Source organism: Sceloporus occidentalis, unplaced genomic scaffold (assembly GCF_023333645.1).
Source record: "Sceloporus occidentalis isolate IW3139 unplaced genomic scaffold, rSceOcc1.0.p SCAF_34, whole genome shotgun sequence".
NCBI classification, from domain to species: domain Eukaryota; kingdom Metazoa; phylum Chordata; class Lepidosauria; order Squamata; family Phrynosomatidae; genus Sceloporus; species Sceloporus occidentalis.
The window spans coordinates 5,266,588-5,527,838 of NW_028317014.1; the positions used below are offsets into that span (position 1 = coordinate 5,266,588).

Consider the following 261,251-nt stretch of genomic DNA (forward strand, 5'->3'; position numbering starts at 1 on the left):
AAAAACCCAGCATTATCCTATAGTGGACTCTGGGAGTCATATAAAATATTACCCTATAAAAATTGGTTTATTCACTAAGAAGTTGAGTCAAGGGTTAACGCCAATGAGCTATTCAATTCGACCCATTCCACCTGTTACAAATTTGCATTATAAAATGAATTTGTGTCTATGTGAAAATAGACTCCAATTATTTTAGGTCGAAAAGTACCTATAATGTTACATTAGGAAATAAAACTCTTATGTAGTAAAAGCTTAGTAAAAGTAGACTTACCTGGATGGATAAGGGCAGTCATTCCATGCCTTAGGGGTTGATCTGGTTGTGTGAGCTTCATTTCCACTCCAGTTCTTACGTGATGGCAGCATAAATAACAGAGAGTAATATATAAGGCAAACATTCAGTTAGGAAATACGAAAACCCAACAAAACAAGCAACTTTGTATTTGTATTAGATAATTTTGTTATTAAAGAATTAAAGATTTTGTCTTGTCATTCCCTGTTTTTTTAAGTTTTAATGTTGAAGGTTATACTATAACAGTCATTAATACCTTTTAAACAATATCTAATTATTTTTTTTAGAGTGTTTGAGGCGCTGACATTTTTTCGTTAAGCTAAGTGCTTAACCCACTAAAACAGCTTTATTCCAATGGAATCATTATGGGAAGGAGTCAATAAGCAGTTACGATAAGGATAGTATGTTATCGCTTCCTATAGTGCTAATTATATATACTCGTTAATGGGTGAAATTCACAGTACAGAAGGATTCAAGTCTTCAGCGAGCCTGTTCTGTGATTTCCTTCATTGATTTGTTTGTGTCATGATTTAGTACTTTACAACCGGTTCGCACACCATCTTCGCTAGTGTTTCAGCTGAGCTCGGCTTCCTGTAGCAGTTTTTAAAGACTCCAATCCAATATACATTTACTGGTCAATCTGCTGATGTTTCCTCCTGCGATTCTTTGTTCCAATCGACATAATTGATCCCACCTTTTACTCCGCTCTACTGGTCAATGTGATACTCTTTCCATTTGTTTAAACAGATTCACTGTTAGATTGTTACCCTCTGCGCTATTCTATACAAACATTGAAGAGCATTATAAGATGTATAAAAAAAAAAAAAGATTTTCTATACATTCTTAATTATTTCATTAAGTTTGTCTTAAATGTTTAAAATGACCATAACTAAATCTGATAAAAAGTCCCTTCTTTTTCTAAAACTAACCAGGTTTGTATTCTTAGAGGTGAGAAGGCATCAGACATATAATTTCTTACATCTCTCATGGATGCCACAAAGGATGTTTTTCCTTGCATGCTGGGCCTCAATAAGAAACATCCTCAAATACAAACCATACAAACCATTTTATGGAATAAAACTGCAGGGGAATGTTTAAAAACCCATTACACAAAACGCAAGTCATTTTAATCAAGAGAGTTGGGGAGTCAACACATTTATTTCTTGCTTAGTACAACAAGAGCCCTTGTGACACCCCCAAATAGATACATATTGAAGAATTACTGGTCTCTAGGATCTATCTACTCTTCTGCCATCATTCCTTCAAGCAATTAGCCAAGTAACTGTACGTTCACAAGAATTTAATTCTGCGATTTTCCAAATGAAATGCCACAGTGAAGCTAAATGAAAGTAACAGCACATAATTAGACATTTTTTTCATTAAGCAAATTTTGCACCTGGTACCTGTAGTAATATAGCTGTGGCACTTGAATAATGACTTCAGTTGCGTACAGTGCCATGAAAATTTATCTTGGAGATGATTTTATTGCATGGTTACCCGAGGCAATTAAATCAATAAATCTTAACTGTAAGGAATACTGGCGTGATGCCAGGTGTAAATGAAATGCAAAAATATCAGTAAATAAAAGGTTTCTGACAACTCATTTTAAGAATTATTTAACATTTTGGAGCCTTTCACTTTTGATCTGCAATCATCCAATTATATTCTTCCCGAGAAACATTGATTACAAAATAAACTTGTAAAGTGAAGGCTTTTAGACAAGCCTATTACATAAGGCTGTGATGTGACAGCGCTTATCTAAGCTTCACTGACAATTAAGTAAATGTTCCGTTCTTGTATATCACTTGTTACGTTCAGATCTGAATGCTTCCAGGCAAGGACACAGCACATTGTATAAAACATTTAAACAGATTTGTTTAAAAAATATATTTTATTATTTTATATACCGATCTGTCTGAAAGATGGATAATTCTGAATAAACATGCAGAAGCACATATTGTATTATTTTGCTGCTACGTTACATTTCTTTAATGAGTATTGATTGTTTTTATTCTGTTGACTCATTATCACACCTTACATTTTCTGAATATACTAAATTTCATTTAATCTTACCCTATAATTATTTTTTCTTTTTACATCTAAGCCAACATGTGTTGGCATGTAAATATGTCCATAGACTAACAACAAGTCGAAAAAGGGAAAGGGTGCAACAATTAACCAAATCCCCTTGCCTCCTGCAACCAATCTACAAATCACAGTCATCAGTTCTTTGGTCGTGATTGCCCATTGTGTACTGAATTTTAGGGATTTTGTGACACTGTTTAATCTTTACGGTGCCAGTCACATGTGTTCTACGTGGAAAGCAAAGTGGATCCTTGGAATCAAGCATTTATTTAAGAAATTGGTTTCATGAGCTACACACGTGGGCAACTTATGCAGACCTTGCAGAAAGGTTATGAATATTTTCTAACATTGCATAACTTGTTTTAATGTGTATATAATACTTATGATATTACATTTATTGTGATTAAAATTGAACTCCTTTTAATGCATTATTTCCTTAAGGAGAAGGACTTAGGAGGGAGGAGAGAAGAAACTAAAATGCCTGCTTCCATATAGCTAGCCACTAGGATATTAATGAATTAATAATATGATATTTGTCATTATGTACCAATAAGAAGCTTGATTGTATGTCTAAGCTACTAAAAGAAAGTTGTACTTCCTGCGATGTTGAGACTTAACTAAAAAGTGCTTACAACCGGTGAAAATAAAGGAACATTTTTATAAAAATGTAGCATTTGTTTCGCCAAAAGCATTTACAAGCTGTCTGAAATATTTGTTAAGAATTTCCTGTGACCTCCTAAGTGAGGTTATTCGTAAGCTAGCAGTGACATTATTCCAGAATATTATCTATAAATGGATTTGTCATAGATGTATCACTCAAAATGCTGACTAGGTTGTTAAATGGAAAGTTTTATTTGAATTTATTAGACTAGAGTTCATCAGAAATCACGTATTCAAGCGACACCAGACAATGCATGTTCTGAAGACCCCCTCATATGGATCAATCAGGACTGTCTATCAGAGGCAACTCTCCATCCAAAGCTCTTTATTTCACAAAGGTAAGAGCTTACTCATGCATATGGCGGAACCAACACTTTTATTAGACTTGCTAAATTTCCAGAATATACTATATGGAAGGAGGTAAGCCAGTTTCAGTGATCTAAAGATGGTCTCAGGTGTCTCGCAACTCTTACAAGTTGGATGTAATGTGCATGGAGTCTAAATAATTAATATTGATATGTGATGATTCCTTTTAGGCATTTAGATGCAAAAATAAGGTGACACAGCTATTTTATGTCTTAAAATGTATATAATGTATGGAGCGTGACTTTGATTCATATTATATTTCTAACCACAAACTAGAATCTATGAGAAATGTACGTGGATCAGGATTATACACAAGTTATACTTTAATTTGTCTTTTAAGTGAATTAAACACACAGAAGTCGGTATTAAATTTGACATTTTCTGGAAATAATTTTCTTTTGTAAAAAGACACGCGTCATTTTAACTCTCACCAAAGGCAAGTTGCAGGAATTTGTGTGGACAGGGTTTAAGAGACATTTTAACGTTACTACTGCTGTTCTGGGCATCACAAGAGACATCTGGGTTAAATTCTTTGATAGAATAATAGATACAGTTAACATTATCAACGTAATGCCACAATTGCACTGACTATTGCAGGAGTTTATGCATGGGCCATGAAGAATTGTAATTAAAATATTTTTGTAACACGGCTAAAATATGTACAACATTCACGTAAAAAAAAACAATTGGTCCAATTGCTACAATCCAAGTCAGGTGCATCAAGTTGAGGTTTCCAGGCCTTGAGTGATCATCTGGGCCAATACGATAGTCTTCCTACCATTCCAGCAGCAGTTCGGGTCCTGCAATGTGCGGCAGTTGAGTACACGGTGTGACCATGCGTATCCATATGGCAACCACGTGTGATTTAGCAGCCCCTGGCCTTAAAGTGTCAGACCCACTTTTCATGTCTAGTCCAGCCCTATATGTTTCTTAAACCTTTCCATAGAAAGTTCTATGACCTCAGGTAGATTTGCTCAGTTATCATGGCAGCTAAGGTGAGCTATTGTGCCTTAATGATTACAAGACTCCCGATGTGACCTCTATAAATGTGGAAACTAGTTAGCCAAAATAGCTTACAAGAGGCAGCTGATATCTCAATAATACCAAGGTCTTCCTTATGTGTTTCCGAAACAGAATTGTAATTCAGGCTGGTTGTTAAAACAGTTTAAACAGCCACAGGCAAATAGTACCCCTGTTAGCAAAAGGTCTTGAGTTCAGTATGGTGGAAATGGAATAATGGGTCTGGATAGTGTATCACACTTGGCTTGGTGGGGTTCACATAATTCATACCTTATTGCTGATATGAAATTAATTAACATTTACACTAGAACAATAAAACATTACACAAAAACTATAACACTGCACAAATCAAACCATGAGAATAATATATTTATTACAACTGAGCAACAGTTACGCAAATCATGAAATGGCATTGTGTACACTTTGATAGAATAGTCTTGACTGTAAAAAATAAATAAAAACCTGAAAATTCCATTCCTTAAGACTATTTTATAAGCGTCACTATTATTCATGTATCCTTAGGAGAAATGCAGGTAACACCATTATACTGCTGAATGTGTGGTTGGATCATGGAGAGTGGGATGTTTGGTTTTTAAAACTGTTTTTGAGGTAATGCATAAATACAATGGTTGCATGAATCAATTTAACAAACTCTGTGATTATTTTTCATTGCTATTTCGGGAAATAACCATAAAAAAGACATCAGTTCATTATTACGATTAAAAAACAAAACAGTGTTTACTCACTTTATTCTACTCTAGACTTCAAGGCAATGAAACATATTTTGGTAGATTTAATAAGAGGTGGAAAGTCCTCGTAAACTAAAATTAAAAGTTTGGATTATCCAACATCTCACGTCTTATTAAACCTGCTCCATCATCTTTGTTTTAATCAGCACCAGCAAATAATGTTACCTTCCAGAATTGCTGGTATTAACAAACCTGTCCAAGGTGCAGCCTGCAGTATTAATACTTTTGAATTTCACTAGTACAGAAACCCTTGTAAAATTGTGAAAACATATTTTAAAAAAGCAGGTAAATCACAGAATGCTTGCTTACATTTGAAGGAAACACTTTCTTGAAAAATACAGTCCTCTATGAACAGTCTGAAAAAGATCTGGACCAACATGAAATGAAATTTAAGACCTTATTCTACAGATATTAGCAAGCAGACATTCTATTCCATTTATGGAATTTCAGAAATCTGTTAAAAACATTTAAATATACCAGGACAACAATTAGACTGTTTCGGTAATGTCTTATTGTACAGTTTGGCACCTGGTGTCACTGGTTTCACCTTTAACCTCTGTGACCAAGCAGTGAGCTACCCATTTCGTTATTACATTATAGATATTAGCTGCCTTGGCAGTGATGCCATAGACAAGCAACACACATTTTTAAGTAATACCAATCACAGAAAAGTTTGAACATTGCTAATAATACAACATTTTAAATAATTATCCCAATTAAAGTGTTTTCATAAAACACTCTGATACTGAAGAAGTTTTGTTCCAAATCTTCACAAAGTGCATCTTGTTCTTAATTAAAGGCAGTGAAGAATAAAACAATATATTTAAAATTGTACCATTTCGTAAAGCACATAGGAATGGATCCAAGAGATGCAAGGCATATTAAAGAGTTGGAAATGGTTGGTTGGCGGGTTGGTCGTTGCAGTTAATGCTACTTCCCGAGCTGCATTTCCATCGACAGTAAAAGCCACTTCCAACAAATAAAATATTTTAAAAAATGAAGTCAAGATAATGAGTGGATATCCACCAGTGATCGTCTATGCTCTGGTAGAGGTAGAATACAAGAAAATGTGGGAGGAATAAAGCAGACACTACAACAATTGTGACTCGATGCGTAACCAATGAAGTCCTTGTCGAACGTAGCGGACCAGGTTGGTCATAGTGCTGTGTTGTGTTAAAGGCTCCATCATTGTGTCAAGGTCTTGAAAGAACTCTGTAATCACAAAAGTTTTGATATTAGGATCACATTTCCAGAATCACTTACGCTGCACATTAAAATAGTATGTTAATATTTTGTAATAAAATTTACTTTTATTAAGTAAACCACAATCAAGTTATTATATGGGAAACAGAGTACACTGTACCCAAGCAAATATAGGTTGTCACCTTAAATATGTATGCATTTGGAAATAATTATCTTAGCTACAGCAAATCTGGTAAGGTTCTGATTATATACACATTACATTAGTTTTATGACCAATATGTCTTCAAAGGAAGGAGAGACTTCTATTAAGAATATTTGGTATTTCTCAGAATGCACATGCTCCCACTTTCCAGAAGGATTATGATTAGATACATATTATGTTTTTATAATTTATTACACTTTATTATATTTTTTGTTTGCACATTGTTCTACACATCAGACGGGAGGGGAGTGGATTTTGTTGCTGACATTCATAATTAGAACATCTGAAGGAACAAATCTTTTATTCCAAATTTTTTTTTAATGCTCATTGTGCCCTTATTTATCCAACGAAATCTAGTAGCACCTAACAAATATATAACTTTTGTAATTCTTAAATTTGTTGAAGGTCCTGAGTAAATGTTTGATTTTATTTTTAATTAGTGAAGATAAAAGTTTTTGATGAAAATATAATTACTTTATCTACCCCACTCCAAATGCTCCAGGGAGCCAAGGAGGGTGTATTTAGAAGCTTGACCATGGGGAAATTTCATTAACAATACTTAAGTAATTTTTTAACACAATTTAATTCATAAACTCACTTCTCAGCTTCTATACACATCATTGTGACTGTTGTGAACATAAAATAATTATGTATTTTAATCACACTAAATCTAAACACTTTTAGGGCTGTAGAACACTGTGAAACACTCAAACCAATGTAATGATCTAGTAGCTGAGAGGGGAGAAAAGAGAGACAGAGAAAACTGGGCCTCAAAAAAAGTGTCTAAACAAGGAAACATGAAACATATTCTATAATTCTGAGCCATGAAACCTTTCTTTTGAAGCAATAATTCATGCAGATCGGGCTAAATGGTAATTTTTTTACATCAATGGATATCAAAATAAATGACCGTAATGAACATTTTGTGATGACACATTTTATCTAATGTAGTGCCTGTGATTTTTCCTGACAATGCCTCAATCTGTTAACGTTTTAGTCAGTCAGGCCTTAAATTACACTTTTGCCTCATTTCACCTGACTGTAGCAATATGATATAATGCATTGTTCCAAGATGTGTCACAGATGATAATTGCGCAGGACCCTGCTGAATTCGCTATATATTTGAAGGTTAGGCCATTTTGTGAAATTTAGTATGGGTCTGCCCAGCTTAAATTGTTTAAAATGTGCCTTTCTGCTCTCCACCAGGGTGGGCGGCACGGAATTACTTAGCAAGGTCACTTAAAAACTTTGTTTATCAGAGTGAAAAGCTCTGAACTGCCGCATTTTAGGTTCCTTTTATTTTTATTTATTTATTTATTAATTTTTTCCGGCTTCCTGTAAATATATGATTTTTTATTTTTTTTTAAATAACATTTTTATTCTGACTCATATTAAAAAAAAGGGTAAACTTTAATGCAGTCATTGTGTTATACTGCATTCCGTCTTTGAATTTGATTTCTGGCACAAGATAATGCAACCCAATGGTTAAAATTCTCGGGAGCATTTACACTGTTAAATTAACTTTGCTTGAGTAAGGGAGAAAAATCATAGATCGTGATTATATTCCTGAGTGAGTTAAATCTTCGGGCACTGAATAAAGACCAGCAGTCAAAAGGTTCTTTCGCATAATGACATTATCTGAAATGTGAGAACGGTAGAATGTTGGAAGGAGCAATTTCAGAATCGGTCACCTTCCCCAACATGACATAACTTTATGGACTGTGTGTTTACTATTACAGCCAGTGCTCTTCATTTTTTTCTTGCCCATTAAGTTACCCCCATCCCATATTTAGCCTAATATTTGGGATATGCCTATTCCATGCATGTTTAAATTCCCACATCTGCTAGACGTCTGTTCCACTCATCCGCCACCCTGTCTGTGAAGTAAAAGTGTTTATCGCGGTGTTCTATAATGTGTACATTAAATAAATCAAATTGTGTGAAAATATCTTCTATATACTTTATCTAACTGCAAGATTAGGTTACACACCCCATAGTAAGTCTTAGAATAAGTCTTAGTAAAGCAGTACCCTTTAGCAATGCCTCTAACAGAAGTGTCCCTCTTTTGGCCACCTCCAATGCTTGAAAGCATGGTTTAAGACTTCTAATATTACTTGTACCTAGAAATGTCCTGAGACAAACTAAAAAAAAAAACTAACGTTACATTTAAATACTACAATAGTCAGCGTCATAAAAAATCACCAACAAGCATTGTACTTTAAAATCATCCTTAATAATGTTTAATGTGGGAAGAGATATTTATACTTTGAGAGACAAACATCATGTGCAATTCCCTCTGAATTCTATGCTACGTGCTGGAGAAATATAAAGAGCTTGAAAAAATTGTTCCCATATTTTGTTTTAAAAAATCTGGGATTTTCAACAGAAATATGTGTATCCATAGTGTTTGTTTTGTTAGCGAACAAAAGCAAAAGTTAGTTTTAATGAATTCATTGAATTATACTACAATGTGTGATGGTGGTAGTTTCACTTTAATTACCAAACACACTTTATATACTTAAAATGAATGGTTTAATATACAAAATAACCCGCCACATAAACCATGAGAAAGCACTTGACTATTACTCAGCTAATTACAAATTTGACTAATTAATTCTCTTTTTATTATTCATATTAACTGATCAATTACTTTATATCATAATACTTTCTAATCCATTTAACAAAAATGGTAAATAACATTTAACCTTAAAACATAGGAATTCAAGGTTTCAATTTTTTTTACAGTAATATATTTTAATTAATATCAAGCTAGAGATTTAGCATTATAACACACTGTGCTAATTACTAGATTCATAATATTTCATTTTAACATCAAAACACCCTACTGTGGAAATGCTTCCAACTTTAAGTGGGAATTTTAACAATTGTGCATAATGTCTATAATTATGTCATTAATAAGACGCCGTTTTAGATTAATCTACCATGCACTGTATTACTTTTTTTTACAATTTGTTAGAAAATGTGATTAACTGCACATTTAACTGATATGACAATACACAGATCGATAGATAATTATGGCGTTTTTCTTAATTAGCTAACAATAAGAACAACACTAAGGGCATTTAATTTGCACTATGTCCTTCAAACAACTTTGAAAACACGGTTCGAAGCAAGACTATAGCTTTCAACAAAATGTACCAGGTCATCTATTTTGGACCATTACTTAGAGTCGCACAGAATTCACTGACATCAGTGGCCAAGAAAAGCATTTCCTGCATCTTTACTGATGTTCCATGCATGTTTACTGATCTTCCATGCATGTTTACTGATGTTCAATGCACAGTAAGGCCTCATGCACGCCAAGGTGCACACATTATCTTCTTCTCTGGGTTGTAAGAAGCATTTATTAAGCCTTACGCCAGGCTGTCCCTAAAAGGAACAGGTTGCCGATAAAATGAACTGGGTTGTCATGAACCTGATGAAAATTAGTCATTATTTCATGGCACCATCAGCCACCGGATATTCCCCCAGTTTGCCAGATGGCCAGTCTGGGCCCACTGCTTAATACATATACAAAATGATATCACACATAATTCTTGCATTGTGATATTTTAAGCTTACCTTTAGATTCTCTTGTCAGCTTGTCAGCCATATCCCAGTGCTCATAACTACGCAAGACATTGTTAGTGATATTGACGTGACTGGCAGCCATTTGGTGTATGCGTTGTGGAATCGATATAGTGCCCGTAGAAGAAGATCCAGTTGTCCCACTGCTGTTTCCAGCAGAATTTATTGAGGATGGACTTAATGACATTGGAGATGGTGTCTCTGTGTTCCTTAGGGAAAAAAATGGCATAAAATATTCATTTACAAGTCAGAAAAAAACATTCTTGTGCTCATATACACACACATGGCATTTTACCTAGCAGATTTATAATTCATTTCTTTAAGTTCTGGTAACCATTAGATTAAAATAAACAAATAGAAGGGAAGGAAAAACAGCTACAAAGGGGATAAACTGAAATTAACATTTTTCTGTAAAGATATGTATATTTGACTACATTCATACTTATTTTATCCAGAAAGCACTGAGCGGCAAATAATGCCTGGACTGAGGAATTTGAGCCAGAAAAAGCAGTTTCTTCTTTGTAGTTCCATATATGATCACAAGGGAAATTTAGAGCATTCTATAGTCATACATGATTTGCGACCCTTCTTCAGTCATTGCCAATTTTGGTTCTCGTCAATGTGTTTTTGACAGGACTGGCCAATGTGATTGGCATCTGTCTAACTGTCATATAACTAGGCTTGCCCCAAAATTGAAATTCTACCATTCCTCCACTAATGAAATAATAATTTTTTTTTATCCAACACAATAGGAATTACAGGAGTTTTTGTTGTAGAATTATATCAAAAGATTCTCTTCAACTATTTTGGCCAAGTGTTGAAACACTCCCAGCAGGCAACGCTGGTAGCATTATAAAACCCCAGTGCCATCTCCAATGGGATAGCCAGCTGTACTCTTGACGTTTAAAAGGAAATATGCTGCAGGGAAGAAAAAATAAACATTGCCTTCTTATTCCATAACATTCAAAGCTTATGTTTCACAAGCACCAAATCAAAGTGTATTTTCTATTTGAACGTGAAATACAAAAGCCGCTAAAGGCATGGTAATATTCCCTGTTAGATGTTATATTTTCCTGCAATAAAAGCACATTCAAAAGGCCATATGCAAGACCTGTAGAAGTGTTTCATTTTCCCACAAGTATCAAGTATGTACGTCGGCGTTTTTATTATTTCCATTTATGTCATATGGTGACAGATATGACAAAGAGTACAAATAAATCATTAATATCCTAAAAAAGTGATGCTTAAGAGAAATACTAGAGATTCCTATGTGTATAGCCCTATACCATCATAGCTAGAATAAGGAGACTGAATGTCATTTGTACTAATAGGTAAACAGCTCAGGTCTCATCAATAGATTATATACAGAAAGGCAGGGCTGGCCCTACCATGAAGCAGAGTGGTTCAATTGCTCCAGGCGGCCCTTTTTTTTTTTAATTTAAAGCGGAGGAGAGAGAAAGGGGCGCCGAGTGATTTTCGCTTACCCGCTCAGCGCCCCTCTCTCTCCTCTGTGAACCCTCTAGCTCGGTCTCGGTGCCGGCTTGTAATGCTGAGCACCGGAAGATTACGTCATTTCCGGCGCTCAGCATTACAAGCCGGCACCGAGACCGAGCAGGGAGACTCGCCGCAGGACTGCTGAAAGGTAAGTACAAAGGTGGGGGGCGGCAGAGGAAGGGTAGATAATGGGGGTGCGGCAGAGGAAGGGTAGATAATGGGGGGGTGCGGCAGAGGAAGGGTAGATAATGGGGGGGGCGGCACTTTAAACTTCGCCCAAGGCGGCATTATTCCTTGGGCCGGCCCTGCAGAAAAAGGAACACACCCTATAAAGCACACACATTCAGATTTCCGGCTGCCGCTAAAATAATAATGACCAATAAGTAAAAAACCAGAGCAAAATTTCCCAGTGAAAAAAAACAGTCAAAACCATCTGAGGTATAAATACGGGGATTCCATCAGTGGGTTCAAAGCTTGTGCCATCCCTCTTTATGATCATTAATGGATGGAGAGTTAAACAAACTGTTTTACTGATCAACTACCCATTCCTTACTCATCTTGGTATCCAGCAAAAGTCTGAAAAAAAAGTTCTGCCAAAACCATTTCAAGGTGAAATAAGGTATTGACCGTACTTAACTGTGTGCCTTCCCGGGAACCTTGAGGTTTAATCTGAATCTCAGGAAGAGAAAGCAAATCAGCAGATTTTCAGGGTTACATAGTCTACAGCTAAGCTGTTTATATTGCACTTTGATTTAATGATATCTGATCTGATGCTTTTCTTATTAGAAAATCACAGCAGAATTTACATTACATTACCCTCCTAGCCTTTAAGTATAAACACTGGGCATCTGTCTTCAACCAAAGTCTTGTTCGTACAATTTAACATGTCGGAGGAAGTAAAGCTGCCCAACAACACATTCCGGAAAAGTTTTTATATTGACTGCTATAAAAGGAACCACCAGAATGCCAATACATATATAGATGAGGTTAAGTTATAGAGTTCTACAGAGTTGTAGAAAAAAAAAGAACAAATTTGGTAATGAGGATTGCAAGCTCTTCTTAGTCTTGTAGATGAGATTCCAAACCCAGTTGCATGTTCTGGCATATCGATTCTAGGAAAATAATATATTCCTTTAACTTCTTTGGTATATTAGCTGGCTTAAATAGGAAATATTGACACTATTCATGCTGTTGGCAAACATAATATTGTCTAAATAAAAAAAAAATACATGATCTTTTCATTTCTGCACCTATTTCACTAAAGTAAAATGTTTGTTGTTTTGCTTGTCGTGGACATTTAGGGTAGAATCCTGCCAAAAACACATTTTATTTTAAATCTTTCATTGTGAAGTTGAAATAAAAAAAGAAATGCCCCTCTGAAGTTATGTATTTTTCCTATTCTGCTTGTTCAATGTTTAAAAAAAGAGAACAAGGGAGCGAGAAAATGAAACAGCCTCTGTATCTTATATTAAAATGGATTTCTACCTGCTGCCAAATTCTTTCAGTTCTATTGGTAGACTGAAAATTCTCAACAGATAATACAAAGCCTATTATTTAAGCATTTTGGAGAAACCACAATGGCAATTTCTAGCAAATACAGTCCACACGATAGGCGAAGCACAATTCATAAAAGTCTCCTGGAGTGTGTTATTATCTGGGAAAGATTGGAAGAATTGCAAACATTTCTATACAATTCTTTCAGAAATTGTATGGGATATTGTTTGTAATTGCATGCTAATCTTTACATAGCATTTAGATTTTTTTTGTCTAAAAAATTTTGGTGCAATACTAAAGTTGATTACGGAGGTACATTTAATTCTAAACGTGGTAATTAACAGTCACCTGGAGCCAGCAGTTCTCTGCCTATTAAGTGGTGCGCTCTCATGCGCACGTACCGCAAGATGTCAAAGCTTTAGAAACTGCCTCAAGAATTATACTTGATAATTCAGGTCCCTAAAGGAAAGCAGCGTGTGCTGTACATCATTTGGTTGAAGGAGAATGGCTGGAGTGAGGTTTAATCTAAATGTACATGCATGCCTACCATGGAAAAAGAAACCACCGAATTCCCAATATGACAATGGCACAATAAAAACCAAAACGAAAAATGAATTTAATAAGATAAAAATGTTGTTTCTTCAAATGCTTTTCTTTATATAATCATAGGTATAAGCGGCAAATACATTAATATAATGATATTATCCATTAAATGGTGTATGCACAATGTTTATAATAAAATCTGGTTCTTGTGCATAAAAAACTTCTTCAGAAAAGAAATAATAATAATATAAAAACTGATGTGGTAAGTGTTTAAACAATGAGGGATTACGTCACAAAGTTGATAATTAGAGATAATTATCGTGTTTTTGTGCAATTAGTTGATGAGCTAAAGTATATCCTCTAAATATAGTAAAGATGTGTCCGCATCGCAAAAGAATATTAGCTATGCCCAGGACAAATATCACTCCTTTCACACATTATCACCTGCTAAATGTAGCTGCACTGTGTCAATGGAAATACAAATAAATATTTAGACAGGGTGCATTTGATTTTTAACCCCTTAAGGACAATGGGTGGTCCCTAAACTCATTGAAAACTCATTGATTTTGAGCCCGTACATGTACGGGCTTTGTCATTAAGGGGTTAAGCATATTACTAAAAAATGACTTTGTTGCAGGTGACTTATAAATCTGGAGGGTTGAGCTCCAAGCCTTCTGGGTCATAAACAAACCAAGAATGTTCAATAGCATCCCTTGAACACAAGTGATTTAATGAATGTCAACAATTTTTATTGGTAAAACAGCCAAAAATCCTCGCCAACATTTGGCCTCTGAGACCCGGAGTTGGATACCGCTGTTCTGAAGTGATTTTACTTACTAGAGGACTGCAGTAAATGGGGACAATTCATAAAAACGTAATGGGACCTTTTTTTTAGGCTAGTCTGACCTTTCTGATTACAGCTAGCAGGGGCATTCTGGGAACTGACAGCATGAAGAGCATGCCTAGCCTATTCCTTATATACAAGCATCATATAACACATATAGTCAATAATGGACGGGGATGGAAATTGGCTCAGGCCTGCTGAATACTCTTATACTTTTCTGGCCGCGAGAGAGAGGAAACTATAGGGAGTGCTGTGCGGTGCTGACCCACCAAGGCTAGGAAATCTCCTGGCGCTATATAAATAATTGTAATGTACACAGGCCCATGTTTAACCCCTTAAGGACCGGGCTCATTTTTCGTTTTGTACCCTGTGGGACCGAGGCTGTTTTGACACTTTTGTGGTGCTTGTGTTCAGCTGTAATTTTCTCCTCACCCATTTAGTGTACCCACATAAGTTATATATTGTTTTTTTCAGGACAAGATGGGCTTTCTTCAGATACCATTATTTTGATCGTATCATCTTATTTACTATAAAAAAAATAAAAAAAACATGGTGAAAAATTGAAAAAAAAACACATTTTATGACTTTTATTTGAAAAATCTTTTACTCACCTAAAAAAGCAAGTAAAAAAACTAGCTAAATAGATTCTACTACTTGTCCTGAGTTTAGAAATACCCAATGTTTTTATGTTTTTTTGCTGTTTTTTGTAAGTTATAGGGCAATAAGTACAAGCAGCGTTTTATGATTTCCAAATCTTTTTTAACAAATCTGGTCAGTCTGCCTCCATCTCCTCTTTGGAACATCTTTGAAGCCGGTTAACTCAATTTAACCCATTCAAACCATATATTTTTGAAAACTAGACACCCCAGGGTATTCCAAATGCTGTTATTTTAACCCTTTCCATGCACCAATTATACAACTACACTTTGTCAAACTTTGTAATAGTAATTTTTTTTATTTTTTTTTCCACACAAATTGTAATTTAGTTATAGATATACAGGTGCTGGTATATGTCACTGTCAAACAACACCCCAATATGTGTTCAGCAACATCTCCTGAGTACAGCGATACCCCACATGCATGGGTTTGTCAGATTGTTTGGCTGGTAAAAGGCTACTTTTGGGGCATGCGTAATTCAGGTGGTCATTTGGTCATTGTGCCTCCCTCTCCTCTTTGGAATATCTTTGAAGCCGGTTAACTCAATTTAACCCATTCAAACCATATATTTTTGAAAACTAGACACCCCAGGGTATTCCAAATGCTGTTATTTTAACCCTTTCCATGCACCAATTATAGAACTACACTTTGTCAAACTTTGTAATAGTATTTTTTTTTTTTTTTTTCACACAAATTGTACTTTAGTTATAGATATACAGGTCCTGGTATATGCCACTGTCAAACAACACGCCAATGTGTGTTCAGGAACATCTCCTGAGTGCAGTGATACCCGACATGCATGGGTTTGTCGGGTTGTTTCAGATTTAAAATGCCACATTTGGGAAGTGCGCTTATTTTCTCCATTTTGGTCAGTCTGTACCTATGCCCTATATTTGAGCTAGGCCACTCCAATTTACCCCATCAGCCATTTTTTTTATATATTAGACACCCCTTGGGTATTTGAAGTGCTTTTATTTTAACTCTTTGTTGAGATTTTTGAGAATTTTTAGCACTTGCTCAAAATAATAAACTTTATTTTTTAATTTTATTTTATTTTTTTAATACTTTTTTTATATTTTTTTTTACACATTTTGCTGGTACTGGATGGTTCATCTAGTGACATCACTGCATAATTATTTTTAAATGTTAGCACATTTTTTTTTTTTTTTTTTTTCCATTTTTTATTTATTTTTTTTTTTTTTTTTATATTTTACTAATCACATAGTGATTAGAAAGCTGGGCTCCATTGACTTGCATGGTTGAATGCAGTACCTGTATTCAACCAGCAAGTGGAGCCAGTTCTCTAGAGGGTCTGGAGACCCTCTAGCGAACTTTTTCGTCTTTATTGTTTTATTTCCCGGGCCGCCGCCATCTTGCTTGATGGCGAAGATCACCGGCAGCGGCGGCTGTGACCGCTCTCCGGAGCGGTCACAGCCCACCCAGAGGTAAGTGTTTGGTGTCGCTGGATGCCTCCTGATCGAGGCATTCCAGCGACACCATTTAAGTTTAGGAGGCGATCGTTGATCGCCTCCTAAACGCTTTTAAAACGGGCGTCCGCCGCCATACAATGTATGGCGGCTGTTGACGCCCCGGGGAGGGGCCAGACATGGCCCCCGATGCCGATCTCGGCCTTGCTGAATGCCTCGACATCGAGGCATTGCAGCAAGGCCGTTTAAGCGAAGAAAGTGATCCTTGATCACTTTCTAAGCTTATTTAATTTTTTGACGGTTCAGGACCGTCAAAGGTCATTTAGTGACCTTCTTGTTATGACGGTCCTGAACCGGCAAAGGTCGCGAAGGGGTTAATGCAGTTAAAAACTATTTAAAGCATCACAGAAGAAACAGAGGATAGAATGTATTCAGACATGTTAGATATGCCGCTGAAAGACCTGGCTTACTAGGAACCCATCTAAAGTCATGTGTGGAACTGCTTGTAAAAGAAAAAAAGGGAATCGTTGCCCAAGGTAATCATATCCGATTATCAATGGGTTCACCCAATGTCATTAGAAACCTGCACCACCCTGTGATCCTGATAAAACTATGAGAGTCATTGAAAGAAGTACATCTTACTAGAATATGCTTGCGTGCTAAATGAACACACGTTAAATTTGTTTCTAACACCAAGAAACAAGGTAACTGCCTCCATAACAGGAATGAACATTTGATGTGCTTACTTAATGAACTCTAATTGGTTTTGGATACATTTCCTTGTGGAAGAGGGCGAGCTTAATTTGCATATACTCATCTGCCACTGGAGTATAATTACATCCCCATAATTTTTTACAGTATTTGCAGGTACAGATATATGAACATTAAAATAAAGATTGATTCCCGAAATAATTGGCTGATTAAGTATCCGCACATTTCCACCACTGATATAACTTCAGTTTTATTTAACACTGCTGACCATATATCAATGAATTATTCATTGGTCTTTCATTACAGAGCCAATCACTGAAAAATCACTGTGATGGAGGTTAACTTTACTTTGACTTTCTGAAATGACACAGTACTTGCTATCTAATTAACAGTCCTTTTATGACTATCATTTGGTTTAAGGACCAAATTGTTAAAGAATTCTGAAGCAACCTGCATTAACTTTTCAGCAGTTTATATGGTTGAATTCCTGACTTCGACTTCTGATATATGAGTTTATAACCCGAGAACTGACCTTCATTCCTCAGCTGTCTATGTAATATTTTACTCTCTAATCATTCATTTTTATGAAGGATCACTTTGACAAGAAACAGGAAAAAAAGACTACTTACTTTCCATTGCCTCCCCATGGAGAGGGCGCCTGGGAAGATTTTGAAGAGTTCTGTATTTAGAAAAATAATAAAAACTTTTTATTGGTTATTGGCAGTTGCATGAACAGCATAAAAGTATATTTAAGAAGCATATGTGCATGACGTGAACAGTAACTTATAATACTTATAATACTTGTAACATAACAATAACACTTGTAGGTAAAAAACATTTAAACATAAAAAAATCAAGATTATTATTATTTTAAGTTGTTCTTCCTGCCCCATTAATAAGTGCCCAGAACAAACGTCCTGCTGTGCTTTGCCATCGTAAAAACATCATTGCACATGAAGTTAACGTAAAGCATGCAGAGGAGCAGAGAGAACCTCACTGCAATAAGAATTTTAGTCATACCTCCCAACATTTCAAGTGGCCAATATGAAGAATGACGTATTTTCCTTACACTATTTAAAAAAGCAACACATTTTTTGTTGTTTATAAACACATTATTGTGACCTTTAGGGTTCCAGAACACTGTGGTAAACTCATACCAACCAAACAAAAGAGTGATTAGGTGATTCAAAAAAGGGACTGTCCCAAATAAAGAGGGACACTGTTCTATGTAATACTTGGGTGTTATATATATGTTACACATTACCTTAAAATATTCCATGAGTGATCTGGAGTACTTCATAGCATGGTCCTTCTTTAGTTTAAACATTCTCAAGTAGAGTAACGACAAGCAGCGATAGCTAAGGTAATTAGGAAAGGATTATGTTCATTTCATGTTTAATAAAACATTTTAATGTATAATATTATTTTATATTTTAAAGTAAAACTGCAATACATAAGTAAATAAAATAAAAATGCTAAATACCGATTGATAACAATATGAATTGTTTAGCCAGCTGATAAAGAAACCTATTAGTTATCCTTTAATAGGTTCATGGAAAACAAGAGTAATGATCTTGTGTAAGCAGCTTAAGCTTTTCTGTTGTTTCAAAGTCTTCTAGTGGATTTTTGTAGCGTCGACATTGTCTCTGTGGACTCACCATAAAACCGCGAGTTTCTTTTCCCCTTCACTGGCAGCCGAGCCTGTGAAATTCTTCAGTCTCATGGCATACCTTGAATAAAACGAGCAAAGATTCAGGCAAATACTGCTCATGGATTTTTCTCAAAAGTAACATGCATCATTTATTAATAAACCATTTTTAAAACGTGAAAGCATCTAACGCAAATGTTTATCTGCAGCAACTGGAGGCAATGAAGAGTAACGCCGTGCCTGAGAGCTTGTGCCGGTTACTTTGGGGACTGATTGTAGGGTTAACAGAGGTTCAGTGGTTCTGATTAATAATGTGAGTTGAAAACTGTTAATTCATTTGCACAGTTGGGTTATGCTCATATTTATATATTTATATATTTAATGAATATTTTCTCATTGGGTTAACCACAGTACTATTGCCTGTATGTATTTAGGTGTGAAGTATAAGGGTTTTCTGGGTAATCGGAAAGGGTGAACATGGAAGGTGATCTTGTCACCTCTCAACTCAAGATCAGTTAATTCTAAGTGTTTTTTGCAGCACATGCTCCTAATATGCCCCCAAACAAAACATCTCACATGAAACAAAGATGTAAGAAGTTACTATGGCTTCCACCAGTGGAATCATAAGCCCATTTCGATGCTTTTTCTTCCTCTGATTACAAGCTTATGAATTCCGATGTGTCGGATTTGGGGTATTACATTTTGGTGTCTAATGTAATCTCTAGATTGCAATGGAATGCAAGGCCCTCCAAAGACTACATTTGGCACTTTATGGCAAAATTCCAAGCAAATGAACTGTATGGTTTTTTAGGTGTACAGTTGATGCAATATCGTTCAGTGGGGGAGTTTAGTTTGGACTGAGATAGCTCCAGGACTTGAAGATTCTACAGAGACTGTAAGTTTCTGTCAGTTTATTGCAATGATAAAGAGGTGATGTCCACACATTATTTACCTTCAGCACCATATTCTGTCCCTCTGGTGCGGCAGACTGGACTATTTCATTGTTTTTTAAACTTTGTAGCACACTTTGTATCCCTTTTATACATAATCTCCACTAGTTCCCTACAATGACAATCATCTGCATTGCATTTAATTACAGTGTATTCCATGTTAATAGGAATAGTAAAATTTGAACTCAGAGAACACAGGAGACTCAAGAAGAACCATGAACTTTCATTATCTATGCAAATGATTTCAAGATATTTTTAATCTTAACTGTATTTATATTTCATTTATTACAGAAAAAAACTATTTATAATCAGTTTAGGGAATCCTGTGTTTTATTTCCCAATCTAATCGCAGATTCCTGTGGTCTGTAATGAGTCATAACTTGGGCAGGAAAGAATTAGTTGAGCAAATACACTAAGCATATTTTTCACATGAATCCACTCCTTTGACCTATGAATTTGACATCTAAAGAGAGCTTTTTAAAGTTCATCTACAAATGTAATTCCCAGATGTCCAATATAAAATCAGTGAACTTATGTAGCCATATTCCTGGGTCAATGGGTACATGACATATTCCTTAAAAAGATACAATGTATAAATAAGCGTTACAGAATGACCAGTAGAAAATCAATCCATCAACATTCTACTTTATTCTAGAATTCTTAAGATTCTATTTTTATAAAAAGTTGCTAATGCTTGGTGTTTTTGAGGAGACAACCAGATTTAACCTGTTGTGTTACTTCAAAAGGAAAGAAAACAGCTGCTGTTCCACCTACTCTGCTGAAATTGTAGTGAAGCATTGGAAGCACATTCTCTAATATTAGTGGATCTCGAAACCTCTCCCAGATATGATTATTTTTTTTTAGATTAGTGGAATGGCCTCCCAAAAGAATCAGTAGAGGCTAAACCAGTGAGAGCGTTCAGACACGCATGGGAAAGGTAGGGAGCCCTTAGATTTAAGCTATCCGGAATCTAAGACAAGACCAAGGACTGATTAAGGTCTGAGTCTTTGCATCAGGAAAAACAGGCAGAGTAGATGCACTGAACTGTTCTTATCTACTGTCAAATTACACATTTCTATGTTTCTATTTAATTATGTAGAACTTTGTCTTGTTCATCATTTTTCAGGGCATATGTAGCTCGCATAAAAGCATGTACTGATAGGATTTTGAAACTGAAAAATACTTCTTAATCATTTCTGCGATTTTGATACCATTACACCATTAGAGGAAAGAATACAATTATATACCTGCTAGTATCTATGTGTTCAACAGTGGAACTGCACCTTTAATGCAGACCTGCCGCTGGGGGTACCTGAACCATGTTATATTATTTTATTTTCATAGGAAGGGAGGTTACGCTTGAAATGAAATCACTTGTATGGGTTTCATATGAAAGTAAATAACTAATTCACTATAACATTGGTGATTAAATGATTGAGTAAACGCTAACACATTTAGTTTATAAACCAACCAAAAAGAAAAAAAAAAAAGAACAAAAACCTCTTGAATATAATTTTAATAATATTGCACCCTTTAATGGCAAGACTCTGTGCCAAATGTTATAATGATAACTCTTTATAGCCACCCACTACATCTCAATTTGAATTTTATGAATATTGCAAATTATAACAGTCACATTATAACCTCTAAAGGGTCTAATTTATAAAAGCACTGTCCATCAATTACAATTTTTCCATCACATTAATAAAAAGGCAAGAAGTAATTATGATGACTTCAGAGATGAAGATGTCTTGAACAAATCATTATGCTGAAATTATTATTTTTTTCAACTTAGCAAGTTCTAATTACAAATGAAATGAGATAAGGCAAACGATCACAAAATAGACATTAACCTGATGAGTTCCACAGTCTCCGAGTACATGGTGTATGGAGATTTAGCTTCTAATGGATCTCGCTCCATAGCGTTCCCACACTCAATGAAAGAGAGGGCAGCATCCGCATAATTCACTGCTTTCCCAAACTTCTCAATCTGAAACACGAGGACACAATATTAGGACACAACATTTACAGGCTTGCATGCACAGACACGTGTGTTTATACATGTTTGTTGGTTGATGTACTTTAAATGATGATTTATACTCACCAGGGCATCTGCTTTGTGCTTTAATCTTTTGGCTTCTTGCATGTAATAATCAGCATTGTGTAACCTATAAAACACAAGATATATAGCGTATGTATTTGCATTTTAAACTGAAACAAAAGAGATTTGGACGAGCATCCGGTATAGATATATAAAAATATTCATTTTATTATAGTATGGAAATTAAGTGAAATATACAAGAATACAAGAAGCTTCTGGCATGAGGAATGTGTTGGCATGGAATATTTGTTGGAATGTAATAGCTACATTCATACAAATAACTACATAGATAAATATATTGTGAGTATTAGATTGTGTGAAACTTTAAATTGTGTTATTCCTCTATGGCTACAAGCTACGGAGCCTCTTGTTTGAGGCCACCTATGAAAAATGCCATACAAAAATAACACGAGATGCTCACCAAGAACTGACAGACGCCGTATAGCCTGCCTTAAGGTGCGTCCCTGCTTGGGAGCATCTCAGATTTTAGCTCTCTTGTGACATTACAGAGAAAGACATCTCTATCTACATATCAGTCTGATCCCCCCAAAAGAGCGGTCCAGAACCAAAATGAGAGGTAAATTTCCTCTGCGCGAGGCGTACATTTCGGCCTTCATTGGCCTCGTCAGTGGGGTACGGTTGGTATCTTGCCCCACATGACACTGAGAACTGCACCAGCCAATACAAGTTTCCGTTATTAATGAGTATTTGAAACAGTTCTACTACAAGAGGGCAGTTTGCTTCCGTCGTTCAGCCTAGAATATTATTTTGAAAGATTTATATGGACACCTTTATTATACTTTTAACTCAGAGCAATTACTTCATTTTGGCAGAAGCACAAAAGGCACATAAACCAATAATGGAATAGGGAGAAGATAACAAATGATGTTTAATAAACTATGCTATTTCATGAAAGGATTGAATCTTGTCTAGTTATTTATCCTGGGATCACTACAATTACCCTTCATTTTTCTTTGGCCATCAACATTTTGTTTAAATTAAAAAAAATAAAAACACTGTAAATAAATGATTTGTATTAAATAATATACAGTATAAAGTGTAATGTTTGCCAATACCTTGAAGTACTTTATGAAAAGACACCTTAATGTCAAAGTTATATGCGATATAGCTTTTGTTTAATGGCTTGCTTTTTGAAGCATCAGCCAGAATCATGCAAAATGTCATAGAGGTTTGTATATCACACAGGGTGGTAATAGTTTACTGTTTTTTTATAGCCACAATTATGTACATTTAACTTGTTAAAGTAAGACCCCCAACTATGTTTTACAGGTGTGGAAATTGCAGAGTTGGTATTGATGCACATTATACACTGAGTCCTGTAATTGGTAGCAGATTAAGCCTCCCCAGACACTCCATGATGGATTTGTTCTTCCACAGAGAACTTTCCTGGAACAAAATTACTTTCTGTGCTCCAAAGATAATTTTGGATGTGATAAAGAATAAGTTACTAAACAAAAAGATTCAAAAAGGACAGACCGGAAAGGTCAAATCTTTGGTTTTTTCCACCTTTATCTGTGCATATACATATATGTATGTTTTCACTTACGTCTCGTCAAATGTAATTTTTGATCTTCTGTATTCTGTGTTTCCGTTGGCTAGAATAGACACAGAGCACCACTCTTCAGGTTCTAGGTGAATGTTCTCAAGGCTAGTGCTTGGTGGCCTGCTGTGATCATCTTCCTGTAAAAAAATAATTCGTGATGTTCTACAATTATTACAATGGTTCATAGTTTTCCAAAAACAGAATGTACAAAAAAAAAGAAAAATTGTGCTGTTATCTGACATTTCTGTTCAAACCCAGTGAAATACGGACATCCTGTTGAGATTACTGCTAATATGCTCAAATTTAAGCCAATCATTGAGGTTCCAGGAGCAGTTCTCTTTAGATTTTACTTTAGTGCATTAGGGGAGACGCACATCTCTGTATTCTTTATATTATATAGGAAGGACGAATACTTAAATACCATTGTTCACAAAATTATATCATCCACTCTAAAGGTAAAAAAATCATAATGCTTTCTCATTAAACCACATGTTAAAAAAACTGCTTAATATGATAGGATATGAAAATATAATTTGCAATTTGGCTTTGCTGTGGTGAAGGATGATATCCTACAAAGTGATTTGGATTATTACAGTTAGGTGGCAAATCACACGCTACCAAGAATTTACAAACGATCAAATTTATTAACACTCACAATTATTCCTTTAGCATTCCCATTCTTTTTGTGTCTTGTGGAGGTGTTGGTGGTTTTAAACCCAAATGGTGTGGCACTACTGTCAAGGCCAAAGGAGATGTTGTCACTGGAATGTCTCCGACAGGGAGGCTCATCAGCCAATGGGGACAACAAAGGAGGAAACACTTTCTCTTCTCTTTTTTTAGTGGTCTTCTTTACCCTGATGAGGAAGTAAATGCGATATGTAAATATGTTAATCAGATTAAAGCTCATGTGATTATCTCGTCTTAGACTGCCCTTTTGATCTTAGGAAATTATTTGTGGAAGTCTCACAATTGCTCTAGGCGGTTGTGTAACGTAACTTTTACATCTTATGCAAACAAATTGTGAGCTACAGGAGACCAGCTGTAGCATGTGTCATTCTAATAGCATACTGGTTGAGAAAATTCAATGAATCATATCTATAAAGACGAAATGAACGGGTCAAAACATTCTAGAATTTGGAAATGTCAGGGAGAAGATTTATGAGCAATTTTCAGTATTTGCCAAATCACAACTGAGAGATATATCTGCAAATTATAGCCATGGTACATGTATCTATATAACAATTCATTAGGAATAGTTAATTATCATAGACAATTCACTAGTCATACTCAATAGAAAAGTTGGCTCTTCAGTTTTATAAATCTCTTCATAAGTAACCTACAGCCAAAGTGTGTGTTTACTTTCTTTTTGTAACACATCCTATAATTTCAATACCATTGCATATATACTATATAGGACATCTGAAGGCAGATATCAAGAGTTAAATTAACTAAGAACATGTATTTTAAACAAAGATCTTTAAAAATACATTGTGTTAAAACAAATAAAATAAAACTCTGAAACAAATACAAAGAAGAATACAACGAAGAAAGCATTTTGCAGAGAACATTTTCATACAGAAATGAGCTCAAAGTACTCTGGGAGAGTTATAGAAATGACAAACCTCTTTTATCTCTCCTTTTATTAAAGAAAAGGCTTCATTAGGAGCCATTAATTGTTACATATTGTGGAGCGGATTGTTAGTTAGCTTTGGGCTGTTACTGCTCTAAAAATGTGTCTTTAATTGCAATAATAACCAATTGTGAATGAATTTATTGAAATAATTAAACATGCTTTATAGCTTAATTTGCCAACATGTTTTCTTGCTAATTGAAATGCACGGCAAACAGTTAATAAAAGCAGGAGCGTTAGCAGACTTCAGGCAAATGGATTTACGTATCAGTGTGAGTTACATATAGCCACAATATACGAGAGGAGCTGCTTTCCTGGAAATTGATAGCAGGTATCCAAAACTCTAATGTATAACAATTACCAGCAACAGAATCCTGAAGTTTGTGAGATCAACCCATTTATTAATTACTAGATAATAAAGCCTGTGTCCTGTAGACAGAGTGGATGGGATTATAATTCTTTCATATAAAAAAAATGTCTTTGTAAACAATTTTTGGGGTAAAACTGTTTTACTTGAGGATAACAAGCAACCCCTGGTAACATTGTATCCATGCTACTGGACACAACAGTGCCCCTGGTCACAGCTCCGGTATCAGTTAGATTACCTGATATTTGCAACAATGCACGGTACGTATTTACAACCAAAGTATTTAGCCTAAAGGCCTAATTGCGGTATAGTTCCAGTAAAATTGTCTCTAAGACGTGAAACTGGTTATCAATCAATGCTATCTTTTTGTGGAAAGCCATACAAATGCTCTACTGAATGAATGGGCAAACATTCCCACAAAAAAACACTTCAAACTCTTATGGAAAGACTTCCCAGAAGAGTGGAAGCTGTTATAGCTGCAAAGGGGAACCAGATACTGAAAGATGAATGCAATGTCATCAAAGTCCCTGTTGGTGTAATGGTCTGGGGTCCCAATACTTTTGCCCATATAGTGTATGTAATTGCACACTGCAGTGATATATTTGCAATATTCCAATGAAAAATTGGTTAAATAAATCCCAGCTCTCCTATATTTGTTCTCTCACCCAGTTGGTTCTAGCTCACATTTGACCACATTGGGCGCACTGAGCAAGTCCAAGACACATGAACTACTTTTTCTAATCACATATTTTATTAAAACATGTATTAAAAAAATTGATAATGTGAATTTTGAATTATTCCAACATTATTTGGAGTAATTTCCATGGAATCGTTATCTAGTTGCAGGCTGATCATACTGGTGGAAAAATTAGAATATTATTTGGCAGCGACTTTCTTTGGGTAAAACTCATCTTCAATCCAGCTGTTCAATCCATAATTCTTGCTTACTTGATGTGCCCGGAACAGCTGTTTTATAAACCACTGGACCTTGGAGAATCAGCCCAAAAATGCTGATAGCCGTTTGTTTTTATTGTCTGATCATTTTATATTGTATTGGATTTGAGATGTTCTATATAAGAAAAGTAGATACAATATAATACAATACACTAGGATAAAAAAACAAACAAGTAAGGATCACCGGATTTTTTAGTATCTCGGAACTACCTTTTGGCAGACTGCCAATAGCAATAAAAACAACATACTCACTCTTTTGAGCTGGTTATCCTGCTGTTTGGAATTGGAGAAATGCAGGGAGGGGGTGCACATGGGGTGGTGTCTTCCTCTAGGCGCTGTTTTTTGTTGTTGCTCTGTGTGGCAAAGCTTTCAGACTGCTTGAAATGGATGAAGAAAACAACTGTTACGATTTGGTTCTATTGAATCAGACAACAAAAGACATTTTCTGTTTTTTCTCATATTATGCGCACAATAACGAGGTAAATGACCGGGTATCCTAACTTTCCCCAATTCTATAAACTCACCTAGATGAAAGTCTCTCTACATACAGAGTGATTATTACATTACGGGGTGTGACAAGTAATTCTAGTCTGAATTTTAAAGAGTGGCCTCATCACCATATGCCAACACTTTCTATACTTTCTATACTTTCTGATATTCAATAATCAATTTCATGTCAATTCTTGTAATCTGCAATAATAATAATAATAATAATATAATAATAAAAAAACAGTAGGTTTGTTACACAGTAATGTTTTTTTTTAAAAGTATAAGTATGTATACAAGTATTATTTTAGAATACCTGAACTAGTTGGCATTTTCACTATTTTTCAGCTACTGAAAGCATATCTGTCTACGTCTTCTTTGCTCTTCAAAGAACCTTTACGAATATGTAGACTTTCAAGCACCCCTATGTACAGGACAGAAACAGAGGTGCAACATACTGGTGGAAGGCACAGTGTGAAAAGAGCAAACCATCTCTGCTGGTTCCCCATCACTGCCCCGATACTGATGTCAGTGATGTTCTAGGTCTGATGAATATGTACCGAGTTCATCAATTTCCACCACATTAAATTAGAAAACCCTCTTGGCTAGACTTGGCAGTGTAAAGACAGACAGAAGAGCATATAAACTGCAATACCCTGATCAAAAAGTGTCATCAGGTACAAATAAACTCAGTTTTAGAAAAAGAAGCACTATAAAACATTGTACATTCAGTTTGAGTACGAAATGTTTTCTCATATATTTAAGTGTATCACATAAGCTCTTGTAAAATAAAAAAAATAGGAACAATGTATTTCAGCTTCTTGTGCTTCAGTGATTTTTGGTTCCACAAAATATGCTATGTATAACAATCCATGGAATGTTGCCAAATTCCAGACATATTTTTATACTAAAGTTCAAACATTAAAATGAGCATACTGTTTGCCTGATACTTGACTATAACGTTTCCAGCTTATCTAAAAGAGTGCTGCTTTATTTGAACTAGAAAAGAAAATATAAGCAAAGTATAGGACATTCTAATCGTAAGATCTTGTTACATGTCTCGACTTTAACAATGCATATTAAACCCATACTCAGCAGTAAGTGGTTGATTGCTCATGGCACATAGTAAAGTAATGAGTACTAATTGGCCGATCTTGGGTATACTTTATTGAGTGAATATAACTGTCACATAATTGCGAATGCTAAATTTAAAATCACTGCTTGTATAAACAGATCAAAGCAAATGTCTTGGCTGGCTAGCAGTCAAGGTCAATGACCACATTAATGGAAACCGCTGGTAACGCTGCGCACACAATCCCCAATCAGGGCACAGCATGTGCAAAAGAGCGGCACTAGGACCACAGAGCATGTTGGGACGCTATAACACCCTTTAAGCTTTTGTAAAACTTAACAAGTTCTGAGCTATCTTCTTCCACAGCATGTAACTAAAATGTGCTAACGGAAACAAAAAGAGATTGAGATGAGTACTTGTGTTCTAAAGAAAATGTAAAAAAAAAAACCTGAAAAAAATGGTATGGTGTGTTTTCAAATTATATATATATATATATATATAAAAATACAAAATAGATCTTAACTGATAAATGGAATTTGCCTAATTACTCCATTCTATAACATTAACTTCTCCCCTTAGAATGAAGTAAAGAACAAGTATGTGAAGTCAGAGTAAGGAATTCTGGATTACCAACCTATTGCCAAAGAACAATCTGATACATGTGACAAAAATACTCATGAGTCTAGTTTAAATACAGTATTGTTAACCTATCTACACTTATATTTGGCCCTATATTTTAACACAGGCAATTTACTCTCCAGGTTAGTGGTCTACTTTAAGAAGTCTGCAAACACTGAAACAGGAGGCTATATTCCATTCAACTAATAGGATTTAATGAGCTCCTGCAAATGTTTTGACCTTCTTTCTGTGTATATAGGTCAGCTGTTCTCCTTATGAGCCATGTAATGAAACACATACGATCCGCATAATCCGCTAGGGACTGTGTAATACTGTCACAACTCAAATGTTTTGGTAACTTGCTGAATGAACCCAGAGGGGTGACCCACCAAGGACCTCATTGAATTAATGACTTTGACTTTGTTCGTAATAATTAGCAGTTTATTGGCACTCTCAACTTCTAAGAAAAATAAAGAGATATTTGCTGCATATCTACCATTTAAGATGTGAAGAATTAATTTATTTAGTTTTAGCGTTATTTTTGTTTAATAATGTGATATTATAATATGTCATTATATTATATTAATCATCAGTTTAGATGAATTGTTATATCCAAGACAAATACCTTTATATTAATGAATAAGTGTTGGAACATATATATAGTAATACATAAAAATTGAGTTAGAGTAGAAAAACGGACAGCTAACAGGCAGACCGTTCCATTTTATCTGGGATTAATAGAGTTGCTTGTTATTGTGTTTTTTTTTGTAATATAGCTTGAAATCAGGTTAACACAGGGTAAAAATGATAGCCTTCAGGGGGAGGAAGGGTAAAAAAAAGAATTGAACCCCATCAGATAAATGCTATTATTTAAGAAACATATAAAGGATCCAAAATTTTGATTTCATTTGATTACTAAAAAAAATAAAAAAAACTATGATCTGATAATGTTTTTCCTGTAACTTATCCCATAAATGTTTGTTTCTTTTTAATATTTAACATGTCGTAAAGATGTCTCGGTTTTCACAGGGCAGTGCCAGTTTTAGCATTATCCTGCTTTTGTGGGCAATTGGGATCATAGGCAAGTTAGCAAGATCCTCTGATCTCCACTGACTGGCCCAGGAAGCTTCAAAATTGTTAGAGGTGTGCGCCGTAAGGTGGGTAGGTGGCCACACCAGCTACTGACGTCCGTCCCTCACCAACCCCCAAACATAGAGGTCCTAATTTTGACAACTGAAATGTTGGTATATTTTAACATAGATAGATAAAATGTGCGTTTCTAATTAATGTAAAATGATGGTCAATAAACACAACTGAATAAGAAGGAACACTTGTTCCAAATATCTTGCATTCTTGTAAAATGGTCAATAAACACCAGGCTAAATTACATTTTTTAACAACTCACCTTGTGCTTCCGTCTGGATTTTGTGGGATTTTTTTCCACTGGTGTGGCTGGTGTTTGATGTTTGTGTTTAAAAACACTTTCTCTCACTTCATTTTGTACTGTTACATTGTCAAAGGCCTCTTGTCCTGGAATCCTAGATAAAAGGGTGAGATCTATTTTCACCCACAGGGATTTTAGTTCTTCATAATCCCTTAAGGGAGATAGAAGTTCATTTTGAACCACAGGAAGAGGAGAGAACTGTTCCTCCAAATCGTTATTTGTCTGATCCAGTGAGATACTGCTGTTATGGCTTGTCGAGCTACTCACACTAAGGACATTACTACTGCTGCTACTGCAGTCCTTAGTTTTGGTGGGATTAGAAGGTCCACTACACGCTGATGAAATTTTAACCTGCAAAACATCTTCTTGATCTGTGTTGGAATCAGATGCAGAATCTGTTTCAATAAATTCCCTAGATTTTGGAACAATCTTATTGGCTCCCCTGGCTTTCTTTTTGTCCGAAGCACCTCCTGTACTAGTCCTTTGCTCTTTCCTCGGTGCCGTTTTAGCAACAGTATTTTTTGCACGTGATTTTGGTTGCTCTGGTGTTTCTCGCACCTCTTTGTCTTTGGGAGTGCTGGTGGTGGGATTTGGTTTGTTCCAGTTGTAGTCTTCTGCACTAGAAGTTCTCTCAACCTTTTTTGGTTGCTTCTTAGCAATAGATCTTTGTGAGACTGGTTCATTGTGAGCTGGTGACTTTTGCTTTATGGTTTTTGTTTCTGTGTTTTTTGGGGGAACCTTGGGTTTGGCTTTTTCCTTTACAGGGCTACGTAACTCCCTCTCTTTGGGGTCTGGCTGAGGAACAGCGCTGGTGACTTCACTTTTATTTTCATGTTCTGCCTGTTGGTTATTCTGAGATTCAGAAATATTGTCTGAATGAACATCATTTTGGTTGATTATTATTGTTTTATTGTGCGAATTTACTTTATTTAACCACTTGTCTAGTTGCCATTTATTCGTCGAAGGTGGGTCAGGCTGCAAAAAGAAAACATAAATGTATAGTGGAATTTGCTTAAAAATTTCTTAATTTACACTATGCTTTTATGTTCTACATGAAGTCACACTACTTATAGACTAGACTAATTAGCGCAAAAAGGAAGATGCTTTCAATTTACAACTGTGTGCCCAAAAAAACAAAGCAAACATTTGGAATAACCTTAACATTGTATTATTTTTTATTGTGTTTATTTTAGATCATATGTTCTTAGTTCTTTTAGGCAAACCAAAAAATATAAATACTCACTGCTTGTATCTTCTGTTTGTGGTGTTATAAAATATCAGGTAACCAGTCTTTACATTAGCCATTTATGGCTTTGTATGTGCTTCTTATAACTAGCATCTGATTTACATCTAATGTGCTTCTGACTTGTGCCCAATGCCAACGGTTGCATAAAAAAGCAATAAAACATATTATATTATTTGGGTCCTGTATGAGCAAAATTCAGATTTCGGCACTTGAATCCTGTAAAACTTACTTTTTTACCTGAATGTGAATGTGCCTTAGGTGTGTAGTTAGCGATTACATCATATCTTGTAAATCCTGGATATGAAAGTTGTAGGTCTGTTGTTTAAAGAAACAGTATAGTGTCCCAGACATTGGTGTAAACTCACCACCAGTGGCTCCAGCACAAATGTACTAATTCCATGACAATAGAGCAAACACTTATTAGTCATTCCCTACCTCGGGAGTCGGGTGGCGTGCCTGTTCATTACATTCACTGTCACTGGAGCTGCTCTCGCTGTCTGAATCGGATTCAGAGCTGCTTTCAGACTCACTGGAACTTCCAGATATTCCGCTGGAGTTCATTGTGTTGGCACCATTTGTGGGTGGCATAGGAAGGCCGCTAGAACACAAAACACACACACTGATTTTCTTACTAATACAAAACAGCGTGTAAAGGAGTATATGCTTTTAACAAAAACAAAGACAAATGTAAAGAGGTGTGTATAAGATTTCTCCAGTTATGCCTAATTCCGTACCAAGTTTTATTTATAAAAAAATAATTGATTACTTTTTAAAGCATTAAATAAAGCCAGGTTGCAGCAAAATATTACAAAGTAACACAACACCACATGATTAAACTGTGACATGTACTTAGAATTTTTTTGAACAAAGTGTCATGGCTGGTTTAAGATTAAAAAAAATACCCTTTACGCAATTTAAGAAAACTTCTCAGCAATTTTATACTTTGAATTATTTATGGCAAAACTGGTTACATGTAAAACATCCCTGTTACAGTATTTGAATGAACAGAACAGCTGCTAACGGATTCTTAAATTTTAATCACTACAACTATCACTTAGTATAAATTGTCTGGATCACTGTCAAAAATGGCACTTTTGTTGCATTAAAAATACATATCGGAAAAGACAGTGATTTATGATAAATACACCAGAGCAAAACTAGTGAAACATATATATATATATATATATGATTTATTGAAGCAAGGGCTTTATTTATCAAGATAGCTCCTTGTAAAAGGTCCAGGGGTGGTATTAGGTTACACAGTATGGTATTTCCATTAGTATTTTGGCAAATCTACCAGAAGTAAAGGTCTGCCATATACACAGCTTTACAGTCGTCTTCTGCTTCTTTTGTTTTCACGGTCAGTGTTGGGTATGTCACAATAAGATGAAAAACCAAGATGACTTATCCTCTCATGCTTTATGATGTACCAACGTATATTGGTCCATCAAAAGTATCACATTTTTCATCTCACTATTGCTTAATGAATAACCCAATCAGTTCTTACACTTTAGAGGAACAATCTTAGCTTCCACGTTAAATACTATCCCAGCAGTCCATGATAAAATTATACATTTTAGAGGAATCTGAAATCAAAGCTTCCGTTTTAACCATATTCATTTACAAATGCATTTGATGTTTACGGCTTATTGATGAAGAATTTAACAAATGAATTGTCTTGACTACAGATAATGTATTTATTCTTAATAAATAAAAAAGCACAAGCCTAATTTGGTACGGTTTACTAGGATTCAGAGTGACAAAAACCAAATGTAACATTCTATTTGAAGATTTTATTTAGAGATAAAACTGTGGGTTATTTTGGATTCAGTCATTTTTTTAAGTTAAATAATCTAATTTACATGCCTTTAGAAATGTTACATATATTGTGACGTCACAAGCAGTCATGTAATGTCTGAGAGAACCAAGATGTGAGAACAAGTTTTTTTTTAACAAGATTTTTTTCCATTTTCACCCCAGCTTTGCTCTTGATTAGCTGGTTAATTAGATAAACCCAGCGTGACATCGTAAACCCGGCTGGATTTAAGAGCAGGACAAAAAAATGGCTGAAATAATAACATAGATCATAACTGTTGTCAAATATGTCTTTAATGAACTCGGATGTTATTTCTTCCAAGTGTAAAGCACTTTTATGTGCCATCCAGAGAGAAGGGCGCCTTTAATTGGCTGTTATGTGAACCTCAGAGATTTGGAGCAGTTACGCTTAGTGGTAAACGTGTATTTGCTAATAAAATCTGCCATCTGACTTAATTGGTACTAACTGCTTATCAGAGCTAAAACAATCCCATTGATTTTGTGTGTGTCTAATTCTACCCTAAAGATATAGTAGGATTAATGTATTTGTCTTTTAATCTGCCCTGAACTAGTTACCTTGCATTACAATGTCTCAAAATTGAAAAGCCGACATTTTTTGTTGCAAAAAAAGCCATTGTAAAAGTAAATTAGCTTGAGGGTCTTGTTAGGTATGTTTCTATAAACACCAGGTGGGACTTTTATTGTTTTTATAGTGTAAATTCTAATGCTCTTGCCTAGAGGAAGGAATTGAGCTGAAAGCGCCTTTGCATTATATAGGGAACTAAAAAAATGTCTAACCATAAAACATTTCAGCATGAAGAATCAATAAAACAATTGACTTTATTATTCAATTATAAGAAAACGTACCATATTTAAGAAAGTGTCTTTGTCCTTTAGAAATGGTGTGAAACAATGGACCATTTACACCTTAAAAGCCTCAAGATATGATCTGAATTGCAGATGAACAATATAATTTTAATCTAGAATTTTATTTTGGAAGTACTTCATAAAATGTGAAGATCGCATGCTGTAATAAACATTGCAAAGGAACAAAAACTGTGAAAATACTATATCCCAGAAAGAAGACTGTATCCTAGAAACCGAATTCGAGTGAAAACATAAATATATGAACAGTCCAATTAGTGTAAAATTTTTATTTGAGCTGGGTTCAGAATGAAATAAATATACATCTCATTGAGCACCTGCAAGATTTTACAGACGTTCAATGCCAATTTACCACTGAAAGAGATAAACAAAAATAAAAGCTGAGAAAGAGCAAAATAATTTGAAATATGTTCAAGGTATCATTACCTATTACATAGTAGTTACATATTTTTTTTTTAACAAATAATTTCATATAACTAAAGTATTTTATCTATCCTAAGACCTACACAAAGCTAGAATGACCAAAGGATCTGGTGTACGTTCATGGGTTTATAAAAAAAATAATGTTCTCATTATTACACAAACCCAGATCAAAATACTCTAACAGCTTAGATTGTGATATGTTTGCTTCTACTTCGCTGAAATAAGGTTAAAAAAATGTGGATTATCATTATAAAAGTGTTGTATATCAAAGTATCTTGGAACACATGGCCTGCCAGAAAACTCCTCACACTTCATTTGATCTTTTACCGTGATCTTTTTCATCTACTGTCTTTCCTGGAGAAGAAAATGACATTTGGAATGGCAATATTTTTTGCTGGATAGATGCGGTGTAGCTTGAAGCCTAAAAGATTTAACCCAAAGCCTGTATATCAAGCTGTATGGTATTTACTCTTGTTTATGCATCCATTCACACAAATAGCTGTTTCTTGTGAAATAAGCAAGAACAGAATGGGTGCTTTCCATGGCATTATACCATTAAGTGTGTATAAACATTCAATAGAACTATGCCTCACCAACATTCTGAAGTATAATATCTCTTTAAAGGGGGCAGTCACACTCATCTGTGCTTTTGAAGAGGGTCCTGGGAAGTAACTGTTTTGGTGAAATCTAACCATAACACATTATTTTTCCCATAGGGAACAGCCATGGGTAAAGGCGCTTCACAAAACTGTCCCTAAAACGAAACTGTCCTTCTTTGGATATCAGGGATGTTGAGAGATCTGGCGCAAAAGGCTTTACGACCCTGGGTATCATTCTACATGGAAACACTGAACAGGACACAGGGAGGCTGGGGGGGTAAAAAAATAATGAATACTCATGCTAAAAATGACAACACTGCAATTTTACTAATGCAAAAATCAATACAGAAGGATTTCCACGGCACTGGTATGCAATTTGTTGCTTTTATTTGAAATGTAAAGGTTAAAAAGTCTTCTTAGTGTCTGACAGTACTAGTTGAATGGAGGAGTCTATGAAAAGTGACAAAATAATGTTTTTTCTATTGTATAAATGAACTTTTGTTGTAGAAATTACTCACGAAACAGAAATTCAATTACTGGAATAATAAAGAATATTGGCTTGCCAAAAGTTTTGACTACCATTTGGCTTTTTTGGATGCTGGCAGTTAGCTGGTTTGTGCAATTTCTAATAACGCTGTTCCTTTTGAAAAAAAGCCAGGCTCTGTACAAATTTATGGGTAATTAGCAAAAAAAAATTGGATTTGGATGCAATTACAAGAGGCTTAATAAAATCATTTATTGGGATAATTCTGACACGCGTCTTTCTGTTGTGAACAGCAAAACTGAATCTGAATTTTAGGGAACTGTGGAATAGATAGTTGGAGCTCACATAGTTGCATGTCGGAGCCACTCAAGAGCCATTAATCTGAGGCTGTTTGCACAAGTTTGCATATAACTCATCTGAGATTCCCAAAGTACCTGGTCCCTGCTGCTAATCCACAAACCTGAGCACTTCCCAGGATTGGTCTCTGGAGCGCCTCTCCTGCTTCTCATGAAGCCATGGCGGAAATAAGACAGGGCTGGTCATGCATAGAGGTTAGACCCAAACAGACTTGAAATGGGTAGGGGACAGGGGGGACTAGGAGCCCACCACACACTGATAAAAACACTGACCTGGAGTGACAGCTAAAATGGCTTCTTATTCCCAGTACATAATAGCCAAATGTATAGCAAAGAACTGTGAACATGCTTGAATGTGTTAACATCTTCCAGTTCAGGAATAATGGTGCAGACAGCCATATTTATCAAGTTGTTATAGTAGTAAACCAAGAGCAAAGTGCTGAATTATTTGAAATATTTTCTGATTACTCCAAGTATAGGAAGAAATGTATAAATCTTGAAATATAGGTAGAACTTGTAAAATAGAGTGAAAATGTTTTCTTAAAACTTGTTCAGTCAAGACTATCCAGTCTTGGCCAACACTCATACACAAAAATGGAGTCAGGGTGGGAATGCTGCCGAAAGGCCACATAAAGCTTGCATACTCTGTGACTTTATGTCGTACGGCAAGTGAAACACGCAGACACACAAACCCTTCCAACAAAAACAAGAACAAACAAAATATTCTAACAGTCAGCGTCACAAGCCCTACCATCTTCATTTCTGACCAAAGAAACCGCGCCTTGGACAGATACAGAATTTCAAAGTTAACTATATAAAATGATGCATGATAGATCAATCCTATATTTATTTAGAAAGTCAAATGTTTGTGTTAACCTAATCATTTCCATACATTTGCCTCACAAATAAAATGACTTTACATTGTTGCAAATCTACAGAGCTACTAATTAGTATTTTTGCTGAATCATGTTGTATTTTTACATTAACATCTAAAGAAAGAATATTTTTTATAGCAGAAAAGCATAAGATATTCCTAAAGTTCCAATTCAGAATTAATGTATTAATCATTCAAGTAGCCACCCCATTCAGGATTATTTCTGATTATTAGTGTAGCTTCCCCAACTTGATCCATCTCTGTTCATTTTAAATCTATACTCTCTTTAGAGTGCTATTTTTATTGGGAATGGGGAATTGCCAACGGACCCCTTGATATACAGAATTTAAAAACTAGAATCCATTATACTCCGATATGTGGTTTGGTCCACAAACCTCTATAACACAGTGACTGTCAAAGCTTATCTTTGTGTTTAAGATTTAATGTAGCACAGCTGATGTCTGATGACACCAATAATGACCACAACATTGACCGTTAGTTATTAGTGCGATAATTCAGAAGTCCACACTAACATATGGCAATGTGTTTATAGGTTCCCATTAGTAATGAGTGATCACAAATAGCTACTGATATTGCCATGTGCCCAGCTATTTGGTGTTATCGCTAATTAGATTGATCTGACACGTTAGACACAAAGAATTATAAAAAAATGATGTCAAAATATTAATGGAATGCACCGCAATAAATTGCTTTACATTATATTAATTATAATTATATTAATTTCAACATAAAATAAACATAGAATGAACCGTTCCAAGAACATCGCAGATCTGTGTAAAAACGAACATGGTAGATTTATTGCAGTAGCCCGTAAAAAAAATTATAAAACAATATAATACAAAGAAGCATGGAGGTAAGTCAATGTATCTGTGCAGGCGAACGCCGCACACATTTTGCATATTCAGTACTTTCCCAAAAGCTTTCTTGGGGCTGCTTTTGAGAAAGCAGATATTTTGTGTACAGTACAGCCAAGTGGCATACAAGTAGGGCTGCAACTAACGATTATTTTAATAATCGATTAGTTGGCCGATTATTTTTTCGATTAATCGATTAATCGGATAAAAAAAAACAATATGCAAATTTTTTGTTTATTTAAAATAATTTAATGAACTGGATGTTAAAAAACAACTTAAAATTTACATTAACATTCTTATTTTGTTATGATGTAATAAAAAAACAATATTTTCAAAGTACAAAAACCCAAACACAATATTTATGAAACAAAATAACCCCAAACATTCTGAAAAGAGGTGGACTATTACTGTTCAAGAAACTTTGCCCCAGCCCTGGCACTTTGCACCCAGCACTTTGCACCCAGCACTTTGCACCCAGCAATTTGCACCCAGCCCTGGCACTTTGCACCCAGCCCTGGCACTTTGCACCCAGAACTTTGCCCCACCCCTGGCACTTTGCACCCGGCACTTTGCACCCAGCCCTGGCACTTTGCACCCAGCACTCAGCACTTTGCCCCAGCCCTGGCACTTTGCACCCAGCACTTTGCACCCAGAACTTTGCACCCAGCCCTGGCACTTTGCACCCAGCCCTGGCACTTTGCACCCAGCCCTGGCACTTTTCACCCAGCACTTTGCACCCGGCACTTTGCACCCAGCCCTGGCACTTTGCACCCAGCACTCAGCACTTTGCCCCAGCCCTGGCACTTTGCACCCAGCACTTTGCACCCAGCCCTGGCACTTTGCACCCAGAACTTTGCACCCAGCCCTGGCACTTTGCACCCAGCCCTGGCACTTTGCACCCAGCACTGGCACTTTGCACCCCGCACTTTGCACTGTGCCCCTGCACCCAGTCTCCAACTCTGCCCTGCACCCAGCCCTGCCCCCACATTCTGCCCTGCCCCCACACTCACACCCTGCACCCACTCTGCCCTGCACCCACACTCACACCCTGCACCCACTCTGCCCTGCACCCACACTCACACTCTGCCCTGCACCCAGTCTCCAACTCTGCCCTGCACCCCCACCCCCACTCTGCCCTGCACCCAGTCTCCTGCCCTGCCCCCACACTCACACCCTGCCCTGCATCCCCACCCCCACTCTGCCCTGCACTCAGTCTCCTACCCTGGCCTGCCCCCCCACCCCCACTCTGCCCTGCATCCCCTGAAACCCCACCCCCACCCCCACCCCCGCGAATCGCTCTGTGCGAATGGAGCCACTCGCACAGAGCGAACCGCTCTGTGCGAACGGAGCCACACGCAACTAAAAGAAGGCGGAGAGTGCAGAGCGTGTAGCGGAAGCGGGGAACGCTCGCGGAGGTAAGTAAAAGGAGCCGAGTGCTCCAACAACGAATCGATCACTCGATTAATCGATAACGGAAATCGTCGACAACGATTTCCGTTATCGATTATTATCGATTTTATCGATTCGTTGTTTCAGCCCTACATACAAGCACTTGAATAAAGGTGATTAAGTATATATGTGCAGAATTAATTATTTCCCATTACTATTTGAGATGTTTTATAACTGCCGGCTTGAGGAATTTTTGCTAGAAACAATGATTTACTTGTTTTAGAAACCTTCAAAGCCTGCATTCTACAAGTGTTAGATTTACGCTACATAAAAACAATTACTGGAATTCTCTTGTATACACTCAGCGAGCATTTAACAGCTAATAACTCTTTATTTATTTGGAAAAATAAATTCAATAAAAACAACGATCAGACAACAACGACCCAACATGTCAGATTAACGTTAGTCATCAAATTTGATTAATGATACCTGACATTATTCTATGTGAAAAGACAGGGAGTTCCATCCTTTTATTATCATTGAAAATGGAAAAAGAATATAAATAATTTGAAGTCTTGAAGACAGTCTAGTGTGAGCCTCATTTGCACTTAAGAAAGGCTGCCCTACAGACCTTATGTACTTTTAAGATCCTTCAGAAAGATACATGAAGCAGACATTCAGCTAAAAAAGTACATATTTAATGTGATTACATCTAGTGGTTAGAGAATATCTAACAAAAAGGAAAAATATTAGAGCTCATGCTTTAGTGTCTCTCGGCTTTGATAAATATCTTTTGGCATGTCATTTACTAAAAATGGAGGTTTAGCACAAAAAAATGACAAGTAAATTTTTCTTCCTAGTACAAGCATAAGAGTCTGTCATTACAGTTCTTTTTTATGTTTTTATTACATTTATTAAAATGTATTATTATACATTTTGGAATATGTAACATTTGTGGTGTTGGCTTTATGAATAAAAATATGCAATAAATGTTTTGGAAATCCACTTTCTATAAAGACTATGGGAGTAGCTAGTTTAATTTCTTGTGTACATGATTATTCCATACCATTAAGTCAGTCCTACCTTCTACTCTTTGGTGGAAACTGGCTACTTCTAGCTTAGCATGCTGTTACAGCAAGAAAAGAGGGTCATACAACAACACGGACTTAAAACATATGAAAAGTTCTATGTGATTAATAATAATACTAATAATAGCTGTAGTGAGCACAAAAACATAGTGTTCAGCTGTGCATATCCGGCCAAAGCATATATTACCATCACCAGTGCAGGAGCAATCTAGCCATTGCCAGTCTGACCCTGGGGAAGAAGACCTTGCTCATATCTTTAACACATTTGACCTTTCATCTCTACTTCTGGAACCACAACTGGAATCCTTTTAATTAGCGCAAATAACCACTAACCCATTTAGATACTGTGAGCTTTCTGGAAATATCCCCTTGTTTCTATAAGCACTGTATTCTACCAACTTCTTCATACACAATGTGTCATTTATTTTTGTTTTAAAATAGATTGCGAATTGAAAAGTTTGTTTATAGAAAACACTCCATGATTTAGACTTTAATCACAGATGTTAATACTATATGCAAATGGTTTTAATACTATGTTTACGAACAGTGTATCGCTTCCTACTGTTCGCTGTATTGTTCGGTCCTTTTTTAGATTTCACTACATATTATCTGTTTTTATGGAGTACTGTCAAGTTAAATAACATATTAAAAATATAGATAGGAACTCTATTCCCAGGGGATCATATACATAAATGATATATAAAGTCAGGACTAAATATATATTCTGGAAGAGGTAGCAATACTGACATGCCTTTTACTGTGATGCCAATGGGAAGCAACTGCCAAGACTGCTTATTACAACAATCGGAGGCTATATGACCTGTCTCTGCTCAGGAATCAAGATTTCAAGAAGAATGTTGCTTCTCTATTCAGACTGTCACTTCAGTACTTATCAGCATACATCTATACAATATTGAAACCCTGAGTGAACATCATTCCATCTCTCAAAGTATATATAAATAATACCTTTTTATTGGGCTGGTTGTGGGATAGGCATGGGATAGGCATCTAAGATGAGACCAAGTACCAATCGAGGTTTAAGTCTTTACATCAGGAAAAAAATGAGAAGACTAGATGGTTTGAATGGTTCTTATCTGGCCTCAAATTCTATGTTTCAATTTTTCTGTGCAACAAATATGGTAACCGTAATGATGCATTGTGTGAGGTCAATAAGAATAATGATAATGGTACTGCAATGACGGATTAAGTGGGGAGTGTGATTAATTGCTAAGTATGCATTATTTGTTGGGGATTATGCCTGGAACCCCTGAGTATCCCTTTAAGGTACATGAAGTCCTTAAACTTCCTCTTTAAAATACACTTCACTAAAAATGTAGCATTGAAACAAAATGGAAAATATGACAAGGATGTGACTAAATGTAAGACAAAGTAGAATACAGTATATAACACTTTGATGACCAAAGTACTTTAACATAATATTTCACTATTCAGCTACAGCAGTGGTGGGCAAATACCCAGTGTATGTGAAGAAGCATTTTCTTTTAAAATGGAGTAAAAGAATTTATATTCTTGTAAAATTGGCAGCAAAAGATATGAGTGCAAATTGCAGTACAATTTTTTTCTTTCCTCACAGCATGCTTTCTTAGATCAGTTATATTATGAACTCCTATTTAAATAAAATACTCCAGACTGTAATGATCCTCTTTGGATTCAAATGGCCATTTTTTTGGAAGCAGCCCTTATTCAGATTTCTTTCAACAACAAAAAAAACGACATTACTTTTCCCATTAAATTTCTCTGCTCGGTTGTTGATTTTTCTAAAACTAATGACTGTTTTTTTATTACAAAATTAATTTCTATAGGACTGTAAACAGGTAAACACTCCTAAACATAATGGTTTTATGAAGGCGATATGGGAAAATTACATATAGAGGTATTTAAACAGGTGCTTACACTGGCACAAGTAAGCATTATTGTAAATGTGTAAACCAATAATGATAATAATGTACATCGTTACAGGGTGCGAGTGTGTATGTGTGCCCATTAGAAACCCACCTTATGCATAAAGCATTGGAGTAGCCATCCTAAATTACAGGATTATTCCTTTTCCTTTATTACTCCCTATTCTTAGTTTAATAATTGCTGTTGGTTAGTTTAGGCGGCTGTTGTAAGGAGAACAACTATGCTGATTGACAAACATAGTACAAGCAACAGTTACCTTATGAGAAGAAACTAAAATCCACCATACCACAATCACATCAATCTATCAATTCAATGGCGTAAAAAAAAGTAAAATGCTAAACAACTGGAGTGCGTTGAAAACAAACCCTATCTACACGTCTACGCACAGAAGTCTATTGAAGGCTCAGGGCCACACACCTATCCCTGTACTATGTTTACAGCTCTGTATAAAGTAACAGGTGTATGCAAATGTGGGAGCCCAGGTAAGACACCATTATGGGACACAGCTTATGTTCTTATCTATCCCCACAACTGCATGTTCGTTTTCAGACATGTCATGATTCATCAACTACAGTATTAGAACACCTCAATTTTTTTATAAAACAAAGTGTTTTTTGGTGAATTCCAAGTCAGGAGAGTCTCATGTTTTACTTTTCCAGTGTAAAGTCTCCACCAGCTTATCAGACTTGTCCTACCCACAGTCTAGATCCAAAATAGGAGGAAAACTTCTTCAGCACAAGGGAACTAACGAAATCAGGCGTGTGTTTTGGCCTTCCAGGGCTACTTCATTAGAGGGCTGAAAGGTTATTTAAAAACTGTCAATAAGCTAGCCTCATGCACATTTTGTATGTATTTTCACAATTTGGGGACCTCTTGGGGGGTCTTCTTCACTGTAAAGGTAAGTCCAGTAATGGACTTTCTTGCTCAACGGCACCTTATTACTAAATCTTGTAAACACTTATATGGGCTATATGTTGTGGCTTCTGTTTGATAGAGAAATTAGCTCAATAGCTAAATTCCTTTTAGAGAGGAGATGATACTTTTGATCCCTTAGCCTCACTCCCTACCACCACAGGACAGCACCTACCTGTTATGGGGTTGTATCAGTCATGGACTTGAGAACTATGCAGGGCTTTTTATTCATTTCTCTACTTTGGGTTGTTCACAAGAAAATATAAAATAAAATATAAAATGCAATGTCTCTTCATTGATGTGCATTTTGTGTGTATTGACTTTTTGAGTGCTTTTTTTTGTGACTATACCACGAGTGTACCACAAGTTTGGCACAGGACATGACTTCAGTTTCTCAAGATTGGAGCACAAAGAATAAATAATATTATGTCTGGTGATGTTTCTCAAAAGTGTTTGCTTTGGATTTCGGATGTAGACTTTTTGAGGGACTAGTCTGACATGCTGATGTAGATTTTACCTCTATAATGTTAACACTGTGATAAAATCTGACACTCTCCTGAGTGTCATTCACTGTAGAACAGTTTTTTTAAGTTCTAGCTATTTTTAGCTGAGTTGGTCTCATAACTTTTTTGTATGCATATTTTAAGTATCTAAACCTGTTCAACGGAATGCTAACATGCATTATTTTGTTATGCTTTAGTGATTAACATAAAGATTTTATTTTTGTAACATCTACTTTACAAATGCATACTATTAGAAAAAGCCCAAATTGCTCAAATTACGACAAGTTAAATTATTGAAGACTGTAGTCATTAAAAAAGAGCCAATGTTTACAGATGCAGCAATAAAAATTCTAATTTTTCGCTCGGATGAGCACAAATGAATGCATAGAATTTGCTAACTTATAATCAAAAATAATTGAAAATATCTTTTGTGACATAAATATTGAAAAAAAACCTAGATGAAAAACTAGAAAATAAAATTCTAGGTTTCAAAATTGAGATCACCACTCACGATTGTTAACATCATCTAAAATGTAACGATGCTGTCCATTATCCAATGAATATATCTATAAGCAAGCAAATCCTGGTTTAATCTTTGAAAACATAAAATGAATCACGGTGTAATTTAACTGTAACCTAATATAATCAGGCACCATAATTCAATATGATTTTATTGATTTTGAAAAATCAAAATGCTGTACTGGCATGAAGATGCGAAAATGTATCAAGAGGATTAGTGAATGTTATTTCAGTCAAAATTCACATCAAATGTACTTCCAACCACCAGTAATGAGATGGAACAAATAGAAGCTTTTACATAACTTTTAGAGTTCACATCGTCCAACACAAGAGAGCATTATGATCTATAAAGTGTGCTGTCCAAGTTACACACACACACACATATATATACATATATATATATATATATATATATATATATATATATATATATAGTGATATATGATAGTTTTATATTAGGCACAGCCTATAGGCTTATTTACGAGAGCTCAAATTTTTTTAGGGGATGGGGAAACCAAAGTCCCAAGCAAAGGTGCAAGCATGCTAGATTGAATTTCAATTAATAGCAAATGGCCCTCAATTAATAGCAAATGGCATCGTACATTCTGAATATTACTTAACAGAAGCTGTAGGTGAATATAGTTTTAAAAGAAATAAAAAGCAGCCAAGGGCATGCTAGGAGTCATTTTATTTGTAATAACTATAGATTTTTTTTGTGTGTATCTCAAATCTATAGTTGTAAAAGGCAGTTTAGGGATTTAAAAAAGAAAGAAAAAAATGGTAATACAATATTAGCAAATCCTTTACTTTGATTTAGATCTATTTCTTTTCCAGTATGTGGACAAATCAATTGCGTTGGAGTTTATGCTATCTTTAGTATCTGTTAAATGAACAGTGTTTTAATGGATAATGCATAAGAAATGGGACAGAAAAAGAGACCTGATAGTAAATGCATTTTCATTATGAAGATGCTGTTAGATGTTATGGCACGTCTTATTGAAAATTGAGATGGAGAGATTAGATTTTGAACACAGGAGAACATTTCTTTGAATGACAAGAAAACTCAATATATCCAATCATTTCACGGACACCTATTGGGAACCAGATCTCTACTTGTTCTGATGAGCTCAATGCGTTGCTTGTTAAACACCAATGTATTTAGCAATATGCCAGGTAAATTGACTTTAAAGATGTTCGCCATGGCTGATACAAAAGGCTTTTTATGCTTTCCTCTTTTTTTCCGACTAAACGTTGCAAAATGGAATGAATCTAGTTTTATTTATTCTTCAACATATTTTGGTTTTTTAACACAAATACATTTAATCACAGCATTGGAGGTATTGGTTTTAAGCAGAATATTTGACAGATATGACCAATTAGTTGTCTCGTTCTTTCCCTTAGACCCACCTGAATAGTTACTCATTATAATGAAGATAAGTTTGAGTGACTCATTACCCAATCAGATCAGTCCAGTCTGACGCAGTTGTTCATCACACCAACAAAATGTGCGCTGGATGTCATGTTGGATGGTTGTGGGGCATGTTTGTGGAAAAAATGTCTCTAATTTTATAGTTTAGATCGTAACATGTATGGCCATAATAGAATGATTTGCAGCGTTATAATTATAAAGATGATGTATATTTCAGTACATGTTTGAAAATATTTAAAAGCTGCCTTGACCTTTTCTTAAATTAGTAAAAGAAGTCAACTTTTTAGATAATGACACAGCTAGAATACTGTGAATTTAATTCATTAAGAATATTACATGATCATACCTCCCCACAGTCAACAAACCAGCACAGGTCTCCATTGCAGTTCCCACTTTGCCTACTTGCGAGGTTAGATGGCTGTGGTGGTCACACCTTCTACCCCGCTCACTTACTGGGCTGTCCACACCTAATTCCACCGCCAACCACCTTCCTTCCTGCCTCCTACCTCCCCCAACACCTGAAATGTTGGGGGGCATGCGCACCAATAACCATGTTACCTACTGCAAAAAACCTTTACCCTTTGCAGTCAATTTCAAACATATTGCTGCTGTAACGCCAGTTTTCATAGAGTAACGTTAACATTTGTGATGCTTTAAAGGTACTTCTTTACAATATCTTCTCTGGGCCCCGTACAGCAATATACATATTTTGGGACTTTTCGGAAAAAAATGTAATCAATATTTTTTGTAAAAAATTCTTAAGAACAGATCACTTGGCTTATGAATAGCTATCTTTTTTTGAGTGTCACCAAAAACAAATGAAAGCAATGTCTTGTAGCATGAAAATATTAACTTTCCCCATTAATATCCCTTTTGACCCTCGGGAAATTCATTTCATATCATTGTGGCGTTTGTGTTTCTACTGTGATATTGCTTGCCAATTACATATCAAATTAATGTTGTATCTACAGTGATAAATATTGTTCCAATTTAATAATCCATAATGAGTACATTAACACCTACGTGGAGCCCATTTAAAAAAAAACAAAACATGTAAATATTCTGTAGTATTGCATTATCTGTACTATTAGCCATGCGATTAAACACGAAAATCTGTTTATGGCCACAGGAATATTTTTTTTTTATCTTATACAACCTGCTTCTCGATGTAGAAGTCTTCACGTATTCTCAACACTGAATAAATAAAGCTAAATTAAAAAAAAACTAAAACACAGACAAGGGTTAAGATGGCAAATATATTATGTACATCAAAAGCTTTAAGTTTTTAGCAAGGGAAAGACTGTAACTAATTCAGTATCCCTTGTGCTAAAGTAAATTTACACTATAAGGACACATTAACAGAAGTGGTTAACATTGGAACCCAACATATTGACATTTGTAACATAGCAGCATACACTTGAGTTTCCCAAATTACAATCATTATGCCAAACAAGAGCCAGCCGTGGATTTGTTCTGATGCTTGGCACAGGCTTTAACACACGGCTCATGTCATACATCTTACAACAAAATGGCGAGGAACGCTGCCAAACATGGCGGTAGTAGATAATATGACATATACATGCACAAACAATGATGCTTACCCAACAAAAGAAAGGAGTGCTCTGTGGCTAAAGGAGAAAGATTATCTCGATGCTAAAATCACTCACAGGACATGTCATAGACAGCCTACCATGCTACTTATCGATAAAGCATTCAAGTATTACGCAACCTAACCAGCTTTCTTGGCCTAAAAGATATGTGTATAGAGTATATTTATATATAAACGACTTTAATATGTATTATTTTTATTTTACCCAAGATTTACTAGTACAACAGAGCTCTTATTTCCCAAGATTTCCAGTGAAAGTCAAGACACAATTTTAAATCATGGAGAAGCAAAGAACATATTTTGTGTGGACTCTCGTATACTGATCCTGATAGTTGTCCTATATGTCCCAGAACACGTGATGTATAACTGAGTAACAAATTCCTTTCTGTGAGTTTATATGCCTTATATATATACTATGGGGCGGCACGTTACATTAGCCAGTAAGCAATACGTGAAATGTATATGTGACATAGTTAAAAATGGCCGCTGTGATCAACACATTGCTGCTAGATGAACCCCCATAAGCTTAATTAGACATAGGAAAACATTTTTCCTTACAGCAAAAAAGCACTTTTTAAACAAGAACAAACCAATGGCTTTTTTTTAATAGAATGGTAAAATGCATTACATTGTGTTTGTGTCACTTACCCAGACTATGTTTTTTTTTAATAAAATCTCATTTGCTGCCTACAATGCTTACCAATCTGAAAAAAATCCAGGAATAAGGCTAAAGCGCTGGCATAATACATAAGATTAATCATGTGCGTTTATTTATAGACAGCAGCTGTACTCAAGCAAAAATCTGTTCTAGAAAATAAATGGTGACTGCAGCAAGATTTAAACATACCTCCCAAGGAAGGTAAACAAGAAAATATCAGTACGCAAATGAGTCCATACCTTGAACATGCATATCAAATAATTGCCTCTATTTACTAGCTGGTCTGCCTGTTCTGTACCAAGTTTGAAAAGTAATATTTTTCTGCCATTCTTAATATATTTAGTGCACACGCTACAAGGTGCAATTTGATTACTGACCTGTTATCCAACTAGTTCTGAAAAAAGTCCAAGTAAATTTCCTTAATATGTCTATTTTTCTCTCCTGCCAGAAGGGCTGTTAATGAATTTTCTGCTTCAATGCACAGACAGATTGGGAACTATAGCTGTATATGGCTGGGTATCGTTGCACTGGCAAACACTGCATATTTTTACCCATACATGTTTTCTCTGGAGTACGTTCCTCATCCAGAGGTAATTTTGCAATAAAATCAGCCTCAATTATTGCAAGCGCAGAAAAGATTCCTCTAGGAATAAAAGGGGTAATTCAAAACCTGGAAATGTTGTGCTAGGCAAAATTAACCTTGCAGAAATGTTATTTTCTGAAACATTTATTTCTTGAATTTTTATCTGCTCAATTTATTGATTATGAATGATTATCTACTTGGTATACAATATTATTAGAAATATATTTCCAGCTGTTAATAAGTATCTTAGAAAATAAAAGGTATGTTCTGTCTTAGTATATTGTTCTTATGCTTGGGTAGGCCTGGGTATCAGGTGGATTTTGCCCCCAGGATTGATAAGACTCAAGACATTACCACTTATTGGGTGTGATGGAGCCTGTGCGTATTGAGTTAACTTTCAGGAAGATGGCACCATCATTCTCATACCATTAGTCAAGTGGTAAAAGGAAGAAAAACGATTGGCAAGCTCCCCTGAGTCAGTTTTTTTCAATGCATAGATGCTTTAAAAGCCTGGGCTAGTATCAAAAAAATCAGCAACCAAAAGTTCTGAAAACAGTATTGTGAAACCCATCACTCGTAAGGATGTAAAGATTTTTTAAAGTAAGCCATCTGCATTCAAGCAGGGATTTCAGTTTCAGTACCCCAGTAGCCATATGTTAATATTAATGGATCAGTGTGACCCCTCGAGATTGATTTAGAAACTAAAACTTGAGGTCAAAACCTGACAGGTCATGCCAATGATGAGTATGAGCTATAAGAAAATGCATTGCAAAATGTTACTTGTTGCACTTACAACAGGACCTCAGGGGTCCTCAGGTGGGATGGCAGATTAAGGAATGGGGAGTCTTAACTTAACATAATAAGAATCTTTCCTTGAAGAGTATGGGAAACAACATAAAAAGTCTTCCCCTATACGGTATTAGAATATTTGTAAGATCGTCCCTGAGGAAGCCTTCTGCAGTAAAAGGATGACAATGATGACCGTTGCCAAAACTAGGTTGGGTGGGTTTTTGTAGACAGGTGGGGGAAAGTTGCTCCCCGGTCTCCAGCGGGTATTCCTGCCTCAACATCCTACAACCTACAGGAAAGAAAATGCTATTTCCCACATATTTTTCTACATTTTTCTCTGTAATGTCATAATATGGTTATACCAGTGGTAGGGTGTACAAAACAAATGTTCATTCCCACAGCAATTCACAACAGATGAAAAGGTCATAGTGTCAATAAATAGAATGTGCAGGTAGGCTGGGAGCTATAACAATTATATCAGAATTTGGAAACAATTTCAATATTTATTTAAAACAACATATCTTTTATCTCAGTCTAATCTGGTGAGGATAAGAAATGCCTTTCCTGATCATGCATAAACAAATTGACGAAAAACTAATTGCAGGAAATTATATTTTTTGTTATCTTAGAAGCCCTATAGACAACTGATCGTTATGTTTTTTTAATAGATTTAGTGTGCGCTATATTTGTTTTTGGTATTTCATTTAGGTACAAAAATAAGTTCAACTCTCCTGTCACATTGGTATGTAAACCTTATTATTACGCCTTAAGTCTATTAAGATCTCTAGAACTTAACTAATCATGATTATCACAGTACACAAATTGTGTTAAGGGGAATAAAAAGCAAAACACATCTATGGCAACAAACCCAGGAAAGTAGGACACTTTACATCAATGACATCTATGACTTTTTTTCCATTTTGGAACAGCTGTCAACGACACATTCAACTCATCAAATTAGCGTGTGGCTCTTAGCCAAACCCATTTGCATTTGGAGAATTATACTTTTTTCACACTTGCTAAAAAAAAATCTGAACTACTAGGCTGCAGCGTGTTTTACATTTTATTTCTACTGCATGGAAAGTAACAATTCTTAGCAGGTGTTCCACCTACTCTGGTCGACTAAACTCTTTTGTAATAGACACCAGTTCTAGTTATGCTAAAGGGCCAAACCCTTCCCAAAAATTGTATACATTTTTCTCTCATTCATATATTTTGGCAGGAACATTTCATTGTCATGTGACACAAAAGCAGGTACTGAATGGTTATTGCTCTAGAAACTGAAATCGGTTCTGTCAGCCAAGAATAAAATGACAGATCAGCAAAGTTTTATTAGCTTGAACAGTACTTTTCGTTGCGTAGACAGATGTATGAATGAGTGAGTATGAATGGTACGGGGGCCATAGAAATATTATCCGCCTGCTATAAGAAAGGTTATAGTTAAGTATCAGAAATTAAGCATTTACAAGTTAGCGTACATTGCTGTTTTAATGTGCGGGCTTATTACATTAGGTATCCAAATACATTATACATTGTTAGGAGGTGACTATGATGGACTTTCAATGCTTCCCTAGTCCATAGCAGGGGATATCAAAAATTAAGCAGAAAGAAGCAGCTGAATCACCAGCATCCTAACAGGGATTTTGGCAAGGACATATAGATCATGTCAAAAATAACGTTGAAGAAAGAGTTCTGAATGGAAAGAGAGAATGAGAGAGCGCTCTAACAGGTCTTCAGAAAAAGGAATACAAGTTCTAAGAGGTCACAGCTCACTCAGGTTTTCATTTTCACACGTCAACTGAGTAAGGCAACTCCATTTTGTTCTGATTGAGTTGCTTAGTATTTCCAACAAAACAAACAAATGGAACGCCAACATAACACAGTGAAATAATAATAACACCTACATTGCAAAACAGTGACCCATTGATCCATTTGACAAGTAAAAAGGTCATAAAATCCACTTTATTTTAGAACGTGAAAACAAACTAAAACGGGCTTAAGAATAATACATGTTCAAATGCGTTCTTTTATGTCAGTCAGATATCACCAGTAGAACCTCTGATTGGTACATGGAAAAATAATCAAAATTCCTTGCTCATGTGTGTCATGGTTTTACGTGTATGTATTGAATTAACACCATATAATGAATACATGCAAACTTACTTCACTGGAATGTTTCTTGGCTTAGTTTTTTCGTTTGCCTGTGGAAAGTAAAACCAAATAAGGTCATATGTAATATTCAGAAACTTTAATATAAATATTTGATCTGACATCTGTAGTGGAGTTCTGATTTGACTAAACATGTTTTTTTTTTTTTAATTCACTTATCATGTATTATACCAAGATTTTCTGCAGCATCTCCAACACTGGAGACTGGACTTTATGTATTGACCTTGTGCCACAGACTGATTGAACCCACTTCTACTCACGTATTATTATCTAAAAGCTCTACAGCACAAAATTCATAAATCACTTCATCATTGGCACAAAAGTTTGCAAGAGGGTTGTGGTTTAAACTCTTTGAATTCCCTAGCAGATCTCTTCACAGGAAGGTCTATGCTAGCCCTGCATAATGCATAGTTTATATGTATTTTTACATAATGCATAGTTTTTATATGCATAGTAAAAAAAAAAAAGCTCACTGATTTAAATATGCTTTATACAGGGCCAGTCAAGCTATTCTTGCAGCAGGTCCAGCATAATATGCAGTTAAATTGCTGAGATTCCTCATTCATTAAATGATGCACTATACAGGGCCAACTCAGCCCTCAGCAGGGTCCTGCCAATGTTGGTCATTTGTAATGAATCACGAAAGTAGGGAGTTGAAACCATAAATGAAACTGCAGTTTTTCTGCAAACTCTTTTTAATGTGAAAACCTACAAAGTTATACCTGAGCAGAAGTTTTTAGCAAACGCTTAAAAGAAACTACATTCACATAGTTGTATAACATGTAATCTTTATTATTCTAAAAAGTTTTTTAGTCACTTTGGGCAGTTTCATATAACATTGGCAAAACATGGCAAAAATATGGCCATGGCCAATGATGCCCAGTATTAGAATGGAGAATTACAATAATTTTTACAGTTATTTTATTCACTGGAACAAAAGAATCTTTATTTAAATTCTTTTTTGGTATTTCAAAATGTTGTTTTTTAAATATCCTCAATGTACAATTATCTTGCTTTTGCAGTTTATCGGCACTTGAACACAAAGTAATTTTCTGTTCAAGTGCTTAAAAGTTGAGACTGACAGTGTTAAAACATGACTGCGCTATATAAACTGCTTTCGGGAGCTGAAGGTTGGTCTGTACAACTCCCTTCTAAAAGTGTCATAAAATTACCATTTTAATTAGCATACTGATTTCTCTTTATGACAATCGTACACGCTCCTGCAAGTGAACAGCAGAAATCTAATGCATTCTGGGCTAAAGGTTTTCTCCACAAGAGACAACACTGAACAATGGAAGATAGTACTACAAAGCAGCAGTGTAGATTTCTGTGCGGTAACGAGCAATGGAAAACATTGCGTTCTCACGACATTCTAACCATTAATGTCAGCGAGCCAAGCAAAGCCTTTAACATTTATTAAAAATTCGCTACATTATACGTATATACCGATGTGGAATATATATACCGGTATACATAAATATTCTGCTAAAAAATTATGAACAACACTTTTGAACTCAAACTTTTTCTGCCGTACGACTGGGCATCCTGCAAACTGTCAGATCCTAGTAGGAAAAGTAGTCACATAACAGCTAAAGCATCGTACCCTGTCCTGCTCTGATCTGACCTATTCCCCTAGTTAAAAAGGAAAGGATAAAACTATCATACAACCTAGGCGGAGAAAAGGCCAACTTATGGCCAAACAGATCAATTTCCTCTTGTGTTGGAAATACGCACACTGGATCAACTCAATGAGCACATCTGTGGGCATATCGGTGGTTAGCTGTAAACAGAGAGCCAGGATCCCGTTTATTGCTGAACTCATTGATCTGTGTACAGCCCATTTATCATTCATGAAAAGAGCCAGTGATCTTCACAGTATATTAGAAGGAACAACTCAGATCATCTGTCAACTGCCCTCTTATTTCTGCTTCCCGCTCCACAGGGATTTCATCTCCTTCGATTCTTCTTGAATTAAAATGTTGCTAAGCAACACAGCTGGGGGCTCCAATGGCTTCAGTCTGTCAAACTGTTTAAGCAGCTGGAGATTTTTTGTGGCATTTTTTGTTTTTTTTGCTTTTCATTATTATTTTTTTAAATAACACATAATTATGGAATACAAGCCATACATGAATACACTCCTCCAAAAAAAAACAACAACATATGTTCAATAAGAAAAGGGCCAAAAAGCCCCTTTTCACATGTAAATTTTTGATGATGAAATTCCCCATAACGACTTTTTAGTGCAAACCCGGTATTTTATTTAAAATGTTGGGGTAAATTTTGGCATCATGGAAAATGTTGAATATGAAAAGAATACAAAAAGACATTGAAATTTACATTTCTTTATCTGCCAAAAATATTGTATTGCTAATAGTGTTATGGCTTTCGCAACCCAGTCATATTTAAAAGGGCTCTACACACATATGGATATGGGTATGGAATGAATGAAAGTTAGGCCTCTCCTTGAGGGTATAGATAATGAATAATTAAGGACCATTACTAAATGGTCATATTATTGAGTTGGTTCCATTACCAACCAATGGAATGCTCCAGTCAGTATGAACCTTTTATTGGTTGCTATGGCGATCACTACACAAAGTGTTCTCTGTAGAGTTTGCGGGAAAGTTTTGGTTTCATCTCTCACTTCACTATTGATTATAAAGGGCCAACACGAGCAGGTTTCTCCCCTTTAGTGAATTCTGCTCTTTGCACCAGAGGCACATTTTATACACACTGGTTATATTGTCGGGTATTCACTTGTATCAAGTAATGAGTTGTCCCGATTTGTACATCAAACTATAATGTCCCTGTAAAAATACAAAAATTTGTATTTTTACTATGCATACTCAGAACAGAGTCTTAATATAGCTTTTATAAGATAACAAGTAACCCAAGCACGCCACAAGCACAAGAAAAACATATACAAAGTGAGCTTTAAGTATACCGTATTATTTGTGATCAAATGTATGTGGATTAGCATGTATGAGGTTCACTTGCAATAACTGAATAGTTAAATAATTGAGAATTGGCAGGAGAGTTTGCAGTTGAGTTGCACTCTTACTTCACTATACTTTACCAAGGGCCATCACTAGCACGTTTCTCCAGCAATAAAGTCTGAGCTGGCCCTGTTAGATGCATAATTCAATATATTGAAGGAGTTGAAACCATGAGCCTTTTATATATATATATATATATATATATATATATATATATATATATTAAATTATCGCCTAATGCATATCTTCTAAAAAGCAAACCTATATCTTTAAATATATTATAACAATGTTTAACTGCTGTATACACGACTGTTCCGCTGAGTGAGATTGTCATAATAATTTTAAATCAGCACAATGAACAAGAAAGAAATTCCCTTAAGGAAAGCTAAGCAAATGTTTACTTGATACTAAAACATGCAATGGTCAGCACAATATCTGGAAAAGGGGAATTAAAATATATCAAGCTGATGATAAATCAGATCTTAAAGGAAGGCTATTAAATAAAAAAAACGTCAATACCCTGGTCTTTGCAAAAAACATTTGAAACTGATTATGCTTTTTATGCTGAAAGATGATGTCTTTATCTACAGATCTTTTATTGAGCTGTGAGTCCAGCATCAATAGCTTCTCCTCAAACATAAATGGAAATTGATTCCAGATCTGACCCTTCATTTACAATGTCTCACTAATCCGAAGTAACCCTATCAAATAGCAAAGAAGTACGTATTTATTAGATAGCGTAGCTCAATCAGAAATAGTTCTGTGTTACACAAATATAAGCAATGGTTCCGGAACCTTTTTATATTGGAAGGTTTTTACGGTCATTTATTATTTGCTTAGTCAATAATTTGGGAGAGTACCAACATATATTCTCGGGGTGTTTCCCCTTCATGAAAAAACAGCTCTACATAGTATTTGTCATAGAAAGGTGTAATATTAGTTTATTACATCCTCAACAATAAAAACCAAAGTTATCCCTTATCTCCAATGCTTTTTAAATTCTGGATTAATTTTTGTAATGAAGTAGATGACCCCTGGGTCTATCTATGTATTTGATATTGTGGACCTGCCCATGTAATATAAATTTAGGTTCAGATTATTTTTGTATTGGATTGCATCTAGGGGCCATGCCACACTTACTGAAAAAAAACCTTCAGATGAAGAGAACCAAGTCCACCAGGGTTCAAGTGAATTGTAGGAGACCTTCTCAAGTTATACAACATATTCTACAGCCAATACATTAGCCAAACGCGTTAGGCTATGCGTTTTCCCAAGACTGTATTGACTGTACAATAAATGATACTAAGGAAGGATGTCTCCTAGAATTGATGTGAACTGTGGTGGACTTGGTTCTTTTCATCTGAGTTCTTTTCAGCTTTTAGTCTATGTTCTTCCAGTTTGGGAGACTGTGAGAACCAAGCCATTGCTGGCTTACACTATTATCGGGAAGGGTAACCTCAGCTGGTTTATTTCATTTACTACACCAGGGTCTGCTCCATTGTTTTCTTGCCATGCCAAACTTTCTCTAATTTGAATAAGCACAGTGGCAGAAAAAGCAAGGGTGTTTAATACACATATTTTTCTTACCCAGTAAAGCATTTGATGTAGGATGTCAAGGTGAAATGAGAACATATCTCTTCCAGTTTCATCTTTGCGTAACACATAGAATCTCAGATTCATCTATGTTCAACTAATTCATTATCTCCTGATTTTTACTATATGTTGAATTTCTATCATTATGAATGAGAAATGAGAAATGAGAGTGACTCTTCTAAAAACTCTCCCCTAATAAAACACAGGAAACATTAGAGATCACTATAACCACATAATAAATCCATATGAAACTGAAAGTATTTATATGGCATTGAGGGACATATGTATTTAGGATAGGTCATCTAGGTTGTACCACTGGCTTGATGGCAACCAGTAAATTATAGGCAGTCCAGAACAGAATGGCCCACCATTTACTAGTTGTTGTGGGTCATTAAGGCAGCTAAATCGGGATGGTGGAAGTTATATTCCAACATCAGCAGTAGAGCAAGAGGTTTGATAAAGAATCCACTCTGATTCAGAGTTATTTCTTGTATCTAATTGTAAATATACCTGTTCATTGTCGTCTTCATCACTGCTCAACTTCAGATCATCTTCAAGCATTCTGTAAGAGAAAATTATACATCTAATATTATTACTTAAGTACCATGAACCATACACTAGCAGTTTAGGAACAAAATTCCCATGATGTTCAGCTAGCAATATGGCTGCTGCATATTATTGCTTGGTCAACATCATGGGAGTGGTAGTCAAGAGAGGTTAATGTTTTGTAGTGTCGTGTGTCTCTGTGATGCACAGCAAACATACAAAAAAGGCACATACAAGTTTGGAACCAAAATAGCACACTTGGACAGTTTTGGCTAGCATTTGGCACTCAAAATGTAGTTATTTCTCAACCAAATGGATGGCTGAGAATGATGAGAAATGCATTCCACAATAGCTACGTACCAATTCATAATGAAATAAAAGCGAACCTTTGGGACTCCAGTTGTTGAGTGCACACTTTCCCATGATGCTTAGCATGCCAGACTAGTCTCAACAGCTGGAGTGTTAACTAACCCCAGCTGCAATACATGTTTGAAATAAACTACCTTGTGTCTGCAGCATGCAAACTGCATCTCTGCTCAGGGGGGGACTCTGTGCCTGTGAAGGAGCAGCTACCAGCGTGAAAGAGAGGAGACAAGCAAGAGGGACAGGAAGAGAGTGGACCAAACCACTCTACTGGGAAGGGGGTACAGAATGAAATAAAAGTTTTTTTGCTGCACTCCACTGACTACCAGGTGTTTTTGCTCTCTATGTCTAGTTAACCTACTTTAAATGGCATACTATTTCTCATCCCCCTGCTGCTGATCCATTGGGCCCCTTTGAAGCCCCCCCAGATGCCCAAGTCCCAGTTGGGACTGCAATTCTTTCAGCAAGAAAATATATTACTGTGCATTCATATAATAAAGGATATTTGTGAGTGCAAAATGTGCACAAGTCATTTACTAGCACCTTCATCCGAACTGACAGCATAATTACCTGGGCAAGAAATGTATTTCTGCAAATCAATACACTAGCTGTGTACACATCAATTAACCATTTAATTTAAATCCATAAAAATGTGTTAACAGCAGTTTGTATTGTTATAAGTCACTGGTGCATAAACATGTATTAAATCTTATTATATTCATGTCACGCTTTGAAGTTACTCTTTACATAACACATCTGTACAGATACATCTGTATGTCAATTGTTAACAAATGTTGCCAGCCCTATAAGAGACAATTGCAAGTAACATCTTTGTGATACTTTATTACACAACAGCAGAGCAATTAACCTTTGTGACTCATATTAATCCTACACGTAGAAAGCAGTATAATGTTTTTTTTCTCAATATTTGTTTTCAGAATGTACATGTTGTCTGTGAATAAACTCATTTATAATTAACATTCATCAACTAAAGTTTACTTTAGTAATCCAGGTATTGTAGTAGAAGGTCACACACTCCTACCTAATTTGGTCAGGATGATTCATTCACTGGGATGTGACATATTACTGAAAAATATATTTCTACATAATAACAGAAAATATAATGTTGAAGAAAACCAATGATAAAATATTTTAAAGAATAGCACCTTCACAAAAGGATAAAAATGTGAAGTTTTAACTGATGTACTTTTTGTAGACGGCATCAAAAAACAATTAACAAAGTTAAACCTACATTTTGGGAAATATTTATTATGAAAAAGATGAAAATTAAATAAATATTATCTATTTTAAATTGAGTTTAGAAGCATTAAATGTACAGAAAAAAATGCTTCAGAAAAATAGCCTTAAAATCAAGTAAATTGATACAACAGAATTTGTCCTGAAAGCTAATATAAGGACTGTAGTCAATTGTCATTGTTGTTTACATTAATCTATATTTTGAAAATTAAAAATGGAACTAGATTGTAAACTCGCAAAAGCAGGGCTCTCTTCTCCTTTTATATTATTTTGTTATTGTATGTGATTCTAAATTATTTCACTGGCTCTATGCTACGGAATCTGCTGGCGCTATATAAAATATAATGAAATATAATAAAAAATCCAATGTTAAGACCATTTCTATGATTACTCCCCTAAAGCTTTGTAGTACGCACATTGACATCATGTCATACATAATGGAGCGATCAGCTGTGCATTATATTAGATATTCTCTTTCTGAAGCACTTTCACATATTGTATGTCTCCTTAAAAAGATGTATTAAAAATTGGGAGAGAATGGGACAAAGGAAGAAGGAACAAACGGCAGAGGATTGGAAGGCACAGTAAGGCACAGAACAAAGGGAATGAAACTATTGACTTTTAAAGATGAGAAAACCTTTTAGGACAGTAAATAAAGAGAATTGCCAGTTTGTATCTTTAGATGTGTTACCATTTTTCTCATTGTGATCATGATTTGTGTGTATTATTTCAGCACCCTGCGGCCTTGGTCATTTTGGATCAAACAACAAAAAGTAATTTAGCTGCACACAACAATAGTATATTACTGAAAAAAGAATGATTTTTTTTCAATCCATGAAAGCATTTTGTACTATAATGTCATAAAATTAAATGGACAAATTCACACACTTATTTTGGAGACTAACTTATCTTTTGGTTAAATAAAAAAAACAAAACTGATAAAGACATTAGAAATAATGAGCTTTGAACTAGTTGTTTGTTTTAATACTGACCACTCTGACCACTACAAAATCAAGTTTTTTGGGGGGCTTGCATTTTTAAAAAATACTAATGCACAATTGCTTTGAACCAAGGATTATCTTTACTATTATTGTTATTAATATTATTTACTTATCTAACGCCAACAATATATGCAGTTCTTCTTAACACACATATATTCAAAGGGTATGACAAACTTGGACAGACTAAGACAAACCAACACCCTGCTCACAAGTCTTCCAGAGAACATGTAATACATAAAACAAATGTGTGTTTTTTTTTCATTTTAATTGCTCTTTATTAATACTTTTCAATTTCTCATAAACAAATGAATATATATATATATAAATATATATAAAAATAATTTTTTAACCCTCTCTAACTAGCATTTAGTCTACATTCAAGCAGAGATATAACTGAAGAATTTCCTCTAAAAACCTCCTTTTGGTCCCAGAGTACAAAAATAAGGCTTCTACATCATTGATCTAGACAGGTAACCTTAGATCAGCTGGTGTGCCTTAGTTACTGTGTGCATTGGCATCACTGACTCTACCTCCAAAAAGCAGTCTTTCTAGATCTAGCTCCACCGTGGCATTTTTAATGTCAAAGAGTGTCCCTTATGCTTTTTACTAGTTTTATTGTTTGAGATAAAAGTAAGCAGAAAAGAGGACATTGTGGTATAATTCCTGAGAAGATTATAAAAAGATGCTTCTGGTTGGTGAACCAGTGGTTCGAGGTTGCTGCGTCAGATATTAGGTTGGCTCACATGTGGCTCAATAAGTGAGACTATATATTCTATAAAGTGCTCTTTTTTAAGAAACATGGTTTATTTAATGTTTTTACGTGTCAAATAAGTTCCCATGTCTATATGGTCAAACAGAAACTCAGCAATTACGTGAATAGACTTATTTTAATGTCATTTCAGATGACCTTTGTGAAATAAATGTCTTTTCCTGTCTTTCAAGGATTGTTAATTAGATACATATTCAACTTTGGTTCTAAACCAATTTTTGAGAAGGTTATTTTTAAATTATCTGGCATAATAGCAGAATTGCATTCGTTTGTGTGGAGAGCACTTATTTCTAAAGTGGTGAATAAGTCATTATTCTGGGGAACACAAGAGAGAGAATAAGTGCCATCAAAGAATCCAATGAAATGTCTTGTAGCTCCTAAATGAAACAGGTGTTGCCTACCTATTGATATATGCTTTTTGGATCTCTGAAGTAGATATCAGATCGACTAATCTGCTTCATGTAGTGTGCAAATTTGCAAAAATGTAACGCAAATTCAAGGAGCAGCTTTAGGATTTTAGGAGCCCTAAGTTGTATTGGGGTCTCACCTTTAATATAAGCAAAAATGATACGTAAACACAAAATATAGGACCACAAATCTAATTTAAAGCAAATACATCAATGTGATAAAAAGACTCCTCTTATGCCTCCAAGGGTCCTTTGGATCTACAGGTTTCCTAAGCAGCTGCTATATCAGTTTATATGGCATTACCACCCGGGGCTGGAACGTTACTGTCTGTTAAAGGATTAATCTGGCTATGCTGCTGTTAATACTTAACAAGCTACTAACATAATTACGTGCATAATTTGAACATAGCTTTAAACGTACATAAAGTACAGATGAGTAATAAAAGAGGAACACACTTAATGTATAATACAATCTCTAAAAAGATAGATGATAAGAAAACTCTTTCCTTTTCATTTCTTAGAGCTCTGTGTGAGAGGCTAATTAGGCTTTGCAAAAGTTTTTCTTCACATTCACAGCAAAACCTTAAAATTGTGGATTAATTAAAACTCTGCAAAAGGAGAAAACATTTTATTTTGGATTTGCTGCATTTTTAAGACACCAGGAATTAATGAGCAAGATTTATGACTGGATTTGTGTTAAGCAGCGTCTGCTTATTCCTTGGTGTCACCATTGAAGTAATGACCGGGTTGTTACAACTTGAAGAACAGCGAAATGAAAGGGTATGGCGATACAGAATATAGGTGGCAGATTCCCTACATTTTGGAATTGATTTGTAAATAGACTATTTGATTGAATCAATTTGTTAAGCTGAAGTAGAAACAACTAATGAACAACAGATGGGCACTACATGAGATCCCTAAAGTTTTGGTAGTAACTGACTAACTTTATCAAGAGTTAGGTATTGTATGAAATAACCCAACCTTTTGCTCTAAAGCACAGGGTTGATTGGAGTTTTATCATTAGTGTTCCCATAATTGTGAGATGTTAGACTGAAGGTTTGGATACATATTCCTTTTAGACAGAGAAAAAAACCTTGTTTGCTTCTCACACTAATGGGCTGCTTACAAGCGCTCTCAAGCTCACATTTAATTTAAATTATATATTCAGAAGACTCATTATTAATGCTTACATAATATTTTCAGACCATTAGCATACATTAAAACAAAACCAAGAAACTCTTCATGATATCTAAATATAGGTTTTCATTTTTATGAGCTGCATTCTCATGTACAATTTAAATTTCTACATTAGATTTCTATAAATGTGCCGGAATATTTTTTTTACTTATATTTTTCTCAACATTAGGGCATTTCATTTTGTATTGTATACTTGTACAGATGAAAATTAGATGCTGCGTAAATTGTTGGCAATATATAAATAAAAGATAATAATAATAATATGTGAATATGTATAAACATGTTCTGGCCACTCAGTTTTCATTTTACACAGTTGATTATTAAGTCACTATTTAAATGAATATAAGGCAAAGGTGTGACATAACATCATCATATTTGTGATCTATGGTTATCTACAATCTACAGAACAGTCAGAACATAACTCATGGCTTACATGTTCTTTTATTACAAGAGCACATCTAAACTATTGTGATTTCTTGTTGCGGTTTTAAGTGATCCAGGTTCCCAGGCTTTCAAAAAGAAAAAAAAAGTGGGTTTTTACAAATCCACTGGCAAGGTTAACACTATCCAAACACACTGACATATGACAAGAGAAGGAAGGAATTATCCCCTTTGTGTTTTTGGAAACATTTGTTCCTTAGAATCGACCCCCCAACAACACAAAAGTTGTGTCTCTTCTCAGCTGGGTTTCTATTAACCAAAAAATACAAGGGCCGTGATGTTCAATCAGTCTGTTCACTCCGGTAGCTTATATACATTCACAATGGACACAATTAAATTCTTTTCAGAAGAAAATTAATGAAGGAATATACACGTATCTATGTGCCTTCTCATTTAAAAAGTGTAAAAAAAATCTTAATATTTGAGAAATATCTTGTACATTATGATGTGGGAAGATACTCACTGCTACCTGATTTGGGTGGTAACAGGGGGTCCTAGTACGTAGGAAAGGATGCCTTTTCTTACACAAGGTAAAAAGTTTTTTTTAATCCATTAGGGCAGGTTGTCAGGTTTTCAATGACATTATGTTCTGGAAAGTTCTCTGAAGTCACAGGAATGCTGCTTCTACTAACAATATCAGCAGTCTCCAATAATAAAACCACTTAAACTCATACCTAGTTGTATAATACACAGCACGGACAGCTTGTTATTGTCCTAGAACTCCATGGTGAGCTTAGTCATGCAATATTTCCTTCAGGAGTTTTGGCCTCTCCGTTGTATACAAAACCAGCAGTTGGGAATGATGACTCAAGTTAAACCCAGAGGATTATATTTATGATCTGTATCATGAGTCGTGGGCAAAGGAGGGGGAAAAAAAAGATGTGGAAATCTATAAAACTTTACAGAATAAGTTTGGTCTGTCATAAGCACGCTTGGCGCCAATACACATTGTACACATTTTTATATTGTATAGCTGATGAGCTATTGTTCCATTAGATGTCACTGAATAAGAAAATCTGACCAGGCCACTGCTACAGCAGTTGAAGAAAATCATTACATGCAATACAGGTCTCATATTTTAAAAATGAACACAGATAATGTTAGTACCCTTGCTTGGTATTGTTTTATTCACTAATGTATTAAGGTTGTTAAGAGGACCTTTCTAGAAACCAAACCGGCCTAGCACTTTTTTCCCTCCAAAAAAAAAGAAAAGACTTTTCATTTCCTGGTCTATCCCTGGCCTATCGTATTCAGAAACACAAACGATTAATCTGCACTTATAAAATAAAGGTTTAACAAATTTGTTAGGAACTAAATCAAGTCAGAACATCCAAAGTGAATCAATAATCTCAAAGTCTTAAGCATATTTGCCTGAGGGCAGCTGGAATTGGCCATTGTAGTGAAATGTATTAGGGCTGCAACTAACGATTATTTTCATAATCGATTAGTTGGCCGATTATTTTTTCGATTAATCGATTAATCGGATAAAAAAAATGAATGTAAATTTTTCATTTATTTAAACTAATGTAATAAACGAATTATATTAAATACAAACAGCATAATAAAAAAACTTTGATAAAATGCATTTCTTGCCTTTATTTCGCTACCAGCCCCCCCCAATTTATGCACGTTTGAGCCCAGGCTTGCCACGCTGCCTCCCAGACATGCCACTCCACGATGCCTCCCACATATGCCACTCCACGCTGCCTCCCACATATGCCACTCCACGCTGCCCCCCACATATGCCACTCCACGCTGCCTCCCACATATGCCACTCCACGCTGCCTCCCACATATGCCACTCCACGCTGCCCCCCACATATGCCACTCCACGCTGCCTCCCACATATGCCACTCCACGCTGCCTCCCACATATGCCACTCCACGCTGCCTGCCACATATGCCACTCCACGCTGCCTCCCACATATGCCACTCCACGCTGCCTCCCACATATGCCACTCCACTCTGCCTCCCACATATGTCACTCCACGCTGCCTCCCACATATGCCACTCCACGCTGCCTCCCACATATGTCACTCCACTCTACCCCCACATATGCCACTGTGCCTGATACACCTTATACCCCGATACACCACTCCATCCTCCCCAGACATGCCACACTGCCCTCCCCACATATGCCACTCCACTCTACCCCCAGATAAGCCACTCCACTCTACCCCCAGATATGCCACTGTGGCCCCAGATCTGCCTTATACACCCTGATACACCACTCTGTCCTCCCCAGACATGCCACACTGCCCTCCCCACATATGCCTTATATACCCTATATGCCTTATACCCCCAGATATGTCACTCCGTCCTCCCCAGATATGCCGTATACCCCCCAGATATCTCATAGTCCCCTCATAGAGTCACAGACCATACTTTTATAAATAAGTACTGGGTTAATCTTCACTGCCCCCAGGATTTAGATTCCCCTTAGTTTGCCCCCCTTTATCTCTAACTGCACCTTAAGTTAACTTTAATAAATTAATAAAATTAACCCTCAGTCCTCATCATTAAATTAACCCTAAACACCCCATTAACCATAGCTGCTCCTAAATTAACCCTAAACACCCTATTAACCATAACTGTCCCTAAATTAACCCTAAACACCCCATTAACCATAACTGCCCCTAAATGAACCCTAAACACCCCATTAACCATAACTGCCCCTAAATGAACCCTAAACACCCCATTAACCATAACAGCCCCTAAATTAACTCCCACCTCCCCTAACTTTCAGTAGCCCAAATATTAATGTTATACTTACAGTTAGATGAGTGTCACAGCCATGTGGTTCTGGCCTTCTGGGAGAAGGAAGGGGGCGGGGCCAGTTGTCACAGTGATTACAGGGAGGGGCTGGTAAGCAGGAGCTGCTGCTGTGAGTCAGACTAAACGGATTATATAATGAGGGGTATTTTTCAGAGCGTTTGCTCTGAAAAAACCCTCATTTAATAATCCATAAAAATCGATTCAACTAATCGATAATGAAATTCGTTGGCAACGATTTTCATTATCGATTATTATCGATTTTATCGATTAGTTGTTGCAGCCCTAAAATGTATACCTGTATAAATATATTTAAACTTACCACGACGTGCTAAGCATTTACTGTAAAAAACGTGTATTTATAGCCTAAACGTTGTTTCTTTAACAACAATTCTGTAGCTCTTATATATATATATATATATATATATATATATAAATACATAAAAAATTACTATGATGTGCTCAGAATTCACTGTAAGACCATTCGATGATGTATTTCAGTTACTCAAACATTTAAGAGATATTACCATCAATAACGTCTCACTAAATTTACTATAAATTAAAATATGTATCAAAATGGCACCATGAATTAACATATTTAGGCAAATAAATAGACTGCATTAAAATATTTTATGGCATTATCCTTTAAAATAAATTGGATAAAATATGTGAGTAGATAATCCTTATCACTCCTATTCTTAATCTTCATATTATTATATTTCAAGGATATAGCATCAACAAATATAGCAATCATCAATTGCTACATTTGTTATACAATTGTGACATACTTAAACTTGATAGTAAATAAAAAAAAATAAAACATCCCTCCAGCTATGGTACAGTATATTTAAAGACAATTGTTTACATTTTACAAGAAAGTTTGCAGAAAGTAAAATATGACTGATTCAATATATTTCCCCCTAATAAACATTCCAAAAATAATAATTTGATGGTATCGTTCACATAAGTGGTGGTTCTCCAGCACTTTTTTCCTGCTCATAATGGCAGGTGGGCTGAATTGGACATACGACTAGCCACATCTAATATATATATATCCCAATGCTTCCAACCACCCAAAAATCAAAGGATGCCACATAGACCTAATAATATATGATATACAGAGCCTCTGTGCTCCTTTAGGCTAAAATCAAGTGGGTACCCATGAGAGAGGGGAAGCTTGGTCCTCTGGCCTTTAGGCTAGGTGTGCAGTGTATGCAGAGAAAGTTTTTATCACACCAGCCTAAAAGGCTGGGGCTTCCTTGGGGAGCACTCTGTGAACACCTAAGAAACGAAGAAGGGGACCTGGCATCCACCGTGGCCTTATGGCACGTTTTGGAACTCGTCCAGATATTTCTCATGCATGTTAATGATAATTTAGCTCAATGGTCCTCAGTATACCTAGCATACTATACTTTGGAATGTAGATCTTATACAGAATATTAACAATGTAAATAAATGATTAGTGTAATTTGCTCACTATGTTGATATTGTAAATCCAACTGAATAAAGCTTAACAACATTCATAATTTCATATGGGAAATGCAATCAATTAATATTCCATTTTACACAATCTGTTTTTATACAAATTCAGAGACAAAATGAAAATCCCTTGAGAACAGAAGATTAGACGTATATTTCAATGATTGCTTCTTGAAATATAGTTTTCTAATTAGAAGTAAGCAAGATTTTTAAATCAGTGACTCAGTTATTTAGTTCTTCAAAGTAAAGGTCACGGCTTGGAAAATTACTGTAATTAATGATGCAAGTAACAAATGTGTGCACGCACAGGGAGTACTCAGTTTTATATAGATAAGTACAGTGTGTGTGTATACATACACACGCATATTTATTATATACTGTAATTATAAACATATATACATACTGTATATACCGTTATTATAACGTCGATTATAAGACAAGGTTTTTTTCAGAGCAAATGCTCTGAAAAATACCCCTCGTCTTATAATCGGGGTCGTCTTATAATCAGACCTCAAATAGGTCTGACTATGAGACGACTAAGATCCAGATCCCCCGCAGCTGCAGGGGACCTGGATCCTCCTGTCTCTCCCCCCCCCCCCGCCCCACTTATCGGTGCTTCTGAGTCCCCGGTGTGTAGCCGGGGCAGCGTGTAGAGCTCTACGCGATTCGCGTAGACAACTTATGCTGCAGCCAGAAGGAGGTGTGGCTAGTAGCGAGGGTTGTCTGCGTCCATCACGCAGACCTTCCCCAGCTGTCAGAGATCAGAGTTCCCCGCACCGGTGCGGCAACGGCACCGGTGCAGGGAATTCTCTCTGACAGTCGGGGAAGGTCTGCGCGATGATTTGGGGGGTCGTCTTATATTCGAGCAAATACGGTACATACACACTGAGGGCTACATGGAGCGCTCCTTCTCAGGAGTGGCTTTACAAAGGAGCTAGCTACATTTAGGCATACATGGGGTGGGCTGGAAGATGGAGTGGACTCTCCTGCCTGGAAAGAGAAAAGTGACTGGGGGCACAGGCACAATTGGCAACCATAGAGACCGGGAGAGGGTGGAAAGTAGGAAGAACCAGGCACAGCGGGTATGACCAAATGCAGTCCCACTGCCTGGAGATGCTTCACTCGTAGACTCAAGGTCAAACCCAGCAAGCTCCCTAGTATGTATGTATTTATAGACATTGTGTGTCCAAAGGAACTGCAGGGGTTTGTAGCTGACCTCTTCAATGCTGAAGTACACGACTTCCATATGTGTTTATAGTTAACCTATTCGGTGCTGAAGTGCAAACTTTGCATGTGTGTATATTTAACCTTAAATGCTGGAGTGCAAACTTTTGTGAGAATGATGGCATAATGTAAACAATGTGCCAATTAATGGGTGGGTATGTGGCACTATGGCTGCTATGCAGGACAATGTTACTATTATACTGTGTTTTTCGGTTTTGAATTTGACAAAACGTTTTAGGGCTTGGCAGCTCTAGTCTACTAGACTATACATACAGTCTGCTTAAGCTCCAGATTCTACATATTGTATATATATATATATTGTGTACACAACCATATTTTCAATACAGCTCCCATCCACACCAGTTTCTAGATAGTAAAGGGTGATGGGGCTTACATTCTAAAGAAAACAAAAACAGTATCTGCGGTTTCCCGTCCTAGCTTTCAATAAATTGGACCTCCAATTAACTTAGGTATCTGTGCAGTTCTTGGAATTGTACTTCACAGAATCTGTCCCTGATGTCATACACCAGTTGTTTGGATTCATACGTGCACTCCATTTTTATTATATGCTATACAATAGGGCATCATAATTCCTCTACCTTCCATAACTAACAAGAATGTGTAGTATATATCTTCACACAGCAGGAGACAGAGACTAACCTCATCTGTTACTGGAGTCCATACTACACCTCATCATTCATCTTAATATGTCTATAAATGGTACATGCACACAGATGCCTATAAAATGCCCACATATGTTCAAAACTGAAAACATTTTATTAAATGTTTTAGAAAAATCCTATGTCTTTATATGTTTGAAGGATGTTGCTGTCATTCCTTAGGCACAGTCTTTTATTGAGACATTAGTGACATCACATACTCTGAACTGCTTACCATAGTAATTGGGGAACCAAGGAGCCCCACACAACAGCAAAAAGAACACATTTTGGAACCACCAATGCTGTGAGCTATAAGATAACTTATCATTATGTAACAACTAAGCACGGGCTATTCACACACCAATACCATACATACTTTAAACATCACATGAAAACACATGCATAGGGTCCTCTCTTATCAGTCTTGGCTCAAATTTAGGTTGTAATAGGTTCTACTTGGCTTTTCCTAAAAATATTTCAGTCCTATTACCCCTTCTTTTAAAATACTATGTACATGTGCATATATAAGGTACACTCTCTTATGGATAAACTACTGACATATGATAACGGCATTCCGTATGAAGAACTTAAAAAGTACAGTGATTTAAACAGTGATAAACAGTTCCTGAAATTTACAAGTGAGTCACTGATGAGAAAGCATGAACTTTAAAGAAAAAATAAAATAAACAGATTATTTCTGGAAACATATCCGCATCAATAGATTGTTTTTTGGACAGATATCGGCACTGATGGGAATAGATCAGGACTAGACAGGAAACCAAGGGTAAATAAGGGCATTGAACAAAAATTATAAATCTGGCAAACAAGTCAGTTCTGTGTCATTGCCCTAAAGCAGTGAAGACACAAAGGAAGTGAAACATTCATGTTGTTACAATATTTTTTCCTTTAATTAACCACAACAAATAATCCCTGTTTATTACAAACATAATTGGGTCCTGCAGTCACACATGCTGAATATTTCTCAATGGCATGTGTGCTTCTAATACGGTGTACCAGAAAAAGCAATTGTTAAAAAATAATGCTACAGTACCTTTTTTCACAAAATAGTCTTAGCTCCAATTAACTGAGCTTAATAAGTCAAAATGATCTTCATATAAAAACTTAATAAATCCATAAAATAATAGAATTGTTCTGATGCCAAATTAGCGTTTAGAGAACAAAGGGAAATGCACATAGCTTTAGGATGAAACAACTAATGAAGACATACTCATTGCATTAAGCTAAACTGGATAAACATAAACTGATCTGAAGATCCAGCATAATACATTCAATTATTTTTGTTTATAAACACAAATATATCCACCATCATCAATGAGGAATAATTATATAATTTGTTTCACTGATTTAAACTGCTTACCTGCTTGACACTACAAACAAATCTGGCAGCTTATATCTTTTTATAGAAAAGAAGAGAAAGTTAATCTCCTAGTGGAACATAGACGTTTTCATTTAACATGACACTCCTGATAAAAAGAGCCATTGACATGCAATTTTTTGGTATTAAGATAACTGTGTTGAGGAAAAGGTCAGGCTTGCGTAGCTTCCCCATCTGATATACTGGTGATATGTTCCTGCCAGTGGCGTATTTACTTTGGTGCAGCCATAGGTCTAACCCAGGTCAGTTCCACCCGCCGTCTTCTCCTTGCCTCTGTCCTTTCTAGTGGGTGCTGGATATGATGTAATATCCTGGCGCTCCACTTTTAAAGCAAGCATGGCATCACAAGAGGCCTACCTCTATATTGTTGATCAGTGATCTTCCTTTTAACTAGCCAATTGACTAGTGGCTTTATAGAATTATCATACTCCCTGTCATGCGGCAGAGGGGCTGCCTAAGGTACCTGCTATTCTAAAAATGAGGGAGCAATAATGTATAACTATAACCATGACCAAATAATAAAATAATCCATGACATCTGCTTCATTGGTTAAAAGCACTCCGAGGAGGAATGGTGGGTTTTGGTGGAATCAAGCATGCTGCTCAGGGATCTTAATATTAACAAAAGCAAACATTAAGTGCATACACAAATACCCCAGTGCCATCAGGACTCTACACACATGGTGCTTGGTGCTGCTATTATGTGCACAGAAGATAGGGCCACATGAGAATTTCTGTCTGCCTTTCATTTCTGGTCTGAAGTGGTAAAACTTGAGTAAAAAATATACTCTGTTTAACAACTGAATATCCCCCATCCCCCACATCATTTCTCCTGTTCGCTTCATTACAGGAGGGATAATCAATGCAATATGTCAGAACGTGCACTGAAAAAAGGTTTCTGCTCCTTTTGCATGCTGGACCTTAATATTATTTCACTTGACTGCCGAGACCTTGGTTATAAAATAATAACTTTATGCATTAAAATGATCATCCCATTTTGGTTTATATTAGTTTCTTCATTTTAAATGTGGATAGGATGTTATTAGTGAATCCCAAGCCACAGAATAATTTCTGGCTCTTAGCTATGCAAAGTACAAGGGACTAGAAACAAACCATTTATTACGTGTCTTTCACCATAAAAATCCTAAACAGAGCAGTAATATACATTTTAAACAAAACCATAGACCCTTTTACAACCATGCTAATGTTGGCTCTTTTGTCTTGACAACGCGTTTTGTGGTGTATTACATGAAAGGGGAACACAATTTCAAAGACAAATTCTTGGAACATTTTTTCTATATTTTGGTCTCCAAATTTGGGTTCTGCTCAGTAATCATTAAAGAGGCTAGAGTTACCAGTTATCACCAAGGGCGTAGGGTTATATAGAATAATGTGCAGCTATTTGATCCCCTGAACTTTATGCCAATATATATATTCCAATATACAACAATCTTTGGCCACTGTTCAAGAAAACTTGTCTGCTATCGTACGCAACCAAATTGTCTCTTTTTTTTGTATCATGTAATTGAGTACATAGTTCACTGTACCTCATTTGCAGAACTCAAGAGTTTATGGATAATATTTACCTTCATTTCCAAAAAGAAACAATATCCACTGACATTTAGAGAAACAAAGATGTTTTGCTTAACACATATTATTTCAATTACGACCTCTTCACTGAACAACCTTAACTCAGAGCTCACTACAGTGGGCCACTGTTACGCTCCTTACTGTTATTATAAGTCGTCGTCCGACTGATGTTGCTATGGTAATAAAAATAAAATGCAGAATAGGCCAAGTCTGTTTCAATTACATTGTAATTTTAGATCAGGAGGTTCTGTGAAACCTATAAACTGTGAAATGTGCTTAAATGTAGTAACAAACAGATATTTTGGAACTGAATTGTCATGTTAAAATGCATTGTAATGAGTTAGTATTGATAAACTGCATTATGAGACCTACAATTTCTGACAGAAAGACATTTAACTGGCCACCCTTAGCATGCTTCCAAATCTGCTTAATTATTTGGCTTTGGTTAAAAAAAAACCCCACACTTTTTTTGAACTCTTCATACTGGCATTTTTGGGAAAACCCTTCATTTGTATAGTATATGTTTCCAGATATTATCTTGCAAATGTGGATATGATTTAGCATTATAGATCAGTTTGTCCTTGTTAAAGATACAAATCTAAAAAGAAGTCTAAAAATACATTTTAAAACATTTTTTTCTGTGTTGCAATGGCTAACTGCCATGGGAAAATCAAACAATAATAATTTAGTGCCCTGCAATGCACTGCTTTCTCACATTCATGTGATGTATTACGGCCTATAATAGAACCTTGCCAAGCCTACATTTCTTCAAAATGAACTTCTCTCTAATTCTAAAATAATATCAGTCCAAATGTTCATTAAATGTGGCCAGCATATTAAAAAGTCAGATATGTACTCTGTTAGGGTTTCCAGGGGTCGCATTATGATTTTTTCAATGAAATGATTGAATGATAAAACTCAACATTTGGGTGTTTTCCTAGACCCATAATTTATGCATGGTATTTGTACAGATTCTATCTGGAAACCAGATATTCTGTGCAGGGGCCATTATGCGTGTAGTAAAAAGAAAAGGTAATACACAGGGCTTCAAGGTAATAAATGGTATATACTGCTGCTGTCTCCACTCACCACGCGCAGGGGCAAATAATAAGGTGCTTTTTGCAGTATAGTTCTCTGTAAAATTCAGATGATCAAGAGACCTCTATTTGGCTCCACTTCCTAGTTGTTATTTCTGCAGATTCTATCTGGTAACCAGATATTCTGGTTATATTCTCATTATGCATGTAGGTCCAGAATGGGGAAAACAACAAATCCCTTGCACTTTAAGGCCAGCAGACACCTAATGATCTAAACAATGAATTACAGGGCATTGAAAATGCCGGGTGCTGCCGATGGAGTCTAAAAATGAAAAAGGAGAGCTAGATGTGGTTTCATTTCATGTTGTGTGTGTTTGCTAAGAAACAGAGAAAGGCAAACAAACATTCACAATTAATAGGTAAAGCTGTATAATAAAAATGCGTAGAAGAAGACCAGTTTGATACCTTGGCTATATTGTATTGGGACATTCTTGTTGGGTCATGGTAGACCAGAACATCGGGGGGAAAATAAATCAAGATTATTGGTACTCAATGTAAGTGCAAGAACTATTGTTTGAAAAATTCAAACCATGAAGCTGATACAAAAAGCTTTTATCTTTTTCTGAGCAAAAGGGAATGATATATTTCAGTTAATGGTAGAAAGTGCTAATATGCCAAAACACCATCAGTTAAATCCTCTTAAGAGTTTAGTCGGATCTGAGCTTGTACTGAAATTCAGCTCTCAAATGCTCTAGTAAAATATTACCGTACATTTACCCTAATGTTTATATGAATGGATTCCACCAAACTACCAGAGAAGTGTATTGGGAACATCTTACGTTTAGAATAAGTCACCAGTTTGCATAATGTTCATTGTACACTTTGTTATAGTCCAGAAAACTGATATTAGCAAATAACAAGATATGTTTTGGGGTTAACAATCTTCTCCACAGTCTGTCATAAAACACTTTATTCCTTCGGGGAAACCTTGAATGAAAACCAACATTGTGATTTGAGCGGAAGGATAAAATATCAGAGAAAACTCAGACATGGAGGGCTTGTTAGCAGATGAAAGAATCTTGTTCATTCTGCCACTTGTAATTGCATTTGAACAAGTTGCATTAGTTTGGCTTTCAGGATATTTGAAAGATGTTAAAGGCCCTGTCTGACTAGGCAATACATGATATGTCACAACAGGTAGATGATCTATTTATCTATATATATCTGTATTTCTCTCTCTTTTGGAAATACTGTTAGACAAGCAAGGATACATCATAGGTTAGAAATATGTTCCTTGAAGAGTTTCACACCCTAAAGATTAGGCCACTGTAAAGATATAAGAAACCCAATTTTACCCCAATAAACCCAGTGTACCACAATAAACGTTCCTTTAAAATCAATAAAACTTTGAGGCCTGATTTAAACCAGACCCTTTTTCTAAGAACAAATTGAAGTTGAGTTGGTGACATATCTGGGGTTAGTGATAGGAGGAAAAAGTGATCTGTGACAGGCAGGGAATAGATCTCCTGTTTAATTTATAGTAAATTCCAAGATAGACTTCAGGACCCCAGTGACCGTTTGTGTTAATATCAATCCATGTAAGATTAATGGCTCCATCATTTCACCGTGTAGTCTAATTAATGTATATAACTCCAAATAAATAGCACTAAGCAGTATATAATATATAACGAATTATTATAATATTAATTATATCTAATTATATAATTATAAATAATAAATGATTATTATCATTAATATTATGATTTATAATAAAAAAATATTTAGGTATATTACTTATTTACAAACTAGAATTTCGGCCATGTAACTTCTTTGCAAACCAAAAATAACATTCCACAATTTAGAGTTCTTGATTATACAACATTACCATAAATTCAAGAAACAATATGAAGTTAAAAAGGAACATCATTTCAATATTGCAATGATGGAGATTTGTTCACTTGAAAATATTGCAAGCACAGTTGATGGATTATATTTTAACATGTTTTGCTTTTAAGAAGCCAACAATACCACAGGAGGTTGGAGACAATGTATTACGTTGATTCTAAAATCAATATAATGATTAGAATTAACTCAAGCATTAGTCAGTTGTTGCAGAGTCTGTCGATGCAGAAAGCGGTAATAGCATTAAAATACCTGTGATAAATTACCTAAGCTTAAGCATGCTCTTTGTGGACTAATAATTAAAAGGAAACTCCATACCTTCCTGTCAAAATCAGCTACACTAATTATAAGCAAGTTGAATGAACAGAAACAATATGTATAATAATGAACAAGATGTGTAATACACCTCATCTTATCATTGCCATTGGCTTAATGTCTTAACAGCTATGATCTTCTGTCCTTCTTTGTACTCCAGCTACAAATACACAACTTTCAAGGTAATTAATTAGTAACGGTCTTTAGAGGAAAATCCATTTATTGAGGGGATGCAATAGCAATTGTTTGTTGATGTCAATTTAGAGCATCCTGTATAATATAAAAATGTTTTTTTTTTTCAAATCTAGTATTCTTTTTTACATTACATTATTGTAGTAAGTTTGTAGATATTTTGCAAACATTTTAGCTGGTGATGGCAAGGTGGTAAAAAGCTGGCTTTCTGAATTATAGGCGGAAATGTATTGATGGTTACAGGGCTGGCTGAGGACACTAACAAAGAGGTATTTTTGTTAGTTCCACAAGATCGTTCACCATATTTACATATGTAGGTTAGAATACCCAAACTAACATTACCAAAGGCCAAAACACAAAAAAAAAATGACTTACGACTTTTGTGGAATAGATTTTGCTGCTGTTTTACTTGTAACATCACATCGTTCTAGGAAAAAGAAAATAAAAATAATAGTAAGTTACTGAATCTTGCAAAAAAGGCTAGCTTTGGCTTTTAATCATATCTGGGAACTCTCCGGGTTTGACCTAGAGATCTCCGGGTGAAGCACCGGTTCTCCGGGTCAACACTCGAATCCTCCGGCTCGCGGAAGCGGTCATGACACGCCCCGCTCCCTTCCCATTTCCTAACCTAAATGGGGTGTTTCCTGCGATGCCTCCGACGTCAGTGGGCAGTCCTGGCCGTGTCCCGCAAGGGAAGGCTCCGGGTAGCCAGAGCTCAGAAGTTCCCAGGTATGCTTATAATGTGGCATGATCTGAATCTGGGTTCAAGTCGGGGCAAATGCTCACCAAGTAGAGTTGCACGTGAGCTATACTGGATTTGCCCGACATATAAATCTATGCTTGTACTCATATGGATGCACATAAGGGCACAAGGAGTTTGAGCCTGACATTAGACTTGAGGCTCAGCTGGATAGCCCAGCTAACTTTATTTCTTAATTTGAAAATTGTGCTTAAACCATCATACTATAAAAAGCCCAGCAAACAGCACGCCTGACGACAACCTTGAAATATATAAAAATTAATATAATACTGATGCTAAAATTACAATCTCATAAAAACACCCTGTATTGGTAACACAATATAATTATGTCAGTGAACGATGAACAAAGGACTTACTTTGCATGCCATATCCTGAGGTGAAATGTTGAGAATCCTATAAAAAATAAACATCAGTAAATGAAAATAGTAATCTACATATAATGTAGATATGAAGATTTACGTTACACAACCAAAGGCTTATGCACCGTGTTTCTCTATCAATCATGTTTAACATATCTAAAATTCATAAGAATGGAGAAGGGATTACATGATAAGGATAAATAAAGCAGGTTATGTAAGGGCATTACAATTTAAAGTGCTGTAAAAATATATTGCTAATCGCAGAGTGCTGTGACATTATAAAGCTATTATTATATGCTGCTTGTAATCATACACGTTCTACTGAACCTTGTCGCATTTTATCAAATTCTTTGAAAGGAATACAAGATGATGTAAGGAGAGCATTAACTAAGTAGTTCTGTATAGGGAATATATTTGTTATGAGAGAAAAGGGAAGATAAGAATATACTAGCACATTATATGCAAATAATCACTGTCATGCAAAATGTCTATGTTCAAGGAACAACAAAGGCATTTTAAGAGAAAAAAGTAACTTTTTATTAGGCCAGATCCTGCCGTAAATGTTATCTGAAAACCTGGCCAGGCTCCATCATAAAATCAGTGAAACATGGAGAGCACAAAAGAAGGGCATCTTAAAAGGATACAGATGTCCTGTCCTGGGTGCCACGCACTGCGGTCACACAGGGGACAGAGCATCTCACACAGTCAAAGACAGAGGAAGAAACCCTATAAGAATGGGAATCTTAGAGTAGATTTTGAATTTCCTATAATTTTGGACAATGGACTTAAACATCTGGAAATTCCCATTGTGTTTTATTCTTGTTTATTTTTATTGTGTTCTGTATGTATTTTTGACTCCTTCTTCTTACCAGTATTTTTGTATAAAACCATTGTGACAATTTTACTCAGATTAAATATAAAAATGAATCAGTTCTGCCTTTGTGCTCTAATTTTGAATTCACAGTTTCCGTGAATAGCCGGTGTTAATAAAGTGCTACTCTTTTTCTAATTGGAAAGTTTTTGCATTTTTAACTAAATTGGGTTTTTGTACTCGGAGTAGCTCAGGGGTTTCCCAAAGCCTCCTAAGATGTTTCTTAAACCTAAAATAGAAATTGATGAAGGGCCGTAAATAACATTTTGGGGTCATGTAGACGTTCCGTGCCCTGCAGCGAGTGGGCCTGTGGGCTGGCTTTTCCCATTAACCCGTTCATGTTCTACAAGCACCCAGTGAGAGCTGACAGTTGATGGCTCCTGTACAGTCATTGACTGAAATGTATAAAGATATGATTTTGAAGTGTAGACAGAATTTGTTTTCTTTAAGCTAAACTTTGTTTCCATGCTTCAGAGACTAACTATGCATTATCACAAAACCATGGTATGTTGGAGTACCTGTTTCACCATCTGACTTTATGCTTGCCTCTTGTTAAAGTGAAGGGTACAGTTTGTAGGGGGCATTTAACTCCTTTCTTATCTAGTGTAGTACAATAAAGATAATGTTGCCATTATATCTACAATCACTTATTAAAGGTTACATATCAATAATCCCTTTTCACCATTATCTTTATATTACAGTGTCATTCCTAATGATTGTTTACGTATATGTAGTTGAAAAGCCAAATGTATTAACTGTGCAGAAACAATGAGGAAACGTGATCTTACCTTAGTGGGTATGGAGAACTTGGTCTGCTCTGATTTACATGGGGTGTGGATTGCCGTTAGCGGAGGAGGCCAAGAATGGGTCATTTCCTATAAAACAAATGATCATAAATATGATGTTATAGGTTCATTATTTCACACCTCTAGTGTTGATTATTTTCAATGTTTATATTAAATTCGACAATTCTATTTTTAGGAGTTGAATTAATTGGCAGCTGGTGGCAGAACCTATTTTCTCCTAATCCCTTTTTTCCCTGCTTGAACCAGCTTCCATTGAAAGGAATAAATAATTTAATCGTGGGGAATAATCATTCAGATACTGAAAACAGCAATTGGTATTCTTCTGGTATACAGATTGTGGGTTTTTAGCATGTTTTTAAAACAGATCTATCAGTACCAAAATCCTGCATTATACAGTTTGGAGCACTAAACCTGGAGTTTACAAGTTAGACAGCCTTTTATTTACTTCATTAATCTACCACTTACGTGTCACCACCTCTGCCTCTATAGATCAACTGAGTTGCAGGGTAATTTAATTGAAAAGTTGATAACTAGTATTTATATAGCGCCTTTCTTCCAGTGGGACTGAAAACACTTTAAGTGCCCATTCTTGGAATTAATAAATCTGCAGTAGCATAATAGATGTCATTATTACCCAAACAACAGTACACATTTATTGACTTCAGAAGGCTGAAGGGCTATGTTGACCCTGCCAAGCTTTGAACCTATGACCCTGAGGTTTTGAACAAGCTTTGTATTTACCAACAGAGCTATCTTATCAATGTAATGCAAGACAACGTGACAAACCAAACATGAAGTGCAACTTGTCTGTTAGCTAGAACTTGAGAAGATCCTACATTCAGCTGTCTCTGTTAACATTCCAAGTCCCTCGTCAATTTGTGTTGAGCTTCCCGCTACAGAAATCAAAAAGAAACTGAAGTCGCTTGGTCAAATTTATTGAACCAGTTCTGAATCAACCTTAGGATTGTGTTAATATTGCAACTCACTATATTTCAACACATAAGTTACGTGTCAACTTGAAATGTGGTGGAGTTGGCAACTAATTTGAATGTACCCCTAAGACATTTGTCCTAATATTTATTTAATTCAAATATACTACCTTCATGAGATGATCATCTCCCTCTCTTTCTGCTTCCATTCTAGCTGTTTTGTTACACTGTCATAAAAATGACTCCCAAGTTGCTACTGCCAGTATGATACCATTAACATTGTATTGTACATTTGAAATGTTATCACCATTAAGCCACAGCTACCACAATTCAGAATTTTGTCCATTTAGGCTAAATGATTTGCCATTGACTTATTCATCGGATTCATTGTGCTATAGATTATTAAGGGATAGTTCAACGAAATTGGAGTTTGCAGTAAAGTTTGCAGGGAAGTTGTGCCTTAAATCGCTAACTGTGCATTATAAAGGGTCACCCACAATGTAATTTCTCCTATTAGAAGGGTTGAAGTGGTCTGCTATAATGCATACATAAATCAGTAAGATGACTTTCAAGAAATCTCCTTTCATTTTATTATATTAGCTTCTTGCAAATGTTCAAGAGTCCTACAAAGTCTTGGTTTCATTTATGACATCAGTAAAGGATATATACACCGTATGACCCAAAGCATATGGACACCCGCCTAATTATTGAATTTAGGTGTTTCATCCACATCTATTGCATACAGGCATATAAAATTAAGCACATAGGTAGCCATCTCCTTGGACAAACATTGGCAGTAGAATAGATCATACAGAAGAGCTGACTTTAAAGTGTGGCACATAGTATGGCACCGTTGCATCAAGTGAGTTTATGAAATTTCTACCCTGTTAGTTTGCTGTGGAGGAGCACAGAGCCCCAAACTCAACCCCACTGGACACCTTTGGCAGGAATTGGAACTTCAATTGTGAGGCAATCCTTCTAAATCAGGGTTAAACATGTTCCCAAACTATTTGAGAATCACGTAATTCTACAAACGGGTTCATCGATGCATGTGATATTTGGATTTCTGTGGTAAAATGCTATTTTCTAAAGAAAAAAGATTAAATATTCAAACCCAACCAATTTATTGGCTCAAAGTTTTATGATGAAGTAATATAGGCACCTCTCTTTTAGAAAAATGTTCAAAGTCTGGTAATTAACAGCATGTGTTTCAATATTTTGGGTTTGGTCTTGTGTTCAAGTTAAAAGGATTTTATTATTATAAGCTCCCAGGTACTTTACAGACCATGCAAATGTTTCAAGGAGCGGCACATATTATTTCTGTGAAGGGAACAGTTCATGACGTTCTAGTAACAGAATAGGCAACTTTACAAACATATTAAAGAGTTTTAGTGTTTTGGGCTGCATAAAATAATTAGGCTATAAAATTTCAAATAGTAAAATGTTCTAATTGAAAAAAAAACAACAAGTAAAGCTTTTCCTCTGAGGGCATTCGTGACATTATGGCTAACAGGGTATACAAGCACCTTTGAAGATCTGTAGAGTTCAATACATGATATTTATAGTTCTAGATTAAAACTAATGTTGACGTAGCTGTTCTTTAAAAGAATGGCAAGATATATACATGCAATAGAGGTTTCCAATGGTCCAGTTCCATTAACTGTCTTATCCGTCATCAGATACTTTGCCAACAATTTGTTTTAGCCAATGCCCTCCCAAGAGGTTGGCAATAACCGGAGGACTAGCCTGAAGCATGAGAGTTAATTACCCTAACCTTCTGCCTCCCTTGGCTTTACTCCAACAAAAAGACAGAAGCACATGGGTGAATCGAATTCAAATATTTTGTTCGTTTGGACTAGCAGTAGCATCCTCCGTAATCTGTTTGAGAAGTGCTCTGGCACTTAAATTTCAATTAGGCTATGACAGTTACATTAAGGGTTCTCCGAGTGGAGACATGGGGTTTAAGTGTCTATTTCATAGTTTGTATTATACCACCAACACTCAGCTCAGATATCAAGCTCCTCAGTTCTTAAGAGCTTAGTCTAGTTTATTCCAATGATTTTTGTCCATTGTCATCATTAAGGTGCCTCGGGGCCCCATTTGAGTCCTAAACACAGTAGAACAAGCTTAAATGTGGAAGCATTTTTAATAGCGCCATTTATCGTTCTTAAACAAAATGTTACAGCAGTTATTTGTCACCATTTGTTATAGCAGCAACTGTTATCCCCATCGAACTATTATTTAGGAATACTGCAAGCATTAAACAACACCCATTTGCAGTTATATTTTAAAGCGATTTGCTTTTTAAATGTGTAGATTTAAGGTACTAGGATTGCTGGCTAAGCTCAGGATAACATGTTAAGGGCCCAATTGAGGACTGATGTTCTTCAACTGCTATTTTATTATGTACACAGTATAACTAGAAAAGGTATTAAAGCAGTTGCCAAGCCTCCATGGTACAAAGAATTCTGTCTTTGGAAGTCTATAATTTAAGCATTTCTTTAAAACCACAAGATTTTTTTTTTCTGGTACAAGGAAGAAGTTTATGTTCCTGGCTTTATCTGCAAAAATAGGTCTGCAGCATGGACAGGCAACTACATATTCTAGAAAATACATATTCCAAGTGTTATATGCAAGAGATCATTTGTGTTGCTTCTTGTATGTGTAGTTAGTTTTATACTAATTAGTATTTGTCTTTACAGATCAGATACACAATGGATCTGTAATGTATTTGTTTCTGCAATAGTAATATTTAGCCAAAATAAAGATTCAGGAAGGTTGAAAACACAAATATATCTAGAAACATAGAATTTGACGGCGGGTAAGAACCATTTGGTCCATCTAGTCTGCCTATTTTTCCTGATGTGAAGAATCAAGACTTTATCCAGTCCTTGGCCTCGTCTTAGATAACCATATAACCATATGCCCATAAGTCAACTGCATGTTTAATTTCCCTTACTCTTCACCGCTTCTGCTGTGAAGTTGTTCCACTTATCTACCACCTTCTATGTAAAAAAAAATATATAAACAGCTACATAGAGAAAATAAGCCATCAAATGAGGGTAACATTAACCAATATGTATCCAGACATACGACACCTGTTATGTTTTTTCAGAACGTTTAATTTACTAACTCACAATAATATATTTTTATATATATCGAAAGAAAAAGTACATGAAATACATATTTGAAGATCATTTTAGCCACAGAGGCAAATGTATTTATTCAGGTATTTTAATATTACTTTAATACTTTAGTCTTCTAAACCCTCAACAGTAAATGACACCCACTAGATGTTTATTCTACTGGTGGTCTTGGCCAGGATCCACGATCCACTGAACCAACCACAAATTACATCTGTGACATACAAGCCTTACAAATCAGATCTGTGGGTAGCCTGCTGTGATGTACCCAGGACCATGTTTATTAGCCCACCTTTCAACTATTCAACTTAGTACATTTCTAAGTAAAACATCCAACCTTATGGATCATAAAGTAAGTCAATAAAGTCAGAATCCAAACATCAAAAATAATTCAAATAAATCATCAGAGATGTCCGTAGAGTAGTTTTGATGGTCAGTTATGATCTGGTAAATACTGGTACTTTCTTGTCCTGGTATAGTCATGGCTTGCAAGCACCCATGCTACATGAATTTAAAAATGAATAAAATGCTTCTCTGCCAATCATAATTATCTTATCTGACAATTTCTGTACCAGTGAGCTCTTTGTCTCAGTTTATAATACTAGGGGATATACTGAAATGAAATGATGATTGAAAACAGAATATGAAGCAAGTCCCAAAATGTAATTTGCATTGAAGATACAGCAAGATAAGCAATTAGGTTTTGGGTAACTGTTGAATAGTTTAGGTGGAACTATCATCCACAAATGTATTAATGACTCGAAGTATCATAGCACCGTCGAGCAATGGACTCCACTAGACCTCTGAAGGTGTGCTGTGGTATCTGGCACCAATATGTTAGCAGAAGATCCTTTAAGTCCTGTAAGTTGCGAGGTGGGACCTCCATGTATGCATCCTGGTACCATGTGTTCTCCAGGTAACGCACATGTACCCAGCCATCTACGTGATCCATCAGACCAGGCCATCTTCATCATTGCTCCGTGGTCCAGTTCTTATGCTCACGTGCCCATTGTAGGCACTTTCGGCTGTGGACAGGGGTCAGCATGGGCAACCTGACTGGTCTGCGCAGTCCCATACGCAACAAGCTGTGATGCACTGTGTGTTCTGACACCTTTCCATCAGAACCAGCATTAACTTTTTTAGCTACAGTAGCTTGTCTGTTGGATTTGGCCACATGGGCCGGCCTTCACTCCCCATCAATCAGCCTTGGCCGCCCCTGACCTTGTCACCGGTTCACCACTTTCCCTTCCTTGGACCACTTTTGATAGGTACTGACCACTGCAGACCGGGAACACTCCACAAGAGCTGCAGTTTTGGAGATGCTCTGACCCAGTATTTAGCTATCACAGAGTCGTTCAGATCCTTACACTTGCGCATTTTTCCTGTTCCTAACACATTAACTTTGAGGACGAAATGTTCACTTGCGTGTTATTCACTTCACCTGTCAGTGGCCATAATGTTACGGCTGATCTGGGTGTATATAAAAAATATATGTATATAATGTATATGTAATTCTTTTATGGGGTTGTAACATTGTAATAACTTAGGGTGGCAATTAGCCGCATATGTTCGCTGAGCAAGAGTGGGAAAGATTCTCAAATAAGTTTAAAAATAGCTTATCTATCGTCTGTATCCACGAACTCTTAAAACTGAGTTAATGTTTTTTTCTCTCAACTGTTAGATGATGATTGCATGAAGTCGGAAGGCACATTATGTTCTGCAATAGGGAATGTTTTTCCCTTTTTGAATTCCACCGACCTATTAGTTAGCATAACTGTGGTTTTAGCTTGTGAATTAAATCATATTCTCTGCAGTTCAATTTATTAATCACTGTTATTTCAAGCTAAGAAATTAGTATGATTGTGTATAATTATATATAATTTAAATAGTGCAACATGTTTTGAAGAAAACTATGACACAGAGCAAAGAGTCTTTAGCCATATATTGAGGGCACTGTTGATGCACTGCATTCTGGAAATAATTTATTAAAGATTTATGTAGGGGTTTAATTACTTAACATTATTTTCCTCTGCCATTCCTTAGGCTTGCGGAGAATTGGCACATGTTGCTCCTGTGTTTGTTTATAAAGAGACACTTGAGAAATAAGAGTTTATATAAACAGAATTTGCAGGCAGATTGTTGTCAAAATGACCCGGTGGATTAATACTGAGATAATAGAAATGTCTTTAAATGAGAGAGAATGGCAAATGTTCTAGTAAAAAAACAAAAATTGCACCATTAACAAAGCAGAATGAAGAAACCTTGCAGAAAGAGAATCTTGCAAAGGCTTGACCCTAGACAATGCATAGAGATTAAATGTGAATCTGGATAAAATAATTAATAAGGAGATAAAATATTTAAAGATTTCATCCCATTCCAACCCAACTACAATGAAATGTTTTTCTTGGCAGGTAAATTCAGTAAGGTTGTTAGTCAACTATAGAGGTAACTTGACTGACTGCTTAATCCCAAAGATATATAACGGAATTAAGGTTATTGTACTGTGCAGCCACACGAGGGAGAAGCCCTTCCCCAAACTAGTTCCACAAAGTTGGAAGCATACATTTTCTTTAAAATGTCACTGAGCCTAGCCCAAACCCTCAAAAATCACCCCATAACCTTATCCCTCCTCCACCAAACTCTACAGTAGACACTATGCGTTCCGGTAGGCGGTGTTTTCCTGGCATTTAACAAACCCAGATTCTGATGCTGATGTTGCTTCTAGAGGTAGGCTGGAACTCTGTATTAAGTGATGCTACAGTGGACAGGCAAATGTTACTAGCTACATGCTTCAGCAGTCGGCAGCCCCGCTCTGTGCTGTTATTGTGAAGTAGAAGCATCCAAGTGCAACAACAGCTTAGCCACAAAGTGGTAGACCACACATACTCTGCATGGTGTCTACATACATTAGGTCATATAGTGTATATGCAGTGATGTATTTAAAAACTAACCACCGGGAGAGCATCTTAGATCTGCCATGCTTATTCATAAAGGTAATGTGGCTTGAAGTGGCCATTCTGGGTATTTTCTGATCAGGGTCTGATCAATGGTTATTTCTGAATTAATGTTTTCGAATATTGCTATTGTTAGGACATACTGCTTTAAATGGATACATTGCTGTACACGCACCATACTATTTATCTTAAACATACATTTTACGTGTCCTTCTCTTCATACCAAACCCTTCCTACCCCCTTTCCTTCCTTGATGGCTAACTTTTCCAAAAGCTCAGAATGTTTGGTGGCTAGAACTTCATATTAACATAAAACTCAATTTTCCGGTCATGCTTTTCAAGTTTATGGACTTTTGTTATTTAAATAACCTTGCTAATATTGGTACTTATATAAATACAAGTATTGGGTAATGTAAAAGTTTCTCGTGAGTGTTTATTTAATACGTAACGGCATACAGCAACATCTTGCAATGAATTGAATTGAATCTCATCCATTGTTTATAGTGCAGAAAAGTGATTAACTTAATCACTTTAACTCTTTTTTTCTTCTATGCACTTAAAAGTACCAATTCTGTTACAGCTCAAAATATGTTTAAAATGTACACTGCATGATTAGGATTTCAACAACAGACACATTCTTTATGGATTTAACAGACAGCACTGTGTAAAATACATGAAAGTGCCTCTCTAATGTTTGATGTTGAAATAAAGAGAACATCACCTTGTCTATTAAATTGTCTTCAAATCCTTAATAGCTTTCACTGTCCTGACTCTGACATGTGAAAAGCATCCATTTTCCAGCCTCCAGCTTCATGTCATTAGGCTTATTGACAAACGGCTTAGTAACCGTCTGTTCCAACAATGCACGCCATTGTACTACCAAAAATGTGTTTGCAAAGGAAAAAAAATCTAAATGCTACCAGATTTGAGATAAACCGTAGTTTTCCATCACTGTGGCTAACGACTCATGACAGAAATAGTTATAGTTTACGAAGATCTCTCCCTCTCTAGACAACAAACACATATATATATATATATATATATATATATATATATATATATATATACACACACTGACACACACACACACACACATATATATATATATTTATATATATGCATAAAGCAACTTCACAAATAAATAGAAAAAGCATGTACCATTTAATATATACAATAATTTATTTATTTACTTATCTATTTAAAACTCTCTTCTTTTACTTTGTCTAATGACAGCATAATGTTGCTGGGTTGCTAAGTTACAGCTATTTGACATCATCTCCTCCCCAATGTGTTCTTTCCTTTTTGACAGGTCCACATGATTCACTAGCCTCTTTGACTCGTTACTCATTTTTCCAGTGACGTCTGTATTATGATTTTAAATTCACATCGAGTACACTACTTCTTTCCTAACCGACCTCCCCCCTCCCCCATGACATCTTGAATCCATATGAAAATATGTAAAATGGTTGTCAGCTAAGTGAATTAGTAACCTCTACACGCAGTTTATCTTTTTATATTACAGTTACAAGAGTAACATTTAGAATCTCACATTGGACAGGGATATATATATATATAAGAGTTTATATGTTGGCTAATACAAATAGGATGTAAAATACATGAATGTACAGGTTGCTCTGTATGCTTCTGTTTTATTGGGGAAAGTCTGCACACAACACGATTTTATCTGCAAATACAATATCTTTCATTTTTTCTAGATAGCTCAGAAGAGAACACTCTTACTTAACAATGAAATGTGTGATGGGGAACCTTGAAGCAGGAAGCTGGAGTACGGTGATGGAAATAATTCTTCAACTAAAGTCAGTTGTTTTTGATATATTGAATTTTGAGACATATTACTCTTTGTATTATATTGATATTTTTTTGGCCATACGTACAAGTGCTGTCAAAAAGAGCCTCGCTACCCACTGTAAATCAGCAGAACCGTTTCTTTGAATCAAGACTGACATGGAATCCATATAACAACCAATTTTACAAGAACTTCAGACAATAATCAATCACTGACTTTTATACTCACCCGTAAGATTTCTTCAACACAGCTGGCATCATTTGGAAGACTGACCTAGATAAGAGAAAATACTGTTAATCAATGGACACAAAAGTGCTAGAAATAAGGAAGAAAGTAAAAGCTACATTGGTGATGTAAATATGTTGATATCAGTATGATTCTCGAAGCAAGTCTGCTTTATATAAATGTGACATCGACTCGTAAACCCCAAGCTACAACGACTCATCCCCAATTAGACTTAAGAACCGTTTACGATCAAGTCACATATTGGGCGGCCGTTAATGGCAAACGGAAAAATTATTTTGGGATTGTCTGATGACAGTTGCCCTTTATGTTTAGTGAATTTAACGTTTTAGTCATTGCAAATGTTGTCATTGGCAATTAAGTAGAACTGTATCCAGGTTTTCATGTTTTGAGGCTCTGCAATCAGTTCTCTTTCCGCTTCGTAGGTTTGAGCATTTTGTTAAAATGACCAACTAATCATACTTTTCCCCCACTTGTTTGTACAGTATTTAGCTTTGTTTGGCTTCAGACTTTTATCTAATTTTTTTGTTGACTGATTGTCAGCTAAGCGTAGTGACCACCTACATGTTAACTGAACACTTAGCTGTATGCTATTAGAAAGGTCACTTAATGGCCACTAACTTATTGTATTTTATCATCGCCTTGTATCTTGTGCACGAATGTCCGTGTATAAGCCTTTATTGACTGTTTTAACTTGATGTACGAACTTGTACGAAGACATTAGACTCCAGAACGACTTGATAAAATCTCGGCTAAAGGTTTGCCTATTTTAACAACCAGACCATTAGGTGCCAAGTTTTTGCCAAGTTTGGCCATGATTATTTCCTCGTATGTGGAATTAAGAACAGCCCAAGTTGCACGTCAGAAACATTCCTCTACAGAAACTATGGACTGACCTCAAGATGCTTCAAATAACTTGCCAATTTCATGAACCTGCCTCAAAATGAAAACATTACATAATTGCATATATGTTTTTAACCATGGTTCAGTACTTCTTCATATATATTTAGTAATACCTGTAAGCTACATTTTGTGACGGGATTCTTGAAGTGCAATTCTAACCCTTTCCTAACATCCTTATTTCTGAATTATATATAAAAGTACATGTTAGAAGATTTAAAAATAATACAATAGAAACAGCAGTTCACGTGCCTAAGAGTCCGGTAACATATTCACAAATTAGATAAAAGCCTATGCATCAAAAATACGTACTTTTAAAGATATGCACTTCAATGGAAAATCTAGGTATCATTTAACCAGCTGTGAAAGACAAAGAAGTCTAATGTAGATTCTTGTAGAAACTCTTATTGTCAGATGTTTTTGATATTTTTAAGATTGCTATATAGTGTGACAAAACTCTGTAGCTGAGGGCCATAAATGTCACTTCCAAGGATCATAAGCACAGTCTTCTAGGGCAATAAGGCTCAGAAACACTGAATTTCAGCAGACCATGCTTTTTCTTTACAGGTGTACAAAAAAATATCACAAAACAAAATCGTAAAAAAAAAAGAAAGCCTAGCTTCAATTGGAGCCCTCTCTGTCTATACATTGCTGGCCCAGGTTAACCAGCCTTAACATCCACTACCTTTAACTACCCTGCTAGGACCAGTTAAGCCAGGGTCTTGAAAACCTTCTCCAAACAAAACACCCAGGTCCAGGCAGGTAATGCCTTTCCTTGTCCTTGGAGTACAGGGAAACCTGACCTCAACCTCTCCCTTCCACGGTCTCTTTGATTGTGAGGCTTCAGGGGCTCAAGCGTCCAGCACCCATACCAGATGAGGCTTCACTGAATCCTACTGACATCCAGTCTCTTACAAAAACTGGATTTAAAACATTGGCCCACCCTGCACTCCAAATGCTCCACATATAATTTGCACAAAATCAACATGATACATCCCCCCCCTTTTTAGGTGTCACAATAGGTAATGATAAGAAGGAAACTGATAAGAAAAATATCAACTTAGGTATCACCAGATCGAATTAATATTTTATGTATATACATTATAATAAACACTGCAATATGCTCAAATCTAACAATAATCCTTAGAAAAGACGAAGATCAAAGAAGGAAAATGGGACAGAGAAATGTTCTTGGTAAAGAGGAATAAATGGTTTCAAGCACAAATTAATAAACTTCAGCTACTTTGAAGGATTTCTAAGACAGGAGACAGGACCTGTCTACTTGCTATTGTCAATCATTTCCATCTATTAGTCACAAAATATGTTGGGGGGTTTTTTCTGGAGGAAAATTATGGAACACAAAAAATCAAAAGATACATCTGCTTCCCCTGAATAAAAATTTACAAATTAATGAAAAAAAAAGAAAGATCAGTTCAATCGCAGCATAGTCTTTGTGGAGGATTAGAGGCCACATTTTAAGGGGTCTTTGAAATAGTAAGAACAAACCCGAGCTTTTCCTTATGTTGCCTTTTTGGTCTATTTTCTACTGTATTCATACAAGCATGATTGAAGAAAAGTTAATATTACATGAACATCTGAGAAGTCCTGTGGTAATTTAATTTCAATCAAAAGAAAATAAATTCAGTATGGTTACATGGAAGACTGCTCTCATCAAATTTTATTCTAATCTCTCAATCCCTTTGCATCACATACTCTCCACTTTGACTTAAATTGGTGCTTACTGACAAATGTTAATCAAGTGATTTTATGTCTAACTACTTGTAAATATAAAACATTATCCCATTGATACATAAAATAAAATATGTAGAGTGCTGTAGATTGAATGTTTTTTTTAAAAAAATACTTTTTTACAGATCAGCTAGGTTTATATTATATTAGTAACAACCAAATAAAAAGTGTAAACTGTGGCAAGTAGAACTAGAAGAAAGAAAAACTATCATTCAACGTATTGTTGAGTTCTCCCCCAGGATAAAATGAGGACATTTGCCACGTCTCTATTAAAAGGGGTAAACATAAGGTGACGGTGTGCTGTTCTTAACAGAGGGCACCGGAACCCTAGTCTCTTTCTTCAGGGGCTATGGTCCCTAAACGTGACATGTAGAACCTTCTTTCCTTTCCTGGTAGAACCAAGTCAGGGCTGGATTAGCCTTTCAAATGCTTGGCAATACTACAAGTTCACCCAACCTGTAGACCATGGTTAAATTGCAGTGCTTGTATATGAATATCACATTCTCTCTTTTAAGAGAAATAAACATATAATAACATGTAAAGTGACCTTTTTGGTATTCGTGGTGCTATTTTTTATTGCTTAATCCAAGATTTAATGAGAAATGAAATTGGATAATTATATCAAGACAAAAACTGTACACAAATCCATCTCTGGAATTGTTGGATTGTTATATAAAGTTAATAACAATAATAATGATTTTTCTAAAAAAATATACAGTATATATATATATATATATATATATATATATATGTGTGTGTGTCAGGTACATCTATTGTGTACCCAGAAGCCTCTTTCCATCCAGCTGGGGGGTGGAGCTAGTAAAGGGATTGGTGCTGGAGAATGACAAATAGACAATAAGTGGTTGGAGATGTGTAGAGCATTAGTACAAAATGGACAAAAAGTAGATCTAATGCTTTCTCACCTCTGGTGAAATTGTACTCAATATGCACCACTAAATAAAAACTCACATAGCTTTCAGAATTTTGTCTCGAATGAAACTGCATTTGTATTGCATAGTAAATGGAAAATTGAAGAACACACACAGAGAATTGCAGCTTATGGCGTCTAACAGAATGTCAATTAATCTTCACAGCACTCAGTGTGCAGCATCATGAACTGCCTAAAACAGAATCACAATTAATATTTCAAGAAAATGAAAATGAGTAGTACAGACAGACACCATGTAAACTATAGATATTTGTATGCAAATAATAAGAACCCGACAACTGTGTCTTTTTAAATGTTTGGTATGATACATTATACAGAAAAAAGGTTTTTGGATGACATTACGTATAACCCCAACAGTATTTTTTTCGTATTTTGCACAAATAGAAAGTTAATACGGTATCCAATGCCATAACATGATATATTAATGTATTCAACCGGGACACAATTTGCCGAACCTTTAGTACGCCAATCCAAACACATAAAATGAATACGCAAATAATTAGACTATGTATCAGCTAAAATACTCAGATAACCTATATCTCACATGGTTGTCCAAGTGCTTGGAGAACCATGTCTTACTTTTAGATGGAGTCAGCAAGGGTAACCAAGTTTTTTCTGCAGTGGGACACTTGTGTGCAAGGGCTGCACTCTATTTTCATTGAGAGTAAATATACAACATTATAAACATTATATGGTGAGCCAGACACAGTCAGAGGGTACAGCATGACTCTTATCATTATATAGTGATCCAGACATAGATGGTGGTAAAGCTTGACTCCTACCATTAAATAGTGAACCAGACACAGACGGTGGTGCAGCATAACTCCCATCATTTTATTTTTTATTCTCTCGCTCTTACTCACACTCTCTCTCACACATCCCTTTTGCAGAAGTGCTCTGGGATGTAGGGAGACTCAGCTGACACAGACTTCACCCCTCGCGCTCGCCCACCTGCCTGATGGACCTCTGCTACTTAGGATGCCTGGTTGGAGGTGCAGTTACCGCTGCAGATCTCATATGAGGATCACAGCCTGATGTCTTGCGGGCCATATTTGCCCCGTGGGCAGCTTGTTGGACACCCCTGTGCAACAGACATAGTAAAACAACTACTGCCCTGCAATTATATAAGTTAACTTCACCAACTAAACAAAGAGACATGAATGAAGAGTCATATTTCCACTTACATATACTTGATTCTCCAGCAGTCAAGTGTGAGTTCAGTGTGCAAGTACACGTCACTTGGCATTAGAGAACGTATACGCGTTGGACAAGTTGTGTAAGTTTGCTGCTGCAAACTCATATTTTCTCATGTACACATATTAGTGAACAGATCTCTGTGCTGGCTTGGGGTCATGAGAGCTGCAGCCCAGTCACTGTATCTATACCAGAAGCTGGCCTGCCAATGTAGCCCACACACAGAACATAAAGTAGTTTATTTTTCCACACTGCACCAGCTTTATCATAGCACGGACACCTGATTTTCTTTCACCAATGACCTTTGAAATCTGTCACACGAGACATATTTTCTCTCTCTCGATGCATCACAAAGTCTCTGAAATTCGGTGCTAAAGCATTAATCCATATCACTACACAGTCCTTGAAATTATAATTCAAAGATCAACTTACTTTAGCATTTTCTGCCAAAGTTCTCTTGGCAGCCACGGGGCACAAAGTCATATTCCCGTCTCCAACTGAAATCATTTTTAGGGTTAAATAGCTATTCAGAAGGTTTTATTCATTCACTTTCTGTGAGTCCTGCTCTCTTCAGGTTGAGATTTTGACATCTCGTTACCTAAAGAGGTTGATGAACCACTGAGCTCATTCTAGTGAGGAAGAGAAACTTACATATTAAGAGTCTGTAAACATTCAAAATTCCTTTCCGCGTGGTTATTTCTGAAATATAGGGGGAATAATCCTGCATTGATCGTTCCGTTAGTGTTAAAATGATTATAGGGGTATAATTTTGTCCATATCATCAATTTATTTTTAGTGTTATTGTCACTTAGATACCATTTCAATATCTTTTTGCAGTCACCTCTGTTTTTTGATAGACACATATTGCCATATTGTAAAACGTTCTTAAAACGAATACAATAATGTGTCACCATATGACTCCTTTAACCCCTTCGAGACAAAGGCTGATTTTACTTTTTGTACCCTTTGTGACAATGGCCTTTTTAACATTTCTGCGCTGCTTGTGTTTAGCTGTAATTTTCTTCTTTCCCGTTTACTGAACCCACACACATTAGATATTGTTTTTTTCAGGACAAGAAGGGCTTTCTTTAGATGACATTGTTTTGATTGTATCATATTATTTACTATTAAAAAAATTATAAAATATGGTGAAAAATTTAGAAAAAAATGACTGTTTCTAACTTTTAGTTGAAAAATCTTTTACTCATCTATAAAAGGTAATAAAAAAACCTGCTAAATAGATTCTACTATTTGTCCTGAGTTTAGAAATACCCAATGTTTTTATGTTTTTTTGCTTTTTTCTACCCATTATGGGGCAATAAGTACAGGTAGCGTTTTGCTATTTCAAAGCCATTTTTTCCAAATCTGGTAATTCTTCCCCCCATGTGCCATTTCGGGTATCTTTGAACCCGGCCAATGCAATTTACCCCATCAAGTCATATATTTTTGAAAACTAGACAGCCCAGGGTATTCCAAATGCTAGTATTTTAACTCTTTCCATGCACCATATCTACCACCAGTCTTTGTCAAACTTTATGGTAGTCATTTTTTTGCATTTGTTTTGTCATACACATTTTACTTCAGGTATGAATTAAAATGTTCTAGTTTATGTCACTATCACAAAACACCCCAATATGTGTTCAGCAACATCTCCTGAGCGCAGCGATACCCCACATGAATGATTTTGCCTGGCTGTTTGGGGGCAAAAGGGCCACATTTGGGGCATGCGCATTTTTCAATGTTGAACTTTGGCATTTGGGGATCCACTGCCCATGCCCTATTTGGTACATCTTTGAGCCGGGCCATTTCAGTGTGCCCAATAAACCCATATATTTTTGAAAACTAGACACCCCAGGGTATTTCAAATGCTAGTATTTTAACTCTTTCCATGCACCATATCTACCACCAGTCTTTGTCAAACTTTGTGGTAGTCATTTTTTTGCATTTGGTTTTCCACACACATTTTAATTCAGGTATGAATTAAAATGTTCTCGTATATGTCACTATCACAAAACACCCCAATATGTGTTCAGCAACATCTCCTGAGTACAGCGATACCTCACATGAATGATTTTGCCTGGCTGTTTTGGGGCACAAGGGCCACATTTGGGGCATGCGCTTTTTTCAATGTTGAACTTTGGCATTTGGGATCCACTGCCCATGCCCTATTTGGTACATCTTTGAGCCAGGCCATTTCAGTGTGCCCAACAAAACCATATATTTTTCAAAACTAGACACCACAGGGTATTTTAAATGCTGGTATTTTAACTCTTTGCATGCACATATTTTACCACCAGCATTTTTTCAAAGTTTGCAGTAATATTTTTGTGTGTGTATTTTTCCCACACACACCTACTTTATGTATGAATTTACAGCTCCTGGTATATGCCGCTGTCACACGACACCCCATAATGTGTTCAGCAACATCTCCTGAGTACAGTGATACCCCACATGCATGGGTGTGTCATTTTTTGGGGGAACTAAAAGGCCACATTTGGTACGTGTGCATTTTTCTAATTGGAAATTAGATGTGTGGCCATCCTTCCCCCCGTGTTAATTGGGACGTTGTTGAACCTGGCCCATTCAATTTACCCCATCAAATCATACATTTTTTAAAAGTAGACACCCCACGGGCATTTAATATGCCAGTATTTTAACTCTTTCCATGCGAGAATTGTTTTAAGCTAATATGCTAATTTTAGGACTTGCTCACAAAAATATATTTTTTATATATATATATATTTTTTTTTTATTTTTTTTTTAAAAAAATTTAACTTTTTTTCAACTTGGAGGTTCCCCTGATAGTGACATCAGTGGGAAATGATTTTTACATTTTACTGTTTTTTTACTATTTTTTTCTAATTATTATTAATTTTATTTTATTTTTTAATTTATTTTTACTAATCACACTGTGATTAGAAAGCTGGGCTCCATTGACTTGCATGGTGAATGCAGTACCTGTATTCAACCTGCAAGTGGAGCCAAAGTTCTCTAGATGGTCTGGACTATCTAGCGAACTTTTAAAATTTGTGGTTCCTGTTACAGGACGGCGGCCATCTTCCTTGATGGCGAAGATTGCCGGCAGCTGCGGCTGTGACCGCTCTCCGGAGCGGTCACAGCCCATCAAAAGGTTAGTGTTTGGTGTCGCTGGATGCCTCCTGATCGAGGCATTCCAGCGACACCATTTAAGTTTAGGAGGCGATCGTCGATCGCCTCCTAAACGCTTTTAAAACGGGCGTCCGCCGCCATACAAAGTATGGCGGATGTTGACGCCCCGTGGAGGGGCCAGAGATGGCCCCTTCGTGCCGATCGCGGCGTTGCTGAATGCCTCGAGGTCGAGGCATTCAGCAACGCTTTTTGGGTGCAGAAAGCGATAGTAGATCGCTTTCTGCACCCGTTTAAAAGACGTGCCGGTCCTGGCACGTCAATTGTCGTAAAGCACATGCTTTTCCGTGCCGTGCCAGGACCGGCAATTGTCATTAAGGGGTTAAGCAGCGATTTTTAATGAAACCTAGGGTTTTATAGCCAAGACAATTAATGTTTCTTATCTAAATAAATACTGCGCCTTTAAACATTAAAATACGTAAAGGGGTAAAACAAAGTACTTGAGGGGGGTTTATTTTAGAGGAGAAACAATAGAACACAAAGTCAATCTAAAACTAGTGGGTCAGAGGCTCAGATGTAAAGTAAGGAAGGTTTACTTTACTGAGAGGGTGGTAGATAAGTGAAACGGCCTCCCAGCAGAAGTGATAGAGATAATAATAATCCAGTGGGATTGGCATATGGCTGAATCTAAGTAAAGGACTGATTAAGGTCTGAGTCTATACAGCAAGAAATACAGGCAAACTAAATGGGCCAAAGCTGTCAAATTCCACGTTTCTACCTTAAAGTTGCTTGCGTTCCCCAAAAAAAGCCATATAGTAGAGGAGACATGTCAGCCCATTCATTGGTCGCTTTCTTTTTTATACACATTTTATATTATTATGTTATTTAGTATAATATATTAATATATATATTTTATTATATTCACATAAATTTTTTTATTGGTATCTATTAAACATATCTGTTCTTCATTTCATCAGGAAAAAAAAAAAAAAAAGTAGAGAGCGGACGTGATAAGAGATGTAACGTTACAAGCTGTTTTAATTTCCATATCAATTCGACAAACACATGTTCAAGAACCCATCTGGCTCTTTTTTATCTCGATGCCCTGTGCCCCTCTAATGAACCTGCTTATGAATACTATGCAAACTCCATAAACACACCGTTTAAATTATCATTAAGGTGCAACGTCTAAGGTAAATATGGATTGGTAATTATTTGCTCTTTCCAGTTTATATGGCATTTCTTTATTCGCTTGTTTATTACGGAGTCATAATCTCAGCGTTGGTTTTGAGAGCAAGTAAATCAAAGCAAATCAGAAGAATATGACAGCAATTAGCATTTATTACGCACTTATTAATCTTGAAGAACATTTTCTCATCTGGCAGGAAAGAGGCCATGGTTTATTCCTGACACTCAGCTTTAAACTCCTTCCTATGATGAATGGAGTGTATAATTGGGAGATAACTCTTTCTAATTTAATACTTTATGAATAAAGTTGCCAGAAATGCACAAATGGTTTTGAGAAGGTAGTCAATTAAATACACCAGTGTTTGCGTTTTTTTTGTCTTTGCATTGTGAAAGAAAGAAAATAACAGAGAGAATGTGTATACAAAAACATTATTGCTGTAAATAATACCAGAGCCATCTAATTTATAAGCAAAAGTTTCATATCTATTAAAATAACATGTTTGTACATTTTTCCAGAAGCTCTTGTGGCTCACTAAATACCCCAAACATCTGGGGTGCTTGTAGTCCCTGTGATATAAAGGCTGGTAGATAAAGGAAACAGCATCCCAGCAGAAGTGGTAGAGGCTAATGCGGCGAGGGATAAACATGCATGGGATCTTTCATCCATGCCATAGTAGTAGCAGTGAAATGTATTCTGTTACACTGGATAAATCCAAAATCTCCCTTTCTCCAGGACGAATATGGTATTACATTTTATCCAGGTAGAATGGATCGATTCATTAGCAGACAGAGAAAGAGAGACGAAGATCAGTTCTTTTCAACTGGAAATTAGGGCTCTACATAACCCTTCATTTCTGAAGGACTAACAGACATCAAATAAGTATTGGGTTTATGACCGCTGGTCGAGATACTTCCGGTTCCATGTAGCCAAAGAGGCAGTGAAACGTCCAGTGATACTTCTTGGTGCGGAAGGGGGTTCCTAGAGCGTACTATTATAGAGGGAGGAGGCAACAGCCTCCTAGTCCTTGGCTTGGGGCTATCTTGGGTTTGAAGTTATAAGAGGAGATAAAGAGGGTCACCAAGAGATTTTAATTGTATTGGGAACATAGACGTAGTGCTTTGCTACAGCTCTGATATTAAGGAGTGTCTCTGGATGGGGAAAAATTTTTCTTCTCTGCCGTCAAATTCTATGCTTCTGTATCTATGATAAGGTGGAAATCAATCACAGATTGCTGCATTTACATCAATGCCCTAAACAATATTGACCTGTATATGGGCCCCAAAAAAGATCACCAATCACCACTTCTACGTTTCCTTCCCCTCCACTAATCCAATTACTCCTTGATCACAAGCAGGCTTAATAATATTTGAGTGTCCCCAGGAGGGTATGGAAGACCATAGAAGGCTTAGTCTACAAACTCAGTCTATAAACCGTCTTTATGTAGCCACAGTACTACCCTATGGCTTTACAAATAACGAGCTCCCTAAATAATCAGAATATCGGACAGGAAATCCAGCAAGCGGGACATGAGCCCGGATGTCATTAATGTTCCATTGGTTAATTATGTTGCCAAGTATATAAGGGACAGTTGCTGTGGACCCCTGTGAAGATGTTATGCAGAAGGCAGCTGGACATTTTAATGTGATAAATACACATCTATCAACAACCTGTGCCTTTCTGTCTCTATCTCTGTAAATATGCATAGATTGATATATATATATATATATATATATATATACACATATATATGAAATATAAGCGGGATAAGAATCTATTGATTTGTAGCATGTATTTAATATAATTTCAACCATGAGAGTTAAATATACAGAAGGAAGTGAAGCTGAACACCGAATGAAACAAAGAAGACCTAATTGCCATGCAAAGCACAGCATCCTTCAGATGTGATGAGAAACGTGGCCATATGAAAAGCTGGTCCTGGAGACATTTCTAAATATGACCACCCAAGCATAAAAAGAAGCATAATCTGGTTGTAGGGATGTATTGCGAATATCTGTTGTAAAACAAACACCCTTTAAAATCACACCTGACCTTTTGCTAAAGGCAAAAAAAATTAACAAATATGGGGTTTTTTATTTTAACAAAAAATCATGAAAATGCTTAAAAAAAGCCATGGATCTGGCTTAAACTTAGCTTGATTATTTAAATTATCCTAAATAGGAATAGGGGGTTCTTTGCCAAACATTAGCTATGTGACAAAGCAGCAAAAGATCTGTTTAGACCCTGTAGACCCAGTGTTATAAAAAATGTGGCATGCTGTAATATTAATTTTAATGCATTTCAATTACCATGTTTTTTTCCAAAACAATTATGTTTTTTAATTGCTAATTATATTCCCTAATCATATTAACTTTGTGTCTGTGTATTTCTGTATAGCTTAATATATACAGAATATATATATATATATATATATATATATATATATATATATATATATATATATATATAAATGCAAATATAACAATATTTACTGATGTTTCCTTTTTTTCTTGTTTTTATGTTAATAAAAGGCTCAATATAATCTATTATCTAGATCCTTTTACATGTAATACAAGCATCATTGATGGCTGCTATGATACATTACTGTTTGAGGAATTCTTTGATGTTAGAGTGTGGTATTGTAGCGATGACCTCTCTGTCATCATTCCTTCTTTGCAAGACACAGGCAACATGTAACTGCAATGTAAATGTTCTCCGCGTTGCTTGGGAATATTATGGATATCCCCACGCAGATTTCAATCATAGTTTACACATCCTTTGCAGATGTGCATCAAAATGTTAATTTACAGAGTTAATTTACATTCACAAACAGATCTGAGGATGACATTCATAGATATGAATGAGTAAAATAACATTCCTCAGTGAAACCTGAACAGTATTAAAATTGCTGCTATAAAATAAAGACCCCATTCTGATGAGTTTTTCTCTCAGTTTTTCCTGATAATAATGCAGAAGATTCTGTAAATAGCTTATACCGTTCCTAGAATCCAAGGTTTTCATAAACCAATGACTGGCAGACGATATTATTAAAATAATCAGCGACATCATCAAGCCATCTTTACCACCTTACATGCAAATAGTCGGGACAAGTGTCTTTATCTATGGTATGTGGACCTCAGATGATACTTCTGGCATGGCTGGTCCACGTTAATTTCTACAATTCCTGATAACTGTTTGTAAAGATAGCTGCTATTAGTTTATTTAATGCTAAACACTGAATGTTATTAAGAGTATTTGACAAGTAAAACCCTTTACTAGTGGTACTCAGGGTTGGCCCCTGCCTTAGATAATCTCCAAACTCCCATGAGTGGGACAAAAGTCCAATTTACAGATTTCCACAGATTTCACAGATAACTAAAATATTTACTTGAAGCAATAGGTAGCTAAAGGGTATGGTCCTACTTGTTTGGTGAACCACAACATCCATAATATGTATTCTTAGATTTTGAGGGCAACCTTTATAACATACCATTATTTGGTTAACTAGTCTTGGTTTCAAACAAAGTTGTATGCGACTTTCTCCACTCTGGTCACTTTGAGCGCCAGGGGATACGTTAGTCATTCAAGTTCCCCATACATCCACTATGTTCATTGCATCCTCATCCCACCACAGTCACTTAGCTTCCATATGATATCAAACAAGGTGGACATCTCAAAAGAATACAGTGAAAATATATACACACATGCACCAATAACCTAATCATCAAGTATATGGTATTGTGAAGCACCTTCTCTACACTCTGTATGAAGGATTGTGAACCAAGAGACCTGGTTTAGGACTATGCATTGTAAAGTAAAAAGATCAAGTTTATTTTCCCTGCAAAAAGGGCAATTTGACCTTTGTAATGTATAGTTAATATGGTGAGATGAAATGATTCTACCTATCAAGTGCCCTTGGCTTGCCTGGGAACTTTCTAAATGAACCCAGTTTAAGACATTTAAATATTAACCCTCTAATAGTACCATAGAGTTACAATAATTAGTAATAAGCTAATCAAAGTGTTCTATTACTACCCAGATACTCTAGCAGTAATATGACAAAGTATCGGTTGGGGGGCTCAGATTGAATGAACTACGAAAGATTCAGCTCCAGACCGCATAACCCTGAGAATTGGTCTTTTACCCAAAGATCTTAAAATTGGTTAAAAAAAGCTAGCTTCGGTGATATGCCAGTTATGGTTCTTGGGACCAAGATTCTGAAAGTATCAGACTGCTGGAAAACAGGACTGTTCATAAATATCCCAGTTGAGATTTCTGATTGTTAAAACATTAGAGCAAAGCTGGATTGATTTTTGCGTATATCAAAGAAACTTTGAAAGGGTAACAATGAGAAAAATTGCCTGTCTTGATAGAATGGGTTTTCTGACCTACACGGAGCTACATTAAAGGGTGTAATTTAATGCAATCTAACTAAATTAATGCCAATTAGACAGGTTAAATTAAATGGCATGCCACAAATACACTGTATGCTAAATACATTACTGACAGTGAGCTCTCTAATACTTTTACGATCTCCTGAGAATTACGCTTTCCCAACAAGATCAATTTTCACTGCTTTTTTAATTAATTTATTTTTTAATAGAACTTAATAAAATCACACAGGGCGGACTTCTGCCATATTTACTTTCTCCTAGTATATTTCATCAATGTAGAAGAAAGAATCTCTATAGACATTGCCAGGGGCAACATTAAGATGGGCGTTCCCCTATGGAAGAACTAAATTAAATAATGTATTTTTAATATAGTAACTTAACAAACCCCGATTAAAGTAACATTACTGTTCATCTACCTAAAACTCCATTTTAATTAATTTTAGTTTCCTATTTCATTACCATTTTTTAAATATCAACATCATCCACCTGCTATTGGCTAATACCCTCTACCCTTGTTTCCGTATTGGCTAGTAGTTTCTGGGCTCTGCAGTGAAGTTATGGCAAGTGAGTGTGACACTGATTTACTTTGAACCCTGAATACGATGAACAGCAGCGCTATGCATAGGTTAGTGTCAGCGGCTGCTAGGGGGCCCACTGACCAAGTGGGGATTCTAAGCAGCCCCTTAATCTTCTTATACGGTGGCGACACAAGTAGACATAGCAAGTGTCTGTTAAGGAATAATCAAAACAATGGTACTTAACACAAACAACTCATATCCTTTGTCAGACATTACATTGAAAACCCCCCTCTTTCTAGAACCATACAATCTTTCTTCATAACACTCTTAGCCAGCACTCTGCCATCTGAACAACCTCGACAGCTCATCCTGACTCGACCAACTCAACCTAGAAGTCTTCTCCTACTGTTTCACTTCCTCCTCAACCAACTCGCAAGAGCAGGGCCTCCTTCTCCTTTTTTTACCAGTTTGTTATTGTTTTTGATTTTTACATTTATCGTACGGATTCTGATTGTAAAGTGCTATAGAATCTACTGGTGCTATATAAATAAATATAATACAATGTAATGAAAAAACATCTAAAGCTATGCACTTTTGGTAAAGGGAACATCACTTAGGTTCAACAGAATCTACATAGGTTTTAATACCTCTTGTCTTATATAGGTTGGGTAAAAGCAGAGTACTAAAATAACTTGAAACAGTCAAATCTGGAAAGCCTTACCATGTACCGCTCTGCAGCTGGGCACACACCCACCTTCTGTACGCACAAAAAAGAAATGTGACTCATTTTCTACACATATTAATATAGGTAAAAACATAATCTTAGACAAATGAAAAAAGAAACACAGCTGCCTGGTGCCAATTGGGTGCTTACAATATATTCCACGTGTTACTTCTGAATGTGCGTTATACACTATAACTGTCTTCTTTTTTTGTTTTTTCTTTGTCCTACCAAATCTTCAGAAAAAAAAAGAAAGTGTAGTTCAGAATCAGACGAGAAGCCCCATTATTCTAACTGCTCTCAGAATCTGGCTGGCAAATGATTTATGTTCGAAGGGTTAATAGCAGACCTTTCATGCAGTTAATATCGGGCATAGCTCATCTCCTGGAAAGTAAAAATTTGTTCTATCCAGCAGACACAATTGACCACAGCGATAATCTGAAAAAGCATTCCAACGTTCTCTATCCAATGCAAGCATAAGTTTCACTGCCGATCAGTAGCATATAGTCAAATTTACTCTGCGGAGATAAATTACCCACTTCTCCACCTTAATTTGTATGACACATCACTTGCAATGTCAGCCATTACCCCTGGGCGAGCGGGTAACCTTCATAATAATGACAGAGGTGAAAATATTTGGCTAACATTTTAAAATTAATCAAACCATACAACAAAACAAACAAGCCATGTATCATCTTAACACATTTGTTGAGGGTGCTACTAGGTTTACAATAAAACACTTAATGTAAAAAATGAAAACAAAGGAAATAGCGAATTTCTTTTTCATGGAATTATGAAAGATACGGACTGGCTTAGTACTAAAATCTCCAAACTTGGTAGAAATTGACTCTGAAAAAAACCTCGTCTTATAATCGAGCAAATACGGTAATTGTCCTTGGAAGATGCAGAAAACGTCTATTCACAAACGCACAGTATATTATACAAACCTCGTGGAAAGTATTTTATGAGGAAGGGTTTCCAAGAAACCATAATGTGATTAGTTCTTTTATCGTGACTGAATAATTATTTGAAGAAGAAACAATCCCTTATCCAATGAGCATAACCAGAGATGCATGTGGGTATGTTGGAAAAAAGGTTAGATCAATTGATATTTTTAAATATTAATAGTGAGTAAACATCAGTAACCTATTATCTTCCTACTGTATGAACATCAAAACGTCCACTTACATTTAATAATCTTATTAAATGTAACTTTTTAGTACGACAAACATGTTTTTAATGCTATTTATAATAAGAAGCAGCAGTGCATACTGCATACTTTCCAATTACGCATGCAGAAAGTCAGGATAAGTGTCCTCTCTTATCATAATTATCTGCTTCTAATTTCAATTTTGGCTATGACTCTGCACTCACTGATGTAAATGTAAATGTTCCTGTCACACAGATTAATTTGATTTAAGTCTTCATTGTTCTAATTATGTACATGAATACTGCTAAATATGCAAGTTTCATTTTAAAACCTATCTGTATTATATCACTGTCCAAACTATTCTTTTGGTTTCCAACATTAGTAATTCAACCTATGTGTCCTAGGTTTGGCTGAACTGAAGTTTAAAAAAAAAAAATACACAAAAAACACAACACTTCAGATGATTACATTATACCTAGCAGCTGTTCTGACATGATGTTAATTCTCTAAAGAAGCGGAATTTTATATTATGTTACATTCTAACATAACGGCCTAGATAAACACAAGCTTGGTCAGAAAGTCACTTTGAAGTGCAAGACTGGGAGAGAAGTTGGTTATAAAAGCTGTGTGTTATGACAACTAATGGGAACACAGATGTGGCCTAGTTCATAGGCTGACCTATAATACTAAAACCATGTAATATGATGTGAGATATGTGTAGTATATGATCTTACCTGAAAATCCTTAAGATTTCTTAAGCTTTGGAAGCTTGCTCACTGGCCTTTGCTGTTGTGCATATACACAGGTAGTAGTGGTGGGATACATTTCAACACCTAGGTTCCATCCCCATGGCCATTCACACTCGAAAACCACCCATCAGCTACAACAACTAGCAGCCAGGGCTTGTACCATTTCTGGACCCATAGGCAGCAGCTTATTCTGGCCAAGGCGTAACAGGTATAGGCTCCTAAGTATCTCTTTTCTGCATTTCCATCTGAGGCAGATGACCAGGGTATGACCTTGTGTTTTGGCGCGCAACAAAGAAGGCACATGCGCACGAAAAAAGGATATTATAATAAGGAAGCCTTAACCTCAACAATGAAACAACAATTAGTAATCGACACATATATGATGGACAAAAAAATTCAGTTTGAGATTATATGATGACCTAAATCTTCTTTTGTTGCTATAGCTAGTACATACATTTTACATATTTAATCTATTTTTTTTAATTTAAACCATTACATACACTTAAGAATAATATATACCGTATTGGCTCGGATATAGGCCGCCCCCGTATATAGGCCGCACCCTAAAAGTTTGGTGCTTTTTTAAAGAAAACGTTTTTTTCTTTAAAAAAGCACCCAAAAAACATGCTGCCACTCTGTCTCCCCCCCCCCGAGATATGCTGCCACTATCCTCCTCCCTTCCCCGAGATATGCTGCCACTGTCCTCCTCCCCCCCCGAAATATGCTGCCACTGTCCCCCCCCGAGATATGCTGCCACTGTCGTCCCCCCCCGAGATATGCTGCCACTCTGCCCCCCCCACTTACCAGAGCAGACTCCCGGGTGTCTTGCGGGGCTTGCGGGGGACATCTACGCAATACGCGTATACAACTTGCGGTGCCGGCACTCAGTGGATGTGCCGGAACTGGAAGTTGTATACGCGTATTGCGTAGATGTCCCCCGCCGGCCCCGCAAGACACCCGGGAGTCTCCTCTGGTAAGTCTTGGGGGCAGAGGTAAAACGCATCGTGCGGACGGTCAACGGCTGCGGCGATGCGGGTAAACAACCTCCGCAGCCGGTGACCATCCGCACGATGCGCTTAGACAACCTCCCGTGCCGGCACCCCCCGTGGAAAGTGCTGGCAGGGGAGGCTGTCTGAGCGTATCAGAGAGTAGGATACGGGTCCCCTGCACCGCTGCGGGGATCTGTATCCTAACCCCGCTGCCTGCCCGGCGCTAGACCCCGAATATAGGCTGCACCCCCACTTTAAAGACTTAAAGTGGGGGGGAAAAGTGCGGCCTATATTCGAGCCAATACGGTATATGTAACATGTAATGTACTGTATATGTATGTGTAATATAGACACAAAACATTTATATACATCTCATACTATTTGTACGTGTAATATATAGCGACTCTTCAAGTCTCAAGCGAAAAAATATACTATGTGCAAGCTTTTAGGTACACAATTATTAACCCCCCATCGAAAAGAAATATAGAACAGAATGGGTAAGCGATAGGCAGAGAAGGTAGGATGCCACTAAATTGTTCCAGAATAAAGGTGCCCGGGACAGTACCTGAAAATGTGATCCGGGACACGTGGTCATCCTAGTTACAACAATGAGATGCCCTTAATTACATTACTGAAATTTCTTATGTGAGTTTGTAAGAACTGTAAAATGCAGCACAATTCTACCAAGCAGAACATTATCTATTGATTCGATGCCAAGGCTCTTCAAACAATTTCCATGTGACATTTTCCACTCCTAGAGGGAGCTCATATAAACCACCCAATGACCTGAGAAATGAAGACTTAGACACTTACCACTCACTGGCATTTAAACTCCTAACAAGATCAGTGCCAAGTGCCGTCTTAAGTTCTAACTCAACTGAACTATCTGGTTTGCACTTCACTACCGCTGATGAACGACTTGTTCTAAAATGTCACTGTTGTTATTCTTTTTTAAACAGTACTATTTAAAAATTAGCACCTTTTATATAATTGTTTTGTCAATATATTAAAATATTTAGTTATAAAAAAAAAATATTTACAGCTCTTTATTAAGTGGTAATGTTGTAATATAAATAAGAAAACTCAAAAAGTGGCTAAACACTGGGTTTAAACCAGAGCTGTTTTGGTCACACAAATTGACCCTTGTGACTTCTCAGGTCGGCTATACTTTTGCCTTAAATCAAACATGTCATTGTAAATTATTGTAGGTACAGTAATCCATCACTTGCTTTTGATTATATACCACCAGCTTTGTAATTTCTAAAGTAATACCCAAGACATGATACTTTGCTAAGCTCTCCATGAAACAACCCTGAGATGATTGGACATGTCAGGCCAAAATGTTCACATTAATGTGCTTTCACAAGGAAACATTCTTTTGTGATTCGTACAAAAGGACTATGAAAGACATTAAAACATATTTTATCAACCAAAGTTGGAAAAGTCATTGTGCTACTTTTTGTCTCAATGACAAAAAAGTGGGGAAAAAATCAGCAAAACATTAAAAAACAAACAACCAAAAACAAAAATGAGGCACATAAGTTTCACCACATTAACAACTGTCTCCAAATAGATATTGGAAAAAAACAACAAAAACAGTTTAGTTTTCATATATCATCTGTAGCAAGAATCTACAAAGGTGATTATAGAAGATATAACATATAGATAGAAAAATAGATACAATAACTAAAACTAATGCCATATTGCTTGATGGAACAACTTGCAGAGTCTAAAATACTAAGGTCTGTGAATATGGATCATACAAATCTGATAAAATCCATTGCTATCCCATATTCTTCTTTTTCTGTGAATTGCATTTAATACCACTAATATAACTGGGATTCTTATATAAGAATTATGCATTCTGGATATTGTGACGTTATATTACAATATAGTCTCACTTTCTGGTTTTGGATCACAATATTAGAGAAGAAATTATTTTCTTTCTCCTTGATGCTCAGGACACCCTTTGATGCTGGAACAAACTCTATTTAAACATGTGAGAGGATTTTTTTTACACTGTGACTGCCAGACATGCAGAAGGAAAAATATAAATAGCTTAAAGGGGATGTCCCCAGGGCCGGCCCGACAATGGAGCCGAGTGGGGCAACCGCTCCAGGCGGCACTTTGCCGCTCCAAGCCCCTTTTTTTTTTTTTTAAAGCGAAATAGAGAGAAAGGGGCGCCGAGTGGTTTTCGCTTACCAAGCTGTCAGTACCCGCTCGGCGCCCCTCTCTCTCTCCTCTGCGCCGAGTCTTCCTGTTCGGTCTCGGTGCCGGCTTGTAATGCTGATTGCCGGAAGATTTCCGGCGCTCAGCATTACAAGCCGGCACCGAGACTGAACAGGGAGACTCGCCGCAGGACTGCTGAAAGGTAAGTACAGGGGGGGGGGGGGGCGGCAGGGATGGAGGGAGAGGAAGGGTAGATAATGGGGGGGGGGCATTTTAAAATTCGCCCCAGGCGGCATTTTGCCTTGGGCCGGCCCTGGGTGTCCCACAGAAGACAATATTTTTCTCCTTAACCACTGGAGGTATGTATACAGTAAAGCAGTTTAGCACTGGGGGGAAAACTGGGTTTATGTAATTTTGTTGCAATAAACTTCCTTTATCTGCAAATTCAGAGGCAGCCATCAAGGTCGATATTTTAGATGACCGGCTCAAACACCAAACTGGGTTGAGTATTTATGGCAATGCGAATGAAGTCTTCTCCATAGACTTCTCATTAGTCAGTTCAGTGAATATATTGTCTACCACATGTAATATGTGAAGTGGATAATATAGAGCTGAAAAAAATATATAGTTATTTAAAAAAAACAGCAACAGTGTTACTCAACATTTCTGGTTAAGCTACACATTAGGGCTTATTTACTAAACTGTGAATTGTGGGTGGTTCGGTAAAATGCAACATTAATCCGTCTGATGGTTATACTCAGTTATAAGAATATCACCCTTGGGAGTTTATCATATAAAAAAGGGTTAAGATGGTCCCACATGATCCGACACATTTAGGCCTGCTTTAGATATGAAATGGTGCTGGTTTCAGGACCAATCCAGTAAGGCTGGCATTCACAGTGCATAGTAAGGCCAGTTAGTTGAAATGTTTTATCACCGAGCTTACTAGTAAATAATGCATACATCACCTTCCATTGGGTCAGATAACACTAAACGATAAATTATTTCATCCTCTGTTTACAACTTAGCCTCGATATTAGTAGCTGGATCCCTACTTTCTTATGTTGGTTTCCCACAATATTTTATGACTGTGTCCGTTAGCACAAAGTAAAGATATACTATTCATAATAAAACCGAACAATTTTAATTGAAGAGCTATGTGCATATCCTTTGATTCTTGTGGAAATGATAGTTTAAAGAAACGCAGCCTATGACTGCAATGTCTTTCCTCAATGTGGAAATCATTGAAAGCTTCTTGGCTGTATCTCAAATTCCACATTTGAGCAGAGAATTAAAGCTGTATAATTTAAAAAGTATAATTAGAAACGTCTGGCTATGAAATGTTATATTTTTTTTTTCTTTAATTCAGCCACAGAAAATACAAGTGGATGTCATTTTTTCTATATACAGAATAACAGATACAATGAAAAACATAATAACTGACCTTCAAGTGATATATCCAAGATGTACACATTTAGAATGATATGTTTACTTTCAAAATAATTAGGATCAGTTTTTCCTACTGTGAACATGGCTAGATTAATCCTCCAAGGTGCTCTGACATACTATCACTGTAGTTAACATTTGTGTATGTACAGCCATTATATATGTATGATGATGTCCTGATGAAAGTCAGTAATGACTGAAACGTCGACTTGACTTTGAAAAAAATGAAATTGTCAATTTAAAGACCTGGAGTGCTGACCATCTTTTTGAAAGTGTTTTATATATATATATATATATATATATAGATATAGATATAGATATATTATTATTATTATTAGTTATTTGCTTTTATTTGCCCCTATGTCAAGCGATTGGGTTGCTGGAGGCGAAATTGGAACCTTGCCTAGGATCTCATGGATCATTAATCCAACTCTTAGTAGGGAATAAGTAGAAGATGGGTTAGAAAAGTAGCCATATTTATAATGCGAATAATAAATGGCTACAGCTAAGGCAATTGCCTTCTGTAGTATAAAAGACGTGTCACTCAATGCACATTCCTAACAAAGCCTTCTGGAAATACACAATTATGATTATGATAAAAAAGCAGTGTTTTGTAACATTAATATGACTTATGCGTATCGGATGATGGGAATTAAGATAAAAAAGCTGATTTGTAAAGGTAAGTAAGCATTTGTTAACCTTGAAGGGAAAGATACCCAGCAGTCACCTGAAACATCAGCACGCAAACACTTAAGAATTAATTTCCATACTTAATTTCTTTAAGAATGACAATTGCAGTTGTTTGATCCTCGGAGGAAAGTAAAAAGTCAATTGTTATTCAGTGTATCCGTTACACTGGTAGTACCACTAACTATATTTTATATAATATGCTATCTGCAAAAAGGAAGATAAGGATTTGATTTAACATCCAATTAAAAGCCGTCATTGAAAAATTACTTCAAATAAGCCTTTTATTTTCTTTAATCAGTCTCCAATTCATGCCTTCCGTGGACCTAGTGAACCAAGCTTCAGGACTCATGAATTTTGATTAAAAATTTTTAGGCCATTTCTAACTTAAGCAGATTTTTTGTTGCGCTGTTTGATAGAAATTTAATAAATCTATGATTCCTAGCCAGTGTCATTTATCATTTTTTTCTGCAAGACTGGCCTATTATGCCAAGGCAGTAAATTATGAGAAGCCAGCAAACCAAAACTTTCCAAGCCGATTCTGAAGAAGAGATATAATCACTTGCATTGAACCATATAATTATGGCAGAATATGAATCTATGAAACATTAGGTCCTGTTTTGAATATGAAACATTGGCTCATTGAGCGCCTAAAAGAATACCAATCAGATCCCTAAGAGAGATAAGCAAAAAATCTTTAAATGAACATAAGCGGTGGTATATTCTGGCTAGGCCAATGAGGCTTAGGGTGGCAGGTCCAGGGACAGTAGTCCCTCAATCTCAGGTACGGTCTACGGGGATAACTGGGGAGTTTGTCCTAAACCAGATATAAATATACCATTCCACTTTTATTTTAATAATAAACTATCTTACCAAAAGTATGTGGACACCTGACCATCACACCTATATAAGCTTCTTGGACATTCCATTTCAAAACCAGTTGGCCCCATGTTTGAGGCTGTAACAGCCTACGCTCTTCTGTGCAGGTTTTCCACAAGATTTTGGAGTGCGTCTGTGGGAATTTGTGCCCATTCAGTCAAAAGAGCATTTCTGAGGCCAGGCATTGATTTTGGATGAGAAGTCCTGGCTCACAACTAGCATTCCCTTTTTCGTCTTAAAGATGTTCATTGGGGTTGAGGTCAAGGCTATGTGCAGGCTACATGAGTTCCTCCAAACCAAACTTGTCCAACCATGTCTTTATGGACCTAGCTTCGTGCACAGGAGCACAGTCATGCTAGAACAGGAAACTCAGATTTGTTCATCAGACTTCCAGATAGTGAACTCCACAGAGATGAAATTTTCTCTGAATCTAATGTCAACAACCAAGTTTTCAGGTATGCTCAAGTGGACACAGCTTGTACCTTACCTAGTAGAGTTAAAATCACTATATTAAAATGTTAACTCAATACACACAATTTTTTCAAGATTCATAACAAATTGACTTAATTTTATTCATAACTGAGTGGCTGAGTTTAGAACACATTGGTTTAATTTTGCTTATAGCTGAGAGACTAAGTTTATTTTTGTTTAGTTTGGCTTAGTTTTGGCTTATAGCTGTGTGAGCTGGCTTCATTTCAAGTCTAACACCTAGCTCCGTCTGGCTCGTCAAGGATTGATGAGAGCTAACCAGAGCTCAGCCAGCTCAAACTCCTCAACTCAATTAGCATCCATACTGACGTACACAATTTCCCTTTTGCGGGGGTCTTGATTGTCTCACGTGTAGCTCGACATGCAGGACTTAGGTCTGACTTACTCATCTCGAGTTTTAGTTAAATCCTATGTAATACTTTTGCGAGACAAAGGTTCATCAGGATTTTACCTATATTCAAACAAAAGCCTTTAATAAGAAAGAAATTAGTCTTCAGAGAAATACTAATGTGTATAATGATTCCATTTTCTCCATTCAATAAGTATATTTTTTCTGTTTTTCTTTTGCTGTAATTGTGGGAGCCGGCTTGTTACAGAGATTTTCATAGCCATGTCTTTGACACTGCATTAACATCTCGAAATCCTCAGAAAATTTACAACTGAATAGAGCTTTCAGTCATCACTAACATCTGCAGGAAGCACAGATCCTGATCAAAACATATCTTTAGCTTTTATACTGCCATTAAATCATTTTCCTCTTTTCATCTACCATGGACGGTTTTGAAAGGTACAGAATCGTCTCGATCACTCAAAATTGAATAACATCTGCTTGACAAATAGTGCTACAGAGAAGGAAAACATATCATTCATGTGGCAGTTTATCATCTTTTGCTTCTAGTGGTATTTTCCTTTTATCCAGATATGTAAAATAGCAGGGTACAGCGTGTATAGCATTTACTGATTTATTGTATTATCCCATAGAATGTCGTGTTATAAAATCAACATTTAAATAGAGAACAAGCAACCTGCATCGCAGATACCAATCGTGTGACAGTAGACATATACATTTATTTGCTTCGAACTGCCACAATCAAAATACTCGTAGGGGTACTAACTAAAAAATAATTAATATGTTAAAGTTGATCTGACACTTTTCCCAAAATCTATATTTTGCAATTTCCTCCTTATTAAGTTCTCTCTTCTACTTTGGTGGAAGCTGATTGGTTCATTAAGTTGTGACTTTCCTACTGTTAAGTTGATGATTATTGCTGATTGGCAGGCCTTGTAAAGGTTGGGGTGAGGATACACTATAGATATCCAGGGCAGCGAAATAAATAGAAAGCTAGTCATGACATATTTAGGAATTTCAGCTTTCCAAAGTGAACTTTTAAAAAATAAATATTCCTAAAACAATTACACTTGTTGTCAAAATAATTAAGGTATAGTTAGTGGTAGTAAGTTAGTTTTGCTAGAAGGTGTGATAGAAACTAGTATCCTTTAAGGTTTAGATGTTTTATTGTACATGACATCATACATACTGTAGGTGTGGGATGGTTATACTGTGGGACATTGCAGGTTTACTTCACAAGGTCTTTTAGACAGTGGGCACTACTACTGATATATAATTTAAGTATTTAGCTCAACATTTCCAAACAATTACATCATAATATAAAGTTTTAAAAAATCACTCAGAAAAATATTTTGAAAGGCTGGTATAATTAAATACTAGGCTTTGATTATAAATTCTTCTAGATAACCCAGGCTTGTCTAGCAAGATATTTTATTCCACTCACATTCTGGGAAGACCTACATAATCCTTCCTACACTGATTCTGTTGTTTTTTTAAACATGAAGCCTGTTTATACATGCAGTAAACATCAAAACCTAAACACCTTTTCACTGCAGAGCTATAAATGATACAGTACCTCTCATAAAGCCAACTGTGGGTAGTTTAAATAACGGAATAATAAAATGAAACACAAATCACAGGCTAATGCAACAGTGTTTAGCCAGTAGTCAAGGATCATAATGCATTAACTTTATTGTAAGTCACTAGCAATTCCTGAAACGGTATCTCACCTGAGCTCTCTACGGCTGTGACCTAAATTCAAACAACCTATACTCTAACATTGCTTATGTAGCAATCAGGTACGCATCTGGGATTTTCCTTGGGTTGGTCCCCTGAGCTCTCCCTTTCCTGATCCTTTAGAGATGGTGAGAAGAGGCAGAACTGTGTCATGGTGGCAACGCTATCCAACAGAGCCGTAACTTCAAACCTGTAAGAGAGGCACCTGCCCCAGGCTCCGTAGGGTGAGGGGCGCGGTAGAGCCACCTAGAAATGCCCCCATATTAACTTATTTTTCCCTTCTCTACAGAAAGCCAATGTGACATTAGTCTGATGTGTCGTATTTTAGTCTCGTAAATAGTAATTTTGCCATTTATTTCCATTTTTCATGCAAGTACTTACCCACCCATGAATTTTTGCTATTTACAAAGCTAGTTCTCAGGACTCTTGGAGACTGGATTGTGATATACTTGACGCTGAAAGCAACATACTTGCGTATGTTACTAATGATATAAAACATCATTCCAGCTAGGAAACACACAACTATAGGATTTATTGCCCATAGTGGGAAAACGGGAACTCATGAACACCCACTAAAGACATTATCTAATTTATCATCCTCTTTTGTTTTAAGTGAGCACACACTGCTAGGTACCCTATAAATATGGAGCCTACGGGAAAAGATGGTGGGAGTTTCCTTTAATGGTGACAAAACTAATATCTCACAATAGAATGCATTCATAGCTCCATTTGTATGTGAACATTGTTTAAAATGCTCGGCACCCTAAAGCATCAATTCCTTTTACATATGCTATTTAAAGGCAAACTTTGTGCTCTGTCAGTCCGTAAATATGCTACGAAGATCATATTGTGTTTACAGCCGGCTGATTATTGGACTAAACAGAGACCAAGCAACATAAAGCTGCAAGGGAAAAGTTACCAGGCCAACTCAAGTTATTTATGAAATGATGAATAGGCAGGGAGATGCTGTCTGATTGTATTATGAAATAATTTGTGAAAAAATCTGACTTATTACCAAGTGCTGGCTCACAATATGGGGGCTCTGGAGGCTAAAGTAACATACTGAATGATAATTAACCCCTTGGGTCTGCATGTGAAATGCAATGTACAGTGGAATGAAATGTGTATATCATGTACTGCTTTAACTTTAGAGCGCTTGCTATCAACGACCCTGCATTTGTTCAAGGTGATGGCTGTCTCAGCAAATGTCCACCTTTGTGGGACTCCTGGAATCTTACCATGTACCTTGACCCAGAAAAGGGGAACAAAAGTAATGTTTACCCGTATTCTAGACCACTAAAAACTTAAACCAAAACATTTGTTTTTCCTCAGTTGTTGACTATGATAGGTTATTGACCTTCCAAATTGGTGGTCTACTGTGAAATTGCACTTTGTACAAAACAAGAAACATCTTATATATTGGGCCAAGCCTAGCAGATTTATAGAGAACTGACAATACTACCATTTCTATATGGGTCTGTTTGCTATTAAGTTCACATCGCAAATTGATTTTTCACCCTAGTTAACAAGTTATCAACACAATTTGACATAACTCAAACACTAAATCAAACACTTTCCACCTACAGCGGATCATGTAAGAATGGGCTGAGAAAGTCCTTTAAATCCCTTTTCAGTTTTGATTACTCTGTGATTAATTCTACCTTTTCAGAAATACTGTCAAAATCTTTCCAAATTCAAATTTGGAGTATAAAAGTGCCTAGTGGCATGCAATTCATTAAGTGATTAGAATTATGGTTCTCAACATGGTAGTTTATATCATTAAATCCATCATAATGGAAAAATGGTTGGGCCAATGTGTTTGTCTTCATTCATGAGTAAAGCAAACCTCCTAACATTGCTGGTTTTCATGGAACAGGCTTGATTTTTAGGGACAGTTCTGCTGTCATAGGTGGTGACTCACTGTCCCGCTTTTGCGAGCAATGGGGGTCGTGGGCTAGTTGGGGAGAGCCATGCCTCTGGCACATCTCCCTTGCTCCCCTGCACCTTATCACCAGTGATGTCTCCAGGCTTAGGCCGGCTAGGTCTTGGGCGGCGGATGTCTCCTTCTACAAAACCTGGAGGCAGATCACCTTCTTGAGCAATTAACTCCCTGATGTCCTGCTGCACAATGGGCCAGTAAAATGGCAGATCTTTGCTCTCCCCAACCTGCCTACTTATGCTATGAAGGCAATGTGGACATTTAAGACAGAGTGCCAAAATATAACATCATATCCTGACACACAGTGCCGTTCAGAATGCCCCCGGGGGAGCTAAATACCCTACTGTTTACCACACCACCCCAACACAGATGTTCAAATGTGGACACCAGTTACTATTTTTAACAAGCTATTTATTATTTTTACCTCTTAGCTTAACTCATACCCACATATCAGGTAACCATTACATGTAACATTAATTTTGTAAACAGAAATAATTATTTTAGCAGCAACTTTACTTTACAGATCATATATTTATCTAAACTTAATACAGAAAAGTTACATTGAGACTTTTTATTTATAAAGCTGATGTTAAAAAATGCACACCAGAGTAACCGGGTCCTTTCTTTTCTCTAAACAAATTAGCATTTTGTCACCCATGCTGTCAAATTAAAACATTTTGTGTGTGTGTGCTTGATAGAATGGGAACCGCGTTTAGCTTGCATTAATTATAACCGTTGCTGGGTTGTGCACACATACTGATACATTAAAAAGATGGCAACTCTCCAAAAGAACAGCAGCCAAGAAGCTAAAAACCCTCCAGAACACAAGGAATAATTACATTTTATAAATAAATTCACTTTTGCATATAAGCAGTTTATTTCAATACTTGTAATTCCATATTCATTATAAACACTCAATACAGCAACTTTTTGTGAAGCTAGATGTACTCACGTTCCATTTAAGACAAATAAGATCCAAGTGATCTACTTTTAGGTACTTTGACACAATCAAAGATTTTATTAAAACCACCCATAGGTTGACCTTTGGCAAAATTATAATAACAGATTGCGGGTTAGAAATTCATCTCCCTTTTCTATATTGCATTTTACCAATACTCCCAATTATATATACATGTGTATGTATATGTATATCATAATTGCCAACTGGCCTGTATTTCCTGGGGCAGTCCTGGAACTTGGAAGTTTGTGCCAACACTTTTAGTATGGTATGTTAGTGTGTGTGTTTGAGTGTGTTAGTATGTGAACATGTGTCTTTGGGTATGCTAGTATGAGTGTCTGTGTATGTGTGTCTTTGAGTATATTAGTGCATATGTCTGGCTATGTTAGTATATGTGTGTATGAGTAGGTTAGTATGTGTGTGGGGTTATGTCAGTATGTGAACATGTGTCTTTCGGTATGTTAGTGTATTTGGGTATGTTAGTGTGTGTGTGTGTCTGGTTGTGTTAGTTTGAGTGTTTGTGTGATACAATCTGCACCATAATAAAAAAGGCGGGGATGGGTTATGCAATTATGTGGGTTGGGCATAGTGGGTGGGACTTTGTGGCAGTGGGTGTGGTACATTTTCAACTAGGTAATTGATAGCTGTGCTGCAAAGTGTCCCTGGAAATATTTTTCAATGTTGACAACTTAAATACAATACAATTAAATAGCTAGTCGTGTGTGGGCACTGAGCTTCTCACATTAACTATGAAAAGGAGAAGGAGTGTGTAGAATCTGGCAGCAAGTTGGCAATGTCAAACATAACTCCTCCCACCATAATGGTCAATCAGAGGTTAATCTGCTCTTATTCTGGGGAGTTCCCAGGAATGCCAATAAAGCTCACATTAAATAATTTGTTAAATAGTGAGATCTGATGTCAGATTTATAAAACTGTTTGGTTTCTTCCCACCCAGAGAGTCCCAAAGTATGATGGGAACCATACATCAGATTAGAATCACAGTATGCTGCATAAAATTAACGTTCAAAAAATAAGTACAATGCATCTTATCTGGCAGACAAGTGAGGCTCACGTATTCCTTTAGGGCAGACATTGCAGTACATGCATTTGATGACATCACATTGTTTGTGGGGAACCACCGTTTGCTATTTACATAGCTGAAAACATTCTGATAACTTAATGAGGCCTCAAACTCTTTTACTAGAAGGGTAGCAAGCAGCTTTCTTTAAAGACACCCAGTAATGAGGATAGACAGGCAACCAGCCAGTGAAAAACATTCACAACGCACACAAAACATGTCAAGAAGAGAAGGCATGTGTTGCACTCATGAAGATATAACAACAGGTATTGTGACACATTTAACTGAATAGCCATTTGCAATTTGGGCTTTCACATGAACTTTTAAGGACACAGAAACCTAAGCAAGACTAATCTTGACCTACATTCTAAGGTACTAAAGTTTAAACTTAGCCAGCCTTATAGATTTCCTTGCATCATTACAAATAGACTATAGTGGGCACCCTTCTCATTACAATAAGTGACTTTTTTTTAAAAATTGACACAATAAGGGTGATACATAACTCAAAATAGAGCTTTTGTTCCTTTGTTAATTCCAAAACTGTTCAAATAGTATTTTAATATATATACTATATATATATACTATATATATATATATATATATTAGTTACTGAACCAAAGTTTTCCAGATACTGCCAAGATAATTTACTAAAAGAAAATCTAGAATTCATATTGGCTGCAATCCAGGCTGAAAAGAACAGTAACAGTCAGATTTCTGCCAAGTTTAGGCATGCTACACCAAGACACGGTGGTTAAGTATCTCCCCAGGTTTAATGCAACATAAAACACAGTATCGACACCTCATAAAGCTTTACAATTAAGGCCCCATGTGCTATTATTTTTCTCCAGTTTAATCCCTTTTCTCCGAACAGTCAGGAAATGGACAGTATGTGAGGGAATAGGACAAATGCAATGTTTCATAATGAATATCGGGGTACTTCACAGTGGAGTCGACACATGTGGATTGGTACAAAACATAGAATGACTCTCCTCTTCACCCACAAACTATTTAAAGAGGCATTATCAAAGCTTTAAGCATAGCTAGATTCATTTATTAACTCTACCCCAAGTACGTTTATAGCTTAAAAGTAAATAACTATTTTACCTTATGGTATTAGAAGTAATACATACGTATTGCCTTTTTTAGTGTATAAATACCATTACCATACAACTCCAAAATGCAATATTTGTAAAAAGAGACAGCTCCGCTTTAAGCAATGGAATCCACTCAATTGATCGCAACATTCCTGGAAAAAATTATTGCCTCTCCCTGGATATTGAAAATATCCTGGTCATCACATTACCTTTCTATATTGTGTTTAAAATAAATACATTACATGTTGCTGCTGGCTATGACTTTTATCAAATATTCTCATTAGAAAGAGCATAGCTGGCAAATTATAGTAAAAAAAAAGAGTATATTTTGATTAAAACCTGAACTAAAAGTGCCAGATCCGTGATTCCATTGTGGCCAATAACACTTGGATTATAAAACCTTAATTCATTATGTATCATCAAACGCAACTATGAACATACCTAATCGACATTGTGTCAAAGTAGAGGAAAATATTTAACGATATATAACATAAAGAAAAATGGATACAGTTTTATTACATTTTATTAGAAATTTTATCGGTTTGATATGTTTTTTTTCCCTCTTTTTTTCACTTAATCACAGCTGGGTTTAATGTAATGTTTCGGGATACAGTATTATATTCCTATAATTTTGTAATAGCATTTTCATATTTAAAACCATGGCTTTTTATTAGCCTAAAATGAATGTGAGTGATTTAGACTGCTGTTTTAAGATGCCTGAAAGTGAATTAGCATTCAGGGTCATTTGGATCATTGACAGCTAATTCTTCCAAGTTATATTGCAGTTTTATGATGTGGGCTACTGGCAACAAAGTGCTTATCAACTAAACTCATTTGGCTTCTAGCTCTGAGATTTCAGTCTGTTCCCTAAAGGTACTTTGGCCCAGTCTACACACAGCTGCTCAAAGGTTTCTTTTATAATGCCATTTGTCTTCTGATTTACCGTTATTGTTAAAAAAAAATATATGTGAAATTTGCTAAGTGTTTTGGTTTCAACTTGCAGTCAAAACAGCTTCATCACCGTGCCTTGGGTTTAATAAAAATCCAGCATAAAGCCAAAATCTGGTCAATAATTAGCAGTTAGGAAGCAATGGACAACAAATGAAAAGCCACTAGAAGATGAGCAGATTTGCATTTCATGCTTCAGAAATGATAATGACCCTGCTACAGTGAATATTTTATTACAAAATAGAGTACTGTATAAAAAGTTGGATTATCTTTTTAGAAGGATGATATATTTTGAATAGAAAAAATTACTTTTGGGAGTGGGTTTATTGACCATGGCCAATCCACACTGTCTATGAAGTCACCTATCCTGGTAAGTATTTGTTCCCCAAGCTTCAGAATTGTAGCCATCGGGGAGTATGCGCGTATCATATCATATTCACCTAGTGGTTGCTCAGGTTTTTTTTTCCTGAGACTGGTTGGTTCTTTTTCCTGTCCTATCTAGTCTATATGTATTGCTTGTCTTTTTTTCAATAGAAAATTTTAAACTTTTAAACATCGCCATAAAGTATCATCTCAGTGTAGTGTTTGATTATGCAAAGTCCCCCAAAATATCACAAGACTGACAACAATGGCAGCCTCCAGGTCTGCAGATAAAGGCAGTTTATTGGTATCCAATGATATAAACCACATGCTTTTGTCCTATTCCCTCACTACATGCTTACCTAAATTACTATGTACAATGCTATTTTGGGGCTGAATGAGAAAACTACAGGGTGGGCTTGGTATAGGCAATTTATAATTGTTGTCTATTGAAAGTCAAGTTGGTCTCATATATATTTTTACCTTCTGTATTAAATACACTTTGTACAAATATTACATGCCTGGTACGATTACCCATTTATCTCTTATAATTCTCTTGACGTGTAAATGTTTTCGCAGAAATTATGTGAATTAAAATACTGCATTCAATCTGCAGGAAACAAAGATCTCACAATGTATATCCTTTTATTCTTCTTTTCAATGGCTCTAGTGCTGACATTTTATTTATAAACCAGTTCATTTAGCTGTCAGTTTAAAACCTCCATTAACAGTTGCTTTTATAGTTTAAAATGTAGTGCAATGGATTTAGGGCTAGTACCTTATCAGTAAGACTGATCAAGGTCATGTTAGATAATGTAATCAGTTACACGATAAAAAAACACAAGATTCGTATAAGCAACGGAGAGTGAAAATAAAGAAATTCACCACATATTCGGCACAAATTGCGATATAAAATATCAAATGTTTTCAAACTGTATCTCATATGAAGGTTAACTTGTATGCTTTATGGAACCAGTATCTGATTCCATGGAAAGCAGAATTTCTTACTAACATCATCATAGTATTCAGTATGGAAAGTAATGCCATTCTAGCATCACACAGAAGGTCAATATCAGTTAGGAAATTATATAGTTTGGGTTTTTTTCAATGGAGATACCTAAAACTGAAGCTTTAATCAGCCACATTCCATGCAGAACCGACTCCAAGTAGGCAACTCCCATCACAGAGGCATAAGGAAACATTAGATTCCTATTAGTGAATGAAGCTTTTCATTTGTTTTAACACTCGCAAATTAAACAAATGACAAATAAACTCCCTTTATTTTTTATAAAATAAACCAAACCAGATTAATAACCATTTTATAAAGTGTTTCTGTAAGCACCAAATTACAAGTTTACATTCCTTTGACTTATGATTTATGTTGTATTTTTAAAGGGTCAGTCTTGTGTACACGTCTGGGTTATCAAGTCATTGTGTTTTACCGCCCGAACAGATCAGTATGCATCTTAGAATGCAAAACGTCCAACCCGACATCATTTATTTAGGGATTGGGGAAACTGAGACAAACAGCTGAAAAACTACTTGTGACTTTTTTTCCTCCATTTATTTTAACCACAAATCAAACATCTTTGGTTCACAGCAGGAAAGTCTTTACTGGCAGTAATTGGCACCATCTGTAGCTGTAAGACCTCTGCCTGGCATTCCTGCATTTCATCTTAACAGTGAAGTCATTGATCAGCAGCCCAAAACTCAGCTAGCTGACACTGAAAGATTAACTTGCATTGATTTGCTTGGGTGAGTTTGCCTACACTGCAGATAGAACCGAGGGTTCCTGTACCGGGGCAACACGTTTCCAGATTGTTTGTCTACGTAGCTATCTTTTTTCCAATTTGCTGTTAATTGTTTTTACAGTAAAAAACAAGCATTTAATCTACATATCCATATTTTTTTTAAAAAAATATGCACTGGCTAAATCAGCTGTTTATGCTAGTGGGACTTTTCATTTTTATCATTTTTAATGTGACCCTAGAGAAGTGTGACTTTATAAAAACTGTTTTATTTCATAGTATGCTCTAGGTAGGGCTTTCAACATGTCTCAACCCTGCTTTATAGAAGAAGAAAAAAGAAGAAGAAAGAAGAAGACGAAGAAGAAAGAAGAAGACGAAGAAAAATCGGCTATTTAAATTATATAAGTTTTGTTAACTGAAATGTGAAAGGTCCTATTTAACATGCCAAAATGTAATAGTCAAGTAGTTTTAGAGCTACAGTTAGACAACTAGAAATATACATATAAAAAGATAAATAAATAATATTACATTTTAGACGAGCTATGTTCTGATACATAGCTATCAGGATAATGTTTATAAACTGCAAATATTTTATTATGATCTAATGTATGCTGGTATGGAATATAATTTTGTTTTAATTTCCTCCATGTTTTATACTTAGGCTTGTAATACAATATTAGATCCTTAAATCCAGGCAACCTGATCTTTTTACCAAAGGATTAAATCCCTTGGTACAGAGCACTGCCAAGTAGCATGTAAAGCATGATCTTATTTGGTGTTTTTTTTTAATCACACATACCTGACATTGTTAATTTTTTGACTAAAATGCACCAAGGTATCTTCATTCCATTATTAAAAAAAACATTGAAAAATAAATTCCTTGGACATGTTGTATCTATCATACTCAACGCACCGCTATTGGTGATAATTGTTACACCGGATAACGGCACATAGTGCTTGGGCACAATTGCTTAGAATGGCCCAAGGCAATGAAAGAAGAGAAGAGTTAACTTACTATTAAATAAATCACAGATTCCAAAAGAAAATACCATTCTTTTACAATTGTGCCTGGAAAAATCATTACTTGTTCTAGGCATCGTTAGTACACTTTGGGTGTTTGTATATAGAGGAAAAAGTATGATTTGAGAAGGGGCATCAGTGATTCTGAAAACTATTTAGACTTTAAAAAATAGTAATGCATAGAACATAACACACTTTATCTTGTTTCAGCCTGAATTTCAAAAGTTATACATTTTGAAACTGAAATGTACAAAAAGGCCAACACATTTTGTAAAATGCCACATAATATACTCACACTTTTCAGGTTTTAACTGTCTGAAATAACATGAATTTTGTAGAAAATTTTAATGAAAATTACACAACAGCATATTGCGTGTATTATTTTACAATATGTAAAAAAAATTCCTAATTTTCACTCAACATTCAGTCCCCCAATTTGGGGCAGGTGACCTTTATTTTGATTTGAATGCCCCCTGTATCTACCATCTTCACACTGGATGATGCTTGGACCTCCTTTCTAACCAGGAATGGTAATGCATCCATTTAGTGTTTTCCATAATTCAATGCGTACAAAATCTACTGTTCTAACCTAAAATCTCTGATGTAAATTATATCCTCACAATTTTTATGTTGATTTCAGTGTAGATAAAAACCATCTGCTGTTATCCACAGCTAGATAATGGTAGATGACTTACGCTTTTAATGGATTCACTTTATCCTGTATGGCAAGCACTTTACCAAAACCCCCTGTGGAGATCCTGGCTGAATTGACTAGGGTTACATGTGGTTGTCATGGCAATGTATTCTGTGCTCTTTGGGTAAAATAGTAGTAGGTAGGAGTTTATGTTGTTCTAGTGAAAGTATACAGGACAACACACAGGTGTCTAAGCTGTAGATAGGTCATGTAATCTTTACAGATGTTTTCACAGTCTGAATGCTAGAAACATTGAAACATAGATTTTGACATCAGATAAGAACCTTTCAGCCCATCTAGTCTTCCTGTTTTTAGTGATGTAAGACTTTGATCAGTCTCTGGTCTTGTATTAGATTTAGCATAGCTTTATGCCTATCCTATGCACATAATAAATAAAGGCTCCAGGCACTCAAGGGTTCCAGCTCAGGCAGATTTATTAAAGGAAGACAGCAACAAAGTTTCAACCTCACAATGAGGTCTTTATCCTACGCACATAACTGGGAAAGGGAAAAACTTCGGGAGAAGCACAGCTACTCTGGTTCTCCAGGTTCACCTGAATCCTCCGGGGCGTGGGAGCGGGGTCCTGACACGCCCCACTCCCTACACATTTCCCCTTTAAATGGTGGTGTTTCCTGCGATGTCAGTGGGAACGCCCACTAAGGTTGGCGGGAATTCCCCCAATGCCAGTTAAGCCTATGTATGCTTAAATCTCCTCATTGATAGAAACATAGATCTCTCTTTGAACCTGCCAAACAGTTGTAAAAAACAAACAAAAAATGTAAAAATGAAACTGCCTCAGTTGTTAGCACTAAAGTTATAAATTTAAATTCCCTGTATAATTATTTTGGAGATATTTAATTTAAACGTTATCATGGAAGTTGAGCTTTGTGTCTCAGAGTGGCAAAACCAACATCATCTAATCGATTTCCTGTCCCAAAGTTGTCTTCACTTTTCTCACTCAACCATACTAAGGCTGTGCGAACCAATCCACAACAATCAGCAACATAATAACAGGAGAGCTACACCATAAGGGGCAGGAATAACCATGTAGTGAATGTAAAAAAATGTATTTCATACAAGAAATGTTTACTCCACGGTTTTCTTGTTTAGTTAAATTGTCATTGGAAGCTACCAGTAACAGAAATGGGTTAGACAAGCTGGGGAAGTTAATTTAATACACCAAGGACATCATTGTCTTATAGGCTTGAGGTTTTATTGAAAAGGTCAGAAATGAGACTTTGTGATTATATGAACAAAGCTTTAGTGCCCTCTTAATACCAGTTTCCTAATGAACTTTACAGGGTCTCCTGAGAACAATATCGTTGATAGTGACATAAAGTTAATACTATATACACAAGTGTTTGTCATGTAGAATATGCAGGAGAAAGGTTTTAAAAGGATAAATGTTTATTTTATCGTTTTAATAAATTCACCAAGCATGGTGTAAATTAACAAAGGCAAACTGGGAATTTCAAGTCCAAAGGTCAAGTGTATGGGATAATATCAGTGTATGTCAAAATATCTCTTTGGTTTAACTAGCACTGTACCACCATAGTATTTAAAGGGAGCATTTGTGCTTTGAATTTCAGAATGTGTGGTAGTACCATGTGTTTCAATAGATGTTAGTTATGTTTTTTAATAGCTTCGAAGTAATTACTCATCTGAAAAACATTTTACTTCACAAACGTCCAGCTGCCTAGATGTCTCTTCCAGTTTTATGAACCAGTCAAAAGGGGCTTATTTATGATGTCATACCTTAGTGTAGGCCTAAAATGGCCAATGACGCTGCAGACTTACCCTAACCATCATTTTTGATCCTCCTGTGTGTGGCTGCCAACGGCCGCACATTTAAAGTGTAAAGAATAAAGCGTGCAGTTTAGACAATCAAGATTGTCAATCCAGATATTACAAATGTTACAGATAAATATTACAGATAAAAACATGTTTACAAAGATATTGTGCTGTTTACTTTTACAGTTGGATATTAGCCATTGGTACGTGTACTATCCTTGTTATCTGAGCCCAATCTACTAGACAAACATCCTGACTCTGCCTTGTGGTAAACAACAGAATGGCTAAGTCTTAATCGCCCAGCCTGACACTCTGATGTAATGAAAGTCTACTGAGGAACTGACATCCTTAGCATTACCATGAAGAATCAGCTCAAGGTGGTTTTTGAGCAAAAGCCAAAATATCACATGACTGACAACAATAGCTGCAGATAAAGGAAGTTTATTGGAGCAAAATGACATAAAACCAAAGTTTTGGAACGTTTTTTCTGCTTTAAAAATTCCCGAAATGAAAAATTCTGACGTTACTAGGTGCGAACATTCCCAGCACTTTATGCTAACATATGACATCACGATCCATAAAATAAACATTAAAGACAGAAAGTGAATCAGAGCATTGACTGAATAATAAGCTTAGATTTAGTTCTCTAAGAAATACCGTATATACCCATTGATTGAATCCAAATGATCCCATAGACTGCAGTGGAAACACATATTACTCAGCCAATGGGATCCACCCTGTGTTCATCTTGAAAAAAGAGATTTGTATGTATAATTACAGTTACATACAATCTTACCATGCTACCCAAAGCTGTGTCTAAAAGTAAGCACAATTCTAAAAGTAAATTGATAGCAGATGATAGAGGAGCCATATCATATTCTACAGTAAGTCCTTTCTCAAGTGTATATCGAATGTCTATGTAAAGTCTCCATCAGGTTTCCAGTAGACTTGTGCATTCGTCTTTGGGCGAACATGAAAACGAACACGAAGAGTGTGTTTTCGTGTTCGTTCCGAAGACACGCCGAAGAGAAGACGGTGGCGGTAAAACGTAGGCGAAGACGAAGACACACACCACATCGTCTACCATTCTCCCCCCCCCTTCTAACTTACCTTGTCTTCGTGGCATCGCGGCAGTTCCCGGAAGTGGAAATCCGCAGGTTCGCCGTCACGGCTTACAGGGCAGTGCGAATGAGCCTATTGGTCGCCTACAGGGACCTCCTCTGGCATCAACCAATAGGCTCACTCGCACGGTCTTTGTAAGTTAACCCCTGACAGCGAACCTATGGAGACCAGTGGGATGTGCCGGGTAAGTTGCAGCATTGAGGTTTTAAAACCCCAATGCTGCAACTTACCCTGCAGATGCCACTGGTCTTTAACTAATTGAACAGGGAGGGAGACCAGTGGGATGTGCCGGGCAAGTTGCATCATTGAGGTTTTAAAACCCCAATGCTGCAACTTACCCTGCAGATGCCACTGGTCTCCCTCCCTGTTCAATTAGTTAAATGTCCGTACGAGCGACTTTATTGGTCGCTCGTACGGACATTTAACCCGGCACAGACTAACTAATTGAACAGGGAGGTAGACCAGTGGGATGTGCCGGGTAAGTTGCAGCACTGAGGTTTTAAAACCCCAATGCTGCAACTTACCCTGCAGATGCCACTGGTCTCCCTCCATGTTCAATTAGTTAAAGAACAGTGGCATCTGCAGGGTAAGTTGCAGCATTGGGGTTTTAAAACCCCAATGCTGCAACTTACCCGGCACATCCCACTGGTCTCCCTCCCCGTTCAATTAGTTAAATGTCCGTACGAGCAGACTTTATTGGTCGCTCGTACGGACATTTAACTAATTGAACAGGGAGGGAGACCAGTGGGATGTTCCGGGTAAGTTACGGCACCAGGAGTTTAACAGTCTGTACGAGCGACCCTATTGGTTGCCAGCAGGGGGCTCGTCTACCATCAACCAATGGCAGATGAGCCCCCTGCTGACGACCAATAGAGTTGCTCATACGTACATTTAAACTCCTGGCGCCAGAGCTGCGTTAACCCCGTATTAACCCATTAACCGAGAAAACGAAGAAAAACCGAACACGAAGAATGTCCACGAATATTCGCCCCAAGAGAAGACAGGAACAGGCAAATATTCGCGGAATACGAAGATTCCCCCCCCCCAAAGACGAGCATGAAGACGAACACGAAGAGCCCCCTGGTGCCCAAGTCTAGTTTCCAGATTAATCCAATCCACAAGGGAAGCTTAGACCTCAAATCAACTTTGATCAAGCGAGCCAAGAACCCCAGATGTGTGTTTCAGGCTGGTGGGGCTGGTCACTGATGTGTTATCTGAATCCCTCTAGGTACAATGATCCAGAAAGTCAATGACTTTGTTCACTTACTTAACATTAAGACTGATGCCACGCGAAGACTAGATCAAGAATGTACTCACAGCTGTTTGTCTATAGTCTATATAAGTAACTAGTAGTATCCAGGTCTGTGACACCAAGCTTAATTTTAAAAGACCAATTATCTCTCATCTTACTCATAAAACACCTGCATTAAATTAGATTCACCAGAAAAAAATATAAAAAAACTATTTCTCACCAAACTTGGGGTACTTTGTCGTAATGGTAGGCTAAGTAATTTATAGCCGTATAGCATCCCCAATATTCATGTCTTATTTGTTTTTTGAATGGTGTTAGCTGGGTTTGTGCTGAATTCTTGCTTTGTTTTATATAATTACAAAATAATAACTAATAATGATAATATATATATATCTACATTCTAGTGTAAAACTAATCATTTACAGCTGGACACCGGACAAGGCATCATTTTCCTAAATAAGAAGCATCACATGGTGAGTTTCCTGCCAAGAACAGCTCGGCTAAGTTAATTCATAGAAAAGGTGATTACTTTCCTTTGAAAGAATCTTTCATAACCCTCGAAGTAGCTGTTTTTCTGCCACTGACCTCAAATGCAGAGATTCTAGAGCAGGATATAATATAATAAACCAACACTATCTTTCTTGAGAAAGCAACACTCTGAAAAAAGAAATACAACAAAAGCTAAATAATTCAGCATTAACAAATAACCGCAGAGTCGTTCATTAACAGAACAATCAAATTAAGATAAACCAACGGGTAGAAAACGTTAAATTCCATTCATGAGCAATTTTCTGTTTTCTATTGTGTTCAATTTAAATGCTGCATAAGACCATTAGTGGATTGGACACATTTGCCCTGTGATAATATAATGATTGCTTTGCTTGAATGATACAGCACTAGGACAAGCCCATATTTACTCAACTGACCAAGTGAGAAAAGCTGGAGGCACAAAGTCCCAATTTACAGGGACAGCGAAGGGTCACAAAGAGGCACGTGATAACCTTTACGGAGCAGGAGAGGCTCCTCTTAAGTTCAAAGTCAATCATTGAATTATACAGTTATCCTCCCAATTTATGGCTTCACCAGAGCAGAGACTGGCATTATATTGACAGTAGCAACTGAAACTTAGAAGATTTATTTTAAAGAAACGTACAGCCTAACACTTGCTTACATGCAAGAGAACCTGGCTGTGGCCTCCTTGGCAGTCAAGTTCACCTCTGTGGAACATCTGGCCTTAGCTCATATCCTTGCTAAATGTTAAGAATAATCTCCTTGGTTTTTCACAAATTTGAGGGTAATGTAAATGAGAAAAAGATGAAACAGTTACAATGCAGCAGAATAGCACATTTATATTAGTACATATTAGGAAGAACCATAAGCACAGACAGTGATGAAATATATCCACTATCCATCATCCTAGGTGAGGATATCAGTCTAGGACTTCTACTGTCTTTCCTTCACTGGACACGATGGCTTAATACAGATGGGTAGAGGCAAGGTTCATTTCTTAAAAAAAATTATGAAAATTACACAAAACTGTCTATGTGATTTTAACAAATTATTTGAGGTTAGGATAATTATTATATTTTTGATTAATTAGCCAAAAAGCATCAACTTCATCATATGACATTTCAAATTCCATATAATATATATGTAAAAGTCTGCTGTCCCTTTGCAATACTACAGTGCAAGCCCATGTAATAACATATATCAAGGATCAGATTGTGTGAGATCAAGAATTCCGACTTACATTTCTACTTTGTATAACAAATAACCATGATGTGACCTGTTGTTAGCTGAATGAGCCAAAAATATCATTCCTTGGCTCCAAAATAACAAAATTCACATCAAACACGTAGCAGAGGTAATATTTTTAAAGCTTGAATTTCCTGTTTTTGATGATTAATGCTCTACGCGGCAATGTCTCAGATGGGTCTGTTGAACCTTTTTTAAATTCCTTAACTTTTCTAGACATTTCTTGTAAAACCTCTAAAACCAATATGAACTTTGTGGTTTTATAGCTTTATTTGTAACATTCCACAGCTGAAGATGAGGGCAAAGTAAGCATGTTATGGTGTTATCAAGAAAGGTCTTTTGGTCGTACAGCAAAAGGTCTGTAGAATGACTGCAAGGAATGTGACATACATTGTGTCCCCATCTGCATTTCGCTCTCTAGAATATTTTCTAGAGTGCATAGGAAATATGCATGTTTTGCAGGAGACTGTTTTTCTCAGACATGCCCATATTGACATGACTATTTTAATTTGCATGCTGCACATGCGCATTGTTTCTACCTCTAACTGATGATGTCTAACAAGATCTGTTTAACCCCTTTGTGACTGGGAGTTTTACCCCTCTAAGTGACCAGAGCTTTGTTCAACTTTTAGCATATCTTTGTTCAACCTTTTCCACTCACACAAATTATATATTTTTTTTTTCAAGGACAGATATGGTTTTATCTTTCTACCACTTTTTTGTATGGTCTCCCATTTCTTAAAAATAATATGTCAAGATCCCCTGAATAGAATATGCAAATTTTTTTAAAGCTAAAATTGTGACATGTTATTTTTTTTGTACAAGAAAGGGTTTTTTTATATATATATTTATAGTGGGAGGCACATGTTGTGAACCTCTGTTTACATGTTTTTAATTGTTTTTAAAGAAAATTGCTTTTTTTTCATTTTGTATTATCGTTTTACTTTTCACACTTTTGTGACTGGATATCCCTTTGAGGAACTTGATGGGACAACACTGCAGTGTTTCATTTTAAATTATATTTTAAATAATATATCTATTTTTTATTTCAGTTTTTAGTTATTTTTAACATTTATATCTTTTGATTGAAATATTTTTTAAGAGGGGTAAACAAGGATTCTCGTTTGGTGGGTGTGGTTAGGGGTGTGGTTAGGGGTATGTCCAGGGGCAGAGCTTTACTAAAACTTTTTGTGCGACTTTGCAACCTCCAGCTGGTTAGTTATGTAATCAAGTAAGGCATTTAGAGGAGAAATAATGTATTTTATTTACACTATTTAATTTTTAAAGGCATTTTCTGCTGTTTCTATGCACAGCATTTTGACTTTTAGGACTGTAGAACATTTTAAGATTGTAGAAAAGATGGACGTCAGGGAGAAGAATAAGGGCTGGAGGAGTTGGGGCAAAAGAGGGATTGTCCCTCATAAGGAGGGACACTTAATAGGTTGGCTGGCAGGTACTCCCCATTTCCGACACTCATAACCTTTCAGGCAGCACTTAGGATTGGCGATGACTGTTAGAACTGATCTAAACAAATTTAGCCATGTAAAAAAATTACATAAATCAATTGATCAATGTTACTGTTGTCCAGCAAAAAAAGGCTGATTAATTTATAAAGTACATTTTCAATGTAATATGTCTCAACCGACACTAACATGCTTTAAGGTAAATATAATTAAATAAAAAGATGTAATCCCAAATCAAACCATTAAGTAAAATCCTAGCTGTAACACAGACACACTAGATATATTACATCTGCAAGCCAAGAAAATCATTCTTCTGTAGTTAAATCCAGTTATCCTTCTACTTGTGTACAAAGTGCTAATATAATAGCAGTCCCTTTTCCACACGTGTTAAATACTCCAAGTATAAACATAAATTACTAAAAGTATTTACTTGGGATGATCGGCTTTATATTTTGCATTTATCGATTTGAGAACTGGCTGAAATATTTCCAGAAAATGCAAGATATTAGAAATTCTGTTTGCGCACCTTGGTATCAAATTAGAGTAGGTTACGGTCTGTTTGACATGCAGGCAAATTTTCACTGGGGCTATTTCAGAGCAACTTGCAGAAGTCAGCATCAAAACTAAATTAAAATGGATAAAAATGCCAATTTCAAGCCACATTTCATTGGTGTATTTTGCCCTGGGATATTTTGCATTTTTAGTCGATAAACAAAAGTTACTCTTAACAAAAGGCAGTTGTCTTATTCAGTCAACCGGAGGATAAAAGTCTAGAGCAAAGAATGAGACCCAGCATGCAAATGATTAATCCTGTTTTTAATTTAAATTATGATCTGTTTAGAAAAAGGTGATAGTAGGAGCAAAAATAAAAGTAGTGTAATGAAAGCTGTAACCGTGGGGGGGAAAATAATTTTATAATGATAACTTTGCTGTTGAATGTGCCTTTTATGTATGTTATACTATGGAGTACATAGTAAAAGATAGAATGGTAAAGAGTAGATCAGACAAAAGCAAAAAACGTTAATTTTGTATGAAAAAAATAAGAACAAAAGAAAGAAAAAACTAACAATTACTCTAAAGAGAAACTGCAGCCACAGAGCTGCAGCTCACTGACCCCTATATTTCTTAACTCTCACCACTTATTTTTGGTGTTAAATCAGTGTAAAGAATGCGCATGCGTTCTGGGGTCTGATTAGACTCAAGCCCACAGCGTTCGCCAAGCCAAAGCTGGAACTGATACATAAGTCAAAAGTTTTTCTATTATAAGCTAAATGTTTGGAATCATATGTGTCTGCTATAAAGAGCTGTAGTGAAAAAGATGACAGCTGACTGTATAGAAGTACAGCTCGCGCCATTACAACATCGCTTACATAAAGTAAACAGCTAGCACTCTCAATTTCTTCTGCAGGAAATATTCTGTTGGTACATATTACGGAGCCGTACAGAACAGTGTTTGCGCTGAATAAACAGTCAGTATATGCAGAGAGCAGGCAGAAATGTTTAACCCTGTATCGGATGGCAAGTCGCCAGCAGCAGAACTTCAGATCTATGGTGGTCCATCAGGGTTGTGACTGCAAGCAAGCAGTTATACAGGCTCTGTGACCTCTGAACGTGGAGGTCATGTTATGGAGCTGGGAAGGCATAGATGTCCCTTATACCCTGCATGATAGAGGGCAAACCTAGACCATAATGTAAGAGATGCACACTGGGCTGACCCTTCATGACGCATAAGACTGAGATAAAATATTTTATTTTACTTACTACTCAAGGTTTAGTGAATAAAACATTGAAGGCCCTAGTCACCAGTCATCAAGTGTCTATGTTTAAGTGTCCTTGAGACCCAAATTTCATTGTCCCTGTTCCTTCCTCGACATCCATATTTTGAGAGTAGCATAATGTTTTAAAGCCTTGAATTTCACAATGTTGTGTAAATAAAATATTTTAAACTTCTATATGCCTTACTCAGCTTAAACAGGTCATAGCTACACAAAAAGTCTTATAAACGTGCCACAAATCCACATCTCCGAGCCCACCCCATAACCATATCTGGGAACTTTCCGCGGCTGGTTACCCTGTTGTGTGAGAGAGTGACATTAGGAGTGGACAGAGCTAGCCACGCATGAGGCTGTTGCTAGTCACTTGGGGGACATTGATAGCTGTGTGATCTGTGAAAAGGGTACGGTTATCCCTAGATAACATTAAAAGGGTTGGGAGTGGGAGGAGAATTGGGTGGGGAATGGGCGTGGCTAAACACTGCTCCCCTGCCCGGAGGAAAAGAAAAGTGATTTGGAGACCATAGGAAGCAGTGCTTGTCTTGGAGAGTTCCCAGGTAGGCCCTGTTTAACAAATGGTCATGCTGGTGACAGATTTTCGATACACAATTATAAACCCCGGACTTGAAATCTGAGCATGCATTACTCAGGGTTAACTGCCGGATGCAAACTAATCTGTTGCATATTAAATCACCTTTAAATTAACTATGAGCTTCTTTATTTAATATTAATATTATTTTAATTTAATATTAGCTTGACTGTTTCCGCTATTGTGTGATGTTTTGCACTAATGAACGCCAATTATTTCAGAAATGATTTTAAACAAAGAATGATCATGGTAACCAATGAAACGTCACAATGTAAAGACTTGAATACTCCACTGACCTAGTTCCCCAGGAGATGTTTTGAACCTGTCAGAATCAATTTAGGTCTGTTAACCCCATGAGTTCCAGGTGACAAAATAATACATCGCACACCTCTCAGAGGCTAGATGTATCAAATCCACTTCTGTATGTTAAAGGTAAATTATAGCCAAAATGAAAATTGTTTTTAAAACATTTAGCTGCGTACAGTTGGAATCCTTACATAAAAGCCTGTAGAGCAGTCTGAATGCTATTATCATAAATTACAGGAAAACTATAATTAAGATGCGCAAAATCAAGCTCTTTAACAAAGTTAAGTTGCATTTAATGCCAAGTATTGTAATACTAGAACTAAAATCTGAAGATGCTACATGTCTCGGTCATATACCAAGACATGACCAAACAATGTAGCAGAAGACTATAGTATCTGTGAGAGGAACTGAAGAGACAACCAAAGCATTATTGATAAACTCCATACAGCTTATTTATAGATCTCGGATCTTTCTGTTCTTTGCTCAGAGAACGTGGAATGATCTTTCAATCCCCAACATGATGTCTGGCGAAGCACATATGGACCAATACCATCTTCACAAGGTAGACACAGAGAGATCCTATTATCTTCCTGTGGGGTTTGTTATACATGTATAAAAATAGATTCCATTAAATGTAACTAGGAAACTTTCTAAATCAATATACAATGCATCCGAAAAGATTCATTTAAATCTTCCTCTAACCCTTAACGCAATGGAGGTATTGGCAACGACTCAAGGCACATCTACTCAACCAGTTTAGCCAAGACAATTACAACACATATTTATCATATATTTTATCTGTGTTTTTCCAATTTGAAATAATTTCTGATAACCCATGAATGGTTATATACTAGTACTCATTTTACTCACGTATTTGCTTAAGTAGAAAGCATCTTCCCCTAGTAAGTCGATTCCTAAATGGGCTTTCCTTGAATCTTTCTTGAAAAAAAAAAAAGAATTCTGACACTCAACATTTTTTGAGGAGGTTGAAATAATTAAGATACCTAAAAAAAGTCTAATGTACTCTGTATCTCTGGACTAATTAATGTGTACATAACTACATAAAACAGTTATTTCTATGAATCCAATTATTTAATGAAATAAGGATTATGACTCAGAATAGAATGTGCTTTGTAATAATGATCAGGACCGACAACTAATATATATATATATATCACTATACCTAACTCTATAACAGTTCACACTCATAGCACTATTAAAAAAAAAATCTTCCTGTAGCAATAGTTTACTGTCTGAAGTAAAAAAGAAAAAAAAATCCTCAGCACGAGGCTGTATTCTTCTAAGCAGACTGACACGATAACAGACTTTAAGGCCCTCAACAGGATAGATAGAGCAGATGTGACAGATTTATCTGATGTGATGTGATTTAATGGGGTCGGGGGTACTGGAGGTAAGAGGGGAATGCACAAGGCACAAAAAATAGAACAAAATAATGGGAATTATACAATGATCCGACACAAAGTAAACCACTATGTTCACAGATACTTTGATCTGAAATACAATAAAATTATTCTGGAACCAAAGTTAAAGAAGTTAAATCCAGCAGGTACACAATAACAGTCCTTAAAGAATCCAAGATTTTATTCAATTTCAAGGCACTCATTTGATTTTATATATCTATGGCTTCCCTTTTTTTCCCCTAGTCAACACGAATGCAAGTATATTACGTTTTACTATTACCGACTATAAAAGAACATAATCCCCAATGTTTTATATTTATTCTGTAACAATATATTTTAAATAGTTTTGTCTAATAACATCTTTGTCTATGCTTAGCCACCTGGTGTGAGAGTCACAAAAATAATCTATATGTAATATGAGCAGAATAAAAATGAACTAAATCAAGGTATAGAAGATTTATATGCCTGAAGATCTTTACCAAATTGGTCTCTCTCTCTCTACGGCTAACACTGTACAACTCTATAACTTTATGACACAGAAGAGGCAGCACTGCTGCTGCAGCTGCCTTCCTCCTTCATGGTTCGACTATTCTGGCCACTGCCAATCAGTGGCAAGAAAGCGAAGTCAATGCAAGTATCTGTGTCAGTATTCCCCGAGCCAGTGCTGGAGCTGACTGGAGGTGAATCCCCAACATGTTTAACACACCTCGTACATGGGCCTTTAGATGGGGGGTTGAGGAAAGGGGCATATCCATACGGGGGGATTGTGCAGAATCATGTATTTTGCTGTTGACCTGTTGTTAAATTCTTATAATCATACTTGTTTTTAACTATAAATCGCTATTGTATAAATTACAATATAAGTACTACCCTACCAAGGTATCCAAAATAATACAATACTAAGTTTGAATGTGCATTGCTTGATTAGCAGTGAACATATACAATGGCTTTCCAGCATAGGTGGCAGATATCAGCATTGAAAAGACACTTAGAAATCCGTGAGGTAATATATAGGTAACCTTTTGTCCAACTGACTGTCTCAATCAAGTGGTTCCACCTTCGTGTCAAATTCTATATTCTTATCACATACAATACTTAACAGAAAAAAAAAAATAGAATGTCATACGCTGCTATCTTCTAGCTCCAATATTCTCTTACAAGGGAAAGTAATTAGATATATATTCATTTTGGGAAGTGCATTGAATGGCTTGTTATGGTCAGTGAAAAACGAGCTTTTAAACATGCTAATGGTTTTTCTCAAATCCCTTTGAGGTTTAGCAGCTTCATAGAATCTCGCCTCTGTGTCTGGGTTTAAAATGGAACTGCCGGCCCGTGGACCCTGCCACCAAGAATTTTTATTCGTAACAATGCAAACAATAGGGGGCTGACAAGGTGGTACTAAAAGGTACATTAGGCCCATCTGTCCTTAGCATGATTTTTTCCCCTCATTGAATGTGTCCGTCTCATAGACGCTTCATGTATAAAAAATGTCAAATGTTTAAAGGTAAACTATACTAAGAAATATGTAAAATCATATTTTTAATGTTTAATGATGGATGCTGCTGTGCAAATAATGCAGCAGTATAAGCCCTGCCATATAGCCAACATAGGCAGCTGCCTACGGCACGTAGCAACTGGGGGCATCTCTTGCAAATGCATGCAAGAGGGGTAAAAGTGAGCTACAAGCTACAAGCCATACTTTAGGTTCTGTGTAACTAAAACGTTGCTTTTCATATTTGACATTTAATTTATTGACAATATCAATGCCATTGCACATAGGTGTTCTAAATATGCAAAAATGTCACTTGATAGGGCTGTTTATAACAGAGTAAACAGATGTAAATATAGCTGTAGGCCATATGCATACCAAGGAACTCTCTGTGTTGGACCCTGAATCTCAGGATTTTTACCCCAACCAGACTCACAGTCTGGAACGGACTCAGGGTCACACAGTCTGGAACAGACTCAGGGTCACACAGTCTGGAACGGACTCAGGGTCACACAGTCCGGAACGGACTCAGGGTCACACAGTCTGGAACGGACTCAGGGTCACACAGTCTGCAACAGACTCCTTCCTATTCTATACTGCTGGAATCATATCTATGACACCCAGTTGGTGCTTTTGATACCAGCATTTAATGGTCAATATCCCTGCTGGAATGCAGGTGACTCAATTAGGTGTATAGTTGACCAAATGACAGGTATTATTGTCATTTGGTTAACATATTTGGGGAGTCACTACATAGAATATTTACATTGGGGTATTAAAGGTTTACAGTCCCAAGGTCCACTCATTAAAAAAGTTGCCAAGTATGGCCAACAGTCATCACTATATTAGGACACTCAAAGTAATTTGTGGTTATAAAGCAGTCTTTGGAATCACTGGATGCTATAAATCATCGACGCTTCACCCCATTCAAAACTTATCTTCCTGAAGGACTAAAATATTAAACGTATGTCAAAAATGTAGAATTTCTTACCTAAATATGAATGGGTGGTAATGCATTACATCGTATAACATAGGTAGCTGGTGATAGCTTTATTTAATGTAATGATTTAGATACATTATTTGTTAATGTTCTATCATTTAACACATTTTTTCCTATGAGGGATATTGTCAGGCCGTTTTTTTTACACATTTACCGAGCCTCAGACAAAAGTACAGCCAACACATGTCGCTAATTAGGGATATCATTAGCCACACATTGTTTTGCTGAGTAGGAAGGTCAGCTTGCAGAAAACATAATATTAGTATGGTCTGGGGAGATGAGAACTGCAAACTCCGCAACAGTGAACACTTGATTCCAAGAACATAACAGTCAAAAACTAAATTTTATACAAACTAGCACTGCATTAGTAAATTATGGCTGTATTTGTCTTTTACCTAAGGGCATTTTCAGTCTCATGTAATAAAAGAGGGTTGCCCTCTTAAAGATGGTAACAATTTCCCCAGATTTAAAAATCTTAGATTAGATAGGTTGACTGGCCCCTTGGTATGCGGAAGAGTGGGCCTAGGTCAGAAAGCGCCACTAACACTAAGACTTGGTTTATTGCCTGGACAGACAAATTACATATCATTTATAAACCCTTGCTGCCTGCGTCAACTATGACAATGCTAATAACATGTTCTGATTCACACAGATAATAATACAGTTTCTGTTGACTGGTGTAGGTTGTTACCAATACAATGTATTGGGTGGTCCATGTAGACTGCCCTATCAAGCCTTTGTGGGTATGTGTACCCACTTGTGGTCACAAGTGGCTTATTAGTAACCAATGGCCCCCTAGCTATGTGACAACAACATGTTGTCACTGGTTTACGTATATAAATTACAGTCATTAATTTATTTTGAGCACACCTTAGGAAGCAGCGTCCTCACTTAGCACAAACAATTATCAGTCCTCTATGCTGGATCATAAAATAAAGTCATCGATATTAAGAGACCTCATAGTACCCAACCGCTCTCCTTACTGCTAATTCACTTTTGGTGGCTGTTCATCCATGGTGAGCAGTTGTGGACATAAATAGTTGCCACAACATTATTATGAGTGAGATTGCCTGTTCATTTGTGACAGAGCACCAGCCATATTATCTTCTCACTATCCTTAGGATTCTCTTCGATCTACTGTTATATAGTACATATAACAACATGAAAAGCCAGAAATAGTGGGCAAACTAGGAAAAAAGCAAAACAAAGCCATCCAGGGCCAGACTAAGGTCCTAGTACTTCCGGATAAGTAGAGCCGCATGCAGAGAGATGACATTGGGCATTTGCATGGTTTACCTGATGGCCAGTCTGGGCCTAAGCAGGGCCAAACCAGATCCCATTACAGCTCATGGAAATGTTGTGAGATACAGATAGGTCTCCATACAGATAGATTAAAGCATGAGGGGAAGGCCATATCTGTATAGATCAATCCGCTCTCTCCTGGCTAAGCCATACATCTAATTTCAGCTATGTCTAACCCTGTTGTGGTTTAAACCTATTCCTAATAAAGTACTAAACAGTAAAAGCAGAGGACCGCATTCTAGAATACTGCTCACTCAGATACTAATAATTTAAAAAAACCCAGAAGAAATATTAGAAATATTAGGAATAAACCAAATGATTTCAACTGATTCAAACACTAGTACAAACTATTAAAATAGAACTAGCCCATTTCAAGGCACTAAACGATAGAGGATTTTAATTAAGACAATCACGTGATGTCATAACCATGATTTTGGCCCTTAAAACATTAAAGAAAATTACATATTATTCCTACTAGATTTCCCGTAACGAAAAGCTTTTCTTAATTTCACACAAATTTCCTCTACTTGCCTAAGACATGAAAAATTACATCGGCATTACATCCCATAAAACTGATGCAATGCTTGTCTGTTAATTTATTCCCAAGTCAATACGTGTATTAATGTTCTAAAACATTTTAATTAACAAACGGAGAAATGTTTTAACCTAAATTATTTGATTAATAGAATTGGAAAGCCCTATTCAGTGCTGCAGCATATGTAAAGGGCGAAAATTGCTTTAAGAGGATGTTCTAAAACTACACTTTCATCACACACTAGTTCTCTTCCTGCAATGAATGATGAATAAATGGATGCTAGGATACTTTGTGTTATTTGAAAAGCAAAAGAGTGGTATAGCTACACATATATCTTACTTTAAATAAAAAATTATTCACAAAGATTTTTCCTAAGGAAAAATTCTTTGGCCCTCTAAACCATCCTCTTCCTAACTGTCATTAGAAAAATGTGTGGTGCGTATATGATAAGATGAAATATGGCCATAAATTTGTTCAAACAAAATATTTGAGTGGTTAGAAATGACTTATTTAGTCTACATTTCTTATCAGTTTATTAAAGTCATCTACAATACCTCAAATCTTAATCAGTTCCAACCGTACCAAAAAAAGAGCCCCTCGGTTTTGGAGAAAGAACAATTGTGATAAAAAATTGAGCAATTAATAGTAAAATTACATTATTGCCCATTTATACATAATACCTATGCATGTTTCATTTACATTCTATTAAAATATTAAAATTATTAATAACTAATACGTTTTGGAACACTACCTCATTAACTTAAACAAACTGGGTTTCCTCAGGGCAGAATAATCAGTTCCATTGTATTGTTCTATAAGGACAATGGTATAGTCACTTACCTTGGTTCTGAGGTTGGTGTCATTATGTTATAGACAGCCTATACAACTATACTGGCACTGTATAGCTTATATTACGCACTTACGCACAAGTCAACAATGAGAGATGACCTAAATATTCAATCTTGAAACATCCCTCTAGACTAAACTTTTGGCAGGTAATACGCTTTTAACCTTGTGCTCGCAGAGAAAACACTTTCGTGCAATGACATGAGAACCAAATCTTTTACTTTGCATAAGGGATTTCCAGTCTGGCCATGTAAAGCAAGGATTTCCATGGGGCTTTGCAGCCAGCCTGACACGGCTCTGCTTAAACCATACCACACAGATTATATTACAAAAAGAGATATATGTTACATTTGCTAAAACATATGTTTTAATTGTGGGACAGTCAGGACAGATACAATCCATTGTTTTACCACGCATTCCTTAAACTTTGCCTAAATGTCAAAAATCCTTTTAATATCTTCATTTATTTGCGCACCTAAGAATTTGATACATTTAAATTGTAAGTTTCGTAAAACACATTTGTTCACAAGAGTATATGTTCACGAGAGTCTTCAGAAGAGCACCTTGGCTTCACTATACATTATGGAGGGCTTCTTCTGTTGCAGGGAGAGCTTGGCTGGCCCTGGTTTCTATAAGGTCTCCTCACCCATTGAATAATGCATTATATAGGGCCAGCTCAGCCCTTCATACTAGCAAAAATTGCCAGTGTTGGCCCTTCATAAATGAAGATATAATGGTAAAAACTACAACTCTCCTGCAAATTATTCTCTTTAGTGAATAGACCTCACTGCAATTGCACAAAGAGAATTGACAAATGATAGGGAATGCAATCATAAAGGTATTCTTTTCAACTTTTAGAACAGCCCAACATATTTAAAAAATAGCTTTAGGTCAACAAAAAACATCAATTATTATCAGTACCAGTATCATTAAAGCTATGTTTTTTCCCCAAATTGATGTAGCTTAGATATTTTTTTTATCAATCTTGGCTGTAAACAGTAGCAAACCTGCATCTTGCTTGCAAAATTTACAGAGAAATATTTATGAGTCCCCATTCAACTCATTGATTTCTATGTAAAAATGTTATACAAAGCCGTGAAATTATATTATGCTATAGTTTTCTAGCAAGGGGGAAACTGACATAGGTCCAGTTAGGTTGCAATGTAAAAAGCAAAATATTATAATGTAAACTAAATGCACAAACCTACTCTTCATTCTGATTTTTTTTCTATTTATTGATAGTGATAAAATTAAAATGCTTCCTCTTTATCTGTATATTTGGTAGCAGTTCATCAAGAACATAACACACAGTGTTCATACCGTAGGTTTCTGCCCATTCAATAAAAAAAGCAAAACTTAGAGACAAATGACAAAGAAGAAATTGTATCCTGACCTCCATCCTGGAGATAATTCTTTTTATGTACACCAAGGACCAAGGGGATGTCACAAGCTATAATGGTTCCACCTCTGGCTTGCACCCTACCAATAAACTGTGGCAAGCTGCTTGAACCTGGCCAAAACCTAAAGATGTTCCATAGCACTACTTTCACAAACACAAAAAATTTATTGTAATTGTACTGGCTTCGGTAAGGGGAGGGACCCAAGGTGCAGGGGGAAATTGTTCACAGAGGGCTGGTCCGACCTGGATGTGTATGTATAAGTGGTTGTGTGTTAGCATGGATGTGTATCTGTAAGTGTTTGTGTGTTGGTATAGATGTTTATGTGTAAGGGTTTGTTTTAACATGGATGGGTATGTGTAAGTGTTTGTGTGTTAGGTCGAATCGGTATGTGTGAGCATGAATGTTTATGTAACAGTGGTGTGAGTTACTGTGTGCTAGCATGTGTATATATGTTTGTGTGTTAGCATGGATGTGTATGTATGTTTGTGTGTTAGAATGGATGTGTGTAAGTGTTGTGTGTTAGAATGGAAGTGTATGTGTGTTAACATGAATGCGTATGTGTGAGCATGAATGTGTATGTGTAAGCAGTGTGAGGGAGTGTGTGTTAGCATGGGCGTGTGTGTCAGCAAGTATGAATACGTTTATTTTAGTGTAACTTTGTGTAAGCACCTGTACGTGTTTTACTGTGAGTATGTAGGTGTGTGTACATATGTGTGCTAGTGCATATGGTGGGGGGCGGGGTGATGGAGCCACTTGGCAGAAGGTGCCAGCCCTCCCCTGGCTTTGGGATAGCTCAGAATTTGACTGTAAAATGTCATTGGAGGTACAGATAAATTAATTTCTTTTTGGGTGTTAAAGAGTTATTTCTTCACCTATTAAAATAAATATGTCAGCGGATGAGCCATTCTCATTTACTGACTGGGCTAAATCAATATAGCCATCTTCCTGTCAATTTTAAAGATGGTTAATAGAGAATTAGGACTGTCTGTCCCTTTATCCTTAAAAACTACTAAGCAGATCAATATTGTGGTAATAGCTGGGTGATTTGAAACACATATAACAAAGCTCATCATTTAGCTGGATATTAGAGCTATCAAATATAAAGAATGATGCGAATTGGAAGTTCTCCGCATTTCATGTCTATTTGAAGTCTTAAGTAGTGATGACAAAAGAAAAAATTGATTTGTTTCCTAAGATCAGAACGATCTCTGTGAATAAAGTCTGCATTAAAACTGCTGTTTAGTGCACGATGGCAGGAGAAAATAATACTTATTTAAAATTTAGATGCACTGGAGAAGTTAATATGACATTGCAACACATTTTCAAAGGCTTTTTGGGGGGAATCTGTGATACAAACATTACTGCTTCCAGTTTACATATAATGTGGTCCTCAAACCTAAACTCCCATCAGTCAGATAATTACATATGCTTCCCTACAATCTGCCTTTAATAATAAGACAAAGCAAGCCAGCACATCCTCCCAAGTTGCCCCTATTTTGAAGGAACTGCTACTCTTTTGGACACAAATACCCATGTCTGGACTGGAGATTAGAATTGCCCTGGCAGTTTAAGGCCAACAGCCAATAAATTATATGCTTGCTGACACCTAATAAATACACATGGCTGCATGGTACACTCTCATGCTATTGGAGCCTGTATCCGGCTAGCAGACACACAATAAACTACAAGACCCGCCATATGAGAGGCAGTCAAGTCACGTACATGGTGCCATACTGCACAAGCCTACCAGACGGTTGCCTGGTCTCTTTCCACCTTAACCCAGGCCTTAAGCTCACAGACCAAGAGCAGCTCCCCTGACGAGTCCCATAAAAGGCTGAAAATCCCCAGGTTTTTTTTGGTAACTCCCTCGTATTCTGGTTCTAGACTCCCCTTGTAGGCACTATTAGACTGATATATCCAGGGGTGCACAGGGAATGACTTAGCAGCCCTGGCACTCTAAGGCTGGTGGTTTCTAAATGAAGCACATGCAGCTGCATGCCACTCTTTTACACTCAGCCAGCCGGAGCAGCCATTTGCCTGGTGTGCCAGATGGCCAGTCCACGCCACAATATATAGAGATTTTCTATCTGTAATGGCATATGCGAGTTAAAAGGGATTGTAGGGCAATCCGTCCATTCTTGGCTGGGCTAGTAGCGCACTTTGTTACACATGAGAAGAAAGTGTGACAAAAATAGAGTCCCGCTGTTCTCCTAACAAAATCAGCTCTTCAGGGGAGTGGGCTTTGTGAGAAATCCAGATAAATTGCATAGTGGTTTGGCTTCATTTTTTTTATCTTTACACTTACTGTAGCTTAAAAAATAAGCAGGAGCAGGAAAACAGTAAACATAAAGGTCCTACACCAGAGTACATCCAGTACAAAAAATTCCAACTGCTCCTTCAAAAACCATGCAGCAATAGTTTCTACTCTATATTTGACAGAAATAACAGCACAATCGGTTTTTATCTTCAAAACACTTCAGTCTTTACTGCTGAGTGAAATACTTATAAAGTTCATGACTTTTTAAAACAGATTACTACATTATTAACACACTGTCACTATAAAAGAAAAAAACTCACAGAACAAATTTCCTGAATTCAGTAAAGATAATTATGGAAAAATAAGAAACATTAACAGGTTATCATGAAAACTGAGACCTATCATAGGTTACATAGAGAAATCACCCTTTCGGCTGAAGTTGCAGTTAAAGGACATGAGAGTCTTCTGGTTGCAGTTGAAGGACACCAAGGTCTTACGGTTAAGTTAGATATCTATATGTGTTGCCCTCATGTTTTGTAGACTTTTTTTTTTTTAGCGTTCCTCTTGAACCCAGTATACCAAGCTACACTTTTCATCTAGCATTTCCTTCAAATTGTTCAAGCTCATAAATACAATAAATTAAGCTCTTTGGGCCCGAAGTATGAACATCCCCGCACCTCTCCTATAACAGGAGATATTAACAAGGAGTACTATAGTTTTGGATTACGTTTCATAAAAACATTTCCTTACACTGATTTATTTCTAGTAGTTACAGCAATTGTAAATCAAGTGAAGTACCCAAATCAGGTGTATTTATAAGCCAAAATATTGTATAATATTTAAAAATATATATATTGCATTTGAGATTACATTCATTTTTACTATAGAATACTTAAAGTAGTGTAGAAATACTGCGCTAACAAATGTAATCATTTTAATACACAGAAATTTTGAAATCAGGTCAATCAATAAAATAAACTTACTTCATTTGCTTGGGGAAGTGTAAGTTTTGGAAGTTTGTTTTTAGCAACTGGTACATTAACTTTTGCCTCAAGCATTATTCCAAATTGCTGGTTGTTAAAGCCATCCTCGGTTTCTGTTGGTGGCTTTAGTTCAGGTGAGTCATTTGATATTTGGTCCTGGCCATCCATTGGCCTTACATAAGCAGTGGGTTTTTGTTGTATTGTGCTGGTTTTACTGTGAATTCCAGGAGGAAAATTTTGAGATGCAAGTCCACTATTTGCCAGTAACAATGACGTAGAAGGGAGGGGAGACACTGAACCATGAATTGAAAATTCTAATTCGATGGGTGACTTTGAATGCAAACTTTCCTTATAGGATTGTTCTACACTTACTGACTTGGAGTGATTGTGTCTTCTTGTGTTTGAAGATGATGTAGTGGGCACTGGTTCATCAATAATACCTAATTTATGTTGGTCATTTTGGCAGTTGTATAGATCTTCATATCTAATTTGAGATAAGTCATGTGAAGAATTATGTTTTGATCTGGTTGGTAGACTGCTTGATGGGTTTGCTTGTGTACAGGTGGAGGTATGACCTCCTTGTGGCCAGTCCATTCTTGTTTTTCTTGTAGCTTCGTGATTGTGCATCAAACTAGAATTTGATGCTATTGTTGATGGTGGTGGCATGTTGGATGCTGGATGGCTACTACTTTGGTGGCACTGAGCCACACGGTTTCTTTGCTCTGGAAAAAAATTCTGTTCATTTTTCTCAACTGGCGTTTGTAGAACTGAATTCTTTGGAATTCCTACAAGATGACTTTGATTGGAGTGGTTGGTTAGCAGGTCCTTCATTTCATCATAGTTTCCCAATGTGTTCTGAACACGGTTTGCAAGTGCATCTCCTCTGTTTGTCTGCGTAACCAAAAAAAAAAAATAGATCATATACCATTCTGTGTTACAACAAAATAAAAGTAGATTAATTGATACAAATGAATCAACATCTACATAGCAAGAACGATCAATAAATCATGGTTGATTTTCTTCCCTCTAATAATCAATTTTAAATTTGGGTTTTACCAAAATTTGGGTTTTTATTGTATTTGGATGCACCATAGACTAGTAGACTAAGCCTTATTGTTTATGTTTTGGGAAATATTTACCTCTTGGATTTGACTGGTCCTGCAAACTTCACTTCAAGGTAGGTTTTAAATCTCAAAGGTAGGTTTCCCTAAAGAATACAGACAAGTAAGGGGATAATCCTTTGTTTTTCATTTCTAAAGCATAAGTGGTGTTGGAGCCAAGCTACCGTGCCTTTCACATAGGTTTAGAATAATTTACACCTATAGTTTGTTCCTCCAGTACTGCTGCTATGGAAATCTACTCAACAATGCCGATAAAAATAAATGAAAAAATATCACTATGGAATTGATTGTGTCATACTCAATTTTTTAAGCTTCTTTATTATACTTTAATCAATAAAATATAAACACAAACGACTATGTTTTCAAAGAAGTAATGTTTAGGTTATAATTAGAAATGCTTTTTGATGTAATTATATAATCCTGGTGGATCTAAAAAGCATGGAAAAAGCCACACATATTTGTAGCTTACATTCTAGATAACAGAAATCAAAATCACTTTTACTTACTAACAATCCCTAACTCTGTGATTTTTAGTGTCAGAAATTACATTTAGCTAAGCCAAGAATAAGCTCTTTGTTTATAAGCTGTCTCCTTCAACAGCGTTGCACAATGTACCATTTGGGAAACAGCCAAACTTAGGCTTTTTTACTCCCAGCCTCCACAGTGGAAACAAGGAGATTCTATTGTGCTCAGGGCACAGCAAGCGGAATTATGATGCGCGTTTTAAACACTTGCATATTTGTTCCACTTCCTTACACACACACAGTTTAACTCATTATCACAAAGCAGACGGAGCCAAACGATGAGTAAAACAGCAAAGTTATTAATTTTAAAACAATGGTTTAGATTTCTAGTATCATTCTGCTGTGATTTTTCAAAATGGTTTCGTTAATCTCCTTACACACTGCTTAAATTGTATACCAAATGTACGTTATAGGTTGCCATAACACATAGGTTGCTGGCATTGCAGTATGGTAGTGGTGTAAGGATGATACTGGTAGCAACCCAATAATAACAGGTGCCAATACAGGCAGGGCAATAATAAACATAGTAGGCCATTACATATTGGCTGAAAGTATTCAAGAAACATTAAAGACTGATAAGGCTCCAAATTGTGCATGTAAAAAAAAGGTTTCAAATGTTTCAGCATGATTTTGTTTACCCCACTATATCGATGATCCTACCTATCTAGATAACTACATATTTAACAAAATAAGATCCAAAAGGCAGCAGTATCGATGCATATTCTATTATATTTCATGAGCTATTGTTACCAATGAACTAACATCATTATACTGTCAATTCTTGGTAGACCTTGGTCAACCCTATGTGCATTGAACCTCTGGAGATGTGATGTCTTTCTAATGGTAGACCTAACAAGAAGAAGTCCACAGTTTACTTAATGCTGCTATACCCAATATACGCTTGAAAAGGTAGGACTTACCACCACCTATAAATTGATGCTTGAAAATAGTTTCATACCTTTAACAGTAATGATCAAAATGATAAAAAAACATATATATATATTTTAGCATATGGATAGTATTAGAGCATCAACATTCTAACAATATGTTTTATCAAATACTATTCACTGAATCATTTTATTATGCAAGCAAGAATCTGACAAATGGAAAAGCAAATAAAAAAGTAACCAGTAAAGGTTTTTTCCCAGATTTTTTTTTCATGATTTCATAAGTCCAGTGTAAAAAAAATATATATCATCAATTGTGAAAATCCAATGTTAAAAGTCTTTAAACTCAGGAATCAATGACTGTATATCGACCAAAAAATCATAGCCACCAAAATGCTCTCCCATACTGTAAAAACTAACTATGGTCCAAACATCAAAGGAAAGAAAACACCATATCAGATAGCTATCCCACAGGACACAGGTCTCTCAACCTGTCCGCTATGCGGAAACAGCAATTGGAAAGCAAACTGAATGAAGCCAATTCATAAGTAAATTGTAGAAAAGAGCACTCACATCTTCTATTAAAGCGTAGCTTTTATTTAAAAAAATACTAAGATCGTAATAGCATTAAATGGCAGAAGGCAAGCCTGTGATCACCCTGACACCCTGAAAACTATGACATTGGTGTGGAAGATGGGTTGAGTTGTGCGCAGCTGATGCACAAGTCTCACGAACATTGTGTGTGTAAGTATACAACCCATCTCATTGCAAAACATGTGCCTATGAACATCCGGCTAGACCTCTAGTATGTAGGAAAGGACAGTTTACCATTGTACAGCTATACAGAATATGACAGCACTTAATAAATCTATAAATAATAATAATTTTGAAACCATCTCATTGGCTTGTATTAGAGTTGCAGTATTTTTCTAAAAAAGGCATCTAAAAACAACATCCTTAAAAAATATATGTGGGCATGTGTTAGTTTTATGGAATAAAATGCTACTTCTGTTCAGATTCTATTATACTTGTTTAAATGGCATTTAGAAAAATGTCAAAGCTACCCATCTACAACTGTCACGTAGAATTTACCTTACAATAATAGAGGAAAAACCCAGGTTGTCAATAAAGTGGGTTGTTGGCAGAAATAATAAAAAATAATAAATAATGCAAAATATTGAGCATACTAGCGTTATAGTACCAGCAACAAAAACTGGGACTCACCATTCACCATTAGCTAGTTGTGAGACCTACAAAATCCCAGAACTGACAAGGTGGCCATTTGAAGAATTCCCTATTCAAAAGTCAATCACTGAAGCCTAAATGGTTAAAAGTCCTAGATGGTTCTAGAAGCTGCTTAGAAGACAATGTATTCAAAATTAACTGCTTTTTAGTATTAAAATTACTTAAAAAGTGCAAAATGATCCTTTACCTTATAGGGCTCTCCAAAAAGATTGAAACCGGTGGCAAACAGGTCTTCATCTTGTTGAACTTCTTGGGTTCTCCTTTCCCACTCCTTTCTTTTGAGTGCACTTCGATCTTGCTCAAAATGGCTAAAAAGAAACAGAAAAATTGTAATTTATAATTAAATACTCACTGGGTATTATAATAATATCAGAAGCACTAAAACTAATTAATGACAAAAACTAACCAGCTTATAGAAATGGACAGACGTGTATTGTAAACTCAGACACAGAATGTTTGTCGTTATATACTCTTTGTTAAGAAGTTAATGTATGTAATTATGTGCCCTTTCTCCTGTGACATGAATTGCTGTTCACAGCAACAATAAACTAAAAATGAAAACGAAATTATTAAACATACCATTTTTCAAGTATTTATTCCAGAAATATTTAATAAAGGCAATGATGTATCAAATATTTTGCATATCAAAAATATTTTTTGTTATTGTTATAAAACCTGTACTCCCTGGATAAAGTCTGCCTTATTTAATAATTCTCAGTCTAGCTCCACTATTTTTTTTTGTTTTTGCTGCTACAGGAGAAGGAGCATTAAAAGATACAAGATAGAGGGTGCCTTGTTAAACTATTATAAATGAATAAAACCTTATTTTTAAAAAAATGATACTATTACCTTAAAACTGGTTTTGCCTTATTTCCATTTTAAAAGTGCTTAATGTATACGATAGTAGCCCAAAAGATCAATACTTGCAGTAAATGCTGGTCACTATGGTCACTAAAACACACCACATCTGCAGCTATATGCTCAAATAGCTAATTACATTTTAGATATTGTGTTTATTTTGTGTTGTTTTTTTCCTCCACGGAGGATCTGATTTCCATGCATAAAACCAGACGCTTCCTAAATCACTCAACCAGTCTATTGATGTTCAAACGAAAAAGTAATTTCAGTTCAATTGTTCAAAATGATTGATAAACAGAATTGCTTTTATCTCCTGCAACACAGAATTTAAAGAAACACATTTCTACATAGGAAGCGCCAATGGATCAACATATTTCAAGTGGACTGGAGGAGCATGCATATGAATCAAGGGGATTTCAAGTTCTTTGTGTCAAGTGTCCTTGGCTTACTTCATGGAAGGACCTCCTAAAAGATTCTAGATAATTTGCCATAAAATGTTTATGTTTTTAATTGCATAATGGGGTAATGTAGGTCAGTATTCTAAAAGTAACATGTGCAAGAATATTTTTTTTTAATCCACCATGATGCATATTCTATATTGGTAAATATTTTTGTCTAATTATGTTGTAACGTAATTCATTCCTAATTGTACCTGTAAATTAACTCACCATGTGGTATTCCAAAAATGTATTACAAAGAAGTTTATTCACTAAAGAGAGAGTTGGCAGGAGAGTTGCAAAAATAACTTACTGATTTTATGCATTATGAAGCCCCAACAATGCCCATCGTAGAACAGTATAATTTCTTGAATGTCGCTTTACCAACTTAATTATGCATTAGAGTTGTGCATTTGGATTCCTCGGAATTGCAAATGAACTGCATTTTGGCAAACTTGAAAACGAGGCCAGACCCCCCCCCCCCCCCCCCCGAAGCGGATGAAAACAAAGCAAAAAGCTCTTAATGTTCATCCGAAATTCACGGGCTCTTTCACTCACACTCTCATTCATACTCTCAGTCACACTCACTAAACATTCCCCTAGCTACTCTGCCGACCAGTTCCGCTTCCGCACATTCTTGTTCTTCATCTTCTCTCTTCTACCTTTTGTCTTTCACTTTCTCTTCTTTATCGTTTATCTTCCTTCTTCTATAGTCGTCCATTTCTCAGCGGACATAACCTGGTGCAAACTTCCACCAAAATGTTGGCGCATTCTGTGAAGTCCTCTCAACCAGTCATCCAATCAGGGGAGAAGACGTCCCCGAAAGCACCAACATTTTGCCCTAAGGTGAACTTCTGCCCAAATAGTTGCATTTTTACCTATTTCCTCTCCCCGATTGGAGGATCTAGGGAGAGGACCTTAGCAAAATCTCTGCGCTTTCGGGGATCGCTCAGAAACAATAAAAAGCCATGAGAGTTCCTGGTATGCTCCTATTGCATTATGTTATGATTTGGAAGCATTGAACCCCACTCAATGATTTTTCTTCTGAGGCTGACTCTTGATTTACATTAAGTATATTAACCATGTTAAGGTCATACTAAATTAGTATTTTCAGATACAGGGAATTATAAGAGATAATCAAAATAAAACGAGCATTGTTACACATTTAACAAACCAGACTTTCCAAGACAATTTCACCCATGAATATAAAGTCCTTCGCCTTAAAGTACTGACAGCTCATCAGTACTCATGTCCTATGTCACTTTCGAAAACCTGACGGAAGGCCACGCCAAGCAGATGGATGGCATTCGCTTTTCTTTTGACATGCACTGAAATACGAGTCTACATTTTGCTATTTAAACTACCTCGTCTTCCTTCTATAAGGTAAAGAAGACATAATTAAATCCCCGAAGGTACAAAAAGACATATATTTGCATTGACGTGACAAGCCTCGTGGGGCACTTTTGTCCTTCAATATATCTGATTTGTTGAATAGGTTTTGGGCTGCATTTAATTTCAGTTTATTTGATAGCAAGAAGACGCCAATTTGTTTAGCTGACTTGGTTTGTATACAAATGCTTTCTGATGAAACAGTTAATACTCTTATCTCTGATCATAATAAATTTAATCTCCATAGAACTCCACAGCTCCTGAAGATAACCAGCAGACGATCCAAGACTGTTTCTCGGCTTGCTCGGCAGGAAGGTTTAGTGAAATCTTTACATGGCAAGACATAATGAGGAATGAACTGCTTAACGCTGAGTCTTTAACATTGTATAAAGTCACTGATTTCTGACTGAAACTACAATTGCTAATTTGAAGCGCTAGCTAATTAAAACCACAGCAATGTATTTAGCCTCTTGTTATACCTACTGCAGTTTATAATTACGAGGACCTCTTTATCTACTCAATTAAAGTTCTTATGATTCAGAAAACCTGTATTTGAACCTGTAAGCTGTACCGAGCAGAGAGAATTAACACAATGTGACATTTAATGACTTGGCATCTGTGTGTCCGGAAACGTTTTAGTGTTATGTAGCTTTGTGCGGTGATCTTGACTGAAATCTCATATGCAACACGAGACATTATTGCAGTTTATACACCGACGACTCATTCTGCTACACTGTATTGAAGAAAACACACTAGTTTAAAGCATGTTATGTCTATTCAGTAACACTTATGAAGATCACAAAATTACAAATAAGTGAACGATGTACGAAAGGTTTGTCTTACTAAAACGAGTGAATAATAACTTTTACTAGGTATCCTTCTAAATAAGAATCCATAGTATCCCCTGCAGCTAGGCTCCTCCATGACTTCATTGCCCGTGTTGTGGCATCAGGAAAGAGTTTTGCCAAAGGAAATTATTTTTTCTTATAAGCTGTTTTTAATGAGGTTTAATGTTTGCTTAAAACCTGGACGGTAACTCTGTTATGCGTGTGTTTTATTAAACAAGAATATTTCCCCTGTAGATAGTTGCTTCATACTGGTAAGTCTTTACCCACTCTGGGCTCGTCCAACACACAGTGCCAGAGATCTGCAAGTAAAGGTTTGGCTGAATGCCCCATAGGGACCTATGACTTCCATAAGCCTTGTTAGGGATGCCGATGTTCATGTTCAGGCACTTTGTCCAATGTGTCGTTACCTTAGTTGTAAGCTTGCAAGCAGGGCTCTCTCCACCTTATCTATCAGTTTGTCTTAATCTGTCAATTCTCGTCTTGTCATATCCCTTGAATATATGTGTTGTAAGAAGCACTGTCTAAATTGTCGGTGCTATATAAATAAAAGATAATAATAATAATCAGATTTCTTTGGCATCCTTATGTGCCAAGGTTCCCAGAGGAGTATTTGCAAACAATTCCTAACTCTTCCACTTGACATCAACCACAATTACTCCCTTGGCATCCAGCCTTCCCACCGTAACTAACATACACATTAACACACTTACACACAGACTACTAACACACATATACACTTTAACACATCGACACATACTGACTGTGACACACAATCACTCAACTTGTGGGTTGGTCTTTAAGTCAGCTTGCACATACTGCTGTGCTACTACCACGGGCCATGCCACATCATGCTATGTACCCTGGTAAGCCCGCCTATGTAAGTGGGCCAGTCTGTAGAATTAGGACTGGCCCGTGAGCAACTGCCCCCCTGGGCCAGCCCACCCCTGCTTTTGGTTCTGATATACAACCCCTGGGATATGTGGCATTGGTCTTCTTGAACCCAGCATTAGGAGTTGCAAAAATATGTGCTTAACAGCTAAGAGCACATCTTTATACACTATACACAATCTATACACTACTGTAGCCACGTTTACATTGAGCATTCTACACAACAAAAGATTTAACACACATAAAAAATACTAAATGGTATGCACTGTGTAATTGGGCAGTTTAACAGTTGTATATTTTAGAAAATACTGAGATTTTTATTATGCTGTTATATGATTATAAAAATTAATAATACGTTACTGTAATTTTGTGCTTTATACCTCCCACATATCACCCAGTTAATTACTAATACTTTCATTAGCATACATTTTATCTTCCTCTTAATGATACAGCTTTGAAGAGTGCCAGTCAGTCTCCTTTACAGTATCTTAATAGAGTCACCAAAACAAATTACTAACATCTAATTATATTAAAGGCAATTTTATCAAAACGGTAATTCCACCAGTATTAAAAAAGCAAATCACTCCAACATTATATATATATAAAAAGGTTATACTTGACTAAAACGGTTGAATGTTACATACCAGGGCCAATAAAACACTTTCTTTTTTAATCACCATAATACACTTAGATTTAATTTTCTATAAAAGGTCTACAGGCCTGGACTGGGTTTCCGCGTAATTTTGTGGCCGCTCGTGGGGCCAATCCAGTTCTTCATAATGCGGCTGTCAGCTGGATACATGAGTTCAGCCGTGGGTATCCAGCAGTTGGCCATATGCATTTCACTAATCGACCATTCTCAGGGCCAATTCTTATTCCCAGTCCATTCATGCGAGTAAGAGAATGAACTAATACGAAGAAGTGCACCTGACGTTTCACTGTTGAAAATGACTATTTATTTATTGATACTTAAAAGACTCATTTTCAAACGCTACTCATAGGTTTATACATAAATATTTGTATGGTAAAAATCTAAGAGCTGTACATTGACTGATACGCCTAAAACAGTTGGAGAAACTCAACACCAGCTTAAGTGACATCGCTCAAAATAAAACCCCATAGCTTCCAATTAGGGCTCAATTTCATATTAGTGAGAAACAATGTTGATAATCTGCCTAAGGCTAGGTTTCCACTTGGTTTTTTTTTGCTAAAAACGCCCATAAAAACGCCAATTCAGCCACACGGCGTTTTTTTTGTGAAAAAACGCTGCAGCCAGATGTTAGCTGTTCTTCAATAGGAAATCGCACAATGCCATATCCACTTGGCGTTTTTCTGTTTGGCGTTTTTTCAGTCCTCTTTGGCGTTTTTCTGCTTTTTTGGGCTCTGTGGCAGTTTTTCAAAATCGCAGCATGTTGACACTGGCGTTTTTTGCAAGGAAATCTTGGCGTTTTTCTCCAATAGAAGTCTATGGGAGAGAAAAAACGCCATGAAAAAGCCATGTGGGTTTTGCCTTGGCGTTGTTTATGGCGTTTTTTTCCACAGTTACAATGTAGAGGATGGACCCAGTATCTGTGTGTCCTACGAGAAATAGGCTGGAAACAAACAGTTTCACACAAAACAAAGTTCATATTGAATTTTCCACCATTTAGAACAAACATGCCATTACAAACAAACATACCCAACTGGATCCTGCGTGCCAAAAGCAACAGCAAACAATTTGCACCATCATTTGGGGCCAATCTTCCTAGAGGAGCAGACATTCAGAATAAAGCATGCCTTACAAACCACAGAAAAGAGACAAAAGGGTCCGCCGGGGCGTTTTTAAGTAGAACTCTACCAAAGAAATGACATGAAGAGGGGGCAGATACTTGCCATTTATCCTAATCCCTTTTAGCTGGGTGAAACTTCTAACTTGTAAAGGCTGGAAAAACTGCCTAAGGTCAAAAAAAGCAATTTCCACAGAAAGGCTAAAACGCCAGAAAAAACTCCAGAAAAAACGCCAAAACGCAGGTAAATGCAGTGGCAGTTTTCTTGGTGTTTTTCCTGGCGTTTTTTATCAAGAAAAAAACGCAGGACAAAAACCCAAGTGGAAACCTAGCCTAAGATTATCAAATTTTAGGCTCATAGGAATGTTACAACATAAACCCTTTACTGAGAAATACAGTGACGCATGTCCTTGTTTGCCCTACAGTATAAATACTCTTCATAAATAGTGTCTACAAAAGCTTCTGTTATTATCTAGGAATGTTTTATTATCAACACATTATCTGAGATTCACAAATGTTTCTCTATGTCTATCCACCTGTCTATCTATCTATCTATCATCTATCTATCATGTTAATCGTACTCTTGATATGTTTATTTATCTCCCCAAAATGGTGTTCTTTTGATTTTACCAAACTCATCAAATTAATTATGTATAAAGATATGTCCCTTGAAGAGGAGTGTGCCATTAAGAGAAGGTGTTAAAAAATATCAACAATGTCTTGTATGTAATAAATTGAGTTTATCAGGTTACAGAGAAGTTAACAATGTCAAGGTGCAAAACAAGTGCAGAGAAGTTGGATGAGTAGCCCCCTTTAACGAAGTAATTTGACCATTTGTTTTCATACAGCCATAAACCATAATAAATTCCACATCAAGGAAATAATTTTGAAACCTTCCGGGACAGAATGGACGAAGATGATAAGCAGTGAGAATGTAAGGTATCCAAGAAAAAGTGATATTTTTTTTATTTCCTATATCATTACATATTGTTGCTCCATGTGATTAGTTATCTGTCTTCGTTATCAAAAAAAACAGTGTGAAGTAAAGCGTTTACGCAGTTATGCTCCATTGATGTCAGCCAGGGGAGCGTGGCAATCTCCGCGAGGATAGGTAATTGATGTGCAAATCAGAACTGAATCACTCTGTAATAGAAATGGTCCCATAGAAAATAGACTAGGGAAACACTATTAGCGAAAGAGGAGCTATCAGTGGGGAGTAGTAAACAATAAGCACAGATAAGACTTATTTATTAAAAATGATAATAACTGCAAATTTACCCAATTTATGCCATACACTCATCAATAGCAGGCTGCTGTCAGAAATATTTATAAGGATGTTTTTAGATCACAATATTCAATTATTTTGTTCTATTATGATTGCCTTTTTTGTTTTATTAAAACGCTTAGGGACATTATAAAAGATGTTATGGAAGTAAATGAAAAGGCCGCATTTATCTTTTGAAAGCAGACACATGTAAATGGCATCAATGATTGTAATTTGGTTAACAATGTGTTTTCAAGGTACATTTAAATCAATGTTATAATCCCCTTGTCAGGTTGCATTTGCTGTATACGAAAGAAGAAAGATAATGACTGAAAAATGCGCCATGACAGAAATAAACAAGGAAGCAATTGCGCTATAAATGCATATCAAATAAAACATGAGCATACACCATTTTTCTTCTTTATAATGGCCTTAGACAAGGCATAAAAACAGTGAAGTCAATTACTCCAGAAGGCACAAGTAACAAATAAATTATTGTCATTATCACCACTAATTTATAAAGCTTACGTCTATTGTCCTAAAACATATCAACAGCAAATATACTCTTTTCTCTTGGAATGTACAGTACAACAAGCTTGCGGCAAAAAGAGACAGGGTTATACGAGGGTTAAATATTTTCATACCTGGAACTCTTCAGGTTTGACCCAGAGACTCCGAGTGAAACAATACTTCCAATTCCCCTCCTACTCCCAACCCATGTAATGCTCTTTAGGAGCTAGTACCTTATCATGGCTACCCTCCCTCTACATCCAATCACGCCCCTCCTGTGGTTAGACCCACCCCTTCACAAAGCCACTCCCTCTGAAGAATGTTCAGAATGTAGCGCTTTGAAATTAATTACTGTTGGGACAAGATGCCAAGGTCTAAAACTAGAGAGTCAGTAGAAAGGGCAGAGGATAATACAGTCAGGAAATTTAAATATGCATGCTGTAGGCATATAAGATACTGGCCAGCAGTCCAAGTTTCCCAGGGACAGTCCGAATATTTGTACTGTTTGGGTAAGGCGAGTGGATGCCTTCTATCCATTCCTGGGGGTGACCCTGCCTTTCCACCCTCAACATAGCTGTACCAATATGGACACCTGAAGTGTTAGGGGGTATGATGTAATACAAGACCAAACTTTCATAGCAGGAATAAGGGTTGCATGGTTCTTATCTGTTGTTGGACTCCGCTTTTCATAATAGTTTCAGTGCCACTGCTGGTTTGATTACTGATTTTCTTTAAGGAACCACGCTACACTCACATACTGTAATCAGACACATGCATGCAGTGGCGAACTGCCATCAGGGCCAAGTACGTGAATCGCTATTATTTCATTTTCAGGTAATCAGTTCATAGCTTACACTCCCATGCATATAAGAAGCCAGTCCGAACACAGTGCTAAGCATTCATTTCAGATGCTAATATCGCTTGTTCTGCTTATTAACTAAAACCCAACATGAAGACCAGGAGCGTGTAGTGAGACTGATAGAAAAAAAAAGAGCTGTGCTAACATAGAAATTATCATGTTATTACAAATAACATTAATTAAATATGGCATATCAGAAAATTAACCACAGCAGGTCCTGGAATGAAAGTGCCGCTGCATTGAATACAGTTTGTATTTTTTTTATTGCATAAGTGGCCATGCACTAATAGGCAACATGATTTTTTGGGTATAGGACAACTCTAGAATATATTCTAGGGAATATTTAAAAAAAAAAAAAAATTTGTACAATATGATTGTGACTGTATTTTGGTTTGCCATTGGTTTACCAGGAGTGGTTCTTCACCAGGCTGCCAAAATGTTGTCAGCTAACATCATGGCATTCACCAATGCTCTCTGGAGGCTCTGCCAAAATGTCATAGTTGATGCAGTGGTATATCCTGGCCTAAGGTGTCAGGTCGAGGGGTGCGACAGCACCTGTTCTGCATAACAGGGAGCCAATCGCCTTCTTGGACGATCAGGCTTCCAGTAACACCTCTGATCAATGGTGCCGAGCATTTTAAGAGCACTGGGATATGACATCATTATGGTGTAGGCCTAGGGCAGGGCAGTTAATGATTTTATAGCAGTTTTAAAGTAGGGCAGTTTTTCAATTTCTGGACAGTAGGCTTTTCTTCACCAACTCCCCACCGGAATCCACCCATGGTCCTTCCCACCACTACATGGGGCTTATTGTGGCCCTTCTGTCTCTGTTTCTCATCTATGTGAAGAAGGAGGAGAAGGCATTTGATATTATAGAGATAGACTCAAGTCACTAATTAGTCATAGATCTTGCTTTGTTCTCTCAACTAGTTCTGTAGAAGGCTGGTTCTCATTTCAAATCCAAATCTTAAATCACATAACAGAAAAGTGGAATGCATAAAAGTAGTTAAAGAAAATTCAACCTTTCAATTTTTAATCAACCAATCTTCTGATTTAATTTAATTTCCATTTATGTTCAATTTAATACAGACATATCTTTACTTTCGCAATTTATTTAGCTTTAAATACATTTCAAGAAAATTCAAATTGTATATAAAAAAAAATTTCTAGCCAAATAGAAAACAGATTTATCAAAAACTAAAGTGAAACAATGACTCTTACACTAAAACAGTAATCACTGTGCTGACAAACTCAAAGGACAACTGGCCTCCTGTGCCATTGATTTACAATTGATGTAACTGTGCAAACAATCAATAGTACAGGGTAAATTTCACATCTCAAAAAGAAAGCACAGATACATTGCCAGTTTATTTCATCAGCTGTAATGTCTGACGGTTACTCAAATAATCACACAAAGTAATTCCAGTACTCTGAATCAATCCTTGACAAAGCATCCTCCCCACTTAATTACAATATAGTGAGTTCTGCCAGGGGTGAATAAACTTAGACATGGAACTCTATGGACTGGCTGGAAAAACATTGGTACTCTGAATCACATTTATTTACTGGTGACTTGAAAACGGGAGTTCGGGCCAGCCAATCATAAATTTACAGTGTAATGGTAAAGGTTGGGCAGATATCCATAAAAGCTTGATCGCTGGAGATTGTTGGCAAAGATGTTTCAGAACATTCCAACATCAGCTTATTAGAGTCTCATGTCTTCCTAGATCGTGTGACTGGATGTGTTGCTAGCTTATCCTAATATAACCCTCTAGTGTTTTAAGGTGCTGTTCAGTATACATTTGTGAAATTGGTCATTTTATTGTTTTGGTTGAAGCTTTAAGCACATAAAAACAACAAGGGACATTTATAAAGTCAATTTTTTTTATGACTAAAACCCACCAGTGCCTGCTTTTGTGTCATATGACAAATATGTGTTTCTTGTAAAAATATAGACAAAAATTGAACATGATGAAAGAATAATTTTTGGGAAGATTTGGGACATCTAGTAGTACTAGGAATGGATGTTGGAATGCTGCATTTAGTTATAAAAGTGTAAGGGGAAAAGCCACTTAAAGGGATTACTCTAGCCATGATATGCTATGTGATAGCTGTGTGGTCCCTTTAAATTTTCTTGCTGTCCATTTAGCAAAGGCATGAGAGGATTATGCAGAATCCCCTATATGCATTTGCCCCTTTCCACACCCCCAGCTAGATGCCTTACAGATGCCTTATCCGCTACCCATAGCCCCCCTAGCAAGATGCGCCCAGGACTGCTTGCTGACGTCAGTGGGTGGTCCCACTGATGTCGCGGGACATTCCCACTAATGTTGGTGGGTGGTACCACTAATGTCAGGACCCGCTCCCTAGTTTGTTTGGTTTTTAACCCGAGGTTCTAAGATTGGAGATTCAGGGATAAACCTTGAGAGTTTCAAAGTACATCCAACACTTAAAAAGAAATAGATTCATGAAAATGTATAAATGGATCATCAAATATGTTTAAACCGAGTAAAGAACAAATTTTAAATCAAGACATTCATGTACTGTATAAAAATCAGCACTTGTAAATACACACATATATACACGTCTATGCTGACTGGCACTCAAAAGACATTAAGTGTCAAATTGAGCTCACAGAGCAGAGAAGTAAACCTGACCTTTTATCGACACAACAGGCGCTAAATATCCAATTTCACAATGGATCTGCCAGAGCCGATTTAAGCTTTTCGAGGAAATGCAGCTGTTGACACAGAAACTGAGTGTCAAGGAGCATCACTGCAAGCAATTTTCTTTATGTTAATTTTCAAGGCATCATAATGTGTTTGGGTTAACATTTTTCCAAACTGCTAAGAGTATCTGCGTCACATTTTAGTCGCAATGTCATTCATATTTTGTCTTTTAATACGCTTATCTAGAATTCTCTATCTATTTAGTATAAAAAAAGTATTGAATCTTGCAAATGTAAACACTATACTTTACAAAATTCAAAGTTAAGTATGTAAACAATAAAAAAGGTCCAAATTTGTTATATTATAGAACAAAATGACAGTGTGATCTCTTATGGTCAAGCTTCTTATTTGGACTCTAATTAATGTCTGTTGTCCACCTGTAAGTTGATCTTAGACTCCACCACCTAATTGCTTGCAAGAAAAAAAATCACAAATCTTCTCCCGCAAAAAAACCCCTTTGCTTTATTCATTTTTTATATTTTCTGGAATATAAGGCTGGCTCACAATTTGCATGGCCTAAAAATGGCTGCATGTTATTTTTTAGAGCAATGGTAGAGTCAATAGTAATTAACTATTTGTCGCACCGGCCCCCAAGTCCCCACAGCTCCAGTCCTGCTTGCCTGCTCAAGTACTAGCAGCAGGTAACCCGGGTGTATGGTCTTGATCTCCCTGCCATGCACCGTTCTTACCTTGTCCTCTTCTCTTATGGTGGTCGCGGGTGACTCCAAGTAGCACGCATGCAAAGTAGGCCCGACCTCAGCCTGCCTTCACTAAGATTTTGCCTTGCCCTTTTGCACTCTACCAGATCCATGTTCCAGTTCTTAGCCCGTCTATAGAACTCTCCTGAGCTTTACTGTTCTGCCTGGAGTCCTGCTCTGGTTGCTACCTCCTGTCTGAGATCTTGTGCATTATTGATTTGCCATCAAGTGATTTCACTCAGTATATAGGGATAGATGGTTCGCAGCTAAGTCCAAGCGGCCGTCTTGTACCTTGAGGCTTAACCACCGGGGACTGCAGTAGTCTAGGTGAACACTGGACCTTTCATAGGGATGAAACCTTGGGTGACACTACTTACCAGTCAACATCTTCTCTTATATTCTTGAAAGTAACCTAAAAACCATACTGTATACTCTTCTGAAGAGAAACAGCATTTAAGGATTTTAGTTATGTAGCTCATGATGGTGAAGAATTCTTCAAACAAACAGAAATATATAAAGTTCATATGCTGCGTGCTATTGCCACAATAAATCAACATATTTAGACAGAGCCCAACACAAAGCCAGCCATATTTATTTACACCGGTGTCAGAGCCGAGGAAGATTTATGCTATATAATTCAAACTATTGCAGTTTGCTCAAGAGATTTTTATATAGAGCTTTCAATCTGAATATGACTGACAGAAAAAGTCAAATTATGGATAGTAAACATAAATAATTGTTTGTCTGAAATACAAACCATATTTGGAATTCATATGTATGAATTAATCGGGAATCGAACAATATGAACATAAAATAAATCACATTTATTTATCATGAATTATCTCCATTCGTAGGGGGGCTGACTTTGAAATGACTTCTCCAGTGAGTCAGGAAAAATATAATTAATGATTCCTTTCTTTTTGAATACAGGGAATAAATACAAAATAATTTTTAAAGATACATTTTTAAAGATACATACAAGTCAACCAAGATGCAATACACAATTTTCCAGGAGTCCACGCAGGAGTCCACACAGTAGATTTGTGCATTGTCTACTACTGGTGGGTTCCAATTTGATGATGTAGGCATGCCATTTATATGGGGCTGTCACTCTCATTCATATGAAGGTCTCTCAAAAGATAAGGCTATAGAAATGCAAACATCCAACAGACTTTCACACAATCGAAAGTTAGAAAAACTCAAATATGCCAATATATTAATGTTTCTATTGAAAAGGAACGGCCCATGGAAATCCAAGCTATCAACAAAGTATTTAGTTAACCAGTGATCGCTGGCCACCTTCACATCAAGCTCTTTAGGTAAGTTATGATTTCGACGGCTTTCAGGTTTAATTTTAAAATAATTTTGATTGCTGACAAGTGAGAGCTGATTCAAAGTACTTATTTCAAGAGGGGGTCATTGAGAGTTCATATTACGTGCTAAATCTCACTTAGTATTCCAGCTATGAGCTCCTCTTCACAGGCTCTTCACCAGTCCTTTACTTAAACAGAAAAAAGTCATATTTCACAGAATGATGATTTTTAAGGCGGTTTTGATGAAAGCTCATGTATAAAAAGAGCTGTAAAGTAATTTCAGATTAAGTTTTGGCTTGGAATGATTTTGCATATATGATATTTAGGAGATGGGAAAAAATGTGTTTTTTCAGCTAACTTGCATATTAAAAAGTAGCTATTTTAGAGGCAAATTTTACTTCCCTCAAGCTATTTAAATGAGTGATGTTACATTGCTAAAAATGTCAGCTTTGCTCAAACACGAAAGCAATTAAAGGTTGGTTATGCATCATCTTTAGGACCATTATGTATTGATGGAATTGTCAAGAAACAAATATAGAGACATAGCATTTATGCATCCATTTTTAACAAATCAACATTTGCATACTCACATGGCTGATTTTACAATCACTAAAACAAACCTGCACATTAAAGTTCTAGAACATAAAAAATACTTAGATATATAAAAAGCCAACAGAGAAATTAACACATAATACACCATGGTGCTGATATTGTGGCCATTGCTAGACTCCTATCTTATTTTTATTGCCTATAAAGAGAGAGGCAAGATGCATAGAAACAAAGGGTTGTATGTAAATGCTTCCGTTTTTTTACCCTTTATATCAATATTTTCTTGCTATACTTGGATTAATTGCTTCTTAATTTAAGTTAGCGGAACATATACATCCTGACAGAGTCATATCAATTGATTGTCATAAGGGTTTTAGACGCAGTGCCTTGTGTAATTTTAGTACAATTTTATAGCAAGTCTTTTAAGTATTGTTTATTATGTTGTTTCTAGCGTATGTGACGGCCATTGAAATGATAGGGCCAAAAATCGCTGTTTCTCCCCTTTTTCTCCCCCTTCTTCATCCCCTCTTCTCTCCTTTTTCTGTTTCTCCCATTTCTCTATTACTTGTCTCTCTGCCATCCATTTTATCTCTTCTCTATCTCCCCCAACTATTCTCTCTTTTCTATCTCTCTCTCTTCTCAATATGTATCTCTCATCTTCTTCTCCACCTCTCCTTCTTTTCTGCCCTCTTCCTCTTGTCCCCTCCCTTCACTTCCCCGTATTTTACTCTCTTTCACCTCCTTTTCTCTCTTTGTCTCACTCTGTCACTCCCTCTCCCCTCTTCCTCTCTTGCCGCTCCCTATATATCATAATATTTGTCTAGTCCCATGCCCATCTCTCCCTTAACATCATCCCAACAATCTCTATTTAGCTTAATATCTAGACTGAGGTTGTTTATTTGTATTCTCCCTCACTGTAATAGCACTATGGAATCAACTGGCACTTTCTAAATAATATATAATATGTAGAAGGTAACGATAATATCTCACCAGTATCACTTTGGATGATTTAAGCCAGCTGAATGGTAATGGTGTTTCTGATCTGCTTTTCAATGCTAATTTAACATTTTTTTTCTTACATAACATCTTTGGTGGTGATCAGTATGTCATTGCCAATAATCGTGTTAGCTTAAGTATAAACGATTGAAAAGGAAATACTTCTATGTTTCCAATTTGGGTTACATGGTTAAGAAAAACATTGTCAAGAAAGTGGCACTTATCACGACTAAACCTTGCAAATGGTCTCAAATGTCTTAGGAGGCATACTGCTACATAAGCAGTCCTTCAATAAAGCCATCTATAATATTTTGATTCAAGTGACAAAGTGACTGTAAAAGTGTCACTGACTTTTATACAGTGATTCAAACCCTATCTGTTTGAATGTCACAGGAAGTGGCTAACATGCTGCTTCTGAATTGTACAAAATAAAGACTTGTCTGTGGCCAGCGCCAAGAAAAACCATAACTAAAACACCAGTTTCTTTTATAGAAACATACATGCATGAATGCTACTATATACAGAGCTTTGGGGGCTTGAAATAATTTAAGATATTTGAAATTACACAGCCACTTTTTTTCAGCAGCCTGGGGGAAGCGATTAACCCCTGCAATCATCACTTCCTGAGCAAGAGAATGCCTTGAGGCAGAGCAGGAAGTGAAGGAATCTAAATTAAAATGGCTTCCCCCAGTCCACTGAAAAAAGAACAGCTATTTAAAGTTAAGCTCATGACACTAAAATATTACATGAATATTTCTATACGTTACAGAATGCACCTTGAAATGAGAGTAAATTGCATAGCTAGCTATAATTTTCCTTTAAGTCAGAGTGATATTACACTCTTTTTGCCTCACCTGCTGTGCCCTGTAGTAAATAACCCTTAGACATAGCTGTCGTCCTGACTTGAGCCAGTTGATATTGGTCTCTTTAGACGAGAGAAAATTGCTCCTGAACACATTTTAATAATCAGCCTGATCATGGGTGCATGGCAGCTGCTCAATTGATAGTGTTAGACAGTGAATCAAGAAAGATGCCAGTAGTGCCCTCAGATCTGACATAACGAGGGATGCATCAGTCACTTGGTTAAAAAGCTCATAAGGGCTCTATCAGCTGTGACACAGGACTCTGTCTTACGACGAGCTAATGAGGAACTGGCAGTTTTAGCATTCTCTTCAGACAGTAACAAGTTGAAGTGATCTGCATTGTAGATGGAAAACTCTGTGCTATGGAGTATTACACGGGAATTGTATTGAACTAACAAGCTGAGATATGCTACTGTTAAATGAATCTATGCACGTTAAATGAAATATGCGCTATTACCCATCAGCCAATTCCCTTTTCGTGTCATGAAATAATGATTGCACTTCATTATGCACAGTCACACACTTGGGGAGATTATGTTATAAAAGCATCATCATGGGAAAGATTTGTATCGTTTTTGTTTTTTTTGCAAGTTTCATTATTAAAAGCTTGTCTAGAGCATAACTGTATTATTGTTTTGTTTAACACGGAAAGGGTTAATGTTCACTCTCTTAATAAAAACTTTTTTTTTTTAAATGACTGAGGGTGTCATTAACATTCATCACTGAAGTATTAAAAACATACATCTAATAATCAGTTCTGTGTTACCATAATAATTAGAGCTAATTTTATTGCCTTTATTAAAAGGGCAGTCATGTGTTTAGTGTGGGAACTTGACTGGCCCGAACAGAGCCCTGACCTCAACCCCACGTCATCAACCCCAAACATCTTTGGGATGAACTGGAATGGAGATTGAGAGACAGGACTTCTCATCCAACAGCAATGCCTGACCTTACAAATATTCTACTGGATGAATGGGCAAAAAAACCCACAGAAACACTCCAATATTTTTTGGAAAGCTTTCCCAGAACAGTGGAAGATGTTATGGCTGCAAAGTGGGGGCAACTGGATGTTCAAGTCTATATATTTAGAATGTGATGTCATATAAGTCCCTTTTGGTGTAATAGTCAGATGTCCCAATACTTTTGTCCATATGGTGTATATCTCAATATAGCCTATGGGAGACATCACCTGACTCTCTTCCACTCCTATGCCATACCTGGTGGCATTGGGGAAGTTAAAAGTAAACATTCATGCTTTCGGGTGCCATTTAAGTCAAAGAAGACTGCAATGTATCATCTAACCACTTGAGGCAGCTGGTGCACAGGAATATATATATATATATATATAAACCGTTATATATACGCACTCCCACTTCACTAGGTTCCATTTTAGAATCAGCTATCATTGGGCATGGAGAAGATTTTGATATTTTACATCTGTTCAAACTAGAAAACACTTAACATTGGATAATGACTCCACAAGCTGCTTGCATCAGTTTAACTCTCCTGCAGTTGCAGGCAGAGAAACTCCTGCAAGTTTGCTGCTTCTCTCACTGTTTAGTGAATAGACCTGCTGTCCAGTTACTGAACAAGTGAGGAACACCTTCAAAGGTACCCAATTCACCAAAATAAAGTGGATGGTTACAATGAAATTTCTCCTGAAATTACACATCTGCTGCTATTTTCGACAGTCAATTCGAGTAGTGGCCTACTAGATGTTTAAAAGGCTGTCAGGGTAAAACAGATGTTAACACTGACAAAAAGGTGTTACACGCGTGAGTGCATTCACTTTATTGCAAATCCAATGTACAATGTGCAGACTAACGCTTGAAGAAACTCATTTTATAGTTTCCAAGGTTCATTAGACTCCGCTGGGTTATTGCATATTCTGATATTCAGAATATGCCTGGTAATACTATGGACAAAATGAAATACTGCTTATTTAAACAAATTACTTACGTTAATCACTTTAACCTATTACGTTCTCTGCCATGAGCTTTGCTTTATCCATCCTAAAGGCTTAAAAACCCCAACGTAAGGGGATTGGCATACAAGCTGCAACAGAAAATGTTCTGTATGCCCTAAAGCGGTTTCTTGGAAATACAAAATGAAATAAAATTACTATACATAATCTATTTTACATGTTTACAGCTTCATGCATTATAAAATGACACACAGGGCACCGACAAGAGCAATATCTGCGCATAATATATTTAAACCCATATTTCAAAGCATGCAACCCGACTACATATAAATTGCTAAATTCCGATTTCCAAAGTCACAATTCCAGTGATTTCCTACAAGCCAATATCATTTTACCCAAGCGGAGAAAGCAACAAAGTCAATCTCGTCTGAATTCTATCTCCCCTGATTCCTGCAGGGATCCTATGAGTTTATAAATTATATTCAAAGAGCTGAATGCAACAGCCCTTTTGGGATGTTTATTAATGATGAAATCCCCCCATGTCTAAGCTGTCTCTGTGCTAAAGTGTGAAAGGTACAATCTGTTCCATGCACTGTTTTAATTTCTCATAATTAACACCGTCAGGATGCACATTATTGTCTGCTACACTGTAGCACATTTTCCTTTGTTTAACAGGGTAATCATGCTTCATTGATTCCAATTTCAGTGATATTCAAGAAATATTTCATTGAGAAACTGCTTATATGCACGCATGCACAGGCATGGCATGGGTGCGAGGATTTTCTCTCTATGGATTCTCCCCTTATGACTTACAATTTTCAATAAAAAATTGGTATATCTACTAACATACACATTATTTGCTGAACTCCACTGTGTACATTTTTAGAAACAGATTAGATATTCTTATTTTATTAATAATCTGTGTACTACTCATGGGTTTACATGACCATTTCTCCTAATTTATGGTATAGTATGCATACGATTCCCCATCGTCTTTTTACACTCCTGTGAAGGCAGTAATTTTAGCAATTTAAATTAAATCTTAAATTGCTCATAGATTACCCCTTCCCATCCCAGTAACATTACCTCTCCCTATTGGTGAAAGCTGGCTTTGATGGTGTTCTTAGAGGAGAAAGTGAAAAGAATGGTGGTCTAGAAAGGGAGGCCCTAGTCATTAGTTCTGCACAGATATTTTAGACAAATAGTTTTAATTACACTATTAGCTGGTTTATATATGCAAAAGATGTTCCCATCTAACTCATTACTCTCACTTCACACATTTACCTGGAATGGGCTGCTCCGGGGCAGATGTCCCTAGTGATCAAAATGATACCTCTCAGAGCAGAAGGATGGGGTGTTATATCCCCTTGCTAAAAAATGCAATTGGGAATTAAGATGCTGTGTCAAAAAACGGGCTAAAATTCATCCTTTGTTTAATTTAAGAAAAGACAACAATGGTATATTTTTGCTCCTGATAATTTTTCAGAACCTTTGAGATATTTTTTTTTTTAAAAATGGCGTACATGCAATAGGTCAGATTGTCAATGACACCCTCTGTATCTTGTGGATCTGTTATTGTTCTGTTGTATGCATTGAAAACTAGGTTTCAGGTTTTCCACTGTTCTGATGTGAGATTGATGGTTTGAGCAATAATATTTTAGGGTCTTGCCACAAAGCCATTTAAGGTCCCCCTGTGTTCTCTTGTTATCGAAAGAAAGACCTCGGAGTCTGTCAAGATGATTGTCTTATCAGTGCACTGTGAATCCTGCTGAGCTCGGTATGCTGAGAGCATTTTCAGACTTTCCTGCTGCTAATACTAACCTATTTCAGTTCTCAATTGGCCAAATGCCACCGAGATAGGTGGCAAAGATCCATGGTTTCACTTCCTTTCTCCATGAGAAGTGCAACAATTTGCCTACTCTCCGCAGAGCGCTGATAGAGCCAAGACGCGAAGATACGTTACAAGAACACCTACGGGTTCTAATACCAACAATTGCAGTAGGAATGAAATCTACCAGGTATTAAGACAGATCAGTGGTGTCTACATATATCCCCGCTGAACCTTCTTGACAGTTGTTTATTATTAAAAATAACAGATTTTCCCAGAATTCCCACCAGCTCACAGACAGCCGTACTTTGATACATCGTATTACTAATACGCGGCACAAACCTCAAACCCCAAGCCAGATCAGTATTACAGACAGACATGGTAATACAAAGTATAGACTTGGCTATACTATTTCATTGGTGTCACAATGCAATAAAGAAATTCAAATTATCTTGTTTGTACTGTTTGTCTCTATGCTACTATCAATAAGAAAAAAGATATATTCGAATTCGCCCATAATAATAAAATTCAGTGTTTAGTTGACGTTGGGACCCTTTTCTGGGCAAACATTGAAAGAGATGTGAATTTACATAATCTTTGAATACCTCAAAGGTCTCCATCTGATGAAGAGATGCCCCAAAAGCCTATGTTATCTGATATTTTGTTCTATGTTGGCCTTGTAAGCAGTATCAACTTTGACAAAAGACTTATTTTGAATAACTGAAATTTTAAATTCTGTCACTTTTCCCAAACCCTACATTTACTGGTTAAGCAACGGGGGCAGGCAGGCAGGCAGCTAGCCCAAATGTTTTCAAACTTGCAGTGGGGGAGCACGGTGATGTTATGTGACTTTTGCTGATGTTATGGTTGCTTTCAGAGTCAATGTGAAAAAAGTGTGTATTAGCGTAAGCGTATACATGCTAGGGTGTGTATGTGTAAGAGTGTGTTTTAGTGTAAGTGTGTTTGTGTAACTGTGCAGGTGTGCCACTGTGGTGTGTAAGTGTGTATGTGTGATAGTATTCATAGTAGTTGGTTGACAAAATCCAGCCCTTCCCACCAAGTTGGATAGCACTGGATTAATGTAAGCAATGCATATGTATTAGAAATCACCTTATGTCTAAAGCACGGGAGCCGCCAACTGTATCTGAACCTGCATTATTATTACGTCCCATTAAGTTATCTCTCCTTTCCTTACATTGCTGATCGCTGTTGATTGGATCAAGCAGCTTTTGTAAGAGCGTAAATAAGGAAGATAACTTCAGGGCAGGAAAATGATGAGATATGCTTGGTTTTACCATGTTTTGCCATATATGTCAAGTTTAAACTAAATATCTCCAAAACAACTACTGACGACAAAACAAAAAGTAAAATCTAGTTTTATTAAATGAATTTAATATTGCTGAAAGCTGTGAAAACAGTTGCCTTTTAAATCACAACTGCACTGGTACTTGATGGATGAGGTGCAAGATGGCTACAATGTGTCACTGCATCCAAAACTCACTGGTGCCAGGAGAAAATTAGAATAAGATGTGTTTAAGGTTGCCAAAATTATGGCCATTCAGTAGAACTGATACAAAGCTGTTATTTTATATTGTTTGATAACATGCATTATCGCCTTTGGGTTCTTAATCTCATAAATCTGCAGAGTTTCAACCACCTGCCATTTCAGTCAAATTGACAGAACGTTACAGCACAAAAGAACACTTTGGCCCATCAAGCATCCTTAGACTATATTTATTACACTTTTTTATAATAAAAAAAAACAAGGTGTACTTCTTCATGTTAGTTACCAAAAGTATAATGTCTATTCACGTGTGGTCATTTTTTATCATGAGTTGGAAAGAAAGCTGATCTATACATGCATAGGTTGCTGACATGGTCACTTGGAAACCCATACCCTCTGGCTCCTTCTACGGAGATCCTGATGATTTGTAGGTGTGCGACATCTGATTAAAAACCCAAAAACTGTGAAACTTACCTAATGCCTTTTTATCTGAGTGACTTGTGATTTAACATTACTGTTTTGTACATTTTCCACTACTTTTCTGTTGCAGTGGTTCTGTCCTTTAGTTGAACCTGTCATTAAAAATTAACTTGCAGTGATTTAATCAAATACATTTTCTTCGACTATATATTCTACTACTGACATTTTGGCAAACACAATTCATTCAACACCATAAACTGAAATAGCAAACAGAGCTGCTTCCAAGCTTCCGGATGCGAGTGTAATATATGATGTCACTCAGACTGGATCGTATGATTTCAGGACATTAAGAAGTCTACTTTACATAGACATAATTAAAACTATTTATGTAACCAATTAAGTCATTTAGAAGTAGAAGAAGAAAATGTATTTTATTTACACAATTTAATATCCTCATACCCACCAAATATACTGAGAGCCTGGAAAAGATGGGCATTAGCGGAGGCACGAACTACAAGGGGGATTTGGGTCCAAAAGAAGGACTGTCCCTCTGGAACACTTGGGAGTGCCAGTGCTGGTTGGTCAAACTATGGTTATTTGTGAACATATATTTTTAATTTTTGGAGGTTTAAGGAGTAGCTACAAGCATAAGACATCCTACTCCATTGCAACACTTTACTACATGGCGAGAAGGCCATGTGATTGAGGTAAAAAGAGATCAGAGGATCAACCCAACTGGTGCACAAATAAGACAGTCGGCTTAGCAGTACAGTGCCAAAGAATTATGAATGTCCCGTGGAAAATGGGCCTTGGTAATGGTAATGTGTCTATCCACTTGGATAAAACAACCAGAGAACAATGACTATTACGTTTGGATCAGATGAGGAACCCAGTATGCAGAGATAGTGATAATAATCTCAGAAAAACAAGTAACAAAGTCCAAACAATGGTCAGACGAGGACCGCGACACTCCCAGGGGAACGGGAAAGGAGGCAGCAGAGGAGGTAAGTTTCGAGTACCCGCTAACCGCGGGCACTCCGGTGAATGGCTGCGCTGTGGACTGTGACAATTACAGAGCAATGAAGGAAATAAACATTTATTTATACATTCAACCAATCCAAATGTGTATTAACTATGTAATCTGGGTAAGCATATACAACTTTAAATAGGAACTATCTTAACCTCCCATTTTTTAAAGAAGATATTGGGTTCCATTTTCCATGGATGTATACATTTTGTCCTTGGTGTTAACAAAGTGTTAAACTGCACACATATAGAAGAGCCACTTGATCTTCATTCCTTCCACGTCCTGCTGATGTCTGCATGGTATTTTCTCCCAGCTTCTTGGTTTAGTCCTCACATGCACAAACCCACAGTAATGACAATATTGATCTTGACTTTTTCAGGATGAGAAAAAAGCCAAGAAGTTGCAGTTAACAGCTAGAGGTAGCAGAGTCCTTAAAAAAGTAGATTAATAACATAGAATGTGAGACATTTGCTGTGTTAAAAGATTAGCCACAGCTCCAGATTCCCCATAACCCTAGTTTTTGGACAGTGTCCCCATCTTTTTATAACCACCGCAATATTTGCCCAAGGGTTAAAAAATACGTGGTATCGTGACAGGAAATTTGTAGTTTTTCTCTAATCCTAGTCCACAGTTCAGTACACAAAACAAACCTATTTAATGGTGTGTTCAGATTAAAATAAGTACAATTATAGATCAGAAACGGACATTGTATACGTGAACAGTTATCTTGACATCCTGTTTTTATTATCTGCTGTTATTTAGACACCCATGGAAAAATGGAATTTGACAGCAAATAGGAACCTTTTGTTTCTTCGAGTCCGCCCGTTTTTCCTTACAACCACCCATGTTGCAGGTCTTAAAACCCACTAGATGGGTTTCAGTTTGAGACTCAAAGTAACAACTACCTGGGAAGCACTCAGGACTGGCATCCGTAGACCTCTCTCCCCCTCCTTATATTGGGTAGGGAGGTGTAGCTGAGATGGTGGAATAGGTATGGTAAATGCCACTTCTCCACATGGCCCATTAAATACCTAATTGCTGAAGTTCCCAGTTTTATGAACTATGAAGGCCATTTTGTTATACGTAACATGATTCAATCAACAAGACCATGGAGGCCCATTTTCCCCTCCAACTTGATATACTTTTTATTATTTAAGCCAACTATTTCAAACCTATGATGCTGATCAAAAAAACTCTGTGATCCATTCTGAACTATTATCACTCTAATTAAATTGAAGATATTTTACTGACCACACATGTTAAACAACCCCATAACACCTTAATGATATGAGCCAGCCATCCCGACACTTTGCTTCCCGTTATGTGACACTGCTATAGTTTAAATGACTAGCGTTCAATAACCCCATTAATTATTCAGAAGAGCCGTGTCAGTCTCCACATAAGGAATGCTGGGAAATGTAGCGTGACTTTTAAGCTGAGAAGCAGAAATTCAATGAAAAATATAGATTGGCTTGGACACAAAGAATTTTTCCATTCATGTGGTTTCTTCAACACAAGTTACCATTACAAATTATGTACAGAATAGAAAAGCAAATATATTCACTATGAATATTGATATTTATATAAAGTATAAGAGCCTGTGGTTTGTTGAGTGTAACGGGGACCAGTAATTGTTTCCTGGCACCTAGGATTTCATCTGCTCGACACACTATCCAGCGCTTAGATAGTAGGAGGACTTGTCAGCATATTCTTGATGGTGGTGGCCATACCTTGATGTTTTGATTGCTGGTTTTATGTATCCACTAAGTGTTGACCATGGGATCATTGCTGGATTAAGAGATTTGTGGGCAAAGAGCTCAACATTTTGATGGCCCTAATTATTCTTAAAAACAAGTAAGCAAAAGTGTTCCAATAAGCATAGGTTATTTGGGACAATTGGTTCCCAAATGCTGTCACAATCTTTGTTTTTATAGGGGGAAATGATTCTAAAACACAGAAGACCCCCTATTAGTAAAACTGGAACTGGGGCCCAGGGGACCCCTAGAATTAATAATAGGGCTGTGGTGCAGGAGCCCCTAAAATTTTATATATATATATATATATGGTATATTGAAGTATGTGTAGGTGACAGTTGTGCTCCTTGCCAGTCTCATCAGCATAGGCGCAACAGCAAGTATTTAACTCTTCTTGGGTAATTCGAACATCAGGCATTGTAAAAAAGAAGGCGAGAAAAGCATTATCCTTGGCCTTTTTATCTGCAGAATGGCAACATGAGATCTGCCTGCCAGCATGGCACCAGCAGAGTTTTACTAATTTGTCTTTTCCTTATAATTCTTTTAGGAGCTAGTAAATATATCATCAGTCTGCACTTCAATCACAAAATGTTTTCTGCTTTGACAAATAAAATGCAGTATCAATCATAAAACAAATCAACAGAGAGTCTGTTGAGACAGTCGAAAAATTACAAGCGCGGTGAAGGGATACTGAATTCTTTCTTATAAAAGAAATAACTAGGAAATGAGATCTAGCTAAACCCACTCAATACGAACACATTTTGATTTTAATAAGATGAATGGTGAATTACTTGACAGTTCACTTTGTTTTCTTAAATGAAATATACATCTCAGAATGATGGAAAAGATGAAAGCTGTCTGATAAGACTGATTTAAGTGCTTGAGTGTAAAACACCAATACTGATAAAAAAAAATTAAAAAAAATTGTCCAGTTGTTATACATTTTTCATATTTTGTATATAGTTGTACGATTTGGGATTAGAGATAATCTGAAATGTGACATGTGAACGTACATATAATATAAATAAGGATTTGCGTACCACATGGTTGCCACATGGTGCACCACCAAATACATTCACTTGCCATGCCAAAGGCTGTAAAGGCCAAATTTTAAATGGTTGATTCATTGATGTTATTAAGGAATTGTGTGCCCCCTAAAAATGCATTATTCTGTAGTAGTTTACTATATACACATATACTGTATATATATATATATATATATATATATATATATATATTCAGATTTAATTACAGAGCCCTTGAGTTTGATTTATTAAATCTGTCTGTTGCCAAATCTTTCTAGAAAATCTAAATTAATTAAGATGTCACGCTTTTGGTGCTCTTGCTCTGAAGAGCTGCCGTCTAGGTTAATGATCAAGTACAATGTGTTTAGTAACATATTCACACTTGAGCAAATCATTGTAAAACAAATAAATAAATCAAGTTCTCACAAGAATGATAGCATTTTTATGGTGCTCTGAACTTTGAAAAGAAAACACGCATAACATCCAATTCATTCCATTTCCTCAAAATAATAATGTTCTTGCAGCCGGCTTCCACGTTCCTCTGCAATACGCAGTGACCTGTATTACAGCTTGCTCGTTGTCAAAGGACGTGAGGATTATTTGAAAAATGCAATAATAAGTATTATACAAGCTTCACCGGGAAATCAATATTCAGTGGCCAAGGACCATGAAATCACCTATTGAGTATAATTGATGCAATGAACATAGGACTTTTACGGCCACAGTTAAGTCATGATGTAACGGAAAAGCATTATTGCCTAATGGTAATTATCGCAATTCAAGTTATTTTGACAGCTGACTGCGATGTACGTTCTCTGCTTATCTTTTTTTCTTGTTACATTTTATTCATCCCATTATCCGTTTCCTTGGATATAGTAGTTCAAACATGTTTCTATGTAAGAACATTTGGGGACAAGAAGAAGGGTCAGTGCGCATGATGTCCAGCTGTAAAACTACAATGCACACCATGCCCATCTACATCCAGGCAGTCCTTCTTACACGGGAATCTCGCCAGGTGTCCACACTGGGCAGTTATAGGTTATCCTCTCGACTAAACAGGTGCCATACAACGGAGAGGACACGATATCCAGCTACTAATGGTTTCTACATTAGCCCCGATATGAACCAAACCAGACTCTCAGATAAATGCTCGGAAGAAATTTCCTTTTCCTACTGATCGCTCCTGGTTTCTATAGAAACAAGAAAGGATCTCAGTCCATTTCCCCCTCAAGCCTTTTTTTTTTTTTCCTGCGCTACAAAACATTTTCAGCTATCATGCATCTGCAGTTATGCCATCATTTTATGCAATTTAGAAAACAATCAGCTTGACAAATGATATGCATGTCGTGTAAAGTATCGCAGGCCCTGACCGTTTATAGCGTGCAAAGCGTGGTCCACTGACCCATTACAGATCATATCGAAAACTATAATTAATATTGTATTTATCCATTTAATAGTGCAGGGTCAGGAATACATCAACTACAAACTAAACTACTTTTCCCAGAGTTATAGTATTTAAACAGGGAACCGTGTTATCAGTGTCATTATAAATTAGTCTTTTAAACTCCGGGACGGCGAGCCAGTGTGAGTCACCCTGTCCTTTCCCTGCGCAGCCGGTAGATACAGCCCGCTTTGTCATTCTGCCTTTCTCCAGAGACTGGATTTGCACAGCACTTGCCGAGCATTGTAAATATTGTATCTGTCTACTTAAAATGACAAAGCAAACACTGCATCGACTATTTACATTCCAGCAAGCCAATATGTAACCAAGAAAACAAAAAAAGACAAACTAATGACAAAAAGGGCTTTAACCACATACATGTAACATAACGTAACATAACATATATTTATATAAGAAATGTAATCTAACAAAAATAATTTACGTAGTGATTGTGATGTGTTTTTGGACAGATACCTATTTTCCACAAAGCTTTTTTTCATCATTGGATGACCGACAGGTAATGGCTGTCATGGAGCACATGCTTTGTGTATGGCGGGTCTTTATTCTTCAAACTTTTGCATAATGAAAATTATTGATAATTAGGACTCACGGTCTCCTGATCACTATCACACAGAGAACATTTTAATTATATTGTTGCTAAATTAAGTCCTTTGCCCACTCGTGTGATACTTAAGCGTGCTAAGTGTGTGATTATCAATCATTGTCCTTTGGTATTACTGAATTTCTTGCAAGGGGCTGGGTACTGTCCTGGGGTAAGTGTAGTCTTATTTACTTTATGGCATTAACGTTTGTTATGTGTATATAGCTGAATTGTATTGTATATATATATATATATATATATATATTCAGTTGGCTGTGTATTATATAGCATACTTTAATTTGTGCACTATAGTTATTTTATTGAATCCAAAATTTAAGATTTAAATCTAACGTTTTAATCAATTTTAATCAATTATAAGTTTTGACTCACTAAATCATTATTAACGAAATGTGTGAAAATCATTTAGGCTGAGATCAATAATGTGAATCCTGTCTGCTGAAATCTTAGCATATATTTCAAATTATATAATACATTTTATACAATCAGAACATCATTGTTTTTGCCTATACAATATAACTATTTGTGAAATTTGCACAGCACCGTGGAATGTGATAGTGCCATATTAAACAATAAATAACAATAATATCAAGTTCTATCTTATATAACAAAAAAAAAAATACAATGTCCATTTAGATAACCAGCTCCACCTACATTATTGAATACTTTCATATCTAAATGCAGAAACAAAAATTCCGCCACAGGATAGTAATAATAATTTATGTTTTGCCATATACATAATTGATTAATTGTCAAGTGACACAAAAGCAGTCACGAATAGGTTAATGCCATAGAAACAAAAAAATTTTTTTTTTAAACATTTCAGTGTTTCGGTAAATTAAATGTTTAAAGAACATACCTAAGAACTCAGTTATTGTTTTGTCGAAAATAAAAGGTAGCTGATGTCACTAAAATTACAATAATGTGTCCTTTTTTAAAATTTGTAAGGTAAAAGAGGATCAAATGAAAAAAAGTAAGCTGCAGCCGTTCATGGCTGTCCTTGAACGAGAGATTCTGGAGGCTGTGATACCCTGCTGGAGGGAGGTATATAACGCTGACAAGCTACTGCTGCCTATGGCTATCCTTTGTTTATTCTCTCAATTGAAAGCAGATGGGATGTAAGCCTGTAAGTGGCATTACTAATGTCCAAAGGTATATTTAAACAGTAACAGCAAAGAATGGCTTTGAAATACACATTTTATATGTAACATAAACATGCAGGCTGAAAATACATTGCGCTATCAGTATTTAGAAAAATGACTTACATTTCTTATAAATCAAAGGCTTTAAAATGTTCTGTAGGCATTGGTTTGACAGACAGGCCTGTGCCACATTGACACAATGCCAGAGGTAAAAGAATAGGGTAAAAAGTAAAATAGTGAGTTAAAGGCGTAAAACCTTACTTGAGGGCTGCTAGATGCATTAAATAGTCTGTTCGATGATTTCATAGACCAGAACGAATAAAGTAAAGAAATAAGACAAAAACTCAATAATTAAGCTTTAAGAAAATGGGCACTATACGATCCAGATAAATATCACAATCAACTGAATGAGGGTTCCAAAGCTTAACAATTTTCCTCCTACTTCCCTGCTCTTGAAGCAAAGAATACACAATCCTAAGCCCCATGAAACTTGTTATACATCTCCTACTCTCCCCCACAAGGCTGTGTGGACACATTTACTAAGGGTTCCAGGATTTTATATGACAACGTAACCCTCCCAGTCAGATCACAACCGGTTTTGTGTTTCACTTTAACAGCAGCAGGAAGAGTAGTTAGATATTGGCCTCTGGTCCCAGTTGTCTTCTTCTACCACCGGGTAGAACAATGCTGTTTGATACTATCAAATTCTATATTCCTATTGATTCAATATATTGAATAGTAAAATACAAAATGGAAAACGTGTTGAAAAGCACCAGCATGTAGCTACATATAGTTACACAGTTAGTAAGGTTGTAAAAGAGAAGTTGGTCATCAACTACTATCTTTCCAATTGCGCGGATCTACATGAAAAAAACATTGTATTAACTTTTTAAGCACATGACAATTTTGCTTACTACGAAGACAAAAATGCTTCATAACTCTGGGTAGCCAGAATAAGTCTTGGATCGACAAATTTTAAAAAGCAGCATAGTTTGTTCTTAAAAGCCTCCACAGTACTTGTGGTTACCCCATTTACATAGGAAGTGCCTTCCAGAGCTTTACAGCCCTTACTGTGAAGAATGTCTTACTTTGTTTAATATGAAAATGTGGCTCTTCCAATCATAATAAATGGCCTCTTGTTAGCTGCTCTATCCACGGGGTGTTAATTGTTGGATTAAGTAGAGAGATTCTACCGATGTTAGAGAAACACAAGGGCATATTGAGAAGAGACGGAAATAGGAAAAACAGTGTAAATTATAGCAAAAGTAGACTTTGCAAAAGACAGGATGCAGTTCTTAGTATTTGCATCAATGATCAAAAATCAACGAGTACAGGAAAAAATTACATGACGCAGAGATGTTCACAAAGGTTCCTACAGTTTCTGTAGTTACTCACCATCCATAACTCTTAAAAGAAACACACAGTCACCACAAAACTCCAGTGGGAATACAGTATGTTTTTTATTCATCAGCCGGTAGAGGAGAAACATTGGGTTATTATAACATGCAGTGAAAATGACTTATTCTTCAGACATTAGGAATAGGTTGTTTAGCTCGGTTTAAGGGAACGAGCAATATTAAAATACTTAAATCAAATTGTTTACAGATTAAAAACATAAATTATAAAAAGTTTTGGTGTCTTAAGATAATTAAAACACTCAGGCAATAAAGTATTCAAGAAACATATTTTTTGGGTTGTTTTTGATATTGAGAACCTTTGTTAAAATAAAAGAAATTACAGCTTTAGCGTGTTTTATCTAATGCTTTAACATGCTTTGTCTAGGATAAAATAGTAAGGTAGCTGAACTTCCATTTAAATGTGCTTAAAATACCCCGTTTAGGTTAATCTACCCTATAACCCCTGGTAAACCATTATAAAGGCTTTATTTTTTTATCATTTTTCTATGTAATTTTACTAAAAGTCTACAAGTTTGAATATGCAGTATGTTTTAATGTTTGTATAATGACAAACCTTCTCTATTCCATGTCGTACACACCCTAGAAAGTTTGACTAAAATGGGGCAGATAATTACAAGTTTACATGGGCAAAAGGACCAAAGATTTTGTCATTTTGTTTCTACTTTTAGCAAGACAGTGGCATTTTATTTCATACTGTGTTTTGTACCTATTAGTTTCTTGGTTTTATACATTATATATATATTATTATATTATAATATATATTTTGTTATAAATGTATCTATCTATAGTATCTATGTATCTATCATCTGTAATTTTAGCTAAGAGTTGTAAGATTTAGCACACCTTGCTTAATAATGGTGTTAAAAAAGGTAGTAAAACGGCATTAATACACTGTGACATTTGTCACACATCTTAGAGTAAACAAGGTACTGTCCCACTGTGCTATAATTTATTTTATTTAATGCAAAAGATGCCATTCGCTTAGAGTTTGCCTAGGACTGAATGTACTTATTTGCATAAAACACTTATAACCTACTATTTAAATTGACATGAGGGGCATGCCATGGACACTATTTTCCTGAGTGTGAATGGCAATAAATTAAGAGGTATTGACAGATGTACAACTGTGACAATTCCAGAAACCATGTGTCAAGTGAGAAGCTTTAGAAGTCAAGTATAACAATGTGTGTGGCAGCCAATATTTACTTTGGAACCTGACATACTCCATTTACTAGTACTTGATATCTATCCATTCAATCAACTGACACACTCAACGTCAAGGAAACCCTACATAAGCCATCCCGATAACGGGGGTCACATTGGAAGGTAGGGCCATTGTTATTTGAGAGCGCTGTTGTCTTAATAAATGTAACCAGTGACAAAAAAATCTATTACACAGTTACTTCCTGCAGTAAAACTAAATGGAACACACAGAACCACAGAGAGATAACATTAAATGTGGATTGTATTGATCCATGCTCCACTTATGCTGTGGGTACTTTTGGGCAAAACCTATTATTTCATTGTGTTTTATCCTAGTATCTCTAAGTTCCTCCCCGAAAACCGCGATACAGGTTAATTAGCAAGCATTGCATTTAAAATTTGAAAACAGACGTTTAAGTTAACCTTGAGTGCTAAGATAAATAAAACGAATTTTGAGAATTAGCAGTGTCTAATGTCCTTTGAGAGACGTGGAGCTGTGAGATGAAATATGCCCTGTTGGATACCATACTTAGCCATATCGCTTCCAGCTATTTACAAGCAAATCTGTCTAACCTCCCACCTACACACCTACACTTTATTTGGTCATAAACCTCGTGTGATGGTTAAATTATACCCTGAAAGCTCCAGGTTGGAACTAGGTTATATGAAAATTCACCTCATGTGGTTATTCATTTTAGAGCAAAAGACAGCTTTTAATCCCTTTAGGTTAAAACTCATTTCAACAAAGACCAATATAGAGTTTCTCTGGATTAGCAGGTAACATCGTACTGTGTGCAGCTCAAAAAAGATAAGTGCCCGGCGGTAATGATGTTGACAAAATAAACCAATTTCCGAAAGATATTCTAAATCGCACGACCTACCGAGTTTCATTAACTTGTACTGTAGAGGATCCTATATCACAGGCAATATGAAAATGTGAAAGGGTTAAAGCACATGCTGAGACCGCGGGAGCTTCAAGGGCGAGGTACGGCAAAGTGCACTAAATGTGTAACAGGAAATAAAACATGCTTTATTTTTATGGCTAGCGATATTGCCCGCGTAATGTACATTTTAATGCATGAATTACATTTATCTCATGATTTAGTGCATGCTTTTTCATGCCATAAAGCATGCAGTATGAATTAGTGTTTTACTGCACTTTAATGAATCACACTCTGTAAGTGTGATTTACCGTTCAGAGCTTCTGTTGTTCTAGGGCTTCCCATAAATTCAATAATGCAAACCTAAGCAGGACTTAATGTTTAAAAACCGTACCTGGGTGTACTTTACTTTCCTCAATACGTAAAAAATCAGTACAAAAGGTAAATTACCAAGAACATTTTCTAATGCAGCAAATCTACCTTGATGGCAGCTAAAAAGCAACTGACCCACTTATTCTTTGAATTCATTCTCCAAAACTCAAAAAACGATTTTTCTCGATTGCACTTCCCCTTTGTGACCATATTGAGATTATTCGTAAACCCTCTCACTTAGTTAGCCCCTGGTACCTACTATTGCCTATATCCACAACAACCGGAACACCAACAATGAATCTATATTATAGACACATTCCAACACAAGGCTTAGTGGAGCCAAAGACTGCATGTTTTTGGACACATTAAATAAAATTTTTGTAATTGACAAGAAGTGGAAGCTTTGTGACCAAACCGGGGTCCATCAAGGCACCAGTAATGGATTTCTAAATTTCCCCAATTCAGATACCTCTCTCCTTAACGCAAAACGGTTTCTGTTACAAACAGAGACTGTTTGATGGGAAATTGGTAACAACTTCCAAAATACTGCTCAGCTCAGATAAGAAAATCAAATATAATCAATTCCTTGAAATGCAAGAATCATAGTTTCATCATCTATTGGATTTACAAATATTCTACACACAATGCCAACAAGTCATTATTCAGTTGAATTTACCATTAGATATAATGTAATAGTTACTTATTCAAACATAATGATAACATTTAATACTCATTCACTGGTATATATAGGAGTACATTAATTTAATGGTGGTAAAAGGGTGTGCAAGTGGCACTGATTCTTTAAGAATTACATTTCATACAGTATAATATGTGAATACACATACTTATATCTGTTTATTTTATCTATTGGCATCATTATATAGGTTTCTTATGTATAGTTAACTGTAAAACATGGTGTTTGAGAGAATCTTTAAGAAGGGCTAAATTCTAGGTTGGAAAAAAGATGAAATCTACCTTTGCTGTATGAAATCAGCAAGCTATTATAAAGAAAGCACTGATTTTCTCAAGAAGGATCTTAATAAGAACATGTGACTTTTGGCAGCAAGAACTGAAAAACTAAAATGATAATGCATCTTTCTGATTAAAATTTCAGTTGTGTTTCCTTCATCTCCCCTATCACGATAATTAACTAATAAATCTTCAAAAGCTATCCACAAATGCTTTTAAAAACTAAGGTGTCTTTTTGAATAAAGATTAAACCCAGAAAATTATACCTTAATGACTTCAGAATAATGATAATTTTACTATTTTTTTCACTTTCCTCAGCTGAGCTAATGGCTTCATTAAACTCCATACTTTCGGTGAAAAGCAAAGACAATGAGAAATCAGTCATTGTCACATCACAATAAAGGTAGTTAAACACAATTCAGATACCCATCCTTCTACTTTAGTGTCAGATAAAAAAAATGTCTTACTATGAAAATAATGAAAATGCTAATTCAATATTTCCCTGTACTTTGACCTTCTCCAGCTAATTTCCCTACACAATCCAAGCCCGGTTCTGGAGTCATGCCAGACTTGCCCAACGGATATCAGAAGTGTTGCAAGCAGATGAGCAAGAAGACGCAAACATAGAAAGAGGTGTTTAGACGGTTCAGCTCTTCCTGACGAACTGAGCTGAGACCATGTGTTTAACTTTCATGAGACCCATATGTTCATAAGTCAACTTGTAGATCTTCAGGTTTTTTGGAGTACTTACTTTTTGTCATTTAGTCCAGAAGTAGCATTGAATAGAGTCTATGAGGTTATATGCAAATGTGCACGTTATGGCAGAGGTAAAGGTGCTGTAAAACCCCTGCACAGAAAATTAACCCCTTAATGACAAAATGCATTGTTTTCAATGGGTTTAGGGACCGCCCATTGTCCATAAGGGGTTAGCTAGCATAGGCATAATTAAACACTGATCTACACACCAGCCAAAAATCCCAAGCATGCATCGCTACCGCCATTGCAAGGGATTCTAGTTAGGCATAAGTTTAACTTTATCTATATGCACTATATACGAGTGGTTATTTGAGTTGTTGTTGTTGCCTTTCTGTCATCTCAAACCAGTCTGACCATTCTCCTCCGACCTCTGACATCAACAAGGCATTTTCGTCCACACAACTGCCGCTCACTGGATATTTTCTCATTTTCGGACAATTCTCTCTAAATTCTAGAGATGGAAAATCCCAATAGATGAGCGGTTTCTGAAATACTCAGACCAGCCTGTTTGGCACCAACAACCATGCCACGTTCAAAGTCACTTAAATCCCCTTTCTTCCTATTCTGATGCTTGGTTCGAACTTTAGCAAGCTGTCTTGACCACATCTACATGCCTAAATGCATTGATTTGCTGCCATGTGATTGGTTGATTAACAAGCAATTGAACAGGTGTACCTAATAAATTAGCCAGTGAGTGTGTATGTGTATATATATATATATATATATGTATATATATATATATATATATATATATAGAGACTAAAGTAATCCTACACGCAATTTCAAAAGGTTTTTCAATCCCTACCTGAGTGCATCTTAATAAACGCCCTGGAGGGGAGCTGAAATGTTGAGTCCGTATGTACGATACTCACTGTGTGTGAATAAATTGTCATCCTTGGTTTACTTTTTTCCTTTCATTTATATATAAACTATAAACATAAATATGCTTGAGGTCTCAAATTAGGTTAGAAATGAATTATTGTCCATTATTCACTGTATTAATGAAATTAATTGTATTAACAACAAATATCACTAATAACAATACACTAACAATTGAAAGCTTCCAGGGGCAAAGGAGGAACACAAATTCTGCCAGGGCATATGGCCTGTTTTCCCAAACCGACTCAGTTCATTTACTTTATACAGGCTCTTATTACAAACAATAATCATCTAAATTAGTGGTATGAATTGCTGGGAATATGCAGGAGAAATATGTTTGAACTGTAACATTATTGGTCTGTTTAGCAGGCCAAGGTTAAAAGCAGAGTGACTATATGACATTACATACAACATGCTAATTTGATGTTAGTTACATGTTTAATTAAGAACATAACGACAATGGGTATTGTTGCAAATTTACAGTTCAAACCAGCAGGTTGCAAATTAGGTCTAGAAATGTCACCCCATTACACAACATTATGGCATAAAAAGCCAAAAAACCCAATTACAATTGCTGTTAGTGATTACAAACAGGAGTAACTTCTCAATGTGTTTTATGTTGATCTGTTGGTGTCTGAAAACTACACAAAACAAGCAAGTCCAGAGAAAATTGGAAGTCATGTTGTTGTTATCCATCTTTCTGGCACTTGGCAATTTTCCCAGGATAATGTAACTGGAGATAAGCAAAGCTGCAAATGCTTCGGAGCAGCGGTGTGCTAGAATTAAGTCAGTCCTCTAGAAGCATTTAACAGCTTTAAGAAATGGCATCATAAGAATGCTAAATGCTTGGTAAAAATTGGCTTCATTCTAGAATTAACTGACACTCCAGAAGATGATGTCACATCTTGAAGGGAATTTTTTTAGGAGGAATGGACCGAACCACTCAAAAGATTCCAGAAGAAAATCCATTGTGTTTTTATAGAAAAAAATCCCAATCTAACCTAATATTTATAAAAAAAAAATTATTATCTTTACTCTAATAATGTTTTCAGGAACTATCTGTATATTGACTCTATATGAACTGTAAAGTAATGTTCTACAAACCCTTGGTTTAGTTAATACATCATCATGTGATCTGTGTCACATATATATTTGTCAATCTCGGTCAAAGAACTAACTCTAATTCCAATGTTGGGTCCATCGTGACTTAGCATTTGACAAGTGACTCATCCTATAGCTATTCAGTATCCAGATGTATTGATTATGCATTACGCAGGGCAAATTCTGTTCTTCTTGCCAAGGAAACTAATTTGGGTTGGCTCTATACATGGTTAATGGTGTGAGATAACCGTCAACACAACTCAGTGTTTAGTGAATAAACTCCATTCTTTGCTTTGCCTCCTAACATTTTCTGCCATCTTACATTGATCTCTATGGGTGTCTCTCTTTCTGGCTCCTACAAATATCCAGTCTAACTTCTACAAATGTCACCAGCCTTGTAAATGTATATGTAGATATTATAGATCACTTGAACATGGAGACCAAAAGCAGGGACACATATAAATTAAGGGTAGCAATGTCCTGAATCCATCCCTCCAATGTAAATTCCATATGTGCCCCTGGTTATGGTAAACATAATATATTAAAGCAGAGATGTGCAAAAAAGATACATATCCGGCTATTGAGAAAAGAATCATGAGAAAAGTGACCTTTTGGTTATCCCCGTTTTTCATTGTCTAAAATCTTAAGGGAATTACACCAGTTTAAATATTGCACAAGAGCTTCTTCATTATGTAGACTCAGGGTACATTTGTATATAGTTCACAATATTCGAGATGTTCTCAGGATTTTTACTGTGGGTGATGCAAGATTATTTTACAACTCTCCGCTCTTCCTGGCTTTCATAAAAAAAGACAAAAATTATACCTCTCTAGGACACAGAATAAATGAAATAGTTGGAGCCTTCATTTATCACCTGCCCATGGGATGCCCAGACTTGTATAATTTATGAAGCCTTTACAATCACTAGCGCACATTCAAGATAAATTGAACGCACCGCCACACACAATTTAATATATGTTCCCTGCAAAAGGTCAAGACTGTTGCCTTACATATCTGAAAGGGTTAATGGGGGCAGGGGGAGGACAAGAATGGTGAGTCTAAACAGACAAGACATGCAGACGTGGGAATCATAAGCCAAACTAATTAAATGTAAAATGGTCAATTTCATCATTTTAATTTGGCTCACTCTTGGATTTACAAGCTAAAATATACCGTTTCCATTTATCTCTCCTTTTATTTTTCTAATCATTTGTACAATTAGAGGTATGTGAAATGAGGCAATAAAGACAGAGTGGGATGTGTTTTTTAAACAAAGAAAAACATTAAATTCTATTGTTGATGCGCATGGTACTGTAATAAAATCCAAACAGCGCATCTTTGAATTATGCATAGTACATTTTTCTCTTTGTTTTGCATGTGGGTGATCATAACAATATATTTTCCGTGTGTCCTGGATGTTGAAACACTAATCCAATTCATTACCTTTATGCATATTAAAAACTTTATTTAGGAATACATTATTTTAGTGCATGTCTCTAATGGAAAATAGTGCGTAAATCATTTTCTTGTATCGTTTATGTACATACTGTAATCACCTTAAAGATAAAGTAATACAAGAAAAAGAACAAAAAAAAACAAACAAAACCACAACTCTACTGTTAAGATGTATAAAAAATGAAGACAAATATTCTCAATTTTTAGGGATTTTAAAAAAGAACCAAATAATAATTAAAGTGAAATAAATTTTTAGGAAAATGTTGGTGTCTATCATACCCCTCATCATTTTTTTATTCTTGATGTTAATAAAAAGGTTTCTATGTAGAGTGTGTGCATGAGCATGATCCCAGCAGGAGATCTGAAGATGAATGATCCCCGAGAAGCACTGACATGCTGCTTTGGGATATAAATTTATTACTAGAATGAATGTTTTGTAATCACAATATTATATTTCAACACACACACACAAAATGTATTAAGCTGGTGATCATTGAACCACGCTGTTATTTTTGTAATTATATTTTACATGCTTATAACTACTTTGGTGCAGCACTGCTCCGCTATGATCTAAGTAAGCCTATCACTCAGGTAGAGTAAGCTTGTGATATGCCAGCTTCATGCAGTATTGTTAAGATATTGATTTATATCTGATAAGAAATGTCCTTAGCGTTCCTTGATGTGTAGGATGCTACTTTCATCCATAAGTTTAATCAACATTAATATATTTCCTGGACGATAGATGGATTGCGCAGAAAGCAGCCAAAAGGCTACTTATTTAAATATGTATAAATAACAGAAATTAATGATAATTGCTTGCTTTGTATCTTTTTAGGTGTAGCTACAGAGCAGCCTGATGACCCAAGATGCCATGATCTGCTAGATGTAGAGCTACTGTCAGAACATTGGCAGATGCATGGAGATCAAATGAATATTAGAAACTAAACAGGTTAAGCACATTGGTAACACCGTCTTATTATTCGTAACCTCCACACAGGTAATATGGACATACAAGTAGTATGCTATGTGACTTTGCCACAGGTGCTCTAAGACATGGCCATGGTGTGTCATCATTCCTGGTTTGACTCTGAGTCTCTGGGTGAAGCACGGCTCCACAGGGTCTCCGGGTAGGGGGACAATGTGTGAACATGCCAAATCTCTCTGCCCACCTTCCACTGCCCTGGCTACTTTCCACCACTAGATGATGTATGGGGCTAGCCATATCCCTAACTCCTCCTGAAAAGGCAGTGCCCCATGTCATCTACCCTGGAATGTTCCCAGGTATTAATATGTCAGTCCATCAATCAACAGATTAATTAGCTAATAACAACAACAATCTAATTACAATTACTAAAATTAAATAACTTTGCTCCTTCCATTACTTTATCCACCCCACTCCCTGCTGGGTAGCGCTTTAACTGCACAGGTCAGGCTGTGAACCTAGCTGAGAATATTGAATAAATCCAATACTGTATTAGTACGTGTTAAAAAAGAATAATCTAAATATGTTCCATATGGTGTGAGTTTATAAGTGAGAGATGAAACTACATACAGTTCTCAAAGCAAAACCACGACTAAAACCGCCCTTCTACAGGACGGCAAACAGGAAGAAATAGTGCATTTTTTAAATGAAGTTTCACTTGCCAAGAGTAATGAATGCAGCTGCATCACAGGTGGCTGCGAGCACGAGAAAAAAGAAACATTTATAAACTCAAAATATATTTTTTACATTGTGTTTTTTTTAAAGAGATAAATGACTTCTTTAAAACGACATTAATATCTTCAGCAATAGTTGAGGGCCATAAGGTTGACCGATTCAATACCGCGGAATCCAAAGTGTTAAGATTAAGGTAGGATTGTGGGTGAACAGGAGTGATTTGTCAACAGGAGCGCTGCGGTTTATTCTTATCTTATCAGACTCCTGTGGGGTAAAGGGATTTACTATTTGTTTTGACAGACATTCTTTTTAAAATAAAAAACAAAAACCAAAACAAAAAACACCAGAAAACTGTATCTGCTGCCAATGAATAAAACAAACAGATAAAGTTTCAGCAGCGCCTGTAAAGAGAATAAACCATACAATGAGTGGGATATTAGCTAAGACTTTGTTTCACAATTAGGTCATTAGGATAAGAAGAATCAATCACTCTGTACACCAGGCACCCAAATAATCTTAAATTTGGAAGACTGTATACAGAATATGTTCTTTTGGGTGGGAACTTTTTTGTATAACTAGTATCCTATTACTCTTTCAGGACTGAGGGTTTTTTTATACCCTAATGACCAGCATTTTTTGACGCACCCACACAAATTATACAAATAGATTTGTTTAGGATAAGTAGGGCCTTTTATTAAAGTCCTAGAAATACATAAAGCATAATAATTATTAGTGATTATGTAAAAAAAAAAAAAAAACTTATACTAAAAAATATGTTTTTTTCCAGCACAGTAGGTACCACTGCTGAACAATGACACAATTTATGTTTGGCAACATCTCTCTATTACATTAATATACTGCATACATTTTTTTTATATATTCTTTCCTTTATTCTTGTTTTGGACTGTTCCCAGTGCAATATAGATAGAGATTCTTTGGGGGATCTCTCAAATGTCTTACGGATAAGAGTGATTTCACAGTGACACCATTGGGCTCCCTACAAAGTTTTTTTTCTATTTTCATTTATTTATTTTAAAACAATTGGAAGTGGAGAAACGTTGTTTCTTCCTCTTCACCCTCTGATCTCTCCAGTGCTGACTGTGTGTATCATGGGGTATCAATACTTCTGCTGGGTACTGTTACATCTGATCAGTCAACAGGATGCAATCCTGACTTATGCTGACCGGGGCAAATCCATATAAAACAAAGTGGAGATGACCTCACTGAGGACAGATAGCTGCTTAATTGCCTATTCTACACTACAGGCCCGTCCAGTAGCTCAAAACACACACAAGGCAAATGTCCTTTGCATGAGGGAACCAATAACCCCAGAAGTACATTGCAGCCTTCATGGGCCTTATCAGTGGGGGTCAGGTTGGAATGCCTCCATGCACAAGACAGCAAGGAGGTCCACGCCTGGACTTATCCTTCCACTTGGAGTAGGCCCCAAGACATTCCTGAAGGGTGACATACCATACAAAAAATGTTTAAGATGAGGCCCATGAAGGTCAATTGTATGTCTGGGTGTGTTGGTTCCCTCGTACAGAGGAAATTTGCCTTGCATTTTGGTTCTAGAACGCTCAGGGTCACATTGATATGTCAATTGAGATTTTTTTCCTCTTTAATGGCAGAAGAGACATAAAACTTGAAATGCTTCAGAGCAGGGATGCACCAAGACAAGCTGCTATCCATCCTTGATGAGTAGATCTTAAACTTGTTTTGTAGAGAGTCCAGGATGTCATTAGACAGTGTGACCTCCCTTGTAGCAGCAGCAGGGAGATGTCCTTGCCACTGCAAAAAAGTCTGGAGGTACAGGTGTTTCCTAAGGGGCATCCTGCCGCCATTTTTATGGACATCCCCGTACATCTGTAGGTGTGTGAGTGGGTTAAAGATATGTTTTCAAAATACTGTGCCATTTCCATTTTTCCCTTTTAAAACGGTTTTAATAATAAACACAATATGTTTTCAGTGGGCTGCATTTTAGAATTTGTGTATCCGAATGTTCAAGCTCTCTTATCTTCGCCCAATCTACTAACCAAACACCCTGACTCCTTACCATACTGCCTGTGATAAACAATAGAATGCCTTTACAACCCAGCTGGACTCTCTGACTAATGAAAATCTATGGAGGAACAGACGTTATTATCATATTCATAAATGATCAACCTGGTGTGGTGTTTGAACGGGGAAACACATCCAAAATATTACGATTTACAAAAAAAAGGCTCCAGGTCCTCAGATAATTGGAATACAATGAGATACAACCAATTTTTGTCAATGCTAACCTACATCACTATTTTTAGTACCGTTTTTCATGCTCACGGAGATAAATAGCATTTTACATGACATTAATCAGATTAGTAGGACTACTCCCTGAGGGTTTGTACGTTTAATACACGGTGAATTAGGCAAACATATATATGCCGTATTGGCTCGGATATAGGCCGCCCCCGTATATAGGCCGCACCCTAAAAGTTTGGTGCTTTTTAAAGAAAGTTTTTTTCTTTAAAAAAGCCCCAAAAAAACATGCTGCCACTCTGTCTCCCCCCCGAGATATGCTGCCACTCTGTCTCTCCCCCCCCGAGATATGCTGCCACTGCCCCCCCCGAGATATGCTGCCACTGTCCTCCTCCCCCCTCGAGATATGCTGCCACTGTCCTTCTCCTCCCCCCCCGAGATATGCTGCCACTCTGTCCCCCCCCCGACTTACCAGAGGAGACTCCCGGGTGTCTTGCGGGGCCGGCGGGGGACATCTACGCAATACGCATATACAACTTCCGGTGCCGGCACTCAGCTGATGTGCCGGCACCGGAAGTTGTATACGCGTATTGCGTAGATGTCCCCCGCCAGCCCCGCAAGATACCCGGGAGTCTGCTCAGGTAAGTCTTGGGGGCAGAGGTAAAACACATCGTGCGGACGGTCACCGGCTGCGGCGATGCGGGTAAACAACCTCCGCAGCCGGTGACCATCCGCACTTAGACAACCTCCCGTGCCGGCACCCCCCCCCGTGGAGCGTATCGGGGAGTAGGATGCAGGTCCCCTGCACCGCTGCGGGGGATCTGTATCCTAACCCCGCTGCCTGCCCGGCGCTAGACCCCGAATATAGGCCGCACCCCCACTTTAAAGACTTAAAGTTGGGGAAAAAAGTGCGGCCTATAGTCGAGCCAATACGGTATATATGTAGATACTATTTTTGACATCTGGTGGTTTAGCAGTAAACAAATGTGTTTGAATAAATTATATTTCTCCTGCCATTTTATACATTAAAAAGGGAGACAACAAAGTGAAACATTTTTTTTCATAAAGTGGTAGAAAGTTTTGTTTCACTTTGGATCAAAGTTTCTGTAAAGTCCAAAAGTGTTCATTATGTACTACTGAAGAGTCTCATATTTTTTTCAAATCCAAACATCAATAGCAAGAGCACATTAAGAGTATGACTGTTCCGAGAGACAGAGGAGCCATGCAATCAGTGTGCCTGGGTAATATATATATATATATATATATATAGGAAATGTGATAATAATCTGAGAAAATGATCGCAAACCATAGTGATTAAATAAAACCTTCTAATCAACCACTGTCTCTGACAATAATCACTTGGAAGAAGCGGTGCACATCAGATATTCTCATTTTCTAGAAATGTCTACGATTACATATGTCTTTCTTCAACTCGATGCTTCCCAGAAGTGAGTTACCACACATGCAAAACATGAACATTTCTTTAGCAGAGTGAATGTTTTGATGCTTCACATACACAATGCTAGTCCAATTTATATTGCGAACATATCCTAAATAAGGATCATGCAACCCGGCAGCCTTGGCACGTGCCTAACATCTGATGTGCTTGGAGGAGGATGGCTGCGTAAGTCTTCTGCGGCAAGGATAACTTGTCATGTAGGTAAAAGTTTTAATACAGTTCTGAATATATCCGAATGTTTCTATACTTTGAACAAATGTGGAAACTTAAGTGAATATATTGTTAAATGTTACCAAGTAATATTTCATGCAGGATCAACTTGTACTGGCAATTGCAAGCTATCTGTAAATTATTGGTTATTCTTAAGAACAGTCATTTTGAAGCCAACGTCCAAGAAGTAGGAAGAAAACAATTGGGCGGACAGTTGGTTTAACATAAATAAGAATTTAGACTTGAATCCAACCAGAAGGCAAGACCTTCTTTATCTTGACTGTGGCAAGTTATTTACTAAAAGAAAAACATGCAAGATACCTAAACAAATCAAATTTATTAGCCCCACATTTGCTGTCAATGAGCTGTGGTAGTGAATACACATAATATAGGTGTTTCCCAAGAAGCCTCTGCTAACCTGCTGCAAGTTCTGTATTCCAGTGCGGTGTGTTTCTGGATTTACCACCTCCACAGGTTCACAAGGAACAGCCCTTCAAGTATCTACAGTTCTAGTGTTAGATTGCATGGGCAGAATGAAACTCTGGGGGTGCCGTAAAATTATATCCTCTGCTTTTATTGAGAAGAAGAATAAATATTTATTTACGGGCTCAGCGGTGGAAATGTTTAAGACTAGCAAATCCAAGTGCGCTGCGTTATACTGGAGATATAACAAAGCGTTTATTCACATTGACATAAATGTTACTTCAATCAAAAGAAGTGAACCTGAGGAGGTAACGGAATTTCACCAATTTTTCACCTATAATCTGAAGCTATAGAGGCAGCACACTTTAGGAGCTCCATTTTTTCCACCAGACTAACACAAAATAACCCGTATCTCTCAAATTAAATTATAGTCTGCAAAGAATGCTTGGCTGCACAGATCCGCTACATCCTCTATATCTTCTAAACATTACTCCAAATTCGAACACACGGTAGGATACAATTCCTCTCCCTGGTTCCTGAAATGTTACCCATACAATTAACAATAATAATAATAATACGCAAAATTTGTACTTTATTAGACGTATATCTTTGTGTTTTGCTTGATCGTGTTCCCAAGAAGAAATTAGTGCAGATAAACAATTTAAAAATACTCTTAATATTCAAAATCCAAAATGTACCATTTAAAAAAAAGGAACATGGTTTGGTTTTAAAATTGCAAATTTAAAAAATAATAAAAAAAAATATATATAAATAAAATACGGGTGGGCTTGCAAGTTTGAGATACCTCCTTGAATTTTGGACATATATATGAAACCAAATTTTGATGGTAATACTACTATTTCTACTATTTTACTACATTTCTTTGCTCAAAAAATATAACCTAGTAATATTTAACCACACAACAAGCTTCTAATAAATGTATTATTTATAGAAATACTGAATAAAATACAGTGGGGATTCCTACAAACAAATAGCTGACATATTCTTTTTATGACAGCGAAGTTCATTAAAAATTAAAAGTATACATTGTAACACAACGCAGAAGATGAATACGAAGGTAGCTGTCATAAATTAAGGGTTAGAATAAAATGATTCTCTAGGGGTTGGGTTATAAATGCCTGCAACTCTTAACCAGATACATGACTAAGGATGCTTTATATACTATTACTGATTCTTCAGAATGAACACAATACATTCTTGATGATAATACACTTGTGTACTATACATCGAGTTTAAATCCACACTTCAGCCACCATGATATCTGATATTTTTCCTTTTTATCCATTCAAAAGCTCACCACAATCCCCTCTATGCGTTTGTTCTGCTCCTTTCTCAGCTGTTTTCCTTGAAGAAGACACATTCAATGGAACGCATCTCCTGCTCAGTAACGTGCACTTGTGAATGCTTCTGTTCAGCCAGCTTCAGCTCTGACTCACATGAGACTTCCGAGAAGTCCAACGAGACCGCTAGACTGGACATGCACACCTGGAATTCCTCTTTATTTCGAAGGGAGCACTTTTTTGCAGATGACTGTATGCTTTAAGAAACTGGATTGAATTATGGATAGTGGAGGGGGTGGTTCTGGGGGTGCCAAGTTTTAACAAGGTAAGTACTTTAGACCAAGCTAAAAATGCATATTAAAGTACTTACTAGGTATTTAAATGTTAATGTATTGTTGGTAAGGCTATTTGGGTCAGCGTACTATCCAAATTATTATAAGGTCAACATCATGGGCCTTTTCTCATTCTGTAATAGTATGTTTTAACTTGTGTTAATGTTGTCCTTATACATTTCAATATTTTCATTGTTCCCTATTGTAAAAGGACAACATGCTGGAGACCTATGAATATATATATATGTAATGTAATGGAGACTGTCTTTTAAAGGGCATAATAATCTATGTGAGGTTTAGGCTTAGATGTGATTATTACTTTGCAGAGACTTTGGTGGACATATGGGATAACTTTCCTGCAGAGGTTAACATATTGGAGGAATTTCAGAATGCCTGAGATAAGCAGAAGGCTATCCATAATGTAACATACAAAAAAAAAGATTAACTCAACACATCCACATCCCCACTGAGGAGCATCTCAAATTTTAACTTTCCTACTAGGGATGCACATAAGAACAGGCTATGAAGCAGCTGTCGGTCCTTGGCGAGTTAACCCTTAACCTGTTGTGTATGGTAATATGCCTTTTGGGGCTCATTCCAAGTGAAAAAGTGAGTCCACACATGGACCACCTTGCACTCTTGTGCCTAGAGGCCATATAATGTTTTAGGTTTTAGATATAGACATAAAATGGACTACAGGGGTGACATAAAAAAGTAGTTCTGTTGCACCAGTGGTTGATTTGATGATAAGACCACTTTTTCATATTTTCTAGCAGAATCACTTTTTCTATACATCATAACCTTTATGTTTCAAAATAACAGTATACATAAGTATAAAGGGGAGGGCTGGCAACATTTAGCCCAGAGGGCAAATTCTAGCAAGTAGCCTGGTAATAAAGCAGATCACAACACATTTGGCTGTCACCTCATACGCACTGTTCAACCTTGTGCAAGGCATATTAACATAAATTGAATGTATAAGAAGTCTATAAGGAAGGATCCAGTCATTCTGCAAATATTATTTAAAGCTCTTGTTACTCGAGTCCAGTGATGGCAAGTGTTTTCAGCCCTAAGCGCTCAATTTTCTGCATGAAACCAAGTTGCAGCCCTCAAAGTGCCAACACTGCCTGCCTGCCCCTGGGCAATCCTTTCCCTACAAGTACTGTATGCACGTATTGTATTCTAAAACTGTATGTATTACAAATGATTATTTAACATTTATTATTAAACATATCATGACATATATATATATATATGTCTTGATTTGTCTGTTTGACAAATGGCCAAAAATATAAATTGTCTTAAAATCAAACTACAAAAGCTTATTTTGAGGGTATCAGATTATTAATGATGGTTCTTAAATATCCATAATACTGCACACTTGGAATGGAAGAGTGTGTGTGAACCCTGAGCACATAAGAGCTAATCCTTCCTCGAGAGACCCCTGACTGATGTTACCTGCTGATCTGGTTATTCTGCACGCTCAGGAGAGCCCACTCTAGACACTTCTCTCCTAAGCCAGACGAATTACCACGCTGAGAATCAGATTTAGGGTAGCTTCTATTCACAGATCACTTTGAGTGCTTCATGGGTCATGTGTTGATAAACTGAACGCTTAACCAATTTCTCAGCTCAGCTAGATCTGTCTAAGGGCACACACTTGTAGCCTGTGTTTTTCAACAGATAACCATTATATGGGTTTATTTTTATCCCTTTTTATTCCTTAGATATCAAATGTAATTTTGAGGAGTTAAACATGTGAAATGAACATTTCTATGAGATGTGTGTATATATATATATATATATATATATTCACCACATACATGCAACACATGGAAAAATATACATTTTATGAAAGGATAGCAAAAATCACATTCATAGGGAAGATCTTTAGATACCAAACTTCACACATTGTTAAAATAACTCTCTGCCCATCAGTCTATATTACTAATTGATGATATCTACATCTATCCATATGTCATTGGTAGCAATAAGCAAGACAATAAAACCAGCTGAATAAGGAAGAACTGGATGGCAAATGGATCCAGTCAATACTTCCCAAGCTTCCTCCTTACACTTTAACACATACCATGGAATCCGCATCATTATTTGATCAGAAACTATACTTTTCTGGTTGGTTGCCTGTCATAAAAATAACATGTAAAGGGACAGTTTACTATGTGAGTACTTTAGTATGGATTCTTCGAAATTAAAATAAATAAATAAAAATCCATCTAGGGTAGAAACTGCAGCCCTGCAACTGCCAGCTTCCTCTGCGGTGTGCTGATTTTTGCTAATAATTGGCTGCTTAAAACAGCCAATCAGTAAGGGGAAACGACTCCCATAGAAAGTATTTCCCACACATGCACATGGGGGCCTGAAGAGACTGGAAGCAAGTATATGTCAAGCAATGTATCAGGAGATGTATTCTTCCAAACACATCTGCACAGAAAACAATGGGGGAGGGGGGCAAAAGTAAATTAGTTTATTTTTTTTATCATTTTTTTTCTTAGACATCAAGTATAATTTTGAGGAGATAAACTAAAAATAACAGTATGAAAAAGTTTTAGAAGTGGGACACAACTAAAGTGGTATATGATGACTGGAGTCTCCTAACATCAAATGTCTTAGCACCAGTTAATTATGTTTTAGTAATCATATATAAATTGGGTTTATGATTAGCTATACAGTTGTAAAATATGTTGATCCCACGAGTGCAAAGCTATAAATTATATTGGTTGCATGTATGTTCCATGCAGGATCATTATCACAAAAAAGTGTTTTCTTTAACAGAAGTAGATGTTAAGTGGTGCATTTTTTATTATACTTTTTTTTACTATAGCCTGAGCTTATTTTGTGGCTTTGCTTCTGCACAGCATTTACGCAAAGGTCAGTAAGTCGACTGGGGACTCGATGGCTATCTGACTATAATTTCTTTCCAAGTGTTAGTGCTACAATGCATCCATACACCACCTGCTTCCGGGTCGCAGGAGAGGTGCTCCTTCCCAGACAGCCCTGCTCCAGAAACACCAGAACAAGTTACACTAATATACTGTACTTATATATATATATATATATATATATATATATATATATATATATATATATATATATATATATATATATATATACTTATACATGTTGTCGAGTAGGAAGGAGCATTCTGAAATTTCTTAGGAAGTTTTTTTTTTTTTTATAACAGAACATATTCCTATTTCAATATTCACTCTCATTTAATATATTTGCAAGAGTAACATTTACGTATTTAAGGGCAAATTCCAATAAAGGCTAAGTAGTAGAAGTATATGTTGCACAGATAATTTAATCGAAAACCCTCAACCACACCCTATTCATAAGCAGAGCATTTCGAGTCGGCCAAGCCAAATAATACCAATGACATTTGAAATATGCAGAGTAATATAAAATACAGTTAAATGGCATGTTTGGTTAGATCAGCTCACCAAGACCGTAACACATCAAGCATAACACAATTACATAACACAATTTGACTTTGAGTTTAGCGAAATGAAAAAAAAATGTAATAAAACAGAGGAATGCACATACAAAGGCAAACATACACCGATATCTCTAGCTAATACTAGTATTTATTAGACTGGTTTCTAAGTTTCAAATATTGGCATGTGCATCGATTGAACTTTTGATCTGATCTATGGTTCAAACTGGGGCCTGCATTTAAATATTATATTATTATATTTAAACATGCATGGGATAAGCATATGTTATCCTAAATCTAAGACAAGACCAAGGACTGATTAAGGACTGAGTCTTTACATCAGGAAATAGGCAGACTAGATGGGACGAATGTTTCTTATTGGCTGTCAAATTCTATGGCCGACTAAGGAAAAAAAAAATATATATAATAAAAGTAATAAACCTTAAACATTATTAATAGTGACTGCAGTTATAGTCACCTTTACACAAAAACAATCTCAAACCTGCATGTCTGACCTCAGCAGCTGCAGCTTCTCTTTCAGGTAGGTCAATCTATTTCTTTTTCTTCAACATGTTAAAGAATGCATATTAAAATACTTTGCTTTATAGCAAATACTTGTCATAAAGACCCAATATTTTTTTATCAAAAACAATCAGACATTATCAAAACAAATAAGTCATGTTTAACACTGATTATGAAACGAATCAGATTAAAAACATTGATGGAGGTAAAGGTAATTTTCATAAATTTAATATACAATTATAAAACAATATAATGAAAATAGTCAAACTATTGCCCTTGAGAAAGCTGATTCTCTTATTTTCTTATAACATGAAATTTAAAATAAGCTCAATGGCAAAGAATATGAAATATTAGAGTTTCATTCCTCGTACAATTGCTTTATAATACAAAGACGGCAGGAAAGCAGATTTGGTTCTTTATAAAATCAAATTAACAGGACCAGACAAAATCCCGGTTTTAGTGTGTGCTATTTCAGCCGGCATGACTAATGCAGCATTTGTGTTACGTTTAAATGCAGTTTTGGAAAACTATGAAATAAATCAAACAATGTACTTTATATAATCTTGAACGATGGATCCCATTAGGATTTCACTATGCATACTTGTTAGTTACAATCATTGACCAGAATGCTTAGAAATTAATCAGCTGAGGTAATGCTGGCCAAGCTGTCATCATTTTTTTCTACTAATCTACATTTGGAATTCACTTACACTTTTCAAACCCTTTGGAACAGGTTCATCAATTCTCTCATGCCTAAAAGGAAGCTATGTAGAAAACAGAGGTTGTACAAAAATAAGTTTCCCTTTGTTACTAAAATAACACTACAAGATAAAATAAACTCTATTATTTGTCTTGGTTGCTGCTCATAGTGCTGTATTTATCAATATGAGATTGAATGCAATACTTACTGTGTTTACTATTATTAGATTTTTTTTATTATTTAATTTGCTCGGGTTAATAATTTAGAAACCAAGGCTTTAGTATATAGCTATTATTATATATTGATATGTATGTAATTGATGTATATATAAATATGTATATATATATATGTTTTCACCATGTCCATGTGGGAGGCAGGGGTTTGTGTTAGCCATCTGTGCATGTGAGGCTTAGCTGACAAGCACTGCGTAGATTAGCAATGATATGCAAGAACAATAACAATAAAAGAAAGTAGGACCAAAGAAGTAGGATGCCGGAAGGGCAGGTAAACTGGAATAGAGTCCTAGATTAATGGAAAACCTAGAGAACTTGGAAGATATTACCGTATATCCCATATCAAAGTGTGAAATTGCCTTTTTTTACAATATTTTCAGATTTTCCATAAAAAAATACAATGCTAATTAAATATAGCGCAATATAGGTACTATATAAAAATGATAATGGGTAGATGGCTTCTTCCTTCTTTTGTCCTACTGGGTCAGATGTAGACTCTAGCTAACTAAATATGGCAGATCCTTCACACTTTTTATTATAACAATTACAATCTAATAATTATGTATCATAAAAGACAAAACACTTGTTGCCAAATAATAACCATACCTGGGATCTTCCCAGGGTTGGTCATCTAAAGCTGCTGATTATGGGAAATGGAAGAGGAAATGGAATAGGGGAGGTGAGCTGGAAGGGGCATGAAAGGAGTCAGGAGGCAGGAATTGGTTGGAATCAAACACAACTGCCTCTATCCCGGCATTAACCGCTCCGCAGGACCAGCAATCAACAATTCCCCGAGCATCCTAAAGAAACTCAGAGCGTTCCTATGTGTATTAATAAACAATTTAAAATTCCTGTAGGGTAAAACTTATAAACATATCTACCATTAAAAGATGGATAAATATATAGATGTTATATATACAATGCCGTTCTGATATAAAGGGTTAAAAGAAGAGCATTCAGCTTTTGTTAAATCAAATTTTCTTGGTGACAGCACCATTTACACTAATTTGCACTTGAACAAATATTTCTATAGAATCCCAAAAGTATTAATATGTTTTAGCATGAGATCTGCCACATCGCTTACAACTAAGTAAAACCAAAGCCTAATGTTTAAAAAGTTTGAAAGAGAATCTTCTTCTATATCAGGTTGTTGAGACAACAAATTGTAGAACACTGTTCAAATCCGCAAGTGTTTAATGATGTGTTTTGAATGGAGCAATGGATTTATGAGATAGGAAATATAGTTATACGAGTGATTTTATTAGATACTCTTGTTTTAATATGGACCTGTAACTCTTAATAGAATGCATGTCCAACTATGTAATGTTTGCAAGTGGAGTCTACTCTTTAGAGATTTAGCACAATCCCTTCACTATAACTTTCTCTGCTTTATATCCCACATTTTATTTACAGCACTAATAAAAAATAAGCAGAATGACTATAGTTTCAAACCTGCCAACTTCCCAGATGTATCCGGGATTATGCTGGATCAGTGATGTGTGCTCGGTGCTCCACATAAATCAAAAGTGCATGATGAACTCACCTTTTTTAACATATACCACTAAAAATGGTACTAGGGTCACTTACGCATATCGATGTAAAACGATGTTGTCTGCAAAACAGACCACCGTTTACAGGCAATGGGAAAAAAAGCGGTTCTGCCACTTTCCCCGAATCTTACATTTTACAGTTAAATACGCTAAATAACCCAATGCAATGGCGTCTGCAAATTAAAATGAGCAATATATTGCTAAAAGAATCTAACCTTATGTGTAAACTTGGAGAACAGCCATCTTAACTTCCTGGTCAGATGGTTTGCATAATTAAACATCCCCATTAAATTATCTCTACCTGTTTGTTAAGTTGCTAACAGGCTCAACAGTCCTTTTTGAGTAAATGGGCCAGTTAGGGAGATCAGAAACTGGCCCTCTGAGCAGCGGTCCAGCAAGGTGCTGCTGCTGCCCCTGGACTTGTCGCATTAGGCATAGGCATTGTTTGCCACTGATGGTTCATCTGTTTTTACAATGTTTACTTTGTATGCTTGCCATTTTATTATTATTATTATTATTGATATAATACTATTTTTTTCTGGTATATCATTTATTATATTAGATAGATATATATCTAACAGGTACCCAGTGTCAATATGTATCCCTTTAGCTTCTATTATCCTCATAGGATAATGTCAGTTTTAATAAATTTGGGGTTCCTTATGCACAGCCATAATTATGATAAATTGTAAATTAATTGTCAAATGTTTTAAAAGCACAGAACTCAACAGACCCTCTTGAGTAAATATAATAAATCACCTAAATGGGAAAAATACTAACACATTAACAAAACAAATCTCATTAAATTGTTAGAAGCATGTTTTTTCAGTGTGCTACACCTGCCATCAATATGCATTTCAAGCTAAAGTTGGTATGTAGCATTACATTGTGCACAACCCCACAATTAATTAATAAATATTAGAGTAAGATGAAAAAATAATAGCACAACAAGAATCTAATATAGTTGTATCAAAAAATCATGTGTTCCCGAAGGATGCTGGGAGTTGCAGTCAAACAAATGCTGCAGGACGAATAATTAACCATCCTTGCCATAAATGAGAAAAATATGCTCATAATTTTCAAACCTCTGTCCTTACTAGACATTCTGTTCCAAAAACAGATGTGTTCTCCAGATGTTTCAGGGATGCTATTGGGGTGCTCATGCCTAACGGTGAACCCGTATGATTTCAATATTCTACGATAATGCATTTTGCGTGCCTATAGTCCAGAAAGTAATAAATATATCATAACACCAAATTAAAAATACAGCATGTGTACTTAGAGGAATATTGCAAGGCCCCTGAGGATCCCTTGAATAAAATCAGTTCTAGGTAATCATATCAATGAGGCATAGACAGTTTGCAAAAAGCAGGAACTAAATAGCAAAGTTCAAGCGTATGGTTTTCACTCCTCCCTTGTGGCCTAGCTGCAGCTGGAAATTGCGTTTTTAGTCATTTCCTGCTGTAAAGCTCGTCAAACTTTGGATAAAAACCCCAACTGTAAAACAGCTCCAATTAATCCAGAAAAAAGTCATTTACAAATTACAAAAACATCACAGAGGGTCAGATTTTAGAACAAGAACTGTTCCCCCACATATTCAGTGTCTTTTTTCCCCAGGTCCTGGTACATTTGCCTTCCCAGTTTTAAGTATATTTAAATACTTGTATCCAAACCGTTTTTGCATTTTCTGTTTGCCAACCAGAATACTAATATTTTGGGTGTATTTATTTTAAAGTTGAGGGACTAATTTATCTTTAAAATTATGGTTTAAAATTAGCATATCTATATCCTGTCCTGATTTTCTCTCCCGTCACCTCGCTGTTACAAAGGCGGCCTGAACAATTAAAAACACTCAACATCTTGAAATAAAGGAGAGATAACGTAATAGGTAATCATGCAGATCCCGATAATGGGAAGTTAAGATGGCGGCTAACATGATAGACACATTCCTATTTTAATCTATAAACATCCTTACAAGGTTTTATTGAGCTCCAGGGCCAAACTGGGGACTGAAATCGTCCCAGGTGGCCCATGCTACGCTCTAACACTCTGCAGTCTGCAGCTGCTGGTATCCAGTTGGCAGCCACACCGTGAAGGGCCAGATCTGCTACATAACGGGCAGCATTAGACATGTACTCAAGTTGCCTGATGGCAAGTATCCCCTTGAACTGTAACATTTGGGATTTAGGAACAAGTAAAATATCTACTTCAATTTGTGGGTCAAACAATTAAAAACATCAATTATAATAACTTATAGTATCTATCAATATTACGGGCAGAATGGCAATTTCAGAAGTGTTCTAGAATACTTTACCCAAGGTGGTATTTAGTTATCTACTCATCGCTATGTTTAAAAAATCATACTGATAATTTAAGTTAGCGTGCAAAATATTGGGGTTTAGTTATGCTATCTGGAGAAACTTTATAATCTACTTGCGTTAACTAAATGATGACCGGCCATCAGGTTGCTGTGAATATCCATGTTGATGAATCCAGAAAAAGAGTGACCAACCCTAGTTTGTCTGATTAGTGTTAAGCCACAGGGGGGGGGAAAAGCTTTATGTTGGGAATATCCAATTAGTTGCTGTTTTTTTAGAGGTCTTTCAGGATAAATAAATAGGCCTTAGCCTAAGACAGACTATTCTTCTTTTATAGTTCAAACTACTTTTAATTAGGTACAGTGCGGAGGTTGCTAGAAGTCAACATTATTCTGCCACCAAATCCTTCATTGACTCATTTAGACAGTTATGATGCATGAAACAATACTCAAATAATTAATTTACAATGTAAAATGGCCACATCCATGAAACCATCTTAATGGAATACTGTACAGTCTCAATGTTATAAATTAGGAAATCATAGACTCATTATATAAAAAAAAACATTACAGTGGAAAAAAAGGTTTGGTTGCCTTAATTTGGTATTTACTAATTAAAAACCTAAGTGTATTAGTTAACTAAAAATGTTTATTTGTGCATAATTTTTGCATATCATCATTATAACTATTTAGATTATATAAGTAAAAGAGGCCGAGACACTAGACTTCATATCGGAATTATCTATCACCCCTTTTATGTAATACATTTTTTAATTCTCAACAAATGTTCCTAGATATTACTTTACATATCTATCCAAGAACAATTTCATGAATGGATCATATTCAACGACAAGGAGAAGACCTCAAGTCAGGTTTAAACTAATAACAGCATGAACTAAGCTTCATTAGCTTTTGTCATAATTCCTACCCCCTTCTGCCTACCAAATTACCAACAGTTAATACAAGGTCATGGGGTTCATGGGAAAGAGATAGGAAAAAGACTCAGTTTCACCATCTGATTACCAGGGCACACTGCGCACCGTGAATTAAAGAAAAATATAAAAAGGCCTGTGTGTTATTGTTATAAGGAAGTGCTTGGAGTAGATCCATGGCCTTTCATTCATCAGATGGATAAAATATCTTAAGAAAATACGGTGAAATAAAGTAAAGTTTAGAAAGATTACACACGTACACAAAAGGATCTTTTTTTTTTCTTGCAGGGTAAATAAATCAGGTACCGAAAATACATTTAGAGGGTTTTCAAGTTTTGAGTTCTGTTAATGGCACTCTGCCACAATGTCAGAAAAGTAATAGGTATCTTGAGTACTCATTATTTACCCGACTTAGTTGAAACTGTGCAGTCTGTAACTGAAGACAGATTTATTGTTGCAATACAAATGTTTTTAAAATTGCGCTGCTTTACTGAGTAAACCGTCAGGAAACTTAGTAACACTGAATATATTCAGTATAAAATATGTGTAGAGAAACTCTCGCCGTCTTTGTTAATTGTTGTGTCTTGTAGTTGGTTGTGTATTTTTTATACGGTCCGTAAGGTTCTTACGATTTACTTAAGTTACAAAATACGATAGATGTCCTTCACCTTTAAATAGTACCAGCTGTCATCTATGGTCACATGCCCTGCTTTATGTCTATCACATGCAGGGCTGGACCAGGGATGATGAGGTGCGCCCTGGCACTTTAGGGCCAGTGGCCGCCTGATGATGTGAGTGCAGCTGATGGCTGGATTTGCATAGCTGCACCCTACCTTTTACTCACATGTAGCTGCAGCAGAGCGTGCGGTGCTGTCGGCCAGCACCTCAGCAGGCAGTTGCCCAGTGTGCCAGAGGGCCAGTCCAGGCTTTATCTCTTGTATCCATGATTTTCCACACTGTATTACCTTCTTCCACTTCTTCTGAAAGGCTATTCCACCTAACTACCACCCTGGTATTTTATTATTGCTCATGTCTCTTTGCTCTCCATCATGACATTAGAAGTTGCATAGGTACTATAATGCATTGAAAACATATAGTAATAATAATTATTTTAGATAGTGGTAGTCAGTACAGAATGCTTACTAAAGAGCTGTATGCTTTTTCTTACAGTAATTCCCTTCTTTGTTTTTCAAGGTCACCCTAAAGAGCTTGTCTTATACTTGTTGTAGGCAGCCTTAGCCCTTCATTGACCTATGGTATGTAGCCAGTGGCCAAGGTACCTATAGGGGCACTGGGTCTTCAGCAGCTATACTTGCTAACCAAGCAATAGTTTTTTTTATTTCGGGAGGGGGGGTTATAATTTTTATTGAAATTGATACATTTTTAATACTTTAGACAAATAATAGGAGCATTTACTACATAGTTTCTACATCATGTCCATAAGGACACCTCATTGACCACTATAGGAATGCTTCAGCCCGCACCTGTTAGCCTAGCTTGACAGCACAGGAATGGTAAAAGCATTTACCACAGTTTTTAAAGAAAAAAAAAAAATATGAATTGGATGAGGGGGATAAGGTATATACTCAGAATTAATGTGTAAAAAATGAATGCAGTATGCAGTAATAATATACACATTATAGTTACTTACTACTCAGGAAGGTGTGTTTTAATTCTAAAAATAATTTTGTTTGCTCTATATTTATTTATAGCCCAATTTACATTTCAGTTCATGTAAATATACTGTCATTGTAAGGAATATGCAAAAATTTTTGGAAAAAAAATGTATTTTGGCGGGGATTTCCCCTGTACATATTTTAAGTATAGTACATCAAAACATTGCTTCGTCCTTGTTCCACTTTGTTTAGCTATTTGTTCCTAGTCCACGATGTGAGTAAAAGGATTAATACTTAACGTCATTCTTGTTTTAACAATTGGTGATTTCTTACTTAGGGAGAAAATCTCTTCAAGTATTAGAGAAAACCTACAAAGACTCCGCACAAAGCTTCCCTGCTTGTCCTGACACATTGTTTTGACAAATTGTAAATCCCCTCACCAATCAATTAAAACACTTAAGGCCTGATTTAGAGGTGCGCGTGAAACGCAGACAGACTCCCATGGAAATGTTTCACTGCTGTAATAAATTCATTTGTACATTTCATGAATGGTTTTAGGGAGAATATGACGACCAAATGACATTTATTTGGTACCAGCATATAATTCTACATTGGATGTTTTTGTTCATAAAGCTCTCTGCCATCTGTTTCTGTGTATAAAACATGGCTTTTGTATGCTCTGCCACCGTTCTGTATGGTGATACAGGATACGTGAGGTTTTTATAAATGATAATGAATCTGTCATTGCCATGTAGCTTTAAAACACGAGTAGGTTGAACCTATGACATCATTTTTGACGTACAGAAACATAATCTCAAGGAAGAACATGTATGTTTTAAAATATATCAAGTGCATATATGATCATACAAAGATGGATTTTAGCCAATTTTTCATCTATAATGGTTGCATGATCCAATTATTTCTTTCATCATCAGTCCTTTCATTTATAGATGGACTTCTGTTTCAGCTGCTGGAACTCCATAAGTCTATCAAAAGCTACTATTATGTATGCTATAATAATTATATAAAAAAATACATATTTTTATTTCTTTGAACCAGGCAGCTGGCAAAGTGATGGTAGTCGTTCAAAACTGAATTAATATATCATTATAGTAAAGGAAAATTTGCACCTGGCCAACAAAAACATCATATAATTAAGGGGCCTTCCTAATTTAAGTCGTTAAGCTCTGAACTGAATGCAAATAGATGGCAGGTGGGTTTTATTATTTTTTATTTTTTTTAATAGTCGTAGCATCCCATCCTCAAGTTATTAAACTTAATTAGGAATAGACACTCCCCTATCAACATCTGTCACTCTCCAATTCTGCTCACAAAATGCATCTTTGCAGAAGAAAACCTTAATTGCATTTTTAATTCCTATGAGTTGTCTTTCAGTTTCTCTTGGATTTTGTTGAACGTGTTCGATGCCAGGGTAATTTTCAAATTAATTTTGGAATTTTTCAAGTCTAACATTATTAATGATTTCTTTTTGTTACTGATATTCAATTGCATTAATGAGCTTTCCTCTAGTTATATAGAATGTTATTAAACGTGTGCAAATATGCCTAAATATATAAACAATCAGGCAATAAAGATTAAAACATTTTTATAACATAATTGCAATAAGAAGCATACTCAGAAAACCATGCGTGAAATCAATTAAAGTGAGACATGTAGGTAGAGGTCAGAAAGATCTGCAGAACCAGATTAGGACGGGTCCTAAACATGGAACCAAAGAAGGGGAGGCAGTTCAAGATGATTTGTCTACTAAAACACAATAAAGCAGGAGTATGTTTGCATGCTTAACCATTATGTTTGTCAGTTGATTGGGATGTTTTAGCGGACTAACAGCCGTCTCCCTACATTTTCAGTCTGCCAAAATGTTGTTGTTTCTCAGTTTTAATATTTCTGGTACTCTGGCAGATTTGTGGGATGGTAAAAAATATGAAAAATCAGAAATGGTATGAGATAAATATTAATCGTTGTACTTAATAGTTTTGTACGTTAAAGAAAGGAAAGGATGGAAAATGGAGTCACAAGAGAAACCTACTTGAATATGTAGATATTTAGTAAATGGACAAAGTAAACACTAAGATATCAAGGAAAATGAAAATAACTATTATGAGGGAATATTATTCCAAATAAACAGTGGATATATATATTATTTAGGTGAAAGTAACCAATTATTAAGTAGGTGGGAGTTAAAAAGAGAAGACATCCAACATTATTAGTAGGATAGAAGCTCCCAATGGCTGCATATTGTTATAGAATGCTGAAGAACCATTAAAAAGCACTCACAGTGCTACACTATAAAGGTAAAAAAAAACAAATCCCTGGTGGATCTATGAAGGTTCATCATTTCAGTGAAATTTTAAAATATCTAGCAGTCTCCACAGTAAAGAGCTCTGACTAGAAGACCAATATGATCACAGCTATTAAACTGTCTGGTCAGAATCCATCACTCCCGTACTCCTCCCACCTAGGGATATCATTTCCACAGCTTAAAATGACGGGAAAAAAACGAGAAGGCTCCTCAACCCTCATAGGCCTGAATTATTGTCTTATCTTTACCTATTCCCAAAGGTTCTTGTAATCTAGAAAAGAGGCAAACAGCCTTGGTGTTCATGAAAGTTATTCATTTTATCTGAAGCTTGCCCAATAAAATATATAACATAATTAATAACACATTAACATAAATAACATAAATATAATGTATTAATATGGGCTTGTCAAGTAGGTGATGCTTTAAGTGCTTTGCCAGGATACCGATATTGGTTCTATGGGTATGAAAATCTTCTCTGCTCCTGCCATGTTCACCAAATGATTACAAAAGCTTGAGATACTGGATGGACTTCAGACAGTAAGTGAACAAAATTTTTGTTAGTTTAAGCTCTGGCAAACCAGCATTGTCCTGTGTACTTCAGCATTGAGTGGCTTTCGAAGAAATTCTCAGGAAACAGTTTACAAGCAGGGCTTCATATCTCTACTCAAGCACAAGTCAAGTAGCAGTAGATTATGTCATCATTATTGACACACCTGCATTCAAGCCTTGGGTGAATTACTGGTTGGAGCATAAAGATGTTATGTTTCACAAAACATGACTTTTACAGCTCTATTCACTAAAAAAATCTGAAAAAGTATTTACAGGGCAAAATAAGTCATTTAGACCTATTGTTTTTGTTTTAAATGTTTTTAAGGGAGGTATCAGATCAGATGCCTCTATTCTCATGAGGGTGGATGAGGAGAGGATACACTACAGTTAGAATTAATTAATTTAGTTGTGCTAAAAGCTGTGACTGTGACATTTGCCATTTAGGTATGGTTATAAATACGCTGTCATGACCATAATGTAGAAATTCATCATATTATGTTATGGTAACGTGTCCTTCTCCTCATGACATGCTCACTCAAACAACATAAGAATCATGTTTTTGCTACTGGAAAAATCACACAGCAAAAGCTGTATTGATTTGTTTGTATCCAATTTTTCTGTCTCTTAAAGGTAATGTACAACTTAGACAAAACATGAAAGGGGCTCTCCAGTTCGCAATGCAGCCTCATCAACAACCCAACTAGAGCCCCAAAATGTCAAATCTCAAGGGCTGCTACCTCACTCCATTGATCATTCTCTCCGGGCAGAGTAACTGAATTGAAGGACTGACCGGTAGAAATGAGCGCGGTCACCTCCGCCGGGGCTCATTGTTTGGATATTGGTTTTATATTGATATAAGATGATTAATGGATGAGGATCCTGTATTATTCTATTATAAAATAAATCTATTATTTTCAAAAACAAGTGTTGACACAGCTCCAGCACACCAGTGCATTATACAAGCTATTTTATTTTCAATTAAAAAAAAACATCTTAAATAGTTTTTATATTCTAATATTTAAGGGATTTGTGCATATGTGGGCTGGAGTGCCCTTTGTATTGCATTCTCTTACAAAATGTTATTATTTCTTATGAAGGTTTAATTACAGTTTAAAAGAGTTTCCCTATTTTTTTTATTGGCAACTACCTATCACTGCCTACTTTTGTGTCAGATTAAATATTTGCGGCCAAAATTTTAAATGGGGCAAACATCAACATGATTAACCCCTTAATGACAAAGCCCGTACATGTGCGGGCTCAAAATGCATAGTTTTCAATGGGTTTAGGGACCGCCCACTGTCCTTAAGGGGTTAATTTCTGGGAAAGCTATGGGCCAACAGTATTTGAAATTATGTTTCCAATGCTGCATTTTAGTTGTTTATATATATATATATATATAAATATATATATATATATATATATATATATATAAAAAGCACCTTGAATAGTTAACACAAATCAGCCGGTATGCTTTGCTACAGAAGACATGAATAACATTAAGTTCTCTCGCTTGTGTCTTATATCAATACTGCACCAAAAGTGAGTCTGAAAGCCGACATACAAAGCATTTCTATCTATTACATAAGGAACACTTAATGGTGGGGGCTAGTAAGACGGCCACGGTATAGAGCCGGTTAGAACTGAAACAGGCTTAGCTTTGTCTGGAGTGTGGTTATCACCCCCTCCAGGTTGAGGAAATATGTTAAAAAGTACAGACTGCTGTGGTATGCAGTATGTTTTTACACACATACAGGAGAGAAACCTGGCCTGCAGATGGCTTCTCGGGGCCCTGACAGCCACACAGAGACCTTTGAACTTGCTATTTATATAACGGTTTAGAGAGTTTAAGTCTCTTCCTGAGTAACTGCCAGTTTGCTGTAGTTAGACCAATTTGCAAGATCTTATATACAAGCAAAACCAACTGATTTTGGTTATATTTTTGACAGTTTACAAATTATTACCATAACTTATTTATAATTCGTGACGCTCCAAAGCCTTTTCTGATTTCAAAAAATAAATAAATCTACATTTATTGTTTCTGGTTGTAAATTAATTTTATTTATCCATGTTTCATTTTTTACGTTTAACTTAAAAGATACCCAACCAAGGATAAATTGTTTGTAAATGTAATCTGCAAACAAATGTTCAGTTATTTTAATGTTAGAGAGGCCTATATTAAACACCATGGCACACAGAGAGTTAACTGTCACAATCATGCCATATTCTGGCATTGAATGGGTTAAGAAAAGGCAAAAAAAGAAAAGGTCTATAGCATTTATTGGCATACAACTGCCTTGTTTAAAAGCCATATTAAAAACCATAAAATTATAAATGGAATTCAGATTTTTCTCTTGTAATCCACTTCTTCCAGAGTCGATGCCAACAATGTTATATATAACATACATTTTTTGTTTTCCATGTAATTGCCATTTACAAAAAGAACAGACTAATGTAAACAACTTAAAAACACTAAACATTTATATAGCCAATTAGTGTCAGATTTGTTTAAAACAAATTGGCGATCAAATAAAAATCCATAAAGAGATTACACATTTTGAATCTTTTGTCTGGACCGAGGCCTGCAGCCAAGTGCTCAGCAGTGTGCCTCTGAAAATCCTGGCAACAAATGAGTTAATGGCACATCCATCAATGTTATTTCTGCTATCGCAATTCTGTTTGATATATCATTTATAAGAAACAGTAGTCATTGGCAATACAATAATATCTGCATTGGTTATTCTAACAAACAATCTGTGCGCAATCATTCTAGCTGTTCTCAAAGTCAACACTGTTAAACAAGTGTGATATGCCTGTTCTGTAATCCCCAAACTTCTACTTAGGGAGATAAGATAAGACAAACAGAAGCATTCTGCCAGATCAGGACCAATTGTGTAACGTGATAACATCCAATCTACCATGATGGCAAATTGGTCCAGAATCATGAAGCCACTTGCTGTTGACATAAGGAAGTTTTGCAATGCTTACATTCTATTTTAAAAATGCGATGGGTTAATAATCCTTGTCATAGAGTATTTGTGGAAATGATATGCAGTGCTTTTATCAGAAACACGTCTACAGGAGGATGCTGTAAACTTAATATAAAGCACCTCAAATAAATATATCACATCCTACTGGCTAAGGGTTAGAATAAAAACATTGAAACTAAGACAGGAAGAATGATAATAACAAAACTATACAGTATAATCACACTGCAAAATTTTAAAGAAACATGATGGTTTTTCCAAATTGTATTATTTTATTATTTTAATCTGTCTGTGTTAGTGATCATTACAAACAGCTGACCCGTGTATCTAATAACAGGAACGTGTAATCCATTAAATTTGATATCCAAAGCCATATAAAGTATGTATGTACATATATGCTAATCAAATAGACTTGCAAACCCAACATTGGAAATTGTTCCATTATTCTACACTTCCCACCAATAACGCTTATACTACTACTAATAAAAGCATATTCTGCCATTGCCTTTTTATACAATTTTTTATTTTTTTTTTCATTCTCAACTTACTTTTCAGTTCCAAAAACTTAAACCATGATAAACTGTACATATCTAAGGTTGGAATTGTGTATCTGTGCACTGCAAACACCTTTTTGCATTTATAGGGGTAAAAAACACAAAAAAAACAAGATCTTCCCTTAAGACACTCACAGCATTTCAAACCAATATACCTGTTAAATATATGGTATTGACATGTCAAAGATCTTAACAACCTGTCAAGCAGTCCTCAAATCCAAAATATTTACTTTTACAACAACTTCAGATAGTAAACCAACAATACAACCAGAACCCAAACACAGTAGAGCAACAGAAAATACAAGGACAATTAATGGCCACAATAATATATATATATATATATATATATATATATATATATATATATATATATATATATAAAACATACATTTCTTCATCTCTTTACGATGAAAGGAAGGCAGTGTGCATGATTACAATACAACATAGGCATGCATGACATATCTACATTCCATATTGTATATAAATCTATATTTATCATATATATATATATATATATATATATATATATATATATGTGTGTGTGTATATATATATATATATATATATGTGTGTGTGTATATATATAATTAGCCAGGTTTATACTGATATAAGTATGTTTGGTTATTAGTGTTTGCATGAGGAACATCGCCATATATACAGATATATTGAAACAAGAATAAAATTCTATATGTTCCCATATGCATTGTAGGGGTGTAAGCTTCAGTGGATGTACATACTAATGCATTGGAGCTGATGATCGGAGCTTAGCAGTAGCCCTACACTGACGTCCCCCTTGTCCTTTGTAAAGGCATCCGGAAACTTAGCCGATCTATAGAATAAGGCACCGGGCTCCGGGCTGCTAAGGGCATTGTGGATAAATGATCACTGAGATACGATGGGGACACAGGGCAAAAGCCCAAAGGCAATGGGAATGAAACTCCGGCAAGTTGCGCTGTCACAGCCTAACAGCTGATAGACTTGGGGGTATGGGGAAGGCATGGGGAGGCTGGTCTGCTAACAAAGGCAAAATGAGTAGAGGAGGAAAAGCCAGCTATTCATGGAATACATACCACGGCTGATCCAGGTCCCAGTCTCGGAAAAAGTCGAATAGATCCATTATTAGTGCGGAGAGTCAGTGGAATGCTGTGCCCAGCAGGAGGGGAGCAGGCAGCATAGGCAGAGCTGGGGAAAGTGCCAGTGATCGGAGCTCCCTCCCGGGGGCAGTGCGTGCCAGTGACCGCCCCGGTGTAGCTGGGCTCAGCAGCGCTGCGAGCTCCGGCCGCCTGGCTCAGCAGCAGCAGCATCACACTGCGAGAGAGAGACAGAGCAAGCGAGAGACATGGGAAGGAGGAGCCAGGAAAGCCACAAGCCACGACATGGAGCCAGCCAGTTATCAGGGCTGGGGATCTGGCAGAATGAGCTGCTGCCACTGCCACCTCCACTCCTGCCACGATCAGGAGGCTGGCAAAGGAAGGGGGTTCCCCTGGTCTGGTCTGGCTTTAAGATGTTGGGCCACTACCTAAAGCCTATTCTGATTGTTTTATAGCAATTGTACCATGGCCATCAGAGTAAAAGGGGCTTTAGCTGGGATTTCCATGATGACTAGTAGGGCCAGATTGCGGATCAGAGTCAAACAGGCGATGGCCCTAGCCCATACCTGAGGACTTGTGGACTCAAGATACCCGGAGCCTTCCCTTGCAGGATGCAGCCTGAATTGCCCACTGATGTCAGTGTGAAACACCACTATTTAAAGGGGAAATGGGTGGGGAGTGGGGCGTGTCAGGACCGCGATCCGGAGATCCAGAGGATTTGGGTGTTGAGCGCCTCTTCTCCGGGCTAACCCAGAGAGTTCCAAGGTATTCCATAGCCGCATGATGGCGTCGGTGCAGCCGACAGCTGGATATGCACAGAAGTACACTACTTTTTTCTGTTGGGTCATGTCGGCCATCAGTCCACTGAGCATTTGCCCGGTGTGCCAAATGGCACGTATGAGCCTGCTGGGGACAACTAGGCAGTCATAGCTGTTTAAGGGCAGTGGCTGCTAATTGACACTGAAGATGGTGCATCAGATGGTGCATCAGAAGTATTGGGAGCTGTTAGCCAGTGGTCCGCCAGGCAAACGTGAAATGGTCAGTCTGGACAGCATTTCTATTTATGTATGGCTTACGGATTCTCTATACCTTTGATCTCAGTAAATGTTTTGGACAAGGATGGATAATGTATACAGATCATATTCTCTGACAAATGTCTTTAAGGCTGCTTTAGTACTGGGTCACTTGGTTTAGGGTTGCCTGCCCTCCCCTGCTGGCACCAGGGAGGAATCCTAAACTGAGGAATCCTTATCAGGGAGTACCAAACATAAGCCGAATGTGCGCTCCACCCTGCGGAACATGTTAATTACAGCAAGTTACCTCTTCTGTTAAAGTTCTCTTAAAAAGTTTGAATGTCCAGCTTTTAATTAACGTGCAGCAGATCACTAAGTGTTTTTTTCTGTATTTTTCTATGGCAGTTGGACATATTATATATTTTAATGCATGCGTCTAAATATTTTTTTTTTGCCTATGAGTGAAAGTAACTGAAAAGAGTGGACTAGTAAGGCAATGAAAAAATATAAAATTGAAATTAAATGAGTATAAAACATATATATTGTTTAGCACTTACTTAAATATTTATCCTGCTTTACATTGACAGTACTCGTCCAGTAAACAGCTGTAGCATACAAGTGAGTATGATTAGGTCAGGATGTATGCGATTGAGTTCCGGTCCAGATGTTTTCAATAATTGTCTATATGTGTATGTGAATGAACAATTCAGCATCAATATTGTTCTAGAACCAGTACGTATAAGTGTGTGAATGAGTGCTTTGGCTTGTATGTGTTGAACACATGGCAATGTGCATGTGAATGAGTGTATCGGTATGTAATGTATTGTATAAATGGAAGTGTGTATATACTGTTAGCTCCTGGATGTTTGTGTAAAAACATTGGGTTAAGTTTTCCCGTAGATCTTACTTATATCTTAAAAAATCAACCACAAATCACAGATCCGTTCATATCTGCTCAGGTTTAAAATCTTTATTCTACTGATAGACAGCATCCTTACATATGAACATAAACCTGCTTTTCTACTTAATACTTTTAATATGTTTCCTTCTTGATTTAAACAATTTTTGTTTATTCTTTCTACGTTTCTTCTACTTTTAGTTGTTACTGGAAAAAATCCTTGACCGCGATCATTAAAGTGCGCAATTTCTGTAGTTTCCTCAAATGTTATCCTAATTTTGTCCAATGCATCCAAAATAGGTATTCCCCAGCGCAGTAAATGGTTTTGTGTAGGTGCACTAGGAACCCCAAGAAGAACTGGATAATTTATGGAAGAAAGAACAGAGAATGTAGATTTCAGTATAGAGCACAACATTTAGAACAAAAAAAGTTGTCAAACAAAAGGGTTTTATCCAAGGAAACTGTGTGAGAATTTGGCTTTGAAACTATACTATACAATGATATAATACTATAATATACAGTACACTATATTGGGTTAATAATGCACTTCATAGATCTGAAATGGGTCGGTCTGTTCTAATTTACAATCAGATTCAAAATTTCTCAATGCAGATATATCAGATTCGCAATAAAATCCCGATTTGTATATTTCATAAGCGTGTTATTCAAATGATTATTATGCTCTGTCAGACTATCTGTGCAGAAAGAACATCTCATATCTACCGTATTTCTTAATTTGGTGCTTCATACAGGCTCGGAGATGAAAAACTAAGTAATTTGAAGAGAGGCATGTTATAGATCTCTGTGCATATTAAGACATTATGCAGATCTTTATCCAAACACGTTGTTATAAATCGAGGTATTGTAGTAGAAGAAGAAAAAAAAGATGCACGGTGGGAAATGTCCATGCAGACATGACTACAGAAGACTTCCAGAAATTTTGAAGGGACATTTCATCACTTTTTTAAAAAGCTACTTTGATGTAAATCTTTGATTTATATGGTGACAATATGTACAGTATATACACATTAGGCATTGAGGGGCCTGTGGGTGAGGATACTCAGTGAGCATGTCTTTTCAAAAAGTGTGAACATAGGGACGCAATCAAGTACCCTTGTATAGGATGGAGCAGTGGTAGGAGCATGGGGTGGGAATGGGCAGGTGGACTCTATCTTTAAGTTTGTATTGGGCCTCAAGGCTTCTGATGGCAGTGCTGCATATGCATGATGTTTGTTGCAGGAGTTCTAGCTTTAACTATATTATACATTCTGATACTAATGTGATTATTTGTTCTGGGAAGATTGAAGGGAACTACAAACTGATAGTGTCTTTTATCTCAATGACTGAGTTCAACATTGAACCCAACAGTTCCTTGTTAAGACTGCTGGTGTAACTGGAACTAACTTCAGTTACTATATATATACTTTAATTACAAAAGTATTGGGGCACACATCTCTTAATTATGGAACTCAGGTGTTTCAATCAGATCCATTGGCACAGGTGTATAGGCCTTCTCGTCCAACATCAGTGCCTGACCTCACAAATGCTCTACTGGCAAAATTCCCTGTCACAGCTGCAAAGGGGGGACAAACTACATACCTGTTGATGTAATGATCTGGTCTCCCAATACTTCTGTCCATATAGTGTATAGTGTTTATGTCATATTTAAAGTGGCATTAAAATAGTCTAAATATTGCTCATGCCACTCTTTCACTTAAACATGGAGCTTTTAGCTATTTTATTTTGGCAGCACTTGCTTCTTGTTCCTTATTGCATTTAAGCATATTTCTGAAAAGGCCTATGTGCGAGGCTGGGGATGACTAAGCAGCCCTGATGCTTTAAGGCCTGCGGCCGGTTTAGTGTGTATATATATTTTCTTGGTGTCTGGACGCTACAACCCACCCACCAGGATCTTGCCACTCCATGTCTGGGGAGAAGAAACAAATAGTCCTGCAGAGTATTTCACATAGAAACTCTATGCGGATCACACAGTGAAGGAGGAGCTTCAAAGCTTCCATTCAAGAAAAAGGCATGTGACTTTTCCTTTACATAAGAATCAAAAAGATCTGGTGATTGTTTTCTATTGCCTTTTCCATGGGCGTAGGAACCGGGGGGGACAGATCCCCCCCAGTAACTCATGCGGGGGGGACCGATAATTAAGAAATCCCCCCAGGGCCGTAGGAACCCCCCCAATAGAAACGCCGCAAATGCGGCCCGCGAGACCTCGAGGTGCGGCCCGCGTAAGATCGGCAGACAGGGCAACCGATCTTACGCGGTCCGCACCTCGAGCCCTGCTACTTACCTGTGGGAGAGTCTTCTGTACTGCACAGAGGAACCGGAACCCAGCAGAGTTCACGTGACATTACATCACATCCTCTGTGCAGTACCAGAGAACGCAGAGGGAGGCCGCGCCCTCTGCTGAAGACTGTGAGTGGCATCGAGGAGCTGCAGTGCAGGTAAGGGGGTGGGGAGGGTGTTTGAATGAATGAGTCAACGAATCTGTGAATGAATGAGTATATGAATGAATGAGTGTGTGTGTGATAGAATGAATGTGTAAGTGCTGGAACCTAGGCATGATTGGACTGTGATTGATGTTAGCAATCACACTCCTATCATGCCAAGTCAGCCAGTACATGCTGAAACATAGCTAGCTGCCCCCCTTGTGTATTGATGCTGCCAGCAGTATGGGGTCTGCACATCACTTACAGCCACCGTGTACCAGCATGTACTGGCTGACTTGGCATGATAGGAGTGTGATTGCAAACAGCAATCACAGTCCCATCATGCCTAGGTTACAGCATTTACTGGTTGGATGTGTAAGTGCTGGAACCTAGGCATGATGGGACTGTGATTGCTGTTAGCAATCACACTCCTATCATGCCAAGTCAGCCAGTACATGCTGAAACCTAGCTAGCTGCCCCCCTTGTGTATTGATGCTGCCAGCAGTATGGGGTCTGCACATCACTTACAGCCACCCTGTACCAGCATGTACTGGCTGCCTGGGTATGATAGGAGTGTGATTGCTGTTAGCAATCACACTCCTATCATGCCATGTCATATTGCAAATTTTTTTTCTCCAATTGTGGTGTGTTACCTACTTTTATTAAAAAGGTGGGGGTCATTTTTCGTTTTGGCTAAGTGAACCGTGAATGTTTTGGTCCAGAATTTTCATTTTGGTGCATCCCTAGAATAAATAGAACTATTTCATTTTTAATTATCCTGAGTCCTGAATTTGCAGTCACAAAACTTTCTAGGCCCAGAAATCAGTGAGAGGAAAAGTAAACATTTTGTGTCATTTACTTTATTTTAATCTGCATATTTTATTAAAGGCCATATTTTCTCACAGTGAAAAATGAATGCGGCCCGCGCACGTATACAATTCTGATGAAGTGGCCCACTGCAGAAAAAACTTGGACACCCCTGGGGTAGACAGTGAGAAGGGGGGGTAGGGAGAGGGTAGCTAGTGAGAAGGGGGGGTAGGGAGAGGGTAGCTAGTGTGAAGGGGGTGGTAGGGAGAGGGTAGCTAGTGAGAAGGGGGCGATAGGGAGAGGGTAGCTAGTGAGAAGGGAGGGTAGGGAGAGGGTAGCTAGTGAGAATGGAGGGTAGGGAGGGGGGTAGATAGTAAGAAAGGGGGAGAGGGGGTAGATAGTGTGAGAAAGTGGGGATCTGATGGGGGAAAATGCTGTCCCCCCCAGATTTTTAGGGGTTCCTACGCCCATGGCCTTTTCTATACAAAATATATATAAAGATTATTTAAACAATATTAAAGATGTTCCTGAAATAAGTCTAGGTCGTCTGGAAAGTAAAAGATCAGCAAGTAAGAATGTATCTGTGCATGTTGACACTCTCACCTGTTCCAGGGAAGTAAAGTTGACCTTGAACAAGTTAATGGTTTTGTTTGTAATAACATATATTACGCGCTCACTTGGTGTTAGAGGGCATTGTCATTGTAATCAATTTGTTTCTGCAACGTGCCTTAGTTCAGGGCCTAGTCAGTGACTTACTGTTAAAGCTGGACGAATTTGCTTGTATATTTAATTGTAAAAGATAAATCTAATTCACTTAAAGACCCGAGGAATTGATTTTTTAAAACCCTTACACACATAGAGATGCGTATGTGCCATCAATGCCATTGACTTCTATGTAACTTGATGAACTCATATGACTGAAGTTGGCAGCAAATTTTATTGCAAGAAAGCAAACAGCAGTTGTTAATAATCTACTATTGGCACTAGAAATGTGAAATTGCAATATAAGCTTCTGGCTTCCTGACATCAACGTACAAGATACTTTCATAACAATTTATTAATACAATGTTATGATTACAACTTGTGTGAGTATAGTATACAAATCTAATTTCTAATATTTTAGTATATTTATATCCCAGGTTGCCTGAGGCATAATTGGCATCACTCTAAATAGCTAATATGCATGGATAAGAGCAATGGCTTGAGTAAGGGCTGTGGGAGGGAGAGTGGTGCATTTAGGTGGGGAGTTGCGCTATGCTTGACCAAAGGCAGGTCCCCAGCACCTACCTAATGCAGACTCTCTGTCTCACAGAAATAGAAATTAGAGAAAAAAACAAGGAGATAGGGAAGAGAGAAAGTTGGCAAAGAGAGAGAGAGGATAGAGGGAGAAAGAAAAGATAGGAGGAGAAAGCTAGAACACACTTTATCTTAATGCCATATATATCTATATATATATATACACACACACACACACATATACCAATCGGCAATAACATTATGACCTCCTGCCTAATATTGTGTATTAGGCATGGACTCCAGTAGACTTCTAAAGTGTGCTGTGGTATCTGCACCAAGATGTTAGCAGCAGATCCTTTAACTCCTGTAAGTTGCGAGGTGCGTCCTCCATGGATGCATTCTGGTGCCATGTGTTCTCCAGGTTACCCATCCACGTAAAAAAAACGTGATCCTTCAGACCAGGCCACCTTCTATTGCTCCGTGGTCCAGTTGTTATGCTCACGTGCCCATTGTAGGCGCTTTCGGCAGTGGACAGGGGTCAGCATGGGTGCCCTGACTTGCCTGCGGATATGCAGCCCCATATGGAACAAACTGTGATGCACTGCGTGTTCTGACACCTTTCTATCAGAACCAGCATTCACTTTTTCAGCAATTGGAGCTACAGTAGCTTGTCTGTTGGATTTGACCAGATGAGCCAGTCTTTGTCCCCCAATGTGCACCAATGAGCATTGGCCGCCCATGACCACTTTTCCATCCTTGAACCATAATGTTATGGCTGATAGGTGTATATATATATATATATATATGTATATGTATTTGAGGCCTGGTTTAGGTGGGAAGCAGACATCGTAATTCCTGTTCTCAGGATTTATAAAATCACCTTTTTCATATTTACTGCCCCCTTTTTGGTTTATGCAGCTTATATAAAGGTAAGGTAAGAATAAGGATATGATTTAAATAGTGAACTAAATGTTACCAGATTTTGCCACAGAACTCAGCTTCCTTGAGGTAAAATAATCTCTTCAAAAAATTGAGGCATCCTACCAGAAAAAGTGTGAATGTTACAATATAGGAATAGGCTGTACTGTAATCCATATCTTCTCTTCAAAGTAACCCAAACTAATGCAAAGGTAAATCCATTCTGTTAAAAGAATGACATATCTGTGTACCTGTCTGCAAAACGTTATCCTCCCTGTAATAGGTAATTTCAGCAGGCATTCTCTGCATTGGCGTTAAAGTGTAGCAATATCATTAGACTGGTTTTATCTAACATCTTGGGAATAGGAACATGTTTAGCCGTGTGGGTGTTAAAATACTTTTGTTTAACTGGAATTGCATCTATCTTCAATATTTTCTTTCGTCTTGTTAGCTTTTACTGTTGGCATTGTAACAGAGATAATGAATGGGTGCAAGACTGAAAGCGTGACTCAGTGCTCAGTCTGTCACATGCCTAAATACATGCAAAACATTTCATTTCTACAGCACACGGAACACGTGTTCTCTTTAAAAAACGAAGGACCTAGAAAATCAAATAAAATGAGACTTAAGAGTTCCTCATATTATACAAGGATCTATACATTAACGAGGCACTCTAACCATCTTTTGTACTTTAATGCATATGAATACTAAGTAGTCCTCCCAAATGCAGTTGACCCCTCTCCATTGTCCAGCTTTTTTCTTACCAGCAAGCATTCTGGAGTGAGGTCTAATGAGACCTCCTCATTCTCTGAAAGCTCTCCCACTGATTTCAGCTGAAGAGCTTTCAGATTCCATGCATTCGGATTCATATGAACTTCATTTTTAAAAATGTTTGCCTAATTTGTGCATTTATATGAGTCACCAAAACCAAGGATGGACTCCCTAATGAAACAACCAAAATAAATGAGAAACCTTTAACATTTTGTTATCCATGTGTTTGCTAGATTTGACATCTACAACATCTCCTGTATTTAATTCTCTGTTTCACTGAGCCATTCATACTACCCTTGTAAACAAAATGCAGCAGTACTTTCTCTTTTTTTTACCAGGGAGCAGTGCACACTCTCTTTGTGGACCTTGTATAACCCCATGGAATCTCAGTTCACGCAGCAAAACCCCTTTTTATGTCGCCAATGATATCATCGGTAGAGCTCTCTTGTTCGGCAATCAGGGGGCTCCCCAAGGAACGTTCCCCTGTACAGCAATGTACATTTTTTTCCTTAGTGGCCCAGCAGCTGCTTTCATGCCTACCTACCAGCATCCAAAACGAGATGGTTTTCTCTGTAACGGGCAACATCCTCAAATCTCAGAGAACACAGCTGTACCCACACCTGGTGGAGCAGATGGCAGATCAATTTCAGTCATTGGTGCAATTTCTGTTAAAATCCAGTACTATAGCACACTGCTGAATTTATCCATTCATTGGTGTAGTGATGCTGTTGCTGTTGGTCTTGCAAAGTCTAGTCTGGGTTCCTTTCTAAGCACTAAGATAGTGCTGCTTGAAGTAAATATTGTTGAAATGAGTCCTGAAGGTGGAAAAAAATTGAGCTGCTGCTTTTCCTAAAGGTAAGTCATTGAAACCCATAGTGCAGTTGAGCCAAGTAGATAGGGGTAAGTATGGGTTAGTTAGACAAAATGACAACCTGACTCCACATTTAAAAAAACTTAATTTGGAGAGTCATGGCTTCCTCAAACAAGATGGCAGCATTATCTGGTAGCTTTGCCTCATCATGGCACCCTTTAGCTATCTTTAGCACATGCATGTCGGGGGGCACCCTGAAGATGTCTCTATAGAGGCTCTGCAATCGGCCCTTTCAGAAATCTTTGGTGCCATGCTGTCTGAGACCCCACAGAGCTTTGTAAGTTCACAGCCTAGTTGGGTTTAATTGTTTTTTATTATTTTTTCACAAAGGAGGCAGTAATGCAAACCACCCGTCATGCTTCTCCATGTTATATGGGTATTACCCTACAATTCTATCAGGACCTGGACACATCTGCCTTATACATGAGGATGCAAAGGAAGCCCCTTACTAGCTAACTTCTCTGTTTGGGCCTTTGTTATACTTGGGGGTTTCCCCTTCAAGCTGATAGTAACTTACGAGGGCTCCCAGAAGGTTTTCCAGACCTACGAACACATAGCAAAGAGAGAATCGCCAAATTTACCACACCGCAAACGCCACTCTGCGCTGCGGACTCAGTTCTCAGATGAGTAGCCAAGCACATTTTCTTCTGAGTTATTAAGTTTGTGTTGGCTCTTCTCATGTTTATGGGCTTATGTCAGGGGCCTGTTTGGTGGTCCGATTGGTACTCCACACTACCTACGGGTGGTGACCACCGCTCATAAGTGGGATGGGTCCCAGGCTCTATGTGGCTCTAGTTGGGGCTTTCAGCTTTCCCTCCTTTTGGTGATACTAGACATTCATGGCCTGCTTCTCTGGTGCAGAGGATTGCTCCGAGTCATTATCATTGGCACACAAGCTCTCTCCTTTGGACATTGTTTATTATACTCTACGGTTATTCAGAGAGATCAAGGGTATTCCTGTATTTAATGATGTCATGAAATTACACCAAAAAGGCAGGAGTGTAAAACCTCAACTTTAGTTTCAAAGAAAAAAATATATGAATTATTTGTATGAGAAATAGCCAAAACATACCGTAAGAAGACTTTTCCAAGACATGTATCCCTTCTTTTACTTAGTAGCTTTTTAGGTTACTACTACTGTGACATTCATAGTACATTAATGTGGTCATTTACCCTGAGACCAAGGGTCCATAAGCTCAGGGGCAGAACCCAAGAGTTTCTAGGTATGGCATTGATTTGGTGCAGAACAAGCATATATTGCTCAAATTTTTTTACCCTTGAAAGATATGCAACGCTGTTTAGTGGTGGTGGTAAGAAGAAAGGTAGGTAGCAGGGCTTTTCCAAGACTTTTTAGGTAACTTTTTGACCAAGGGATTTAGAAAATTTATTATATTTTATTTACACACATTAATTTAGTTTATATAAACACATTTTTAGTGTTGTATATACACACTATTGTGGCCATTAGGGCTGTAGAGCACTGTGATACACTCATGCCCCAAAATACATTCTGACCTCCAAGAAAAGAGGGACATCTGTGAAGTAAGGCGAAACAGAGTGACCATCTATTCCAAAGATGGACACGATTGCATGCAACAGATAGATCTTCAGCACTCTAGCTGTTGTCAAAGGTAAAGTACAATGATCCACAGAAAGCATTTTGAGGAATTTATGTTGGCAAAGAATCATAGAAAGCCAAATATATGCTGTATTTATATAAACAGGATTTATAAGGAAAATGAACAATGTTAATGCAAAGGTGTAACATCAATATCTATACATAAGAATGTCGATATCCTGAGTGATGCTGAACATTTGCAGTATAGGCAAAAAACAAAGGCAAATCATTTGTTAGATTAAATGAAGATAAATGCGTTAGGCATTACAAGTGTACATGCAACATTTCCAATTTTCAAAAGATCAATATGCAGTACTAAAAATGTAAACTCTTTTACTTAATGTGACATTTGAGTACTCTGGTAATATTCATCTTGAACATATGTATATATATATATATATATATATATATATATATATATATATATATATATACACATTTATATTATATATATTACATGTAAAATATTTGAAGCATTATCAATTAGTATAATGCAAAATATAATAAATGAGCTACAATAAATTGAGAATAGAATGTGTATCAAACATCTTGCTGAAACCTAAACATGCTATATCTACTGCTTCTTACTGGCCTATTTTTTCAGTTGCCCAATCCAAAAAATAAATTAGGTTGGCAAAATCTACCAGCATAAAAAGCATTACGTGAGTAACTCACATAAAAACAGCACTTGTTTAGCCTGCCCTCTGGTAAAACTCAAGTGAATCTCAAAATTTACCTGACATTTCACAGCAAAGGCGAAATCATTATTATAATATATAGTATGAGAATAGAGCCATAAAGCGAGTCTACAGCAAAAAGACCAGAAGATCTTGGACTCACCTTGATACTTGGGGAGAACCCCAAGAGGTCACCACTGGAAAATATATCTTCACAAAAGGATGATACTAGATCATCCAATACTGGATCACGTAAGTGGTCTTGAGAATCATCTATCAGAGGAGCTAATCTTATTACCTTGTATAGGTGTATTTTCCATTGAAATTATCTTGGGGCTCTCCCTTAGTGTCCAGAAGAGGTTCTCCTTGCTCAGTGGTTCTACAGCAATATCAGCAATGCATTGCCAGCAAAGATTCATGTTTTGAATTGTTGCCTTGTTATTTAGTTTTTGGCTATCCTTAAAGTTTGGACTAGGCTAATATACGGAAAGAGATTTTTCCTAAAACACCGGTTAGCAAAAACTAGATACTCTTGACTGTGAAGGCCATTTATTTTCTGTTCTTGGTTAAACTAGTTGCAACTACACTATATGGACAAAAGTATTGGGACACCTGACCATTATACCAATCGTTGAAGCTGAGGTCAGGAATCTGTACAGGCCAGTCAAGTTCTTTCACACCAAACTCACCCAACCATGTCTTTATGGACCTTGCTTTGTGCACTGGGGCACAGTCATGCTGGAATAGACAAGGGCCTTCCCCAAACTGTTACATCAAAGTTGGAAGCATAACATTGTCCAAAATGTTTGGGTATGCAGAACCATGAAGATTTTCATTCATTGGAAGTAAGGGGCATAGCCCAAACCCTGATTTCAATCATTAAGAGTTATGCCTCAATACTTATAGTTGGTGGAATGGTCAGGTGTTCCGATACTTTTGTCCATTTAGTGTGTCTTAGTTGGAATAAAATTTCATATTGCTTTATAAAACTAAAACAGGATTCTTTCAGTCAGCAAACTTGGAACATTTCTTTTTAGATACAGGTTTCATATTATTGATAAAACCAAGGATAACCTTGCCTTGTCAAGTATTGTGTAAGTAATTGTTTACAGTTGTTTCCCAACACAACATTTCAAAGAAACTAAAACTATTACAGTAACAAAGATTCAATTTTTTCCTGATAGATTCTCCAATGGGAGTAAAATAATTTCCTGAAACATGCTCAATGGAAAATAATTCTGAATAGGTCCTTTCAGCAATATGTACTTCCATCAAAAGATATATCTAAAAAACACATGATAAACACAGCAACCTTTCTGGCACAAGATGCATTTAAGTATGTGTAACACTTTTACAGGACACTATACACTTAATCCACACTTAATCCACTTATCACCTAAAACTGTCCTGCATTTACTCTTTTAAAGAATCCCTGAACCCCATCAGTATAAGAGAGTCACTGCATCTTCATCCATACGCTCCAATGCTAGTTCATCGCGCATTATTTATCAAGGATTTATATTTCATTTTTTTTGTAATTACTTTTGCATGACAGTGTGCAACAAAAATGAAAGACTTGTTCAACCAAAATAATCTAAATATCATTTTGTTAACTATATCTTTTAAAATAAGTTACTGTTTTGGGGGGTTGAATTTGTTTTAATATTGTTCATTATAAACGTTCATACCAGTAAACCAAGCTTTCTCTTTCTTATCTTTAGTGGCAATGTGTCCACTCAAGAAAGACATTAACAGTGACTGCAGCTAAAAGATAGTAGCCCCACTGGTTGACTGCTTGCCTTCATTTTGCTTTATTGGTTTTTTAGCTCTGTAAAGCCGTAGGGCTAATATTCACTATCTGTTTCCAGTCATTTTTGCAAGAAATGTCTTCCAAAAGAGGATTTGAACATTAGAAGCCTTGCTCTGATGGGTACAAATTTTGTCAATGAACCACTTCTTCATTTATAGAGAAATAATAAAAGATTGCTTGTAGTGTGAGGTGAAAGAAACCGCATATTAAGATAAAGAAGTGTTCTGCTCTAAGACATTAAAAGAAGCAATGCATGAATTATTCCTATGTAGTATACATTTCCATCTACTACACCTACATGGTTTGCTTACGTACTTTGATTTTAACTCCTTTCTCATGGCATGGCATTGCAATAGTACTTTTTTTAAGCCCAGAGGTCAGTGGCTCCGCTGTGAAGGAAAAACAAAAAAATGACGTAAAGCCGCGGTGGACACCAGGTCCTCTTAGTTTTCTTCAGGGGTCAAATTCCACAAGGGATATGGGTCCCTTTCCATTCTGTAACTACAGCCTTGTTTGACATAAGTAACATGAAAAGTAAGAAGCAAATATTATTTAAAGTATAATGCTGCACAAGTATGGAGTAGACTGAATTTTCTACAAGATGATATTATACATTTGGTTCATTTTCTTCACTATAATTAAAATGATTGATGAGCATTAAGTTGTAGATATGGATTTTATTCAAATATTTGACAGTGTTACTTATACTAAGATAATTCATTAATTGTGCTGTCTGGGATTAGTAATAATAATTAATGAAGAACATTAAAATGATTGAGAAGTTACCAGAGAAGTGACTAAGCTTTCCATCAGGAGCTATAGAACTGGTGATCTATAAGAGTATATAGCTTTTTCAGATATACACTGATTTATGTAACAGGGTCCTTAAAATCTAAATTACAAAGAAGCATATAGATGTATGCTAGATCTAAAGTTTAATTATGCACTTTAATGATGAAGATGGTTTGTGTTAGGACAGGGGAGGTCTACAGCTAATTACAATGTACTGTTTCATTGTTGCACTTAGCTAACTAGACTAAGAAAACATTAAAAACTGTGGCGGCTTGGTTGTGGAGGAAGATGCATAAGCAATGAGTAGTTGAAGAGACTTTATGCTCAATATTTTGGAGCTATTTAAAATTAAGACCATTGATGTAAACCTGAACATCTAGAAATCTGACTGTATAAGAAGATTGAAGACATTTGATAGGTGATTTGTTACTTGTTGGATCTGATATGCTATAGTCTATACCCAAAGAAGTATTAATCTGGCAATTGATTAAAACTGTAAATCACAAGTCCAGAGGGCAAAAGAGAATTACCCAATGCAATTCATTATTGCTTTCTCAAACATTTGAGTAGGCATTGAGTCTTTATTAGAGAGACCTAGAACCCATCCGGAAAATACCATAGTAGCATCTTTGAAACTCTTCTGTCCTTACTTCAAATACCCCAAACATTGTCTAACACACCCCTGGAACTAAAATAGAACAAAAGATCTATACTCAAGACAAGTTCATTAATTAAGTAAGATGAATAGAACACTTGAAATGTGAAAATATTATGCGCTAACTTTAATTACTATGCACTGGAATAAACAAGAATGTCATGTGATTTCCCCAATCTCTGAAAAAGATCTTTTCCAATTAAAGTACCTTAATTATCTCTCAGAGGCACTGAACTTTACATTTTGTAGATGCAATCTTTTAAAATTAATATTTGCCATAACATAAGTGATACTTTTTATTTTTGACATTATTGCAGATAATTTCATATTCAAAATACTACTCTGCACTTTAAGAAGATTAACAAATTAATGAGCACATTTTGAGCGACATAACAAGGAGAATGAAAATTTGCAAATAAATATGTTTCCGAAGTTCTTAAAAGTATTGTCTTATTAGTTCAACCATATACTGAATTTGTGGCATGTGCACACATTTAAATAAATATCGCATTGAGAGCCTTGTCTCAGTGTTTCTTAATGACACAAAATTAGATAGGATAATACCTTAACTTTCTCTGTAAGAGGGGGCACGTAAGTGGAAAATGAAGGACAAAACAAATTTAAGATGCATTATGGGAAATATGATGCAACATATACTTTAACCCCTTCAGTCCCAGGGTATTTGGTACCTCAAAGCCCGGAGCAATTTTGCCATTTTTGCAGTTCAGCAATTATTCTCCTTTCCTGCGAATAGTGTACCCATGTAAACGATATATTGTTTGTTCAAGGAGAGATAGAGCTTTCTTTTGATACCATAGTTAGTTGATTAGCTGAAAATTTAGGATGAGAAATTTAGTAAAAAAATTTAATATATTTTCCCTCTGAATCCTCACAAAATTAGGTAAACTGATTGAAAATCCCCTCTAAGTTTATCAATTCAGGTGTCCTGATTTCAGAAATACCTAATTTATATAGAATTTTTAGACTTTCCCAGCACCAGGGAGCATACTATAAGGTGTACATTATTCTTAGATTTCACCAAAGGGCAAATACTTTTCACAGCACTATACATACAACCATTTGGTTTGGTTCTTGCCACTTCAATAACAATACAAATATTACATTTGTTATTCTCTATTATGATGCTGGCCCTTTTTTACCTAACCATTAGCTACTGAGATTGTACATACATTTTTACTGTGGGATAATGATAAACGTAAGCAAATTTTCATGAAATACCATCCCTATGCCTTTGATTGACTATGGAGTGGCATGGGATAAGGGATGAAGGTGAGGCATATAATGGGTTCTGTACTTCCTATGGGTTATACTACTAAACTTGTAACCCCCATATCCTCATGCTAAACACATTTTAAGGGGGCAATTGTTTGGTACAGATATAAAGTTATTCTGACAAACAAAGGGCTCATTAAGGTCTAAGGTTCTGCATCAGGAAAAATAGACAGAGTAGTTGGTCAATAGGAGATCCAGAAGACCTCTGATTCATTTGTTTGATTAATTGTTATAAAAAAATATGTATCACAACATTCCTACTTTTTGTTGGAGCGTGGGACCTCAGTCGTGTCTGGTAAGTTGAATTAACCTATACTTTGACTGACCACTCAAATTCATGGTGAATAGACTCAACAGTCTTGGTAAAGCTCTGTCCTCCAACCACACCTTCTACCAAAAGAGAGTGCTTCTTTGGCCATTTAAAATGTTGATAGGTGTGTGAACAGGTGGTAAGCCTTTTAAGGACCGAGAGGCCAGGAATCCAGGCCTGGAAACAGGTGTATGGTATGATTCATTTGTGGTGTATTAGTGACTTAGATAACCAGGACCATTTTCAAGGGAGAAACATATTCCACTTTTCCACTCTCTTTGGTTTTACTCTTGGATCCCACTGCACACGCTTTAAGTTACAGAATGTGGAGAGGAACATTATAATGGACATTGGAGGTTTCAGACTATTTGGAAAAGCAGCTGCAGTATTTCTTCTCCACTTTTTTTTCAATTTTTCATTTTCTTAGTAAAATAGATGGTGCAATTATATTTTATTAATCTCCAGTGGTGTGTTTAAACTCCTTATTGATCAGACTGAGCATTCATATCTCATTTCAACATCTTTTAAATAATTGTGTGATTTTTTAATAATCTCTGTTTAAAACTGCTCATGTGTCATGAAAATGAATGAAGTTGTTTCTAGAGCTTACTTCAACAGCAAGTTGCAAATATCTACTTATTATAATAATGATGTACAGTATATAGCAATCTCTTTGTCCTGCACTCAGGCTTCTGACGATTGATTCGTTCTATGCAAAGCTCAGTGAGTCAGAATTTCAGAAATCTAACTTCATGCTCTGCTTATATAATGCGTATGCAATGAGTTTATTAATAGAACTAAATCAGGATGCTGGTGTATTCATAGTAAATATCACACTGAAATGAGAAATTGGATATCTGTTCTTTCCTCTGCTTTTTCTATGTATATAACTGTACATGCTGTGACTAGATTTAGGATTAGAAACTCATTTGCAGAGAAACTAATAATTGTGTCAACCTTATTGCCTTGCATTTAAAGAAAATTAAATAATGGCTGATGGTACTGCGGTTAAAGCATAAGGTGCTTTTGACATGGTTTGCTATTTGCAAACAAAGCTACTAAGAAATAAGACTGCTGTGCCAGCATTTTATTATGTTGCAAACTGTTAATACACAATCATACCAAAATGTTCAAGTTCATTAGGTCACTTACAGGTAATTAACAAAGAAGTGAAAAAAGAAACTTAGAGTAGGTGAGCTGTGGATAATAAATCACTAAATCAATATAAATCAATATGTAAAACGTGTTGTTCACACCCTGTGATATCAAACATTAATATAAAAATAGATACATATACTTATATCCGAATGTGGAAGGATCTTCAGTCCGGATGGTCCTGTAAGCATATTTATTGTATTTATTTGATGCCGGAATTAAGCCTACATATGGAGGTTTATTCTGCGGGACCCTGACTGATCTTATCTACTCTTTATGATCCACGCATATAGCACTTTATTAGTGCTGTTGTAAAGTGTGAGTTTGATACTACACAATTTTTCGATCTTATTCATCTTGTAATTAGAGGTTGCACTATGTATTATTTGTTTTTTTATGTTTCATGTTACGAGTTCTAAATATTCGGACTGAAGATGCTTCCACATTTGGATATAACTATATATATCTATTTTTTATATACATTTTTGATATCACAGGGTGTGAACAACACATTTTACATATTGATTTAGTGATTTATTATCCACAGCTCACCTACTCTAAGTTTCTTTTTTCACTTTATTGTTTTTGGGTGTGTGCAAGGGAGACCGCCTTGAGTATTTGGTTTGGAGCTTTTCTTGCTGTTTTGCTAGCGCTGTATTTCACTTCCTGTTTAATTAACAAAGAAGAGCAAGTTACACTCTTACAAAATGTTAAAGGAGAATCTACAGTTCACAAAAGGCTTACCAAGAAGGAATGTGTATTGAAGTTTTTATTTATTAAGAACTTTAATATTCTTTACTCGTTCCCCAAAAAACTTCCATCCCTTTTTTTCACCTATATTTGAGTTAGCCAATCCCTGGCAGAAAACCAATGCCATTGAAATCCATGAGTAGTGGATAGGCACAGACCTCCTTAGATTGACTACAAGGGATATCTCTGATGTCTGTAACAGGACAATTAAGTAAGTGGTTCACCATGGAGCCTGATATCCTCACTCTTGCCACCCTAGGCTTTACTTTAGCAGAGCACACCACTGGCTGTGAGGACCCACTGTTGCAAGGCCATGCCAGCCATTGGACTTGAGCTTGCACCAGCTCGCTGAGCTATAGTACATACTCACACGTTATGTCCATAATCTACCATCTTTAAACACATGACAACAAAGCACTTTAGTTTTTAGACTTGGATTTAGCATTAAGCATTATCAGCAGAGCTTTTTGACAGCATCAAGGGGCCATATCACAATTCACTGCAAGGACATACACTACATGAAAATCATATACAAGAGAGAATTTAAATCTATTTCTTATGGTTTTAGGTCTTAAGCACAAACACAATGTGGGTGATTATTGTAAAGCTCTACAAACATCCTGTTAAAATCCATCACTCGAAAACTTTCCAGCTAGGGATTTAATGCCTATGTTGCTACCGGACATTAGATCAGTGGTACACAATTACTGTCTTTAATGGATTCAGACAGGCCACAAGGCATAGACATCTCAATTCAAAATCATTAAACTACTTATTTTCAGGCAATGATACACAGAATGCATGGCTTGTCTGCAGCCCTTGAGTCTATCCAGTCCTTGACTAGATATGTGCGCTCCTGCATTAGATGATCAAACCAGTAAACAAAATGCATACAGCAGGCAAAAGAGAAGACAGGACCAAGGTCAGGTAGCACATTATTTGGTATGATCAACTAGTCAGAGGTCAGGACAGGAAGGTATAGTTAGAATAAAAAATGCAATGTCAATATAAAGGATGCTAAACAAATCAGAGTCTAAAAAAACAGAGAAACTATATGCTTGGAAACAGGCAAATAAGAACTGTGGGTTTATATCGAACACAAATCACCCAAATAAAAATGTCTGATGTGCTTTGACAAGTGCTATACATTTTACAACTTTAAATAAAGAACACATTTATATTTTAACTTTGTTTGGTCAATGATCCCTTAATTTATTTCTGATATATCACCAAGTGAAAATTCAGTGGTCAGTAATTGTTTAGAATACTTTAAAGGGAATTAAAAGGCATACATCCATTATTAAATGAAAGAGTATACTATAATATTATCAAATAGACATGGTAATGATCCCATTAGGTGATTTGGCAAAACACAGAAATACAAACTCATAGTTATTTAGCGCATCACTATGTTAGAGCTGGTAGTTTTGGTTTTATTAAAAATAATTAACAACCAAATTCTCGTGCTCACAAGTGTATGTGAAAAAATAATACAATCTGGTAATACTTCCCAGACGACTGCAGCAACCCAAAGAGACAATCTTCCTCCACATGTAGATATACCAATATACAGATGATTGGGGTGCAAACACATACAGGGAAAAAAATAATATAATAGTGCAATAGGTACAAACAATAATCAGTGCTGTGTGTGATATAGTTTGCACTCACAAACAAACTACGTTTATTAGTATCAAGTGTCTGTGTATGTTTTTTTTATTGTTATATAGTGTCAAAATCTGTGTTTCTAAGTTAGTTATAATGTAAGATGATCATGGGGGCAGCGTGGCTGATCATCGAAACCAGCAGATGCAAGTCTAGCGAGCTCTGGCTAGTCTCCTTCAATCCATCTGAATCCGAAACTATACAAAACCCAGGATGATGAAAAACTTCCAAATACGACAACCAGATACACCAAGGACTAAACAGAAGTCTGTACCTACCTTAAAAACCTTTTTCTGTTTACACAGAAAACAGCTTACACAGCGCTTAATACAATACATATATTCAAGGGGTATGACAAGACGAGAATTGACAGACTAAGATAAACCGATACATTAGGTAGAGAGAGCCCGGCTCGCAAGCTTACAATCTTGAGGGAATGGGGTGACAAACATAAGGCACAGAGAAAGGGCCATGGGAGTTCTAGCAGCTAAGATGGTTGGGGCTTCTCTGAAGAAGTGAGTTTTTAGATGTTTCTTGAATGTTTGGCGGCAGGGTGAATGCTGAAGGTTCTGTGGAAGTAGGTTCCAGAGATATGGGGCAGCCCAGATTGAACATCTGTCTATATATAGATACTGGGCAACTTATCTCCTGAGGTTAATGGTTAAGGAATCAACAATCAGATCCAGCGTACTGCACGGCAAGTATTAATTCCACAGCTGTACCTCCACCCACATTCACAACAACAAACAGAAGCTGTGTCGAAGATCTCCAAAGTACCCTCCAAACGGGACTGAATGACACAACAAAAAGGTGAAGGATCTAATGCGGGTAGGTATTTTGTATTGATTAACCAGTTCTAGTATAGTGAGAGTCTAATGAACCTTTAGGCTGTTTAACGCATTAGAAAACCTCAGTGGGGCATAAAACGTGTAAAGCCTATAAGTCTCCCTGTATAATAGCAATGTCTAGTTAATAAAACATACCTACATACTTGCATCGGATACTTGTGTGCAAGGTCTTCTTTTTCTTTTCGTAATGGGAAAAGTGTCCGTAGAATCATCTCCCTCTTTCTCTGTCCTCTAGACTCTTTACACTTTCCTTACTCTTTCTAGCCTGACGTATTGCTGTTGCCTCTAGTTGTCCGTACTCCCTTGTGCAAGTCTATACCGAATGTTTTATCAGCCCTTTGTGAACAATTGTTGACCGACCCGGGGAGTAATTGTCCCCCAGGACCTGACAGTCCCTGGTTTGGAGGAGCTGGTGTTTTTGGCCCCCACTGGACAAGCCCCCCCCCACAATGCAAGGGCTTCTGTACGCCATTTTAGTAACCCTCCTCTGCTCTCTCTTCAATATGTCAATATTCTTCTGGAGATGTGGTCTCCAGAACTATTTACAATACTCTAGGTAAAGTGATTAAGGAGAAGCTAAATCTCTTATAGGATTACAGCTCTCATTGAATGGATTGGATATCTCTGTCAAAGGTAATTATACACAAAAAAATTGATACAACACATATCCTCTTCATCCTTTGTTGGGGGTTCCATGGAACTATGATGGCCCTAAGTAAATTGTTTATAAGGTAGCACCACCTATGGGTACTTGCTGGGAACTGATGGGATGTATTAGCTATAGTCTTATGTCTCCTACTACGTATGTGTGCTATGGTGTTTTTAAAATATATATGTGCCATGTGTATTTTTATATAACTGTTTGATTCTATTATGATGTATTGTTCAAAGCATATTTTAAGCAAAAAAACCCAACATATGTTGATTTTCATTGCAGTGATACAAAGTATGCTTTGGAAGATAAACTGTTTTAATAGATGCGTTGTCAGTGCAATAAACAGAACACCAATAAGATCATTCCAATTCATATTTCATCTGGTTTAATGTAAACTGTTTGTAGATTATTTTAACAATCTTAAAAGCTATCATAAGCTAATTAAACTAGGCTTCTATTCCATTCTTTATTTTTTACAGCATTTTAAGAACCATAACAGCCCAATCCTCCATGGTCTCATTCAAAGCGTCACTGTATTCCCTCTTAAATATTATGATATCTTGCTGTGATTTTATTAACTAGCAAAGGCAAGGGCAGGGAAGCAAGAATAATGGCCTTTTATTATCTAGATGGTTATCATACTCTGTAAAGGCACCTTTTAAAGAGTTGTTTTAGATTTAATAACAGCTTATAGCAGGAATGTCTCGAAAACTATGGGTAAAAGCTGCCTACATGTTATATATAATGGCAGCTGAAGACATATATTTTCAGTGGCAGGAATGTATTTACAAAAAAGGGGAAATGACACATTACAAGATCTTATAATAAAATCTGTCTCATGGATACTTCTGAGTTGGAATGCCTAGATCCTAAGTACACATTAACCCAAGAAGATATGTCATGATGCAATAATAATGTAACATGTAATGGAAGAAAGAAAATGCGCCGCCATATGTGTTCTGTGATATCCATTTAACAAATCTAAGTAAAAATATCAATACAACACAATGAAACATGATATGAGAGCAACAAGTTTTCGTTTGGGAATGCCGCCATAACACACAAATGCACAGCTCTGGGATGACACAGATTTTTAGGTTATAATATGACCCTTGCTTTGCCACTGGCTGCTTGGTAAATGTGCGGGCTACTGCATATGGGAGGAGGGTGCTCAGTGGGTTCACGTTATCCATCATCATATCATCCCACATTACTAGCGTGGCAGCCCAGCATCACATACAAGAGGTAGTAGAGTCAGAAGCTTGGCAGGTAAGCCGATAGTTGTGTGTTTTACATGTAACAGGTTTTGAAAGGGCCCCCAAAATCGATGTGCCTAAAGGCTTATATGGGTCGTAATCTAGCCCTCACATGATTAAGTATGCAGCGACAAATTATTTTCATACAAGAGAAGAAGGTGAAAACATATACAGTGTGATACAGTAATAATTACCTATGAGTAAGGGCTAACGTGTACATTATGGAGCTATGTGGCTTCTGTATTGATTCGTAACCCTCAATAAAACGTTATTGCTCTGATCGTGTTGCCACAGTCTTTCCTTCATACGCTTGAATTGTGGGTTGCATCTTCGTCTGCATGTGTGCTCTGCCATATAATATAGTACTGACTTCTCCACAAGGAACGTCTTTGCCAAAAACTCACAAGGGATAACTTGAAAGAGGCTCAGTAGCAGTGGCGTCGCTACAGGGGGGCAAGGGGGGGCAATTGCCCCCCCAGGTTATTCCTTGCCCCCCCCCCCACCGAATTTGTAACCACCCAGGACAGTCCTTGACTGCTAACGACGGCATGGTGCCGTCGCTAGCAGGGACTAATATTAGGCCCTGAAATCATTTGGTGGAAAAGTTAAGGTATTGTGTTGTTTAAAGGATTTCAAGGATTAGTCGTACTAAATTGTGGCTTCAGGCTTCCCATGTTGAATGATCAAGTATTGTATTGTCCAATAACAAAAGTATCATTCCATAGCACATTACTTTTGGCAATATATATATATATATATATGTGTGTGTGTGTGTGTGTGTGTGTTTTTTCAGTGGTATGATTTAATGGTGGAAATTATTAATGCCCCCCCAGTTTGACTGTGGTATCTTGTGTGCCCCCCCTATATATTGTTTCTAGAGTCGCCACTGCTCAGTAGTGAATACAAATCGCCACCCTGCTGAATAAAAAGAGAAAAGCCAAAAGTGAGACTGCTGTAGAAATGTTAAAAACACAGTCACAAGAAGAAACACATTTGTACATATCCTAAAACATGACACCCCACTGCCACAGCAGAATTAAACCAATCCGTCATTAGGCAGGTAGGTCCTTGCATAGGTGTCATATCAATAGGGACTTGCAGAATTATACTTTTACACATTAACACGTGGAAGACGGTATCTTAAGTCATGAGGTGATTATGATGCGCGCTCACTGTTCCCACAAGAAAATTGGCCAGTGGGACAAAAGGTGGCTGAGGGAATGGAGGAGCTGAGGATACTAGTATTGGTATAATTGGACTTCTTAACCAGTAGTAATTAAATATAAAACAGGAAATGTGGAAATTATTTTTTTAATAAATTTGTGCTATATAACCATATAAATGGTTTTAAATGTCCATAACAAGCATGTGTTATGAAACTGATGTAGGGCTCCAAACCTTGTTCTGGGCTAGCCACTTGAGAAATTCCGTATATAAGAATGCGAGCTCAATGATATCTAACAAGGTTGTTTGTGGATTAAATGGGGATGCTTCCAATGTTAATGTACCCTGAGAAAAGTCCCACACTCTTAATGAGAGCTAGCAACTTTCAGCCCAGAGGGCAAGGCCAGCTAAATGGCAAGCATACCTCCCCGGCACATCTAATCTGCACTATCAATGGTTTAAACAGAAAGCCATTAATCTAAACCAGCACCTCATACAGAAATACAGCTGTTACAGGGGTTTTATTCTAATTATCACAAGTTCATTTCGACATAAAGCATTCCAAATTGTGGTGGAAACCTTCCTCGTTCTAACTGTTGGGATATTCCCAGGAACGTGGGAGGTTGGCTGATTCACAGCTTTGTTAGTTTGTATTCCCTGCATGAGTTCTTTCATTAAACACTGTTCTACTGAAACATTAATAGAAACAGCACAATTACAATTGAAAATATTTTATACTGTCTCTCTCCATGATATGTAGAGCCTGCCTGTTTAGCTTTTCTAAAGATTTCTGTGGGAAGCTGTACATAGAAAACCATGCAGTGTGTTTTGCTGAAAGTAACACAGTCATCATGCAGGTTTCACCTGGAGCAGATAACTCTTGTTTTTGAGAATTTTGTGAACCTTTGAGGATCAATATAGGTGAATATTGTGCTTTCAATGGGGGAAAATTCCTTCTTGACTCCAAATGGCAATCAGATTTCTCCTTGGATCAACAAGCACTACATAAATAATAATTCCTATACTACCATACACAGACCTCTATGCTCTGCTTCATTAAAAAGTATCCAGGCCCCTTTTAAAGGCATTTAATTTATTTGCTAGCACCACCTCTTTTAGGCAGTGAATTCCATACTTTAATTGTAAAAAAAAAAAAATCCCCTCCGCTGCCGTAGACTAAATCTCCTTTCTTCAAGTCTTAGCGGGTGACATCTTGTCCTTTGTAATGTTCTATTAATGAACAGGTCTTTAGCGAGTCCTTTGCATGGGCCCTGTACATATTTATATAATATTATATCCCCCCCAAGACGCCATTTCTCTAATGTCTATAAATTGAATTTTCTTCATAACTAAAACTTTCCATTCCCCTTATTAGTTTTGTGGCCCTCCTCTGAACTTTCTCTAGTTCCATAAGGTCTTTTTTAAGAAAATACTTTTTTAAGAAAAGAATTGAACTGCATATTCAAGGTGGGGTCTCACCACGTACCTGTAAAGAGGCAGAATAATATCTTCCTCCTGTGAGTCAATACTCCTTTTAATACATGCCAATATCATATTTCCCTTTGCAGCCGCTAGCTGGCACTGTGCACTACTCCTAAGTCAGATAGGCAGACAACTTCTAGTAATGGCCACGTAACCCTTTTAAGCCTAATTCAGGAAGCATTCATTTATATCTTTTTAAGGGAGTAAAAAATATATCATAAAAGGGTATATTTTGGGCGTCTGGGATATTAATCCTTTTCTATCCCAACTTCCAAAAAATGGATAACAATAAATACCACACTGATAAAAAATTTCAGTAACAATAAAATATGTTAAGAAATCTAGACAGATTTTTATGTTTTACTTGTATTTTTGTAAACATGAATTGGAAACAATATAAAGCTGCTTTAGCCTTTTGTGAGCATTTCAAAGCTAATTGGCAAGAAAACCTTGTTTTGCTTATTTAATTGAAGCTTGCTGTAAGTTCAGGTTTAATTATTATTAATTTTATATTGATGAGAATAAAGTGTTCATTTGTTAAAAGAACTATGATGTGGAATTGCACAAAGCACTTGAGAGGTCATTACTGTATTACAGAGAGCCTTGTTGATATTCTTTGTTGTAGCCCGAGAAAGAGTTTTAAGAATGAGTCTTCATTTGCTATTAGTTACTAAAGAACAATTCCAGAGCTGATCAATTCAACTTCCTTATAATACCACACATTCGTGCATCATCAGCTTAGTTGGGCCTGTACAATGTATTGTAAAATCTATCATACACCTTACACCAAAACCCTTGCTCCCCAATTTTTGGTTGGTATGATGACCGCCTTTAATTTTAAAAAAAATGAATGTTATTTTAAATGTAGATTTATATTATGGTGACGTTATTTTTAGAGTTCCAGGCAAAAACAATGTAATTAGTGGTATTTGTGTGGCAACAAGTTCAGAATTGTTTAGGGTTTCTTACGTTTTGTAGACACACAACAGTATAGTGGATGGTGGGATGACAAAAGGCCTAGGTGGGCTCCATGCCTATCTAAAGGTTTAATTGTATTTTATCTCCCTCAGTACCATATGCAGGGCATTGGCTCATGGTATGATGGTCAATACCCCTTTTCAAATGTGTTTACTTTGCTTTAACCCCATCCCACTATGCAAGTTATTTAGAAAATAATTTCCTGTGTGGAAGCACATCAACGTGAGCATGGATGTGTAAGTGTGTCTGAGTACTGATTTGTAAATGTGGTAGGATGGAATGTGTGTTAGCATGAGTGTTGTGAGAGTGAATGTGTGTGTTAGTGAGTAAGAGTAATTGTGTGTAATTTGTGTGAGTGTGTTTACATATGTGTGCCAGAGTGAATGCTGGAAAGAAGAGGAAAGAAGGCATAGACCAGCTGTTTGGGGCAAAGATGGCACATACCAGCTATTGAGCACTGACAAGCTGGGAGCAAAGATGGCACAGACATTCTGGTTGGGGGTTAGGATGATAAGCTACTAGGGGGAAAGGCACTCACAAGCTGTTTAGGGCAAAGGTGGCACTGCAGGATATGTTGCTTGGTGAAGCTGGGGGCCACAGGGCAATTTTGGCAGGGCCCTGTGGTTTCTAGTTATGCCCCCGTATATATCTCATAAGATAAATAATTCTTCAGCAAATACCTTATCAAAAATGTAAAATAAACACTTAAGGAATAAATGTGTTTAATTGTGAAGCTGTCTAGACATTAGAAAGAAAAGTATATGTGCAAGAAGAGTTAAATGTGAAATGTTGAGCGACAGATTCTGAAGGTAAGTTAAAAAAACATAATTCTTTGTGAAAACCGATCTGAGAGACTATGCTAGAAAAAAATTAATGAATAACAAGATGAATCTTTGAGCAAACCAAATCAAAGAAATCCCTGCTGTCCTTATCCCAGAGAGCACAGAATGATGGAGCTTCCTGCAGGAAACATTAGTCAGAAATTCTGAAAAATCCAAAATATTTTATAATTTATATGGTATATACATACCGCTGAGTGTGAGAAATTCTTTCTGCATGAAAAGCCAGCAAGTGGCACCTCATTAAACAAGACCTAGACTTAATCTATCTTGAAACAGATAAAAAGCAAGGCTATGCGTGGGGCTATCCAGCCTAAGGGCTTAATCTGAGTTTAATGAATTAATGAAGTAGGGGAAGTGATTAACAACAAAGAAGCAATGATGAAAACAGAACCAATTTTCAATTTAAAACTATATATATATATGTGTGTGTGTGTGTGTGTGCACCTGTTACCATAAACGACTTTAAGCAACTGTCATCAGACTGGCTGACTATAATTTTTATTATTATCATCATTCTCAGGAAATGGCAGGTGATGATACATATACATAATAATTAATAGCCTATTAGGAAATAAGACAATATAATACTGTTACTAATAAACATTAATGTTTGTGGTTTGCATTGGTTTGGTTTGCACAATGGAAAACACAAAAGTCTTTTATGCGGCATTAACATACATGAGGGTCTCAGGGTGAAGGGGCAGATTCTCAGGGTCACACAGTCTGGAGCTAAATCCATCATATTCTACATTCCTGAGGTCATATATAATACTCTCAATTGGTGCTTTTGCTCCCAGTATGTTATGGCTGATATCCCTGCTTGAATGCAGGTGACTCAATTAAGTGTAACACCTGTACTTCAATGGGTTGATGGCAGACGAGCCCCTGCTGGCGACCAATAGGGTCGCTCGTACAGACTTTTAAAATCCTTTCCCAGTAACTTGGCCCAAAGAGACCATTGGTCTCTCTGCTACAACAGTTAAAAGTCTATACGAACGACCCCTAAAGTTATAGCAGGGAGACCAGTGGTCTCTGCCGGCTAAGTTAACTACTGATGGGAAACCTATGGATTTCCGCTCCCGTTATCTCCGCAGCATCGCAGGGGTTAACGGGAGCAGAAATCCGTAGGTTCCCCGTCAGGAGGTAAAAAGGCCGTGCGAGTGAGCCTATTGGTGGCCTGCATGATCTTCCTCTGGTTGGTGCCAGGGGAGGACCCTGCAATAGAGTCATTCGCATAGCCCCTTAACCCCTGAAGCCAAACCTACGGATTTCCGCTTCCGTCAACCCCTGCCATGCTGTGGACATAAGGTAGTTCCCCTATACCAAAAAGCCTACTAATGGCTACTTCTCAGAATAGGGCTCAATAAATGTGGTCCTCCTGAGAATTCCAACAACTTTTATTGGTTTTTCTTGTGAGCCCCACATCTACCCTGCGCACAGGATGTCATCCAAAAAGATTTGTCAGCACAGTGAAGGGCAATGTCCATCTCTAGTTATAGATGTGTTTGCTGATATCATTGTTTAATTAAATTATTTTCTGATCAAACTTGCAAAATAACTTTGTTTTGAAGAAGGTAAACTTATTTTTAAATTGCACTTAGAATATTCATACAGCCCTTAATCCTCCTCTTGTGTGAGTTACGGATGGGAAATTAATACTAGGACATGGGCACTGGGCAGAGCCAGGGCTAGATTTGGGCACAGCCGACTTAATCTACCTGGGCAGTTCCATTCTGTAAAGTGCTTACAAGTTGGTGACATGTCCAACTCGCAAACGTTCAACTCACAAATTCACTAAAGCAAACTCGCAAACCTTGAATAAACTCCTATGCAGGAGAGGTTAGTGTAAATGAGCGCATTCAAGTTTGAAAAAGATCAGGCAATTTGCAGAGGCGAGGGTGGTTATTAATTTGCCTGTCCTCATTTAAAGTCGTATACACTCGTAAGCCCTCGCACATAGCTCGGAGTTGTTTTGTGGATGTTAGCATGCGATGGCATGTGACTGGAGTCGAATATTTTCAGTCGAGTTAACTCACTTGACTTCTTAGTGAAAAAGATCTTAGACCCAAGAGATCAAAGACTACTCTATGATTCTCATAAAGGTTTCCTCTGTATAACAACAATGAAAATGTTACCTATGCTCCGCAACTTCTGAGATATTGTCGGTTATTTACTGCAACCTTATTTTCCCTCTAGCTGCCCTCCCCTTAAAAAACCAAAATGAACAAAGAAGAAATGTGGCAATTTCCTTCTGGTGTTTCCATGTGATTCTGCAAACACCACATTTAATATCAATAAAAACAAAGTTATTAATAGTTTAAAAACAGTGACATTTAATTAACAGAATAATCATAAAAATGGCAAACGTGAAAATATAGGATCATTCTGGGCTATGTATAATTATGATGTATTTAATTAAACGTGTGAGTTTTATGTGATTTGGTGGTATTTATCATGCTCGGCAAACAGGCAAATAAAAGTAAGGAACAAAAAAGGTGATTTCAAGTACAAATCTGCCGTTTTCAACAGTGTAAAATAATCCCCACAGTAATGCTTAATTCTTGGCTGTATGAGCTGCCGCTAGCTGCTCATCATTGGGGGATAATTGTGTTTAATTGCAATAAGAATGAATGGATCTTATAAACAACAGAACTGTTCCTTTAAAGAACAGATTAATCCCATTTGATAATCAGCTACAGTTGTTGTTGTCTGGTGATAAAGATAAGTTCCCTTATTATCTGCTGTTCTTTATTGTGCTGAAGCTGCAATTTGTTTGTAGCCAAACTGGCAGTGGGCTACTTGTTCTATATTTTCTAATTCGGTGAAATAAATTACAGCACTATCAAACAAAATTCTCTTCCCTTGAGTGTTCTCTTCTGAAGCATAACCTTACTTTACAGTTGGTAAAGAAAGTTTTTTGTTGTTGAAAGTAATAGAAGAATTTACAGCCTCCTAAATAATCTTAGCCTAACGGCAAGAAGTCACTTCATTTTAGGAGAAGCTGCAGCTCCAGAACTGGAGTGCACTGGATCCTCTGTGGTTCTGTTTCTGTGCCACTTTACATGACCCTGCTGCACTCCCACCTCCATGAGTGGTCCAGTAGGACTGGCCCTCTTTTAAGCATCACCCAATGCTTAAGATGTCTAATCATACTTAATGATATTTGATGAATGATTCATATTTTGTTGATCTTAAACTGGGAATATATGTATTAAATCATGCAATTTGAACTGATTTTTATTAAACGTGGAAGTTAATCATTTATGCTGTAATTCCACTCAGGCTGAATACAAAATACTAAGAATACTATTATATAAATTCTAGTGTACTTAAAATAATGGTGTTGTATTACAATGCAGGTTACAGATCCATGTGAATTCATTCTTTAAGTAATGTATAATTATAAATAATAATCCATGGATAGCCACAATTGGAGGTGCATTGATTTTAGAGGCAAGTGGGTTAAACACCATAATTCCTGTCCTACCGTTTTAAGAGCACCAGGCCTTATGACCATCACAAGTGGACCAAACGGAAAGAAGAACGCAATCCAGAATATCAGTATATAGTTTGATACTCATTGATGGAATTACCAGCATGTACCCGTTGTGATTAGCATGGAGTGCAATTTCTGTTTAAATACCTTTTCTAAAGCTTTTTCTTTTCAGAATAAAAGTTTGATTATGTATAAAACAATAACCAGAAAGTTACAAAATTCCCCATGCAATGTCATACTGGATATTCTTCATGTAATATACAGTTAAAAGTGTCCATATTTATGCTTCATAATACTTTCTGAAGGTAGTGAAATATAACTAAGATGACTGATTTGATATAACTGGAATGTTCTAAAATAGCCAGGTCCTTCTAGAGCAGACCTGGGCAAAGCACGGCCCGCGGGCCACATCCGGCCCGCTGAATAGCTCGGACCGGCCCGCAAAGAGTGTCCTGGTGACTCACCAATGAGTCCGGTGTCCCCCCCCGCCCCGGTCACTTACCTTAAACTCCTGTGTTGGAAGCGTTTGTCTCGGGTGCCGGCGCTTTACGCTGGGCGCCGGCATATGACGTCAGACGCCGGCGATCAGCAGTGAAGCGCCGGCACCCGAGACAAACGCCTCACGCTTCCAACACAGGAGTTTAAGGTAAGTGACCGGGGCGGGGGGGGAGATCCTGAGAAGGGGGGGTTAGGGAGTTAGAGGGGAGATACTGAGAAGGGGGGGTTAGGGAGTTAGAGGGGAGATACTGAGAAGGGGGGTTAGGGAGGGAGGTCTTACTGTGTGTGTGTGTCTTACTGTGTTTGTGTGTGTGTGTCTTACTGTGTGTGTGTGTATCTTACTGTGTCTGTGTGTGTCTCACTGTGTCTGTGTGTGTCTTACTGTGTCTGTGTGTGTCTCACTGTGTCTGTGTGTGTCTTACTGTGTCTGTGTGTGTCTTACTGTGTCTGTGTGTGTCTCACTGTGTCTGTGTGTGTCTTACTGTGTCTGTGTGTGTCTTACTGTGTCTGTGTGTGTCTCACTGTGTCTGTGTGTGTCTTACTGTGTCTGTGTGTGTCTCACTGTGTCTGTGTGTATCTTACTGTGTCTGTGTGTGTCTCACTGTGTCTGTGTGTGTCTCACTGTGTCTGTGTGTGTCTTACTGTGTCTGTGTGTGTCTTACTGTGTCTGTGTGTGTCTCACTGTGTCTGTGTGTGTCTTACTGTGTCTGTGTGTGTCTTACTGTGTCTGTGTGTGTCTTACTGCTTGTGTCTTACTGTGTTCATAGCTTATTCAGTTATTGTAATAAATATTTTAGCCCATTTTTTAGCTCAAAATATTTTTTCCTTTTTTTTCTCCTCTAAAATCTAGGTGCGTCTTATCAGCAGGTGCGTCTTATAGAGCGAAAAATACGGTATGCACTCCGAAGCCTTGTTCATTTTGTTCACTTCTGTGCTGTGCTAATAGTTATTCAGGCCTTACTTATTCAAGCACCTCTACCAATGACGTAGGCTTGAATAACTTTATTAAACAGCACATAAGTTAACAAAATGGACAAGGCTTCGGAGTTTGTAGTTTGTAGAGGTCTGGCCCTCTAAAACCATTCCAATTTCTCATGTGGCCCCATGGGAAAATTAATTGCCCACCCCTGTTCTAGAGCATTGATGACTTATCAACCGGCGTAGGATTCCCCACCATCGGCAGAAATTTGCATAAAATATTTAATTGTATAATGGTCAAATACCTTGGATTACTCAAAGATAATTAATTTGAGCTTTGTTATTTGATGACACTTTAAACATCACAGACTATAAAATGGTATCAAACTGGATTGCAATCTTTCTCCAAAATAACTAAATAAGAATGACAGCCTGGGAGGCAGAAAATCAAATTAGCTTCACATTTTCCATCTCATTGTTTCCAGGAAAGTAACAATTCCGTAATGAACATACTTCAAGCAAGCTGTGCAAAATAGGTCCCTCATCCAAAAAACTCACACACCAGTTGCGAAATTCAAACAGGAACTATGGGACATCTGCTCTGGCGTTGCTATAGCACACAATCTTTTTGACACATATCAGTATTAATCTTAACTTTTTTTTTTTTAGCAGAAACATTAGTCTGTCCGCATCTGAAATATGGCACGCAGAAACTGACAGATGCTTCTGTCTTTACATTGTCCCTAACTCAGTTTTTCATTAAGCCAATAGAAAATCACTTATTTATTTTTATTCTAAGAAAAAATGACATCTGTCTTTGAGTGATTTTTCAAACTAATACTATTTTGTGTGTGTGTGTGTGTGTATATATATATATATATATATATAAAATCACAAAGCTGTATAAAGGTTGGGCAAAATTTATAGTTTATGTCAAATGATGGAAAATATTTTTTTATGTTAACATTGAAATATTTCGCTTTCACGTGTGGTCACCCTCAGTTTATTGGTAAACTTTAACGTTGAGAATTATAGATTTTATTTGTAAATATTTGTATTTTTGTGTCACTGATCATAGGTAATTGTAACATCTAATAACGCACTTGCTTATAATAATTTTCCAGTACTTGATTATACAATCATAGCGTCTGATTGTGCTTTTTCATATTCAGTCCGTAGCTTTAGGAAATTCTACTCCATGACACTTGGAACCAGTTTGTTGATAGAGAAAACACTGCTTAGTCAGCGTAGCGTTACGGACTCTTGGCACATCGATCTTCACAAATGTGTTTATATTACATCTACTGTATGTGTGCATCAGAAGCCTGTATATTGCCCCTCATCGTAGCCCTTTTGCCTGATTACCCGAATATAGACATTCAGTCATTCTTTCAAAGGCCTGTTCTTTTTCTTCTAAAAAGCACAGGTATATGAAAAACTAACGGCCAATTTTTAACTTTACAAGATATATACGGTTATTAGATCTTGACGAATACGTTTGTAAACAGTTCCGTAATGCGATAATAATAAAGCTGCCGTGCGGCGTAAATTTTTATCATAATGCTCCCATTTTAGCGAGAGTCTGATTTTTTTTTTAAATGAGTTTTCCACCTGTCAGAACACATTGTTATGCTTAGCTGTCAGGAGGTAGTCTGGTTGATCTCCATGGTAACAGGCATTGTTGCAAATGAGATATAGGACCTTCTTCATTTTAAGATACTGTATTAGGTAAACTGGCCATTTGTGCCGGATAACAGACAAGTGAGCTGCAGCTCCATGTTGCCACTACAGCCTGTCTTTGTCTTGCTAACTCTCGTACTCTTAAATATTGAAATTAAAATATAAATTGAAGAAGCCTATAAATGATTATTTTAGGCATTATTATATAAAACTAAAATGTGGACCATTCACCCGTTCAATTTGTAGTATTAAATATATTTATGTAAATCACATAGCTTTTGCTGTTTTTTTTTTTAAACATAAGGATATTGGTGATTTTCAAGTTAAACCTTATTTCATTTCTGCCCTCATAAGCAAATACTCTTCTACTAGATTCTTACGCTCTTCACGTGGGCTAAGGCTCACTTATCCCCAACAAATATGAGTAGCCACTTGCGGCCTTCATTTTACAAAAAATAAGCTTTGAGACATATTGCACTATTGTGTTTCTCTTTCTTTCACATATTCACATCCGTGAGAGCGCAGCCACTAACCCTCCTGTAAGGCTCACTTATCACCTCTTCCTTTTCCCGTCTACAAGATTTCACTTGGGCGGCCCTGAATCTACTTCCACCGAACCTTCAGCATTCACCCTCCTTCCCAACATTCAAGAAACATCTCAAACCGCTGCTAGAACCACCACACTACCGCTCACCCTTTCTCTGTGCCTTATGTTTGTCACCCCATTCCCACAAGATTGTAAGCTTGCGAGCCGGGCTCTCTCCACCTAATGTATCGGTTTGTCTTAGTTTGTCAATTCCCGTCTTGTCATACCCCTTGAATTTATGTATTGTATTAAGCGCTGCGTAAATTGTTGGCACTATATAAATAAAAGATGATAATAATAATAATAATAATAATAATAAATAATGATTTCAGTAGACGTTGATAACATGCAGGGAAATTCTGGATAACTCAAGACAGACCTGTCCTGTCTTCTTTTTGCTCTTCCTTCTAAGGCTACCCGGGCCAAAACAGATTTCACCAAAGGGGAGGGATAATTTAAATGTAATTTAAATGGTTACATTTAAAATTAGTGGTTGTTCTTAATGTCACACAATTATTATTATTATTATTATTATTTTAAATTGTTAATTTTGCCATATTTTATTTCTTACACAAAGGCCAACGAATGAGCTAGATCATGTAATGAGCTCTGAATCTAATTTGGAAGGTCACTCTTAGGTTTCATTATCGGAAGGTGTCCTCTAACTTACTATTCATTTAATGCGCCGGCTCTGCACATGTTTACATGGATTTCTAATAAATCAAACATTAGGTCTTTTTTCTGTTTTAACCACCGAAACATAAAAAAATCAGATAAAAGAATATTGTCTATCTTTGCACTGAATATTATGTGAATATGTAAAAACTATAAATGTATGTCACACTGATTTGTTAAAACTTGTGTTGCGTAGCTAAGTTCATATTTCCCTCAAATGCATTAAATACTGGTGGGTCAAAGAAGAATACTAATGTATTATACATTGCTTAGAGACTATAACCATAGCTATGCCGTATTGGAGTTTGTATGCTTAGTTAACTCTGTGCTATAAATTGGTTTGTCTCACTTCATCTCACCTACTTCTCACTGTTTATTGAGTGAATCCCATTGTAAGAAAATTCAATGCAGATTGCTTTCAAGATCAGCACCTTGGCCAGCAACATTTGTCTTTTACAATGGGAAAGCGATCTAAGCCAAAACGTGCTTTTCTTTTACCTGCCCTAAATGTCTTCTAGCCTGTTTACCTCCACTTATGGTTAAGAGATGTTTCTATTAGCAAAATATAATGTTCTATATAGACGAATGGCATGCGGCTACAATCCCAATAGCAAAGAGAAATATAGGATCAGAATCATGCATGTGGCCGCCAAACACAGATCTATGACGAGATGAGTTACAAAAAAAAACAAAATGAAAGACTTGCTTCTGGACTGGATTCAGAACCAAAATAATTCAAATATATCTTTGAAACAAAGAAACACTAAAGATCAGAGCAACCAAGTGATTCTTGACCAGTGATGGTTTATAATGTACTCTAGATACAATTCCCCCAGTTGTTGGACAATCTGGTTCATTTAGTCATACAGCAGAGCTAAGTTTAAATGAACATCAAAAGTGACATGATTCATGCATACAACATGAACATAAAAAAGCACGTGACAGGGATAACCTGTCAAACTACGCAGCAACATTAAGGAGAAACCGAGCCTGACCCAAAGTTGTCAAAGGAAGATCAAGACATCCAAAAAATCATAGGGATGAGATGCAGTGACAATGACCAAGGCAATGAGTATGGAACAAGAAGGGAGAAAGATAAATCATGAAAAAAATTACAGTGAAGGAAAAAATGATTTGATTCCCTGCTGATTTTGTATGTTTGCCCAATGACAAAGACATGATCAGTCTATAATTTTAATGGTAGGTTTATTTGAACAGTAAGAGGCAGAATAACATCAAATATATCCAGAATGACACTGTCCTCCACTTCCGCCGGGGCTTCTATGATGGAGCACCAACGTGACGTGACCTTTCCGGTGCATCACGATAGAAGCCCGGCGGAAGTATCGGCCAGCACAGTGGAGGTGGTCTGCGCAACATTCGCCGACTGCCAGAGAGGAGCATCCGCCGCAACGCTGCAGGGGACCCGGATCATTCTCTCTCGCAGCCAGTGGGAGTCTGTGCGATGCGCGCAGACTTCCTACACCACTGCAAGCACTTCCACTGGGACTTCTATGATGGAGCACCGGTGTCACATGACCTTCCGGTGCTCAGTCACAGAAGCTCCAGCGAAAGTGTCGGCCAGAAGCAGAGGTTGTCTACCCACATTGTGCAGATGCTCACCGGCTGCCCCTACTAGACACCAAGGAGTCTGGAGCACGGGGTAAGTCTGGTTGGGGGCATATCAAGGTGGTGTATATATATCAAGTGGTATATAGGGGGTATAATGCATTTCAGGGGGCAGAGTGGCATATCTGAGAGTATAAGGCATATCTGGGGGGATATATCATGGGCACAGTGGTATATAGGGGGTTATATGGCATATTTGGGGGCACAGTGGCATATCAGGTGGCAGAGTGGCATATTTGGGGGGCTGAGGGGCATATCTGGGGGTTATAAGGCATAGCAGGGGGGCAGAGTGGCATATAAGGGGTATAAGGATTATTCGGAGGGGCAGAGTGGCATATTTGGAGTACCGAGTGTCATATCTGGGGTATAAGGCATATCAGAGGGCACTATGGCATATGGGGGGTATAAGGCATATCAGAGGGCACTATGGCATATGGGGGGGTATAAGGCATATCTGGGGAGGACGGAGTGACATATCTGGGGGTATAATGCATACTGGGGTATAAGGCATATCAGGGGGCACAGTGGCATATCAGGGTGTATAAGGCATATAGGGGATATAAGGCATATGTGGGGAGGGGGGAGAGTGGCATATCTGGGGGGGTGGCATATCTGGGAGTATAAGGCATATAGGGTATATAAGGCATATGTGGGGAGGGCAGTGTGGCATGTCTGGGAGGCAGTGTGGCATATCAGGAGGTATAAGGCATATCAGGGGCACAGTGGCATATCTGGGGAAGACGGAGTGGCAAATCAGGGTATATAAGGCATATGTGGGGAGGGCGGAGTGGTATATCTGGGGGTATGTGGCATATTTGAGAGGCAGTGTGGCAAGCCTGGGCTCAAATGTGCATAACTGGGGGAAGGGGCAGGTTGGGAAATAAAAACAAGAAATGCATTTTATCAAAGCTTTTTTTTTTCTGCTGTTTGTTTATAACATCCTGTTTGTTTATTAAATTATTTTAAATAAATGAAAAATTTACATTCATTTTTTAATCCGATTAATCCAAAAAATATTCTGCCAACTAATCTTTTATGAAAATAATTGTTAGTTGCAGCCCTATATAATAGCATATGTGAATCTGTGTGATGGTATACATATATATATATAATGTAAAAAAAAATCAGAGCATTGCAGAGTATGCGGTGATACCTTTTTTATTGGACTAACATAATATTAAAAAGACAAGCTTTCGAGAGTTATCCTCCCTTCATCAGGTCCGAAGCAATACTAATCAACATGATAGAGGTTACAACTTAAAACAAGTGATGGTATAAGAGAAGGGGGGGGGTTTAGTGGGGTGTCGTAAATAATAGGTCTGGAGGTGAGAAATGCAGAGAGGTAGATCTATCATGTTGATCAGTATTGCTTCGGACCTGATGAAGGGAGGATAACTCTCGAAAGCTTGTCTTTAAAATATTATGTTAGTCCAATAAAAAAGGTATCACCGCATACTCTGCAATACTCTGATGCCCGTGTGTGTAATCTCATCTGCTTTAAAGTGCATGGCAGAATGGCAGAAATAAAATGTCACCCTACCCCTAGCTTGGTTTAGGTTTATGGACAGGTGCATTTAGTTCCCTCAGGACTATCCCAGGAAAAAACTGTACTGTTATCAACTCTGTGTTTTATGGGATGAGCAACGGTATTCTCCTCCCCCACATAAATGGGGCGTTCTTTATCATGTATATAGAGAAAACCATTATCTAAAGATATGTTTTTATTTTTAAACGTTACATTTCTGTTGGAAGTGGACCATTATTCTACAGCTAAGCAGAGACAGCCTCCATTTGCATTGTACTTATTTTTATATCTCATACATTATGTAGGCTGTGTGGAGTTTTATTATTTGCAATGCCATAATCCTTATGCTCGCATTCTTTATTGCTCCAATTCATAACATATTTTCTTCCATAACTTGCCATCTGTAATTTAAGACACACACCTTGAGCTTTGCTCAAGGTGCATAATTTGCATTTAGCCGATGACGGTTGTAATTTGTGGCATCCTGCTAATGCCTTGCTCATAGATTAAACCAACATTCAGTAATAACAGCTGAACAAATGTACAAAAAAAAAAGAAAAACACGTTATATTTCAAATGCTGTGAAACAAGCAGTGTACTGCTTTGGCCAGATGGAAAGCTTATTAGCTGAGAGGCAAGAAACCGCATACAGGGAATGTTACCTGTGGCAGATTTGATCTGTTTGTGTTATTGTGAGAGGTACGCAGGGATTCGTACCAAACATGTAGATCCTGAATGTTCACTCAAACATGCAAACGTTACTTTGGTGTCTTAATATTCATATCAACTTCGAACACTGCTATTTCAAGATTATGCTCATTACTTGAGCTACAGGTGCAAACTGTGTTTGCTTCAACCATATAATTTAAAATAAGCAGTGTCTAATGTATTTGTTTTGTATAATCCCTCTCTTTTCAAAAGTTTTGCTGCAGTTTTTAAATATGGAGTCTTGGTGCCCTCTGCTGGTGAATAAACATAATGCCCTATCAGCTCAAAGGTATGACATACTATAGAATAATAAAATATATATTATTATATACTAAAATATACTGTAGCAAAGCCTGATACCGTTGGCCGAAATGGGTAAATTTCTAATACGCGTGGATTCCAACTCTACAAATGTGATGACACCTATTTATATCACCAAGCTCATAGACTTCCTTTTCTATTAAAGTTCATGTAATCTATAATATAAAAATGTTATCAGAGACAGTTCAGTCCTTTATCATCTCTGCAGTAATGCATGGAACGGGTAGAATTTTACCTGTTTTGTCCTAGATTTCAGTCTGAATCATGACAGAGGGATCAATCATATTCCCTGCCAATAATACACCTAGAGAAGGCTACAAAGGGTATATCTGTGCTTTGCAAAACTAGTAAAACTCTTAAAGGGTCAGTCTTACATCCCTGACAACTCCGCCATAGACCAACGCATATTAAAGTACTCCGCTGGTCTCAATTTTAGTTTCATCAAATTTGTCAGGCATGACAGCTACTTTTTAACTAAATACATTGTTCAAAGAAAAGATGGCTATAATTTGATTTTTAAAATAATAACCTAACAAGTTCTACATTCTTTAAATAATGAACATTTGCACGGCAATGACAGATGTCGGAGGGATCAATGAAAAATGAGGGTTAATGTAAGCTAAAACCGTGGACTTGGTGCAATGACTTTAACCAACACATAAATGTTAAAGGAAGGAACGCTCTGCATTGTTGTGTTGTTCGATGAAGTTTTGATGCAAAAGCTCTATCAAAACAGCTGTTCACAGATCTCGGCTGGAAATACAGCTTCACTCAGCCAAATTGCTAGAGCTCCCACCAAGGAGATAGCTATTTATTTTATGCAACCATCTGGGCTGTGCACAGTAAGTTGGTTACTTCTCATCTTGTTTTTCTTCCTTTTTTTATCTTTTTTTTTTAAGATATGAACGCAAAAAAATGCTGTGCCTATGTTTTTGTACCATTCTGTCTTCCCACCAAGATGGCATATATTGTTAGTGTAATTATACAATAATCCCAAGAGATCAATAACTTAGAAGTATAGCATTTGCATTATGTTGAAACAAAGCATCTTAAACTCTCCAGGACCCATATGGAGCTATCTGAAAATGTCTTTGTTTGCGTAACAATTTCAATCTGTGGACAATTTTGAACAAAATAAAGTAATAACAAGAAGCTGTAATAAAGTACAAGGTGTACGTACAGCATGATAAACACTAGGAAAAATATTATTATGAAGCATTAAATTTTGTTGCTAGCAAAGAATGAAGCTTTACTAATTGAACATTTACTCTCTAAGGGCTTCGCCACAATGGTTTCTACTAATGTGACATTAACATCTGTAAACATTATAAATCTATTAGCACTTCTGGCACAGATTAAGGAGTCAAGGAATGACTAGTAACTCCACCATACACAAGCCCAGTACTAGAGGTTCTAGAATACATTAGGCAGACAATATCACTGTGTGTCCTGCAACATCAGCAGGAGCAACCACAGTTGTCGGCAGGAACGCCCACTGACGTTAGCGGGACTACCGGTTACATCGGTGGGAACAGCTATAGGGATGGCAGTCCTTTCCCTGCTCTGCTGTGTGCCAATTTTTGCTTGCTGCTGCATTAGATTCTGGTAAGGCAAAGATTCACTTAATTATATATATATATATATATATATATATATATATATATATATATATAGGTGTGTATGTATATAACTCTGCAGGAAAACTTCTTATTTTGGTATGGCTGTGGGCACCAAAAAATGTACAGCTTAAACAATATTGTTTTATATATATATAGCACCATCATATTCGGTGGTGCTGTAGAATGGGTAGACACTACATTATAAGTAGTATACAGTATAACATAATTTGACTTACAGAAACAGGCAAGGGGAGCACTGATGTAACAAGCATACAATCTATAGGATCTATAGGAGGTTAGCGTATTACACACATAGGTAAAAGTGTCACTGTAAGGGATGGGCCAGCCACCCTAGTATAAGTACTGCAGTAGAGGGACTAGGAAGGTGAGCTAAAGGAATATAAGTGGGTATTAATGTGTAATGTGATTAGGGATGCCACTAACGATTATTTTTGGGGAAAAATTTTACATTTTTCATTTATTTAAAATAATTTAATAACCAGGTTGATAAAAACAAATGGTAGAATAAAAAAAAGCTTTAATAAAATGCATTTCTTGTGTTTATTTCCCAACCTGCTGTGAAAAAACCCTCATCTTATAATCGATGAAAATCGATTCAACGATTGTCATTATCAATTTTATCGATTAGCTGTTGCAGCCCTAAATGTGATAACCCTCTTTAAAGAAGTGGGATTTGAGGGATTTGAAGGACTGAAGGCAGGGGGAAATACGTAATGGGGGCAGCCCTTGAGAAATCTTGTGTGTATGAGAGCTAGAAACCAGAAGAGAGGACAAAAGGAGATCATCAGATGAGTGGTGAGACAGATTAGGAGTGTATTTAGAGATGAGTGAGGAGATGTAATTAGGGGAACTGCTATGAAGTGCTTTCAAAGTAATAATCAATATTTTGACATTAATCCTAAACCCCACAGGCCAATGAAGAGGCTGACAGAGGGGAGAGGTGCTAGTAAATCAATGGCAGGGGAAGATAAGTCTGGCAGTAACATTCACGGTGGATTGTAGATGGGCGAGACGGGTAAGAGGGAGAACAGCTAAGACAGGGTTACAATAACTGAGGCGGGAGATAACAAGGGCATGGACACCAAGACAGTGAGCATGAGGAGATAATTGCACCATTAACATTAAGGGAATGTTGACATTGGAGGGAGGGAAAATAAGAAGTTTGGTTTTGGAGGGATTCAGTTTTAGGAAACAGACAGATGTTAGTTATACAATATAATAAAGAGAGAGAAAACACTTTCTTGTAATTAAGGGGTTAATATTGAAGGCATTTTTTTCACCCCTACACGTGACGAGATACGGTTGCCACCTTGGTATTTTAAAGCTTGCATAATGTGTTCCAGCTTAGCTGAGTCTGGTGGATATAGAGTTCTACGCGTAAGTAGTGCCAAACACTGGCATAATATATATATATATGTTGTTTATACATTGTTAATGCAATAAATCAATGCCATAAATCAACTGGTAGATCAGTGATATGCAAAATACCAACTCAGAACACGGTACATACATTTATAGATACATGAAAAGGTATATGCAGTTGACCGACCATTGTGTAAAAAAAAATACAGAGTAGTTACCCAGCTAAGAAAGTAGCAAAATGACATAGAGATATATATCCCCGTCCATACTGAGTCAGAGTATGGGTGAGTATGGGGCGTTGTGGACCAGTGGCCTGTATGCCAGATGGCCAGCCTGAGCCTGCTTGGTATTATCTCTCCGATTACCCTAGGATTTAAACACTGAACATATGAAGACTGCAAACACAGTTTATTGACTTTGGATCTTTTGAAGTCCGTTCTGACTTTGTTTTTAATCTACCATGTAAACAGTATTGGATCTGCTAATGCTACAATAAAATCCAAATACGAGCAGCCATTGTTTACAGAAATGTCTTTGGATGCCCATCAAACCCACAAGTTACATTGATGATGTCATCATTGTGTTATTGATGATGATCTTGTATTTCCTGTATTCTGCGCGTTTAACTAAAAACTGTGATTTGGCATTTAAATCTGAATATCTCTTGATATAATAAAGTTCCTCTGTTGAGGGTGCTGGGGAATTAGAATGCCCGTTTAAAAGTACATCAGCATCGTGGACGGATGTCAACAAGGTGGGAGAAATGTTTTATACAAAAAACATGTATTAAATGTAATATTAAATTCCAATGGATTAAAAGTTAAGCGTCTCCAATGGCAAACATCAGAGGAGCAATGCACAGACACCTGACCAAAATGGGTTTCAATGCTGTATTTTTTTTAACCCACTTCAAATATGATTTTTAACTTATTGCTTAATGTTTTTTTTAATGTTCTTTATTTCTTAACTGTATGGATTGTAGTCACATATATTTTCCTAATTTTGTGTTAGCAAGAAATTGAATAGTTGGCTGTCATTGTTCAACAAAAATATTAACAAGGCTATTAGGCCAAGCAATATAAAACTGGGATCTTGTTGTGAATTTAAATGCACTTCCATTTGGGAATTTATCAGTAAAAATCCACAACTATATTGTTCATTCCTCCATACAGCAAATCTCTGTAATATTACTGCAACTTGAAAATAAGAAATCACTGTTTAGAATATAAACATTTGTTTCCACGACAACAAGGTAACAATGCTGCTCACTGTCATTCTATGATGTCACAATGGGCAGCCAGTTACTTACACCGAGACAGGGGATATTGGAACATTCACTGCTGATACTCGAGGGCAGAGGTTTGTATGGTTACTTCTCCTTTTTAACACATACAACTTATGTTAATCAGAATTTGATGGCCAAAGGCAGCAAACATCAAGGTCACAGGGTTTCTAATTTGTAACAATAAGCAATTTAAGCTGTCAAAAGGGAAAAGAAGATCTATGGAATTTTATTAAAAGGGATGAGTGCAAATAGAGGCGCAAGTAGTAATCGGGGATGAGAACAAGAATAGAATAGTAATGCACCAAGGAACAGATAATGGGGGAAAAGTGGTCACGCATCTATTAGCAGTCTGTGTACACACCTCTGGGGAGACTCAGCGGGTACAATTTATGCACGCTTGATGCCTTTCAAGTACCAAGATGGCAACACTTTATCTTGACATCTAAGTCAAGGAGAGGCAAACTTATAAAGTTGCTTCATTAACAATATCAGTTGTGCAGATCACTTTATCACTTGCTCAAATAGAAGAGCTCAGGAACAACACTTCATATTCATTAAGACGATTAGGTCCTGTAAATAACTAAACCTTAAATTCATTTTTTTTTTTAACAGAAAGTCTTCTTTCGTTGAATATTTGAAATATTTAATATTTCGAAAAATGAAAACTGGAATAATTCTTATATTTGTCGTGCTCATCAGTCAAGGTAAGCCATCTGTAAAAAGAATGAAGAAAATAAGCATACAGAGTAACAATTTATTGACATCATTTCTAATCACAGATGTGTTGTTTATTTTCATGTAACTGTTCGTAGGAACTGTAGAACACTGTGATTCATACGTAACAGCTGAACATTCAGCACCCAATTATTCCATGCCAAGAGAAGGTTCTTTTTTCCTAGAACTACCTACAGTATAGTCTTCATTATGGTGAATTTGTTACTTAGGAGTATACATGCATGATTATTTCACGGAGTATTTTTTGTCTGTGTTAGCTGAAACAATGTTTGATTTCAGTGTTGAATTACTGTTCTGATGTTCTCTTTCTCATTTTAGGTTTCACAACCAAACTTGTCCCTACTTCACCGGACACAAACAGCACATCAGACAATAAAGGGATTCTAGAAAATATGAAACAATTCTTCAATCCTCAAAGTATGCTTTATTTCAATTGAGTTATAGTATAGCAAAGATAAACTATTGGGTTATTTATTCTTTAAAATTGCATTGGATATTATTTCATTTATTTTAATAGATTACCTTGTAACAGATTCATGTCCAGGAACAACTTGTGAGGTAGATCTCACTAGATAGGTCACCTCTGTAACGAAAGAAAATGTTTTGTTCTTGCGTTTTGGTCGTTATTTTTGACCATCATTAATGGTCCTACTTTCTCAGAGCTCCATATAGAGAAGGCGCTAGGATTACCCTATGTAATTCATATTTTGTCACATCCAACTATGCATTATGCAGGACACTTTCTACAGGAAATATTACAACAGGTTCTTTATCTTTCTATACAGTTAAGTCAATGTGATGCTATGTTTGCTTTACATCTGTAGATAATAACATTTATTGAACAATATCAATGTAACTATACAATGTTTATTCTCCTTTCATAAGCCTGCAGATTGAAAGGGCAGAATGTCATCCTTTGCCCCAACGGACACCTGCTAGATAAAGAGACGTGTTTGAGCGTTGGCTGTTGTCCATCACCTGGGGCATGTTACAAAACTGTTACAGATGGTAAGTATTTTAGAACATGCATACATGCAATCGTTTTCAGTGTTCATATGTAATAGAGACCACTACAGTTGATGATAGTAAAGATTGTTTCTGGCAATTTATGCCTCTCCATATATTGTATTATATCTAAATTATATTGGTTGCATTGTAAGTACCAAAGAACCTTAGGGCTTGCCCCTAGATTATAGTTTAGTTGTAGAAACGAATGGTTAGTACAGGGATCGGATCATAACATCCCGTTCCAATAGTGAGGATTCCGCAGTGCATATTGACACTGCTGCCATCTGATCTGTGATGATCGAGACAGAATGAAAACACACAGTAGAAAGATAGCACTGTAAGTCATTATATATATATTTGTAGTAATTGTCTTTGGCTATAGCCTGTATAACTTACTCCTAATATAAGTAAAGTTTCATAATGAATTTTATTGAGAGTAGAAACAAACTTAACTGTCTGTACAAATGGCTTTATAGATATGGACAGTGATGCTGGAGAGAAATGGGTGATCAATCAATATCGTACACTCATTCAGATGTATTAAATGTGTACAAACTTTTGAGTGTAATTTACCTCGGTTACCAAAACCTGCTCATAGAAGGATACTTTCCGTGTTATATCATTGTAGCACACGAGCCTTTACATAGAATAACATTCTTTCAAAATCCACCATTTGTTTTTTTACAGATGTCCAATTATCACTTCGTGTAACAGCTATAGTGATGGCAGCCCTTTTCTTGCTCTGCTGTGTACCACTTTTTGCTTGTTGCTGCATTAGATGCTGGTAAGGCAAAGTTTCACTTTGTTTTATATATGGGTGTGTATGTATATAGTTATCTGAGAAAACCTCTCATTTTGGTATGGTTGTGGGCACCACAAAAATGTACAGCTTAAACAATAATAGAAGACGCGAGCCAATGTCAAAGTCATAAGTTGTAAGGTAAAATTAACATAATATAGACATAGCATACACATGGGTAGAGTTGAGTGAGACTAATGGTTTATTAATGTTGCAGCCAGTGTCTTCCTTGCTTGAGAAGACAACCAAAAGAGGTGGCAGAAATTAAAAAGAAGCAAAAAGAACACGAAGACACCCTAGACGAACTGGGTGAACTGTTAGAGGTGGATCTAGAAAGAGGAGAACTAGATGGTAAGATCTGTTGGCTTTTAACTACTGATAATAGCCATGCAATGTGGCTAACCACATTCAAACAAATACATATTGTTTGTTGGCAATCAATGTTTATTTTCAAATATTAATTCAACACTTTCTTCTTCATAGAACTCCTGAAGGAGGTTACAGCTGAGCTGGCGGCTGAAAAGAAAAAGAAGAGAAGAATGGAACACCGATAAGAAGTTGCTACTGCCGTGTTCCATCCACAGTAGCATAACCGATGCGTACTCCCCAGAGCCAGCGCATGGTGAGTCCTGCATCTAGCCATCTGGCTAATGCTCCATAGTTGGCCATACCTCAGATGTCCAACTCCAGCACTGGCGGGGGACCCCCTGTTGAACTCAGTTCCATAAACACTCACCGAAAGCACTTAGAAAAAGTTTTCTTGTTGTGAACAAAAGAATCAAACATTTATTTCACCTTTAATATTTCTTTATTTTTTTGTTTCAGCTTTACATCCAGCATGTTCAACCTCACGCAGCAAGTTCCTCTAACACCAAGGCATTGTGACTAAATGAATATTGTATTATAGTTGTTTATAAGAGTGACCATTAAGGTCAAAATAAAACAAACTTCACCAAACGTTGGTATCAGTTGTTTGCCTCTTAAGACACTTCCATACTAACAATAGAGTATGGATCAGACATTTGTTGAAAACAAGATCTATAAGGGAAGCGATTCCATTTAATGAGTTAAGAGCAATAACATCAGGACAGAAAATAATATCTAGAATCACTAAGGTTTGGAAACAAAAAAGGAAGATTACAAGGCTGAATTTGATTCTTAAATGGGAAAACGAGATGGGAATATATAAACAGATAAAGCAATTCATGGCATTAATACCTTAGAAACATATCTAAAGGTCATACATAGATGGTACAAATATCCAACTAGGATCAATAAATTCCAAAACTCCACTAATTGCTGGAGATGTAATGATTGCCTGGGTACTCTAATCCACATATGGTGAACTTGCCACAAATTAGCACCTTTAAGAACAAAATGAGATCTAATGTTAAGCAACATGCAGAATACAACCACAATTACTGCCACCCAAACATTTTAATTTCATATAGATCTTCCTAAAGGTAAAATATGCCGGAGATATTGAATAGTCCATATTGTAATGGCATTCAAATTGTGCCGAGCCAGATACTGGGAAAAAGATCTATGTCCCAGTTGGAATGAAATTAAAATACAAGTAAATTATCATATATACAATTATTAATCAATCATTCCCTCCAAAGTAGGAATGAAGTATGAATGAGTGTGTCGTCCGAGTATAAAATTTTGTATGTAAAGAGAACTAGTTTTACATTAGTAAATATGATGAATGATAAACAGCCTTTGTCCCAAAGTGTACGACAAGTAAAACACAGTCTTGTCATTAAGGGGTTAATATTGAAGGCATTTTTTTCACCCCTACACGTGACGAGATACGGTTGCCACCTTGGTATTTTAAAGCTTGCATAATGTGTTGCAGCCTAGCTGAGCCTGGTGGATATAGAGTTCTACGCGGTAGTAGTGCCAAACACTGGCATAATATATATATATATATATATATATATATATATATGTTGTTTATACATGGTTAATGCAATAAAAGTTTTATAAAGAATATGCCATAAATCAACTGGTATATAAGTGATATGCAAAATACCAACTCAGAACACGGTACATGCATTTATAGATACATGAAAAGTATATGCAGTGGACCGACCATTGTGTAAACAAAATACAGAGTAGTTACCCAGCTAAGAAAATAGCAAAATGACATAGAGATATATATCCCCGTCCATACTGAGTCAGAGTATGGGTGAGTATGGGGCGTTGTGGACCAGTGGCCTGTGTGCCAGATGGCCAGCCTGAGCCTGCTTGGCATTATCTCTCCGATTACCCTAGGATTTAAACAGGCACATATAAACACTGAACATATGAAGACTGCAAACACAGTTTATTGACTACAATAAAACCCAAATAGGAGCAGCCATTGTTTACAGAAATGTCTTTGGATGCCCATCAAACCCACAAGTTACATTGATGATGTCATCATTGTGTTATTGATGATGATCTTGTATTTCCTGTATTCTGCGCGTTTAACTAAAAACTGTGATTTGGCATTTAAATCTGAATATCTCTTGATATAATAAAGTTCCTCTGTTGAGGGTGCTGGGGAATTAGAATGCCCGTTTAAAAGTACATCAGCGGCGTGGACGGATGTCAACAAGGTGGCAGAAATGTTTTATACAAAAAACATGTATTAAATGTAATATTAAATTCCAATGGATTAAAAGTTAAGCGTCTCTAATGGGAAACATCAGAGGAGCAATGCACAGACACCTGACCAAAATGGGTTTGAATGCTGTATTTTTTTTAACCCACTTCAAATATGATATTTAACCTATTGTTTAATGTTTATTTTAATGTTCTTTATTTGTTAACTGTATGGATTGTAGTCACATATATTTTCCTAATTTTGTGTTAGCAAGAAATTGAATAGTTGGCTGTCATTGTTCAACAAAAATATTAACAAGGCCATTAGGCCAAGCAATATAAAACTGGGATCTTGTTGTGAATTTAAATGCACTTCCATTTGGGAATTTATCAGTAAAAATCCACAACTATATTGTTCATTCCTCCATACAGCAAATCTCTGTAATATTACTGCAACTTGAAAATAAGAAATCACTGTTTAGAATATAAACATTTGTTTCCACGACAACAAGGTAACAATGCTGCTCACTGTCATTCTATGATGTCACAATGGGCAGCCAGTTACTTACACTGAGACAGGAGATATTGGAACATTCACTGCTGATACTCGAGGGCAGAGGTTTGTATGGTTACTTCTCCTTTTGAACACATACAACTTATGTTAATCAGAATTTGAAGGCCAAAGGCAGCAAACATCAAGGTCACAGGGTTTCTAATTTGTAACAATAGGCAATTTAAGCTGTCAAAGGGGAAACGAAGATCTATGGAATTTTATTAAAAGGGATGAGTGCAAATAGAGGAGCAAGTAGTAATCGGGGATGAGAGCAAGAATAGAATAGTAATGCACCAAGGAGCAGATAATGGGGGAAAAGTGGTCACGCATCTATTAGCAGTCTGTGTACACACCTCTGGGGAGACTCAGCGGGTACAATTTATGCACGCTTGATGCCTTTCAAGTACCAAGATGGCAACACTTTATCTTGACATCTAAGTCAAGGAGAGGCAAACTTATAAAGTTGCTTCATTAACAATATCAGTTGTGCAGATCACTTTATCACTTGCTCAAATAAAAGAGCTCAGGAACAACACTTCATACTCATTAAGACGATTAGGTCCTGTAAATTACTAAACCTTAAATTCATTTTTAATTTTTTTAACAGAAAGTCTTCTTTCGTTGAATATTTGAAATATTTTATATTTCGAAAAATGAAAACTGGAATAATTCTTATATTTGTCGTGCTCATCAGTCAAGGTAAGCCATCTGTAAAAAGAATGAAGAAAATAAGCATACAGAGTAACAATTTATTGACATTTCTAACCACAGATGTGTTGTTTATTTTCATGTAACTGTTCGTAGGAACTGTAGAACACTGTGATTCACACGTAACAGCTGAACATTCAGCACCCAATTATTCCATGCCAAGAGAAGGTTCTTTTTTCCTAGAACTACCTACAGTATAGTCTTCATTATGGTGAATTTGTTACTTAGGAGTATACATGCATGATTATTTCACGGAGTATTTTTTGTCTGTGTTAGCTGAAACAATGTTTGATTTCAGTGTTGAATTACTGTTCTGATGTTCTCTTTCTCATTTTAGGTTTCACAACCAAACTTGTCCCTACTTCACCGGACACAAACAGCACATCAGACAATAAAGGGATTCTAGAAAATATGAAACAATTCTTCAATCCTCAAAGTATGCTTTATTTCAATTGAGTTATAGTATAGCAAAGATAAACTATTGGGTTATTTATTCTTTAAAATTGCATTGGATATTATTTCATTTATTTTAATAGATTACCTTGTAACAGATTCATGTCCAGGAACAACTTGTGAGGTAGATCTCACTAGATAGGTCACCTCTGTAACGAAAGAAAATGTTTTGTTCTTGCATTTTGGTCGTTATTTTTGACCATCATTAATGGTCCTACTTTCTCAGAGCTCCATATAGAGAAGGCGCTAGGATTACCCTATGTAATTCATATTTTGTCACATCCAACTATGCATTATGCAGGACACTTTCTACAGGAAATATTACAACAGGTTCTTTATCTTTCTATACAGTTAAGTCAATGTGATGCTATGTTTGCTTTACATCTGTAGATAATAACATTTATTGAACAATATCAATGTAACTATACAATGTTTATTCTCCTTTCATAAGCCTGCAGATTGAAAGGGCAGAATGTCATCCTTTGCCCCAA

General features: G+C 36.6%; 1 protein-coding gene across 1 annotated transcript; it reads right to left on the reverse strand.

Moving 5' to 3' along the window:
* Nucleotides 1–6,259: 6,259 nt before the first annotated feature.
* LOC149298180 (AF4/FMR2 family member 2-like) lies at nt 6,260–148,573 on the reverse strand. Its single transcript, XM_089487650.1, has 21 exons — nt 148,515–148,573; nt 146,745–146,865; nt 142,781–143,671; nt 86,284–86,328; nt 77,206–77,292; nt 75,544–75,580; nt 74,803–74,854; nt 56,394–56,445; nt 51,289–51,326; nt 31,848–32,010; nt 30,128–31,141; nt 26,799–26,923; nt 24,251–24,449; nt 23,599–23,732; nt 22,035–22,098; nt 21,784–21,920; nt 18,991–19,062; nt 18,597–18,690; nt 17,962–18,011; nt 10,157–10,371; nt 6,260–6,381 (listed from the first exon to the last, which is right to left on the reverse strand). The coding sequence occupies exons 1-21, from the start codon at nt 148,571–148,573 to the stop codon at nt 6,260–6,262; spliced, it is 3,771 nt and encodes a 1,256-aa protein (XP_089343776.1).
* Between the last annotated feature and the right edge of the window lie 112,678 nt (nt 148,574–261,251).

Bases quoted from the DNA above. Each gene is read 5' to 3' on its own strand.
- LOC149298180 (XM_089487650.1), bottom strand. From the start codon at position 148,573: ATGGACGACTATAGAAGAAGGAAGATAAACGATAAAGAAGAGAAAGTG. The intron at 51,327-56,393 runs GTATATTTACAA...TACTTTCCACAG, and splicing joins ATGAAGACGACAATGAACAG to GCAAACGAAAAAACTAAGCC. The intron at 21,921-22,034 runs GTGAGTATAAAT...CTCGTGTTTCAG, and splicing joins AGCACAAAGCAGATGCCCTG to ATTGAGAAGTTTGGGAAAGC.